This window comes from Hippoglossus hippoglossus, chromosome 23 (assembly GCF_009819705.1).
Source record: "Hippoglossus hippoglossus isolate fHipHip1 chromosome 23, fHipHip1.pri, whole genome shotgun sequence".
In the NCBI taxonomy this organism is placed as follows: domain Eukaryota; kingdom Metazoa; phylum Chordata; class Actinopteri; order Pleuronectiformes; family Pleuronectidae; genus Hippoglossus; species Hippoglossus hippoglossus.
This window is the reverse complement of record NC_047173.1, coordinates 5,470-234,567: the sequence shown is the minus strand read 5'-3', so window position 1 is coordinate 234,567 and position 229,098 is coordinate 5,470. Positions and strand designations below refer to the sequence as shown.

At 41.3% G+C, this 229,098-nt stretch overlaps 2 protein-coding genes and 2 long non-coding RNA genes across 7 annotated transcripts; 3 read left to right on the top strand and 1 right to left on the bottom strand.

Moving 5' to 3' along the window:
• The first annotated feature begins 41,748 nt into the window (after window positions 1–41,748).
• On the top strand, window positions 41,749–140,302 carry ipo8 (importin 8). Of its 4 annotated transcripts, none has more exons than XM_034578695.1 (26): window positions 41,774–41,990; window positions 59,284–59,365; window positions 74,515–74,671; window positions 74,958–75,116; window positions 78,017–78,173; window positions 83,311–83,400; window positions 84,565–84,659; window positions 84,755–84,839; window positions 84,931–85,065; window positions 89,124–89,223; window positions 89,589–89,665; window positions 101,597–101,713; window positions 101,832–101,921; window positions 103,374–103,400; window positions 103,575–103,740; window positions 113,386–113,546; window positions 113,695–113,820; window positions 113,898–113,973; window positions 118,047–118,172; window positions 118,352–118,449; window positions 118,561–118,656; window positions 120,120–120,340; window positions 124,221–124,426; window positions 130,460–130,675; window positions 138,511–138,640; window positions 139,075–140,302. In XM_034578695.1, coding segments are annotated over exons 1-26 (3,078 nt in total). In that variant the 5' UTR covers window positions 41,774–41,906; the 3' UTR covers window positions 139,076–140,302. The 4 variants fall into 4 exon arrangements, with proteins under 4 accessions (XP_034434589.1, XP_034434588.1, XP_034434586.1 ...); XM_034578696.1 differs by having other exon boundaries at window positions 113,898–113,964; window positions 139,075–140,001; XM_034578698.1 differs by lacking the exon at window positions 103,374–103,400 and having other exon boundaries at window positions 41,749–41,990; window positions 113,898–113,964.
• A 1,429-nt stretch (window positions 140,303–141,731) lies between these two features.
• Window positions 141,732–142,440, top strand: LOC117757499. Its single transcript, XR_004613132.1, has 2 exons — window positions 141,732–141,847; window positions 142,026–142,440. It is a non-coding gene; the product is annotated as an uncharacterized LOC117757499 (long non-coding RNA).
• A 7,623-nt stretch (window positions 142,441–150,063) lies between these two features.
• Window positions 150,064–174,627, bottom strand: LOC117757498. The gene is made up of 3 exons (XR_004613131.1): window positions 174,117–174,627; window positions 153,894–153,904; window positions 150,064–150,074 (listed from the first exon to the last, which is right to left on the bottom strand). It is a non-coding gene; the product is annotated as an uncharacterized LOC117757498 (long non-coding RNA).
• On the top strand, window positions 167,544–202,118 carry LOC117757496 (acyl-CoA-binding protein-like). Its single transcript, XM_034578714.1, has 4 exons — window positions 167,544–167,714; window positions 169,533–169,650; window positions 185,672–185,734; window positions 201,780–202,118. The coding sequence occupies exons 1-4, from the start codon at window positions 167,700–167,702 to the stop codon at window positions 201,851–201,853; spliced, it is 270 nt and encodes an 89-aa protein (XP_034434605.1). The 5' UTR covers window positions 167,544–167,699; the 3' UTR covers window positions 201,854–202,118.
• Window positions 202,119–229,098: the final 26,980 nt, after the last annotated feature.

The following is a 229,098-nucleotide window of genomic DNA, read 5'->3' as shown; positions in this document are numbered from 1 at the left end:
TTTGTTGACCACCACGTTGTCCAGTTAGTTAGCCCTCACCATTTTATCCATCTGAATCTATACATATATGCTAAAATACATAGGTAAATGCATAAATAAATAAAAAAACATACATGTATACCTACATGTATTTAATTGTGTTATGTATTTATTTAGTTTTAACAGATAATATATTCTATGTGATCCATAATTACAACAATAAGTGACTGTACGCTACATCTACATGCCGGACTGCAACACCTGTAACAAATTACAGTTTCTCCTGTATGTCACAACCCACATCCCAAAAACTCCCTGTCTCACTGGCTCCCCCATGCAGACTGGCTATAGCAGATAGGAACTGGCTTCTGAGACGGGACTGCATTCAAACCCAACTTCTCAACCTCTAAATTACATTCCTATTTGCCTCACAAGCAGACAGCAAAATGTCATCCCTAAACCATCCTGTTCAGTACACTATGGTATTCTTAAAGGCACAACACAATTAAATGCACTGTAATTCCACTGAAGCCATGACCTGTGATTTTACAAACTTAGTTGAAACCTTTGATCTCAAACAATCTGTGAAAGGCCCTACCCTCAGGTCTCTCAATCTCCAACCCAGTAGAAGAGGTTTTTCACCTGTCTGATCACTGAGTAATCATTTTCAATCTGAACTTGCCTCACTCTTCTCCTGTTAGTCATGCTCTTCTGCATTTCAGCATGTTTAATTCCTCCAGTGCCTTTAGGTTTGCAGAAGCCTATAGTGAGGTCCCCATTGCTGTCAGCATTGAGGCTGCACCTTTTTCTGTAAACACAGTAGAACTTTTCTCTATTTAACAGTCACCACCTTGACTCTGTTGCTCCAATGACAGTTAAAAGCGTAAGCCTTTGGTCACACTTTTTAGTGTACTAAAATCAATCACCACATTCACTTCCACCTCCTGCTTTCTTAAATTTTTACAGAGACAAAGTACTTGATATCAGAGCTAGTAGAATTCCTTCTGTAAAAAGTCTATCCATCCCCTTCGAAAACACTGCAGCTCCTTCTTTTTACTAGAACTTGATCAAATTATTTCAGTTCTCTTGACATTATAAATTCTTCAAAACTTTTCAAAGAAGTTCTTGGTGTAATAGGTTGAAAAGGCTATATGATAAGTTTTTTATTTAAACAGACACCCCCCCCTATTTTTTGTTAATAATTGAATTAATCTAGTATTCTTTAAATATACTTCACACTTAGGTAATTCACTTCTACGTCAGTAGATGGCAGTCTAGTGCTGCCGTGGATCCACCAGGGAGACAAGCGACAACATTTGGAACTGTGTTCTCAATGTGAGTTTCAACTGAATTGTGACTGAAAAGTTCATATATTCAAGCTAGTTCACATATCATGTCACTCGCCAACTGAGCCATCTTGTTGAGAGCCATGGTAAAGTGCAAGTGTGTGTATAAGTGTAGTGCATCTGAATGCTGTAGGAAGATTGAGTGTATGTTGTGCTATTAGTAAATAGTCTGTATTTATATAGCGCTTTCCCAGTCTTATTGACCACTCAGCCATTCACACACACATTCATACATTGCATCTATGGGCAGCACTTTCTTTTTTCTATGAGGGACAATTTGGGGTTCAGCATCTTGCCTGAGGACACTTCGGCATGCAAATGTTGAATGACCGTTAGCTGATAGGTATGTGTTTATATATGAGTTTCTGTAGGAGGGGAAGGAAAGGAAATGCGTGTTTCGAGTTGTATACTTTTTGTATATGTATTTTGAGTTAAACCAATTTTGGGGTTATGTTTGTTGAATATGTTATGTTCATAAATATTTTTCTTTTTAAATATATAATGTTTTATATTGTCTATTGTCAGTATGGTTGTGTATTTGAGTATGAGGTGGCAACTGTGGAGGTAGCTCATCAGAGAAACTCCAGGTGAACCAGGGAGAGTGGATTGGCACAGTTGAGGTTAGTTGGCCAATTAACTCTCCCTGGATTCAAAAGGCAGCCGGAGAGCTGCCACAGGGGAGAGAGAGACGTATGGACAAAACAGAGCTGAGCTGCCACAGGGGAGAGAGAGACGTATGGACAAAACAGAGCTGAGCTGCCACAGGGGAGAGAGAGACGTATGGACAAAACAGAGCTGAGCTGCCACAGGGGAGAGAGAGACGTATGGACAAAACGGAGCTGAGCTGCCACAGGGGAGAGAGAGACGTATGGACAAGACGGAGCTGAGCTGCCACAGGGGAGAGAGACGTATGGACAAAACAGAGCTGAGCTGCCACAGGGGAGAGAGACGTATGGACAAAATGGAGCTGAGCTGCCACACCAGCAGAGACTGCTGGCCACTTTATGTTTAGTTTAATTTATGTTTGCTCATGTGCTAAAGAATTAAAGAGTGTTAAAAAGTGAGTGGTTCGTGTCTGGCTGCTGTTGGGAGACCCTGGTGGCATAGTCGTTTGGCATAGTTGTTTGCCAGACTATTAAAAAAAACTATTTAGAGATGATTTAATGCTTAGAAATAAATGAGCTCTGGTATGAGGAAGACACTAAGTCTGGTTCTCTTTCTATTGATCCACAGACCATATCGTTTTCATTTTTATATCGGCTACACAGTGCTCCCTAGCCTATCTATGTAACCCTTACTGCCGGTCACAATTTCCCCTAAGTCTGGTGCCGGTAATAATGGGCCTCATTTACTAACGTTCAAGAATCTCACAACAGCAGAAATTGAAGGCGTCGGAGGTGGAAGACACAAAACAGACACTTTTCTGTAGCGTGTCCTCCGGAGTGACGATGTTTAAAAAGAATGAAGCCTGGGCTGCAATTACTGAGGCGCTGAATGCTGTGTCCTGCACACTACTGAGCACTAGAGCTGTGGACATGTCTCTTGGATGCATCACGAAGTGGACTCCGCTGAATAATTATAACACCGCTACTCCAGGATCTGGACAGACGCTCCTTAAAGGTTTCCTCATCACTCCAACTCCCTCTGACCTGCGCTCACTTTACACTTTAACAATAAACACCATCACTGATCACAAGTTATTAGGACACGTACAGTACTGATGTTTACTTTGGGTTTGTTTGATTCTCTCTAGAGTTTATCAGACACATGTTTAAACCTGCTACACAACACGAGACGTAACGTGGCGCACACAGTCAGGACATCAGGGTTAAAGTGACTGGAACGACCCGGAGTCATGATCCGACATCATCGATGAATAACTGAATACTGGGAGAGTTCCTCCCGCAGATTACGACTTAACGCTGTGTTTTAACTTTATTCTGGCAGAAGAGCCGACTCCCGTTTATCCAGAAACATAAATATGAATTGAGCAGGTTTTTATAGAGATGATGAGGATGAAAGTGCAATAATTAAATTATTGCTGTCTAACTACTATTTTTATTTAAATAAATGGAGTTTTAATATACGATGCATTTAGTCAAAAGGGTGTGTGTTTACATTTTCTAGGACAGCCGGGCCTTCATTATTTCTGCGTAAGCATGGTCTGAGGAAGTTACGGTACGAACATATTGATGAATCATAGATTCGTGCGTCAAACATGCGTACGCACTGTTAGTAAATGGGGCCCGATTGGCCCTATCAGCCCCAGTATTCTTTCAATTATGAATAGCTCCCTGGATACCAGCCATGTTCCCCCATCTTTCATGTATGAAGTAGCAGAATCTGGATCCTTCAGTCATCAGTAACTACAGGCCAATTTCTAGACTCGTTCTTTCTAAAATCTTGGATAAAGACTAAAACAATTTCAGTCTGGTTTCAGATCTCTCCACAGTACTGAATCTGGATTACTGAAGATAACTATGACCTCCTCCTAACTGCAGTCTCCTATTGATCACTCTATTCTCATTCACAGACAAAACAAATGGGCAGGGGTCTCTGATTTAGTTTTAAACTGATTTTCTTCATATTTCTTCAACAGATCTTTTAGTGTCTCTATTAGTAACTCATCCTCCTCCTCAGCTCCTATCTCCTGTGGAGTCCCTCAAGGTTCCATACTTGCTCCAATCTTTTCCATCTACCTGCTTCCACTACGTCACATTATTCAAATACACAACATAACTTTTCACTGTTAAAATCTGTCATATTCGATTCTGATTTAAAATTTGACAAACAAATTAATCAAGTTATAAAATTAAGCTTCATGAAACTACACACCATTTCCAAACACAGATAATTTCTCAGTACTTCCAACCTGGAGAAAGTCATCCATGCCCTCGTATCCTCACACCTTGATTACTGCAATTTTTTATATTTTGCCATCACTCTGTCTTTTTTATCCCATCTCCAAATGCAGCAGTTTCAACTAGGTCAAAAAAGAGGGAACGCATTACACCCATTATTGCCTCTCTACACTGGTCGCCTGTCAGCTAAAAGATTGATTTTAAAATTCAGTAAATGGTCTCATCTCATTCTACATCTCAGAGCTCCTGTCTCCATACTACACTGTCAGAACTTTGAGATAATCTGACCAGAGACTGCTGTCTTTCCCCAGATCAAGGACTAAGTGTTTTGGGGACAGGGCCCTCTCCATCACTGCTCCAAAAATCTCTGGAACTCTCTCCCTCCCATCATCTGACTCTCCCCCTCAATAGAAAGTTTCCAGATTTATCTAAGAACACATTTTTATTCATTAGCCTTTCAATGTGCCTACATTGTTGTGTAGTTAGTGTTATTGTTGTTGTTGTTATTACTGCTATCCTTGATGGTAGTGATAATAATGACAATATCTTTGTCTTATTTTTAATTACATATTTTTATTTTAAAATGTTTGTGTTGTAAAGCCCCTTGGATCAACAATGTTGTGTTTAAAGTGCAATATAAATAAAGTTGAAGTTGAAGTCATCAACTTCCACCATCTATTTATTAATTTCTTTATATATTCTTACATCTATTTATTTATGTATTTTACATTCATTTATATACATTCTTACTTATTTAAATATAGTTTTATTTATGTATTCCTAAAAAAATGACTTCATAAGTTACAAATTTTAACTATAAATCTATGAAACTGAACGATGACCATCATCCCTGTCTTTACCTTGAATGATACCCTTCCTCTTACCAATACTCAAGACCTTGAGTCAGCAAAGTTATGTGTGCGGCCGCTGTGGCTGAGTGGTAGAGTGGTCGTCCTGAAACCAGATGGTAGGCAGTTCAATCCCAGTCTTCCCCATTTCAAGATGCTGAACCCCTGAAACTGTATGCACTATATGAATTGGTAAATGGGTGAATGGCATACTGTAAAGTGCTTTGAATGGTCATCAAGACTATAAAAATGCTACATACAGTGTTTATACTATATACTTACAGGATTTGCGGTTATTGAGGTGACTTCAGGTTTTCAGTCCTAAGAAGCTTGTTCACTTCTTATGGGGGTAAATTGCTATGGTAACTTATGCTGAATGGCTAACCTGCTACGGAGCAGGTTAAGTTGGCGGTATGAGATCAACCCGTATAAAAGCACCACCCACTGACCAATCAATTCCTTTGAAACATGACATTAGCATTCTTAGAGTATCCTGTGGAGCAAAAAAAAAAAAAAAGGATCCCCTGGAGCTCTTGCTCGCATTGTTAGAGGGTGTCTGAGGAGGACAGAGACCAACAAAATCCTTTTGGCTATTCTGATAATATCTTTATGAAAGATATAGATTCTCATTGGAGGGAATGATCTACCTTTGTCAACTGCTGGAGTCTTATATAACCAACCACACACATAGGAGCAATGTGCTCACACTACCACAGACTGTCTGCAGTGTCCTACGTTTCATTGCTTGTGAGAGTTACTGATAACAATGTACTGGGTGTGTTAACGGCGGGATAACTAGACATAGTTTTATACTTTTAACCTTACCCTAAGAAATTAAATATTTACTTGGAATGGGGAAAATACGTCCTTATGATTTTATTGACTAGTAATTACAAAACTTTCTACAACAGTGTGGCCTCAGAGTCAGTGCAAACAGTGTAAAACTAAAGCCCATTATAGAGGCTACATCATGTGATTAAAATGTTTCATCTCTCATCCATCCAAGAGGCTTCTTCAGTTTGGTTTGCCAGGTCTTGTTAGTAAAGAACAGATTCATATCTCGTGGCCCCGAGTAATTTATCTTGTTCCTATTCGTTATTCTGTTGTGGCCGGCTCTGTAACTTACACATTCACACAACCAGGGATTTTTAACCAGCTGTCCTTCCTGCATTTAGCAGCTGTAACTGTATTTATTTTAGTCTGGATAATGTGTTTGTACTCCTCATAATTTTCTAATATAGTATAATAGTAATAATACAGTTTACTCCTTGTTTGTGAAATATGCGGCTCTGCTGTCAGTACACTTGTCCATGCTGGCGATTGGTCATATGCAGTAAACACCGCCCCTGTTGTGTGCAAACGCTCAGATCTAAAGTAGGAAAGCCTGAGTTTTCATAAAGAGTTGATAACCAGCTTCATGTGACCACTTAGCCTGACTGCGTTTGTTAGGTTAAGTCCAGCCGGATTACGGAAAGATAACCTGGGTATGTTGAGGTTGCTTCGTAGTACAGGCCCCAGATCTGACACTACTCAACAATAACAATTATTATTATTATTATTATTATTTAGGGCTGAAACGATTCCTCGAGTAACTCGAGTAAATCTCGGAAAAAATTTAATTATGAAAACACACTCACCTTACAGTGATGCATAAAATATCCCAGAAACAAGATATTAGGTGGTGTGTGCTAGTAATTAGAGCCTAAAATGCACCAATCCAATTCAGTTAATATATTCAGTTTATTTAATTGCAGTGAGTAGGGTCTGCAGGTGTAGGGCAACCCTTCAACATAGGAAATAAATGCACATCCGCCAGTTTTATTAACTTTGAGTGTGATATTTAGGCCTACTAATAAATATAAATTATTATTATTATTTTACCTCTTTGACAGTGTCGTATTGACAGCTAGTACGTGCGGACAGCTGCATCATGTTCCGTTAAACAAGCGGCCGAACATAATTGTCATAGATTGCCCACTGTCTGTGGTGGAGGATGAAGTCTTTCAAAGGATGATTTTCTCTTTCAATCCTTACTGTTATGGAAGTTTTCATAACAGAACTCAGGCAGCAGCTGATGTCTTATGAAAAAGATTTTAATGTAGACTTGATGCATCAAGGAGACCTGAAGGTGGAACAATATACAAACGCTAACAGAGTAGCATGAGCAATTGTCCCCCACAAGTCTGAATATGTCTCCCACAAGCATCCAGGTATATATCCCTCTACTTGCATCGCCCATTCTAACAGCACATCCATGAATGGCTAGAATTGCTGTTACTCTCTATGTTACATGTAGGTGTTCGCTTCCTATTGGATAGTTAAGCCCAAAGTATGCATAACTAAATCACATTGTATCCTTACGTCTTGCCACTGGTGTGAGAGTTGAAGTTGGTGCCTCTCTGTCTGGGGCATTTGAGTTAGATATCAAAGTCCCTCAACAAAGACACCACAATGCACTGTTGCTTGGCCCTTTATCTATAACCTGACCTTGGTACTGCTTAGAGAGAGAAGGGAGTGTCCGTGGAATTAGACAGGTACTATTTTCCTGTTCAGATATAATGTAATATACATGATATATATAGTATACAGTAATGTGTGAGGATGGTCAAAAAACGGATCAAGACTCCGGATCGTTCCGTCTCTAAAACCCTGATGTCCTGACTGTGCGTGTCACGTTGTGCGAAGCAGGGGAATTGCGTGCACAAGGTGTTTAAACATGTCTCATGAACTCAAACAAACAAAGTAAACGTCAGTCCTGAATTTGGATGACACACTGCCTGTTTCACCACAAACCACGCCATCCAGTGAAAGAGTGAAGAGAGTATTGTGTGATGATTCTGTGTTTATTTTGGTTGGTTGTATTCTGTGTTCTCTCTCTCCCCCTCCCCTTTCTGTTCTTCCCCTGCAGGTCGTGTGTGTGGCAGGGGGTGTGGCTGGCTTCCCCGCTGCAGCAGACAAGGCACACCTGCTCTCACTCATTTCATCAACCTCTCCATAAAAGCCTGGTCTTGACTCCACTACGCTGCCAGATAATTCCGTCTTGTTCGGTAGTGCGTTTACTTGTTATTCTCGCGGTACTCTAGTCTTTTTGTTTAAGGTGACTACCCGTGTCTTTTCCTCCGTGTTACCCAGACCGCCCGTGTGCCTTGCTGCTCGCCGGAGTTTTGTTTTCCGTGCAGTGTTTTTCCCTTTCCTGGTGTTCAGTGTCCGTGCCATCCCGTGGAGGGTTCCAGCCAGCCAGCTCCCTGTCTCCACAGCCTGCTTATCTCTGCCTTATTGAACAATAAACTCTGCCTTCATTTCCAATCTGGTTTTCCAGTCTCTGCTTTGGGGTCCCGCTAAGAAACAAACCTTAACATATTGGTTGTTTATGGAGGGCAGGTACTGCCAGAGCTCATGGCACATTTGTGTGATGATTGACATCAAGATGTTGACATCAAAATCCAACTTGTACTGCCAGATGGAACACATGAGATGGGGTATGATGATGGAGGAGTTGTGAGAGATTGTCTCTCAGAATTCTGGAGTGAATTCTATGACCAATGCGCAACAGGAAATGCTCTTAAAGTGCCTTTTCTAAGGCATGATTTTGGACAGCAGCAGTGGGAGAGTGTAGGTCGAATAATTGCTTTTGGATGGGCGAGGGAGAAATATGTTCCTATGAAGATTGCACCTGTCATATTAGAGCAAGCCGCCTTTGGGTATGTGAAGACCGATGTAGTGGAGAATTTCCTCAAATACATGCCTGAGTCTGAGCGTACAGTGTTTGAATCATGGAGATCAGATTTTAACAGTGTTGACCAAGAAGAATTAATTGAGATCCTAGATAACCACAGGTGCAGAAGGATCCCAACAGCCAGCAATGTCTATGAAATCCTCCAGGAGCTTGCCCACAAAAGGCTTGTCCAAGAGCCTGCCTACGTCATTGAACAATGGGCAAAAATACTCAGCACCGCCGGGCACAGCCTTCAGGACCTTACAACTGTATACAAAACCCTGCAACCAATTGTGAGAAAATTTGTTAAGTCTCTCACCTTCCCAGAGACAATGAATGTCCACCAGAAGGACATTCAGAAGTACCTAACAACATATTTGAGGAATGCTGATATGCAGCATCTGTGTTTGTTCCTAAGGTTCTGCACAGGGTCAGATCTATTCCTGGGGAAAGAAATTATTATTGATTTTTACTCAGATTCAAGGTTTTCAGAGAAGACCTTTGGCCCATACTTGTGGCTGTGTCCTGGAGCTGTCAGGCCGTTATGACAGCTACCCTGACTTCAGCTCCGAAATGAACAAGGTGTTGGAGTCTAATGTGTGGGTAATGGACATAATCTAATCTAGTCCAGGGAGTTTGTGTGTTTATGGTATTCACACACAATTTCAAAGTAAAATCTTGTTATTTCCTTGTATAATGTCAGTGACCACGCATCCTCATGTAAAACCTTGAATAAGACTGAAATAGTTCAAAAGATAGCTCTAAAAACAAACTGTCCTGTTTGTTACCTATATCATTTGTTAAGGATAACACCATAGGACATAATAGCATCATGCCAGTGGAGATCAAGGAGGGCAAAGATGTACGTTTAAACAAATTTTGTTGGCACATTTAGGTTTCAATGTCTATGCTTTTAGCTTTTTTGTTTTTGAGCTAAGCAATTGTTATGTAAAGTTAATACTACAAAAGTAACATTTTAGCTGGCGTTAGTTAATGTCACTTAAGTTTAAGGGTTAATGTCCGAATCCCATTGTGAAGAACATCTATGGCAGACTGACCATTGTAAGATCTTTTTGAACCATTACATGTCTAAAGTAAGTGGTGTAAACATCTAATTAGCAATTCTACAATTACTCAGTGTTCTCTTGCTCTGGGGGAATGTCAATAATGTGTAATAAAAAGAGCACTATGATACAAATCACTTGCTTATCTGTTTAACTCTCAGGGTTAGTCACTCAAAACAACTATTTTGTCTAAGAATTTCTTGGCTAAATCGTCAGACATATCCAGTTACACATCTACAGCATGGTCATCATCATTTTCTCATTAGTGTATACAGTACATTTGTTCTTACACAGTTTAGATGTACCGAATAATATTTTTTGTTGACACATAAAGGGAAGATAGGAATATATATGTAAGAATCTTTACAAAAAATGTGTTCTGTTTAGTCATATTCTTTTGTCAAAGTTTTAACAAATGTTGTACTGTACTGTTACCATATGGTGCATACTTTTACAGATGAATATATTCTTTGTGTTCTTGGTGTTTTCATATAAGAAGCATGAGGCAGCCCTGGGTCTCATGTCTTAAGTTTTGATCTGGTAAAATAAATAAAAAGTAAAAAAATCATCAGCTGCTGCTGTGTGTGTGTCTGCTTGGCTCCCTGTCTCTGTTAGTTGAAAATAATAAGAACACGCGTGTGCAAGCACACACACCTACGTAGCTACGCTGAACACATACAAACCCCAAATAACACACAGGTAGGAGATGCAAACCCAACAGAACAAAAAAAAAAAACGGGAATGATTTTATGAAATTCATAAGATGTCTACCTTAATCTGTTACATTTACATACACGGCATGCGGAAGGCAATCCGTCTTCCCGCGCGATAACGACATTGCGCAGCTATATGCGCATTTCACAGAGTACAAAAGTAATAAAATGCCTCCCATTGTTGTCACCTATTTAAGACCAGGGTGATACTAACTCTTTGGTGGGTATTCTCTGTATCATGATCTAACCGGATGTTTTGCGAACATCCATTGTTTTCGGTCACAGCATCTATGAAGTAACCTGCGATAATATGAGGGTCCTTGTTTGTTTTGTATGCTTCTAGCCACATAATTTTTCTTGAGAAACCATCTATGCAACCACTGATACATATGCCACAAGGCTTTAATTTGTCTTAGCCTTCTATATGCCATACATACAGTAGATCTACCCCATTACTGTTCATCAGTCGCATCAATTGACAAGTTTTTCTGTCTGTAATTATCCCGGCCATCCAACATTTCTGGTGCATCCATCTGTCGCCATGCTGTTTGCCAGACGTTTGTAGCTGATAGAATGATACCTCAGCTTCATCTGTCTTATTCCGTTTCCGCCAAAGTTGCTTCTTTTGTAGCTTTCTCTCTATGGTCCGGAGGCTTAGTTTTATATCATGTGATTCCTCCAAAACCACTAAAATTTCACGATTTGGGAATCCACGTCTAAAGTAGTCTTCAATGATGGTATCCATTTGGATCTGCCAATCTTTGTTTCATCCTCTTGCTTCTGTTGCTTTGGCTCATATGAGGAAACAACACATAGGCCTATGCAACATTTCTCATTATTATGACTTACTATGTCATAATAATGAGATACTAAGTAATAATTATGAGATACTAAGTCATATTAATGAGATAGTAAGTCATAATAATGAGATACTAAGTTATAATGGATAGTAAGTCATAATAATGAGATACTTAGTCATAATAATAAGATACTAAGTCATATTTATGAGATACTAAGTCATAATCAGATACTAAGTCATATTTGAGATACTAAGTCATAATAATAAGATACTAAGTCATAAGTATGAGATTCTAGGTTATAATTATGAGATACTAAGTCATACTAATGAGATACTAAGTCATAATTATGAGATAGTAAGTCAAAATTATGAGATAGTAAATCATAATAATGAGATACTATCTCATAATTATGAGATACTAAGTCATAATTATGAGACACTATGTCATAATAATCAGATACTAAGTCATATTTGAGATACTAAGTCATAATAATAAGATACTAAGTCATAATTATGAGACACTATGTCATAATAATCAGATACTAAGTCATATTTGAGATACTAAGTCATAATAATAAGATACTAAGTCATAAGTATGAGATTCTAGGTCATAATTATGAGACACTATGTCATAATAATCAGATACTAAGTCATATTTGAGATACTAAGTCATAATAATAAGATACTAAGTCATAATTATGAGATACTAAGTCATACTAATGAGATACTAAGTCATAATTATGAGATAGTAAGTCAAAATTATGAGATAGTAAATCATAATAATGAGATACTAAGTCATACTAAGTCATAATTATGAGATACTAAGTCATAATTATGAGACACTACGTCATAATAATAAGATACTAAGTCATATTTTTGAGACACTAAGTCATAATTATGAGATGCTAAGTCATAATGAGATATTAAGTAATATTTGAGATACTAAGTCATAAATATGAAATACTACTAGGGGTCGCGGACCCCCTGTTGAGGACCACTGGTCTAGAGTACAGTTCGGTGGGTTAGAAAGAATAAAGATTAAGGACAGGGTAAATACATTTTGATGTTGTGGAGGTAGCTGGGAGAGCACCTTCACCTACACCAGAGGATCAATCAGCGCAGGTGAGAGCTGTTAGCTGATTGGTCCTCAGGTTTAAAAGGCAGCAGCGGAGCTGCCTCAGGAAGACTCTCTCAAGACGCTCAGGTAATCAGACACACGGGACACGAGCAGACTCACGAAGAGACTAGAAAGGACTGAGCTGTAAAGCTAGTCACTTCAAGTTAGTTTATTTATGTTTGTTCACGTATGGTGTTTCAATAAAGTATGCTGAAAAGCAACAGTTCTCTCTCTGGCTGTGTGTGGGAGAACCCCGTGGCATGGTCTACAACCACACTGAAAACAATTTGGAGTGACATTTACTTAACAAAAGCTTGGTAACAATTCTCAAGCAGAAATTCTTTGTAATTTTTACTTGGGAAATCCTCAAGTAAAGTTTACTTACTAGTAAGACTTGGTAGATAAAGAATACTTAAGTAGATTTTACTGGCAATTTTAACCCTTAGGTATAAAATATACTAACATTTTGCTACTAAATTGTACTTAAACTAAGTTTGTATCTAATTTTGAAAATATTTAATTAACTAGCTTTTATTTACTTTATATCCAGACATTTCTAAGTAATATTTACATATTATTTGATATACTTTACAGCACTATTATACTATGGATTTGTTTCATTTTTAACATGAGCTAGTTTTGTCAATACGATTGTTTTAACGTAAGACTTCTATAAAACATGAAATAACAGATGTTTTTACAGAAACAGCACCTTTTATTCCCCCTTCAACACTGATGTAAGAGGTTGCTTTTTACACATACAATCTAGTAGGCATTAAAACATATCTAAATCAGTGCTAGCAGCAGTACTGCAGACTTTCATTTGAAACACTTAGTCAGACTAAAACATTTTCAAATAGGACATGTGACCTTTCTGATGCATTTTACCTCTGAAACAGTTTGATAGGATTATTAAATGTGTGGCTGTATGAGGTACCTTTCTGTCGTCAGTGTATTAGCTACAGTAGATAGCGGTCAGCACATCCCCAGTTAGAAGAAGCAGAGACGGGCACCAGCACAGAAGCTAAGTAATGAACTGCTCTGGGTGGGGTCAGCAACAAACGCTGTGTGACTTCAGTGTTTTAGGGACAGTTCAGATTCCCAAAGTCACACAATAACACAAACAAAAATATGTGATTTCTCCGAAGGCGTTTAGTTGGTCTTTTAACTTGCTAAAATAACTTTTTTGCTTACCCCGTCCATGGCACATCATTGCTTAGCTTTCATGCTGTTTCTCCATGTAGCAAATACACTGACTATTGATAGGGACCTCAAACAATCACACGTAAAATAATCCAAACTAAACCTTTAAGGCCTTTAAGTATGTATATTTCAGCTAGCCTGCAATGCTTGCATATTTTGTAACCACTGCCATAACAGAACATACAATCTTTTAGCAACACAAAGTGGTCTCATGCTCAACAGTGTGGCCAAAACTTTTTAACAATTTCAAGAGCTTTCAGAAAATCACTCAGACAGTCTGACTAAACAGACAAACGTGTTCATCTGCAGAGATTACATTTTCAATGAAGTATCACTGTAAAGTGCAATAGCTTTGTAAGAAATACAGAATAGAAATGCAGTAAGTTAATTCCCAACAAATTCTGTTCTTTTAGGCCTTTGAGCAAAAGGTCAACATTTGCAACAGTCATGAAGAACCTCTTTTCCCTTGTGATGACCGACACGGTCAGGGGTTGTGGCCTTCCTGTGCTGCATTTCCTTCAGATCTTAAAGTCATGATGAGAGAAGTCCTCTTTGGCTTCCTTGCTGAAATGATGTCAAAAACATTTGAAATCAGAACTTAGAAGACTATCGACTGTTTTTAACTATTGACTATACCAATCAAAAAGTTGTTAGGCCAACTTTTCGATTGGTGCAGTATCTTAAATGTCAATTGTAGTAAATATCTTATTGAAGAATGCAAATTAATAAAAAGAAAATGTTTAAACCACACAAAGGGATATGAGTGAGTTTGCCTATAAAGTATTTGTAAGGAGATAAGAGTAAGTCTTAGGTTTTTATTATGGTCAGAATAATCATCACAAATTGACCTGGTAGTCCTTGATGAGTTCCTCTCCAGACTCTCCAAGTTACTCCATTAAGCAGCGGATGATGACGTCTCTTCTACCTTTGATATGTTGCTGTTCGACAGACAGAACATCGTATAACAGCATATACTGTACATTCACAATGGATAGAGAGCGAGCAGTGTTGAAGCGAGCTACGGACTGAATGTAGAAAGTGAGCGTTTTCTGATTTAATGCAGAACATCCCTTTTAATATTTTTTCAAATGTGGTCTTACAGTTTAATTCAATTCAACTAGATTTCATTTGTATAGCATCAAATCATAATATACATGATCTCAAGGGACTTTACATAGAAGGTAGAGATGGAATAATGGTGGGGAAGCTAATACAAATATTTAACTTTGACCAAATTAACCAAGTGTCACCACTTATCCATACATCCATCCATGTACACGAGCCCAACATAAGATTATCATCACATGAATTTTAGACATTACCTGCTGAGTGAGTCCAGCATAGAACTTTTTTTCGTGCAAGCCACCCTGTCCTTTGTCCAAAAAACCAGTGTCCAATATTGACAAAATGGTTTGCTGGAGAGGAATTGTTGTGATCCTTCTTAACTCCTCTTTGTTCTAAAACAAAAGGTTAACAAACACAACATAGTTAACCACAATGCTAAAACAATACAACACTTCTCTCAGTTTGAAATATTGAGCAGCAACATTAACTGCTGCTTTCATAATTACCATACAGTTTAACCAATACCTATTTTAATGAAAGATACAATATGTTCCAACTTAGACTAAGATAAATGTAATGTAATGTAATGAAACACAACACAATACATTTTGACAAACAGAAGATACATAGCTTACACCATTGGGACCCCTTCTTCAGCAACCGAAAACATGTCCACAAAAATTAGCTGGTGTGTGTCTAGAAAAGCAGCACATATGCCAGAATGATAATATTTAGCAAGCTAAGCTAATGCTAGCAAAGTAGTCTGTGGCTTACTCACACACTGACTTTAGCAGATGAGCTAACATGAATGTACAAAGTAAATTAAGCATAAAACCTACCCCAGTGGCTTCACGCCCATGAATAAAATCATCCAGGAGAAGTCTGTCCTCCTGGGTCAGGTGCTGCTGCTCTGGTCAGTGTCCTATTGTGCGAAAGGAGCGCAAACTGTCCTCTGACGTCACTGGCTGAGCAGGAAGAGGGTTTCGAATTTCACTCCAGTTACCCAAGTAAACTTTACTTCATTGTGTCGGGTCATGCAGTCAATATAGAAGGGTAGTTCATATTACTTGGCGTGAATGATAAAAATTACTTTCATAATTACGAACAAACTTCAAGTAGCAGATTAAATAACACACAGCATTTTGAAGTAAAAGCACTTAAATAATGTTATTGTAGAATTTTTTAAAAAAAAGCCACGTAAACATTACAGGGCTAAAAAATATTTTTTCTCACAGATGCACAGATGTATTCCAGGATGTCGACTGAAAGTAACATGAATGTTAATTAGATTAGAAATGTAAACAAGAAAAATCCCTTGCGTGATCATTGTATCATCCACAATTTTATGTTGCATGCAAGATATGCAAGTTTTTTATAGTGCAACCTGGCATTTCAACTGAAAGGGAATAGAGAAATAAATATTAGAGTACATACATCAGAGGCCATATTATCTTAAGAAAATAAATAAATTAGTCTTTCAATTACTATAGTCTCCTATATATATATATATATATATATATATGTCCTGATATCTTGGGTTTTTTATGCTCTAGAAAAATTGTAAGGTACAAAGGGAAATTATTTGAACTGACTGTATTGGCTACATTTATGCTATTAGCCCACATGATACCATAATATAGCATAACTGAATATAACTGTGCTAATCACTCTTGTTGGACGTGAAACCTTATCTTACTTGAACACACTCCGTGGTTATGTTAATATTACTTTATGTGTTAGCTTAGTGTGTGCAGTTGAATTTAGCAGTCACAACCATAGACTGTATATAAAAGGTCACAATTGACTAATGTTGGTCTTCACACCACCGCCACAGAGAAGAAACATTTTTAAAATAATCAAATTCATGCAGACTGTCTCATTGATTAATCATTTTCAAAGAAGCAGTTTTGCTTTAAGTATAAATAGTATTTAAAGATGATTGATTTACTTACTTTTCAATAATGAGTGACCTCTAGGCGAATGACTCACTCTCATTTGTTTGCATTCTCAGTCGGTAGCGTTGACCCCACACAACATCTACAGCACCATCATGCAACTTTTTGATGTACTGTACTATCATTTCGAATTACAAGTAGATGGAAATCATTGCTAATTTGAAGAATCAAAATATGCATTTAGTTTCACAGTGTCTCCTCTTTAGTCCCGTTGTGCCTTATCCCGGCTCTCCCCTCTCTTCTCCTGGGATGGTCGTGCCATCCACTGCGGTGTTTGGTTCAGCCATTCAGCGTCCTGACTTGGTAGTCAGAAGAAAACCTCTAAAACTCAGGGAGGTGAATAATTCCTGGGGGACGGTCGTCAGTACAATGACCAGACGTGCCGGTTTGTCCGGGGCTGTTCCGGTTTCCTGATCTAGATATCTATATAATGCTAAAATATTTTCAACTTTTCACTGCCTAATTTCCTGTAATGTACTGAGATGTGTTGGACTCAAATGCTCGACTCGGCGACAGAGATGATAAAGAATAACTTTTACTGAATGGTTTTAGTACACGGAGTGGCAGTCCAGTAACAAACACAATATTCCAATAAGTGTCGGGCAGCAGCAGAAGTCGAAGGAGATCCAGTCCAGGTTCGGTACACAGGTGAGGCAGTCCAATAACAAACACACAATTCCAATGAGTGTCAGGCAGTAGCAGGGTTCGGTGAAGATCCAGTCCAGGTTCAGTACACGGGTAGACAATTGTTTGAACAGGCAGAGGTACTGACAGGGAAGAAGCAAAAGCGGAGTCGATAACACAGGCCGGGGTCGGAATCACTAGAAACTTAATTATCATAGAAATCGCTGGGACGCTTGAGACACGGGGAAACAAAGACGAACTGGCAACGCGACACAGGAACACACAGACTAAATACACTAGGTGATGAGGAACAGGTGCAAACAATCGGGGCGGAGCAGACAATCAACAAGGTGGAGCACACACAAGGCAGGGAGTGAGGAGTCTGAAACGAGAGGAGAGATGAGTAAACAATCACAACACAGAACAGAAGAATAAACGATAAATATCAGGCCAACTTAACTTAGTAAGCAGGACTGGACGTAACATTTCCCTGGTTTGAATCAGAATCAGAATCAAAACTAGGGCTACGTTGTAGCACTGACGGGCCCGAGCACACGCATTTCGAAGCCTGTTGCGGTCGGTGGAGAGAGCGATCAATGACGAAGCACACGTCTCCGCGTTGCATGTGTTTTGCGCACTGCAGCAAGGATAAACGCTTCACTTCCTGCGTCCGTCACGCGATGTCGATCCTTGCCTGCTAATTGCGCATTACGATCCACGCTATCAATTGCACATCACACTGTGAAAATTGTATGTAAATCGAGTGATAGTTGTTAAACAAAGCTTACTTCCTGTTGCCAGTAGGTGGCGCCATCACTATTATTACCTACAGACTAATATATCTGTTCAAGTAGGGGCTCTGATGTAGCGTGAGCAATTTTGTGTTATTTGGACAATGTTACCACAACTTAATTATCACACTGATCAGTAGGTGGCGCTATGACCCTGCACTAATATTAATATATGGAGCTGTTCAGGTCAGGATTGTGATTATAGGTCAGCATTTGGGGGCCGGTTGGATAATGCAGAGTGGATTCACAAAGTACTTCCTGTTTCATGGCGAATCAGTAGGTGGCGCTATGACACTGAGGAAATATTGACACATGGAGCTGTTCAGGCTTGGTCTCTGATCATGAGACAGAAGTTTGGCAGTGATAGGACAATGCACACTGGAGTTATGACAACATCGTGTCCTTTGGCGAAGGATGATCCTTCGCCGCACCTCAATGTTTACACGGTTTGAGGAAATGTTACAATTCTGACCATGGTCCAATGACTTGACTGAGCTCATTTGAGCTGTATATTGTAAAGCAGCCAGGAGCAGTGCATCAAAGTATAAAACATGTCACTTTCTTTAGCCAGCAGGTGGCGCTGTGATTTTAAGTCATCATTTCTGTGTAGATGTCATCAGGCCGGGACTCTTGTCTTACATGTCTAGTTTGGACTCGATTGGACCATGTATGTCCGAGAAACAGAACCTCGTGTTTTGACGGCGTGTAATCAAACTTTGACGCCACGCCACAGTCACACATCGATCTTTGAGTTAGTTTTTATCTCCATCTTGTTGTGATGACACTCATCTCAATTTGAAGTTGATCTGATGAAAGCCCTGGGACAAGTACGTCAAAGTAAAAATGTGGAATATGGCCAAAATGGCCACTAAATGCAAAATGGCGGGCTTCCTGTTGCGTTTTTCAAAATGCTCCTTGAGACTTTTTTGTATGACCCGGTCACGATACACCTGGCCTACGTTTTTTGTGAAGATCGGTCAAAGGGAAACCTAGGGGCTGCGTTCCAGGTGGCGCTGTTGAGCCATTTTGCCACCCCCATTTAAAATTACTCCAGAATACGTACATTTTCACCACTTTCTAATTTTCAGCAAAGTTTCATAACCTTTTGAGCATGTTAAATCCCTCAAAAAGCCAATTCATTTGGGTTAGAATAATAATGAATTCTCATATTGCTAGTATCTTTGTCTCTTTCTGCCCATTCCGTTGTCACTCTACTTGAAATGTTACACACTGTCTCGTTCTCCATTTACAAAGCAGAAGTTTTGTAGATTAGAAGTAGAATCCATTGTTTCACCTACATGTGCTGATCTATCCAAGGAGCGAGGGCCCTTTAATACTCCTCGCACCTTTAACTTTACATTGAGGTTCTTAAACCATCATCAGAAATACAACTTTTCATCACTGTGTTGGGATAGAGTCGTGATTGCCATTTTGTCTGTGATTCAAAGTTTGAAAATGGTCTGTTCATGTTTGTTTACACCCTCCATGTCTTTTCCTCGTGTGTCTTTTTTTTTATGTGCCTTTTACCAAATAGAATTTTCCTTAATCTTGTTGATAATTTGCAACAAGAATTTGATCAAGTGCCTTTCTGAAAAAGATCTAAAACTTATAAAATGTTATGTTTCCATGTAAATAAACGATGTCTTTCATTGGCTCTTTTTGTGAATGTAAATCAACGAAATAACCAGTGTCTGCCTGTGGAATTACAGGATTTCATCTGAATTTGTTTGTTCTCTAAAGCTAATGTCCGATTTTTCCTCTTCACATTTGCAGTATGTTGTCCAACATCAGAGTTTAAAGGTTAACACTGCATCAAATGATAACATGAAGTCAGCTTAGAATCATGTTGAAAACTAAAGAATGTTAAAAGTTAAATTTGTTCAGTTTGATATCTTTTATTTCAGACTGTCAATTGTTGTATGGTCTACGGTTGTAAAATAATCAGATCATTTAAGTCAGATCAGTTTCACTTGAGTCATTTTGTGTCATGAATGGATTCATATAGAGACAACTAACTAACATTATTACGCTAGGGTCAGGCACATCCTCACTGGTTGTAAAATAAGTATCTCCTAAGGTAGGTATACGTTGATACACAACCAGATAATGCCTTGCAGCAACACTAGAAACTAAGTGAACTGCTACCAATGCCTTGCCATCCAAAACATCGAATGCAGTTTAAAGGACAACATTTATCCGCGAGAGGGAACAGGGAAAGAGAGGGCCTCCTCCACTGGCCAGTAGTGGTCAGTTGGAGCAAGTCCGAGACTGGGAGATGCTGGTGAATGTGGGCCAGCGACTTACAGTCCCATCACATATTGTCACTACCACCCTAAGACCTGACCTGATAATCTGGTCTAATACCATGTGCATCGTCTACTTTTTAGAATTGACAGTACCCTAGGTGGATAATGTTGATGAAGCGAATGAGAGGAAAAGGCTGTGGTATGCAGACCTTGCATTTGAGGCACAGCAATGTGGCTGGAAAGCAATAGCTTGCCCTGTGGAGGTTGGCTGCACCATTAGGTTGCACAAAGATCTGGAGATCCATCGACAAGCCCTGCGCCGGACCATAAAAGAAACATCACACACTGCAGAGCGCTGCAGCCAATGGCTCTGGATCAGGAGGAAAGATCCCAACTGGGCCCCAATATGCTAGGGACATGCACCCAGGTCTGATGAACCTGTGGTGGGCCTGCCTTAAAAGAGGATGTCTTGTGATTAAAAGACCTAAACACCTGATGTACACAACTGAAGATATGTCCCTAACATCCGCTGGTGGTCACTAACATCCGCTAACATCAACTGGCAATAGGCATTAATTGCTGCGGTCGAACGTACAAGGAATATTCTCCATCTTGTCCTATGTTCTAAAATGGTACAGAGTTTAGTTTAAAAAGGCTAAAGAGGTAATGATGTCTGATCTACTGAGCAGCCACATGGCTTTCATAGTACTGCCATAATACCCAGCAGCCAGTCAGATTTACCTTTATCCTCAGCGTACCTTCAAGTTCGGCCTGTATCATTGATCAGAAGGTCAAAACACTTGATGACGCTAAGGTGCACAACTGAAGTTATGTCCCTAACATCCGCTGGTGGCCCCTAACACCTGCTAACATCTAATGTTTTTTTTGTGGTAATTTGTGCAGAAGACCTTCAGACGTACAAGGGATATTCTACATCTTATCCTATATATTAAATCATATAAACTCTTTTTACATAAGTGAGATATAAAAAATATGTTGCAGTTGTAATATTTCCATCTTCCTGCAGAAATTTAACTCCAAAATTGAATTAGTTGAGATCTCAAATTTCCTTCAAAATTAAGACAAACACAATCAAGTAACACTGTATCGATTTACGGTGATAGTCAGCAGCAACTGTGTCTTATTCTGAAAATATCTGACAGTTAGACGCTTACTATCGCTATTTGATCACCAGCCATAATGAGGTCACTCTACTCTGCCTTATACAGCTTGTTGGAGCTAAGTTCAGGTGAAGGTGCTGATGGCTGATGAATTAAAGGAAGAAACTAAACTTGCACCTGTGAAACAGTGAATTTTCAGCTTGTAAAACAGCAAAACTTTAGTCTCAGAGGAATAAATCCTGATAAAAGATTATTCGATTTTGAATCTTTTAATAATTGTTTTAAATATGGGAGGGAACCGGAGCACCTGGAGAAAAGCCACAAGGAGACTTAAGTCTGAGTGGAATAAATACTGAGAGCAAATAATTCCATTTTATACATTTTATTCATTCTTATAAATGTGGGGATAACAGGAGCACATGGAGAAAACATATTTAAATTTGAAAGTGAAGCTATCGGAATAACATCATCCACCTTTTATCTCCAGAAGAAGGAAGAGAAGCCTGCTCTGAAAGAGGAGAAGACGCCAGGCTTTTTGCACAGGCGTCTTTTCAAAGAGGAGCTAATTGATATCTCAAGTTCTGGATCTCTTAAAAGAAAGGAAACCAATAGCATCTCTGGACAAGGCCACTTCTTACACAACTCCTTGAAAATGACCTCGTCAAGGATTGTGTTGGGGTTGAAAGTTGAGTCAATGTCTTTGACCTCTGCCCATATTCTCTCCAGCAGATGATGACTTGTGTCTGTTATGTCGACATCAGTCCTGGTCACCTTTGCCTTATTATAGCTTCGTGTGATGAGCTGGTCCAAGAGAACACTGACATACATTTTACATCTGTCTGCTGCCAGCATCTTTGCAATCTTCTCCCTGGAGTTGCTGTCTGATGATGCTGAGTTCTCCTTTTCTTTGCTGACCTCTGATGATGTTGACTGCTTTGATCTTTTATTCCCACTGCTGCTGACCACTGATGATGATGACTGCTTCGATGTTTTCTCCTCAATGCTGTTGAACTCTGATGATGTTGACTGCTTCGATCTTTTCTTCCCTCCGCTGCTGACCTCTGATGATGACGTCTGCTTCGTTCCTTTCTCCTCAATTCCGTTGAACACTGCTGGTGTTGACTTCTTCGGTCTTTCATTCCCTCCGCTGCTGACCTCTGATGATGTTGACTGCTTGTTTGTTTCCAGTGAGTCGATGGCCATAAAAGCCTCTGACACCCTTTTTGTGTGGCAGTTAACTTGGTTGTTCAGCCACCAGCTTATCAAGGACAGAAAACAAAACACCCTGGTCTGAATGTCTGCATATATGCCCCTGTGTGCCTTAGGAACAGCCACCTTTTTCACTGGACCTGAACTAATGTCTGAATTCCTTCCAGGTGCGATGTGCGCATAGATGAGATCTGAAAGCTGTTTTGTGAATACAAGAACTTTTTCAGATGGAGGCTTCTTCAGTGTTTGGAATGCAGAACTTTCATTTCCACCTCCCGGCTTCTCCTTCTCCAGAAGCACAGCGTCAATACTAGCCATCAATGACTGTATCGTCAGCCTCCTATTGACTTTGGTCTCCTCCTTGAATTTTTTCGCGACCCCTGTCAGTATTTGAAGCGTCCCTGCTGTGGCAAAAGTCTTTATGAAAAGACTATTGATCGTCCTCATTCCTTTACTGATTGAGAGGTTTGGCTGTGGAGATTCCTTTCCATTTTTGCTTTCCTTATTGATTGACTCAATAATTTCATCTAAAGCCATATCAATCTCTGGAGAAAACGATGAATGGAGAAAGAGGCTGTCATTGAACTCATTAAAGAAGTCTGTGATGTCAGTCAAACTATTGTTGATTGTTTCCTGGACAAGCATCTTCCCACTGTCCATACTGCTTGTTGTTGAACCTCCCTCTGAGGAACTACCTGACTTGGAGCTGACTCCTGAAGAGTGGGAGCTTGAAGAGGTCCTACACATCCGAATGGGATCATCTGAAGCGTCCTGTTCCTCTGAGGAAATGGCCCGACTTCGCCTGCGCGTTTGACACTCGAGCAAGAGTTGGATTTTTGCATCTGCCTTTAACGTCTCGCAGGCATAACAGATCATCTTCTGGACTTTAGCGGGGTTAATGAGGCGGGTTGGTATAGGCTTCTCAGAGCTCACACAGGTGGAGCTTGCAGACAAGGTGGAGTTGACAGTCTTCGTCACCTCCTCTACAACCAAGTCTGTGAGCTTATCCAAACTCTTAGACTTTGTTGTGCCTGGTGAAAGACTGTCGTTGAGAGTGTCGCCCAGAATGGACCGAACTTCTTCCTCAGACAAGGGTGCATCGGGACATCGCTTTGCAATGGCATTTGAAACGGTCGTCATTAACTTCAGCAGAAGATCTGCCAACATAAATGTTGTAGCTTCATCCGGTTTGCATGACTTCAACAGCTCCCACTGCTCTGCACTGATCTTCGTAAAAAAGGACTCGAAGTACGGGCGGACAGTCTCTACCTTTATATCCATTTGTTTCACTCTCCCAGTGATCTCCATTGCGACTGTTGTTTGTTTCAATGTGTGTTACGAATTGTTATTTTCGCTGTTCAAGATGTGTTTTCCAAATTCTCATGAAAAATCTCTTATCTTCTTTGTTCTACCAATTCGCTGGTTAGTGCAGACTGATTCTTCACTTCTTATTTTTCTGAGATAAAGAGCATCTTTAAAGAATAGAAAGGGAATTGAAGCAAAGGAGTTTAAAGGAATTGAAGCAAAGGGGGTTAAAGGAATTGAAGGAAAGGAGGTTTAAGAAATTCAAACAAAGGGGGTTAAAGGACTATGATGTGACTAATAGATCAAAGGAAACCATAAACTGTTTTGCCTGCTGCCGTCTGGCCGACGGTACCGCAGCATCCGGGCCCGCACCACCAGGCTCAGAGACAGTTTCATCCCCCAGGCCATAAGACTTTTAAACTCCTCCAATCTGCAATAACTCCACTAAACCAGCACCTTAGCATATTTGCACTATTGTTTTTTTTTCTTTAGGTGTATATATATATTTAGATATATATATTTTATTTTCTATTTGAAATTTTTGATATTCTATTTTATATTATTTTATTCAATATTTTTTTGCTTGTAATATTCGGAGCATTGCTATAAGAGAGCCTGTGACCCAAGCATTTCATTGCCAGCGACTGCTTAATGTAATTGTTGTGCATTTGACAATAAACTCTTGAATCTTGATTCCACTTGGATCGACCTTGTATTGCAGTACCTCTAGGAACGGTGCACCAACTCAGTAGATGGTGGTAATCAGTCCAAAATACTCACATGATCACATGGGATCACATGATCAAAGTCCCTTTCCCAACATATTTTAAGGCCCTCCAACTTTGGAAATGTATATAAATATAATCATAGAATTTTGATGCTCCCTTATTTTTGTGCTCCATCTTAGGTGAGAGATCTTCAATTCCAGTTGTACCTTGAAAATGTATTTATTTGAAATACAGCAATGCCTAATTTAATAACCAATGCCTAGGTACACTGAGTGGAACTAATGCAGTCCCATACAAAATGCCATATATTATATAAATATTGTACATTTCATGAAGGTAGGACATGTTTTAGGGCTGTTGGTGTTGGATTGTATTAGTTTTAGCTTGGTGTACCTAATAAACTGCTTCACTTAGTTCCTTATGCAATACGTTACCCTTCATGTCCATTGTATAATACTTTGTGCATTGTCAGGGATTTGTTCTGCAGTTGAAAAACAAATGACTTAAGATAAATTGTGAATAAAATTCACATATTTTTCATTTGGAGAAGTGATGAATGTCACTGTCTGATCTGTGTCAGCACCAAAGTTGGGATCTGCGATTTTGTTTTATGGTTTGTATTAAGCATATATTTAACAAAGCACTTTGTCAACTCCAAATACAAATGACTTCTGAGTCCTGTTTTCTATTGCTTTTTTCAAAATGTCAATTTTTACTATGTATGACTGATCTGTGGAGAAAGGCATTTTCTTCTTCATCATTCCTGTGTATGCTGAGTGAATATTATAGAAGTGACACTAAATCTGATTCTGATTGTGTTGCAAATTGATTTAGTGCAGCATCGCACAAGCCAAGAAGTTAAAACCTGAACAATACGAGCTCTTCACAGAAATATCAGTAGTGGCATATGTACCAACCAGTAACTAACTAAAAGCTGAAGAGCAGGTTCACACTGAACACATGGGGAACATTATGCTGCCTGTACATTCTACACACTAAACCTTTAAGGTTTCTACATTCTATTGGCCAGGTATTCAGTATCCTAAGCATCCACATTTAGATTTAAAGATGGAAAAATAATTACATTACCAGAGTTTAAATTGATAAAAAATAAGAGTCGGGTTCACAACTGCTGAGACAACCTATTTGAGAAAATAGGTTTAAGAATAGAGAGGATGACTGTGGTTTTTCCGAGCATGGGAAGTCTGAGTTTAAATCAGTTATAGCAACTCAAAACTAAACTGCAATGTGCTGGATTGGGGAGCGTATAAATGTTGTTTAACTGAAGTGAATATCAGGGACTGAACTAATCTCCAAGTCTCAGTGTCTCCGACTACACCCTGATCTGGACTCAGCTCCACCAAGAGAATAACCACAGCCAGCAGTGGTGCAGCCTGATGACCAGTCGGACACTCAGCTGCTACCGCTGCAGAGGGCGCAGGCAGCAGCTCCAGCCGTCCCTAACCTCTATCCAGACTCCGACCTTGTTGCAGCGGAGGATGTGGACAGGCTTCCAGCATACACCACTCCATATGTGGCAGCCCATATCCCACGGCAAAATGGAAAAAGGACAATTCATGGCCTAAATGCAACCTCGCAAGCACCGAGGGGGCGCTAGTCAGTTATTTTGCCACGCCCATTCCTTAAAACCATCTGAATGTCTGCAGGGGGGGGGGGGGGGGGGGGGGGGGGGGGGGCTGTTGTTACACAAATGTAGTTTAAGGGAGGTTGAACCTCCAACACCGAAGTTATAGTAATTTCGTGTGTCACAGCGAGTTGATGAACTTTGACGCCACGCCACTATTATGGCGTTTGACGAAAAGTCACAGTAATGTTATGCCTACATTATCAATGTCTTGAAACCCATTTGATACAGTTTGACATGGCTGCGTGCAGTGGGTGAGGAGGAATACCTCCAAGTGTAAGACGTTCCAAAAACAAGACATTTCCTGTTGCCACCAGGGGGCGCTGTGATTTTAAGTCATGATTTCTGTGTAGATGTCATCAGGCCGGGACTCTTGTCTTACATATCTAGTTTGGACTCGATTGGACCATGTATGTCCAAGATACAGAACCTCGTGTTTTGATGGCGTGTAATCAAACTTTGACGCCACGCCACGGTCACACCGTGTGACGAAAAATCGATCTTCTAGGTAGTTTTCATCTCCATCTTGCTGTGATGACACGCATCTCCATATGAAGTTGATCTGATGAAAGCCCTGGGACAAGTACATCAAAGTAAAAATGTGGAAAATGGCCAATATGGCCACAAAAGTCCAAATGGCGGGCTTCCTGTTGCTTTTTTCCCATTGCACCTCTGACCTTTTTTGTTTGTCTGGTCATGATACACCTGGGCTACGATTTTTGTGAAGATCGGTGAAAGCTAACTGAGGGGCTTTTCCTTAGATGGCGCTGTTGAGCCATTTTTCCACGGCCATTTCAAATTACTCCAGAATACAATTACTTTTTGGGGTTTTGAATTCCCTGCAAACTTTGGTAACAATTTGAGCATGTCTAGGCCCTGAAAAAGCCCCAAAAGGGAAATACAAATCCTTCGAAATACAATAGGGCCTCCCACCGGAGGTGCTCAGGCCCTAATAATAATTACATCTAGCATTACATATGTTTTCACTGCTTACATGGAGGGTTAGCAGGCAGGTTTTGGCGTTTTTTAAGTTACGTAACCCAATAAAAACAACGTAAAAACAACACAATGTGTATGTATTCAACACTGATTGGTCTGTTGCAAGCCTATGAGCTTGCAGCTCTCTCTGACAGGACTTGTCAGTATTATACTGGTTGGCTGGCAAGCCTGTCAATCACAAATCTTCATGTTTTTAAGTAAAAAAAAAACGAAATGCGCATCGACACATGGTTGACTTAATGCTCTCGGTTTGGGAGTTTTAAACTGTGGTCGCCTTATAAGTTAGGTATATGCCTCCTGACAGTCACGGATCTGTAAAAATCTTTAAAAACTTGATGTAGGGATATTGCAAACAGCTTGTAACTGTGAAAATAAGGCGGAGTTCACCTGGATATATAGGTCACCTATATAACAGATACCTGGAAAAAACAATATCAGTCAGGCCAGGAATAAAGGAATGATTTTCACAAATTGGGGAGTCCACATATATTTTTGGAGCCTTAATGTATTGTTTTATCTGCTTCCAGATTTTTATAGAACTGCCCGACTAAAAAACAATTACTAAAATATGACTTTTTGACTTTAGTGGGGCTACTGAGGAGAGCAGGCAAGGAAGTATTTTTGCAAAGCAATCTTTCTATTCTTTTTCCACCATGCCAGAATGCACAAGGGAGCAGCCCAATAATACATTTTAAAATTTGGTAGAGTAAAGCCTCCTGCATCTTTTGGTTTTGATAAGTGTTTTTTCGAAATTCTGATGTCTTTATAGTTCCAAATGAAGGGCATAATAATTGAATCCAGCTGCTTAAAGTAAGACTGAGGAATAAAACAAAGGAATTGACTGGAAGAGATGGAGAAGTGTGGCAGTACAATCATCTTGATTGCGTTTATCTTTTTTTCCAAAAGTCAATATTACGTTTAATTTGCTCAATTATGTTTTGCCAGTTTAATCGTAGGGGGTTGTCTGGATTTTTCTATACAGTCACGGCGAGATAGGAGAAGTTATTAAAGGCTTTTTTAAAAAGAATGGACTGAATATAAGTTATATCGACCACCAGTTGATGGAAAATCCTGAGAGAATGCAAAATGTATTAATTACAGTCATAGAGTGGGATATCGATACATTGGAGATGTATAGAAGGATGTCATCAGCATATAGAGAAAGGTGATGTTTGTGTCCAAACATGTCAATGGGAGATATGTGAGGATTCTGTCTGATGCTTGCAGCCAATGGTTCAATGATAACTGAAAACAGAAAGAGGGAAAGAGGGCAGCCATGATGGGTTCCTCGATGAATTGCAAAAGGGTGAGAAACATTTGGATTAGTTATAACTGAGGCAGTTGGGTGTGAATAAATGATCTCAATCCATTTTATGAAGGAGGGTCCAAATCCTAGTTTCCTAGTGTAAACATCAGTTAGGGCCATTCCACGTTGTGTGTCTAATGAAATAACAACAGCCATCTCTGCATGTTTTGTATACAAAATATTGAGGCAGAGGAGATTAAAATACACATGTCTACCAGGCATAAAGCCAGTTTGGTCAGGGTGAATAATGGAACATGCATTATTTTAGTCTGTTGGCCAGAACTTTTCCAAGTATTTTGGTTTCAATAGGCAACAACGACATGGGGCGATACGATGAGACCAACTTCGGGTCACAGCCTAGTTTTGGAATCAGTGAGATGTTGGCTTTATATAGGTTGGGCGGCAGCCTAGAGGTCAGCCTAGAATGATTCAACATGCACAAAAGAAGAGATGATATTTTAGAGTCAAATACTTTGAGGAAATCTATTATTGTACTAGGTTTTGTCGCTATTTCAAATGCGTGGCTGTCAGAGATAGGAAGGAAGTGAGATGGCTCACTCCTCAGGTACTACCATCATCACCTCGGGAAAAACGACGTTTATTTCAGCTCCACAGTGTGAAAAACATGTGCTATCACGTAACCAATGAATCATAGACAATTCAATTTGTCTGTAATTATTTTTGTCATCGATTTTTGTCGACCACGTCGATTAATCGTTGCACCCATAATATTAAGCAGTCTTGTTGAAAATAATAGTCCATGATCAGCTGCCACCACGATCAGGATCCATCACCACAATCAGATGCCACCATAGTCCACAATCCATCGTCATGATCCACCATCAGCTAAAACTAAAGGAAGGTTTTAAGCCTACTCTTAAAAGTAGAGAGGGTGTCCACCTCCTGAACTGAAAGTGGGAGATGATTCCATAGAAGAGGAGCTTGATAGCTGAAAGCTCTGGCTCCTACTCTACTTTAGAGACTTTAAGGACAACAAATAAGCCTGAATTCTTGGAATGCAGTGCTCTGTGGGGTGATATGGTACTATCAGCTCTTTAAGGTATGATGGTGCCATATTATTAAGGGCCTTCTAAGTGAGGAGGAGAATCTAAAATTCTATTCTAAATTTGTCAGGACACTTGTTGCCTCATTTTGGACAAGCTGCAGAGTCTTTAACGACTTAGTGCTGGAGCCCGATAATAAGGAATTACAATAATTGAGTCTGGATGCAACAAAGGCGTGGACTAGATTTCCTGCATATTTTTGAGACAGGACATGTCTGATTTTTGAGATGTCACGTAAGTGAAAGAATGCAGTCCTATAAATTTGTTTTAGGTGAGAATCAAAGGACAAATCAGGATCAAAGATGACTCCCAAATTCCTGCGTGTTTCATTGGAAGCAAGGGCAATGTCGTCTAGCGCAGCTATATCATTAGATAATGTCTCTCTAAGGTGTTTAGGGCCAAGTATTAGAACCTCTGTTTTATCTGAGTTTAATAAGAGAAAATTGCGGGTCATCCAGGTTTTTATGTCCTTGAAACATGCTTGGAGTTTAGTTAATTGATTACACTGTTCTGGTTTTATGGGCAGTGGAAATTTGATCATGTTACCTAGTGGAAGCATATATAATGAGAATAAAATTTAGGCCGAGCACAGAACCCTGAGGAACACTGTGGTTAACTTTGGTGCACTGATGACTCATCATTAATTTGGAATGATCAATAGTGCCGGATGCTGCACTAAGATCTCACAGGACCAGGACAGACAAAAACCCTTGATCTGAAGCTATTAGAAGGTCATTAGTGACTTTTGCCAAGGCTTTCTCCGTGCTATGATTAGCTCTAAACCCCGACTGAAAGTCTTCATATACATTACTTTCCTGGAGAAACTCACACAACTGATTGGCTACAACCTTCTCGAAGATTTAAGACAGGAAGGGGAGGTTGGATATTGGTCTGTAGTTGGCTAAAACCTTCGGGTCCAGGGTGTTTTTTTTGGAGAAGTGGTTTGATACAGATAGATTAAAGGACTGTGGTACATATCCTGATGATAATGATAGATTGATTGTATTCAGTAAAGTACTATTAATTAGGGGCAGAAATTCTTAAGTAACTTTGTAGGAATAGGATCTAAGACACAAGTTGCGGGTTAAGACGATGACATTATTGAGGTCAGCTGATCAAGGGTGATCAGAGAGAAGCTGTCTAAATATTTAGTAGGATTCTCAGCAGTTTCTGAGATTTCTGTTCTTGATGGTGTATTAGCATTAACTGAGGGCAGGAGATAGTCGATTTTATTTCTTATAGTTAGAATTTTATTGTTAAAGAAGTTCATAAAGACATTGCTATTCAGGAATGAAGGAATAATGGGTTTGATGGAGGTGTGACTCTCTATCAGCCTGTCTACAGTGCTGAAGAGAAACCTGGGGTTGTTTTTATGTTCTTCTATTAATGTGGAGTAGTAGGCAGCTCTTGCTTTGTGGAGGGCCTTCTTTTATACTTTAACACTATCTTTCCAGGCTAGGTGATTCTCAACACAGTTGTTGAAGCGTCACTTCCTTTCTATTTTTCTTGACACTTGTTTTAATTCACGTGTGTTGGAATTGTACCAGGGAGCTAATTTACCATGTTTCACATGTTTCTTTTTTAGAGGCGCTATGGAGTCTAATGTTAATCGTAGTAAGTTTGCAGAGCTATTGACAAGATGGTCAATCTCAGTGGAACTAGGGTTTTTAAAGAATTTGTCTATTATATTGAGGGATGATCCTGAGTTTATGTGATTGGAATTATTTCTTTAAATTTAGCTACAGCACTATCAGGTAGACATCGGTGCCTGGAGGTCAAAGGTCAAGTTTGCAGTGACCTCACGTTCATGTGTATGTAATATATCAGGACTGAATTTCATTACATCTGGCACAATTCACTTTGACTCATGAATGACCTGATTAGAATGTGGTGGTCAAAGGTCACTGTGACCTCTCAGACACAGGCCCTGCCTTGTGGGTAATTCTTTTAAATTTGGCACACAAGCGATCAGACTTATTGCATTGCACTGAAGAATAAGCATTATGTTATAATTTGAGAAGTTCCCTCTGAAGTATCTTCACCTTGACATGTCTGCATGTATTTTTTCCCAAGATAAGTCTTTCATATTTATGAACTTCACTGCTGCCTTCACTATAATTTAGATTTTTTTCAGTTTTAGTTTTAGCTTGCTCTAAACAGTTGATAACATGCTAGGAACAGTACTGATTTGTATGTTGTGAGACCTACTTAACGTCATCAAACTATATACAGTATATATAAATATATATATATATATATATATATATATTCTGTTGCAGGCTGTGAATGAATTAATGTATGACACGTCCTGAGAAAATGTGTTTTCAGTTCATACAGTAGGAACATTTGAGAGAGAAGAAATAAGGAGCTTAGACAAATGTGAGGATTTACATCAGTTCTGGATTGTGTCTGGAGAATTAAACAGCCTTTCTCTCTCTATATTTAAGTGGGTCTGCCCAGGTGCAATGATGAGGTTGTGTCACTTAAGATGTTGCTGTTGCAATGAATTGTGGGATGGTATTTTCTCTTCTCCCTCCACAAAGAATGGTGTGGTGTTTGCTATGCTGAAGGAGATATGTTAGGAAGCATTGAGGCTCCTTTCCTTTTCATATATCACTTTTTTTAAATAACTTTATTTATTGGGTTCTCAATAAAATAAATAATGTTCTCAAAATTTACAGAATAAATGCACCTGTAAGTTCTCCAGTAGAAGTACAAGTCACATAAACACATCAAAGACAACTGTGTTACAAAACGAAAAAAAAACCCAGCATCAACTAAATATATATATACACATGTATGTTTAAAAAAGAAAATTTTAAAAAAATACATACAGTATATACGTATATACATACATACATACATACATACATACATACATACATACATACATACAGTTCAGATACATATACATAAACATATACATACATATATATATATATATAAACATACATCACTCTGGGATTGCAGTGAAATGTAATCTCTTGACATAAAATAAGAAGGGGGCCCACATTGAACAGAACTTGTTTATAGACCCATTGAGTGTGTGCCTGATTTTTTCCAACTTTATGCAATTCAAAACATCTTTAATCCAAATAGCATGAGAAGGGGGCACAGAAGTTATCCATCTAAGTAAAATTAACCGTCTTGCTAACAAAGTAACAAAGGCAATTATATCCTTATTCATTTTGGTCAATTGTAACGTGGGTGAGGAAACCCCAAATAGTGCAATAAGAATTTGTATGCCGCTTATTTCTGAGAGTGTGTTAAATATTTCTTTCCAGAAACTGACAAGAGATGGGCAACTGCAAAATATGTGTAGATGATTAGCAGGAAACTGGTTGCATCTCACACAGTTTGGGTTCCCATCTTTATAGATTTTGGATAACCTTGCCTTGGTCCAGTGGGCCCTATGAACGAGTTCACAGTGAATGAGACCATGCCGAGCACAAATGGAAGATGTGTGTATTCTTTTAAGTGCCCCTTCCCACGATTCATCAGTTATTGCCTCACCTAGTTCCTCCTCACATGAGGGTTTAATGTTTAATTGTTTAATGAGGCAGTTTGTAAGGAGCAAATGTGACCATAGATTAGGTACAAGGTACCTTTCAGACTAGGAAGTGCGGTAAGAAATGTGTCAAACTGTGTTTCAGCAGGGAGGGTGGGGAATTAGGGGTCTACGCTGCGGGCGTAACTCTGGAGACAGTGCGTGGGATTCATACTAAAATTGCACATGCGCACAAAAGCTGGAAATGGTGTACGCAAAAGAAAATTCTGATTTATAAAATCTTGCGCACGCACTTATAAACGCACTTTATAAATCACAGTCCACCTGGAAACGTTCGTACGTGGATCTGCCTTCAAGTCCGCCCTCCACACGCCCACTTTCAACCATAAATGGTCAATGCAAAGCACGTCATGAATATTAAATTATCCTACTGACCAATGGGTTTCCACCGTGAGTCCTGACCGAGTCACGGCATCAAGCGATGAGAAGAGGAAGCGAAACTTTCTGAAACTGACATCGAGGTGTTTGTTAGTCAGGTGGAGGTGAACAGCGATTTTATGGGACAGCAGTGATGTCACTAATAAAGAAAATACACTGATACTCTGCTGCTGCTGTGGATAACACACTGTGTGAGAGTGAAGACGATAGAAAGAACGGAGCCTGAAATAAAAAAAAGATCACAGATCACAGATCAATAGAATCTATATCAGCTGATCAGACATCGCTGAACCCTCGTTTCCTCCTCATCCTTCTATTCGCGTGCACACATCACGCAGAACCCCGCACCAGTGTCATGTCAGTATTTATTTATTTAGAGCATCGGACCGATTCCCTCACATCAGTGGATCCTCACCTCCACTCTGGGATATTATTTGGAAAGTTTCTTCATTTCTTGTAAGTGATCTCCAGGTCGCTCTGTGCGTCTGATGGCTCAGTCCCGTTCACTGCAGTGATCTGATGATACACGCACAGTGTTAGAAGATATTATTAAAAACTATTAATGACTCGGATCTGTAACTCCGCTGTTTAAAGGAATCTGAACGTAATTTGCTTTAAGTTGTTTTATATATTTTTTAATTAAAAGGTTTGTGTGGAACAGATATGTCGCGCGAGCACAACTAAAGCTGTTGGTTTTAATGTAAATGATGAAGTGGATCAATAATCTGCTTCAGTTCACCACCTCACGTCTGCGTCGCCACTTTCCCGTCTCCAAAACGTTCGTACGCATGGGTCAGAGTTTGCGTGGAAATACGCAAATTTTCCCGTCAAGTTTGTTTTTATAAATCCCAACCTTTGCGTGAGAAGTGGCGTACGCACGTTTCAGGCCCCGTTTTGTGCGTATGCAACGGTGATAAATGAGACCCCAGCTCTGTAAGTAATATGTCAAACGCTGCTTGTAAAGTTAAACGCTCCTTATAAATATCTGGAGATGGTGAAATGGCGTATATAGATCATCTAATTGGGCAATACAGCGTGTTAACAAAGATAGTCTATCCCTTTTAAGTTTGTTCTCTTGAGTGGTGTAGGAGATAATTTCACCTCTGAAAATTTCCCAGAGAGTGGACACAGAGATCTTTAGGGTTTTGTTAGTACTTAGAAAATAAATCTATTTAATTAGAACCATAATTGACAAAGTTGTCATTAGTGAGCAGTTGAGAATTTAGTCGCCAAGGCGGTCTTATGTTATCAACAGATTATCTCCATAGTGACAGGGGCATGATCAGAAACCACAATTGTATTACATGAACATGAAGATATGGAATGGAGGAGTCTGTTATTTACAAGGAAGTAGTCTTATAGATCAACATATGGGAGGACATCAGAATCAGATCAGAATCAGCTTTATTGGCCATGTATGCGTACACATACAAGCAATTTGACTCTGTTTTTTTTATATTTGAGGACATATCAGGGAGTGTAGAGAGAACTGACTTGGAAAAATCACCATTGTCCCAATAAGGAGCATAAATAATAACAAGTAGAACATTCGTATTGAACATCCTGCCACTGACAATTACAAATCTACCATTGGGATCGGCGATCATATTAGAACATGTAAAAGGTACTGATCTATGAAGTAAGATAGCCACTCCTCTTGCCTTACTATGAAATGAGGATGAACACCTGCCCCAGCCATCTGCACCTAAGACTTGAGTGTTGTGATACCTTGAGATGAATTTCTTGGAGAAAAATTATGTGAGCTTTCAATTGATGGTTTAACTGGATTATTAATGTCCATGCAATTCCAAGAAAGAAAATTAAAACCCCTTCCTCCATACAAAAGACATATAAAAGAAGGTGGGAAACACCCCTACCAACAAATCCTCCCTTGCTGAAGCATCTACCCAACGGGTCCTAGCAGTCTGGGTGGGGGCTAACACAGAGTCAAAGGTAATAGTCAGGTCATGGGTGGGAGAGCCTTTCCCTGGAAGGAAAAATAGTTATCAAGGTTGATTTTCAGGTGGAGTGCAGACATCCACTGAGAGATGTCAGTCAGACAGGCAGAGATTCGTGCTGCTACCTGTGTTTCAGATTGGGGAAAAGAGAGGATTAGTTGGGTGTCATCAGCATAGCTGTGGTAGGAAACGCCATGTGAGTGAACTACAGAGCCGAGATTGATTACGCTCTTATTGAAATCAGGCATTTCCTTACTAGTTCCATCTTCATGGAAAGCATGGCCAGTGCATTCAGACTTTCCGGTCCCATTGCATTTCGCAGGAATGTCTTGATTCTCTTTAAGGTCGAGAAACACCTCTCTGCTTCAGCCGTTGTCATGAGAGTGTTTATGAGGATGTTCAACGGAGCCACAGTCTCAGAGAAAGTCTCCTGGAGGTTGTACCTCTGTAGAACCTGATACAGCGCAAGTGCACCACAGCAGCCCTTGAACTCAGTACTCTCGTAGATAAGGGACAGTTCAGTTTTGAGCTTTGCCCTATTCAGCATGGGATATGAAGTGACGGTGGTGTTCAGAGCCTCAACAGGGAATGTACGCAAGTGGTGTTCAAACATCTCTCCTTCTAGCAGCGTGGCACTCACAAGGTGGTTGGTGAAGGAGAACCATTCTTTGGCGTGGGTCAGGATTGTGTCGCAGACCTGGCAAAAAAAAATTATAAAAATAAAATATATGTGTGTGTGTGTGTTACTGAGTATGTCACACTATGAGTAAAAAAGACTGCTACCATTCAGCCCTGAATGTTACTCTGTAATAAACCCAGTGGGTGATTTTCCAACACTGAGTGCCAACACTTGAGTACTTAAATGGTCAATAATAAATGCTGATACCTCTGTGGACAGCCTCTGCTTCTCCTTTTCTCCCAGGACCCTCCATGAGGTTCCTGCTGCCATTTGCTGCTGCTCTTGAGATGAGCTTTGGTCCCTGAAGGCAGACAGAGCAACAGTGTTTGTTAGTATATGAATGAGGCAGTGTTATTGACAATACCCACAATTCCTGTTTTAGAAAATCCGAAGTAATACAAACTGTGTCTTTTAGATACACGTTCTGGGAATGGCTGGGAAAATTTCCAAATTGCTGTGTGTGCTTAACTTTGTTACACAAAGGGTAATAACAATTTCCAAAGATGCAGATGAATTATTTATTTTTTTTAACTTTTGAGTGTCTAAACCTTATAACCATATAGGCTTACATCACAGCATGCATACATTTGATTATGACAAGGTTCTATATCGCCTGCACACTGCTTGAGAAGCTCTGGAGGGCACGTTTGATGAAGACTGAGTCATAGTCTTTCTTCTGCAGCTGCTGGTACATCATGTCAATGTGAGGCATGATCTGCAGGAAAAACTGGAAGTCATCATCCTGCAGCATCCTCAGGAAGCCAGATGCCTCCCTCACTGTGGCACTTTCAAATGAGTTGTCTGTCCTGATGGTTTTGAAACACTCTATGAGGTCATCTAGGTTCTAATAAACAGTGTTCACGATTCTGCTGTTGAAGTTCCATCTTGTGGACGATGCTCTTGGCAGCCTTCGTGCAACAATCTGGTTGAGAATGCCAGTGCGTTTGACAATTCCACCAATATCATAAAAGAAAACTCTCACTGCTGGGATGCAAGAAGTGGCTTGCTGCATAACCAAGTTCATCTGGTGTGTGTAGCAATGCACATAATGGGCATTTTCATAATGTTCACGCACCTTTTGCTGCACATCAGCCCTCTCTCCCCTCATCACACTGGCCCCTTTGTATGCTTGGGCAATCCTCAGAGATAAGACTGTTCAGTCTCTCCAAATTCGCACTGGCAATGGAGTTGGCTGTTTCATCCAAGATAGGGACAAACTCAAAGAAACGTTCCAGCACAGCATGGTTCCCATCAATGTATCTCAACATAAGAACCAACTGAGTTTGGGTAGAAACATCCGTGGTCTCATTTGCTTGGATGGCTACGAATTTAGCCAACTTCATCTCCTGCATGATACATTCCCTAATGACTGATAACATGCAATCCAGTAGCTCATTTTGCACAGTCTTTGACGCGACCCTGAAGACTGTTGCAGTTTTCAGGTGTTCCTCAAACACCTCGTCTACCAGTCCACGAAAAATCCCAGGGTTGCTGGAGCCCTCACTTTTATCTTTGCCTCACAAAGCTAATACTCCACAGAACTTCACACAATCAATAAGAAGAGCTAAAATGTGACGGTTCCTGCGCACAGCTAACCTGTGGCTCTCGCTCAACCGAGCGGCAATGTTGACCATCCCAAACTCCAAAGATTTCAGGCAACTTTCCATATGCATCTTTGATGTCTCGTACTTTTTACCTTCTCTGACAGATGATGCACGTCAGTGACACCGGTAGTTATCGGGTTGAAATAAAATACAGGGGTAGCAAAAAAAGGCGTTCGCTAGTTCGCATCCTGTTAATCATGTTTTCCGGTCATACCAGCTCCGTGAAAATCCCTGCTTATAACATTTCCCTCCATTTGTAGATTATTTTGCATGATGTTTAAATTTGGTCTGTGTGGTCCTAATTCTTTGGTTGCCAATTTATCCTCAGTGCTGCGACGACTGAAAGGCATTTCTTTTAGTTGAGTTGCTCCCGTTAGCCATGACATTGACAGTGGTGTTATCATAGGTACGGCGTGATCGGACCACCCAGGTGCAAGTGTGACAGCTTACGTATGATGAACTCACGTTAGTGCGAGCCCTCTCGGAAGTAATGGATATTGCATTGCAGGGCCTGCAGTTTGAAAAAAAACGTTTTACAATGAAAGTCTATGAGAGCGATGTTGAAACCATATTGAAATCGCCCCATAATCTTTTAAACAGGGCTCGGCGCTGCAGCTGATTGGACGATGATATTCAGAGGCAGCAGGCAGGACAAACTGTCTTGACAATTGTATAATTTAATACATTTTTTAAATAATGACAATTTTAACGATAATTGACAAAATGACTATCACTATCATCTTATATCCTTTTTTTCTTTGGGAGGGCGGCACCCTATCACCCCCTATTGACCAGCCGCCCCCAGCCCCCCTCATATATCAAATTGAACAGATCTTATTATGGTGGCCACTGAAATACTTCCAGGTCATTCCACTCAGTTAGGAAGGTTCCTAAACCAAATGGACTGTTCGAACGCAACTCTTACGTTTGCCGAGAGCTGGTTGTCTGCAAAACGGGGCTGGCCAGGGCTGACGGGGCAGACCTTAGTAGGGCAGACCAAGTTTGACATTAATAAAATGAATTCTCCCTTCAAGATAAATGCGCTAGCACCTGTATAATAAGTCTTATGCCAACTGGGGGTTTATGACTGTTTGTGCCCGAATTGGGATGGTAACACAACTAGTAGATGGAGATGACTATATGGATTTTGATGACTGGACACCGGTTTTTAGAGGAAGGGGGCTTAATGAGGATTTAAGAGCATCTACCACTCAAAGCAGTAAAAGAGATTAAGAGGAGAATGGTTCAGATCAAGGAATGTGAAAATGCACTAAAATCTCAATATAAAGCATTTAACCCTAACCCCATTTTGCATAAAAAATGCAAATGTCTTTTGGAGGAAATTTTGTTATTCAGTGAGATTCAGAGCAACCTAAATTGGTAAAGTGCGGGGAATTATTAATATTAATAATAATATTATATAACAGAAATGTTGGCACAGACCTTTATCAAAGTTCATAGTTCTAGTCATATTAGTGAAGAGGGGAGAAGCTACTGTGGCTGAGAATGAGGAACTTTTATGGCAACATGAAGAAACCAGTGATTTATTAAATGTACCATACACAAAGGCAGAACTCAATCATGCTCGCAGGAAAACTAAAATGTCAGCCCCAGGGAAAGACGAGATAAAGTAATTAAGAGAATAATTAATGAAAGATTAACATATTATATGGAAAACAAAGGCTATGTATCAAAGTATCAGAGTAGATTCAGACACCATGGACACTGCCATATGTTAAGAACATAAATTAAGAAAAGCAAGGAAAGTTTAGTGGCCTTTTTTGTTTGACATAGAGAAGGCCTATGATATGATGTGGAAGGATGGGTTATTAATTAAACTAGCTAAGAGATGGGTTAAAGGTTCAATGTATTTGTGGATCAAATATTTTTTTAATGGAAGATTGATTCAGGTAAGAGTAGGGAAGTGTTCAGGATATTTTGTTGTTGAAAATGGAACACCTCAAGGTAGTATAGTGAGTCCTTTGTTATTTTCAATGATGATCAATTAAGCATTTCTGAGTTTGGAGAATGGGATGGGATCTTGTCTATGTGCAGATGATGGGGCAATTTGGAGAGGCAGGAATCTGGAGTTTATTGTGAAGAAACAGTAAGAGTCTATTGTTAAAATAGAATAATGGTAATTTAAATTGGGATTCAAATTCTCAGTAGACAAAACCAAGACAGTTTTCTTTACACAGAGAAGAATTGGCAGTAATTTTAAATTAAAATTATATAATCAAGAACTAAAAAGAGTGACACAAACATTTTTAGGATTGTGGTTTTAGGATTACATGGGCTGTACACATTCAGAAAATAACTGACAACTGTAACAAAGTATTAAATGTAATGAGATGTCTGGTTGGAAGTGATTGGGGAACAGGGAAAAAAAGCATTAAAACCATTTATATTGGATTAATAAGATCAGTATTTGATTATGGGTGTGTAGCATTCGGTTCGGTAGCAACATCCCTCATGGCGTTAGACAAAATTCAGTATCAGGCCTTGAGACTATGTTTAGGTGACATAGGACAACCCCAACATCAGCACTACAAGTGGAAATTGTAGAAATGCCACTGGAATTAAGGAGATAATAGCGATCTCTGAATTACTGGATTAGTTTAAAAGGACATAATGGAGATCATACAACACAAGAGACACTAAAACCATGTTGGGAAAAGGAGAGGAGAGAAACAAAAGGTTTTGGATGGACAATTGAACAGAAAGCAAAATAACTAACTGGAAATAAATATTAGTCCAAAAATACCACTGTAATACACCTGTGGATACTTCCCGACTCTGTTGTAGACCTCACATTGCTTGGTTAAAAGATTTAAGATAAGGAATTTAGTTTACACCCACAGGTTATACTGAAATATAGCTACATCCAGATCTATACGCTTCAAAGAACTCAGTTAACAAAATTGATATTTAATTCATGGTTTCATGATTTCAACATTAAAATTCTCAAACGAATCAGTGATGGATTATCAGTGTATACTGGGGAGATGCTGAAGCATTGCAGTGGGTTGAAGAGGTGAGACCTATGAGGGCAGTAATATGTTCTCATTCCAGTTCATCGTTAACCAGCTTGAAGCACAGCCATTCAGACAGCACACCCGGTGTTTTAATTCAAATGAGGGGACAAAGTATAACACTTGGATGGATACCAGCACAAATAGGAATCAAAATAAAACTAAATAGCTGACAAATGTGCAAAGGAAGCCACAGAAATAATCACATTGAAGTCACACTATCCTTTAGTAAAACGGAAATAAAGACCACAATTATGCATAGGTTCAAATCAAATCAAATCAAATATACTTTATTGTCCCATGGGGAATATTGTCATGGGCCAAAGGTTAACAGAAAGGTGGCAATAGCAATGGGTGAGAAAAAAGGAAGGTGGTTTTACAGAATTCAAAGAAAAGTAGGTATGATAAGAAACACGAGTAGAACCCGTAGAGAGGAAACAATATTATCTAGGTTACGTTTTGGTTATATATATATATATATAAATATATATATATATATAAATATATTAAATGGAGTCCTGTATGACCAAAACGAAATAAAAATGGAAAATAAAGTTTAACTTTATTTTATTTATTTATCCATTATGGAAAATATATATATATATATTAAATGGAAATAAAAATAGAAAGTTATAATCTCTATCAAGTTTGTCCTGCTGAGATACTGAAACAAAAATACCGCCATATAAATATATTTAATTTTTTTAGAACGAGTTAATGTATTTAGGTTCCCTATCCACACTCCATACCAGTTGATGGCGGTAATGCAACATAGCTTTGTTTGCCATCCGCCATAAAACATGAAAGAAGAAGAGGAAAGGATTTTATTTTGAATGCAGTAGCCGGAAGTCGTATTTGTAATTGTCGTAGGTTTAATCGTTCGAGCCACATTAGGTGCAGACTCTCACGCTTGGCTAAATTGAGGACTCAAACGTAAGATCGCGGTACATAAATGAGATAGCAAAACACTGAGGAAACCGTAGGATGGATCCTAACCGGATAATGCAGGCTCTCAAAGGGACTATCGACCCTAATCTGAGAATAGCGGCGGAAAATGAACTCAATCAGGTGGGTTAGCTGAAATAGTTTTTTTGTTTGTTGTTTTCAGAGGGTACACCGCGGACCATTTTTGCTCATAAATGATGTCGGTGATATCGGAGGAGCTTAGGCCGTGTTTTGGAGAATCGAGCTCTACTACGGCCTGGTGAATCTGCATGACTTCTCAGCAGTTTTCGTTAGGCCTGGGATCGCCAGTTCCACACTCTGACTCATCTGCCTTGCAATCTAATACGAGTCAGTTCCGACAGCAATCGTGATCCATCAGTGATATCTAGTCTTGATCCTGTCCCCACACACACACACACACACACACACACACAGAGAGAGAGACACGCGCTTCCGCTGGAGTTTCACACGGTACTAATGTCGCAGTGATAACTGGTATAACAGTATAACAAGTATAGCCTAAAAAGAGAGTAAAACAGTGTACCATATTTCAACTCCGGCATAATTCCCAAATTCCCGAGGTCTTTGCTGAAAATATGTTTCTGTATCCAATTGCTCATTACCCCAGTTTTATGTTCAACCTTTTACCCTTTAAGTCAGATTTAATGGTGAGTAGCACAAAGTTAACTTATAAATTGGCATCTCCTCTTGAGACATTATAATTTTCATATCATACTTCAAGGTCCATACTACTGTTTATTATTAACACATATATCACACCAGGGCTCCAGACTAACGAACTAGCACATAATTTAGGTGCACCCAAAATTTGTCACTGTGCCATTTTTGGAATGCAATAATACAGCTATTAAACATTTTCTCGACTGTTCCCATATACATTGGTAATTCTTTAATTTGGGCTGGGTATTATCACTGATTACCCACATCGACAAATTTGTAATTCACAATGTCTAAATTGGTGCATTATTTCTGTCACGAGAACTAATTTTCTTGGACGTTATATTGTCCCAGAAAATATTGGGATGAATTATATTATTATCATTTTTAAACCATTTTATACCACTGATAATGAAATAGCATGATCATGCAAGCAGTCTACACCCTTTTCAAAGAGCAATTAACGTAATTCTTAAGAAGTGTGAGTGTGGAGAACTCTGGAGCTAATCAAACAAACACAAAGTAAACTTCAGTATTGCTCAGGTCCTAATAGCGTGATGAGAATATGACACGGTACAAACCAACTGCTCGTTCACGTTAACGAGTTTTCCCCCATCATACCTGCTTCACTTTCTGTTTCTCCCATAGACTGTATACAAAGGGTTATATACAGGGTTTCTCCCTGTGTGAGTGAGTGGGGGCGGGGTTGCCGGTCCGAGAACTGTGAGTGTAAATCCGCCTCGATCCCAGAAGAGATAGAGACCAGTTAAATATCAGAAGCGCAGATGCGCACAGGTCCGAGGAAGGAAAGCTTTGGTCGCACTTCACAGATGTTTGGTTGCATGTGCGTTTGTTTTTACGTCTTTAGGAATTGCCTCACGGGCCGGATCAAACAATCTTGCGGCCGTATACAGCCCAAAGGCCGGGAATTCCCGACCCCTGCAGTCCAAAATACAGGGGCACAACCTCTGTGCCGTTAATAGTAGCAAGGACCCTGTTTGAATGCTCAGGAAACTTCACTTTGAGCTTGTCTGTCTGCCTTAAACACTAATCAGTAAAAACATAAAGGGAGACTAGAGTTGGATAATATATATAATATTATATTAGTTTTAATATATTTCTATATATTTCTTTATATTCCTTCAGCCAAGTACTGCTTGCTACTTATTTGATGTAATTTTTCTGCTGTAACATTGCAAATTTCCCCATTGCGGGACTAATAAAGGACTTCTTATCTTAAATAAACTTCAAATATAATTAATCGTCTAATTCCTTGTGCAAAGATACAAGGAATCAGGCCCGGATCAAGCATATATATACAATCGGATTTCTAAAGTTAATTTAATACTTATACATGTTTGGGTCTTTTCATACATGTTTGAACCATTAAAAAGTAATTTTTTACAGTTTATACCAGCTGTCAGTAATTTACTGCTCCTTGCTGTGTCCATCATTGGCGGTGTGCACTGCCAACCAAATCAAGCCAAACGGAGTGCGCAAGGCCATCTCCTCCAGCTCTCCATACATTGCCTAAGTTTACGAATTCGGTGTGTGTGTGTGTGTGTGTGTGTGTGTGAGGGAGGGAGAGAAGCAAGTGGTCAGAATGAGCTGAATTAATTAATGAATGCGCGCAGCTATGAAGAAAGATTTTACTCATTTAACAAAAGGATTGATCATTATGTGTTGATATTGTGGCTGTCATGTCTAACAAATCAACATCGGCGGAGTATGTGTTGGTCTGTGCATCTGTATGTGAATGTATAGGTAAAACCCAGAAAATTGGCTACGCAGTTTAGTGACGTATTAACATTGCTGCTGATGTTTACCGCACCCCGACACCGTCGTCAGCTCTTATCACCCCAAACGCTCTCATCTTCTACGTGTGTGACACCACTTTTCACTGGCAGGTATTTGTTTTCTTTTAGTTTTTTTCATTTCTGTCTCCCCACTCGCACGCGGTGAATACCCACTGTGTTCACACATCAACTTCTCCTGGATTTCTACGGACATCATACTAGGAGATAAGGCTGATAAAGTCAGCAAAAACTCGGAAGCGTCTCACTCTGACAATTTATGTTCACACATGCACCTCCCCCGGAGAACATACGGAGGAAAGCAGCTTGAGTGACAGACACAACACTGTCTCAGCTGTACCTCAGCCAGCATTTGCATTTGTTTTGGAAGGAGTGGAAAAAAAGAGACCTTTGCTTGCAGGATGCATAGCGATGAGGTAATATATCTTTTTGTTTATGTATGATATGAAAACATGATTATTTTGTTTTAGTACCGTTCACTTTGGTTTCATGTAAATCTTCATTATGTAGATGCTAGAGAATAGCAATTTCATTGTAAAAGCTAAAGTTAGCAACATTACATCATAATGTTATGTATTCACCAAGCAAACAGCAGCTATAGATCGGTTGCAAGGCCGACAGAGTGTTGCGTTGTAAGCCAACTGGCGCTTTCTAGCAAGCAATACAGCAGACTAGAGAAAAGCTTACCTCAGGCTTTGAAACTTTTCAATTTAACATCTCTATGATACCACAACAAAACATTTATTTTTTAATGATTTCTTTTACGGTCATCCATTTAAATTGTTTTACGAGGAGCTTAAAGGAACAACTACAATTTCATTATACAATCCTGTGTTGCAAAATTATACATGTGAACCTTGTTGCTTGTATTAATATAATATAATTTTCTCCAGACTGTACGCAGCCATTTGAATTAAAAGTTAAGGTTAAAATTAACAGCCTTTAGCATGGAGGAAACTTTATTTTTCTTTCTTTATTTCTACCCTACCAACTCTAATAGCTAACTATTATCTGCCAATATTTCACAGGCCATGTCAATGCAGGACCTCAGTTTGAAATTGAGGGGTTCAGTTCCAGTTCCTCTGAATTTGCGTCTGAGCAGAAACATCAGCTCCTGGAGAAGTCATGTTGAGGCTTCCAGGACTTATCTTTGATGTACTGGACTTGGAGCCTGTCCGAAACCCAGAGACCCCAAACCGAGGACAACCACAATGGTGATACTGCAGGGAGATGCCGACTGACTTGAGGAGCTGATATCTAGTTTGTTCGGTGAGTAAACTCTTGTTTTCATCTTCACATATGCAGCACAAAAGTTACTGTGTGTTTCTTGGTTGTTCTGACTGTAGAAGGGGAAACTGTTAGTATGTTAATTACTGTCCTGGTGAATGTTAATGATGATGCTAATCAAGCTAGCAATTAGCTGATAGCTTTTGCAATGCTGGGCTAACCTGCTTACCTGTGTTAACCAGGTGTAAAAAGCTCGATTTAAAAATTGTAATTCAACCAACATTACGATGACCACGTTTGTTTTGTTTCTGCCACGTGACTCAGTTTAAATCAGGGGTCTCAAACCTGTCTTCATCTGACAGCTACTTTGAAAAAATTGATGCAACATACTTGCATCACATCGCTTACATTTATTCACATAGCACTCATCAGCTGAATTAAGCTACTTTTTGTACACGTGTAAAATTGCAATACCCAAAGCTTATCAAAAATCTTAACTTCACATCAAGGTCCAAGAAAACATGACTGTTTCACTTATTATTATGGCCTACATGGTAAGTTACTTTTTTATTTTCTTTGTCCTTTGTCCTCATATTGATGTTCTATAAGCACCACCTTAATCACCACCTTACAAGCATCTTATGGTATATGTGTAAAATAAGTGCATTCACCTTTTTTTAGTTAGTGAGATGACTGGCGCTGCATGGTGTCCACCATAGAGGTGTATGCTGGAGTGTAACTATTACTACTAGGTTCACTCTAATAAAGTCATTTAAATGTTCATCTGTCAGTCTTGTTCTGAATTTAGATTTCATGATATTCATGTCAGAAAAAACTGCTTCACAAAGGTATGTAGAACCAAATAAAGCAGAATATTTTAGTGCTGCTTAGTGAATGTTCCTATAGCTATCTGGGTCTACAAGGCTCCAGAAATGTTGTGAGTGTTGCTGAGACTTATTCTGAACATGATTTTGGAGATTTATAACCTCCATCTCCACAGGGTTGAACAGTTCTGCCGTCTTCTTTGAAATCTCTGATGTCTACCTCCATGAAGGGGTTATCAAAATCATTGAACCTATCCTTAAACTCCTGCCCTAGCCTGGACAAGAGGTCACAATACTTATGTACATCCAAACCTTATTTCTGCCCCGGCATGGCTTTCCAACATGTTTACCACTGATGGGGAGTGTTGCAGTGTTTTATTTTTCAGTCGCTGGAAGCAAAATTACAGTTTTGCTTTAAAAGCCTTAACATCCCTGATCATGTAAGAGTTGGTTTTGTCCTTGCCTTGTAACTGTGAGTTCAGGTTGATCAAGTTTCTCAGTCATATCTGTCAGAAAAGCAAGATCAAGCAGCCACTCAGCATCAGACAAGAGGGCAGTGTCCTCCTCTCTTGATTCCATGAAAGCCTTGATTTCTTTCAGCTAGGATAATGAGTGTTGCTCAGCCACCTGATATCTGTGTGGAGGAGGACATCACCATACTCAGCAGACAGCTCCTGAAGAATCAGTTTTAAGCGTCTGTGTCTTTTGGCCTTTGTTCGAATGGAGTTGATAATCTTAATAACAGGTGTCATGACATGATCAAATCTCATGACTTTGGCGTATATAGCCTGTTGATGAATGATGTAGTGATAGTTCACAATTTTGGGAAGGTCCGTGTCTACATTGCACTCTGCAATAAATCCTGAGTGGCATCCTGTCATAGCTGGGACTCCATCTGTTGTTATAGACACCAGCTTTTTAAGGCACATTTTTTTCCACAAAGTAGTTTAGCAAAACGTTGTAGATATTGACTCCTCTGGTTGTGTTTTTCAGAGGAAGCAATGTCAAAAACTCCTGGTGGAAAAGTCATCAAAGACCATCCAAACAAACATAGCCAACTGGGCGGTATCAGTCGAGTCCACGACTCGTCACACTGAATTGAAAACCATTTGCACCTTGTCGTGTCCTGCTCCAGCTGCCCCATTGCACCTGCAGATAGCGCGGACACCCTCCGTGCACTGTGTCACCATCCGGCTTCGGTGAATGGCTTTTGTGCTTTGTCAGGATGTACGCCACTTTAAATGATGCCCCTGTTGCCGCATTGGCCTTCTTCGTCGGTTGGGTGAATAAACATTACTGTTTTTTAAGTGTTGCTTTTAGCTGGTTCATCTTTTTAGACCGTAGCGTGCTGCCTGCAGGAAAATCCTGTGCAAAGTTACCGTATACTTCATTGTAGTGGTGCTCCACGTTGCTTCTTTTGCCAACTGAAACACTGGCCCAGCAGATAAGGCACAAACACTTGTCCTTGACATTCATAAAAAAAAAATGGAAATGTTTTCTGCTTTTTCTTGGCCTGGCCACCTTCATTGTCCATCTTAAATCTGACTAAACAGGCTCGCTCATAGAACCCAACTCCTCACTTTATCTCAGCTAGTGTACAACGTAACTACCTCAACATGTATGTAAGTTTGCTGCTACATTGCTGTGATTGGTTAGGTTCAGACATTGACAAACTTGACAGGACTATCACCTTTTTATTGACAGCTGATAGGCCTATCTTATTATTTTGTATTGGAGCGGGTGGTGCATCTAGTATGCAGTGTTTCCCCTACCATTATATTAGGGTGGCGCCCCGCCAGCCCCCCCTGGAAGGTCAAGTTAATTTAATTTAATTAAATTTTTTTAATATAGCGCCAGATGTGTTAGATTGAAGTATGAAGAGGTGCATTATTTGCCGTCCGATTTTTTTAACACAGTCTGTGAACCTATTGGCGAGCTACTGAAAACCTGCCCGCGAGCTAAAGGTACATGTTGGAGATGTTGTGATAGTTCAGTTTAACATAATGGTTAGGTAACTTCTAGGGCTGTAACGATACTCGGTTCAGACCTCGGTTTTTTGAGCCATTGTTCAGTTCATCCCTCAAGTTTTTTTTGGGGGGGGGGTGTGTAAGAAAAAGGGGGATGGGGAATTTCTGGGTTTTATTCAAATGCCAATATTTGGAACAGTAAAGAGAAGAACACTCAAGAACATGTTGGACTTGACTTCACATAAAACTACGTGAACTAAAAGTGTGTGTGTGTGTGTGTGTGTGTGTGTGTGTGTGTGTGTGTGTGTGTGTGTGTGTGTGTGTGTGTGTGTGTGTGTGTGTGTGTGTGTGTGTGTGTGTGTGTGTGTGTGTGTGTGTGTGTGTGTGTGTGTGTGTGTGTGGACTCATATGAATGTGTGTATGATTGGGTGAAGGGCAATAAACTGTACTGTAAAGAGCTTTGAGTGTTCATCAATACTAGAAAAGCGCTATGTGTATATATAGAGAGTGAGCAAGGCCATTTACGATTCAAACAATAAAAAACAGTTACAACTAAAATCTCTTCCAGGTTTTACCGCAGATCTTCATAAACCAACAACTCAGGAAAGTAAACAGAAAAAGAAGTGTCCTTGTTGCTTTAATAACAGCGTTCCTATATACAATATCTACAGGGCACTCATGGTACCATTGATGGTCAAGTCGTTCAGTAAGTCAGGCATACACCAGCAGGCAGCTCCAGGGAAACTCCATAGGAAATAATAAGTGTCTGCTTCAGAGCAGCGACAACACGCTTCTGCAAAGGTAAAGCAGATGATCCTCTCCGACCTCCACACTCAGTGTTGGTTCATATTACGGGGGGTTGTGATTGGATTGGAGTGTGATTGGACACTCATACGCACAAACGCAACAGGCTGCACCTGCTGGTCTGACAGCTTGTGGGGTTGGTTAGAGAGACATGTCGTGGTTCCATCTTCGCATAGTTAGAAAATCATTACAGCCCCAGTAACTTCTTATATGTGGTTAAACAGTCACATTAACTTTTCTCTGTTTTGTTAAGATTGTTGTGATTACCTGCTGAATGGATGTTGGATTTCTGGGTGTCGGGGTCTTTATTTCTACTTTAATCTGATTTCACGTGTTAATAGTCAATTATCACCTACAAATTCATGCATACTTTTTCTATTTGACTGTGCTTACATACATTTGTTTGTTTTTTATTATCCATCAATCTACCAGAGGCTTACAGGCTAAAGTAATGGTTGATGAGGATGATGACGATTTGAAACAACTGGACCTCATCCATTAAGTCACGTCTATGCAGTTCACACTTTGAGGATCAGGTCTTCACTCACAAGAGGGTGAGCATATATTCCCTAATTGCACTATAAATTCAATATTAGTATTATATAATGTATAGAACATTTTTGATGCAGGAGTTTGTTCATGTAATACTTTAAGTTCATACACAATAGTCCTCAACTAAAGCAGATATTCATGCACCTCTCCTGACAGTTGGTTCATGTATGCGATTCATTGTGATCCATCATGTCTAAACTAAAATGTTTGTGTTTTACCCGAATTTGAAAGGTGTCCACACTGAAAACTGAATGACTGGGGTCAACAGAAGGAATACCTCATGCATGGAGCAGCATATTTGGTGCCATTGTCAGGATGTGGAGGAGAGAGACAGGATACCAACATCCTTAATTATTTAATGAGTTGTGGTGATGATATCAATAAACCACCTTCAGTTCAGTTCTCTCTGATGAGATGACAGACTAACAGAACTTTGTGTATCATTCTCTGTATTCACAGGTTCAGTTGCTTGCCTTTTACTTAATTTCTTCTGTTTTTAGAGGTGGTAGGAACATTTTTAAAACATAATTGAAAAACTGTTAAACTGATATTACCTGATGGATCCATTCAGCAGTCACAACCTTTACAGGTAAGTGTTAAACAATGTGACATGAAGAGACTTCAATATTATATAGGTGGAACTGTCTAACCAGAAGGTCACCTTGACTAAATGTAACTTCTATAACAAATGTTTACTGCTGTTATCACTTAATAATTATGTATTAGACATTCAAAGTCTTTCGTGTTTACTTAAGCTCTGATGTTTACATCTCGTAGCCACGGTTTGTGATTCAACAGTATGTTTAACACAGGTACATGTAACCGATTAAATTTTCAAATGACTACAGAAGAATTGCCTGGTTTTTGCACATTGACTTTTTCCTTATAATAAATCCAACAGGACACTTTGGTGAATTATTGTCATATTTGATATGTCATAATACACATAAGGAAAATACTAACTAATATCTTTCATTTGATTGAAACTAAAATGTAAAAAGTTTGTGATTAATTTCAAATTCTGACATCTTGTGATTACAATACTGTGCATGTTACTGCAGTAACTTTATAGCAGATGTGCTCCTTAAAATCAGTACAGTTTCAAAGATTACTTTATTACATTTTAAACTACACTAATTAATTTACAATCTGCAAACAAAATCAAATGCAGTTATGGTAAACGTGAACATAAATGTCAAAAGATTAGTCTTTTAGAATTGAGAAAGCACAATAGTAAAGTAGTACTTCATATACACCTTACAGTACTTTATGAAGTTGTGTGTGCACTGTAAGACTACAGTTCAAAGCCTGGTTGGAGGAACAAGCTGCTCTTACACTTAAAAACAGTGTGTAGTTTGACTGTAATGACAGTGATGAAGAAAAAAAGATTGTAACAGTCCAGGAGCTGTTATCCATCATGAGTCACACAGTTCATGTAGCAGCTCACATCTGCTCTGACGTCTCTTCGTGCTCTACAGATAAAGACAGTTAGAAATGATTTTAAACAACAATAATTAATGTTACCTTAAATTCTTACTTTAGCTACAATTCATTACTGCTCTGAAATATCTGGACATTCTACAGTCTACAACTAGCTTTTTAGATGACTAACACTTAGCTTCCATCGTCCGAGGTAAAGTTCATAGCTAACTGTGTTAGCAGCTAGTTCTCGCAGTGTAGTCAGGAGCTCAGTGATATCAGTAGCCGGTGTTGTTGGACGTGTTTACATACATTGTGGTCAGAGTTCAGACCAACCTCTCCAGCTCCTCCTTTTTGTCCAAATATGCTAATGTCCTGATCAAAACTGCCAAGATGGCGCTGGTCAAATTCGAAACTCGCGTCTTCAAAACGGCTGTTCACAAACTGATGGGCGACATCATGTAAGGTTGCCACTTGGATTTAAGTGATTGTAACATGCCCACAAATGACCTCACTCTAACGGCAAAGTTTTGAAACCCTTAAGCGTCTCCGCAAGCCATTTTAGGTCGATTTAATATGGTCCTATCTCCTTTCAAGGCCAATTGATGCGATTGACCATACTGTCGCTCTAAGGCTGCCAGTGCTCTCGTGAAAGGCTGTGGGTCATGGGCATTGGAAAGTGCAATACGGCGAGGAGAAGGGAGATGTAGGTGATCCAATAATATAAGGAATTTGTACAGTTCAGGCTCGTCTGCAGGTTAAAGGGTTAGTGAAAGCCATCTTCAACATTACAAACTCATGAGTATCATTATGGGTAAAATAAGGGAATGAGGGTCCCTCAAATTCATGATGGATACTGTAAACTCATAGCATACTGTATGTAAACTGCTCTGCTGCAGACCAGAAGGTTCTGCAGCGGGTAGTTAAGTCTGCACAGAAGATCATAGTCAGCAGTTTTCCAACAATTGGGGACATTGAATTTTTTTTACTTATTTGTATTTATTTTATATCCTTGTTCAGTTTTGGATTCTATTGTTTTATTTCATTATATTTATTTGCTGCTTCTACTTAGTTTTTAGATTCTAGTGTTTTATTTACTTTTTGCTTACCTTCACACTTTGTTTCGTTCCCTCTCATGTACCTCATGTTTTGGAATGACAATAAATCATCTTGAATCTTAGCAGAGGGTGTATGCAAATAAGGAAATAGTGTTTGAGCTGAATAGCGGACATTTTGGGGTTGGAATAGGCTACTGATTCAGATCTCACATGGGGCCTCATGTCAGTCATTACTGGCGGGCGGGGGACTGCATTCAGATGGTGCTTGTTCCCGGGACTGTATATGTAACGTTTGCTGCTTAGCTCCCACATTATCAGTCCTGCCGTCTGTAACGTTAATAGACAGTGTAACTTTAACTGGATAACACAATTGTTTGCGTCTGAAAAGTGTTATGTTTCTCTTAAAGACCCAGATTAAAGATGAGAAAAGTCGAGCAGCAACTGGACATAAACAGTGATCTTGAGGGATGGTTTGTTGGAGAACATCCTATTTATTCTCCTTCTTCCTCCACTGTGTACCTCTTTAGGCGGGTGGCCTGAGCTGTCAGTATTTGTTGGCAGTCTCCAGTGCTTCAGGTATGGAAAGTGTGTTGTACTTCTTGAGTAACCCTTTCTTCACCACGCATTTCTGCAGTTCTGATAATTGCCTAGCTTCTCTCCCTGTTACCTTGATCTTGGCCCCTAGCCGTCTTCTCCATTGCTCCTTGTGGTTTATGGCATTGATCTTGTATTCTAGCATCTCTAGGTTTACTACTGCTGTAGTGTACGTCAGCTTTTTGGTCGCAGTGATGCTCACAGTAAGGGTAATGCTGCTGCACTAAGCACATCTTCTAGCAGACTTTCTGATGGTATTTTCTTATCTTGCCTTGGTAATGGCGCCGAGGAAGGCTGCCGTGTCTCAAGCTCCCCCACAGCTCTGCTCCTTTTTCTCTTTTATCTGTTTTTTTGTTATTTATTCTACTTTATTTTGCATTGTGCACTCTGACAAAGCGAGCCCTATCATACTATATGATAGAGAACAACTTCTGCTCATCGGGTTGACGGTGAAAAACACTTTTTCACCGCCACCAGCAAACAAAGGAGATTACCCATGGCGCTGTTTACCTGTCGTACCTGGAGCACGGAGGCGACGAAGGAAACGAGGGTCGCGGGCCGGCGTCCTAGTCCGGCTGAGGAAACGTGAGAACCGGCCTCCACTACCAAGTATTCTTCTGGCTAATGTTCAGTCTCTGGACAACAAGCTGGACGAACTTCGGAGCAGGATGGCTTTTCAACGGGACATTAAGTTTTGTAACGTGATGGTTTTCACGGAGACCTGGCTCGACCCCTCGATCCCGGACTCCGCCATTGTTCCCGAGGGGGTCTCCATTCACCGCCAGGACCGGACAACAAACTCGGGGAAGAGCAAGGGAGGAGGTGTCTGCTGCATGGTGAACAATCTGTGGTGCTCAGATGTGGAGATTATTTCTTCGGACTGTTCTCCGGACCTGGAGCACCTCATGATCAGATGCCGACCTTATTACATCCCGAGGGAGTTTACATCGGTCGTTATTACAGCGGTGTACATTCCGCCACATGCCGACACTAATCAGGCACTGGACTGAGCTGCATGCGGTTATCGACAGGACAGAGACATCACGGCCCGAGGCTGCGTTTATTGTGGCCGGTGATTTTAACAACGCCAAGATGAGGAAAGTCTTGCCGCGATACCACCAACACATCAGCTGTCCTACGCGCGGAGCGAACACGCTCGACCATGTTTACACTCCCTTCCGGGATGCGTATAAGGCCCTCCCCCGCCCCCCATTCGGCAAATCGGATCACGTCTCAGTTCTGCTGCTGCCTTCCTATAGGCAGAAACTCAAACGTGACAGACCGGTGACTCGGACCATTCAGCGGTGGACCGACCAATCAGACTCGGCTCTACGGGACTGCTTCAGCATTACGGAGTGGTGCGTGTTCCAGGATGACAACATCAACACGTACACGGACGCGGTCATCTGCTACATCAGCAAATGCATCGATGACGTCGTACCCAGGATTACTGTACGATCATTCCCAAACCAGAAGCCCTGGATTAATGGTGACGTCCATGCAAAACTCAAAGCACGGACTGATGCCTACATCTCAGGGGATCTGGTGGAGTACAGGAAGTCCAGGTACGCGCTCCGGAGTGCTATTAGCAGTGCCAAGAGACATTACAGGGACAAGGTGGAGTCTCACTACAAGGGCTCCAACACAAGGAACATGTGGGCTGGACTCAAAACCATCTCTGACTACAAAGCAAAGACCAGCAGTGCGGATGTAGTGTCTGCATCTCTCCCAGAGGATCTGAACACCTTTTATGCACGCTTTGAGAGCAACTCCCCGGCTGTGGAGATCCAAGAGGCCCAGGAGGACCGCTGCCCCCCAGTAATATCCAGGGCAGATGTGTGGAGATCACTTAACCGGATCAACACACGCAAGGCACCTGGACCTGATGGCATTCCTGGCCGAGCTCTCAAGGTGTGTGCAGATCAGCTGGCAGATGTTTTCACAGACATTTTCAACCTGTCACTGCTCCAGTCTGTAGTCCCCGCATGTTTCAAGGAGACCATCATTGTCCCTGTTCCCAAAAAAACAAAAATCCTCTGCCTGAACGACTACCGCCCAGTAGCACTCACTTCCACCATCATGAAGTGTTTTGAGCGGCTAGTCAAACCATTCATCACCTCCTCCCTCCCTGACTCACTGGACCCTCTTCAGTTTGCCTACAGGCCAAATAGGTCGACTGCAGATGCCATCTCCCTCACCCTTCACACTGCCCTCTCCCACCTGGACCAGAGGGACACATATGTGAGAATGCTGTTCATTGACTACAGTTCAGCATTCAATACCATCGTGCCCCTGAAGCTTGTCACCAAGCTCAGAGACCTTGGGCTCAACATCGCCCTCCGTGACTGGATTCTGAACTTCCTGACGGGCAGACCACAGGCGGTGCGGATAGGCAGCACCACATCCTCCACCCTGACTCTAAACACCGGTGCCCCCCAGGGCTGTGTGCTCAGTCCTCTCCTGTACTCCCTGTTCACGCATGACTGCGTGGCCACCCACAGCTCCAACACCATCATTAAGTTTGCTGATGACACGACCGTCATAGGCCTGATCACCGGCGACGATGAGAAGGCCTACAGAGAGGAGGTCAGAGCCCTGACATCTTGGTGCCAGGACAACAACCTCCATCTCAACGTCAGCAAAACAAAGGAGCTGATCGTGGACTACAGGAAGAGACAAGGAGTAGAACACGCCCCCCTCTCCATCAACGGGACTACGGTGGAGCGAGTCAGCAGCTTCAGGTTCCTCGGGGTCCACATCAGTGATGACCTGACCTGGACCAACCACACAGACTCCATCAGGAAGACGGCCAGACAGCGGCTCTTCTTCCTCCGCAGGCTGCGGAGGCTCAACATGGAAGCCAGGATTCTCTGCAACTTCTACAGGTGCACCATAGAGAGCATCCTGACTGGCTGCATCACCGCCTGGTACGGCAGCTGCACCGCCCTCAACCGTAAGGCTTTACAGAGGGTGGTGAGGTCTGCCCAGCACATCACCAGGACGGAGCTACCATCCATGGAGGACCTCTACACCCAGCGGTGTAGGAAGAAGGCCAACCGGATCATTAAAGATCCCTTTCACCCCAGCCATAAACTGTTCTGCCTGCTGCCGTCTGGCCGACGGTACCGCAGCATCCGGGCCCGCACCACCAGACTCAGAGACAGTTTCATCCCCCAGGCCATAAGACTTTTAAACTCCTCCAATCTGTCATAACTCTGCACCTTAGCATATTTGCACATTGCATATTTGCACTATTGCACACACTTGCACTATTGTTTTTCTTTTTCTTTAGGTGTATATATATATTTAGATATGTATATTTTATTTTAAATTTTAAATTTTGATTGAGCATTGTTATAAGAGAGCCTGTGACCCAAGCATTTCATTGCAAGCGACTGCTTAATGTTATCGTTGTGCATATGACAATAAACTCTTGAATCTTGAATCTAATCGTCCACAGGGGGGTTTCTTTTTTAGCTTAGATGTGGGTATCGAAGCATTCATTGATCCACCATCCTCTGCATATATCTCTTTTCACTTGGATTACTAGTATAGTGGCATTCCAATAGTCCCATATTCTCCACTCCTGACCATGTAAGAAGACCAGGAGGAAGTTCGAGGAACACCTCCAACAGACCAACACAAGAGAGGTGTGGAGAGGCCTGGAAACAATATCAGGCCCCAGCAAGGACAGTAGGAGGGAGACAAGGTGTGGGCAATTTAGCTGAATTTGTTTTTCAACAGATTTAATTCGGTCCCCGCTCCCTCTCTTCCCCACCCACCAGAGCCTAGACGTGTGGCTGCAGCCACCATGCCCTCCCTCCTCTTTTTCCAGGACAGCAGGGATATCATCAGCTCCATCCCCATAACAGCAGAAGGCTACAGGCCCTGTTGGCATCTGCTCCAGACTACTCAGGGATTGTGCCGAGCAGCTCTGTGAGGTGTTACTGCACATCTTCAACCTGAGTCTCCGTCTGGAGAGAGTCCCAACCCTATGGAAAACCTCTTGTGTTGTCCCGGTACCAAAGACTGTGCACCCCAGGGAGGCAAACCACTTCAGGCCTTGACCTCGTGCCTGACAAAGACCATGGAAAGGATTGTACTCAATCACTTCCGCCCCCTGGTGAGCACAGAGCTGGACCCCCTACAGTTCGCATTTCGACCAGACATTGGTGTGGAAGAGGCAGTCATCTACATTCTGCACAGATCCCTTGACCACCTGGAGAACACCAGTAGCACTTTGAGAGCATGTTTTTTGACTTCTCAACAGACCACAGTATGTGAGGCTTCGTGACTGTGTGTCTGATACTGAAACTTGACAGTTTGTAGCACAGGAGTCACACAACTGTCAAGTTTCCTGTTCATCATATACACATTGGACCTCAGACACAACACAGACAGCTGTCATCTCCAGAAGTTCTCTGATCACACAGCCCATGACGGTCGTGTAACACAGGGAAACGAACTGGAGTACGGGGGGGGGGGGGGCACTGACTTTGTCCACTGGTGTGACCTAAATTGCCTTCACATCAACACCACCAAAACAAAGGAAATGGTGATAGACTTTCGCAGGAAGTCACCCCAGAGAATATCCGGGATGTGGGCATTGTGATCGTGGGAGACTACAGATACCTGGGTGTTCACCTCAACAACAAACTGGACTGGTCCACCGACACAGTCGGGGGGCCAGAGTCATCTCCATCTGCTATGGAGACTGAGGTCCTTTTGGAGTGTGCAGGACACAATTAAGGACTTTCTATGACACAGTGGTGGCTTCTGCAGTGTTCTACGCCATTGTCTGCTCTTACTCAATAACATTTCTATACGAAACACTTCTACAGTGAAATGTGTACACTATGTACAAACTGCATTTTTTTATTTCATTTTTACGTTTTTATTCTATTGCCTTTTTATATTTTTATTCTCTTGTCTACCTCAGTCTGATTTGCCTGCAGCAGTAACAATTGAATTTACCCGGTGTGTGTCGTGTTCTTTTGTCCCGAGATATGAGAAGAGCCGGTCTCGGTTTGGTTCAACAAGTATTTATTTAGAAGCAATGAAAAGCTACAACATAGCTATGGGCACTCAACGCACAGCCCCGGCCGTCTAATAGCACGGGGTAGTCTAGAGTCGCCCCGAATGGACGACGGGTACATTACTTATAATAGTAGGTATAACTTCATTGGTCAATAACGAGGGGGAGTCACCATGGTTTAGACCTTGGCTCTCCCTTGCTGGTGCGCAGGCATGGTCCCATCCTCTTGGCCCTGGAGTCTGCGAATGATGAGGAGCCGCTCCCAGGTTCGCCCCTCCTCTGACAGTAGCTGGGAAAATCTTCACATTCTGACAGTGTTTGGTTTCATGTTTTACAGACAGGCCTTCAGCTGAAGCCTTGTGGGTCGTCAGTATTTTTGCAGATATGGTGTTGTTGTTCATTGGAGTGAGAAACCTTGTTCCTGCGTTATCGGCTGTATGTTCTGTGTGCGTAAGCATGCGCATTTTCTAGACAAAACAACGCCTTTCCTATCTGTCCTTCAGAACCTAGTGGCAGCTGCTTGAATTCTTTCTTAGGGTAGGTCACAGTTTCTTATGAAAACAGTGCATTCATGTATGTGTGATGTTGAAAAAAGCTAATGGAGTTTAGGCTGTAATATAGTAAGTTAGGTATGAGAACAAGTTAAAGTACAGTGTATTGTATGCCACAGATGTACAGTCTCCACAACAAGCATTATCAGACAGGTGCAAGACTGAACTGCGACGTAACGCACACACACACTAACCAACTTCAAGATTAAAACCAGCCAGCAACGGCTACTAAAAGTCACTATGTGAAGGCCACACATTCTCCACATATTCAGCCCAAACTGCCCCTGCCCCCACCCCTGTCCAACATACTGCATTTGTTTAGAGTTCAGTTTCATTGCCATCTTCACACACACACACACACAAAGAAAAACATAGATTTTAGTCTTAACATGTGTGGATCAATATCTTATCTCATCTCATCTTATCTCATGTATGTTTTTCTAAATGTAGGATATGTTATAGGTATTGTGACAGGGGCATCTTTGTAAAAGATTATCATTCATTTTCACAACACAATTCATTCTGTCATATCGTGCACACAAAAATGGAAATACAATTAATTGCAGGGTAAATTATTTAATTAGTTAATTAAATCATTTAATTAGTTAATTAAATCATTTAATTTAGTTTATATAATGTAATAAAAAGTGAAAATTTGAATATACGGGTGTCAAAGACTATGTTGTCCCATATTTTTCATCCCAGATTTACACTCTGACCCATATTTCCATCAAACCGGTATTTAGTTACATTCTGTTCATTAAATGATCTTCTGGAAAAACTCTTAAATTTAACTTTGTGAACCTGCTGAAATCCTGTATTGTAATTTGTTAAAATTTAAATGTGAATAGAATGTAAAAACTGTCCTCTTCTTTTTTTTCTTTGTGTTTCAGTCTTACAAGATCATCAACTTTGCACCAACCCTGCTTCAGATCATTGTATCAGAGCAGGTGGAGTTTCCTGTTCGCCATGCAGGTAAGACACCAAAAAATCCAGAAAATAGCACTGCTGCTGTTTGCAATTCACTGCTGTAGGTCTTTTGGTTGTTAAGTTTTAATATTGACTATAATTGACATAATTTCCATCTCCATGTAATTTTCATTTTGAGAAATCTCATTGGTCCTGTTCATAAGGACACAAGGAATAAAGGGATCTGGCCCGCCTTCTGCTTTGAAATGCAGAACGAGTCCGCAGGATTCATTCTGCATTCCATTCTAACTCTGAGCTCTGACGTCACTACCGAATAACCAGAGTTGATAGCATTTCAGTTGCACATTTGGTTGGAAGTCGAAGAACAATGGATGCCTCCAGGAAAACCTGTCTTGCGGTTGCCCTTTTGGATTATAGACAACTCCAGAACAAATACGAGGTTCATATCCAAAACATGGTTGAAGAGGATAGAAAACGTTTGTTTTTCAGCTTATTTAATTTTGTGTCAAAAAACGTTATGGCTGTGTTAAATCGGCCATTACGGAAACAGTGACCTGGATGGGCGAGAATTCTTTAACGTTAACTATAAATTTGATTTATCTCTAGTGTAAGGAACACCCACACTACTGATTTTCATTAATATTTATTGTTGTTTCTTTACATCTGCTAACAATTTTACTGAATTGATTGCTCCTTTTAATTTAACAATTAACTGTTATATTATTTTTCACAAAATACTTCATACATGTTTATATAATTGGTTTGTTTATTCTAGTAAAGATGTATTTTTCTCAGTTAACAGTCTCCTTTTATTCATAGCAAACAGTGAAGTGTGATTTTTTAAAAAAAAGGCTCAGGTCATTTATTAAGAAGGCTAATGTGAAATCTTTAGGACTTGTATGACATGTATTGTATTGACAGGTATAAATAACAACAGAACTATATACAAAATAATAAAAATGGAACTACATACAAAAATAAAAAATAAAAACATATTACTCCAGTTGCTCATATATGTAATATGAAACATATTACATATATATGTAAACATAAAAATAGAACTATATACAAAAGAGTTGCGCTTATGTCTCCTGATGGCTGGCTTCCTCTGCCCCTCGAATAAACTGCATCACCTCATCATCCACTCTTTTTAATTTCCGAGATTTTATTGGTGATGGTGTGGAAGGTGGTATGATGCAGAGTTGCATGCAGTGTCAGCTAGTGTAGTCCTACTGCTGCAATGGCCTAGCACCTCAGGTCTGCGCACTTCTAGCCCTTCTGATGACCCAAAAACAAGTAAGACAACATTGTGTTGCCCTCCCAGAAGAAAAGTGCATGGCTCCCTTCCCTGTTGTTTTATTATTGTCTTTTAGCTTCTTGTACCCTTCGACAAGTCATGTATAGGCCATATTCACAAATCACAAATTGTCTCATAGGGCTAAGCAAGGTGTGACATCCTCTGCCCTTAACCCCCAACAAGTGTAAGGAAAAACTACCCCAACAAACCCTATTAACAGGAGGAAAAGAACATAGAAACCTCAGAGAGAGCCGCATGTGAAGGATCCCTCTCCCAGGACAGACAGAAGTGGGATAGATGCCACGTGTAATGGAGAACATCAGTATTTACAACATTGATTAGAATAAACAGTTTGTGACAAAATGGAAAGTAAATGAATTGAGGAGTTATTGTCAGTAATGGTAGATTATCTGAGTAGGTATATTATATATCAAGCGGTCTTGTTGAAAATATTAGTCCACGATCAGACGCCACCATAATCCACAATTCATCGCCATGGTCCACTGCCGCCATCAGGATGAGATGTTGCGTACAGTAAGTGAAAGAAGGCAGAGCTAGAAATTTGTGTTAAGTGAGACTCAAAGGACAAATCAAAGATCAAAGATGACTCCCAAATTCATGACTGTTTCACCGGAAGCAAGGGAAATGTCATCTAGAGTAGCTATATCATTAGATAATGTATCGCTAAGGTGTTCAGGGCCAAGTATGTTTTATCTGAATTTAATAAGAGAAAATTGTGGGTCATCCAGGTTTTTATGGCCTTGAAACATGAACACGTGTGCCGAGGCTTAGTTAGCGCCATTATGATGTAATTTGGCCAATCAGTTTATAGACACATAAATTCCTCCAGACCGGTCTGTACGACCCTCCAAGGATATGCCTCCCCAGACCATCGCTGACCCATCTCCAAACCGGTCATGCTGGATGATGTTACAAGCAGCATAATGTCCACCATGGTGTCTCCAGACTCTTTCACGCCTGTCACGTGCTCAGTTTGAACCTGCTCTCCTCTGTGAAGAGAACGGGTGCCAGTGGCAGACCTGCAAATACAGATGTTTTTTAGTAAATGCCAATTGAGCTGTTATCGGGCTGTGTTTAGTTCTAGCCAGTTCTACACACACATAAACATCTGAGCTGTGATAAAGATTTTACTCATTCATTTACTTACATTTATATATTTTAACAAAACGGTACCTCTACCTGTTTCAAATCAGTCAAAACTTTTGAGTGTAACAAAACTGGTTTGCCAATCCTTTACTAGTGGTTTAGGTCAATTCTAACCAAAAGGTGTCCCACTTTATCTGATCTGAAGGTGAAGGATACAGGACATTGTGATCATAAGGAACAATGTTTACATTATATAATATACTAAAACCGTAGTAACAAGTCCACAGGCAGTAATTGGACAATTCTATGTGTATGACAAAGTTAATGACAGATTTGATATGTCAACTATGTCCTGGATATATTTGACCGCATCCAACACAGTCTTTTGTGGAGTCAAAAGTGAAGGGAGGACAATGCAAGTTGGTCTGTCTGGACAGTGGATGTTCTATTTAAAGACAAGCTGGCGTATGTAAGCGGAGGGTCCAATTGAGCCGATGGTGTCTTTGCAAGTAGTGATTACAGTCATTTGCAAGATGGAAAACTGAGTTGGGGTATACTGTACCAGTAGCTGAGATTGTACAGTACTTGCCATTGTAATAGCATTTAAGACAGCAACTTTAAAGCTTGTACTTTTGGGGGAAGCTTAATCCCATGCAGTTCTAGGAAAAGATTCTGAAACATCTCAAATGTGCTGCGCTAGTGTAGTGTTTACATTGTATGCAAGGTTGAGGGCATACATCAGCCCCATATGCAGTGTGCAAGCTTTAGCAGTGCTACCACATCCTGGCAATATCTCCTTGCCTTCAAGAAGGATTAATAGATACACTAGATGATCCCCATCAGCACCATGTACGACCAGGATCTTGAGGATGTGTTGAGTAACGTCACTGCGGCTGTCTATTATACAATATACAAGAAAAATCAATACATTTTTGTGATAACATTTATTTTGAATCATTGACGAATATCTGTTTAGTTTGTTGTTCAAGATGATATAAGATTTAGTTGGCTTTTTCATTTTATCATTAGAGCCATTGCTGAGCAGAATATCTCCATCCCTTCCCCTGATTTCCTCTCTGATTTTAGGGTAAACCTGCACTTTAAATAATGAACACCATAGAGTTTTTTCAGCTGTATACCAATGTATATGGGTATTTAGTAGCATTGTTGATGAATTCAAATCCAAATCTTTACATTTTAGTGCAAAGTATTTGAATTCTACATATTGTGTTATATATATATATATATATATATATATATATATATATATATATATATATATATATATATATATATATATATGCATGCATAGCATAGCTGCCCTCTACTGGTTGAAACCCGGCTATAGCAATTGAATGGGGTTAGGTTTAGGGGTTATTGGCTGATCTGGAGGCTGGTGACATAGGTGTCTCCCGACTCTTGAGTAGTGACTGGATGTGTCTCAGCCCTCCCCCTCGCAGCCCTGCTCATGTTGATACTTTTTCACATTCTAAGGCATAGCCCATATTCACAAATCACAATTTATTTCATAGGGCTTCACAAGGTACGACATCCTCTGCCCATAACCATTAGCAAGAGTAAGAAAAAGCTACAAAAAAAACCTTTTAACAGGTTGGACAGAAGTGCAATGATGTTGAAAATAATAGTCCACGATCGGCTGCCACCACGATCAGGATCCACCACCACAATCAAATGCCACCATAATCCACAGTCCATCGTTATGATCCACTGCCCCCAACATCAGGATCCACCATCGGCCTCCATCTCGGATGCAATCACGATACGGCATCACGATCTCTGATTCGCTATTCAACATCATGATCCACGATGTGGCCGCAGCAGGTCGTGGATCTGCAAACGATGAGGCACAATGACTCCGGGGAAGAAGTCAAGTCAGTGATATATATTGATGAAATATTAATGTGATAATGAGGGAGAAGAGGAAAGAGAAGCTCCATGTGTCCCACAACATTCTAGACCTATAGCAGCATAACTAAGAGAAGGTCCAAGACAAGCCCGAACCAGCTCTAACTATAAACTTTATCAAAAAGGAAGGTTTTAAGCCTACTCCTAAACATAGAGATGGTGTCTGCCTCCCGAGCTGAAACTGGGAGATGATTCCACAGGAGAGGAGCTTGATAGCTGAAAGCTCTGGCTCCTGCTCTACTTTTAGAAACTTTAGAGACAAGTTAGACAGAATTCTGGGAGCGCAGTGCTCTAGTGGGGTGATATGGTACTATGAGCTCTTTACGGTATGATGGTGCCATATTATTAAAGTGTCATTTCACCAGAAATTAAAATTCACTCATTATCTACTCACCACTATGCCGATGGAGGGGTGGTTTTTGAGTCCACAAAAGACTTCTGGAGTCTCAGGGGTAAACTTTGTTAGAGCAGAATCCAATACAATTGAAGACAATTGAGCACCCAATTCTTGAGATGTAATAAAACAAAAGAAAAAACATAACATGCCTCCATACTGCTTGTGTGGTGTCTTCCAAGTGTCCGCAAGCCCCAACATTCATATTCGACTCGAAATGAGGTAATTTACACCGTGTTTTACCAACTGCCATCTTCTGTTGCCTAACTTAAATATAAGTATTACATACAAGTAGGGCTGGGGCGATGTGTCGACGTAACCAACTTCATCGATTACATATATGTCGACTCACGGAATGACTGCCGACGCGTCGTATGGAAGGTGGCTGTGCACAGTCAAAGCATGGACTCACCTGAAGAGCAAGCTGAACCCCAAAACATCATCCGGACCGTACCCCGTTTCTATTTTAACCTGTGCACTTTTTCTGTCTTTACAGTCGTGAATCCTGGCAGCACAAGGTAGAATTTACTTCACTGAACAAGAGAAAGTTAAAGCTATTTAGTTGCTAATGTTTGTGAAGATTGTTTATATGTGAAATGCAATTATATTAAGAAAAAAGAAGAAAAGGGGAAACTCAAACGACCTCTTTTTATTTATTTATTCAAAAATTAAGCATTTTATTTTGAGATGACTTTTTCAAAAGTTCTTTATTTTGTATGCAAACCTTATTTTACTTGAAACGAGAAAATATAACTATTTTATTATTTGAGTACAGTTATACTGTCCTTGCAATGAGTTGCTTATCTTCAAAGCTTGACAGTGTGCAGTCCTCCCAAAAAATGACAAGGCGTAACTTTTCTTGTTCGTTTACTGAAGAACCTTTACTGTAAAACTGCAACAAAGCACAAATCCAAACACAAATTAGAATACAAAAAAGGCACAATGTATGAGCCTAATCAATAGATACTTGCCATTACCTCAGCCATTAAGGTACTCAATACTTCATGCGACAGCCGAGTGGGTGCAGACTGAATAAGCATTGCATCCAGGATCTGCCTGGCAACCCCGATGAGTCTCTCCCACGATCAACCCATGTGTGAAGAATGTGGGGAATTAAATTGCCATGTGCAGCCTTTCTCCTGAAGGTAGCTGTTCAGTGTGGCATCATTGTGGTTGATTTTCATCTCCGTACATGCACCAATAACATAACCCCTTGTGCGACGTGTCATCACTATCCATTGACCAAAGACATCAAGACCAACGTGGGTGAAGGGTGGCATTGGTGAGAGTCTGTTGGCTGGTAAATCATCCATCTTTTGGATCTGTAGTGTTCCTCTGAGTTTGCGACAGATAACACATAACATCTGTTATCCACACATTTGTGGATAACAGATGAGACCAGACATTTGCTTCCAATGATCCACAATCCTGCGTCTCTGATTGCTCCCTCTGTGATGTGACGTCCCTGGTGCACCACTTTCTCATGGTAGTATCTCACCGAGAGAGTAGCGATGTGGTGGGTACGGGGGATTATAAGTGGGTGCTTTTCTTCTTTTGTCATGCAAGCGGATGCTAGGTGACCTCCAACCCTAAGTAATCCATCTTCATCAATGATGGGGTTTAGCTTTTTGAGTGGACTTTGCATTGGTAATGTCTGCTTCGTTTCCAAGCATTTGTATTCTTCCCTGAAGATTTCACGCTGCACAGTGAGAACAATTACTATTTTCACATGGGAGATCTCACTTATGGTGCTTGCTTCAGTGCAACACTTCCATCCATGACATTTTGTCTCCTCTGAGGTCTTATTGAATGCTGTTGCAACACGGATGAGTGAAGCTATGGTGTGGCACAGGGCCATTCATTGAGAAAATCTTTCAAAAGGATGATACTTTAACTGGTTTTCTGAGGTTTTGGTGATTAGAGCCGTTACATCAGACCGTATCTCCACATCTGCTTCAGGGTCCACAAGAGTGAAGATGTCATACTGTGCTGTCTCAGGGTTGGATTGTGTTAGGAATGAGGGTCCATAAAGCCAGTTTGTGTGTCTAAGATGTGAAGCATGGACAGGTCTGGTTGCATGATCTGCCGGGTTGTTCACTGTAGAGATGTAATGCCACTGCTCTGGATGTGTAGATTTTCGGATGCGAGTCACTCGGTTGGCAACATATGTGTAAAACCTCCTGGATCTGTTGTGTTTGTATCCGAGGACTGTCTTACTGTCTGTGTAGAACGTAACAGCATCAACATTAATGTCCATCTCATCTCTAACTAGCTCGTACTGCTCCACAGCTAGAACAGCAGTACATAGCTCTAATCGTGGGACAGTATGTGCGGGCCAAGGGGCTAGTTTTGATTTGCCCATGATGAAACCAACGTACCACTGACTTTCAATGTCGATGGTCTTTAAGTAGGCTACAGCTCCAGTTGCCATAGTAGAGGCATCCGAGAAGATGCACAGCTCTCTTCTTTGAGTGATTGACTGTGAGAATGGAGTGTAGCACCTTGCTATCTGGAGATGTTGGAGATCTTTTAACGATTCTTTCCACCTATTCCATTCCTCCTGCTTCTCTGAAGGGAGTGGTTCATCCCAGTCATTTTGCTCAGCTGAGAGTTCACGTAGTAGGGCTTTCTCCTGCATGGTTACAGGAGCCACAAATCCTAAATGGTCATACAAACTGTTTACAGTGGCCAAAACACCTCGCCTAGTGTATGGCCTTTCCTCTTTAGACACTTGAAATGTGACACCGTCTGTTTCCAGGTTCCACAGGACCCCCAAACTCCTCTGTAAGGGGAGATCATCGAACCTGAGGTCCAAATCTTTTAAATCCTTAATCCATCATCAACATAAAAATGTCTGACAACAAACTGCTTGGCGTCAGTGCCATGTTCTTTCTCACCCTCAGATGCAGCACGCCTCATGCAATAAATAGCCACGGCTGGTGAAGGGCTATTTCCAGACACATAAACTTTCATTTTGTAGTCCCTCACTTTCTTGCTGAGGTCGTTGTCTTCATACCAAAGGAACCTGAGGTAGTCTCTGTGGTCTTCGTGTACAACAAAGCTGCAGGTGTGGGTGATGACGTGCCACCTCAGGAGATGGGATTTCTGTGCGGTTATCAGGAATAATGTCACATTCGATTAAATTTGGAAGGGGCAGTTGTACTTTCTCATCCACTGATTCAATTATGGGAGTCTGTAGCTCTTCTGCCTAAAGTTTTGGTTACCCCTGAGAAAGTTTTCAGTGTGTATGGGTCTGAGGAGGTAATAATGTTAAAAAGATGGAAAAACTCAGATTTAGCAAGTGACTTGTTACTCTGTTCATCTAGCACAGCGTACATCTTCTTTGCTTCTTCTCTTTTGCCAGGATAAACTATCACTTGGCTGATTTTTTTTTTAGCATGAATCTTGATGCATTTCCACTGACCTCCCTGCCATCATCTTTATCCACTTCTTGGCTCTCTGTTGTAGTGGGAGGAGGACCAGGATGTAGCGCTGAAATGTGTTTTTCACTATCACACTCCAGACATTTAATTGTCCCTCTGCAGTCTTTTGCCACATGATGAATTGACCCACAACGTCTGAAACAAATGCGCTTTTCCTTGAGGAATTATTTCCTCATCTATATGTTTAGCTCTGAAGCTCCTGCAGTTTTTGAGAGGATGGGGCTTTTTATGTATGGGGCATAGCTTATCAGGGCCTTCCATGATCCTGTCAGTAGAGCTGAGCTGGATGTTTAAAGAATCTTGTGTACGTTTACAGAGGCCCTGTCACCACTTCTCGTGTATTTCTAGATTTTTTAGCTCTGGTTGCTGGGGGATGTAAAGGCAAAACTGGGGTCATTTCTTATCTTTGCCTGAAGAAACTGAATGGGGGAAATGCAACTCCATAGTCGTCCTTATATTTGGATCCTGTGGCAATCCATCTCTACTGCAAGCTGTAAGGTAACTTCTCCACGATGGGATTTACTCCACGAGATTTGTCCAAATATGACAAACCTGGTAGATATACACCTACTTTTGCAAATTCTAACTCTTGAAGAATGTCACCCAACTCTCTTAGCTTGATGTTATCTTTGTTGGTGAGTTTATGGAAATCTTCCACATTTTTCAGCAGTGCATATTCAACTGCTTCTGATGACCTGTAACATTCTTCTAGCCTTTGACAGACTAAGTTGAGCGCTGCTGTCAGGTTGAACACGTACAGAGCGAATTCTCTTTGCCTGCTCTGCAGAATCCACACCAAGCCATTTTGTCAGTAAGTCTAATTCTTCCCTGGCTGAAAGGTTGACATCTTTGATGGCGTTTTGGAACGATGCTTTCCATGACCAGTAATTATCAGGGTGGTCATAAAATTTCTGGAGACCTGCACTCAACATTTCCCGGCGAATAAGATACTTTGTGATATCCTGCACACCTTGCTGCTTATGCGAAAGCTCCCTTAGAGAATAAAACAACTGTCCTGCTGCTTCCAAGGAATGTTTTATTGCCAATGTCCTCCTTGTGTTGGTCTTGTTTGACATTCTCTTTTCCTTTATCAGCGCGTCCATGTTTGTCATCATGATGCTCAGTTTCTTCTTTCATAGCCATTTCACACTTCTCACGTGCCACCTTGTGGCAGCCTTGTGGATCAAACTTGAGTGGGATTCCCCCAGAGAACGCTTGTGAGAGTTTGACATAATCTGAGGTGCGCTGAGCTGAACTGATAGGTAGCTCCATTCTTTCTTCACTAAGTTCACTCTTGTTAGAGTCATCAACTTCTTCATAAACAGCAGCAGCTTCAGGTGTTGCAACAGAGACAGCTTTCTGGCTTTTTTATATATGAATATTTGCTTCAAGGTCGGCTTTCTGCTTTATGATGCTGGCTTCTTTTTCTGCATTAGCAAGTTGTGCACGAGCAGCCTTCGCCTTAGCCCTGCTCTAAGCTCCTGCTGCTGAATAACCAAAAGGGGGCAGGATAATACAATAATGTCTGCTGAACATGCACGCCAGAGGGCAGAACAACAGTTCAGTGTGAAAATTAGGGCTGCACCTAACGATTATTTTTTTTTCTGATTAATCTAACAATTCTTTTTTATTACTCAATATAATAATGAATTCATCCAAAATATAATAAAACATGTAATTTATATTTCAATATTTTATTTATTAACTTCTCTTAAATACAAACATGACAAAAAAGTATTCACTGCAAGGCCTTATTCCACAACAAAAAATAATTTCTTCAAAATATAATCAGTGCAAAAGCTTGTTATATTCAAGCATTCAAGTAAAAGGAATATAGTACAATCTACATAAAGCTTTCCAACAACAAAATAAAATTCAAGTAAAATATATAAAAAAATCCACTTGGGGTAAAATTTGTGCAATTTAAGTCACACTTAACCTTTTTTTTTTTTCACAGCAGATAATTCAACTCTGTAACAAACACACCCAAGCAGATACACAATCTCCTCTTCATTCTCTCCCCTCCCTACTCTTCCTCCTCCTCTTCTCCTTCTCTCCTCTTCTCTCTCCCTCCCTCCCTCCCTCCATACTCTTAGGCCATGGGTTTCCATGTGTCCTGAGTTGGGGGAGACAGTAATTTAGCTAAGCATTGCTGTGAAGGAAGGTGAGCATGTCCACATGCTCTGAGGTCAGGCTTGCTCTTTTTTTTGACACAATGTTCCCAGCAGCTGAAAAGAGGCGTTCAGATGGAGTAGATGTGGCGGGGACACACAGGTATGACTTTCCACCATTGGAGTGGACTCTTATCCCTTGCAATAGAATGTTCACCAAAATACATGAGCACCTCATTCCTCACCATTTCAACACCTTCTTCTTCCTGACCACCGTCATTGCTGTGCTCCTCTGAGTCTGAGGCCAGCAATGCATCCAGCACAGACTTTGGCCTCTCCTTTGAAACTTGTGGCTGGGCACTGGCAGAACCATCCTTCTCCACACTTGCCCGCTGAAGCTGTCCCTTCTCACTTTTTTGGCCTGAAGTCCAAGAGCCTGAAGTTTTACTTGACTTCATCTAAGGAAAGGAACTTCAGCTTGCGGAAACGGGGGTCAAGTGCAGCTGCAATCACACACACATTTTTACCATCTTTTTAAAAAGAGGTCTTGCCCCCTCCCACCGTGGAGCTATCTCCTGTGCAGCAGCTGTTTGGAAGGAGTTCACAGCAGCAGACTCAAAGGAGGTTGTCTGTGTGGACTTCTGGAGGCCTTTGATCAGAGGAGGTCAAGCAGAGATCGTTACATACGCCTCTCCACTCAGGAAGACGGTGGCTTGCCCAAAGGGCTTGAAAACTTTTTCAAGTTCCTCCAGTAGTGCCCACTGGTCAGTTTTTAGGCCGAGGTAATGCTTTCCTCTCTCTGTGACCTCTGGGTCGGAAAGTGATGCGGTCACTGGCCATCGCTGCTCCGAGAGGCGTCTCACCATGTAATAGGAGCTTTTCCATCTTACAGGCACATCCTGGATCAACTTATGCTCAGCTGTGCCCCACTGCTTTTGTTTAATTTTGAGCTTGCTTCTGGCCAGCTCACTCTTTATGAAATGTCCAACGAGGCTCCTTGCAGCCCCAAGTGCCTTGCTTATCTGGGAATGTTTCTTCAGAGCGTTGTTGACCACTAGTTGAAGTGTATGACCAGCACATCGATGTGAAGCTACGCCATGCTTCTCGTCCAAGATCCTGAGAGCTGCTACGACATTGGCAGCTTTATCATGTAGAAAAACCAGCACATCTTTAAGAGAGAAACCAAACTTCTCTGCTACCTCATCCACCAAGCCAGCGATATGTTCTGCTCTGTGGCGCTCCTCAAGTGGCATTGTGGTGAGTGTGTATGAAGTGAGCTTCCAATCCTGATTGATCAAGTGGCAAGTGACTCCTAAGTATGCCTCAGTGACAATACTTGTCCACGCGTCTGTGGTGAGTGTGATTTTTGATGCAAAATTTTTTCAGCTTTCACTCTCAACAGTAGCCTCATATTTTTTCTCCATCAAATCTGTAAAATGGCGCCTGGAGGGAAGTGTATAGCCTGGGTGAAATGTTTTGATCATCTCATGAAAGCCTTGACCTTCAACAATAGCAAGGGTTCTCATGTCCTTGATAATCCTTTGCAAGATGCTGTTCGAAAGCTCAGCAGACATATGGGGTGTGCATGCACTTTGGCTCCTTTTGGGGAAAAGGTCCTCCACACTGCTTTGTCTCATTCTGAAAAACACACATAAAGCACATTGGAATAATTATAATGGTGTCATATTTTAAAGTTAGTATAAATTCTACATCACTGTTGTGTTACATTAATAACAATAGACCCCATTTGTGACTGTGAGATGCTTGAATTCAAAATGATTGCTGTGACACATTGATGAATAAAATCCCTGTGTGTCATAGCAACACTTTCCCTTAACTGGAGAATAAGTATTTCATTATAGTTTTATTTTCAGTACTTCAATTAAACGTAAACTGGTTATGACATGGATTTATTTAGTCACAGGAGTCATGCAGTTATGTTTCCATCATTGTGTGGCGAGACTTTAACAATAGTCTGTAGCATTAGTTTGAGCCATTTTCTTCTTATACGTGGCCGATAAAGCAAACACAAAACGGCAGAATAAAAACCATGTGGTGTGGTGTAACGACAGCAGCGCTGCAGAAAGTACTTTTAACATGGAGGCAATGAAGAAACGTTAGATCAATTACTACCAACAGATATAATCGTGCAACGTGTTAATAATCGTAATATATTACACTTGTGTCAGGACAAAAAACTAAAAAGGACTTATGGTTCTGTCTAACTACAGCTGCCGTCTTGACCAATCGCGCCTGGATGCTTACGCTTCAAGTGCTCGTGCATGCGGTTGTGCTGCTGTGATAAGCCATTTCCGACTTGCAGAGCTTACAGAGCACCATGTTGTTAGGTCTCTGAATAAAATGCTCCCACACTTTAGACGACCGTGGTTGATTTCTTTTTCCTTCAGCTTTCTCTTCTAGTGAATCCATGCTTTGCCCAGGCACAGCCATCTTCCTTCCTTCTTACGATGCGTTGAAGCACGTTACGTAAATCAACGTATTTACATAATCGATTGCGTCGCTCCAGCCCTAGTGAAAATTAATATAAACATTGTTGAAATACTATTGAATTATACTTTATTTTATTTGTTAGTTTTTGACTTCATACAGACATTGATACAACTACTAGGATACTTCAAGATACATTTTTTTAAATACTGCTAAACTTGAATTTACACAGTGTTTTGATATTCCTCCAGAAAGTTACTTGAATTTTACTTTGGTTTTCATTTATTTTGTTGTTGAACAGCTAATTGAAGATTGATATATATTCCTTTTACTTGAATGGAACAAGCTCTTGCACACATTTTATTTGAGAGATATTGGACTGTAAAAAGCAGATTAGCAGTTCAGACTGGGATATTTTTTGTTGTGGAATAATGATTTGCAGTGCATACTGTGTTTGTATTTAAGAGAAGATTATTAAATAAATATAATGACACAAGATTGAAAATTTGTTTTCGATAAATCCATTATTATATAAATCAAGTAATACAAAATAATCGTTAGATTAATCGAAAAAAAAATATATAAAAATAATCTATAGGTGCAGCCCTACATAGAAAACATGTAAATTAAACAATTTGCCTTAACTGTTCAATTTCTGTATGATCTCGAGAAAGATGTGTGCGTAGAGCACCCCAACCTTTCAATGAACAAGGAACATCTGAGTACAAGCATGGTATTGACCGACTTTGAGCAGTGTGTAGATGATTTAATCTATAATGCTTTAAGAGCTGTAAAGCTCTTGATGCCCTGAAGCTGCAATTTTTGCATGGCCAGCTCATTGTATAGGAAGCCTACTGTTGCTTCTTAATGACACCAGCATTGAAACCAGTCAATCTGTCCTCCTCTCTAGACCTCAACTGTCGACTGAGCTCGTCATAAGAGTAAGGTCACCTGTAAATGAACAGACACAGTTTTTGATATTAAAACAATTATCTAAAACATTCCACAATTTTATATGACATTATGATATTATTATATTATATAGATTTTTACTTACCTGAATGAGACTAAATTTGCAGCGTTTCACCACTCATATATGTATTATACATCAGGGTTGTAAAATAACGTGTTAATTTCGATTAATTATTTACAGAACAAATAACGAAGATTGATCGCGCTCTATGTTGCCCCATATGTGACTGAACATACAGCCGTCAACAATAGCTTTATAAATATGGTAGATGCAGATGACAAAACGTTGCTTGGCCCAGTGAATGAATGAATATGAATTTATATTTAAAAACACCCAGATGGAACAGTTGATAGGAGCACCAAATTCTGCAATAAGCAAGTACTTCACCTGTCTGTCCGCCCTGACAGCAGCTACACTGCCGCTCCCTCTCTCTCTCTCACTCGCCCACTCACTCACTTCGCTAGCTTACTTTTAGCCTGCCCTGCATACTAGCTAAAACAAGACTAACAGACAGACAGACCCTTACGTTGACTCGGCCAGGTGATTTTTTTATTTTATTTTCTGCAGTAACGCGGCTGACCACCGTAGAAGATAGCTAACTCTATTTCCTCTCCTCTACTTTTGACCCCTGAAGCCCCCCTTCTTTGGCTACATTTATGCCTCTAGTTAGTTAAATAATGCGAGAAGGAATTAGGAAAAACGTATGCTGCGTTAAGCAATCGCAACTCTAAATCAGAAAGTCAATAACTTACATTTCACACGAGATAATCCACCCATGCAGCTTCTCTGTGAAAACCACCGTTCAAACCATCTCTGCTCCAACGCTGAATTCGCGGGCAACATTCAGGAACAAATGTGCATGCGTGGATTCAAACGGGCTATGAATACTTTCAGATTAACTTAGTATTTCTAGGTTCATGTGCAGTGACTATACAATTTTTAAATACTATTTGCAAATCCATAATTAACTTTCTCTTCCCACACAGTTAATTTATTACTTGAAGAAAATGTGTGCATATTTATGTTTTTTCTTGACAAATTCTAGTTCTTTCTGAATTTGTATAATGACGAAGATGTGTTAATTTAATATAGTTTACTACCCCACAAAGTCATTTATTTCAGTGAGGTGAGGTTCCTCCGACATCCTGCCTCTGCCTGCTGCACCACCCCTTGCCTGAATACCTTGGAGGATTTTTTGCTGTTCTGAATGCAAGTTAGCAGTGAACCTCCTGCTGCATTGTTCATATGTGAAATGAAACCTCTGGAGAAAGACCTGACATGACCTGTCCCACCTGCAGATGTCATGTCTCAAAATGGCTTTTGTGTGTTCCTGCTAATGAAGGAACATGCTACAGTGTTATTCAAGCTGTTTTAATAGCTTTTGGAAATAAAGAAACTCAATGATACAGAGGGATAATATATATCAGGTTGTGGTAAAAACACAGCTGTTGGTAGGAGACATTAATGAGATCAAGTACATGTGTTTTGTGTGTAGCGGCCATCTACCTGAAGAACATGGTGAGTCAGTACTGGCAGGACAGGGAGCCATCTCTCGGGGAAGTCATCTTTCCCTTCAATATCCACGAGAATGACCGGCAGCAGATCAGAGATCACATAGTGGAGGGCATCATCCGCTGTCCAGAGTCCATACGGTACACACACACCACCCTATCATCAAGAATTCAAGTCTGTTTCCATCTCTCATCCCAGCAGCTTTCTTTTACTTTTTGTAATTCATTAGAACATTCTTCTCTTGAGAAAATCCCCATTAACAACATGTCTGCCTACCTGCCTCCATATGTTAAATTCTAAATCAAAAACTTTTCCACTTAGATTTCTAGCTTTGTAAAGGTTCTCACAGATGTTACATACGAGATAGTGAGTTCTCCTGATGAACACAGACTGAAAAATACTTGATGACTCTAAATGTTTTTGTAGTGCCCAGCTGACCATGTGTTTGCGAGCCATCATCAAGCATGACTTCCCCGGCCGCTGGACAGCCATTGTGGACAAGATTGACATGAACCTGCAGTCTCTGAACAGCGGCAGTTGGTATGGCAGCCTGCTGGCTCTCTACCAACTGGTCAAAACCTATGAGTGAGTAACTTGATTGTCTTTGTCTGTTTTCTTGCTACCTTACTGCTCTGTACTTTCCCGGGAAGACATCACCCTCACATGAGGGCTATGAGTAATAAAGGAGGGCATTTACAGTAATAATTCCAATTAAAATTTTTAACATGAAAATTATAAGTTCAGATAAGAAAAACTGATCAATCAAATCAAGCTTCTTTTGTCTCAATCAAACCAATCCTTGGAATTATAAAAGAGGGCATGGCACATTGTATCAAACAATTCAATACAGAGATTTTGGTTCAGTGTGTAAGATTTAGTGACATCTAGTGGTGAAGTTGCATGTTGCAGCTGAATACTCACCTAGCCCTCCCCTTCCAAACATGAACGAGAACCTGTAGTAGCCTTCAGTTGTCATAAAAACTTAAAAGGTGTTTAGTTTGTCCAGTCTGGGTTCCCACTCACGATGTAAATAAAAAGTATTTAAATATAAAGGGCCCATTCTAGGGTAAAGAAAACAACAATTTGAACAATTTAGTTGAAACACATTAGTGAACACATCACTAGGATTATGTTTTATTCAATTTCGGCCAATAGATCCCTTTCACCTGAATCTTACACACTTGACCTTTAAGATAAGCTATTGTATTCCAGAATTTAGAGTAACTGTCAGAGGTTGAGATAGCTTAATGATAATAATTAGATTTAGCTTTTAATCACACTGCAGTGTTTGAGTTATCAAAATTTTAACCAGCCATCAGGGTTGCCACTGAATCTAGACTTAGTCCATACTTTGTCTCTATTGTGGATAGAGGACAGTTGTGGAGAACCAAGGACTGTATCTGTGTTTAATTCTGTGTTTCTTGTAGTAGGCATGTCTGTCAGCAATAGTGTTAAAAGATTTTTAGTGCCATGGTCAGATTAGAGATTGAAAAAATGGGATAAAGTTCAGAGGTTGCTAAATTATTATTATTTATTAAATATTTTAGTATGTATAATTTCTGATAGTAATGATTTGAGATTTGGTCTTAGGGATTTTGGTGCATCTGACAGAGGCAATGGGACAATTAGAGAGCCAGTCCAGGTTAAGATCTCCCATAATTAATAGCTCAGTGGAGGCATGCAGCGACCAGAGTTTGGCAATCTCTTCCAGACTATCCAAATGCACTGAAGGGCTGTGGTAAATACCAATAATGGTCATGTGTATGCCCCCACCAAGAAGGAGATCCAACACAATGTATTCATAATTTTTTGGTACTGAGCATGAGGTGGTTTCATGTAATCTTTTGTATAAATCAAAACTCCACCTCCTTTGCTCACTCGATCACACCTAAACAAGTTGTAACCACATACAGATATATCATTATTAGGGGATCTTAGGGGAAAGCCATGATTCAGACAAAATGAGAATGTCTGGGGAGTTTTCATGTTAAGGTGTAATAGGCCGAGACCATTACATGATTTAAATCGTTGAGAATCAAGCACTACTTGCTCTTCAGCGGTAGCAGAGGGCGGATGAAACAGATTAACAGACACGGGAGGATAACACTGAAGTCGACTTTTGTGCCCTTGAAAATGGTAAGATCTATAAATAACGGGAATGGTGTGGTCAGAAAACAGGCTGTAATTAGAAGTGTTTGGTCCTGGCTCCTCATGAGCAGCGCAACAGTGGCATGGGGAACCAATCAGGCTGTGCTAGGACCCTGGGGACGTCAATAGTGGTGGGACTGGTCAGAGGGAGTGGACAATGTTGAAGTCTTGTGGTTGTGGCTATCTGTTAGCGGGGCACGGGAATGGATGTCAGAGAAAGTTTTGCCCCCAACCAGTTTGGATGAATACCATCGTCTCGAAATAACAAACTGCCTGCGTTCCTAGAAGAGGTTGAAGTTATCAATGAAGGAGACACTGTGATCAGCGCAGGCTGATGAGAGCCATGTGTTAAGAGACAGGGGCCAGCTAAAACGCCCCACACAGTGGCCACAGGAGGGGATGGGGCCAGATATGTCCCCCACTGATCATCTTTGTAAACCTGCTTTGTGGGCTGTGATGCTGGACTGGCTGCGGGCTCTGACCGACAGTGGACAGGTGTTGTTCCAGTTTCCCCAACACATCAAACTTGTTGGTCAGCTTGATGGACCCCACTGGCGATGTCATACAGGAGGAGTTCCCACTGCGAATCTTGTTACCCCGGATGACAGTCCAGGGTTCCGAAGGAGCAGGTGTGGAACAGATCCATGCCTTGGGTTTGGCTCCAAACCTTGGCCAGGGGTTTAACAATTAACACAGATTTACTTAACTCAAACAAAAGTTGATATTATCACAGAAAATCAACAATTCTTATCCAGACTCTGACAACAAAAACACAGCTCAGTCGCTGCACTTCCTTGTGCCATTATGGCATAAACCCTGCTTCCAGATGCCAAAACAAATAAATATTTTTGAAACCAATTTTCAACACTTAATTTTTCATTACTTAAAATCTTAAATCCATTCAACTGTAGAAGAGCATGTATAAGCAGTGGTGTTCTGCTTAGCATAGGATACACAGACCATCCTTTACTAAATATAGGGTGATAATTCCATACCACAATTCCTTGCAACAGTGATATTTATAGCAACATACACATCTTTGTATACATATCTTATTGTCAAGATGTACGTAAATGTAGAAAAAAAAAACTTAATATATGCTTGTGTGCAGGGACGGATATTTCATCTCATTGTATTGACTCGAAAGAGACTAGAGGAAGGGCGGGGTATGGGCAAGAACCCATTTGTAGTGATTTCGAGTCAGTGCGACAGGGCGGTAGTCACTTACACATTTTCAGCACATTCCCATAGTGATTTATACATATAAAGACCACTGACACAGTTACTTTTTGGTCAATTCATAATGTGTGTTGTGTGCGTGTGTCTGTCTCTCTCAGGTACAGAAAGGCTGATGAGAGGGAGCCTTTGCTAGCAGCCATGCAAATCTTTCTGCCGAGGATCCAGCTGCTCATCAGCCAGCTGCTGTCTGATGCCACCATCTTCTCTGTCCTCATCCAGAAGCAGATACTCAAGATCTTCCATGCTCTTGTACAGGTGTGTATTCTTGAAATCATATTTTTGAAGAAGTAGAAGTTTTCTTCTGTTTTTTAGATCATCAAACAAATTTTAATGAGATACAGGGAACGTGAGTAAACACAAAATGCAGCTTTTAACTGATCATTTAACTTATTGCAGGTAAAACATTTAGTAGTATAGTAGTCAAAAAGTATTTTACACTTTGCAGAAATGTTTCAATTCAATCACATTGGAGGGTTTTCGAGCACGACTTGTCCGTAAAGTTTGTGACACAGTATCTAAATTGAATTAGTCCGGACTTTGACCAGGCTACTCAAGCCTACTCTAGCCCTAGACTATCACAGTACCACCACTGTGTTTGACTGTTTGTGTGATGATCTTATTATAGACTGCTCTGTTGGCTTTATGCCAGCTGTAACAAGGCCCATGTCTTCCAAAAAGATTAATCAGTCCAAAGAAAATCATCCCAGAAATCTTGAGTGTAATCAAGATGTTTTTGGCAAATGTGAGGCGAGCCTTTCTGTTCTTTTTGGTCAATAGTGGTTTGCACCTTGCAACTCTCCCATGGATGCTTCTTTTGCCCAGTGTCTTTCTTATTGTGAAATTATGAACAATGGGCCTTATTCAAGAATTGTTTGTATGAATATAAGTGTAGGGTTGATAAAGGAGAACTTGTAACATTTACAAATTTTGTTGTATCTTGAGTTTTCTTGTAGGAAAAATAAATAGTCTGCTGTTATTCAGATCAAGTTCAAGATCAAGGTCACGGTAAATGGTTTGTATTTATATAGAGCTTTTCTAGTCTTGATGACCACCCAAAGTGCTTTACAATACAGTTTGCCATTCACCAATTCACACACATTCATACAGTGCATCTAATAGCAGCATTTTTTTCTATGAGGGGCAATTCGTGGTTCAGCATCTTGCACAAGGACATTTCGGCATGCAGATGGGGAAGACTGCCAACCTTCTGGTTGGAGGATGACCTTTATTTCCCTCAGCCACAGCCGCCCACTGTGGCCTCACAAAATGTGACTTGAATGTGATATCTTAAGATCATCTTGAGGGAATGTCTTCTCATTTTGTAAAAGCATTCACTTGAATGCATGCACTCAAAAGACAATTTCTGGAGAATTGGGTGAGGACTTTCTCCACAGTTTTCCCCTTACACATACACAACACAGCAGGGGGTTCTGCTCAGACGTGTTCCCAACACTAACAAATTAGGCAGAGGCGAAATGTAATGCATTAATTCTGCTGCTGAGATCACATGATTTTGTTTACAGCACGACACCTGCTTAGGCTCCTATTACCACAAACTCTCTTGACATCTTCGTCGGTATCTTCTACATGTGTGACACCGGAGATAATTGTTCTTAAAATCAACCCCCCCACTCGCTTGCAGTGACTCTAGCAGAGGATCCCCTGCTGTGTTCTCACGTCCTTCTCTGAGGACTTTTTACTAGGGAGCCAGGCAGAGAAAGTCAACAGAAACATTGTTGTGCAAGTTCACACTTATAACTAGTATAACTAACTAACTAGTTTAAAGTTCAGTTTATACAGATGAAAATGAACTAGTTCATGTTCATAGAACTAAGTTCACAGTTCCAAAGATGAACTAGTTCCCAATCTGTGTATCATTCGTTCTTTTCATATTCAATTAGAAAAAACGAAATCGAAAAAAATTAAAAAACAGTCGTTATTTTCGTTATTTATCTATGAATCAGATACCAAAAAACATAACGGTTTGTTTTTCGAAGTTTGGATCTTTTGCTCAGATCAAAAATAGGAAATGAAAAAACGGGTCACGGGCCGAACTTGATTTTTATATTAAATTTGTATGATTTGTGTGACCCGGAAGTCAGTGTCTTCTTGTGTTGCACAAGATAAACATGCAACAAATTCCCAGTGATGAATCACTTTCGAATTGGTCTCCACACCATGGCCGCACTGGAACAATACGCTAATTTAATTAAAGAATTGTTTGAAACTGGCAAGACGCATGCAGAGATTTCCACCACGCTAGACTCAGATACACAGTATTAGAGTGAAGTTATTGAATAATTTTCACAATAAAAATTTCCAAAAATTGTCTACCTTACTACGGTGGGAGAGAGGGTCCGTTTCTGTTTTAACAATGTTTCGCTTTATGACTTATTGATCGAGTAATCTGACTTCCGGGTCACAGAAATCATACAAATTATATATCAAATCAAGTTCGGCCCGTGACCCGTTTTTTTCTTTTCCTATATTGATCTCAGCAAAAGATCCAAACTACGAAAAACAAACCGTTATTTGTTTTTTGGTATCAGATTCATAAATGAATAACGAAATAATGACTTGTTTTTTAATTTTCCTAATTTGTTTTTCTAATTGAATATGAAAAGAACGAATGATACACGGATTGTTCACATTCATTTGTTCCATTTTTTTATTGGGATGTTATGATTTAGATGACATACGTACACTCATGTATTTAGTTATTAATCAATGGTGTCAGATTATGAATCCGGATCACTCCGGTCAGTTTAACACTGAGTTGTAGCTGTTCACGTCACGTTTTGTTGTACTGAGTGCGCCAAACTTTCGACGACTAATTTTTCATTATGTTTAAATTCAGTCTCATAAACTCTGGAGCGAAACAAACTAACACGAAGTAAACTTCATGTCCTGATAACTTGTGATGAATGTTTGTGTTTATTAGTGATTGTGAGTGCAGGTCAGCTGGATTGTGGAGGGAGGACACAGGAAAGTCTAGCACGGTACAAGCCAACTGCTGCTTCTTCCCTGATCACGAAGCAGCGGCGCTGATCATTGTGCAGCTGTGGACTGTAGTGAAACTCTGTATTTTTATCTCACTGTGTGTTTCGCTGTGTAAGTGGGGGGGCCCCGGGACCCACACACACACCCACAAATTTCCACTCACTCCTGGTATTTCACGTGATGGCCTATACGATGATGAAGGAGATGCTCTGTCCCCAGTGCTGTTCTGCATAGGCCTGAACCCCTTGAGTTAGATCATCACAAAGATTGGCTACGGATACTGATTTTGAAGTGGCGCAAAGATCAGCCACTTCCTCTACATGGATGACACCAAGCTGTATGCCAGGAGTGAGCAAGACATCGACTCTTTGATCCACACCACCAGTGTCCACAGCAATGACATTGGAAAGTCATTTGGGCTAGATAAGTGTGGTCGGATTGTATCAAAGGGTGGCAAGATAATCAGAACTGAGGATTGAACTACCAGAAGGCAACATAACAGATGTCCAGGCCGCCCAAAAAGTACCTTCAGATCTCACAGGCAAATGGAAACCATAAAGAGGCCACAAGAAAGTCAGCCACAGCCAAATACCTACAAAGAGTAGTCCTGAAAAGTCAGCTGAATGGAAAGAACAAGGTCTGAGCCAGTGGTGGCTGCTTACGGGGCAACCCCCTCCATCATCCTTAGTCATAAAGTCACAATGAAGCTACATTTTTGCGGCAGGCTTAGCATCGCTCAGCAGCTCGATGAAGGCTACAGGATTAGCATATTGTTTGTTGTGTTTTGTTTGTTGAGTCTGGTTTCAGTTCGTTTGTTTCTAGAGACCAGGGCCTACCATAGCAGACGGCTGTAGGGCGGCTGTGGCCGAGGCATTAGAGCGATCACCTCTAACCAGAATGTCGCCGGTTCGATCCCAGCTTTCCCCATCTTGAGCAAGATACTGAACCTCGAATTGCCCACATAAATGCACTGTATGAATGTGTGTGAGTGGGTGAATGACAATAAACGTCACTGTAAAGAGCTTTCAGTGGTCATCAAGACTAGAAAAGCACTATATAAATACCGATCATTTATCATTTTAAAAGACCCAAGGTGCAGGTTATTCACAGATGCCCCTAAAATAGTCCAGCACATAGTAACAGGGTCTTAAATGCAGATGGGGATGGTGTACACTGAGAGGCATAACTACGCAGCTGGGATAGTGTAAAGGAACATCTGTGCTGATCGGTGGTATGTACCGATGGGACATACCACCGACGGTGGTTTAGAACATCAGAGCTAAATCCTGTGGGACTTTTAAATTTGTTTTGCTATATAAATAGCAAATATGAATTTTCAGAATTTTAAACCCTTTAAATGTTTTTAAAACATAAATCTGATTTTTTTTTTTATTAAAGAAAAAAAACATTATAATGGGAGTCCTTTTGGAGAAATAACACATTCTGGGAAGTCAGTGATAAGCAACAGCTTTGACGTTTTTTTATTGGGTCCCATTTATAAAAAAGAAATTAAATTATAAATAAAACAAATAAATAATGTCCAATAGTTGGACATATACACACACACACACACATACCCACACACACGATGAAATGTGAAATGATTTCTATGAATGCTACTGCCCTGAGATATCGGCACCAGTGACACCTGTGAACGTCTGTGTCAGTCTGATATGGAAAAGTAAAATAGGAAAATCGAATCAATCTGCGATGTTGACCGTTTGACCGAGTTGCTGATCACTACTGTAGTTTGTCTGAGAACCAAGAAGAAGATGCTTTCAACTCAGTCTGCAGACTGAAGGCACACTGCCCCGTCCCCTGACTACTCACTTGCGCTAGTCATCTATTAATTAAAATTGTATTAATCTGGAAATATGTCCAAAATGCACTAAATTCTACACTGCACTTCCTCGGGCCATTAGGAATACACAATGCAAGTGTGAAGCTGATAAGGTAAAGATATATGCAAGATATGCTTTCCACAGACAGAGATTTGCGGAATTAGTTGGCTTATTATATAAACATAAGGTTGCAACATAATGTAGAACAATGAAGGGTAATGTAGAGCATACATAATAGAATATATGTTAACAGAACCCTGTTTCAACCACAGGGTCTTTGTCATGATGGAAAGTTATCTCATCTCCTAATTTGATTTCTGGAACATCTTTACTGGGTCAAAGTCTAAGGACACTAAGATGTTGAGTACTTGTTTTTTCAACAGTACTTTTACTTTTACTCATCTCTGCAGCTTTGTACTGGACAAAAAACATCACCTTTGCAAAAACTATAGATGAAGCCAGCATCTAAAGAAGTATTCCATGTGTGTAAAGAGATCTTGTGTGGGTCACAGAAATGATTATGATGATAGTAACTCATTGTTGCCCTGCAGTACTCGTTGCCTCTCCAGCTGATAAACAACACGGTGATGACTCAGTGGATGGAAATCCTCAGAGCCATAATGGACCGAGACGTCCCTGCTGTAAGACTCACAAAGACGCACAAACACACGACTAATTTTCAGAGACTTGTCTCTGAAAATTGTTTTTTTATTATTATTATTTAGCTTTTTATTTGCAGCCAGGGGATTCATAAAAGAGTACAAATATTTCATTTTCTGACTGGTCTGACAATTATACAATATAACAAATTCTAGTGCTCAAAGAATAGAAACAAGCAGGAAAGCAGAAACAACAAATAACATTAAATGGTAAAAAACTTAAATATCCAGATCAGTTTCCATTAGATTCATCATCAAGACATCAATTTCTATTATCAGAGGGAATCTTTAAATCTACCTTAACAGTTACAAAGTCACACACTGACCAGTTGGATCACAAATAAAGATAACAAATATGTAATTAATTTAATAAATAAATAACAATGGAATTATGAAGATTACATTTTAACCTTGCCCTTGTTGCAAGACTGCAAGCTTCAATAATCTGCATATGAAAGTTTTTGAGTTATGGAGCAAATTTGTTCTTTCCACAAGGTATTTGACTTGTGTCTTATGGGAAACAGTTCTTCTCAGTCATTGCCAGCTCAAGAGGCCTCAGCTTGGCTTCACAAAGCCATACAGTTTGATATTCAAACCTTGGCTTTTTGCTAGGTTATACGTTTTGACTGACTCATATCTTAAACCTAAGTTTAAGGGTGGAATAAAATGTTCTCAGTTTGTAATTCAGATGTTTAAAATGTTTAAGGTGATGAATGTGCTGTGACTGGCATAATCCCGTGGAATGTTACATCACAGCCATGAATGCAGTACTGAAAATAACTGATATGTCTTTAGGTTTAGCAGAAAGAAAATTTAGAACACAGATGTGAGTTTGATATTAACCTGTGCTGCCCTGAAGGTCTCTGTGTTCCTAAATCGTTTTATCCCATTCAAATTTTGCCTAGCAATGAATACAAGTCCATTAACATAAAATATGGTACTAATTACTAATTTGGTGAAAAGTTATACTTGCAAACATACACACAGAATATACTCCAGTTACAAATCCTTTTTAAAATAGTCTGAAACATCAGAAAACATTTAAAATCTCAACCTATGTCAAATAATCAGTTGTTGTATATGTTTTTTTTGTTCTCTAACTGGCTAAACAAGCCCCTTGAACTGACCATAATCCCTGTTTGTTAGGAGACTTTGGAGGTTGATGAGGATGACCGTCCTGAACTGGCATGGTGGAAGTGCAAGAAGTGGTCGTTGCGCATCATCACCAGACTGTTTGAGCGGTGAGTGCAGAGTTGTCATTACATCACCAAAAACCATAATTGTAGTTTTCAGAGAATTTTACCAACTGTTCACATGCTTTTGGTCTGAATTACAGATATGGAAGTCCTGGCAATGTGACGAAGGAGTACGGCGAGTTTGCTGACTTTTTTCTAAAGACATATGCAGTTGGCATACAACAGGTAGGCATGTGTGGCTTTAGGTTTTTTCTTTATTTGTTGTCCAAGCTCCAACTCTTCTAGTTTATCTGTCCTTTGATGTTGTGTCATCCAGGTTCTGCTGAAAGTGGTTGACCAGCACCGACAGAAGCAGTACATTACTCCTCGTGTCCTGCAGCAATGTCTCAACTACCTCAACCAGGGCCTGTCACACTCCCTGACCTGGAAACAGATGAAGCCACACATGCAGGTAGGTAAATAAAAGGATGAATTTGATAGCTAATCCAAAAGATAATTTCGAAGTTCTTTGAGAGGCGTGTGTGCGTGTGTGAGTGTGTGAGTGAATTTCACCTGGCTCTGAGCATATACACACACACACACAAGCATCCACTCTCGCTGGAGAATGCCGCTCAGGCTCACGTTCATCATTTGTAAACTGATTAGTTCGGTTCAGCGTTCACAAAGAATAGAAACAAACTGTCAATAACCGACTCTAAACTCTCTCTTTCCATGCACTCTGATGTACCATCAGAGCCATGAATGCAGCACTGAAAATAACTGATATGTCTTTAGGTTTAGCAGAAAGAAAATGTAGACCACAGATATGAGTCTGATATGAACCTGTGCTGGACACTGGGTTTGGCTCACTTGGTCTCCCTCCTCTCACAAAAATACGCAGGCGTGCAGAAGAGGTTTCTAGATGGGCGGAGAAGTGAGCAGTCTGCTGTGAGAGGGGCATGATTAGAGAGAGAGCGAGAGAAACGAAGAGAATTTCATGCTGACGGCTTAAAACATTCACGTGACAATTTATATTCGATGGTCACAATATAGTAATTTTATACATCGCAATTCATTACATTTCATTTTGCTGATGCTTTTATCCAAAGCGACTTACAATAAGTGCATTCAACCATGAGGGTACAAACCTAGAACAACAAGGATCAAGAAAGTACAATTTCTTCAAGAAAGCCAAACTACAAAGTGCTGTAGGTAAGTGCCATTTAAGTGCTTTTAAATTGTTAGTTTAAACTTTTATTCAAGGTATAGTCGGAAAAGGTGTGTTTTTAGTTTGCGGCGGAAGATGTATAGACTTTGGTACTTACCGCGATACATCGAGTATATTCGATATATCGCCCACCCCTAGCTAAAGGACTCTAATACACAGCTAGATCCACAGTCTATTTTACCCAATATATATATATATTTTCCTTCTGTGGTGGGAATGCATGCAGGAATGTGCAAAGTGGACTTTGAGTTCATAGTTGAGTTTAGACACATAATTTCCTCTGGTCCCATAGTTCCTTGAAATATTCATAAACCTGCTGAGGGGGATTTGCATCCTCAGCAACATGATATTTTAGATCGACTGTTTAAGTATGTAAACACGATTTAATGAATAAAAGGGAAACTGTAACCATGTGACTATCACCCTTGGGTCAGGAGCATTACACCAAATTAATCACACCTGTGGGTGTGACGTCACCTTATATGAATGTTGCATACCCACACACTCCCTCATTATACTTTCTGGGAAGGAGAAAACATGGCCAACCTTCACCAAGTTTATATTGCTTCTTCCCAATTGTAATGACACTTCTTATTACTGTCTGTCTAATTGTTTAATTTTATTATCTTTTCGGGTTTGTCATCTGTCTGTCTTTCCGTCTATCCCATTCTCGTAAATGCAATACCCACGAATGCCTTGAGGGACTTTCTTCAAATTTAGTAGAAACAATAAATTGGACTCAAGCGTTAACTGATTCGATTTTGGTGGTTCAAGGTCACGTGGCCTTACATTGTTGTTAACGCGACATATCAGGAATTTTGAAAGGCAAATTCATTACATGTGGCACAAACATTCTCTTGGACTCAAGGATGACCTGAATAGAATTTGTTGGTCAAAGGATAAGGTCTTGGTTACCTCATAAAGCACATGTTTTGTCTTGTGAACACGATATCTCCGGAATGCCTTGAGGGAATCTTTTCACATATGCTGCTTTCATTTGAACTTGGATTTCATTTTGGTAGCCAAAGTTCAAGGTGACAGTGGCCTCACAAAGTAGGTTTGTGTTTCTTGAGCATCATATCTTAAGATCAACTTGATGGAATTTCTTTAAATTTGGTACAAACCTTCACTTTGACAATGATATTTTTGACAAAATGATCTGATTAGATTTTGGTCCCCACTATGACCTCTCAAAACACATGTTTTGCCTTGTAAATGTAAAATCTCAAGGGAATTCTTTCAAATTTAGCACACATATCCACTTGGACTCACAGAATAGCTAATTATATTTCAGTGGTTTAAGGTCAAGTTCATGGTGGCCTCATTGAAAATGTTTTTGGCCTCTTGAATGTGTTATTTCAACACAGACTTGAGGGATTTTCTTCAACTTTTAATCAGTTGTCACTTGGAGTCAAAGATGAAGTGATTACATTTCAGTGGTCAAATTTAAAGGTCACAGTGACCTACCATAAAAATATCTGCATGTTGAGAGACCAACTTAAATGGTACTCTCTTATTAATAACTATCCCCCATCCCTACTAGAAGTAAATCCTGCTTCAAAGGCATCTCCCAGCCATTGCATCAAAAGAAATTGAAATTGCCCTCAAATTCCTGTAGACATTTTCTAGTTTGCATGAATGATAAACTATTTAAAAATGTCACTTCCATTTTACAGTAGGTGGCGCTATGAAAAACTGATTATTGGCATGTATATGTCTTCAGACACCAGCAAATGGGAAGAAAACCTGTTTAGCAAAATCAAAATGGCGGACTTCCTATTGGATTTAGGTGATGTTTCTTTAAACTTTTTTGGAGGTCTTGAGCTTGTACATAAACCCTCCAAATTTTATAAATGTAGGTTAGGGCTGTAACGATTCTCGAACCAAAATGCTTGGGGAGAATGCTTGTTTACTATGTCTCACGATTCAGCTAAGAGGTCTGGAGTTGGCTGTGAAAATTTCAGGTAAATCCTATGACGTTTAAACAGAAGGCCTTCTTCCTCTTTCCAGTAAGTAAGTATGTAATTTTGCCTCACCTGCCAAATATTGTACTTGACTTGTGTTAACGTAGTGACTCTCATCGAACATGTCAAGTTTGAGACAGATTGGAGCATGTGAGGTGACGTTACAACCACTTTGTTTGTTGGAGTTCTATCGAATAAATAAATACACACATTCCCGAGACTCTGGCCAAGGAGGTGGAGTTGCTGCTATATTCTTCACTACACTGGCTTCTGGTTAAATTTAGAATAGATTTTAAAAGTCTCCTCCTCACTTACTAAACTGCTTCTTCTAATCAATGATGTAAATACTGTTGTTTTGCTGATGTTCTCAGATACATGCAGCATCTATTGCACTTCTGTCCATCCTGGGAGAGGGATCCCTCACATGTGACTCCTCTGCGGTTTCTACTTTTCTGAGGATGTCGCACCTTGTTAAGACAGATTGTGATATGTGAATATCTGCTATACCAATTAAATTTGATGGATTGATTGAACTTGGGTCTGAAGATTTTGTTGGTTGCTTAACACACATCTGAAATAGCTGACATGCAATGTATTAAAAAATAACAGTTCAGTAAATCATTCAAATTTGTGTATATAAACCACACACGTGAAAAATACTAAAGCAAGTTCAGTTTCCGGTTATGAATTTTTTTAAACTGTAAAATCATCATTGCAGTTAAATCAAATAGGATTGATTGCAAAGTTTTTAAACTTCACTCCACATTATAGATCGTTTATAAAAAGCTCTGCACACAAAGTCCAACCCCAAAAAAGTAACATTATATTGTAGGCCCATTTTAAGGGCTCGCTAATGACAAGGAATAACTCTGAAGTAGGCTCCGGAGCATTACCGCAGACCAAGCAAACAAGCAAGTTTAGAACAATCACAGGACTAGCTTGGTATAATGCTCCTGACCCAAGGCTAATAGACACATGGTTACATGTTCAATGAAATAAGGTTGTCCACAAAACTGATGTTTTTCTTACATGAAAAACAAAATACAAAACCCATTTTTGTCTTCTATAAACCACTTCATACGAATCAAACCCAAGCAAAAGTGGTAACCACTCAGCCAATATGCCAACCTAATAAATAATAATAAATGAAAGTTGAATTAACATTTTTCTTTTATATACATAAGTGCCATCACTTTGTCCAAAGTTCCTGACAGATGAGCTTAAGAAACATTAGAAATTTTCCCCATCAGGCCTTTTACAGTCATCTAATTGTTGACTATTATTTTAAAGCCACTGTAATTGCCCGCTTGTGGTCATGATGACCTTCTTGTCTTACAGACCATATGCCAAGAGGTCATCTTCCCTCTGATGTGTTACAAAGATGAGGATGAGAAGCTCTGGCAGGAAGACCCCTATGAGTACATCCGCATGAAGTTCAGTGAGTAAACTTGGTGTGATAATATACCAGCAAATCAAACCAGAAATCTCTCCAATCTTCATTGCCAAAAAGTAAGAGTATGTAGCAGACCACTGAAATACCAACATTTAGTTTTAATGAACATATCAGACAGACGTATAAAAAATTAACCTCAAAGTACAGGACAAATTTAAAGAAGGTGAAAGGGCTTTTGTTTTTTATCTAGGGCTGGCTGATATCACTTAATCTATGCTCTAATATTTGACCTTTCAGCTGCTTTATTACAATTGTAGTCTGTGGTGAAGGAAGAATATCTGCCTTCCTTTGGAACATGTTGTTTGATCCCATTCTTTGTGTAAGCATGTATGTGTTTGTCTCTGTCACAGACCTATATGATGACCATGCCCTCCCAGCTACCGCTGCTCAGAGCTTCTTGTGTAAAGCTGCCCGCAAACGTAAGGAGGTGAGGAGCATTTTAACACAGGTCAATAGTAACTGAACAAAATGTATTCAACTACAGTACCACACAGTTTTTAGATACTGGCTCTTAACCTAAGCAGATCCATATTAACAGACTTTTCCTTTTACTCCACTACATCTGATGGTTTTGACTACCATTGGGTTAATGCTTTTATACAAAACATAGCAAAGGTTTACCTTTTTGCTTTACCTTTTTTACATCATTGCTTTTTATGCTAAAGCTTCTTTACTCTACATGGTTAATGTGAGATATTTTACATCTGCCTCTAAATGGTTCTTATACTAACAATGGATTAAATGACTATGTATAATATGAAAGGTCTTGTTTGTTGTGATGATGGGAATTTTCACAAACCCTGCAGAACCCCTCAGTTCCATTGAGCTTTTTAGCATTTTAGGCCTCCGTGCCGGTGATGGCCAGTGGCCGGTGGCATTATGTTTTCGGGTTGTTGGTCTGTCCATCCCACTCTTGTGAATGCGATCGCTCAAGAACGCCTTGAGGGAATGTCTTAAAATTTGGTACAAACATTAACTTGGACTCAAAGATGAAGTGATACGATTTTGGTGGTTAAAGGTCAAGATCAATATGAACTCTCAAAACACATGTTTTGCCTTGTCAATGTAATAACTCAGGAACACCTGAAGTGATTTTATTTTCAAATTTATATTGAAATTTTGAAATTTAAGGTATACAACGGCAGTGCCAGTTTACAAATAATGTAAATATCATTCTCTGTGTTCAGCAGCAGGCAGCTGTTACTGAAAAAGTTTGATAAACCCACTGTATGCTGTGTATGTATCCTGCTGCTGGGTTGATGTCCTTCTACAGCCCTGTCCAGCTCTCCTTGTGTAATGACCAATCTCCTGGTATCTCCTCCATGCTCTTGAGGCTGTACTGGGACCCACAGCAAACCTCCTTGCGATGGCATTTATAGTGGTGCCAATTATCCGTGGCTACATTTATCTGTATTTCCTGCACATTATATAATACATACACAATGCATTTCATCTTCATTGAACTAACTGGTTAACATAGTGTTTGTTGAAAACAGCTACACAAGTTACCGTTGAATGGCATGAAATGACAGAACACAAGTGCAACTAGACTTGCAGGCAAGTATGAGCAGGCCCTCATCTTGCGGCAGTGGGGACATGACTCAACCGTGCTGAGGCCGCTGCTTGCCGGCCAACATGCCCACTGAGAGGCACTCGCATGGGACTAGACAGGAAGTTTATTGGAGTGTCTCCCTGCGTCCATCGGGTGGCACTTGAGAATGCATGCTGATTATGTCTCACGATTCAGCTACGAGGTCTGGAGACTGCTGGGAAAATTTCAGGTAACGACATTTGAACCAGAGGGACTACCTCCTGTTTCCAGTAGATGGCGCTTTTTAGCCCTTTAGCCTCACTTGCCAAATATTGTCCTTGGGGTGTGTTTACGTAGCGACTCTCATTGTACATGTCAAGTTTAAGGCCACTTGGAGCATGTGCAGTGACATTACAACTGCTTCGTGTTTTTTGGCGTTCCGTCAAAGATCACAACATTGCTGTTCAACACAAAGGTTAAATGTCACAACATGGTATCACCAACGTCTCAAGGCTTTAATTTTGAGTAGGATCAAATTAAACAGCTCTGCGTAACATGTCAAAGTATAAAACATGGTCCTTCCTGTTACAGCTAGAAGGCGCTGTGACAATTATAGTATATTGGCATAAAGATGTGTTCAGGGCAGGAACCTTATTACACATTTGATGTTTGACGGTGATTGGAGCAAAAACATGGAAGTTACAGCTAATTTAAAATTGATGGCGAGACGTCGAAATTCGCTGCCACGCCATTGGCACATCCCCTGATAAAAGCTCCCAAGTTTCATTATATGGCATCACCAAGTCCTAAAGGCTCTCTTTAGACATGCATCAGGTAAACGGGCGAGCCGCAGGACACAAAAATGTAAAACATGACATTTCCTGTTACAACTAGGGGGCACTGAGACTATTATTAGGACCCGAGCACGACAGTGCAAGGACCCTATTGAATCTGTGTTGATTATTATTATTATTAGGGCCCGAGCACCGACAGTGCGAGAGTCATTTTGGATTTAGTAACCATAATGGCCATTTTACACGTGTATTTTAACAAACTCCTCCTAGAACTTTCATCAGATCAACTTCAAATCCGGTGAGTGTCATCTAAACAAGATGGAGATTAAATCTACCACATTTTTGAGTTTTAGTCACACGGTGTGACCGTGGCATGGCGTCAAATATTGATTACTCGCCTGAATATGTATGACAAGAGTCCCAGCCTAATGACATCTGCACAGAAATCATGACTTAAAATCACAGCGCCCCCTGGTTACAACAGGAAATGTCTTGTTTTTTGCACGTCTTACACTATGATGTATTCCTCCTCGTCCATTGACGACAATCATGTCAGAAGGGCCTTAAGACATTGAATATGTAGGCATATCGAAACTGAGTTTTCGTTGAATTACATGTTAGTGGCGTGGCGTCAATTTTCAACAAGTCACCATGACACACGAAATTGCTGTTACTTTAGTGTACATTGTTCAATCTCCCTCAAACTACATGTGTGTAACAACAGCCCCACCCTGAAGACATGTATATGGTTTTAAGGAAAGGGCTTGAATAGCGCCCCCTAAAGAGCAGCCCTAGCACCACGATTGACCGACGACCGTCTTTTCATAATGAACAAAAAAGTCTCTTGGATTGATACGCTAGACCAAACAGGAAGTCGGCCACTTTGAATTATGTGGCCATATTTGACCATTTACACATGTTGTATTTGAATGAATAACCTCCTAGAGCTTTCAACAGATCAACTTCAAATTCAGTGAGTATCATCTCAACAACGTGGAGATTAAAACTACCTTGATTTTTAAGTGTACGTCACATTGTGTGACTGTGGTGTGGAATTTTGATGATTTGCCAAAAAAGAGGGATTTATTAAAACTCCTCTGTGCATTGTCCAATCAGCCTCAAACCTCTTTCACGCAATCACAGTCCCGCCCTGAACAGATCCATATGTCAATATTGACTCATCATTATAGTGCCACCTGCTTGCGACAGGAAGTGAAACGTTTTATACTTTGATGCTCTGCTCCTGGCTGCTTTACAAAATACATCTTAAATGAGCTCAGGCAAGTCATAAAACCATGGTTAGAATTGTGAACTTTCCTCAAACCGTATAAACATTGAGATATGGTGAAGGTTGATCCTTCGCCATAGGAGACGAAGTTCTTATAACTCCACTCTGCATTGTCCAATCGGCACCAAAATTAAAACCTAAGATCAGATTCAAGGCCTGAACATCTCCATGTGTCAATATTAACTCAGGGTCATAGCACCACCTACTGATTCGCCATGAAACAGGAACATTTATTAACTCCACTTTGCATTGTCCAATCAGCCACAAAATTCTGTTACATGATCAGAGTCCAGGCCTGAACAGCTCCATGAGTTAATATTGAGTCAGGGTCATAGCGCCACCTACTGATTCACTGTGAAACAGGAAGTTTTCTTTAACTCCACTGTGCATTATCCAATCGGCCCCCAAATTCTGTCACATGAGCAGAGTCCCAGCCTTAACAAGATATATTAGTCTGTATGTAGTGATAGTGCCACCTACTGATTTGTCATGAAAAGGATGGGGTTTTTTTTACTAATCAGGTGAAGCTTGAAATGTCTCTTTGCCGCCGCCTCTGGGTTCTTGATGGCACTCTGTCTGAATCTGCTCCAGTATGTTGTCATCTATGGTGTGTAGCTGTGAGATTCAGTGTAGCTTCTAGTCTTATTTGAAGTGTGGCACACAGGTCGGTGAGCTCCTGGCTGTGGAAGGATGGATCCATGTCATCAGCTTCATCAGCTTCAATCAGCTGTAAACACAATCACTACAATCAGCACAGTTCAATGACAACATACACCTACACATGTAACTGAAAAGTTATCTAATGAATCTAATCTTACCCTCTTTCTTCGCTGTCAACTCCGTAACCTTTCAATGGTGCTGCAAGAGCTGCAAGGTCTGGTTTGATGTACCGGAAGTTCCTTCATACTGGCTCATAGTACGTCTTAGTACGTCATAGTACGTCTTACAGGCAGTGTCTCACTGTCTTACATGAGTATATTATTAATAAATGGAAATAGCCTCGCTAATTCACCGTTGGAAGATCCAGAGTATAAAACACAATTACTAAACAGTTACTTACATACAATGGCGTCATTTTCCACACTGCAAATCCGGGCTTGCAGCGAGAGCTTCGGCCAAATGTGCAGCGACTGCCTCGTTGTGGGTGGTGGTGGTGGGGGGGGGGCTCAGGCTGTGAAAACACAATGATTAAATGGATCAGAAAAAGTAAACTTAAAGAATATATTTTACACAGCACAGCGCGTCTCTTCTTTAATCTTACCCTTGCTCCGCCTCGTGGCACCTGCAATTTGCCTCAGAGGTGTGAAGACGACGGATGGTTTCCTATAAAACAAAAAGTCACGTTTATGAAAAAACAGGAACAAACTCTTAAGTTTAAGCAGTTCGTACATATTTAAACAAAGTAGTTCTGCTGAAGCACTCAAGGCTCTCTTCTACTTTTAGCAACTTTCTCTCTAATCCCACAGTTGTTAACACGCTATTCAGATCTTCAGATTTTCGCTGCGACTCCTCCACACTGGGCCCGCGGCTTTACTTTCCAATGCAGTCATCCTCTCCTCCAGGTAAAACAGTGTGGTGTTGACTTCAGCAAGTTTTTTTACACCAAAAACAGAGTCATTCATGGAACCACGCAAAACAACAGCCAGGAATTTCTTGTCTGCGGGAGACAGACGCTTCATTCATGAGGCTGTGATTGGACGAGCCCTCTAATGTGATGACGTTAACGACTGACGTGGCATCTTCAGGAATGGACGTATTCACGAGCTGAGTGTGATGTTTTCAGACTAAAACTTCACAACTGACCTTTTCACTTTTGAAGCAGCGGTTATAACAGTTTTTAAATTGTACTCTACATTTATATAGGATGAGTAGGTGACTGAGGACCAGTTTATTCTTTCTGGTTTTAAGTTAATGTAATCTCTTACATGATTCTTGCTGTTCTGGGTTTGTACCCTCATAGTTGAATGCACTTATTGTAAGAGTGTTTTAATGAATACTGGGAAAGTTTAATAACAACAATAGGACAATTGAAGTCCAAATTATTGGAGTCAACAGTTTAGTATGCCATGGACATGTGAATATGGTGCTGATATGCTTTATGTGAAGCACAGTGTTTTGGTGTCAGCAGAAAGACTTCTCTTAGAAAACTGTTCAGTGGTGCCACTCTCTCCATTCCAACAGATTTTCTTGGATGAGCTTGACAGGCATGCAATGTTAACAATGTATCATCAGATGTAGCCTGGAAATTGTATCACTGATTACACTCATTATATTATACTTACTTATATAAGGCAAATCTATTCAAGCTACATTTTATGATTCTATAATTATACTAAGCCTGATGTGTTTATAGGAGAGATTTTCTTAAAAGGGAGTTAGTACCTGTTAGAAAAAGGTGTAACCTCTGCACCACTGAGTGAAACTATCCTGTTTGCATTTGTAAAGATCACAGTTTTACCATTTACATGTGAAAGCCCCCCCATAGACCTAGGAGCAGGGGGGTCAACTGCCAAGTTTTTCAGGCTTGTAAAACTGCCCGAAACTGGAACCCCGCGTCAATTCCCGGCAGTTGCTGGCAGTTTTCTGTGCTGCCTGTAGATTCCTGTGAACAGTCGTTAACCTGAACCTCCACAGACATTTACAGGGGCATTAACTGACACAAATTCTTCTTTTCATGCAGTGATAGGGTCCTCGTAGCTGTTGCCATGATGGAGCTAAACACCGCGACACCCTAGAATGTCTGTGTCAGTCCCATATGGTGAAATAAAAATAATCAAAACGATATGGCAGGCCAGATTTTAGTGCCACCTTTGGCCAACGGCTCGCGTTATTCAAGAACATAGGACAAGACATGTTTAACCCAGTCTGCACACGCTGCCCTGCCCTTAGTGAATGCAATGCTTGCTTTATTAATATTAAATGTATCGCGTGTCCAAATTGCACCAAATTCGACATTGCACTTCCTTGGGGCCTTAACAATAAACATGCCAAGTGTAAAGGTACTGAGATCAACTGTTCTTGAGATATGCATTCCACGATAAGATAGACAGACAGAGATTTGTAGAATTAGTAAATAGATTTCAACAGAGCATCTCAAAACACTGTAAAAAGAGCAGGTGCATAGAGCAGCATGGTTATAGCTCTAGTAAAATCATCTTGGGAAAAGCATGCTGTGATATACTTGCTTGCCATTTTCAGCACAAAATATAATGATGTTAAAACGGCTTATGGCATAAAGCACAAATTTGGCTGAACTGGCTCATATTGATAGGTGCATATTTGGTGTTTTGGGATTTAGTTTTTTAACATAATTTAATCATCACCATGCATGTGATTACTAAACAAAATAAAATGGATAGATATACATAAAGGTACTTACATAAATTAGGCATCCACTAAATCTACAAGGGCATCTGAATTCTTTACCGGGAACACAAATTCCTCTAATATATCATCACCACACTTTAGGGGCTATTTGGGACTAATTAATATCAAAAACATAAAGTGAGTTAGTGTGCATAATACATTAATATAATACAAAGAAAGAAGAACAATCCCAAACAGTAGAAACAATTAGTCAAACAAACTTACTGGTACATGGCTGCATGGTGCCTCCTTGCCAGAGTTATAGTTCATAACTTTAGCTTGCACCTTCAACATATTCTTATTAGTCTGCTCTTTGTAGTTGAGGAATTTTTCTTTGAATGTCTCTCTCTTGCTCCTTCAATCTCTGCTCATCTTTTCCTTTGGTATGTATCACATGATCACAGAATTCTCTGATAATTTGATCCCACAATGTCTTCCAGCCTGCTCTTTACTTGGGACAGCATGGCCTCAATGACTGATGTTCTGAACAGCGTGGTTAATAGAGTACTGCTTTCAGCTTCCTCCTCAGTGTCTTGTTTTCACCTCTTTAGTTGGCGTATAATCTATGTTGGTTCTCAGATATTTGTTCCTATGTTTTATGTGTGTTGGGTGCTTAACTGGTGTCACTTTCATTTCTGCTGTTAGTATCCTTAATTTAGAATGCTACTTTGAAAGCTTCAATAATTCTTTGATAGTTTTTCTCTCCAAAAATGATCATTGCATTCTGTGGAGAGCCAGGTGTTAAGTTCTAGAAGTTGGCTTTAGTTGTCTCACCGGTATCCCTAATTTAAAGGGGACATAGCATGCAAATTCCACTTTGTTAGTGCTTCTACAGTTAATGTGGGTATCTGGCATGTCTACCAACCCAAAAAGCTCTGGAAAAAAAACACTCGCGCGTTTTGTTATGGTTCCTCTAAGTCAGAAACGTCATGCTTGAGTGCCCTAGGATGAGCCTCCTGTGTTTTGTGTCGTACCAATGCCACTGGAAGTCTCCCTACATGGCCTTGGCCCACCACCCCCCCCCCTCATCCCCCCCGCCCCCCCACACTGGTTATGTCAGGTTTTTACACGGACGCAGCGAGGTGCTGCGAGGCAGCGCAGCGCCGTTCCCAAGCGCGCAGCCGCCTGGCTCTGTTCCACACGGGACGTAGCATTTTCTCCGCTGGTCAGCCCGCGATTCTACTCACATGTGGCATTTGTCTGGATTGTTGGGACTGGGAGGCTGCAGCAGCTGCTCGGGCGAGACTGCTCGCTCTCCCATGCGTGAGCTGGAATTTGTGTCAACGCCACACAGCCAGCAGTGTGGAAGACTTCTGCAGTGTTCAGCGCTACTGTAACACTGGCACAAACACACAGAGCCCCCCCACTCGTTACGCCGGGTTTACACCGGAAGCGCCGCTGCGAGGCAGCGCAGCGCCATTCTCAAGCGCGCAGCCGCCTGGCTGTTCACACGGGACGTGCATTTCTCCGCGCTGGTGAGCCCCATAGACTGTATATATAAGGTCAGCCCGCGATTCTGCTTTCTCCGCTTGTTGTTATACCCGTTGAATGTCGGGGTTCGGGGGTAATGATGGTCTTCATAGCCCCCCCCCCCCCCACCCCTCTCTTTCTCTCTCTGTCTGTCTGCTTGTGTGCTTGTAGTGGATGGGCAGAGGGGGACATTTAATTATGTGATTGGGAAAATTAAAACTCCAGGACAACAGAAGGGGAATACAAAGTATGGGATGCATATTTGATAATTTATATCATATAAAATATGTAATTTATATCGTTTAAAATCATGGGGGGAGAGGGGGGGGGGAGCTGGCTCATTAGCATTTAAAGGAACAGGCACTCAAAACAGGTCACTCTGTGGAGGGCTGTTTTATACAGGGTAAAAAGGGTGCTGTTTTAAATGATCCTTGTGGTATTTTGACCAAAGTATGTTACAGACATTTTCATTAAGACCCCAAGGAACCATATCAACTTGTGGTAAAATGGCATGCTATGTCCCCTTTAAGGATTGGACCTGACAAGAATGTTTAAGCTTTTTTGAGCTCATCTGTGCAGAATCATGTCTTTCATTGCCTCGATTGCTCAGTAATCCCTCTGGGAGGTTGTGTTTTCACATACCTATCAAACTGGTTGGTGGTTGTTCAATTTGTATGTTAACAGGATTATTGATTAACCTCAGAACAGATATCCACAAAACTTGCTGGAAAGATGGGACATGGGCAGAGAAAAAAAAACTTACATTTTGGCAAAGAGAGTGCAAATACTGTGCATTACCAATTTGCTTGAGCTCACCATCTGTTTATTCTAGTTCTTCGTTCTGAGTTGAAGCAGTCATGTGATGAATAATTTTGAGCTCTTCTCTTGTCTTTTGGCAATTTATTTAGTGGGCAAATTACATTGTTGTGACAGTGACTTGTAATTGAGACTCAAGAGCAGAGAGGGAACAGAGAGAGGTAAATTAATTTTACCTTTACTAAAGTTCAAGCAGGACACCTGTTATAAGCACAGACTGTATATAAAAAATGGACATAGCTTCTGGCTCCAAGAGAAGAAACACAGAAAAAAAATGTCTGTGTTTGATTCTCAATCTATATTCTCATATTCCGTTTCTTACCTGACCTAAAACATAATTTGAAAATAATTTAACTAAAATTAGTAAATAGATCAATTTCAGCAGTCACAACCTTCACAGGTAAGTGTTTAGTGTGAACAGTCTTCAATCATAACAGCTGGAACTGTCCAACCTGAAGTTCACCTGGATTAATTGTGACTTCTATAACAAATATTTACTGCTATTAACACTTTAAAAGTATGTATTAGATCAGTGGTTCTCAAATGGGGGTACGTGTACCCCTGGGGGTACGTGAAGGCACTCCAGGGGGTACGTGAGATTTTCCATTCAAAAATCCTTTAAAATTTGTTATTTAATAAATATTCAATAAAATATAAGTGTTTAATATATCAGACACTGATGGCACAGCCATCACATCTTTTTTTCAACCAAAAATGCTTTGCGCTGGTTAGGGGGTACTTGGCTGAAAAAATATTTCACAGGGGGTACATTACTGAAAAAAGGTTGAGAACCACTGTATTAGATATTCAAACTATGAAGTGTTTACCTAACCTCTGATATTTAAAATTTTAAATATGATTAAGCCTTACTGAGTAAATTTTCCATTGACTACAGATGACTTGCCTGTTTTTTACACATTTACCCTTTTCTTCCTTATAATAAATCAAATGGGACACTTTGGTGAATTAATGTTTTAATTTTCATAAAATGTTGTCATAAGACACATAAGGAAAGTATCAACTCATATCTTAATTGTCAATGATTGATTTGATTAAAACCCAAATGTAAAAGGCTTGTGATTAATTTCAAATTCCAACAACGAGATCATCAGTGTTCTTGTATGATTGAAATAATGTGCATGTTGCTGCTGTAACTTTTAACAGACGTGCTCCTTAGAATAATGACTAGTAAAACAGAGTTTCATAGATAACTTTATTTCACATTAAACTACATTAATTAATTTATAATCCATCAGAAAAATTAAATACAGTTCAGTGAGTATAATTTACAGTAGAAATGTTTTATATACACTACCGTTCAAAAGTTTGGGGTCACCCAGACAATTTCGTGTTTTTCCATGAAAACTCACACTTTTATTTATCAAATGAGTTGCAAAATGAATAGAAAATATAGTCAAGACATTGACAAGGTTAGAAATAATGATTTTTATTTGAAATATAAATTTTGTTCTTCAAACTTTGCTTTCGTCAAAGAATGCTCCATTTGCAGCAATTGCAGCATTGCAGACCTTTGGCATTCTAGCTGTTAATTTGTTGAGGTAATCTGTAGAGATTTCCCCCCCACGCTTCCTGAAGCACCTCCCACAAGTTGGATTGGCTTGATGGGCACTTCTTGCGTACCATACGGTCAAGCTGCTCCCACAACAGCTCAATGGGGTTGAGATCTGGTGACTGCGCTGGCCACTCCATTACAGACAGCATACCAGCTGCCTGCTTCTTCCCTAAATAGTTCTTGCATAATTTGGAGGTGTGCTTTGGGTCATTGTCCTGTTGTAGGAGGAAATTGGCTCCAATCAAGCGCTGTCCACAGGGTATGGCATGGCGTTGCAAAATGGAGTGATAGCCCTTCCTTATTTAAAATCCCTTTTTACCTTGTACAAATCTCCCACTTTACCAGCACCAAAGCAGCCCCAGACCATCACATTACCTCCACCATGCTTGACAGATGGCGTCAGGCACTCTTCCAGCAACTTTTCACCTGTTCTGCTTCTCACAAATGTTCTACTGTGTGATCCAAACACCTCAAACTTTGATTCGTCTGTCCATAACACTTTTTTCCAATCTTCCTCTGTCCAATGTCAACACCGTTGTAGGAAATTGTCAGTTTCTTCGCAATTTCTCGCATGGAATAGCCTTCATTTCTAAGAACAAGAATAGACTGGCGAGTTTCACATGAAAGTTCTCTTTTTCTGGCCATTTTGAGAGTATAATCGAACCCACAAATGTGATGCTCCAGATACTCAACTAGCTCAAGGAAGGCCAGTTTTATAGCTTCTCTCACCAGCAAAACAGTTTTCAGCTGTGCTAACATAATTGTACAAGGGTTTTCAAGTGTTTTCTAACCATCCATTAGTCTTCTAAGGCGATTAGCAAACACAATGTACCATTAGAACACTGGAGTGATAGTTGCTGGAAATGGGCCTCTATACACCTATGTAGATATTTCATTAAAAACCAGACGTTTCCACCTAGAATAGTCATTTACCACATTAACAATGTATAGAGTGTATTTCTGATTAATTTAATGTTATCTTCATTGAAAAAAACAGTGCTTTTCTTTGAAAAATAAGGAAATTTCTAAGTGACCCCAAACTTTTGAACGATAGTGTACATCTTACAGCACTTGATTCAGTCGTCTTTAATGTAAGAGTAAAGTCCAAAGCCTGGAGGAACACAAGCTGCTCTTACATCAAAATTCTTTAACAGTGAGTAGTTTGACTGTAACGATGGTGATGGAGGGAAGATGCAAACAGTCCAGGAGCTGTTATTCATCAAGAGTCATCACAGTTCATGTAGCAGTTCAGATCTGTTCTGACGTCTCTTCATGTTCTGCAGATTAAAACACACTGTAGTATGTTACATAACACTATTTAACATTAGCTCATATGTTAATTATGTTAATAATGTTGGACTTTAAACGGGCATTCCTCCAATATGACAATGAAACTTTATTTATGTTTTTACCCCTGCAATATGTATATAAATTGTGAAGTTATTCAAGTGTATCTCTCGGCCACAGACACCCTCATATACAAACTGTATAATAAGCTCATTCTTTATCTTTCTTGGAAGGTTCTTCCTCAGATGATGGAGTTCTGCCACCAGATACTGATGGACCCTTCTGCAAACCCCCGCAGTAAGGATGGAGCACTGCACTGCATCGGTGCTCTGGCTGAGCTTATACTGAGGGTACACACATCTGAAACACCTCTGTGTGTCTTTTAATTTAGTTTTCCTATAAAAAAAAAAAAGATCAGATTCTGTGTGTTTTAATCACCACTGTGCTTTGCTGTGTGTAATTCTACAGAAGCGGATGTACAGGGAGAAGATGGAGCTGATACTACAAAACTATGTTTTTCCTTTGCTCAACTCTCCCATGGGTTACCTGCGAGCCAGAGTAAGTGAATCCCCCATAGCTCCTTGATGGTTAATTATTTAATTGTTTTCCTTTCACTCAGAGATCCCTTGCTCTTGAAAAAACCTTAAACCCAGTTAGTGTGCATACATCCCAAGAACTGGCTGATTTGTAGATTATTTTCTCATATAGGACATGCTGACAAAAAATTCTCAGCTGATAAACATAATGTTGAGTGGATATACACATTTCATCTCCCTTTTATCGTAAAGTACTTTCTATCTGACCTCTGAACTGCCCACAGTCATCAAAAGTGACAATATGGAAATATAATTGTTTATTTCACAGTTGTGATGGTTTCTATTGTTGACATATTTGACTTTTGAATTTGGTTCAATAACTTTAAATAGTATGTATAACTGGGTGTCATCTGCATAGAAGTGAAAATTTACTGAGTGAGTCCTAATAATGTTTCCTTATGGAAGTATATATAAGGTGAATAAAATTGGGTCGAGCACTGAAACCTGAGGAACACCGTGATCAACCTTGGTGCGCACAGATGACTCATCATTAATTTGCATAAATTGGAATCAATCTGATAAATAGGATTTAAACCAGCTTAGGGTGGCTCCTTTAGTGCCTATTAACTATTGTAGTCTCTGTAATTAGAGTAGTGGTGAGATGAATAAAATTAGAATTTTCTGATCAAACTGTTGTTTTTCAATTTATTCAAGCAGGAAATACAACAGAGAATATAACAAAGAATTTATCTAAGAATATATCAGAGTCTATATTCAGCTGAATAGGACCGAGTGCTAAACTCTGCACCACAATGACAAAGAGGAGTTCACACCTTCAGATATTTATGGTATTCTCGTCATACAACTATCGTCAGTTAGAGGAAACACTTTGAACAACTGGTATTCCGTTCCAGGTCAGGTGCAGACGGTTTTATAAATCTAAATCTTTTTTTTTGCGCACCCTTTTTGTTCGAACTTTGTGTACACATACACTTTTTGCATGAATCCTATGCACTGTTTTATAAATGAGGCCCCTGGTCAGTCTGTGTGCGACTGACAAAAGTAGCTAAAGAGTGAGCCTTCCCTGCTCCAGCTAGAAAGAGCTGAACACTTAAATGCTAACTGAAAGAATCTCTGTCGACTGAAGGATCTTAAACTGATCGTTCTTGGAAACCCCACTCACATGCAGATATTTAAGATTTTTTTGTTTCAAGATGATTGTTTAACATTTTTGTCAAAAAAACATGGGAGAGAGAGGGGGTTTGACATGCATTACATGTCCCCTGGCCAGGAATTGAGAAATGGACCTTGTAGCTATCTGATATGTGCCCTATCCAATATACTACAGGGGCACCTCAATATTTGAAGACAGTTTGGGCACACTTTTATTTCATATGTTGTATGGGTCACTAAATACAATTTTAATGAATAGACTGTTTTTTAATGCTTTAACCTTTGGTTCCCTTGCTTTCAGTCCTGTTGGGTGCTCCATTCAGTCAATGTGAGTCAGTGTTTCATTCACTTTAGCACGTTGTGCTTGCAATCCACACCTGCTCCAGCAGCAGTGGACACTTGTGGTGGTGGTTTCAGAGATCTAGAGATCTAGATTTCTAACATTGACTAAGAAGTGTCCAGGTGCTGTGCTAATGTGCCGTTCTCTGTTTTGTTTTGGCAGTCATGCTGGGTGCTCCACTCTTTCAGCCCACTAAGTTTCCAGGATGAGCTGGTTCTGAGGAATGCTGTTGAGTTAGTAAAACAGGATCTGATCGACGACAAAGAGATGCCGGTCAAGGTGGAGGCTGCCATTGCTCTGCAGACATTGGTCAGCAACCAGGAGCAAGGTCTGTGGACAAGTATTGACGTTATGTTAGTGTTTTGACGTTTATATTAATATTAAATAATTGGTGAAATAATTTGGAGTACCACAAAGTGCAAATAAGATCATAAATTGCAAACATATTTAAACATCTGGGCCACCAGGGATTCTCTCTCTTCTGCTTCAGGCGATATGACATGAATTACTTGACTGACAGAATATAATCTCATAGACTGAGGTCTAATTTATTCTATTCATGCACAATTTTGTAGTCAGGGGAGCCTGACTTGTTCAATTGAAAAAAGGAATCATGAAAATGTTTCCATCAAAACTTAACTAATCCAAAAGTACGATGGCATTTTTTAGCAGACTTGAATTTATGGATCAGATAATGAAATTGACTGAATGTGTCATGCTTACATATGTGTCAGTTTTTGTAAAAAACACCTTTGCCTCAACCTTTGCCTTGTTGCCACAGCAACAAAGGTCAACAAAAACGCTCAACATGTTTGCAACACATCACTTGATGTCTTCATCACTGTCTTAAGGGTCTTTTGACTGGATCTGGTCTTGTCAAATTTGGTGCAGATAGGACAATATATAGTCAAGTTGGAAGAACTTCTTGTTTCAAGGCGAAACGTCAAACTATTATGTCACACCACGCTGTTCAACGCAACCTCACGTAGAGTACATCTTTCCATCTTGAAGGTGTTAAGATTACAATGATCCAATATGAAGGCGACCCGATTTAATCCTCTAAAATGAGTTTATTAAAGTACAATGCATAGAAATGGCTAAAAGTGAGCAAAAATTGTACATTACTTTTAAAAATGGCTGACGTCCTGTTGGATTTAGGGTATGGGTCCGAGAGACTTTTCTGTAAGATTGGACATATTACATATACCTATAGATTTTCATACATGTTGGTGAAACTTACCGCAGGGGATGATTCGCAGAATTTTTGTAGGGGGCACTATCCAGCCATTTTTCCACACCCATATGCAAGACCCATATTGGAAGTAAAAATGTGTCATTTCTGACAAAAACTCACAAAGAGTATATATTTTCATTATCAAGGTGTTTAGATTGCACTGACCAAATTTGATCTGATTAATCCTCTAAGAGGAGTTTGTTAGAGTACGATGTGTGTGAATCGCCAAAAAAGACCACTGAATCTAAAATAGTTAACTTCATGTTGCGTTCGGAATATGGGTCCTCCGGACTTTTTTGTACATCAGGACAAGATATACACTGTGTGCACAATTATTAGGCAAGTGAGTATTTTGACCATATCATTTTTATGCATATTTTCCAACACCAAGCTGTATAAACTTGAATGCCTATTGGATTTAAGCATATCAGGTGATGTGTTTTTTGTGTAATGAGGGAGGGTGTGGCCTAAGGAGATCAACACCCTATATCAAGGTGTGCATAATTATTAGGCAGCTTCTTTTCCCCTGGCAAAATGGGCCAAAAAAGAGATTTAACTGACTCTGAAAAGTCAAAAATTGTAAAAAGTCTTTCAGAGGGATGCAGCACTCTTGAAATTGCTAAGATATTGGGGCATGATCACAGAACCATCAAACTTTTTGTTGCAAATAGTCAACAGGGTCGCAAGAAACGTGTTGAGAAAAAAAGACGCAAATTAACTGCCAAAGATTTGAGAAGAATCAAACGTGAAGCTATCAGGAACCCATTATCCTCCAGTGCTGTCATATTCCAGAACTGCAACCTACCTGGAGTGCCCAGAAGTACAAGGTGTTCAGTGCTCAGAGACATGGCCAAGGTAAGGAAGGCTAAAACCCGACCACCACTGAACAAGACACATAAGTTGAAACGTCAAGACTGGGCCAAGAAATATCTGAAGACAGATTTTTCAAAGGTTTTATGGACTGATGAGATGAGAGTGACTCTTGACGGACCAGATGGATGGGCCCGTGGCTGGATCAGTAACGGGCACAGAGCTCCACTTTGACTCAGTCGCCAGCAAGGTGGAGGTGGGGTACTAGTATGGGCTGGTATTATTAAAGATGAGCTAGTTGGACCTTTTCGGGTTGAAGATGGACTCAAAATCAATTCCCAAACCTACTGCCAGTTTTACAGTGGTACAGGAAAAAGTCTGCATCTTTCAAGAAGACCATGATTTTTATGCAGGACAATGCTCCATTGCATGCATCAAAGTACTCCACTGCGTGGCTAGCCAGTAAAGGCCTTAAAGATGAAAGAATAATGACATGGCCCCCTTCCTCACCTGACCTAAACCCTATTGAGAACTTGTGGGCCCTTCTTAAACGGGAGATTTACGGTGAAGGAAAACAGTACACCTCTGAACAGTGTCTGGGAGGTTGTGGTTGCTGCTGCACAAAAAGTTGATCGTCAACAGATCAAGAAACTGACAGAATCCATGAATGGAAGGCTTATTACTGTTATTGAAAAGAAGGGTGGCTATATTGGTCACAGATTTTTTTTTTTAAATGTCAGAAATATTTATTTGTAAAATTTGAGTTGTTTGTTTATTATTCTCACTTTAACAGATGAAAATAAACAAGTGAGATGGGAAAATTTTCGTTTTTCATTTAGTTGCATCATAATTCTGCACACTAATAGTTGCCCAATAATTGTGCACACATAGATATTCTCCTAAGAAAGCCAAAACCTCACTTTTACTTTCTTAAATATTCAGGTTTGAGGTTTATTAACATTTTGGATTGGCCGAGAGCACTGTAGTTGTTCAATAATAAAATGAATCCTCAAAAATACAACTTGCCTAATAATTGTGCACACAGTGTATGGCCATTCATTTTCATGCCGCAGTGGCTGCACTTGAGGGAGTTTTATCGAGTCAATTGAACTCCAGCCGCGTGGACTACAGAAACAAAGGTTTCTTGGGATGCCCAGATGGTAACATCGATTTGTGCCCGGATTCTCTAAGCTGACTGAACCTAGAATGTAGAAACCTCAGAGAGAGCCACATGTGAGGGATCCCTCGGCCAGGATGGACAGAAGTGTAATAGATGCCATGTGAACTGGAGAACATCAGAAAAGTATGAGTATTTACAACATTGAATAAACAGTTCGTAGCATAATGGAAGGTAAACTAATTGAGTAGTTATTGTCTATAAAGCAGCCTTGTTGTAATTATAGTCCACAATCAGCTGCCACCATGATCAGGATCCACCACCACAATCCACAATCCATCGTCATGATCCACTGCCACCATCAGGGTCCACCATTGGCTGCCACCTCGATCATGGTCAACCACCACGATCCACAATCAGATGCCAACACGATACAGGATCTGCCAATACGATCAGCCAGCGCGATACAGGATCTGCCATTATGATCACGACCTCTTATTTGCAATCCACCATCATAGTCCACGATGTGGCCGCAGCTGTGACCCTGGATCTGCAAACTATATAGCACAGGGACTGCAGGGAAGAAGTCATGTCAGTAACATGTTTTGATGAGACATTAATGTCTTTAATGTGATAAAGAGGGAGAAGAGGAAAGAGAAGCTCCATGTGTGCTCCCCTGACATTTTAGACCTATAGCAGCATAATTAAGAGCAGGTCCAAGACAAGCCTGAACCAGCTCTAACTATAAGCTTTATCATAAATGAAGGTTTTAAGGTATCTTAACTGGCTTGCCGGTAAATAGGACGCACTTTTGTTTTGTGATTAAAAAGAGCAGGGCGATTCTGACCCGCTGGGGTGTGCCAACCTTTATCATTTCGAATCAGAATCAGAAGTACTTTATTGATCCCAGGGGGAAATTGTGTTTGTTCCAAAAGCTCCATGCAAGATAAGAAATATAAGCTTATAAGATTTACAAAATATATAAAATAAAATATGAAATATGTACAATATGTGCGTTCTGTACATTGAAATGAGTCCAGTCGGTTGACAGAGTATTTGACACTCAGAGGGTCTGTCACTCCAAGGGAGGAGTTGTGTAGTTTGATGGCCACAGGCAGGAACGACTTCCTGTGGCGCTCTGTGGTGCATCTTCGTGGTCTCAGTCTTGCTCTGAACGTGCTCCTGTGTTTGACCAGCACGTCATGGAGAGGGTGGGAGACAGTGTCCAGAATGGCATGTAGCTTAGACAGCATCCTCCTGTCTGAAACCGCTATCAGGGTGTCCAGTTCCACCCCCACAACATCACTGGCCTTGCGGATCAGTTTGTTGAGTCTGTTGGCATCCGCAACCCTCAGTCTGCTGCCCCAGCACACAACAGCAAACAGGAGAGCACTGGCCACCACAGTCTCATAAAACATCTTCAGCATAGTCCGGCAGATGTTGAAGGACCTCAGTCTCCTCAGGAAATAGAGGCGGCTCTGGCCCTTCTTGTAGAGGGCATCAGTGTTCTTAGCCCAGTCCAGCTTACAGTCTAAAAAACACTCCCAGGTATTTGTAATCCTCCACAATGTCCACACTGACCCCCTGGATGGAAACAAGGGTCATCAGGGTCCTAACCCTCCTCAGATCCACAATCAGCTCCTTTTGTCTTTGTCGTGTTGAGCTGCAAGTGGTTCTGCTCGCACCTTGTGACAATGTTACTCACCACAGCCCTGTATTCAGCATCCTCACCCTTGCTGATACATCCAACTATTGCAGAGTCATCAGAAAACTTCTGGAGATGGCAGGACTCTGTCTGGTAGCTAAAGTCTGTGGTGTAGAGAGTGAAGAGGAAGGGAGAGAGGACCGTCCCCTGTGGGGCCCCGGTGTTGCCGACCACTCTGTCAGACACACAGTGCTGCAAGCACACATGCTGTGGTCTGCCAGTCAGGCAGTTCACAATCAAGGATACGATGGGGGCGTCCAACTGCATCGCTGTGAGTTTCTCGCCCATTAGAGCTGGCCTGATGGTGTTGAAAGCACTGGAGAAGTCAAAAAACATGACCCTCACAGTGCTAGCCAGCTTGTCCAGGTGGGCGTAGACTCGATTCAGCAGGTAGATGATGGCGTCCTCAACTCCTAGCCGGGGCTGGTAGGCGAACTGGAGGGGATCCAAGTGTGGCCTGACCATGGGCCTGAGCTGCTCCTCTGACCATCTCCTGACTGTCTTTGTGATCACAGGCGGCCTTTCACCAGAGGCACATAGCAGGGGGTGGGGTGAGATGCACTAAGTTGTGATCTGATCTCCCCAGAGAGGGGAGGGGGAAGAGCCGTATGCATCCTTAATGTTAGCATACAGCAGGTCCAGGGTCCTTTCCCCTCTGGTTTTGCAGGTGACGTACTGGGTGAATTTTGTGAGTGTTTTATCCATGCAAACGTGATTGAAGTCACCCGAGATTATGATGAGGCCATTCGGGTGTTCAGTTTGCATTCCAGCTATGGCGGTGTGGATGACGTCACTTGCCGACGTTGGGTTGGTGGATGGAGGAATGTACACAGCCATCACAATAGCATGCAAGATTTCCCTTGGCAAATAGTTAGGACGGAGTCCCACTGCCAACAGCCCTGTCCGGGCGACAAATACAGTCCTTGATTGTAATATGACCAGGATTGCACCATCTGTTGTTTACAAAAACAGCAAGCCCCCCTCCTTTGCGCTTACCGCTCTCGGTGCAATCCCTGTCAACCCGAACCGTCTGAAATCCCCTGATGTTAACATTTTGGTCGGGGACGTCCCTCTGTAGCCATGACTCCGAAAAAATCATCAGACTACACTCCCGATACTCCCTTAGACTCCGGGCTATCGCTTTCAGCTTGTCCATCTTGTTCCCCAGTGATCTCACGTTGCCCATGATGAGAGAGGGGAGATACGGCTTATATCTCCTCTTCTCCACGAATCCCTGTCGTTTAGCAGACCTGGCTTTTTTCCTCCTCTTCACCGATCTTTTTCCTCTGCAACCCCAGTGTGTTTTTCTCCAAAGTTCAGCTGGGATGTCCACTTTCCCATTCGCCAAGCCGGCTGGCTTCAGCACCATCAGCTGATCGCTGGAGTAAACAATGTGGTGTTGCTGAGCGACGGTCGAGTGGCAGACCAAAACTCTGCAAACAAACGTGTAGAGAGGACGCAACTTAAATATTACTCACAAAAGACAAATCAAATATGTCAAAGGAAAAAGACAAAGAGTATAACAGTATAACAAAATGAGCAGGAGCGACTGTAACAGGCGCACTATATATCAAGGATCCAACTATAATCTTTATCATAAAGGAAGGTTTTAAGCTATCTTAACTGGCTTGCCGGTAAATAGGACGCACATTTTTTTGTGAATAAAAAGAGCAGGGAGATTCTGACCCGCTGGGGTGTGCCAACCTTAATCCTTTCAGATCAAGGATCCCAGTTTGTGTCGTCCATCTTTGAGGAAACTTGTCAGTGATGGGACCTTAAACAGAAACGGACCTCACCCTATCATCCTCAAACAAAGGTGACGGAGTGGACAAATCGAAATGTTAAGGCCATGATTGCTTCATTTGTGGAGGAAAAACACAAGAACTGGGACAAACACTTACCTAAATTCAGATTTGCCATAAACTCAGCTGTGCATGAGTCTACAGGAGTTACACCTGAGAAGCTCAACCTCGCCTCCTAAAAAGACCCCTTGATGCTGAACTTAGCCTGCAGCTTTGCAATCCTGACCGCCTGCATACCATATAGCTAACTGGGTAGCAGAATTTCAGAAGTTTGTAAGTAGAAACCTGGAAAAAACAAAGCGTGTGAAGAAGTGTGACAATCTGGATTTCCCCACCGGATTGTACTGCTGGTGACACACAGTAAACACCCCTTTTTTCCCCTCAAACACTAGCTAATAACTGCCCGCTCGTGCCACATATTCTAGCAACGACCAGTTATACGTCAGCAAAGGAATGAGAAAGAGAGGAGAGAGTGGGACAGAGAGGGAGAGAGAGAGACAAACTCGGAGCAACATGCTCACCTTGTGATAAGATAACACAGTGAGGTCGTCAATCCCGTCACCGTTTTAACCCGCCACGGACAGTGTCTCCCGATAACCTCGGATCACTCTACATTCACTCCGCTTGACTGTCAGCTGTCATTCACTCACTACCCAGCACTAATCTGGACCAGAAACCCCTCACTGACTGAACTGAAAATGTTTTGTTTGATGGTCGTTTTTCATTTATGATATTATTCATAATAATAATTATTATTATTATCATTGGCTATGACTTCCCAGACCATCACTGACCCACTGCCAAATGATGTTACAGGCAGCATAACGTTCACCACGGCATCTCCAGACTCTTTCACGTCTGTCACATGTGCTCAGTGGCAGTCAGTCAAATTCTGGTGTTCTCTGGTCAATGCCATTCTGGTGAAAGCTGCATAGTGCTGGGTATAGTGCTGGGTTGTGAGCACAGGTCCGACTAGAGGATGTCAGGCACTCATGCCACACTCACAGAGTCTGTTTCTGACAGTTTGTTCCTCCTCGCACCTGAGGAGCAGATACTAGTCCTACTGCTGGGTTGATGCCTTTCTACAGCCATGTCCAGCTCTCAGTGTAATGGCCGGTCTCCTGGTATCTCCTCCATGCTCTTGAGACTATGCTGGGAGACACAGCAAACCTTGCGACTGCACGTATGGCACATAACATATGGATGTGCAACCAGTAGTGACAAGGACACTAGCAGAATACAAAACTAAAGAAGAATCAGTCAGGAAAAATAAGAAGAGAGCAATTGTCTGTGGCCACCACATGCAAAACTATTCCCTTTTGGGGGGTTGTCTTGCTTTTGCCTCTCCATTGCACCTATTGTCACTTTCATTTGCACCAAAGCAGTTGAAATTGATTCACAATCACTTATACTTCCTAAATGGACATATTGATATCACTGAAGTTTTACTGACTTGGTTTTATACTGTGATGATTAAGTGTTCCCTTAGTTTTTTGAGCATATACACTACCGTTCAAAAGTTTGGGGTCACCCAGACAATTTCGTGTTTTCCATGAAAACTCACACTTTTATTTATCAAATGAGTTGCAAAATGAATAGAAAATATAGTCAAGACATTGACAAGGTTAGAAATAATGATTTTTATTTGAAATATACATTTTGTTCTTCAAACTTTGCTTTCGTCAAAGAATGCTCCATTTGCAGCAATTACAGCATTGCAGACCTTTGGCATTCTAGCTGTTAATTTGTTGAGGTAATCTGTAGAAATTTCACCCCACACTTCCTGAAGCACCTCCCACAAGTTGGATTGGCTTGATGGGCACTTCTTGCGTACCATACGGTCAAGCTGCTCCCACAACAGCTCAATGGGGTTGAGATCTGGTGACTGCGCTGGCCACTCCATTACAGACAGCATACCAGCTGCCTGCTTCTTCCCTAAATAGTTCTTGCATAATTTGGAGGTGTGCTTTGGGTCATTGTCCTGTTGTAGGAGGAAATTGGCTCCAATCAAGCGCTGTCCACAGGGTATGGCATGGCGTTGCAAAATGGAGTGATAGCCTTCCTTATTTAAAATCCCTTTTACCTTGTACAAATCTCCCACTTTACCAGCACCAAAGCAGCCCCAGACCATCACATTACCTCCACCATGCTTGACAGATGGCGTCAGGCACTCTTCCAGCATCTTTTCACCTGTTCTGCTTCTCACAAATGTTCTACTGTGTGATCCAAACACCTCAAACTTTGATTCGTCTGTCCATAACACTTTTTTCCAATCTTCCTCTGTCCAATGTCTGTGTTCTTTTGCCCATATCAATCTTTTCTTTTTATTGGCCAGTCTCAGATATGGCTTTTTCTTTGCCACTCTGCCTAGAAGGCCAGCATTCCGGAGTCACCTCTTCACTGTAGACGTTGACACTGGCGTTTTGCGGGTACCATTTACAGAAGCTGCCAGTTGAGGACCTGTGAGGCGTCTATTTCTCAAACTAGAGACTCTAATATACTTGTCTTCTTGCTGAGTTGTGCACCGGGGCCTCCCACTTCTCTTTCTACTCTGGTTAGAGCCCGTTTGTGCTGTTCTCTGAAGGGAGTAGTACACACTGTTGTAGGAAATTTTCAGTTTCTTCACAATTTCTCGCATGGAATAGCCTTCATTTCTAAGAACAAGAATAGACTGGCGAGTTTCACATGAAAGTTCTCTTTTTCTGGCCATTTTGAGAGTATAATAGAACCCACAAATGTGATGCTCCAGATACTCAACTAGCTCAAAGGAAGGCCAGTTTTATAGCTTCTCTCACCAGCAAAACAGTTTTCAGCTGTGCTAACATAATTGCACAAGGGTTTTCAAGGGTTTTCTAACCATCCATTAGTCTTCTAAGGCGATTAGCAAACACAATGTACCATTAGAACACTGGAGTGATAGTTGCTGGAAATGGGCCTCTATACACCTATGTAGATATTTCATTAAAAACCAGACGTTTCCACCTAGAATAGTCATTTACCACAATAATGTATAGAGTGTATTTCTGATTAATTTAATGTTATCTTCATTGAAAAAAACAGTGCTTTTCTTTGAAAAATAAGGAAATTTCTAAGTGACCCCAAACTGTGACAACAACGGTAGTGTGTGTGTGTGTGTGTGTGTGTGTGTGTGTGTGTGTGTGTGTGTGTGTGTGTGTGTGTGTGTGTGTGTGTGTGTGTGTGTGTGTGTGTGTGTGTGTGTGTGTGTGTGTGTGTGTGTGTGTGTGTGAGAAATATACTGTAAATTGCTTATATTCCACACATGCTTTGTTTTCATGTTTGTATAGCCAAGCTGTACATCAGGCCATACATCCAGCCAGTCATGCAGGAGCTGCTGCATGTGGTGAAAGAGACAGAGAATGATGACTTGACCAATGTCATTCAGAAGATGATCTGTGAGTACAACCAGGAGGTTGCGGCCATTGCTGTGGATATGACACAGAACCTGGTAGGAACATTTCCAATGATTTCAGGATTGACTGGGCCTTTCATATGAAGCTATATGTAACTCTTTCTTCAGGTTTGTCAGTTATTGCAGAATATTTAATGTCATGTTCTAAAGTAAGTGTGTGTGTGTGTCTGTCTTTGTTTCATAGGCAGATATCTTCACCAGGGTTCTTCAGAGTGAGGAGTATGAGGAGAACGAAGACAAGACTGTCATGGCCCTTGGCCTCCTTAGCACCATCGACACCATACTCACTGTCATGGAGGACCACAAAGAGGTCTCAACACACATTCACATACACACAAAATAACTTGCTACATTATTTGTCTTGTAATATTTGATACTTAATTTCAGATCACTCAGCAGCTGGAAGGGATCTGTTTGCAGGTGATCGGCCTGGTCTTGCAGAAGCCCATCATAGGTATGGCAGGTGTGTGAGAGCTGCTAATTACTTTATCACAGATTTACTTAATTAATTAATTTGCTCCCTGAAATGCTGCTATGATCCTGTCAGGCTGCTTCCATCACAAATACAAGTAATATTCCTGTTTCCTTACACAGTAAATTTTACGTGGCTGATTTGAATTACAGGTATGATCCTGCGATGTAACCCAAAGGTTGCGACAGTTCTCAAAACTATAGATTTTTCTTACTTGCTTGTTCGCAGACTAAAAACGTTCACATTTTGTTACTGACGGGAGACGCTTGAAGAACTGCTACTGAGTGCGAAACAATGGTCATGTGACAGGAGGCAGCCAAAAACTTATCAACCAGCTGTGTTTCTCTACTCTATGGGCCTGATCTACTAAGATCCCAAATAAAGAGTGCTAAATTGCATGTGCATTATTACCGATTGCACGTTTGGTTGGTGGGCGTTTTGCAGGTGATCTATTAACAATAATTGCGTAAATGATAACAGGTGCAAACATGGTAGAGGCAGTTGTATTTAAATGAGTGTTTTGTGTGCGTTACTGGTTTCTGCTATGGAGCATTATGGAGAGCAGAGTGACCGCAAGCGCAAAGCGAAATTTAATGCCATGGAATTGGAGGTGTTAGTAGAAAATGCAAACCAAAAATGTAGTTGAGCCTCCAGCAAAGGAATATTAACATAACTCAAAGAAACGCGATATGGTAGAGTATCTGCGAGAATGCTGTGGGTAAAACTAAAAGAACTGTTGAAATTAAGAGAATATGCTTCTGTCAATCCAAACATGCTAACACAAGCAGAAAAACCTGTTCTCTCCGTCTTCTACCATGCCGTGTCGTCCTCACTACAATAACTGCAGCCATCTGTGCGCAACGTTGTGCCGATTAGCACCTACCTTTCAAGTGTATTAAAGGGGACATAGCATGCAAATTCCACTTTGGTAGTGCTTCTACAGGTTAATGTGGGTATCTGGCATGTCTACCAACCCAAAGACTCTGGGAAAAAAAACACTTGCGCATTTTGTTATGGTTCCTCTAAGTCAGAAACGTCATGCTTGAGTGACTCGAATGAGCTTCCTGGGTTTTGTGTCGTAACAAGGCACTGGAAGTCTCCCTACATGGCCTTGGCCCACCCTCCACCTCACCACCGTCCCCCCCGTCCCCCCACACTCGTTACGCCGGGTTTACACCGGACGCAGCGAGGTTGCGAGGCAGCGCAGCGCCGTTCCCAAGCACGCAGCCGCCTGGCTGTTCACACGGGACTCGCATTTCTCCGCGCTGGTCAGCCCGCGATTCACTCACATGTGGCATTTGTCTGGATCGTTGGGACTGGGAGGCTGCAGCAGTTGCTCGGGCGCGACCGCTCGCTCTCCCATGCGTGAGCTGGAATTTGTGTCAACGCCACACAGCCAGCAGTGTGGAAGACTTCCGCAGTGTTCAGCACTACTGTAACACTGGCACAAACACACAGAGCCCCCCCACTCGTTACGCCGGGTTTACACCGGAAGCGCCGCTGCGAGGCAGCGCAGCGCCATTCTCAAGCGCGCAGCCGCCTGGCTGTTCACACGGGACGTGCATTTCTCCGCGCTGGTCAGCCCCATAGACTGTATATATAAGGTCAGCCCGCAATTCTGCTTTCTCCGCTTGTTGTTGTACCCGTTGAATGTCGGGGTTCGGGGGTAAATGATGGTCTTCATAGCCCCCCCCCCCCCCCACCCCTCTCTTTCTCTCTCTGTCTGTCTGCTTGTGTGCTTGTAGTAGATGGGCAGAGGGGGACATTTAATTATGTGATTGGGAAAATTAAAACTCCAGGACAACAGAAGGGGAATACAAAGTATGGGATGCATATTTGATAATTTATATCATATAAAATATGTAATTTATATCGTTTAAAATCATGGGGGGAGAGGGGGGAGCTGGCTCATTAGCATTTAAAGGAACAGGCACTCAAAACAGGTCACTCTGTGGAGGGCTGTTTTATACAGGGTAAAAAGGGTGCTGTTTTAAATGATCCTTGTGGTATTTTGACCAAAGTATGTTACAGACATTTCATTAAGACCCCAAGGAACCATATCAACTTGTGGTAAAATGGGCATACAATGTCCCCTTTAAATATAGACACAGTCACAATCACTGCAATTACTTTGATGCTTTTTTTAGCGTGTGCTAAATTAAAGTATTTGCGTCTACTCCTCCCAATATTTTGAGCACTCGGGTAGAAATGCCCGACATTGCATATTCATTAAGGCAAACGTACTAAATGGACAGTGCGTTATTCTGCGTGCAATCCTCAGTGTGCACAGTTAATAGATCAGCTTTCATGTTTTCTGGTGGGCGCAAACCTTTGTTAGATCAGGCCCTTCTGATTCCAGAACAGTACTGTGTCTCAAAGGAGCTGATGTTGCCTATTTGCATTCATTTTTAATTCACGCCCTCTTGTGGCGCCAGTGGGTCATTGTCTCGTTTGTGTTATCTTGTTGTGGATGTGTGTGCATCCGTATTGAGGATCAATCCTGGGATCTCTGATTGTGTGAGTACTTGTCAAGCTGAAGTTGACTCTGCTTGCACTGTTCTGAGGTCACTGGTCCACCGCACAAAAAGTGTCTGTGTATGTATGTATGTGTGTGTAATCCTAGTAATTGGAGTGATTTTCACTGGGGGGTTGGATCATTCTTACTCTGATAATGTCAGGTCAAGTAAATGTTTCTTTCAGAAATCTAGAACACACTCAAGTACACACAGTCACAGCTGTGAGGTTTACCCCATATTACATGGCAAGAGGAGTAGGAGCTGAAAACGTCAGTGAAGTTTCCAGGTACATTACAGTACCTCTACAACTGCTACCAGTTTATATACTACTGGAGATGTGTTTTCCTCCTGTGATGACACATTGTAAAGTCGAGACACATTTTGCAGTAAAATGTGGTCATTGAAGCCTCTCAAATGTCCAAATGGAGCACTTTTATACGTAGAATCCAAACAATCAATCAAATTTTATTTGTATAGCCCATATTCACAAATCACAATTTGTCTCATAGGGATTTAACAAGGTGTGACGTCCTCTGTCCTTAATCCTCAACAAGAGTAAGGGTAAAAAGAACGTAGATGGGTAAGGGTAAGCCACATTTGAGGGATCCCTCTCCCAGGACGGACAGAAGTGCAATAGATGCCACGTGTAAAGGAGAACATCAGAAAGATAAGGGTATTTACAGCGTTGACAAACAAAGTGGTTTAAGAAAAGTCCCTGAATTCTTCATGATTAACAAGAGGTGTCCAACTTCCTATTTAACTATTCAAACTGTTACCCCTTGTAGCTCCAGTACCCTGGGGGGGGGGGGCTTGATTAAGATTGGTCCTATGTTTTCAACCAGTTGATGGACATTGTTTATATCTCAGCTCCTCTCTTAAAGCTAAAGTGGGGAACATCTATAAAGATAGCTCCTTGACACATGTACTATAACTTTCACAGCTTCTCTGGCTCCACCTACAGCTCATAAAGCAATTTTCAAGAATCGCTCACATTTCTAAACCATCAATCTGAACCAGCAGAAGTGTCTGAGCACTTGTCTATCACTGCTTGTGCACAGTGATGTTACTTAAAGTGATGTTGCAATTTTCACTAACATGAGCAAGTTCTTCACAGTAAGGCCGCTGGTTAGAATAATTTTATTTGTAAGTTGTGAATTGGCCAGGTATAGTTAGGTTTCCTTACACATAGAGGAATGATTCCAATCAGTTTCCCACAGTGATTATTACAGACTTTAAATTGGGGGAAAGAAAAAAGAGTTATGCCTGAACTATACATAATATTGGCATCCATACTTGAATAGTCACATTATGAGTTGCCATTAATTAGATTTTCGGTGTGGTTTCGAATCCAGCCCTTAAAGGGTTGATGATCTTGGTTTCCATTGACCATTTTCCATATACAATGTACAACAGTAAAGATTTTCAACATGCATAATTCGTTCATCAAGATCTGATGTGGGATTTAAGTGTTCCCTTAATTGTTTTCAGCACTGACATTGTCAATGTGTGTGAACATTATATTAGCAGCCCTGTCTTCCCTCTCTGCAGAGTTCTATGAGGAGATCCTCTCTCTGGCATTTGGCCTCACCTGTCAGACCATTTCTCCCCAGATGTGGCAGCTACTTGGCATCTTGTACGAGGTCTTCCAGCATGACTGCTTCGATTACTTCACAGGTGCCTCACACACCTAGTTATGTTACTAACAGTACACAGAGTGTAATCCAGTATCACATACACTGAGCACAATCAGTTTTAACGGTGTACCTGTACAGTAAATTTTACTTTTTGCATGATGATACACCATCCCACAAAAATGATAACACTATTAATGATAATATGCATTTGTGTTTCAGATATGATGCCTCTTTTGCACAACTACATCACTGTGGATACAGACATGCTCTTGTCTAACCCAAAACACTTAGAGGTTATTTACAGCATGTGCAAAAAGGTCAGACAACAGACGTTTTGCTGTTGCATAAAATCTGAACAAAGATCCACTGTCTCCAGCAGTGCTACTTAGCCATGACTGCTCAACTATTTTTTTAACTTTGACCTGTAGGTGCTGACCATAGATGCAGGTGAGGATGCAGAGTGTCATGCTGCCAAACTGTTGGAGGTCATCATACTGCAGTGCAGAGGCAGAGGCATCGACCAGGTCAGAAATGACTCCAAACATTACAGACTTTCATATAATTAATCAACAGAGTGACTGACATTCAAATATTCTACATTTAACACAGCAGTTCCCAATATTCTCTGTCTAATATACCCTCACAATTTACACTAAGCATCATGTTCCAAATGTGTTAATTTGACTTCATTGTAAACACAATGCTTTTTTGCACAATTTGATATAAAGTTATGCATCTATTTTTGTAACTATGTATCCACTATTTTTACTTTCTTTCACCATGTATCTGTTTTACGAATTTATTCATTATCGACTTAATCTTTGGATATATTTCTTTATGTTTTCTGGAAACTGCAAAGCATCCTATTGAAGTACAAGTTACAGTTCGGAATCACTTATTTAACATATAAAGAATTCTGAATCTTATTACTGGAAAAAAATATAGGTTGTGGAAGGATTTGTACGTGCATGTAAAATTCTCCAGCCATTTCATATTTAGCTGACTTAATGCATCCTATTAGCCAAAATATTTTTGCCTGTAAGAGACAATGGCGAGAAAGACAAGAAAATATATATCAATTTGTCTGATCATCTGTAAGTAACTTTTTGCTCTCTGTCTCTCAGTCAGTAAAAACTGTAAAAGAAATTGTGGGCCCTTTGTGGGCTAATAACTATGGTCCAAACATGTATGAAAAGACCCCAAATTAACACAGTAAGCAGATTACCTGATCACTATAACCAAATTATTTAAAAAGCATTTGTATAGGAACGATTCTTTCCCAGGCTTTTTGATCCATATAAACAGTTGATCACTATATTTGTAATCACTATATTCATGGTTACACACGGTTTCCACTGTAATAACAAAAGATGGAGTTTAGTGATGTAAAGAAGCAGCCTGGGATTATGGGAGTTTTCTTCATTGTTTCAACTTTCATTTTTAAAAACCGCCAAGATCTAAACAGACTGAAGTTTGTGTTCATTCTGAATCTTTGAGTGAGCTTTGTCCTTCTAATCTAATCTGGGTGAAGAGCAATCCCATTCAAATTGAACTAGCACCAAAATGTTCAAATTGGAACACTAAAATGTTTATTTTGGTCTTTGTTTTAAATAAACCCCACAGATATTGGTCCTTTCTGACAAAATAACTTAATAATATCATGTCATGGCTGTTGATCTCTAATAGCTATCTTCCTAAAAAGCCTTACCTGACCTGAAAATAACAGGGGGGCAAAGCTTCACTCTTTCACATAAGCTTGAATATTTAACTATAACTGCAGTGACTGGAATCAAAATGTGAAATATTTAACCTGGCTATGAGACACATTACATTGTTGGGAGGTCTGTTGGATGGGATTGTTGCGCACACTGCTTGTAACTTAACATTGTGAACAGTGTCTGTACACAAACCAAATACAAAACTGGAGGGTATTACCCAACAAAAGTGATTTGTATAAGCCTGATTTATCTGTGTTTCCCCACTGCAGTGCATCCCTCTGTTTGTGGAGGCAGTGCTGGAGCGTTTGATGAGAGGGGTGAAATCCAGTGAACTGAGAACCATGTGCCTTCAGGTGGCCATCGCTGCTCTTTACTACAATCCAGTGCTGCTCATACACACTCTGGACAACATGCACTTCCCACACAACCCGCAGCCCATTACTGCACACTTCATCAACCAGTGGATGAATGACACAGAGTTCTTTCTGGGGTAAGAATGAGGCTCCTTCTGTTTTAACACATTATGGTAGATCATTAGATGGTACCTCAAACACTGAGGTACTTAGGTTATAGAGGGAGAGACATGAGGGTAAAAGGAGGAGCATGTTGGTATTGTATAAACAACTAAGGGTAAAATATCATAGTATGCCCCCCTCAACACATAGGAGGCAGTTGAGGTATTAACTCAAAATCAGATTCTGACAAAAAAATGACATGCATGTCATGGCACAAAATAGGTGGTGACATAGTAACAACTTTTGCTCTCAATCCCTAATCAATCAGAGAGTTGATTCAAAGGCTTGTTTTTGTACTATAAACTCCTTTCTCACAACTGACTACAAACTGTCACAACTCATTAGTGAACCAGTTTATTAGGGCGGAAAGTAGTAGTAGTTATTTATATTAGTAACTGAACTGTAGACCAATTGCATAGCTGAAAAAAACTGCCAACATCCCAAATTTATCTCTTTACATTTTTTTAGTTCAACCAAAAATCCGAGACAAGAGATGAAGACATATGATCAAATAAAATCTTCACATTAGAAAAAGAAGATCAAGAGGACTTTTTTCTGTTAATCAATTACTCAACTAATGATTTCAGCAATTTGTTTTCTGTCGTCTTGTTTGAAAACTGTTGCCCATTCACACCTCCTGCAAATACGTAGCAACGTTAGCAATCATTTACAGCTGGGTTTCTGTCCACCAGACAGATGCAAGTCTGACACTCGCTCTCTTTTTGGTCAGTGTTTGGTCTCCACTTGTCTCTTTTGGTCATTAGCTGTTGCCTCAAAATAAGAAGTTCCTAAATTGGAATCTGACCTAATGGTCTTGAACTTTTTTGTGTTCTGTTTTGTTCTGTTCTATTCTGTTCCTCTATTCTGTTGTGTTTGTATTGTGTCTTTAGCAACAATGAACAGGATAAGATTTAGCAAATGAGCTTAGGCTACAGATGCTGTCGTACGTCATTGGTTGATGCCATGTACTTGACAAATTTACAAGTAATGTAATTACGTACTACAACAAGGTTGTAATCATAAGCTGCCTTCAGACATGCACTGAACTCCGGAGATCCTGTGCACTTTCTCCAGCGGATGTGTGAACACATATGTCTAAGTGAGAGCCCCTGGACTTTCTGTGAACGTAATCCAGCCAGCCCCCAGTATTAAATCCACAGAAAGGAAGGGCAGGTGTGAGAACACAGCAGGAAATCCTCCTCAGGATTCACTGCGAGGGAGTGGGGGTCTTCTGAAAATGAAAAAGACAAAGTGAAAACAAAAACCTGCGGATGAAAAAGCGGAGCCATAAACTTATAAGACACCAAAGAAGATGTTGAGAGAACTTTTTAAGATAAGAGCCTACGCCAGTGTCGATGTGCTGGAGACAAAAACATGTGATCTCTGCAGCAGAATTAATACGTTACATCCTGCCTCTGCATGTTACACCACCCCTCTCCTGATAAAAGAGAATCTCCTGCTGCGTTGTGCATGTGTGAAAGGCAACATTTGCAGAAAGTTCAGGACCAATTCAGACATCCTCTGGAGGTCATGTCTGAAAACAGCAATAGTGGACAACTCTGCTAACAATGCTGGATTAGTCATTAATCTTTGTGTGTACTTTTGCACCTATTCTTACTTACTGTACTATTAAGTCAGACAATATTCAGTTTTCAGAGATCAGGGAAAGAAGCAAAGGGGGGAAATTAAATGGAAAACTCGTCATTAAAAACAGACAAGGACCTCTGGGATCCATACAAGTAGATACTGTTCTTTTAGATACTGTAGATACAGTTCTTTTGTGTGGCTTATATACAAGTTTGAATGATTTACTTCACAGATATTTTTTTTTTTTATACATTGCAAGTTGGCTATTTCAGAGGTGTGTTGAGCAATCGACACAATCTTCAGACCCAAGTTCACAACTCTTCTTGAACTTCAGTTCAGTATAAGGCATTGCAGCAACAAATTGTAATTTTTCTTTGTAGTCAAATAGCTAAAGAGAGAGTCATTATATGAATGTTGTTGCCATGACAGACATGCAATGCCTGTGAATGTCTGTCAGTCCGATATGGTGAAATAAAAATAAACAAATTATGCAAATGATCTGGTGGCCCAGATATTATTGCTGGCGGGCCTCAGGCTGCCAGTAGCCGACCACTGTTGTTGGTCATCTGAGGACGTGGAAGAAGAGATGTTCAACTTGGTCCGCAGACTGCTAAGGCCCCTTTCTCATTAACTGCAATTTGCTGTTTGCCTGTTTATTCAAATTTGAATGATATTGAATGTATCATGTGTCCAAATCGCACCAAAGTGGACACTGCACATCTTTGGGCCCGTAATAATACACATGATAAGTGTGAAGCTGATAAGATGAATGGTTCTTAAGATATGTGTTCCACATACAAACTGAAAGACAGAGATTTGTGGAATTGCGAAATAGAAGAAGATGTCTGTGTGCATTCTCTCTACAAGTAAGATGAACATATTAATATCATGGTCTGCTGTGTCTGTGTGAAGTACAGAGCTGGAGTCAGGATAAGGTTAGCCTAGCTTAACACTACTTTTAGAATGGGAAACAGCTAGCCTGTAATGCAGCCAATAGCACCTCTACACAAACTTACAAACACTTATTGTCTCAACTATGTCTAAATATAAGTGTACCAACACAACCTATGGGTTAAGTGCTATAGAACAATTTTTCCGCAAACAAAAACGGTGAAGTTGTCTTGTTTGGCACCATAGCACCTATTACCAAAACCTGTGCTCACTGACCATATTTGCCAACAAATACTATAGCTGGAGATGTTGCTCTGATGGTAAATGATAAAGATAGTTCAGAATGTGAGATATGCATCTTACGCAAATTAGTGAGCTTTAAAATTGTTGTCCCGTACGTCTTATTCTAAAACAGAAAGCAAATAAGAACATTTCCTTAAATATAAGGTCTGGGCGGGTCATCCTCTAACCAGAAGGTTGGCAGTTTGATCCCAGTCTTCTGGCAAGACACTGAACCCAAATTGCCCTTTCTCATAGAGAAAGTGCTGCACATAAATGCACTGAATGAATGTGTGTGTGAATGGTAAAAACTGAAAAACGCTTAGAGTGGTCGTCTACTACTTCTTTTTTGTTCGGTTTATTGGTGGGTGGCAACCAACATCATCATGCATCTAGACTAGATAACATTTACCATTTCTTCTTCTTCTTCTATGTTCAGTTTAATGGCGGGTGGCAACCAACGTTAAGGTGCATTATCGCCATCTACTATATCCTCTTCCTCTTTTCTCTGTTCTTCTTCCAAGGGTCCATGGTTCCCTCTACTTCTTCTTCTTTGTTCGGTTTATTGGCGGGTGGCAACCAACGTCAAGGTGCATTACCACCATCTACTGTGTTCTTCTTCTTCTTTGCTATCTCATCCAACGTCGAGGTCTTCCCTCTACTGAAGGGTTATTTACCATTTAAAATAGTCACTTAATAAAGGTCTGATGTTTTCCTCATACAAAAGAGAGGCTTGTTTGATCTACTTTACAAAGACATTCATTTATTTAATGCAACTAAGTATCACACATGAAATCCTTCATCTATTATTGTCTCTATTATTTTATCTGAAGCGGTCCATGAATCAACAGTGGCGTTTGAAAATAGTAATCTTTTGTCAGCTTTGTTTTATTATTTTGGTTAATTCCATGTGAAATCCTAACATGTGTTAGGAAGTTTTCATTTGGCTTCTTAGCGCCTCTAGATACCTTGAAACTAGATTGTCAATGTTCTGTGGATTCTTTAAAAAATCTTTGAGAACTTTTAGGAATACTGATACTGTCACTTACCCTCAACCCCATTCTCTCTCTGCCTTCCTTTCCCTTATACACACCTCAGGCTTCATGACCGGAAGATATGTATCATCGGCCTGAGTGTGCTGATGGAGCTGCCCAGCCGACCAGCAGTGCTTGATGGTGTTGCTGCCCAGATCATCCCCTCCATCCTGCTCCTTTTCCTGGGTCTCAAGCACCTTCACACCTCTCGCCTCATCAACAAACCAGATGTGCTGGCCCACACAGGGCCCCAAGATGAAGACCAGAATGGTGAGAAAAGAGGATTGGCTTGGGTATAATATTGAAATTCGATTTTCTGATTTGATCAGTGGATCGGACCCTCAACTTCTCAGATCTTGATTCAGTTCCAATCGCAAATTATCTTCAGCATATCTACTTTCCTAACCCGAAAGTCTCTACTTCACTTCAAGTCAAGTGTAAAAGAATTGGATTTCCAAAACCTTGTCTACTGCTCATATAGCAGCCTGATATATTAACTTAGTTCTACGGTGATGGCTAAGGGTTCCTCCTGTGGCTTGTTTTTTAAGGTTAATTAATTTCACTGCATTAAATGGTTCAGAATGTATATGGCTACCGTACTCTACTTCTCTCACCTCACATTTTCTATCATCTTATATCTGTATTGTCAATATCCACATTAGCACATACTTCTTTCCAGTGACATCTATCCATCCATCCATTCATCCATCCTTAATAGAACAGCTTAAATTATCTGCCAGTCAAAGCTGAACGTGCTGTGATTTGAAATATGCTTTCAGTTATGAGTGAGGAATGTAAAATGACAATGTTGAGGAGCAAATTCTAAGCAGTATAACAGGTTTACCCAATTGCCATACCTTTCTAATATTAAAGTTGCATTTTCACCAGTAATATGTCTATTTCAAAACCTGGGGGAAGGTACTCAACTGGATGGCAAAGAGTTAAACTCCAACAAGACAAACTCGGGAATTCATGCACAATTTTAAACAATTTTTAAAAACTCTGTTTTGATGTTACCATTATTATGTCCATTGTTCCCATTTCTACCTCTGCCAAGGAGATTATGTTTCACCCTTTTCTGTTTGTTTGTGTTTGTTTGTTTGTTTGTCAGCAGGATTATGCTTTTTTGGTGAAAAGATTAGGCATGGGCCAGGAAAGAACTCATTACACTTGACAAATTTGTTATTACTTCCTTTAACATTGCGAGATAAGTTGTTTTTGGAATTTTTTACAGATTTCACAGGGAATAATGCATGGATTTAAGCGGGGAGAAATCTGGCATATTAAATCAACAATTTGTATATTTTTTCTATTTTACTTTCAATGTCTACATATTCGTAAAGATGTTTATGGTTAAACTGCAAAATGACAAGTCAGAATTAAATCTCTTTGTCAGTTTATTTATTCTCCGTAGAGGAAATTCACAAATGACACAGCAGCACAAGAAATTAGCAGCACAAGGGGGAAAATATGAATGAAAATAGAAACACTATACACATAAAAGTAGAAATAATGTCATATATACACAAGACTGTTTTTTCAATAATGTGCGATATAGAGATAGGACTCAAAGTTGTGTTCTTGTGCAATTTGTCCATTCGTTGTAATATATAGACAAAATGTGCAGAAGTTCTTTCCGGAAATATAGATGTCCGTGTTTGACTGTAGGTGATGTGGCGTTGTGCAGTCTAATGGCTGATGGCCCAAAGGAGCCCCCCCAAGTGCTTTTAGTCATGTGTCACTGGATTAGTCTGGCTAAATGTGCTCCTGAGCCCCCTCAGTTCAGCAGAGAGGGGATGAGAGGGGTTGTCCATGATGGATTTTCAGTCACACAGTCCCATTCCATTCCCACCATGGAGCTGGCCTTCCTCACCAGCAAGTTTGTTGGTGCCACAGCTTCTAATGCCACCTCCCCAGCACACCAGAGCAAAGAAGATGACACTGGCCACTACAGACTGGTAAAATATCTGTAGCAGCCTAGTGCACACATTGAAAGACATGAGCCTCCTCAGAAAGAATATCCTGCTCTTTCCCGTCCTTTAGAGGGCCTCAGTGTTGTCTGACCCATCCAGTTTGTTATTAAGATGCGCCCCCACCCCTATTCACCATCTCCACCCCTCGTCCATTAATCACAACATGGATGGGGGATCTCCTTCTACGTTGGAAGTCCACTTCCATCTCCAGTTTTCCTGATGTTGAGCTGCAGGTGATTTCTTCCACACCTTCCTACAAATCTCCCATCTAGGTCTCTGTGCCCCTCCTACTTGTCATGCAGCTGACGATGGAGGAGTTGTCTGAGACCTTTTGTAGGTGGCATGTTCCTGGTTTGTAGCAGAACTCTGAGGTGTAAAGGGTGAATAGAAATGGTGACAGGACAGTTCCTTGGGGTGTGCCTGTGTTGCTTACTTCACGTCTGACAAGTAGTCCTACAGCCTGACATACTGCGGCCTGTCAGTGATCCATGTCACAAGGTCTCAGTCCACCTGCATCACAGAGAGCCTCTGGGCCAGCCTGTGTTGCTGAACAGTGTCAAATGCACTGGAGAAGTCAAAGAACATAATCCTCAAGGTGCTTTGTGGCTTCTCCAGGTGTGTGTATGCTCTATGAGGCCAGTAAGATGATGGCATCATCGACCCCAATGTCAGCCAAAGTCACTTGGAGCTCTGGGACAGCCCTTCTTGGGTACAGGGACAATGCAGGATGTCTGCCAGATCTTGGGCACCTTTTCCAGCCTTAGCAAGAGGTTGAAGAGATGTGTCAACACACCTGCCAGCTACTCTGCGCACACCTTGACCACCTGCGGGTTAATGTTGTTCAGTCCTCTGGCCTTGTTGATCCTGGTTCTGGTGAGTTGTTGTCTCACCTGGCTGGTCCTAATTTTTGGGGTAGTTTGGGGTGTGGTGGGGGACAGACTGGGGGTGGTGTGAGGAGTTGGAAGGGGGGAGCTGAGAGGAGGGTGGTCGGGGTTGAGGAAGGTATGAGAGAAAGGGAAGGTTAGAGAAGGGAGGTAGGGGTTGATGGTGATGGGCCGTTGATGGGTTGTTCACCAGTGGCTCTGGAGTCAAGGTGTCTGCTGCGGGGAGCTGTGGAGTTGCTGTCACAGGGAGGGGGGTAGCTGAGGTGAGAATGGGGACATGAGAGGAGGTGGAGGGAAGATTGTCCCGTGTCGGTGAGTCAAACCTGTTAAAAAACAGGAATAAATCAGGAATAAATGCCATTTTTATATATATATATATATATATTTGCCAATATGTCTTTCGGAATTTGTTTTGCTCCTTTTATATCATTATTGGAATTGGCCCCCATAACCAGTGGCGGACTGAAACAATAATTCAGGCCGGGAATTTGACTCCATCCCAGGCTACTGCCCCCCTGTTCACTTAACCCACCAGACCACTAATCCTGTAGTAGGCTTAACCTATTTGTTAATGTAACGGGTACCAGATTAGTTATGAATTTGGCCTTTATGTTCCTCTGGGAGGAAATTTCTCCAGATTACAAAATACCCCAAAAATGTGACTGACCAACAAGTAATCTTCCTGAATACTGAGTTTTCAAGGTATACTGTAGCTATTGGTGAACCCTCAAAAACTGATTAGGAATTCACCAATCATAATATCATAGCACATACAGCTCAAATATTTAAATGTTTATATTTATTTTCAACACACAGAGAGAGAGAGTTAACATAAGCTACAACAATTTAAATAGGTAAACATTTTTAGATTACAACTTTCACTCACTGAAAAAAGCAACCCATATTTTCCAGTTTAGCCTGCTATTCAAATTCACCCAATTTGAATAGCACCCAAATTTCTTTATGCTTAAGACAACAGACAATAACATTGATATTGTAGTTTAGGGTACGGTAAGACCTATCCTACAGCACAGTCCATAAAACTGAAAATCTGAATTCCTGGTCAAATTTGGGACTAGAAAAATATTGTATCTCCATATCTAAATGATTGTGTTAGCTTGTCATATTCTAAGATTTTGCTTTTTTGCTTTTTTAAAACTTCAAACGTTATGTTTTAAATAATTTTTGGATCCCCATTAAATTTATTTAATGATAGCTAGGTAGCCATACTGAGTATGTCGTGAGTGTTTTATTAAGTGTTTATGACTGACCTGCTGCTCCCTTACTGGCGAATGCGTCTGTAATTTTACTGTATTTTGCTGCTTCTGCAGCCAAGGCTTTTCTTTTTTTCCTCCTCTCTGTCTCTGCTCCACCTTTCCTTATCTGCTGCTGACTGCGGTCCATTTTGACTGACGTCACTTTCAGAACTCAGCTCACGCTGAGATCTCCACTGGGCTCAGTGCAGGGGCACGCAGGGCTTTCCACTACGCGGTGCGGCAGAGGTTCATGCTGCACTGCTGCGTTCTGAACACTGTGATTGGGCCTGAGTTCAGCGTTCATCACAGCTTTGCTCGGCGGTTTTTCATGGCGCAAGTCAGCAGGTCAGAACAAGCGCCAGGCAACCGGGAAATATCTCGGTGCTCCCGATGGCCAGTCCGCGCTTGCCCATAACCTATATCACTCAGGCTCTACTAGCAAGAGTGCTTTAATGAGGAATTGTAATACAATGGGGTGGTCATCATTTGGTTGCTCCACCTTAGTTAGCTTAGCTAAGTAGCTCTAAAAGCTACCAAGATGGTGGCAAAAGAAGTATCTGCAAGTGACATTGTAATTGTGGTAAATTCCTCTGACATTTGTCAAAATTAGAAAGCAGTTTCAGTGACAAGAATGAAAATGACTAGTTTGATGACAATTAGTTATCAAGCTAGCTCCCTAGCTTAGCCGTAAGCTACTGAGATATCGAAAATTCTGAAAGAGAGTCTAGTATTTTAACATACACTCACCGGCCACTTTATTAGGTACACCTTGCTAGTACCTGGTTGGACCCCCTTTTGCCTTCAGAACTGCCTTAATTCTTCGTAGCATAGATTCAACAAGGCGTGGTGTTTAAACGATGCTCAATTGGTACTAAGGGGCCCAAAGTGTGGCAAGAAAATATCCCCCACACCATTACACCACCACCACCAGCCTGAACCGTTGATACAAGGCAGGATGGATCCATGCATCCATGCATTAATGTTGTTTATGACCCTACCATCTGAAGTTCGCAGCTGAAATCGAGACTCATCAGACCAGGCAATGTTTTTCCAATCTTCTATTGTCCAATTTTGGTGAGCCTGTGCGAATTGTAGTTTCCTGTTCTTAGCTGACAGGAGTGGCACCCGGTGTGGTCTTCTGCTGCTGTAGCCCATCTGCTTCAAGGTTCGACGTGTTGTGCGTCCAGAGATGGTATTCTGCATACCCTGGTTGTAACGAGTGGTTATTTGAGTTACTGTTGACTTTCTATCATCTCGAACCACTCTGCCCATTCTCCTCTGACATCAACAAGGCATTTTCGTCCACACAACTGCTGCTCACTGGATATTTTCTCTTTTTCGGACCATTCTCTGTAAACCCTAGAGATGGTTGTGCGTGAAAATCCCAGTAGATCAGCAGTTTTTGAAATACTCAGACCAGCCCGTCTGGCACAAACAACCATGCCACATTCGAAGTCACTTAAATCCCCTTTCTTCCCCATTCTGATGCTCGGTTTGAACTTCAGCAAGTCGTCTTCACCACGTCTAGATGCCTAAATGCATTGAGTTGCTGCCATGTGATTGGCTGATTAGCTATTTGTGTTAACAAGCAATTGAACAGGTGTGCCTAATAAAGTGGCCGGTGAGTGTATATTTATAGGAAAGCGGTGAGTCAGTAAATCACAGGATTAGAAACTTATAGCCTGTAAAATGACAAATGGAAGAGGATACAGAAAACAAATATATTTTTTTTTAATATATAAAAAGCAAAACAAAATAGCCTGCACACAGTCAAACTTTTTATTTCTTTAGTATTATCCCTGAGCCAAACTTAATAATTTATCTTTTCTTTACGCTTTTTCTATGTCCCTCGCTTTTCTTTCTCTAATCTTGTTTCATTTTGATTAATTATTGTCTTTATTATCATCATTCTTTTTTTTCTCTCCTAAATTCCTTAATCAGATGTATAATATTTATGTTATTTATGTTAGTTGCTGTTTTTTTATTTGTTATCAATTTGGGATGTTGAGTCTGTGGGTGTGGTGGGATCTGATCGGATGTGGGGATATACAGTGGTCATTGTAAAATGTTATGATATCTCCTCTTTCTTTTTTTTCTCTCCTTTGGAGAAGTAACTAATTACTACTGTAATTGAATTTCATTGTTGACGTTAAATTCTTTAATCTAAATGGGTATGTTTTGTGTTGGCAGAGGAGATTCCCAGTGATGAAGATGAGGTGAATGAGAACTGGAATGCCATGCAGCAGCAGTCCGGCACAGTGACAGGCCATGGCAGTGAGGATGATGATGAAGATGAATACTGGGATGAGGACTGCTTTGAGGGTACGCCCCTAGAAGAATACAGCACACCACTCGACTACGACAATGGAGAGGACGAGTATCAGTTCTTTACCTCCGCACTGCTTGGTAAGTAATCATTCAAGCCATAAAAGTAGTAAAAGTGTTAATTGAACTTCCAGTTATGGCGACCTGCTAGGAAGACGCATTCACTAGGTGCTCCGCCACTTTCTGTTCTAAATCCTATTAGAGCAATCATTCATCAACAAATTGCTGTGTTATCTTTACGTTAACGAGTTAGGATGTCGACCGCAGCTGGAAAATCTGCTAAAAGCCATACAAAAACGCTGCAATCAAAACTACCGAACTTCAGATCATCCAAGCTAAACTCTGAAGCTAGCAAGGATGATGCCAACACTAGCTTAGCTCAAGCAATGCCGACTGATGAAAGCAGGAGGGAGCTAGATTGGAAAAAGTTCTGTCTGCCACAGCCAATAAGCGAATGTTTCGAACGTGTGGCACAAGCTGAAATAAGAATTTCAACCACCGAGGACAACATGAGCTCGATGCAGAACTCTTGAAGCTAAAAACAAGAGTCTGGAAGATAAAGTTTATAAAGTAGCACACCAACACTAAAGAGGGTTAAATGCAGTCTTTTATTAAATGCAAAGAATTGTATTCTCTATAATGGGCTGTAAGCCCGTAAACAATTCTTTAAAAGTTAGCTCCTGTTTCGTACTTTGCAGCGGAGCTATGCTCTCATTCGTCTGTACTCTGGGTCTGCAGTTCACCGGAGTTCATTCCATCTTAATTTTGAATGAAGAGGTCTCACTCCCTATATTTTAAATAGTTTAAAAATTTAATTTAATTTATATTACTTTTTTCAACACTACATAGATTTCCGGTATGTTAGTCTAACCAGGGCTTAACGTACATTTCGTTAAGGTGGCTTATACAAAAGTTTGCAATCAAAACTTATATTTCTTCAAGAAACACACTTATTGGCAAGGGATGATATTAAAATACAGAGGAGATGGAGCATCTTTTTTCAGCATCTTTTTCAACACATGTCAGGGGTGTTATGATTCTAATTCATAGGTCATTACCGTTTCAGGTTACAAATCTAATTAAGGTTAAGACTGGTAGATACTTGATTGTACAAGGTACCCTTCTAACAGAAAAAATTAATTTAGTTAATATTTATGCTCCTAATAATGATGATCCAAGATTTTTCAAGGACTTGAATTGCATATTGGAACCAACAAAGGACCAGTCATCAGGCATAGATAAATCACATATTAAGAGCAGGGAAGTAATACTTAACTTTATGAATGAGCTAAACCTAAAAGATATATGGAGGGAATTAAAACCATGTGCTGTAGAATATTCATGCTACTTTAGTAGTCATCAATCCCACCCCTGTATAGATTACTTTTTAATATCAGCAAATTTGGTCTCAAAATTAAGGACTGCAACTACAATGGTATCCTTATTTCAGACCACGCACCAGTCTCAATGCTCTATGCAGATTCAAGGTTGACAAGAGACCCATCTAAATGGCGATTTCAACAAAAATGATTGCTGGATCCAGATTTTCTCACCTACCTTGGCGAACAGATCGATTTTTATTTTGAGACAAATACCTCTGAAACATCAGCATGTGTTAGATGGGAAGCTTTCAAAGCATTTATTAGAGGCCAGATTATTAATTTTAAAACCTCGAAATCTAGAAAATCACAAGTGAAAATTGCAATTTTAGAATCAAAAATAAAAGCCCTGGATAATGAAGCTTCACCAGACACAGTTCTCTTATAGTTAGATGCTGAGAAAGCCTTTGATAGGGTCGAATGGCCCTATCTTTTTGAAGTTCTTAAATGCTTTAGATGTGGGGAATACTTTTGTAAGTGGATTAAACTGTTATTTAAGGAACCCTGTGCTGAAGTACTCACGAATAATACAATATCAAAACCAATTAAGATCCATAGAGGATGCCGTCAAGGGTGCCCTTTATTGCCACTGCTGTTTATAATGGCCATTGAGCCTCTTGCCATAGCCGTACGATCTCATAAAGAGATAGCTGGTGTAACAATATAGGTCGAACTGATCATTATATTGCATTATATGCTGATGACGTTATTTTTTTCATTAAGCGGGAGAAATCCATACCAGCTGTGTTAAGAGTATTTCAAAATGTTGGTGATTTTTCAGGCTACAAAGTAAATGACTCCAAATCCTCTATAATGCTACTAAACTCCAAAGAGAGAGGTAATCCGTCCGCACAAGTTTCTCAGTTTAATGTTGGTAATCAAGTTACATATTTGGGTGTCTTCATTGTACCAAATATAGACGATGTGATCAAATCTAATTATGATTTTACCATGGAATCAATTACTAGTTTGATTAATAGATGCACATCCATGCTAACCTCTTTAATTTGAAAGATAAATATCTTGAAAATGAACATACTCCCCAAATTACTCTATTTCTTCCAGAACATCCCATTGCCTCCTCCCTCAGATCTATTCTCTAAGTGAAAAAAAGTTGTTCATAAATTGTCTGTGGAATAACAGACGACCCAGACTAAAGCTGTCTCTGCTGTACTTACCCTATGATAGAGGGGGGCTCCAGTGTCCTAATCCGGTACTGTACTATTGGGCAGCTCAACTAAGAACTATTATGTTTTACTTTACGAATGATAATTCTCCTGTCTGGAGAGATAGGGAATCTCAATCCCTAGAACTATCCTTTCCTGAATATATGTACTCAACCAGTCTAAAGAAACTCATAAGTATGTTATAAGTATGTAAATTATAATTTCATACCCGGTACAGCCGATAGTGGATTTAGGACTTGGTTGGATAAGGGGCTGCAGAAAATGCAGAATTTAAATAATGTTAAACTGATGTCATTTGAGGAGTTGTAAGTAAATACAACATTCCATGGACACACTTTTCAAATTTTTTGCAAGTCCGAAGTTTTATTGAAGCCACCCAAAAACAATCACTAGCTGTTCCTCCCTTTTCACCATTAGAGAAAACAGTTCTGAAAGACAGTACTGGGAAAAACATAATATCTAGTTTTTATGATTTACTCATATCTGGGTCCCCCAAATCTTCTGAAGCTAAACTCAGAGCTTGGAGAGAGGACTTACAGGACATTATTTCATTTGACGATTGGGAAAATGCAAAGCAGCTTAAACTCAAATAGAAAACACACATCTTAGGCTTTTACTATATAATTGGTAGAAAAACTAAATAAATTTAATAGCAATATTCCAGATTTATGCTTTAAATGTGGACAATCCAAGGGAACCTTTTTTTATTATGTCTGGGAATGTGATAAAATACAAAAGGTTCTGGGCAGAGGTAAAAGATATAATAGTTATTTTGTCGATACAATTAACAATGGAGCTCAAGCTTTTCATCTTAGGTTGCTATTCAAAAGAACATAAATAAAGGAAGGAAAAGCAAAAAATTTGGGATTTATGTTTGCTACAGGCAAAACAGATGATAGGTATCCTTGTAATTTGGTCAAATTAAAAGACACTGATAAGTAGTATCTATATAAAAAGCATTATAATTTAATTTGTATTTTCTTTTAAATTGTATATGTATGAGTGTATGTATAAATATGTGTATATATGTGTAACAAGGTGGGGGAGGGGTGTGCGTATTAAATTAATTTAGGGGGAAATGTTATTTTGTAAAAAGGGAGAACAATTATTCTTTTTAAAATCGGGTGGAGAGCAGCACAGTGCAATCAGGTAGCCTTACAATGGGAATACATTTCAAAAAAAATTATGACAATATTATAAAAACAATACTTAAAAACTGATAATCAATTTTTAGAACTAAAATAGTGGCGCTAACAACAAGTCTAAAAGAGGAAATATATAGAAGCTGTACTAAAATAACGCTGGAAAACGCATATCACGTGACTACTCGTGTACACTGTGCATGCGCTAACGTTGTAAACAGGAAGGCATACATGCGCTGCTGTACACAGAAATTACTCGAATAATACCTTGTCTCCTATGGATTTAAGCAGTTGTAGAATTGTCAAATACAGAATTTAACTGCACAAGAGCTGTTAACAAAGATACAGTGTCAGCAACACTTGGAATGGATCATCCATGTCGCCTTCTCCACTAGTAGCTGAGGCAAATGCTGGTTGTTTTCTTCTGAAAGGGGGGCATGTGATAGGAGCCTGACGAATCAGCAAAGGCTACATCTTGACCTAAAGACCCAATCACCAAGCAGCTGTGAATCTCCATTTCACACACATTCTCTAAAAGACAAGACAAATGAGAGTAAATACTGAATACTGCTTTTGAACACTACTGAATACTTACTCATGCTAATAAAGCAAGTTGATTTTAGTGAGTGAGTGAGTGAGCTGCATTTACACTATGTAATAATGTTCTCATTCATCAAAGTGATACTTAATATGTGTTATGAATTTGGAAAACTCCCACTTTATTGGAAAGCACTGTTTTACTGGGAGGCTGGTATGGGCTGGAAATGCATAGCAAAGGAGAAGACAGTGCACATAGCAGAAATGAGAAGATATCTAAGTCTTTAGATTTTAGAGCTGACATTTTAAACTGCCCACCATGGAAAAAAGTGAACAAGGATGGATATTCTTTCCTTTCTTGTCTTAACTTAGGCATAAAACTGTAAACATGAACAATGGTGAACAAAGTTGGATGTTGAAGACTCTTTCTGTAATTTTGGTCGCACGTGTCTTGCACGTGGTATCATTTTGTCCTCTGCTTGCCAAGGATGCTCGTTCTCTGCTGTGCAACAGTGGAAGTCTGTTTCTGCCACTTGCACATGTTTTGAGTGCGTGAACTCTAGCGTTTACACGGAAAAAGGAAGTATATGTATTTAGACAGAAACTAAACAATCTGAAAACAATTTCTATAAAATGCTCACAGGTGCCTACGGTCTACCAGGTGCATTGTACGAGTATCTATTTACATTATCTAATTAAATTATGTTTATATAGAATTTTTTTCCCTCAAGATGTTGGAGGGGGCGGTGCCCCAGCACCCCGTATTAACAAGCTGCCACTTTTAAACAGAGCTTTGACTCCCTGTCAGCCTTGCTACAGTGCTGAAGAGGAACCTGGGATTGTTCATATTGTCTTCAATCTATGTTGAATAATAGGAGATCTTGGCACTTGGGAGGGATTTCGTGTAACTTATCATGCTATCTTTCCAGGCTAGGCAAAAATCATCTTGATTGGTGGAACACCACTTCTTTTTCAAATTCCGTGATGTCTGTTTTAAAGCATTTGTTTGTAAATTATACCATGGAGCTAACCTCTGATTTACTACCTTCTTTTTCAAAGGGGCGACAGTGTCAAGGGTTGTTCGCAATGAGGCAGTTGTACTATGAAGAAAGTCATCAACTAGCGGAGTGAAGTTTTGATTACTTTCCTGTATTTTACTGACACGTAGCTGTAAATATCAGAGGAATACTTTCCCTAAATTTGTTTACAGTATTATATGATAAACACTGGCTATAATAGAATTTTTGTCTAAAACAGGTGGAGTTAATAATTGTAAATTTAATGAAAAAATGGTCAGACAGAAGGAGGTTTTGGAGAAACATAAAATGTTCAAGTGCAATGCCATATGTCAGAATAAGGGTGAAACAGTGAATGGTTTTATTAACATGTTGAATAAAACCAATTGAGCCTATTAATGAATAAAATGCAGAACCAAGGCTGTCATTAGCAACACAAACATGAATGTTGATCACCTACCATAATTATTTTATCTGTGCTGAGAACTACCTCAGGTAAAATGTCTAATTTAGCAAAAAATTCTGAGGAAGCGGTAGGTGGACAATATGTAATAACTAGATCAACTAGTTTTTGTGATTTCAAGCTTGGATTTTGGAGGCAAAGGATAGGGCTTTCAAATGAGCTAAACTACCTTTAGGTTGATGGTTGATAGATAAATCTGATTTAAAGATGGCTGCGACCCCTCTACCTTAACCTGTGCTTCGGGGAATATAATAGTATGGGTGGGGGGTGGGGGTGGGGACCAGGTAGCCCACATTGTTTTCTGGACACCACCACGACAGCCAGCGGTGAAATGATGACTTGTGGCTGTACATGTCATCACTTTTGTGACCTCTGACTGATTCAGTCCTATGTCGCTACTACAGCTATATCAGTTGACGAATCCTCACTTCCATCCTGGCAAATAAACTACATTTATTACAAGTACCGGTATAAATATTGCTGGAACCTAGCCTCAGTGGGTAAGATAGTCAATACACAAACACCAGAGATGCTGGAAGTAAGAACTCTCTGCAGCACGTCAACTTTCTTTTATGTTTACACAAGTATTAAGTACAAAAAACCTTGGTTCTGATCAGATTTCTATAATTTGTTATTCATATAGGGGGCAGTTTGTCTCATGAAACAGGTTGAGTTTGCCGCACGAATCTGGGATCCATCAATATGTTAGTACCCAAATTTGTTCGTACCCTGTGAACAAATTTAGAACTTCCTTAGACCATGCGTACACACAAATGATGAAGGCCAGAAGGTCCTGGAAAATTTAAACACCCTCTTTTGACTAAATGCATAGTATATTAAAACTCCATTTATTTAAATAAAAATAGTAGATAGACAGAAAAAACTTAATTTACTAATTCATTTACCCAATGTATTAAAAAACTATGAAATTTACGTCCTTTCATCCTCATCATCTCTCTAAAAACCTGCTGACTTCATATTTATGTTTCTGGATAAACGGGGCGTCGCTTCTTCTGAAACAATGAAGTTAAAACACTGCGTTAAGTCGTAATCTGTGGGAGGAACTCTTTTGTCTGCAGGAGTGTGTGTGTGTGTTCGTCTCTGTCCCTCTTCACACGCAAACTGATAATCACATGTATTCAGTTATTCATCGATGATGTCGGATCATGACTCCGGGTCGTTCCGGTCCCTTTAACCCTGATGTCCTGACTGTGTGCGTCACGTTACGTCTCGTGTTGTGTAGCAGGTTTAAACATGTGTCTCATAAACTCTAGAGAGAATCAAACAAACACAAAGTAAATGTCAGTCCTGTACGTGTCCTAATAACTTGTGATCAGTGTTTATTGTTAAAGTGTAAAGTGAGCGCAGGTCAGAGGGGGAGTGATGAGGGAACAGACTCCGACAGAGACTCAGACACAGGACGACTGGACCTTTGATGAGTGTCTGATCCTGAAGCAGTGGTACTATAATTATTCAGATGGAGTCCACGTCGTGATGCATCTTAGAGAAATGTCCACAGCTCTAGTGCTTAGCAGTGTACAGCATTCAGCGCCTCAGTAATTGCAGCCCAAGCTTCATTCTTTTTAAACATCGTCACTCCGGAAGACACGCTACAGAAAAGTGTGTGTTTTGTGTCTTCCACCTCCGACGCCTTCAATTTCTGCTGTTGTGAGATTCTTGTGTTTTTTACCTTTTGGGACCATCTCTTATAACTTCAACTGTTCAGCACACCGCTCTCTTCGTGACAAACAGACGTCCTTACATGGAGAAATAGAGGAGTGGCAGTATGCTAATTGCAGAGAGCGGCTACGCACCTGTCAATTTAGAATGATTCTGATTCACAAACATACGCATGATGGTTAGAACAAAATCGGCTGGTGTGCATGTGTCATGAATCCAGCGGCGATTTTGCGCACACACTTATTTTCTGCGGAGAGTAAGAACATTTCTGCGCACATGTTAGTAAATGAGGCCCAATGAGCTTCATACTCTAACCAGAAGGTCGGTGGTCCAATCCCAGTCTTCCCCATTCCGAATGCCTAAGTGGGCAAGATACTTTGTCACCACAAATTGCCCCTTCTCACTTTTTCTTTAGATTGTGGTTTATTTATTGTCAGCTGTCAAATCTTTAAGATTTTTTGCACCAAAACACTTAACATTATAAACTTTATCTTTGTCCCTGTATGTATTAGGGGTGCAGAACAGTGATGCAGCCTGGTACCAGAGTCTGACTGGTCCACTCAGTGATGACCAGAAGAAACAGCTGCAGGAGATATACAGCATCTCACAGCAGCGTAGGAGCACTGCCACAAAGGGCCAATGGTGAGTGGAAATACACAAGAAGGAGGAGGAAAGGATTTAGTTTGGAACAGAGGGAAAGGGATCTGACAGATATTTCTTAACTAGAACCCTGGCCTGACGGGTTGAGAGTAAAATATGTATTTTTCCAAAGCTATTCCTTCAGTTTTTTCAGACACATTTTAATGTTTTCAGTTGGTAAGACGGGTAAGATGTCTATATAAATTACCTTACAGTAAACACAACGATTTAAAAAGATTTGATTTGGATGTTTTTTATCCACAGGTCGTGAGCACTTTGTCAGATCATGCAGAGCTATTTCTGACAACTCACTTTGTTTCCTCCCATCTTTTGTCCCTTTTGGAGTTCTGTATTAGACATTTAGAATGACTACCAGTAACAGAGTGAGTAGAGAAGTATTACAAAATATACTGTATTGTATCTTGATGTGTTTTCAGAGTGCTGATGAGACAGATGAACTGCAGAATCAGTGAAGGGGGCCGAAGAAAGAGAGCAGCTGGTCTGACCTAACTTGAATTTGATTTCAGTCTTTTCTGAATGATATCAGTCCAGATAAGATCATACCTTAATGGATCCCACCAAAACCAGGTTCCAGATTGCAATCAGAATTGGATGAATACCAGGGGTTGGATTGGCATTATAGCAGTTTGAGTCCTAGTGCACTGTATAGAACCACATCCACTACTGGAATATTTCAATGACTAGAACAGGACTGCTATCCTGCGTGTGTGTGTGCGTGTGTGCACGCAGATTTCAGTGAAAGATTTGCATTATAATTATAAATGTCTTTGACCAGCATTTATGTTCTTGTACAGTGCAGTCCTTTGATCCAAGTAATTTGTGTGTGCGTGTGTGGGTCCGAGAAACTGTAAAAAATAAAACCTCAACATGTGCATTTGTATGTACTGTAAGCACTTGTTTCAATCTCTCTGTATCTGAAAACTTTTTATCATCTCATGAGGTGAGGGCCTATCCAGAAAAAAAAGAGCCTGATTTCTGTCGGGGGGGGCCTTGTGTACAGATTGCAGACAATTGAGAAGAATGAGGTCCAAGACTTGTGGCCACCAACTATGACCACAGACAAATTAAATGTAAAATGGGAGGGATGTCTAGGAAGAAGCAGTTTTTCTTTTCGACCCTGGTTTTTGTTTTGTAACACTTTTCAGAGCTAATTTAAGAAACAAAAGAATAATGTATCATTTCCTGTGTTATTCTTGTTATTCCATCCTTCTTTTCCTACCTTAATTAAATATCTTTGATGTTTCCCCAAGAAGCATTGTGTCTAAATACAGTCTCACAAAGCCACTAATATGGCTGTTCAAATAAGTCTTGTTTGATAAAAAATAAACACAAAGAACAGCTGAGCCTGATGTCATTGTTATTAGTCTTGCAGGGAAACATAAAAACTACAACTATTCACTATTTGTCATGAACATTTTTATAGACAAAGAATATATTAAGTATTTTTAGCAACAATGTTATTATTGCTAGCTGTAGATTGCTACATTTCAGAGACTCAAGCTGTTTGTTTACTGGGTTGCAATTGCAGCTGATATATTGCAGAGCAAATGTCTGTTTTTGCTGGTCTGATATTGAACCACTTTTGTTAATGTACAGCTCTTTAAAAATCTGAAACATAATAAATTTGTTTTTTGTCCATCTCTCAGTTCAAGCAGTGGTCAATAATAATTGGCTGGACCATAAACTTTATCTAAAAATTTACGACGTTCCTCCACTTCCGCCCAGTATAAAGAAATAAAGCCACAATATCACATATATACGATGGCCGCCATCTTGCACATCTGGAGCTACACAATAGCAGTCGGGATGAAGCCGCGGTATCAGGTCTTACGCCCCTAAAAATGGGGAGAAATAATCGCAAGAGTGATGTGATGGTGTTTCCTTTTCTCTACACAATATTTCAACGAATGATAGTTTTCACATACAATCAAGCAGAACATATCTTAAGCTGTACACTTTAACAAAACTCACTTAAAGTGCATAGAACACCTTCAGTTAACAGTGCAAAATATCAAACACAAGACGGCGGCTGCACTTGGTGTGGCTACACATCATTACATTTCCTAGCAGGGATTTGCTCACACACACATACTTTGTTACTTAACACTAACTCACTCAAAATGTTACCAAATTATTACTGACATTACAGATAACAAACATACCTCAAAAGGGAAGAAATTATTACAAGAATGATGTGATAGTGTTTCCTCAATGGTAACTTTTACTCCAATACAATACAGCAAGTTTACCTAGCTACGTGAGTGGACACTGAAGCTATCAATCCCAGATCACCCAATTAAGACCTCAGTCTAAATAACCAGTTAACTCTTTTCATACTTAAATTTATCACCAAAGAATAATTTAAACAATGTAAAATAGACATTTTAATCTTTTTAACCTCAGATTTTCCAGCATTACAGACCATGAATATATATATATATACACATATATATACAGTTGCAATCAGAATTATTCAACCCCCTCACCTCAAAAGACATAGTGATGTGGATGAAAGATAATGACAATAAATGACAAAAACCTCATTAAACAACAAAAAATATTTATTGATACATATTTGACTTATTTTGACAACAGAAGTTGACTTAACTTTGAAGTTCAAATGAAAAATGTGCATGTGCAGTATTATTCAACCCCCAGCTTCAGTACTTTGTGGCGCATCGTTTAGCTTTTATAACTTCTAACAAAAGTTTTCGGTAAGTGCTGACTACCTTCTTACACCTCTCGATCGGAATCTTTGCCCTTTCTCCACGTGCAAAAGCCTCTAGCTCAGTGATGTTTGATGGCTTCTGTGCTGCAACTGCCTTCTTTAAATCCCACCAAAGATTTCAATCGGATTTAAATCTGGTGACTGAGAAGGCCACTTCCAGGATCTTTTTCTCAACCAAGCTTTGGTTGATTTGGAGGTGTGCTTGGGATCATTGTCTTGCTGGAAAGTCCAATGATCACCAAGGTTTAATTTGTCAACAGAAGGCATCACATTCCTCTTTAAAATGGCCTGGTATTTCTGGGAATCCATGATGCCAGGTACACGATCAAGATTGCCAGGTCCTGCCACAGAAAAACAGCCCCACATCATCATTGACCCACCTCCATGCTTGACCGTGGGGATGGTATTCTTCTGGTCATAAGTCTGGCCTTTCGCACGCCAGACATGCCGCTGGTCCATATGTCCAAACAGTTCCTGTTTGGTTTCATCAGTCCATAGAACTGTCACCCAAAACTCTGTAGTCTTATCCAAATTCCTCCTGGCATATACTAGTAGACTTTTGATGTTCCTTGTGGTCAAGAGTGGAGTGCGTCTTGGAGTCCGGCCATGAAGTCTGTTTATTCAGTGCACGTCTTATAGAAGCACTTGTACCAGCCTTCATCAGGTCATCCTGTAGGTGTCTTGCAGTCACACGGGGGTTTCTCTTAGTTGTTCTGACTAAGTTGCTAAGGGCCCTTGATGAAATGTTGGGCTTTCTTCCATGGCCAGACAGGTTTGCAGCTGTTCCATACGTTTTAAACTTCCTTATAATGCTCCCAATGGTGTCTCTTGGAATATTACATTTTTTGGAAATCTTCTTATACCCAAGGCCCTTCAGGTGTGAGGAAATAATCTCCTCTCTCAGCTTTTGTGGAAGCTCCTTTGTCTTTCCCATGATTGCAACTCACCCTGAATACCTTCATGGGTGGGGATTATATATGCATCACAGCTGAAGCAAATGAAGGATCATTATAGAGTTCCCAAAGGCTTAATTATGTTTCAACTCCACTTTAGGCCATAAAAACTGTCAGACAGCTTTAAAAACAACAATATTATATAAGGGTTGAATAATTGTGACATGGCTATCTTAACAAAACATACTGTTACACACAAATACTACATCATGCATTTTCTTTGTTGATTTTATGTATCACTCAACTCATAAAGAAGTCATCCGAAGCAGAATCTTGCTCTTTGTAAAAACTTTAATTGATAAATCCTTAAAATCTTTGGGGGGGTTGAATATTTCTGATTGCAACTGTATATATATAAACTTAACAGTGTATTATCTTTAAGCTTGTCAAACGTATCGACATCGATACATGGTCTTAACCAATGACAAGTCACTCCCTGCAGAAAATTTAAACTTGGAAAACTATATATATGGTCTATGGGCTGCACCCACAAAGGACAATGCCGCTTGGGTCAAAGGTCAACAAATAAGAACATTAAGCATGCCCCCAAACCATGTAGAGCCATCACCATGTATCATACGCAAACAGATACAGTACTTTGGAGGTGCCTTAAGGCCTGATGACATTTTGGCTAATCTATGTTAACAGCTATTTGCAAATGAATGCAGATAAATTGAAAAGCTGACAGTCAATGCCTTTCAGCCAATGTGTGCCATAAAATCTTGTCCCTCACCTTCAAATTCAGCATATTCACATGCAGAATCTGTTTATTGAGATGAACTGACATGCAACCGCTAATGCAGGGTATTCAATCCAGAGGTCCAGAGAGAGAAAATTTCATCAATTAAAGGTCCAAAATGCTTAACTAGCGTTATGATTCAGTGTAATGTATAGACCTATTGAAATATTAGATGTAGACAATGTCTGTGTCTAGGCAACCGTAGTCAACTGCCAAATCAAAGGAAGAATAATTTAATAATATTTTTACAATATTTGTTGTCAGTCAACAGGAGGATTTATTAAGTAATCTCGTAAAAAAGATGTCGGATTTCTCTTTTTGAGTTAGCTCTCCAAGGCTAGCAAGCTAGCAGTGTTGTATAAAGTTCTTGAAAGCCATACTTGAGTAAAAGTACAGATATCTTACCTGAAAGTGACTCCGGTAAAAGTTAAAGTCACCTATAAGAAAATGACTTGAGTCAAAGTCTTAAAGTAGCTCATATTAAATTTACTTAAGTATCAAAAGTATCTGGTGTTGAAATGTACTTAAGTATCAAAAGTAAAAGTACAAGTACCAAAATTAAAAATGCAAAGTGCTTTTTATAGTAGGCCTATACAGACACAAAACAACCCAAAATTGTTCTCTTCAGGCTTTATTTCAGCTGACTGAAAAATTATAACAAAAATATACATATTCTGTATAATTTTACAAATTGTTAAGCCCAGATGCTGAGGTTCAAATAGCAATGGACTAGTGCATCTGAACTTCTAGGGACAACAAATAACCAACACAACAGCATAAACAAGTGCCTCTTGTGTCTGCCTAAGAACACTAATAGACCACAGTATAACCTCTAAAGAATTCTGTAAATATCACTAAACATGGACCTTTCACTTTCTAATCAGTAGCAGGAATGATACACAATGCCCCTTATGATAACTCAGCAAAAGGAAACAGGTTCTAGGCACACAAAATATGATAGTTTTCCTCTTTTGTTAACAACCTGGACAGTGCTAGTACAGAGAAGAAAAAATCAGTTTTGCTGCAGGCCAAATTTCAGACAGAATAATAAAGACTGAACTGAACCGAGCTCCTGCATGAGCATCTGGATAAGTCTAAAGGGAATAAATGGATGGGGAATGTGCTCGTGTTGATTAAGTCCCTGCCCTTTGTACACACATCGCTACTACCCATTGGATGGCTTAGTGAGGTCCTCGGATCGGCCCTGCCAGAGTTGGTCACGGCCCTGGCGGAGTGCCGAGAAGACGATCAAACTTTCAAACTATCTAGAGGAAGTAAAACTCTTAACAAAGTTTCTGAAGGTGGGATCATTACCGGTACAGCCTGCTCGACCCCGGTCGACCAAGGCAGCCCGACCAACCTCCGGACGCTTAGGGTCTCGCGCTGCCTCCCCGACGGCAAACACGCCGCCGGGCCTGTGCATCTCCCGAGGCAGGGGGCACGCGAGTGAGCGAGAGAGAGGTGAGCCGTGCGTAAAGGCGCGCGTTGCGCCAACCTCCGCTGCTCAAGTAACAAGCCAGTTTTGACAATATAAGAAGTAGAAAGTAAAGAAATTTGCATTCAAATGTATTGAGTAAAAGTAAAAAGTCGTCAGGAAAATAAATACTCAAGTAAAGTACAGATATGTGAAAAATCTACTTAAGTACAGTAACGAAGTATTTGTACTTCGTTACTTCCCACCTCTGCAAGCTAGTCTATTAGCGATGGCTGCTCTCTTTTGCTCTTTGTGTCAGATGTTTGGTTTTTACTCTGCCTCCTTTTAAAGGTTCACAGTATAGCCTAGGGTTTACATTGCAAAAAACTGAATGCCCTTCCCAAGCGTACAGAGAACTCCCTGCATCAAAATGTCGATGGCCACATTCTCTCAAGTGATGAGGTATCTTTAGACTGATATATTTAGAATGTTAGTCTGTAAACTGCCCAGCTAGCAAAGTTCTATCGGCCCACATGTGGCCTAAATCATGCGTGGTGAAATGCATAGTCTCGTCCAGCCGAGTCGGCCGAGTGCAGACTGATATTTCTGGCATAAGTCCGGCTGGCACATGCACACACAGACATCGAAGGGGGCTTGGGCCCCTGCCCTTTTTCTTCCTCGATAGAAAGTGCCCATTTAAAAAAAAAAAAATGAATATTATATTCCTGTTTGTGCACTGCCTCCCTGTTAAACAAATATATTGATTGAATAAAAAATTGAAATATCAGGTCGGGAGATTAGACGTCGAATTTCAATGCCCGCTCTACCCACCTTCCCTCCACATCTCCTGCACAGTGGTGAGCACACAGTCATCGGCAGTCACGTAAGACAGGCAGGCAGCACCTCCCACCTCTCAGCTCCTGTCCCAGTTGGGGTGGTTTTTCTTCGCTTGTGTGGAGGTGAGTGGTGATGAACAAAGGACTAAGCTACCAGTGCCTCAGTTTACAGATAATTAGCCAAAAGACCAAAACAAATATAGCTAACTTGTGTCTTGCTAATGTACACACATGAGCTACTAACTAATGTAATGAGTTAGGGCATAAGGGCTAATGTACTGTACTTAAGGGGAGACACTACAGGTGAATACAGTAAAATTTGTATCTAATGTCATCACAATCGCCACCTTGATATGCAAATTTGGCATTAATTAATTAAAATGCGCAAATTTCTATACATTAGCCATGGCACTGCAGGTGAATAGGATAAAAAACCGCCAAGGTTGAAATTGGTCAGATTTGCCAGTCACCGAACTAAAGAGGACATAATAAAGACGGCCTGGCAAAAGCAGGGTTTTGTTTTCCAGGAGAAAAGACTAAACTTAGACTGTGATTTTGCCCCAGACATTCTCAAAAAATGCAAAGAATATGCAGAGGCAAACAGGGTTCTGAGGGAGAAAAAGATACAATTTCAGACACCTTTTCCTGCCAAACAGTGTATTTTATCAGGATGAGACCCGTATCTACCTCTCAGCAGAGGAGGCAACTAAAGATATGGTAACAAGAGATTTACCTCTAAATTTGTTCATGTCACGGCTCAGGCCGTTCCTCTAGTGTTTACCCTTTTCTTTCTGCTCCCCCCCTATTCACCCTCTCCCCTGTGTGTGTGTGTGTGTGTGTGTGAGTGAGTGTGTGTGTGAGTGCGGCAGTCCTGGCACATGGCGCAAGTCCCACACCTGGTCGCAATCACCTCATCAGCTGCCCTACAAGAACCCAGGTCTTCTCTCCACTCATCGCCAGAGGGTTCCGTCACTTCAGTGGTACACACTCTCGGCGATCTAAGGACAACTTCTAGTGGAAATTATTTTGTGGGCTTCTAGTGAATCCTCCTAATGCTTGTTTCTCTTTTTGCCTCAGGATCGCCAGAGCCACAAGCCTGCCTTATTTTCAGCTCACTGGATCACAGGCTCAGTCTCAGCCGGCACCCAGCTTGTTACCTGCCGGCCTCGGCGCTTCATTAAAGAGATTCTTTGTTCACTCACAAACCCATTCCTAACCCTGGGCGGAGAGGATCAAGGGCATAGCTTGGGGCTCATCTCCCCGGAGGAAAGAGTCTGATAAAGTCGGGCCACGTTCAGGATACAAGGAGAAGCTGGATGTTTTGAGGAGACTCTAAACGACTTTGCCCGACCAGCAGAAGTAGAATCATGCTTTTCTGTGTGCATTACCCGGGCTAGCTCTTGACTATGAAAGATGTTGGGACTGAATTTCCCGATGGTGAGTTCAAGTGTTTGTGTACTATGTTCTTTGAAACAATCAAACTTCTTTCACATGTAAGAGCGTATGAGCTGTCTGCTATCTCTCCTTCAATTCGGACTCCTAGCTAAGCGTTTTAGAAACTGTTTTTAACATGTGAAAATTAGGCTGTAGCTGTCATGTTTTGCCGTTCATATCTTCCCATGGAGGGCTCTGTAGTGGCAGAGGAATGTTATCCCTCAGAGCCATCGTGACATCACAGCCCATGTAGGGTCATAAATAGGACCCTAGTTCATAGACTACTTTTTATGTTTTTCTTCTCAATATTATGTTCCGAGTTCTGAATCCGTTTGGTTTTCTTTATGTGTCTGTTTGGCGGGATGGGAAGGGTCAGCTTAGAGACAGGGCAGAAGGCATCAACAAAAAAAAATGACATCAGGTCTAATTAAGGTGGTATCACACGATGTGAATGTCATTCTCAACCCCATTTAGAGGAGTAAAGTCTTGAGCAAAATGAAAAGAGAGAAGGATTGGGGATGTTTTTCTCCAGGAGACTCACCTCTCAGAACCAGCCCATGTGAAACCTAAAACAACGTTTTCTCAGCCTCATATAAATCTGGACCTAGAAGAGGGCTAACAATTATGATAGCAGGAAGGTACTATTTAGAAGTTGTACAGTTTGAAACCAAAGATAGGGAGGGGAGATACATTATGGTGGAGGGGATAGAAGACACATTTCTGAATGTCTATGTGCCACCTGTAGCAAATTGGTCCAAAGTTGGATTCTTCACAGGGGGTCAACTCGCAAAGCAACTCTATAGAAAAATAAACCATATAATCCAAAACTCAGGTATAATTGATGTGTGGAGAGAATTTCACCCCTCATTAAAAGACGTTCCTTTTTTCTGCTCCGCATTCTACTTATTTTCAAATGTATTATTTCGTGATGTTCCACAAGGATGTACATGTGGTTAAGTCATGCAATATAGATGTAACAATAGTATTGTTATATGGTGTTTTTTTCCACACGGACCGTTTAGAGCAGCGGTCACCAGCCTTTTCGAGCCCAAGATCACTTTTTAATTCCAAACTTAAGCCGAGATCTACCATTACATTTCATTTAGATGACACTTTTATCCAAAGCAACTTACAATAAGTGCATTCAACCATGAGGGTACAAACCCATAACAAGAATCAAGAAAGAACAATTTCTTCAAGAAAGCCAAACTACAAAGTGCTATAAGTAAGTGACATTTAGGAGCCAGGACAGCAAACAGTCGTGATTTTGTTTATATCTTCCAAAAAACCCACTTAGGAGGGTCATACTTATTATTTTTTGCAATTTCTGTTAAAGGCTGAATGTACAAGAAATAAATATACACAAAGAAGGGCAGTTGTGCAAATTTTCAACGCAATATTGTGCATTGAATTTTTATTCAATGCACAATATTCAAATTAATATCAATTAATATTTACAATGCAAAATATGTAGCTTCTCAGTTCCACAACATGTTCTGCAGAGGAGCTGCTACTGCAGCACAATGTTTTTACAGAAGTCCCTTGTACTCAAATAAATACCAGTACTACACAGTATGAAGCCGTGCATCTTCCGCTCTTGCAAATATTTCACAATAATAACCCCTTTTTAAACAAGGGAATGGAATACATCAACCGAAACGCTCGAGTTGCAACCATTTGTTTGTGACATAAATTCATCAGATAAACATTAAAAATCAGTTGAAAGATCATTTTCTCTGTTTATTCTGCTGTGAACCACAATGTTAATCTCTCTATGACACAAACGTATTTACATCACTTCCCGAACCCGTTTCAAAGTAAAAGCACTCCAGCGTTTCACCTTCTGAACGGACAGGTACAGGGTGTGTTGATGTGGTAGGGTTGTAAGTTTGAGAGAGTGGGAGAAAATAACGCCGGGTTTACACTGGACGCGGAAGCGCCGCGCCGCACAGCGCCAAGAAAAGCCAGGCGCCTCCTTTCTGCCCCCATGTTACTCAATTGTGCTGTTCACATTGTGCGCCCTGCACCGATGGTTTCGGCGTCAAGTCTATTTTTTTCCGCTCGCCGCGAGCGTATCGCGCCAGGACACACTGAAAAATGATTTTAAATGATATAAATGATCAAATATGCATCCCATACTTTGGATTCCCCTTCTGTTGTCCTGGAGTTTCAATTTCCCAGATTTTTCCCCTCACATTATTAAATTTCCCCATCTGCCCATCCACTACAAGCACACAAGCAGACAGACAAAGAGAGAAAGAGAGGGGTGGGGTGGGGGGGCTATGAAGACCATCATCATTTACCCCCGAACCCCGACATTGAACGGGTACAACAACAAGCGGAGAAAGCAGAATCGCGGGCTGACCGGCGCGGAGAAATGCGTGTCCGGTGTGAACAGCCAGGCGGCTGTGTGCTTGAGAATGGCGCGGCGCTTCCGCGTCCGGTGTGAACCCGGCGTAAGAGATGAAGAAGTGGTCAGAGACATGAAGTGGGGTTACAGTGAGGTTAGATGTAGATCAGTTTCTGGTGAAAATATAGTCAAGCTTTGTGAGTAGGAGGGGAAAAACTCCATTTGGGGGAGATGAGTAAACCTGTACCACCACCCCTACCAGTGGGTCTGGGTGTGTGGGTGAAAGAGAAGGCAGAGGAGAGAGCAGCTGGGGTGGATGTCAATCAATCAATCAATCAAATTTTATTTGTATCGTCCATATTCACAAATCACAATTTGTCTCATAGGTCTTTAACAAGGTGTGACATCCTCTGCCCTTAACCCTCAACATGAGTAAGAAAAAACTACTAAAACCTTTTAACAGGGTAAAAAGAAGGTAGAAACCTCAGAGAGAGCCACATGTGAGGGATCCCTCTCCCAGGACGGACAGAAGTGCAATAGATGTCAAGTGTAAAGGAGAACATCAGTTGCATTGATTAGAATAAACACTTTGTAGCATAACTGAAGGTCAATGAATTGATGGATTATTGTCAGTAATGGCCGAGTATCTGAGGAGAAATATTATATATCAAGCAGTCTTGTTGTAATCATAGTCCATGGTCAGCAGCCACCACGATCATGATCCACCATCAAGATCGGATGCCACTATAGTCCACAGTCATTGTCCACTGCCGCCATCAGGATCCGCCATCAGGATCCACCATCAGCTGCCACCTCGGTCGTGGTCCACCACCATTATCAGATGCCAGCACGATACAGAATCCGCCATTATGATCACGATCTCTGATACGCGATCCACAGATCATAATCCACAATGTGGCCGCAACCGCGGCCCTGGATCTGCGGACGATAAGGCAAAGGGACTCCGGGGAAGAAGTCAAGTCAGTAACATGCATTGATGAGATATTAATTTATTTGATGTGATAAGGATTGAGAAGAGGAAGGAGAAGCTGGGAAGAGAAGCTCCGTGTGTAATGTGTCCCCCGACATTGTAGACCTATATAGCAGCATAACTAAGAGCAGGTCTAAGACAAGCCTGGACCAGCTCTAACTATAAGCTTTATCGTAGAGGAAGGTTTTAAGCCTACTCTTAAATGTACAGATGGTGTCTGCCTCCCGAACTGAAAGTGGGAGATGATTCCATAGGAGAGGAGCTTGATAGCTGAAAGCTCTGGCTCCTACTCTACTTTTAGAGACTTTAGGGACGACAAGTAAGCCTGAATTCTGGGAGCGCCGTGCTCTAGTGGGTTGATAAGGTACTATCAGCTCTTTGAGGTATAATGGTGCCATATTATTAAGGGTGTCACAGCCCGGCTCAAGGATTGTGACAAGGAGGGAGATGACACGAGTGGACTGTTGCTCTTTCAGGTTTTTATTAACAAATTAAATTATACTCAACAACACAACGTGTGTCCACGAACAAAAACAGAACAGGATGCTGCAGTCAGGAGTCAGGGAGATCCAACCTCGTCCCGCCAAGAGCGCAAGACCCAGAGATGAACGTGGCAAGGCCTTTTAACGGGCACAGCACACCTGGCCGAGGTGTGCCCTGATTAATACTGACGTCACCCCCACCTACAGCTCAGGGGAAAAGAGAACAGGGACACCTAGTGTCCAGGCGAGGGTGGAAGGGGTCGTCACACCCCCCCCCCCCATAAGAGAGGGGTTCCCACCGGGAATCCCACATACATACACATAACATACCAATGTTTATTTGGTAATACCAACCATTGTACCAACAATACCATCAGGGTATATCATTTCTCAAATAGCTCAAATTAATATTACAAACTAATTTACTTAACAATTTGACTCTATTTTGTAGTTTACAATACTCACCTCTATAGTCCACTCACTCTGCTCCCTGCCACCCAGCAACTCCCGACGTCTGGAGAAGCACTTTTAAGCGAGGCAGAGGAGACAAATAGTTGACTGAGAAGACAACTGTAAAATACTCAAGAGCAAGGCGCTCGAGACAATGCATCCGCCACAATGTTCTCAGAGCCCTTGATGTGACGAATATCCAAACAGTAGGACTGTAGAAAAAGGAACCAACGCATCAATCTGCGATTAGGGCAAGGCAAGGAATGAAGAAAAGTAATGGGATTGTGGTCAGTGTATATCAAAATGGGAGCGCTAGAATCAACATAAACTTCAAAGTGTTGTAACGCCCAGATCAGAGCAAGACTTTCTTTTTTTAATAACAGAATAATTGATTTGGTATGAATTGAACTTTCTGGAGAAAAAACTCACAGGGCGCTCAACCCCATCACTGTCACCCTGAAACAACACAGCACCTGCACCTACGTCACTCGCATCCACCTGCAAGGCAAAAGGACGGTTCATGCAGGGTGCCATGAGAACAGGGGGTGAGCACAGAACTGTTCTGACACTATCGAAGGCTTGTTGGCAGGAACCTGACCAGATATATTTGGCTCTAGCCTTCAACAGATCTGTTAAAGGAGCAACAACAGACGAGAAGTTCCTGCAAAAACTTCGGTAGTATCCCACCAAGCCCAAAAAACTCATGAGCTCTTTCTTGGTGGTCGGCACTGGATAGTTTTTAATTGCAAATACCTTTGCCTGAATAGGCCGCACTTGCCCTTGCCCAACCACTTTACCCAGATAGGTAACAGTGGCCTTGGCAAACTCACACTTTGCCAAGTTGACAGTTAGGTTGGCGTCACGCAAGCAGTCAAATAGCCTTTTAATTCGGCAGACATGATCTTCCCAGGTATCACTATAAATCACCACATCATCAAGATACACAGCACACCCCTCCAGCCCAGACACTACCATGTTCATAAGGCGCTGGAAAGTTGCCGGTGCATTCCTCAATCCAAAACTCATCACGGAATAGGAAAACAGTCCAAATGGGGTAATAAAAGCAGAGATCTCTCTCCCTCTCTGGGACAGCGGTACTTGCCAATATCCTCTGAGCAGATCAAATTTGCTAACAAAATTAGCTGAACCAACCCGATCTACACAGTCTTCCATGCGTGGCAGTGGATAAGCATCAGGTTTTGTTACACCATTTACTTTACGGTAGTCAGTACAGAACCGAGGACTTTTATCTGATTTATCCACAAGCAAGCACGGAGACGCCCAGCTGGAAGCTGACGGTTCAGCAATGCGATTGTCTAGCATGTACACTATTTCTTTCTCCATTACCTTACGTTTTTCCTGAGATATCCTGTAAAACCTCTGGCGGACTGGTTGTGCATCACCTACATCAATGTCATGCTCCAACAAGTGTGTACAAGTTGGAACATCATTAAACAAACACATATAGTTGTTGAGCAAAACAGACAACTCAGCAGCCCGTTCACAGGACAAATGGCCAAATACCGAACCCAAATCATGTAGTGACTCTGAATTTTTCAACCGACCACGCAGCCGGCTTTCATCGGGTGGAACCACACCATCTTCCTCCTGTACAGACATCTCAGCTGCAGGTGAGCGTCTACCAACAGTGTCTGTCATTAGCACAGGTTTCACAGTGTGTTGCGGCACACTCTCACAAAATGGCGACTCACGAGTATAATAAGGCTTTAAGAGATTTATATGGCAGAGCTGAGTTGACTTTCTACGTTTTGGCGTAGACAGCAGGTAATTCTGCTCAGACAACTTGCGCAAAACTGTAAAAGGGCCGTGGAATTTGGCTAGAAACGGTGAACACACTAGTGGCAACAAAGCCAGAACCTGGTCACCTGGACTGAAGTTGCGAGTCTTGGCCTTACGGTCATAAATATTTTTCATTTTCCTCTGAGCAGATGCTAAATTGTCCCTCGCTCTCTCCCCAGCAACATACAATCTATGCCGGAAACCATTCACATAATCAAGCAGATTAAGGGGTGGTTCAGATTGAACAATTTCATCATGCAGTAATGTTAAAGGTCCACGCACCGTGTGACCAAACACAAGCTGGTTTGGACTAAAACCTGTACTCTCCTGAAGTACCCCTCTGGCAGCCAACAACAACCAGGGTAAACCTTCCTCCCAATCCTGACTCAACTCTACACAATAGCTACGCAACAGAGATTTGAGTGTTTGATGAAACCTTTCCAACACCCCTTGACTCTGAGCGTGGTATGCTGAAGCCTGATTATGTTTTACACCCAGCTGTTTCAAAACCTGGGAAAAGAGAGTGGATGTAAAATTTGTGCCCTGGTCACTCTGGATCACCTTGGGGATCCCAAAAACAGAAATAAACTGTGTTAAAGCCTTAACCACGGATTTAGAAGTAATGGAGCGTAACGGATATGCCGCCGGATATCTCGTGCTCTGACACATTACTGTCAGCAAGTAATTACTTCCCGACTTTGAGCGTGGTAAGGGACCAACACAATCTATTATTAAATGCTCAAAAGGCTGAGAAATGGCAGGAATGGGGAAGAGAGGAGCCGGCTTAATGGTCTGGTTTGGTTTACCGGTCATTTGACAGGTGAGACAAGTTTTAATATAGCGAGATACATCCTTCTTCATGCCTGGCCAGAAAAAATATCTGAGGATGTATTCATAGGTTTTACGAACACCCAAGTGTCCCAACTGATCGTGTGAGGTCCTCAGTACCTCTTCACGAAACTTCGACGGAACCACAACCTGAAAAACCGGATCACCGACACAGTTAAGCCCATGAGGAACCCATTTCCTCACCAACAACTGATCCTGACACAGATAACCAATAGCAGCACTCTTCACATCAGCATCTGATAGCACTTTTTCAAATAGCCCACTAAGTGAAGGATCAGCTTGCTGCACAGTTGCCAGTACGGTGTGAGAAACTGATAACAAAGAGTCAGGCATGGACACAGAGCAGGTTCCAGTCCCCTCTGTCATGCTCTGTTCGACTTCAGGTTCTGCCTTCTCATGGCACCTAGCTCTAGTAACTGCACAGACCGTGAACACATCCGGGAAACACTGTGCACTCTCATCCGACTCTGTAGTGACAGAAGGAGAGGATGTCACCACCGGAGATGGCGGACAGCTAGCCCACACACGGCTACCACACAGATCATTCCCCAGAATAATATCCACGCCTGGGATTGGCAATGCAGGGCGCACCCCCATGGCTACTTCCCTCTGTACCAAGCCACAGTCCAGTGCTAACTTGTGCACTGGAACAGGCAACACAGTCAAACCCATTCCCTGCATCAGAATGTAATCTCCAGTGTCAGTGTGCTGAGAAAACGGCAGCACAGAGCTCAGAATATATGAATCAAATGCTCCAGTATCTCTCAGGATTTTCACTGGCACCTTTACATTACTGCCCACTAACGACACTTGACCATCAGACACAAAAGCAGAATAATCAGATTTAACTTGGGTATGCTCCCCTGAAGGCTTCACCTGTTCACGTGGAGCATCAACACAGCAAGGAATAGCACAGTGAGAGTTAACACCCCTTGGACTTAGTGTTCTGACCGGAGCCCTCAGTGCAACGGGCCTCACATGTCCGCGACCAGAACCACCTTTAGCCCCTGATTTAATAGGACATTCGGCTTTCCAATGTCCTCTTCCTTTACAATAATTACACACTTTATTCGGATCAAACTGCAGCTGAGAGCGCGGGGACCTCTCTGGTTTATAAGTACGCGGGTTGCTTGCCTCTTGCCAGCGTTTACCCGCCGTGCGGAAATTACGCTCGTCCCCTCGGGAGCCAGTATCATCTGGAGCCCTGTACTCACTGTACCCGCGGTGCGTCAGTACGTACTCATCAGCCAGAGCAGCGGCCTCCGTCGCGGTTTTTACTTTACGCTCATTTAAATACATAGCTATCTGAGAGGGTACCGTATTTTTAAATTGCTCCAGAACGATTAAATTACACAAATCGCCATAACTGTCCACGCTCAGTGAATTACACCACCGATTGAAATGAGTGTTTAGGTCTCTGGCGAACTCCATGTGGGTCTGTTTATCTGATTTCGCCCATGATCTGAATCTCTGGCGATATGCTTCAGGCACTAGCTCGTATTCTTTTAACACCGCAGCTTTAACCATCTCATAGATCTTACTATCAGCAATACTCAGCGCGGAGTACGCCTCCTGAGCCTTACCTGATAACACGCACTGCAACATTGCTTCACTGGAGAAATTCACACAGTTGATCGGCTACAACCTTCTCAAGGATTTTAGACAGGAAGGGGATATCGGTCTGTAGCTGGCTACAACCTCCGGGTCCAGGGTGGGCGTTTTGAGAAGGTTTGATTAAGGCTAGCTTAAAGGACTGTGGTACATATCCTGATGATAAGGATAGATTGGTTGTATTCAATAAAGTACTATTTATTAAGGGCAGAATTTCATTTAAGCAACTTTGTAGGAATTGGATCTAAGATACATGTTGCGGGTTAAGACGATGAGATTATTGAGGTCAGCTGATCAAGGGTGATCAGAGAGAAGCTGTCTCAATAATTAGTAGGATTCTCAGCTGTTCCTGCGATTTCTTTGATTGATGATCAATAGCATCAATTGAGGGAAGGAGATGGTAGATTTTATTTCTAATAGTTAGAAGTTTATCATTAAAGAAGTTCATAAAGATATTGCTATTCAGGGATGTGGAAATACTGGATTGAATGTAGCCGTGACTCTCTGTCAGCCTGGCTACAGTGCTGAAGAGAAACCTGGGGTTGTTTTTATTTTCTTCTATTAATGTGGAGTAGTAGGCAGCTCTTGCTTTGTGGAGGGCCTTCTTTTATACTTTAACACTATCTTTCCAGGATGTGATTTTAAACACAGTGTTTGGAGCACTAATTCCTTTCTAGTTTTCTTGACGCTTGTTTTAATTCACATGTGTTGGAATTGTACCAGGGAGCTAATTTACTATGTTTCACATGCTTCTTTTTTAGAGGTGCTATGGAGTCTAATGTTAATCATAGTAGGTCTGCAGTGCTATCAACAAGATGGTCAATCTCAGTGGAACTAGGGTTTTTAAAGAATTATATTCAGGGTTGATACTGAGTTAAATGTATCTGGAAGTATTTCCTTAAATTTTTCTACAGTACTATCGGGAAGATATCGGAAAAAGGAGTTTTTCATTAATGGCATGTAGTCTGATTATATAATTATAATATAATTATGGTCTGATAGAATTGGATTATGTGGAAGTACTATTAGATGTTCAATATTGACACCATATGATAATACAAGGTCAAGTATGTGGTTACAACAATGCATGGGTTGGTGTACACACTGAATGAAACAAATTAAGTCTAATATTGAAATTAATACAACATTGTTATTATTATTATTATTATCAACATGAATATTAACGTCACCTCAGCTGTGCCAATCATCTGTCCCTGGTTCACCTGAAGGTGCTCTGGTGAGTTACCTCCACATACCCCTATTGCCAAACTCAGCCAGACGACCTTGATCCGTGGACAGGACCAGGAACAGGGGCTGGCGTCTGCATCACAGCTGACTGGGGAACAAACTGGTAAGGATCCTGATGATGATGCATTCTACGCATTAACCTTGCGTCATAAGATAGTTCTGGGTCTACATGTTTGTTGTTAGTTTGTTCTCAGAGCCTTTGATGTGACGAATGACCAAGCAGTATGATTGCAGAAATAGTACCCAACGCATCAATCTGCGATTAGGGCAAGACAAAGAGTGAAGTAATATGATTGGATTGTGGTCCGTGTAAACAAAAATGGGAAAACTAGAGTCAATATAAACTTAGAAATGTTGCAATGCCCACACCAGAACAAGAGTTTATTTTTCATGACAGAAGAAATTTACCTGGTACGAATTAAACTTCCTGGAGAAAAAACTCACAGGTTGCTCAACACCATCACTGAAACAACACAGCACCTGCGTCACTCGCATCCACCTGCAAGCCAAAAGGAATCATTCATGCAGGGTGCCATGAGGACTGGAGGTGAGCAGAGAACTGTTTTGATATTATCGAAAGCTTGCTGGCAGGAAGCTGACCAGATATACCTGGCTCTACCCTTCAACAGATCCGTCAAGGGAGCAACAACAGAAGAAAGGTTTGTTGTAGTACTCCCCCAAACTCAAAAAGCGCATGAGCTCCTTCTTGGTGGTGAGCACTGGATAGATCGCAATCGCAGTTACTTTTGCTTGAACAGGCCGCACTTGCCCTTGCCCGACAACCTTCCCTAGATAGGTAACAGTGGCCATGGCAAACTCACACTTTGCCAAGTTCACTGTTAGGTTGGTGTCACGCAAGATGCTGGTACATTTTTCAATCTCCAAAACTCGTCAGAATATGAATAAAGTCCAAATGGGGTAATGAAAGCGGTGATCTCTCTAGCTCTCTGGGACAGTGGTACTTGCCAATAATCTCTGAGCAGATCAAATTTGCTAACCAAACTAGCTAAACCTACCTGATCTACACAGTCTTCCATGCATGGCAGTGCATGAGAACCTGAGGCTGATGTCCACCACCTAAGCTGAAGGTATGTCATCTGATGAACTTTGAAGTAATAAACTTTTATTTTGATCATGTAGAAGTCTGTGAAGGAGTTAACCTGGCACATGACTTTACATATCTGTGTATTTGTGTAAAACTTTCCTCTAGGTCACATGTGTCAAACTCAAGGCCCGCGGGCCACATCCAGCCCGTGAATGAATTATCTTTGGCCGCATGATAAAATCTATTTACTATTAGAGCTGGCCCGCCGGTATATCGCACACACCACCATAATACTACAAATCCCACAATGCACTGCCCGTGTGTCGGCACGTCAATCGCGGGCCCGTGAACGCGCCTCACAGTCTGTATTACATACCACTTGTGTCAACTTTCAACTATCCCTCTCCCCAAAAAATGGCTATACGAAAGGTGGAATTTGAAAACAGGAGTTTTCAAGACAGGTGGGAGGCACAGTATATGTTCGCGGATGTAAAGGGCAAAGCTGTGTGTCTTCTGTGCGGAGACAGTGTGGCTGTAATGAAAGAATACAACATAAGAAGACACTATGAAATGAAGCACCAAGACAGATACAAGCATCTGGACATGACACAAAGGCTACAGAAGGTAGAGGAGTTAAAAAGAAGTCTGGTGTCACAGCAGGCTATGTTCACTAAAGCCAAATCACAAAGCGAGGCTGCTGTTAAGGCCAGTTTTATTGTGGCAGCAGAGGTTGCAAAATCAGCCCGGCCCTTTACCGAGGGGGAATTTGTCAAAAACTGCATGATTAAAGTTTGCGAAGCCGTGTGCCCAGAAAAAAGGCAAGCATTTTTAAATGTGAGCCTAAGCCGAAACACCGCTGCTGACCGTGTGCGTCACCTTGCTGCCAATCTCCAACAACAGCTTGTGGGAAAGGGAAAAGATTTCATCGCATACTCCCTTGCTGCAGATGAGAGCACCGACACTTCTGATACTGCCCAGCTGTCAATTTTCATCCGTGGAGTGGACTCAAGCCTGTGCGTAACAGAAGAGTTTTTGGGATTACACCCAATGCATGGCAGAACTACGGGGAAAGATCTCTTTGAAGAGGTGTCCAGATGTGTAGATAAAATGGGGCTGCCGTGGGATAAACTTGTGGGACTGACAACAGATGGAGCGCCTGCGATGTGCGGTCAAAAGAGTGGATTGGTGGGGAGGATCCGAGAAAAGATGAAGGAGGAAAACGTCACAAGTGAGTTGACAGCTTATCACTGCATCATACACCAGGAGTCGTTGTGTGGCAAAGCCTTGAAAATGGAACATGTGATGAGCATCATAACATTAGCGGTTAACTTTATCAGAGCCAAAGGTTTCTGGAGGAGTTAAGTACAGAATATGGTGACTTGCCCTATCACACAGAGGTGCGATGGCTAAGCCAGGGAAAGGTGCTGGAAAGATTTTTTGTGGAAAGTGGCGTTTCTGTGTGACATCACGAGCCACCTGAATGCGCTCAACCTGCAGCTTCAGGGGCGGGGCCGTGTCATTACTGACATGTACGCTACAGTGAGGGCTTTTAAAACCAAGCTGCGCCTGTGGGAGACGCAGATGCTGCAGGAAAACTTGAGCCATTTTCCGCACTGCCAAACAATGAAAGAGCAGGTCGCTGCCTTCCCAACTACACAGTTTGCTGAAAAACTCGGCATACTTGGTGCTGACTTCACACGGCGATTTGCCGATTTTGAAGCCCAAAAAAGCAGGTTTGAACTGCTCAGTAATCCATTTGCAGCTGACGTGGAAAACGCACCATCAAACCTCCAAATGGAGCTGATTGAGCTCCAATGTAGTGACACACTGAAGGCAAAATATGAGTCTGTGGGCGCTGCAGAGTTTCCACGTTTCATCCCCGACACAATGCCCCAGCTGCGCTCCCAGGCTGCTCAAACGCTCTCTATGTTTGGCAGCACATACTTGTGTGAACAACTGTTCTCTTTGATGAAGATAAACAAAACTTCACACAGGACTCGTCTTACTGATGAGCACCTTCACTCAATCCTGAGGATTTCCTCAGCTCAGAGCCTGACCCCAGACATTGATGAACTTGTATCCAAGATGAGACACCAAGTGTCTGGCTCAGACCAGTGAGCATCACAGAGCAGCAAACGGTGCTTTAACGCAGTTTCATTTTTGCATTTTTTTTTTTCTTGCTACTACAGGACATTTGAAGTAAATTATTTTTGGCTGTTGTTTGCCTGTAGAAAATGTTTTCACTTGAAATTACTCTGGAAAAACTGCAGATAGAGCCATAAGCAATTAATGAAACTGATTTTATTACTTTTATTTTTATTTATTTATGTATTATTTATTATTTTTATTTTATTTATTTCATAATTAATGTTGTTTTATAGGCAATACTCTATAGGCCTTGTTAGTTCCAGGTTCAATATGTGCACTAAGGTTCTTTCAATAAGTTTTCAATAAACGTTGAACCCGTCTGGCCCTTGACTTTTTAATTTCGGCCCACTGTGTATTTGAGTTTGACACCCCTGCTCTAGGTGACTCAGACAGCTTGCACCAGTGGATGTCCAACATGAGGATACAGAACTGAACTCCAACAAGACTGAACACTGAGAGTCATCACTTCAGCACTGACTCCAGGTAAAGACCTGTTTTCATAACTTACAAAAAAAGCAAAGTATTTTGCTCCCATACTTTCTCTCTGTCTCTGTCTGAAGTGCAGGCTGAAGAGTTAACAGGTGGGCAGCCAGGCAGACAAGCAAGCTACGCAAACTAGAGTTACAAAAACACATAGACTTACCACAAAAAAGTGAAAATTGACTTGGAGTTTGATGGCCTGAACTGAAATTAACTCATTGGTTGCCGGAACGATCTGGCGACGAAGGAATGGGACGCTGAAGCTTATGTAGAGTGGTTGAATGAGGATCTGATGTGCCCGATGAACCAGGTGGAGGGAGGTGTCATCGCCACACCCAGGACACACATACGCTAACTAACATTCTGTGGCATATGACGATGACTCTGGGGTATCACCACGCCAGAGACTAACCAGTTGCTTTTCTGCATTATTTAATTCTCTTTTAACACACCTGAGGAAACATAAAGTCAAAACTAAACATAAATTGCGTCTCTTCCCATGTGTGTCTTTGTCTCTCTCTCCCCCCTCTGGCAGCTGGGCTGCTGCCTTTTGAATCCGGGGAGAGTTGATTGGCTATGGGTTAATGCTGTGCTCGATAATGGTAACCCTGACCACCCTCTCCGCCTCATACTGGCTGAGCACCTTCTCCAAGTGGCGTGTAACGTGATGTGGTAAAGTTCATGATGGGAGAGAATGTAATGAAGTGATGAAATCTTGCAATTGTAGAGGCGATCATCCAGCTGCCCTTACATATTAAGGCACAAGTCGCCAGAGTAGGGAAGGAAAACAATATATCCTATGCAGGGGCAGTGAGATGGGTGGAAGTGTCAAGTCTGGCTAGACGAGTGAGAGCTGATTCTATTATCAGAGATCCAACGAGGGGAATTGTTTTCTCCACTAATGATGATTCAGTCATGGTTAGCAGAAATATGTTATTAACATAAAGGTGCCTTATTTAGTATTTCTAATGATGTGATTATTAAAGAAGAAAATAGTTATATCTGTTTATTTCTCTCTAATGAGGATGTGATGAATTTCAGCTCCTGTGTATTAACACATGGTCACTTTACACTAGTTTTAATTTTCAGCTGAAAGAAAGTTCTCAGACAACTTGGTTGCTTGCTCATTTTATTCTTTGTGCAAAAACACTCCAACAAAAAAAGCAAACACTGCGAGATTGGCCAGCGGATCAAGTCAGCCACAATTAGACCAAGTCCAAGTCGAACGCACCTAATCATTCACACACACACACACACACACACACAGAGGAGGAGGAAGGGGCAGACCATGACATAGCATCTCCTACGAAAATCAAAGTGGGGCATGCTGCACTATTCAAATTCCTGCTCTCATGATTGAAATGGGAGAGATGCCATTAGACATTATAACCTTGGATTGAAATACTTGATGAAAACAAAAGGTCAAAGAGAAGAATTTCCATGAATTTCTTGCTGGATCAACACTGGGAAATCCTGGGAAGGCAGAGAAAAGTTAAAGCTGAATTTGGATATAACCTAAAATCTTAGCGAAGGAAATTTTTATTTTTTATGTTAATGTCTGCCTCCCAGTTTGTTCATAACATGTTCCATCATGGGTTATCCCAGAACCTAAAATTGATCTACGCATCCTGAATAATAGTAACTGATATTTTGCAAACATTGTTCAGGAATCATAGGATATGAGGTGGGTTTTAAATGGGTGTAGAGGGAAATGAGGAAGTACGTTATCTGCCAAGGAGGAGAATTTGCTCAGGAGAATAGAATTGAGCAGTGAAAGAATGTGGCAGAACTCATGGGAAAAAGAAAAGAAGGGGAGGTCGTACTTTACATTGCAACAAACTCTGGAAAAAGTTTGTGAAATCAGTTTTGATTGTAAGAGGAAAATTTCAGATGTCATAACTAGGTTGAGGTTTGGACATTGTGGGTTTAGAAGTGGGCTGGCTCTGATTGGGAAACACCATGAAGGAAAATGTGAGTGTGGCACATCAGAGTTTGACACATCACTCACAGACAGAGTGAGGCGACGACTGGGCTGTGAATGGTCAGGAGATGGCAGAGGGAAGTGACAGATCAGGAAGTGAGATGGGAATTGAAGTTGATGGCGGGAGAGGTGATATTTGGTGTAGTGCCGAAGACCAAAGCTCCAAAAGTAGACGAAAACGTAAAAAGAAATGTAACAAAATCGCCAGTGAAAGGGGAAGCGATTTGGATAATAGTGTCATAGAAACAGCAAGGCCACGAGAAGAATATAAAGTGATTATCAAACTGTCTCAAGAGGGAGCGTCGTTTGGTGAGTGGAACCTGTTTCAAATAATGAAATCTCTAAATAAACTGCTGAATGAGATTAAAGGGGCCAAGATTTTGAGAAATGGTGCATTGATGGTGTCATGTAGAGACAGTACACAACAAGGAAAAGCTATAAAGACTTCTATCTTATAAGACTAAGATAGAAGGCAAAAAAGTGCAGTGTTCACCTCCGGAAGAAAGACAATTTGTACAGTAGTGCCAGTTGACCAAATTAAAGATAAACTGGAAGGAGCAAAAGTAATTGAAGTAAAATGTCTCCAAACAACTAGATTTGGAGAAAAATGCAATAGCCTGTCTGTTATGATCAAATTTGAGGAGACCAGACTACCAGACAAAGTGTTTCTTGGATATATGAGCTATGAGGTCAAGAACTATATTCCTACCCCACTGCGATGTTTTAAGTGCCAAAAATGTGGCCACATAGCAGCAAACTGCAAAGGAAAACAGAGATGTGGTAGATGTGCAGGTGATCATTAGTACGTGAAATGTGAGGGAGGAGCAAAGATTAAATGTTGTAACTGCGGAGGAGAACACAGCTCAGCCTATGCGAAGTCGGTAAAAAAGCAGCAGAGGTACAAAGGGTTCAAATGTCGGTTGGGGATTTCATATGCTGAGGCAGTAAAGAAAGTGTAGACACAATCAGATGTGTAGGTGACAAGGAACAGCTACGCCACCTGTGGGGGAAGTGAAATACATGAAGTAAAGAAAGATACACTGATAGTGGGGAAAAAATGAATTTGTCCTGTTTATGGTAGAGGTGATAAATTGCTCATCGCAGACAGATAAAAAAACGGAGAAAATCAAGATAATTGTAAAGGCAGCCGAGAAATACCTTGGGATCAAAGAATTTAGTTGGAAAACAGTCGAAGGAAAGCTAAGCGGAGGAATCTCTAACTCTCAGACATGGATTGGTGGCTCATAACGATGTGATCATTGCCATTGGACAAGAATTTAAAAAGTTTCTGTCAAAATTGCCAGAAAAACCAAACATAATATGCATACAAGAGACATGGTTGAAGCCAAAATGGGATTTTCTTATACATGGATATACAACAATCAGAAATGACAGGAAAACTGGAAAATGTGGAGGGGTTGCAATTTTTGTGAGGAGTGGGCTGAGGTAAAATGTAAATAAGATAAGCAAAGAACAAGAATCAATAGTAATCAAAGTAAGACAGAAACAGACAACTTAGAGATAGTGAATTGTTATAATCCATGTTCAGACTGACACCTGAGATATTAAATGCAGCAAGTGGACCGGTCAATGGCAGAGTAGTATGGTGCAGAGATTTTAATTCACACTGTACATCATAGGGAAGCAATAATACAGACGCAAATGGGTCAGTAATAGAAGAGTTTATGGATGAAAAGCACTTAATGTGTATAAATGATGGAAAGGGAACGTGATACAACAGTATACAGAATACACAAAGTGCAATAGACTTGACAATTACATCTACAAGAATTGCTGGTATTAGTACTTGGGAAGTGTTGAACAAGTATACAATAGGCAGTGATCATTACCCAATATTAACCAAAATTGGAATAGAAATGCATCAAGATTAAGGGGTAAGAATACAAAGATGGAAATTAGATAAGGCAGACTAGGATGCATTCCAGATAATAAGTAAAAATAAATGTGCAAAACTAGCAGGAGAGAATATAACAGATGTGGTGAGGAAGTTGGTAAGAAAAAATGTTGGAAGCGATTATACAATCAGCAGAAGAAATTAATCAGCACAAGAAATTATTCCCAAGAGTACAGGAAGAAAAAGTAAAAGAAGTGTGCCTTCGTGGAATGAAAATTGCACCAAATTAATTAAAATGAGAAATAAAGCATTTAGCCAATTAAAGGCTCATCATACAATGGATGCATTTATTAAATACAAAAAAGCACAAGCAATAGTCCGGAAAACAATTCGAGTGTCAAAACGAACATGCTGGAGGCAATACTGTGATAAAATTGGGAGAAACACAACTGTCAAACATATGGGGAATGATTAGGAAAATGAATGGCATAAAGAAACATTTTGAAACACCAGTTCTAACGAGTGATAACATAAATGCAATAAATAATGCAGAAAAGGCAGAACTTTTAGCAAAAACATTTGTTAAGATTCAGAGCTCAGAAAACCCATCAGAAACAGCTAAACAATGCAGAGTAAATAATCTAGCACAAAACCCAGGAATAGTACATAAAATGGCTCTAACAGAGGAGGACTTGGATGAAACTTTCAGTAATTTTGAACTGAAGAGAGCCAGTTCTAATGCACAACAAACATGCCCAGGAAAAGATGAAGTATGTTACAGGATGTTAGATAATATGAATGATGGCACACTTGAAGTAGTGTTGAGATTATTTAATAAGATATGGGATACAGGTAAAATCCCAACAAGTTGGAAGCAATCAGTTATAGTTCCAATAATTAAACCTGGAAAAGATCCATCAAATCCATCAATTTATAGACGGATAGCACTAAAATCACAGTTAGGGAAAACCATGGAACGGATGGTTAATGGAGAGGTTAACACATCATCTAGAGAGCAAAAACCTAATCTCAGGATATCAAAGTGGTGTAGTGGAAAATTCTACTGACCAGTGTCTAAGGTAGTGGAAATCCCCCTGACCAGGTGTCTCACTGCTGTGATACTGTCTACCTGACAGGATGGGACCCTTATTTGGCAGTGTCTCACTGCTATGACCTTGATAAACAGGGTGTATGCCCTTATTTGGTGATGTTTTCTTCCAACTGGTACAGCGGACGGACGGACACAGCAGATAGACACAGATGATGATTTCATGTCTTTTTTTGTTCATATTATGTCTTATGAAACGCCTCTTTGTATAAGTTCTGGCTTTTGTGAACTTGGGGCCAGTTCCACTTTGAGCACCCGTGCTTGTTGTGTAACCTCTGCAGAGCTTACTATTAAAAAGACTCAAAGGCAACTCCAGTCTGAGAATTTCATTATTTCAAATCTCAAGATGAATTTCCATCACAGTGGATTTAGGAAAGAACAAGGAACAATGGACTCTGTTTTAAGTCTCGAATCAGTAATCAAAAAAGCCCAAAGCAATAAAGAAATGGTTATTGCTGTGTTCTTAGATATTGAAAAAGCATATGATATGCTATGGAAAGAGGGACTCCTTATCAAAATTCATGAATTAGGCATGAAGGGTAAATTGTTAAACTGGGTGTCAAATTTCTTATTAGACACCCAGTATTCTTTGATATAATGATTAATGATATTTTTAAACAGGTTGAGCAAAGCATAGGAAAATTGCTTTATGCAGATGATGGAGCACTCTGGGTTAGGGGGCGAAATTTGGAGTACTTAAAAAATTAAATGCAAACTGCAGTAAATATAGTGGAGGAATGGTCAAATAAATGGGGTTTTAGAATGTCAATAGAAAACTCATGTTTTACTAAACGCCACAAACCAGTTCAAATTCAATTATATGGACAGCTACTAGAACAGGTTGATATTGTGAGATTTCTTGGAGTTCACTTTGATGAAAAACTTACCTGGTGCTTACATATAGATAAAGTAAAAAATAAATGCAAGAAGATAAATAATATACTTCGATGTATGTCAGGGCGAGATTGGGGAGCTAGCAGAACAGCACTGTTGAATATTTATCAGGCTCTTATGAGAGCAGCTCTAGATTATGGAAGCATAGCCTACATGTCTGCTGCAGAAACCAACCTAAAAAAGCTAGATGTGGAACAAGCTCAGGCTCTCCGGATCTGCAGTGTAGCATTTAAAACATCACCAGTTGCAGCAATACAAGTTGAGATGGGTGAGCTGCCGTTAAGGATGAGAAGAGTGAAACATTATTTGACATATTGGGTAAATCTCAAAGGACATAATAAATCACATCCGCAAAAGGGTGTTTTACAGGAATGTTGCATAACAAAACCAAATGTTTTAGTTTCGGATGTATAGGAAACACCAGAGCACAAGATGTAGGATTAAACAAAATTAACATCAGTTCTACTGTTCCAATATCAGAGATAGCACCACGGAAATTTATGTGCATAGTCACCAGTCTGGAGCAAAAGCTGAAAGACAAAGACAAGAAGTTACCAAAGTGCAAAATAGTAGAAAACCATATAGATCAATAGCGGGATAAACTATTCATTTTCAGAGATGTTTCAAAGGAGCCAGAAAAAGGGCGTACTGGTGCTGCTTTTTCATTCCGCAGTTAGACATAACAATTAAAAATTGAGTCTCAGATCACCTGTCAGTATATACAGCAGGAACTACTGGGTATTCTGTTTGCATTGCAGTGGGTGGAGGAAAGAAGCCAGGCCACTGAGATTATCATAGCGAGATTGTCAGCAATTGCCAGTATAAGATCAATGAAATCATCATGCAGACAAGATATTACCAATGAAATTTTTCATATGATCCTCAAATTATATCAGAGAGGGTGCAATACCTCCTTCATATGGGTTCCAGCTCACGTGGGAGTGGAAGGCAGACATATTAGCAAAACAGTCATTAAAACGAACGACAATCGACAATCAGGTACCACTAAGCAAAGCAGAAATGAAAACAATCATTAACAAATACACTCACAAAACATGGCAAGAATACTGGGATTTAAACGACACAGGAAGACATTTGTATAAAATTCAAAAAAATGTAGGCACTGGTGAGAAGAGCAGAAGAGAGAAAGTCATTACCCGTCTGAGAATTGGTCATACACTATTAAATGATACACTTTATAAAATAGGCAAGCACCCAACTGGACTATGCGAATACTACAAACAACCGGAAACTGTCACTCAGGACTTAAAATAATTTAATTGTAGGTTATTTTTGTTTGTTTTTATTTATTTATTATTTATTTTTGTTTGTTTGTTTGTTTGTTTACTGCCGATCTACTGATCCACACTCCAGTCCAGAAGGGCGCTAATGCACCTATAAGCTGGTTTGCCAACCGCCAATAAACACTACAAGAAGAAGAACAGTAGAGGGCAGCAAAGCGCCATTGAAGCGTCTACTCTGCATAATTCAAAGAAGAAGAAGAAGGAAATGGTGGTGAGGGGAGGGCTTGCGTCCAGGGATCGATCGAGGCAGTGGTTGCTTAATACAAGGACCAGTGGACTACCCTTCCGCCTCTGTAGTGTCAGTTTTACGGCGAGCACGTTCCTTCGGACAGATACAAAAGATGGCAGACCTCCAGGTGCGTATGGATCTGGGCAACGGGTTGGTTTATAACGGTTTGTCCATATTTCATAGCGTCCAGCTTTGGTCTAGAGATCTTGGCTTTGCCAAATAAACTGAGAGCAAGTTTCAGGTTTGCCTCTGTTAATAATTTTGCCGTATTTAAACGTTATTATAAGACTATTGTATATTATCTGCACGTTGTCGGTGTTTGTGGCGGTGTTGGTAGTTGGAATTTATCCACCGTTGTCCTCCGCGGGTCACGTGTGTACGAAGTGTATGCTATGTTTTTTGATAGTAATTTATATCCAACGTGTTCCCCCTCAGTTTTGGTAGAATGGTGGACTGTGAACAACAGGTGGCCGGGAAGAGATCAGCCATGGGAAGATTTAGTTAACTTAACATCAAAAATCCATGTTTTTAAAGACGACAGCGTGGCATCTAACATGTTTTCGTATTAATGCTTGTTTCCATAGAGTGTATCAGTCAGACACACAGCCATATCTTTCAGCTGACCAGCACAAGATTTTTTGTAAATGATTTGGTCTTCAGACTTTCAGGGGCGACCTCTCACCTACTTACTGTAAATAATGGATACCAGATATTTGCTCCTCCTATAATCTGATTGCACGTTGTATTATTTTTTTAACGTTTGGATACTAACACCAACATCATATTTTTGTAGTGTTGTGGGTTTTAGAGTAAACATTGTTTTATGTCATTGTGTGTTATCAATGCACTTTTTTCACATAAATATCTGTCTTGCGTTTCCGGTAATAAGAAACCAAAAGAATTACTTGAAGCATGAATCAAAATCTGTTAACCTGTTCCAGATCATTTTACTGGGACCTTACAGTTTCTAATGTGGTCTTGGCTAACTTGGCACAGCTAATTGGGTTTTGTGTGAAGGAGTCAGAATTATTCTATGAGCTTATTGTATATGTAGTATTTTGCAGTTTCACTGCATTAATCTGCAGATTCACTCTCACTGGAAAGATTTGAGGGTGAGACTCATCATGTAATCAAAAAACTAATTGACAATCAGAATTAATATGTCATGAAACTCTATGTAAGGGTCACCATTGCCAGTAAGTTAGCCACACTCATTACATATGAAGCCTTTCCCATGTATTCCATTTACAAAACTGGGCACTGCTGTGTAGCTGATCCTGACCTCCAACGGGAATCAACAAAGTATCACATTATTCACATAGTGTTTTTCTAGTCTTGATGACCTCTCAATGCGCTTTACATTATGAGTCCCATTCAACTATTCATTCACCAAATAGGGGTCGGCGATACAACTTATAGTTAATATGGTTATTTCATTTTGTGAACAGTGACGGTATTATAACACAATACCACCTAAACCCTGATGTCCTGAGTATCTGCGTGTTGTGTTGTGTGTGGCAGGTAAATTTTGTCGCCTCGCTATCCCTGTCTGTTTCCAACACTTCACTCATCTCTTTAAGATTAGACGCTACTGTTCACGCTTTCATTGATCAGCTGGGCCTCTCCTATTTTACGTTGCACCTTGCATAAAGACTTTTACAGTGATGACAGTATTGTACAATCCATGTCATGATGATTTTGACACCTGTGTACTACCCACCCCTATTATATATTGTGTTTCTCTTCTATGTATCTCATTCTCACACTGCCAGCACTGGCACTGCTGGCTATTTTGGGGTTCAGTAGCTTGCCCAAGGACACTTTGGCATATGCACTGTAGGTCCTGCGGTATCAAACCATCAACCCTCTGATAAATAAAGAACTCTCTTCCATCTGTGCCACTGCCATTAATTGTTGATCAAAATTATTGTCCTTTCCTCTTTAGGCTAAATTTGATACAGCAGCAGCTGAGGTGAAGCTGCTGACGGTGAAGCCAACAGATGGTGATATGCTGCAGGTCTACTCCCTGTTCAAACAGGCCACTTTGGGTGATGTCAACACAGGTGAGACAGCAGATAATATGTGTATTAGATAAACGTCTACAAAATATTTCACCTTTTCTTTATCATATTATTTATTATCTTAAACATTAAGACTGCAAAACTTTAAGTCACGACTGAATGCAAGCTGGTGCTGGTTTGTGATATTGTAACTTATTTGAGTATTTCTAAATTATATAATATAAATAATATTTTTTCCACCATAGTATTGTAGGATCCATTGAATGAAAGAAATTCATGTAGAGAATCATGATTTAGTTCCTCCTCTACAATAAATGGCAACATCAAAGAAATGCCCGTATGTCTCTTTCAGTGATGCAAAAGCTGCTTCACAGAAGGCTCTGCTAGGGGTGGGGAAATAACCTCAAATTAATATCATGGTAATTTTCACTTTTTGGAAGTGACTATATTACATAACGTTATTACTTCATTTACAAGTATTGGTAGGAGAAGCCTGTCCTGTCTGGTGATATCTTTCATATTCATAACTAGTCTTGCTGTATATGACGTGACAGTGGTGCTGGACATTTGGGTCTGTTGCTTTGACTGTGGTGTATTGTAGTGGAAAGGTTTTCTACCCCTCTTTTCCTACTCCCTGCAAGGAAGAGTGGCACCTGATGTCCTCAGCATGCACTGTAGCAACATGGTGGAGATCGGCAACTTCAGTCTGGTCAACATGAGGATGACCTTCACCAGCTTCATCTGCACAGCATCTCATGTTTTCCTCTCAACTTAAGATGACCTGCAACTGACGCTCTCCAGCGATGTAGCATTGCGGATTTCTTCAGGGAGAGAGTTCCAGAGGTTGGGGGCTGTCTCCAAAGGTTTGCAGTTTGGTGTTGGCGATGGAGAGCACTCCTGAGTTAAAGGACCACAACCTTCTGAGCGGAGTGTCGGTGTGGAGGATGTCAGTTAAATATGGTGGGGCTAGGCCGTGGGGGGATTTATAGGTGAGTAGGAGGAGTTTGTACTTGATGCAGGCCTTGATCGGGAGCCAGTTGAGGTGAATGAGGGTCGGGGTGAGGTGCCCAAAGTTGCTGGTGGATGGAGTCCACTTTAACCTGGAAAAAAATCCAGGAACTTGGTGCAAAGGTCAGGGGCATCGGTTTGGTGGTGAATGGTTGTGAGTAGGTTTCTGGGGTGGTTTTGCTGGTTGACAATGAGGGAGGAGAATTATTGAGTCTTGGTGTGTGAGAGAGCTTCCTTGTATGAACGCACATGGTCTCTGTAGGCAGATCTTTTATAGAGCTGATTCAGTTGACGGCCGGAGGACTTCATGGCGCGAAGTTCAGCTGTGGACAAGGGGGCTGGGCCGGTGTAGGAGACAGTTTGGGTTTTGAGGGGGGCGAGAGAGTTGAGACTGAGGGATAGAGCAGTTTTGTAGTGGACGACCAGGCCATCAACCATGGTGCTGGGGGGATCTGAGGCCAGGTGTGTAGCCAGTAGGTTTGCCAGGGCTGGTGAACTCACTGTCTTGGTGTTCCTCGGTCGCGCCAGGGTGAAGGCGATGCATTCAAATGGGGTGGTAAAGTGCAAAGTGAGCGCAGGCAAGTGGGGAAGGAGGACACTGACAGGATATTCTGGCACGGTAAAAGGCGAGCATCGCAAATTGATTCTGCCCTGGTCCTGAAGCCGTGGCAATAAAATTCTGCAGCGGCATAGCAGAAACTCTTTAATTTAAAACCAAGTCAAATAGACTCTCCCCTCCTGTGGCCCATGCCGTGTGCCCTTCTGGTGGCACCACTCCACTCATCTCTTAAAGGGGCCATAGCATGCAAATTCCACTTTGTTAGTGCTTCTACACGTTAATGTGGGTATCTGGCATGTCTACCAACCCAAAAACTCGGGGAAGAAAACACTCGCGCGTTTTGTTATGGTTCCTCTAAGTCAGAAACGTCATGCTTGAGTGACTCGAATGAGCTTCCTGGGTTTTGTGTCGTAACAATGCACTGGAAGACTCCCTACATGGCCTTGGCCCACCCCCCACCTTTATACAGGGTAAAAAGGGTGCTGTTTTAAATGATCCTTGTGGTATTTTGACCAAAGTATGTTACAGACATTTCATTAAGACCCCAAGGAACCATATCAACTTGTGGTAAAATGGGCATGCTATGTCCCCTTTAAAGCTTGGACAGCGGTTTTTGACACTTTAATTGATGAGTTGGGCTGCTCCCTTTTTATCATGCACCTTGCAGGAAGGCAGCAGCTGATATAGTATGCTGATGTATTTAGGGTTGGAGCCCGAAGGGCTGGGCACAGAAGGAATCACATCTGATGCCAAAGCATCAGAGGAGCTCACCTTTCGGGTGAACTCCTCAAACGGTGCCAGAACACATCTTTTCCAGTAATGTCCACTGGTGAGCGTTGAGGTTATTAGGGAGCTCATATTCAGCCCCAAGTATTCCCAGAGCCTGCTTCTGTTCGGTGAGACTCTAGCATGTAGTACGTGCTGTCCCAACGGGTCTGCACTTCTTGCTGCATTCTTCTTACAGGCATGTTGAGCTGCACCTGTATGTCTTCCAGGCGTGAGTAGGCTAAGGCGGAATGTTTAAAATGTCCAACTATTTTACTTCCGACGGCCACCGCATCAGCTACACTTCTCTGAGCCAAAAGACCCTTGTTAACAGCCAGCTGAAAAGTGTGGGCAACACACGGCAGGCTAGGCAGTCCAGCATCACTCATAGCCTTGATCATGTTTTTGGCGGTGTCCTGGAGCACAATGTGAACAGAACTTTTACGAATGCCCCATGACTGAAGCGACTCAAACTGCTATGGCTTGGCTAGTGTGTGAACCCCAAAACTGTTTTGCTTATAGAGCGACTCTCTGTAGAGTAAAATCCTAATCAATCCACTGCACAGTTAAACTGATGAGAGACATTGGGCTCACACTGCTAGTCCAAATATCAGTGATGAAGCTGAAGGCCGAAATGTCATGCAACGTGCTTTTTCACGAAGTCATGCAGCTTTGGTAATGCAGTTTCTGGGATGTGGTGATGGCTGGGAATCTCATACTTCAGCTCCAGTACACTGAGAAGATGGCAAAATCCCGTATTATCTACAACTGACAACGTCTAGTCATCAAGAGCAATGTACTGGGTAAGAGCTTCTGTTATTTTTACTGCTCGTGGGTTGTCTCTGGACATTTTCTCTCGCTTCTCCAGGGTTTACTGCAAAGTTGGTTGTTGCTGTTTGCTGCTGCTAGCATAAGCAAACTCCTTTAACTTGGCATTGTGTTGGTTCTTGAGATGCTTTATCGGAACCAGTCTTTTGGAGAAAGTGCTCCGCTTCAAAAGAGTCCGGTTTGCAGCAAATGACGGAGCCAGCCTTCTTAATCAGCTTGTTAAGTCTGTTGGTGTCAGCAGATCCGATGCTGCTCCCCCAGCAGACCACAGCAAAGTACAGTGCACTGGCTACCACAGACTGATAGAAGATTTCCAACATCTTGCTGCACATGTTGAAAGATCTCAGCTTCCTCAGGAAATAGTCTGCTCATCCCTTTCTTGTACTGTGTTGGTTTTCCACTTCAGTCCACTGTCGATTTGGACGCCCAGGTACTTGTAATCCTCCACTGTGACAACATCCTCTCCCAGAATACACAGTGGCTGATTCAGAAGCAGATGATTTCTACCAGCCCACTCCACAAAACCGTCCACCAGCACTCTGTAGTCACCCTGCCTCCCATTACTTATACACCCAACCACTGCAGAGTCATCAGAGAACTTCTGCAAGTAGCATGACTTGGAGTTGTACTGAAAGTCAGAGGTTTACAGTGTGAAGAGGAAAGGCGACAGTACAGTCCCCTGCGGAGCTCCTGTAGTACTCACCACCACTTTAGACAGAACACTGAGGTCTGCCTGTCAGATAGTCAGTAATCCAGGAGACAGTGGATGTGTCTACCCCCATTGCTTGCAGCTTCTCCCTCATCAGAACTGGCTGGATGGTATTGAACACACTGGAAAAATCGAAGAATGTGATTCTCACTGATCTAGATGTGAGTGGCCTCATCATCCAAACTGATGAGGCTGGTAGGCGAACTGTAAAGGGTCCAGCGATGATTTCACCTGTGGTCTGAGGTGGGCCAGGACCAGTCTCTCCAGTACCTTCATCACAGGAGATGTGAGGGCAACTGATCTATAGTCATTAAGGCCAGATTGAGTCTTTTTCTTGGGGACTGGAACCAGGCAGGACGTTTTTCACAGCACCAGTATCGCCTCCTGATTAGGGCTGCAACTAACGACTATTCTGATAGTCGATTAATCTATCGATTATTGAAACGATTAATCGACTAATGGGATTATGAATCACACAAATTCTCAATTGCTCTTATTTAGCCATCAGCTTTTAAATTTAGCTTGAGGTTGTTCGCGGCATGTGATGACTGAAAATAAAGACAATAAAGATCGAAACTTCATTCAAAAATTTCTTTTAATAAACTTTGCTGCATATTAGGGTACTATTGATCCAAAAACAAAGAAAATTCAAGTTTCCCTTTTTCCTGTGAACCAAGAACAGGCCAAGTGCTGATACTAAAAATAAATTAAAAATCAAGTATCCATTTTTTCTGTTAACAAAAGGACAGGGAAAGTAGCAGCAATAAAAACATCAACAAACAAAACTATAGTCTTCTTCGGACTGCATAATTGTGATTAAAAAAGACGTTTGTCAGGCAATAGGATAACATTACGCTTTTAAACTCGTTAAAAAAAAAGTTTAAACCATATTTTTGTAATGGATTCTAGAATCCTGTGCACAGGTATATACGTTTATATAGCCAGCTAGATAACAGGCTATCTTACCGAGGCGAGTCTGCATCATCTACGTTGCGATGTCAAACGTGCCTCCTCTTCAAATGCTCGTGTCCTGTTTCCATGGAAAGCAGGTCCGCCTTACAAATATTGCAGGTAGTTTTTTTCGGGCTATGTTAAGGGTGAAATTCTCCCGTACTTTTGACTTTCTGGTGCGCGATGGTGTTGCAACGGACGCCGCTATACTGAGTGGATGGGAGAGGAGATTGGCGTCGGAGGAGCGGAGCCGACGGGATGGAGTGTGTTGATTGAGGAGGTTGGTGAGGTATGAGGGGGGGCCTGATTATGGAGGGCTTTGTGGGTGAGGAGAAGGACTTTGTATTTGATGCGTTGTGGGACAGGGAGCCAGTGGAGATTCTGGAGAACAGGGGTGATGTGGTCGCCGGAGTGGGTGAGCAGCCGAGCAGCAGAGTTCTGGATGTGCTGTAGTATTTTGGTTGATGTGCCATAGAGAATGCTATTGCAATAGTCAATTCTGGAGGTGATGAAGGCATGGATCAGAGTTTCAACAGCAGAGGAGGAGAGTGAAGGGTTGAGACAGGCTATGTTTTTAAGATGGAAAAAGGCAGCGCTGGTGATTTGGTTAACGTGATGTTCAAAAGAGAGGTTGCTGTCAAACAAGACTCCGGGGTTGCGGATGTGTGGGGAAAAATGAAAGGAAGGAGTTTCACTTGCTCACTGTGAAGGATATGGAGGTGTTGTCCCTGGGTTTAATGAGTTTGTTTATTGTGGAGAGAGCCTTGGGGTTGGAGGAGCCAGAGTGTATGAGGTGTGAGTAGTGGGTGGACCAGGCTCAGATGTCAGTGTGGGCCTGGAGATGGACTGTTTAACCAGTTTTCTTCCAGAATCTTTCAAGCTGGCGCTTACGGGATTTCAATTGGTGGAGTTCAGGAGTATACCAGGGAGCTGAGTGTGTGAATGAGACAGTTTTGGTTTTAATGGGAGCCATCTGATCGAGACAGGAGAGTGTGTCATTTTAATAGTTGACCAGATCGGAGGGATTATCAGACAGTGGGGGAGGGGAGGCAGACATTGTAGTGGCAAGATAGGCTGAAAGAGTTGTGGGGGAGAGTGTTTTCAAATTTCTGAAGGATATCTTGCGCTTATCTTTTGGGGCGGAGATAGGGATATCAATGTCCATGGTGATTGCCAGTTGGTCAGAAATATTGAGGTTTAGGCTGGAGAGTTGATGTATTGTGAGACCAGTAGCACAGACCAAATCCAGGATGTGACCACGGCTGTAAGTGGGGAAGTTGATATGTTGCGTGAAGTTGAAGCAATGTAGCAGTTCCAGACATCCGGTTTGACGCATGGTGAAGTAGGTCGCAAGCCGGGAATACTCTGTTCACATTCGGTCAAAATCCTTTTTTAATCCGTTTAATTCCATTCAACTATTGGTGCTAATGCTGACTTTAGCAGAGAGTATGAAAAAGACGAATGGAAAAACAGGCCAAACGGCAGACCAACAAGATAAAGAGACAAAACAAGCCGACACAGATAAGCTAGCAGAACAACCGGACTCTGAGGCTAGCAACCTGCTAACCCTGCCAGATATGGAGAGATTGCTAACGTCCATGGAGGAACGCATTATAGCAAAACTTTCTGCTCAACTGTCGGCTGAGAGAGCTATTATCGACCAACACCACGAAACCATTCAACAGTTGGAAACCTCGCACAACGACATGCATACAAGACTTGAGAGACTTGAATCCTCTTGTGCAGCGCTCTCGGAAGACAACGAAGAGCTGAAAGCTAAACTGGATGATCTAGAAAACCGATCCAGGCGAAACAATATTCGCATAATAGGACTGCCTGAAAAAGTTGAAGGACTGCATCCCACTTAATTCATTGACACATTACTGAGAGAAACATTTGGTGTGGAGGCTTTCCCTACCTCAACGATCGCTGACAGGGCTCATCGGATCGCCATGGTCAGGAAGAATCCAGCTGACTCCAGACCACGTCCCCTCATCGTGCGAATTCACCACTTCCAGACCAAGGAACGCATTCTGAAGCTAGCAAGAGAGGCCACCTCCGTTTCTTTCCGCGGATCACAAATTCACTTTTTCCCGGATTTCAGCGCTGAAGTCTCCAGGAAGAGAGCTGCATTTATCCCAGTGAAGTCGCAACTTAAAAATGCAGGATTCAACTACAGGATGCTGTTCCCTGCCAAGCTCCAGGTTACTGACAAGGACAGACAGGAGAAGCATATTTTTCTCTCACCCGACGAAGCTGTCTTGTTTGTGGAAAGACGTACAGCCAAATAGGGCTGGGATACTTCCACGCAGGCTGAAACATAGCGTGGGTGAGTAAGCTAACTCCAGATGCATCTGCATGACCAACCATTTGGGGAACTCTGACCGTAGCTTACTCCATAGGACTTCATATTAGTCAACTTTCATTATAAATGGTCATTCTTCTTTTTACCTTGACTGCTATGTGATGCATAAAAGGCCCTGTTGGATTTTTAAAAAAAGTTAAGAAAATGCTCTAGTTATATGCCAAGTTTGGTTGCCTACTATGTTAATGTGACTTCATTTTGGTTGTTTTATGTACAGATGCTTGAAAAACGCTTTTTCTCCCTTCCTATGTTGTACTACATTTTTTATGAGGCTAAATAGACTATTTTATACTATATCTTCATAGTTGGGCTATTTTATCTTTCAAAATCTAAAAAGGGTGGCACACGCCACCCGCAAACTGTTCCTCTTACTGTTCCTGCTACTCTTAAAAGGTGTTATTCCTAGTGACTTTGCGTTGTGCACATACCCTTTTAATGAAAAACATATTTTCTGTAATAACAGAGTACAGAGTGTAGAGTTTAAGCATAGGTAGCACGTGTTCTTTGTGCTTTTTGCTAAAGCAAGTTTTTCAGCCCAGCCTTTTTATTTTTATTTTCATTTGTATTTTTATTTCCCCCCTCTCCCTCCTCTCTGTGCATTACCCTCACCCCTCGCCATCATCTCACTTCACTATGGCTTCCCACAACTCTCAATTGATCTCAAACCTCATTTTCTGTGTTAGACAAAATGACATCTAGAGTTAACACTCAGTGTCGTTCCACACAGTGTGTTTCACTTAATGCAAAAGGACTAAATAACCCAGTGAAAAGACAGAAAATAGTATCCTATCTCCAGCAGCTAAAGGCAGATATTGCATTTATACAGGAAACTCATTTAAAAACGGATGCTGTCAGTTATCTTAAAAGAAGACGGGTTGGACAACTGTACCACTCACAGTTTAACGTCAAAGCCAGAGGGGCTGCAATCCTTATACACAAAGATATCGCATTTCAAGCAGAAGAGGTGATTGCCGACACCAATGGGAGATGCGTCATTGTCATTGGTCAGTTATTCTATCTTCCTGTAATTCTTGTCAATGTTTATGCCCCAAATTTTGATGACCACAACTTTTTTACTGAACTCTTTTCTGCCATACCTGCCCATAACAATTACAACTTGATAATAGGAGGCTATTTTAACTGTGTGCTCAACTCCACACTAGACAGATCCTCAGCTAGACCTCAGGCTCTCACCAAATCAGCCAAGGTCATCAATGGTTTTTGTGCACAATCTGGTCTTTCAGACATTTGGAGATTTAAATATCCCAATAAAAAAGGCTTCTCCTTCCTCTCCAGTGCCCATCATACCTACAACCGTATTGACCATTTTCTGATAGATAACAGGATAGTAGGGAATGCAGACTCTTGCCAATACCACTCCATTTCTGTCTCAGACCATGGCGCTCTATCCTTTCAACTGAGCTTGCCCAATTGCTTCAGACCCTCTTGCCATTGGAGGCTTAACCCACTTCTATTGGCTGATGAAGAGTTTGTAAATCACATCTCCTCCCAGATTAATTTATTTATAGAAACTAACACTACCCCAGATGTGTCCCACTCAACCATATGGGAGGCGCTTAAAGCGTTCCTTAGAAGGCAGATAATTGAGTACTCCTCCAGAATAAAAAAAGCAAGAATGGCCAAACTTGAGACCATCTCCCAAGCCTTAGCTGATATTGAAAAACAACACGCCTCATCCCCCTCTCCAAGTCTTTATAAAGAAAGGCTGCGCTTGCAGACAGAATACGATACACTGACCACAGACAAAGCCACTTATCTACTCACCAGGGCCCGTTATAATATTTATGAATCTGGTGATAAGGCTGGCAAACTGTTAGCCCAACAAGCCCGCCAATCCTCCTCCTCTCGCCTCATACCTAAGGTCCATGGTGAAAATGGTGAGATCATGACCAACCATTTGGGGATTAACAATGTCTTTAAACAATACTACAGTGACCTATAGAGCTCTGAACAAGATGAAAACTCCCCAAAAATTGAGAGCTACTTTGACAAACTCACATTTCCCTCTATCCCTCCGGAGCACAATTCACCACTTGGGGTATTTATTTTAAATAGACACTCTAGCTCAAACTTGAGAAGACTCCTAAATATCGTGTATTCCCCTTCAGCCCTTGTTCCTGAAATGGTGATTTCACTTGACGCCGAAAAGGCGTTCCATCGAGTTGAATGGAACTACCTGTTCTCAGTGCTCAAGCAATTTGGATTTGGTGAAGCTTTTATATCCTGGATAAAACTTTTATATGCTCAACCCTTAGCCGCAGTAGTTACCAACGGTCAGCAGTCTGAATATTTTTCCCTGGGTAGAGGCACCCGCCAAGGCTGTCCCCTGTCGCCCCTCCTCTTCGCCATTGCAATAGAGCCGTTAGCCATTGCCCTTAGGCAATCGGATGAGTTTTCAGGCATAGTGCGAGGTGGACTTACTCACAAGTTATCCCTCTATGCAGATGACTTGCTATTATATACATCTAACCCTATAACTGCAGTTCCCTCAATTGTCAACACTCTAAATCAGTTTGGGAAAATATCTGGCTACAAAATTAATCTCCAGAAGAGTGAAATGTTCCCTCTCAATCAGGCGGCCTCTCAAATTTCCCCATCACATTTCCCATTCAAAGTAGTTAAGAAGGGATTTAAATACCTTGGAGTAGAAATCACGCCCACTTTTCCACTGCTATTTATAAAGAAGAACTTTGGAGTGCTCTTGGAAAAGTGTAAACAAGATATGGTGAGATGGTCCAGCCTGCCACTCTCCTTAGTCGGCCGAGTTAACCTAATTAAAATGATTGTGCTACCAAAATGTCTTTACCTCTTCCAAAACATTCCCATCTTGATAAGGAAATTTTTTTTTAAAACTTTGGATCATCATCATATCATCCTTCATCTGGTATGGTAAATCACACAGGATTAAAAGGCAATCGCTTGAAAGACCCAAAGGGCTTGCTGGCTTGGCTTTGCCCAATTTTATGTATTATTATTGGGCCTGTAATATCCAGAAAATATTTTTCTGGATGGAGGACTATCAACCTGACAGCAGTGAGGCCTGGATACATCTTGAGTGCACAGGCGGCCCGGTCCACTTGCGCTCTGTCTTATGCGCTCCGTCCCCTCTGACCCCACATACCCGATTTTTCTCCAACCCAATTGTCCTTAACTCAGTTGGAATCTGGTCACAGTTTAAAAGACATTTCAACCTGTCTACAATGTCAATTCACTCCCCAATTGTCAATAATTACAATTTCCCACCCTCTACCTTGGACTCAGCTTTTAAAATCTGGATGGCAAAAGGCATTACTTCCACACTCTTTTTTCAGGGCAAATTTGGATCATTCGCACAACTCTCTCTCTCTCTCTCTCTCTCTCTATATATATATATATATATATATATATATGTGTGTGTGTGTGTGTGTGTGTGTACTTCTGCTGCATGGGGTAGGCTGGCTGGGGGTGGGTGGGTGGGTGGGTCTTATTGTGGGTAGGGGTATAACCATTAGATTTGTGATGTGTAATTGTATAATTGTATTGATTACCCAAAAATCACCAATAAAAAACTGTTAAACATGAAGAAAAAAAAAATTTAGCAGTTCCAGGAATTCAGTGGCAGATTTACAGTCCGTGTTATCAATGTGGATGTTAAAATCACCAAGGAGGAGAACGGAAGGTGAGATGGCACATAGCTGGGTCAGAAAATCTGAGAAGTCAGAGAGAAAGGAGGGGTTTGGCTTGGGGGGGCGGCGGTAGATAACAGCAATGACAAAGGTGTGGGACCAGAGAGTTTGAAGGCAAGATCTAAAAAGGAATGAGTGGCAGGAATGGAAACGGTGGTTGTTTTAATGTAGCAGCAACACCACCTCCCGCCCCTCAAGAGAAGGTTTATCAATGTATGTGAATCCTGTGGGAGCGGTCTGGTTTAGTGAGAAGTAGTCCAGGAGTTTATGTCATGTTTCAGTGAGGTAGAGGAAATCCAGCTTGCTGTCCGTTATGAATTCATTTAGAATGAGGCTTTTATTGTTGAGTGAGGGGGCAGAGATTGGACAGATTCACGTGTTTGTTGTTGTGACGTAATGAGGAAGCTTGTGTGCGACAGGACCATAGAAATCGGATGGAATTTGGGGACGTGAAGTTGTAAGAAAACATGCGGCAAGAGCCTCTGTGTGGAGGATGGCCTCGGCGAAGTATTCCAGCATCCTCGAGGATGGCCATGCAGTCCGGGGCGCAGGTGGTTATTGAGGTTGCGGAGATCAGAGGTGGAGTACAGCGGCGGCATGGTCTGGCCGGGGAGCATTAGCACCAAGCTAGCGATAGCTATCCACAGCGCAGTGTTGTGCAAGTTCACACCTCTCATGAACAAGTTCAAAGTTCAGTTCATACAAGTAAACATGAATAGTTCACGTTCATGGTTCACCATTTAAATTCTGAACCAGTTCATAGTTCAGTTCATTTCATAGTTTTAAGGTGGAAAGTGAGAATGAAAGACTTAACTTGTTTTTTAAAGAAAACTTTATCCATCACTACCCCTTGCCTTAAACTGTACTTCATATGTATCAATTCCTAAAATAAATGTTTTTTAAATTTTTTTTTAATTATTGCTAATTTTGCATGTTTATTTATTCATACCCTGCACGAGTTTGTCTACCTGTTGCTGGGAAATCATACCCTTGAAGGCTGCAGACAATGTGGTTTGGGTCATTTGGGGCTGTTGGCAGGGGGTCTTGGTCTTTTTTTGACTTTCAATTACTTGGAGATAACTTTTTAGGCTAGCTGGATGCTTCAGCTCCACATGCCGTTTTAAATTAGATGCGGATGAGGCTGATGCCCGGACTTGCTTTTTCAGCGCAGGAGGACACAATTTGCACAGAAAGGTGAGATTTTTACTGTCGGAATCTTTATCAGACAGTGTGTAAATATCCCGCAAATAATAATAAGGTGCATCGGATGTAGTCGCTGAGTCTGCGTCTCTGCTTTCACTTGCCATTTTTATGAGACCGAGAGCTGTTGTCTTGGAATACGTTGCTTGTTTGGACTAAATGTGTGTGCGATGAATCATGGGTAACGTAGTGCGAAGTCGAGTTAGTTGGTTTAGGATCGGCTACATCGCGGAAATTTGACGGGCACTGAGCAACGACATGGTGCAAGCATTCGATTTAGACAGCGTCTCTCCTCAGGAGAAGGAAAACATTCCGTAATGTTTTAGCTAGACCTCAGATAATATGAACGTGTTCACCGTTCAAATTCATTATTTGTCATTAAGTTGCGTTCAGTTCATCGTTCTCATCAAAATGAACGTGTTCAATGAACGCGTTCTTTTGAACTCGTTCATGCACAACACTGCCACAGCGTAGCAGCGGAAAGACGCCGACAGTCCGGTAAGGAAGAGCGGCAGCTCAGAGGGGCCACCAGCACGTCAGCCTAACCTCCTGATCGGCGGGAAGACACCGACATACTGGTGAGGAAGCGCTGCAGCCCGGAGGGGCCACCAGTCCGGTGGGAAGATGTCCACTGTCAGGCAAGGAAGAATGGTAGCCTGGGGGGGCTACCAGATAGTTAGCCTGCCCGGAGAATGGAGGTCAGCCTGGTGCGGCGGTGGCTAGTGGAGAAGACCAACCCAGGAGACTGGTGGGGGGGACAGATGAGGTGTGTGCACGGAACCTGTTGAAGAACTAATTTGGCTCATTCGCCCTCTCCAGGCTACCTCCTGGCTGTCTGTCTCTCGCCTTGAACCCAGTTATTTCCCTCATTCCAGTCCACACATTCCTCACATTGTTATGCTTGAGTCTGGCCTCCTGCCAACTCCTGTAAGATTTTTTGCACTTTGTTCTTCTCTGTCCCCAGACCTGAAAGTTTTCTTCTTCTTGTTGAGATGAACTTTCAGCTCAGTGTTGATCCAGTGCTTGTTGTTGGGTAAGCAGCTTACAGTCCGGGCCGTCAAGGTGGTTTGTTCACAGAATTTAATGTATTCCGTCATGCAATCAGACATGCTGTTGATGTCCTCCCCATGTGGCTCACAGAGCACATCCTAGTCAGTGGACTCGAAGCAGTCCTGCAGTGCCTCAGTGGCCTCCTGAGTCCACCTCTTCACAGTCCTTGTGGATGCTGCTGGACAAGAGGGACATACTTAGGTGTCAGCAATACCAGTTTATGGTCTGATCTGCCAGGGGGGGGCCAGTGGCACTGTATGCATCCAGAGCATTGAATCATATTATTCTGATTAATATGTCCGGGATTGAGAGGAGGATGCTTGCAAAGCTGAATTCAATCATGGACAACACCTCTCACCCCCTACATGACACTGTGGGGGCTCTTAGCAGCTCTTTCAGCAGCAGACTGCTCCACCCACAGTGCAAGAGGTCCTTCATTCCCACTGCTGCCAGACTGTACAGAACCATCCGGAATGTAAAATAAATGCTGCTTTGGTCATGTTTAAATACACTATTTGCACAATTTTTTGTACTATTTTTGCACTATTTTTATGAGAAAGAAACTGTTTTGCACCTTGTTTTTATGTACAACCGTCTTACTTTTATGTTCAAACATTTTTTACTTGCCACGTACAATCATCCTGTGTGTCGTACAATCATCCTGTGTGTCGTACAATCATCCTGTGTGTACAGAATGTTCCTGGTCTCTCTCTCCCCCTTCCCCCATCTTTCTGTCTTCTCTCCACTCTTTTCCACCCATCTCTCCTCTCCTCCCCATTTTTCTCTGCTCATCCCAACCGGTCGAGGCAGATGGCCACCCACATTGAGTCTGCTTCTGCTAGAGGTTTCTTCCAGTTATTGAGAGTTCTTTCTCTCATCAGTCGCCAAAGTGCTTGCTCATTGCGGGAACTGATTGGATTTTTAAGGTCTTGACCTATGTAAAATGCCTTGAGATAATGTATATTATGATTTGGCGCTATACAAATAAAATTGAATTGAAATTAATTTTAATGACTTGTCTCCGCTGTATTGTTCGCTGTGTTTGTCTCTGCCATTTTTCAAATGTTGACTCCAGATACGGCGTTGTCACTTGAGCTACACAAGTCACGGAATTGGCTGGTTTACTGCCCCTATTTCAGGAAACATTGCCACAGTGTGTGGCTTGCATTCTAACAGACCCAAATTAAATCGAGTAGTTATTGCAGTCCTTATAATTAGGCTGTTGATTTCTCTTGGTGCTGACTATTCATAATTCAAGTTCATGATATCTAACACCATTCTCAGAAGTTAAAACGTAATTAAAGTTATCTTAATTTGAAGCGAACTAAAGATATCTTGAACTGGAATTAAAGATAATACAATATAATATATTTCAACAAAATTGTAGAAAAGTTAAAACGTCTTGTCCTGCTGAATGTGTCTGTGTGACTGTTGGTATATCTGTGACTCACAGCAGACCAGCTGCACTGAACTGAATTCACATCTGTATTTATACAAAACTTAGCAATGAAACATCTTCCAGCAGGTTTTTGTGCTTTAGAACATAACCGATGTGAAACAATCAGAAAATGTATGTTTTGTGTTTTTGTTTCATGGCTTTGTGTTTTGTTTCGACGCATCCTCTTTTCATTCAGCCTATAGGTCTCTTAACCACAGCTGCTCTCTCTCTTTACTGTTTAGTCGCGAATGTGACAGTCTTTAAAAGTGTGTGAAGATATTACGTTTAAACCTCAAAGAAAACTTGTGTAAAGCTGATTTCACATGACACAGCAGCACATTATCACTGTGGTATGAACCTTAAAGTTGTTTAAGATCCTCCAGTTAACCGAGAGAAGAGGAGGACGAAGAAGAAGCAGAGTTCCTACATGTTTTCGCTTAAGATTTATAGCACAGTGATGTTGTGTTGCTGTTCCATGAGAAGTCATCTTTACACAGTTTGCAGCTAACGGTCTCTGAAAAGTTTCCATGTAATGTGTTCTCTCATTTTTGATGACTTCTCTGCTGTACCTTAGCTGTGCTTGTGTCAGCAATTTTTCAAATGTTTACCCCTGGGAGGAGTAGGAATGTCACGATATGAAATTTTGGTGCCATGATTATTGTAGTATATGTCAGAGAAAATATCACGGTTTTCACGATTATCGATACTATAGAACGAAAAAGACACTCAACAAGCAATATATAGCTAAATATATAGATAATGAACTAAAATTGTTATATTTATCATCAACTATATCCAGCTAGTTTTTATAGTGTAACATTTAAAAGTAAATTATGTAAGCTATTTTATTTACTTGCCATATTGTGAAAGAATTTGTTTGAAGATTTGTGTCAAAAGCAGTGTATCTGTTTGGGACTCTTATTGTGAAGGGTCACCAATGGAAGTTGTTCTGTTTTCGGGAGCGACGTTTTGACTATGTCCTTATTATACTATTACCTCTCAGTATAGGTGAAGTAAACTCTCGACTACATTTATAATGGTTAATAGGAAGAGAGAGAGAGGGTTTGTATGTGAGTCCGCATGTCAGCTGCTCCTTCGGAGTTGGTCAGAAACCGAAAGTAAAGAAGGATTTCTCTTCTCGCTGTAAACTCCTCCGATGGAGTTCTTTTTGGCCAGCATTGGTGTAAATAAGCTGTTGCTTCAGTTCCCTATTCTCAACTAACGTTTCAGTGGCTCGCACATACAGGTGCACCGTGCACAAACAAAACGTGTAAGACACCATCGTAAAATATCGTAGTTTTTACAATTCTTACAGTTATGAAAACGTGACATTATGAAACGGCGGTTATCGTATAATCAGTTAATCCCGACATCCCTAGAGAGGAGATGGCGTTGTCATGTGAGCTAATGGCTTACACTTTAGCCAGATGCTTTGAATGCATTACACCTGCTAACATGTTTCATTTAATTAACATAAATCTGTCTTTATCTTTCCTTTGTGAAGGTCGTCCTGGGATGTTTGATTTCACTGGGAAAGCAAAATGGGATGCCTGGGAGAAGCAGAAAGGTATACTTTTATTACTGTGGATAAAATTTTCAGCACTTTGTGTATACTTTTTCCACTAGTAGCACTGGTTTTAGGGGCAACAGAACAAAATTAGACGCACCACTTACAACGACATACAACACAACACATTCATATTTGAAATCTTAACTGTTTTACTGATTTGGTAAACAACAAAACAAGTAAACAAGGAACTTCATCTTACAGAATAACTCTCCTTCCCCTCCCTTTAGAGCACATCCCACTAGGGCCTGGCACCTCTGAAGGCCAACCCTTGTAGTTGGGCCTTCTCGCTCTTTTGCCCTGACTGAACCTAATCTGTTCAGCCTCTTTTGCATCAACCTCCAAGCTAGTTCCCTCAAGATTTATTCTAATCAGGTCCTCCACTGTGTCCACATGCAGGGGACCCTCTGACATCATATTTAATCCTATTTTGTGCTGAGAATCGAGTCATATATTATTCTGAAATTGGCTATTCTGCACTTTTATTTTAATTACATGCTGATTAGGGCTGGTTATCACCACTGATTTCCCAAATCGATTTGATTACGATTAACAAGGTTTCGATTCAATTTAATATCTATTCAGTTATAGATATTTCAGTCTACAATACCAAGTTTGCTTGGATATGAAATAATGTCTCAGAGAACTAAAGCTGTAAACTGTGAAAGGAAATCTCTAACTTGGTGCATTATTAAAAATATTAAGGTAGGCCTGTCATGATAACAAATGTTGTTGGATGATATATTGTCCAAGTTCACGGTTCCAAAAATGAACTAGTTCACGTTCATTTGTTCCGTTTTATATTGGGATGATTTTGATGACAAACTTACCATCAAGTTACTTATCGATGGTGTCGGGTCAGGATCACATCACTTTGTGTGTGAGCATGTGTGTGACTGTTTGCAGGCATTTTTCCCCAGTAGGAGATGGTAGAGAATTGGAGTGAACCAAAATGCGTCTTTGTATTACAATATGGCCAATTATGCAAATTAGAATTAAAGGTCAAGACAAGCCTTGATAGAGTACCAGGCTGGACTTCAGCCTTCCAGCACCTGTGTAAAGCACTGGTTATGTTACACTTTTTTATTAAAAACATTTTTTGGGACCTGGTAGGGGCTCCAATTGGCCTGGCGGCCTGCCGGGCCAGTACTACTATTGGGGAAACAGTGTTTGTACAACAGTGTTGGAGTCATGTTTTATAGATAATCTTTGGCTTTGAATATAGAAGGGATGTCACCAGAACTGATACTTTGGTACCAAGTCAATGCCAAAATTCTAAAAATGTCATGTTTTACGTATTACCATCCTCGCTCCCTTTGCATGTTGACGGTGAACACCGTCACCGGTCAGAGGTTCTTGGCAGTGGTGTATAAAGTACTTGAAAGCCATACTTGAGTAAAAGTTCTGATATCTTACCTAAAAGTGACTCCGGTAAAAGTTAAAGTCACCCGTAAGAAAATGGCTTGAGTCAAAGTCTTAAAGTAGCTCATATTAAATGTGCTTAAGTATCAAAAGTAAAAGTACAAGTACTACAATTAACAATGCAAAGTACTTTTCATAGTAGGCCTACACACAAACAAAACATTCAAAAATTGTTCTCTCCAGGCTTTATTTCAGGTGATTGAAAAACTATAACAAAAAATATACATATACTGTATAATTTTACAAATTTTGAACCCCAAATGCTGAGTGTTGGTGAGGGTTGGATGTAAGGACTGTATACGAGGAACTTATTCTTTTTAGCCAGTTCTGATTCCAGCTCCGCTCCAGGTGTGTCTGCTAAAACACGACTCTGTCGACTTCTCTCTCTTAATGTCCTTTAAATTGGCAACAGCACAGTACAACATATGCCTATGAAAGGCAGGGCAGAATATGGGTGGGAATGCGTGGTGTTCTACAAGAAGAAATGATACAAAATACAACGATGATAAAAATTATGGAAGGGATAAACAGTGCCAACTATACAATAAAAATAACATGTAGGCTGAACATACACACTACGTAAACGCACATGCATGCAGACTACACACATATCCGCATGAACAATATATATCCTTATCTACCCGTATATACATATTAGCGAGGAACCAACCGATATAATATAAAACAGTAGAAAAGGCACCCAGATATACAATGACGCAGATAATGCGCTGCACTCGCGCTGACCGTGCAGCCCCAGCAGTGCATGTTAACTAATAAAGAACTCTAACCAACTTAACTGAAGCAACTAATAACACACAGTTCACACTCACGGTTCTCACGGACGCACACGCACAAACAGACAGCAGTCTCTGACCGACGGACAGCTGTCTTCTTCCTCTCTGTCTCACGCGTCGCTCTCAATTACTTCTGCGCCACACACTGATCGCGCTGCACTCAGCGCGCTCCTCAGCTGAATGCGAGCTCCCGCCGCAGATGTGCAGCACGTGCTCCCGCGTTCCTGTGCTATGCGTGCACCTCCGCTATGTGCTGCGGATAGGCAGCCTTTATACACTGAGGTTCAAATAGTATTGGACTTATATTCATATTTTAATTTGTAACGAGTAACGAGGTATCCAATGTCGATGTAACGGAGTAAAAGTATATATTTTTTCTTTCAAATGTAGTGGAGTAAAAGTGGAAGTCCTGATGAATATAAATACTCAAGGAAAGTATAGATCCTACCAAAAACTAGTTAAGTACTGTAACAGAGTACTTTTACTACGTTACTTTACACCTCTGGTTCTTGGGACCCGTGCAGTGCTTGGGGTTTGATTTGTGTTTCATACGCTCTTTAGTTTATGAGACACGTATTTAAACACATTGAAAATAACAAGATGTAACATGATGCGCACAGCCAGGAGATCAGGGTTAAAGTGACCGGAACGAACTGGATTCATGTTCCGACAGGAACGATTAATAACTAAATAAGTGTGTGAGATGAGCAGACACACATGCGTGTGCGCTCCTCTTCCCACAGATTAGGGCTGGACGATATTAGGAAAACATGCACTATGCGATAACCTTGTTGAATATCGTGATGATGATATGACCTGCGATAAATAAACAGTCCCTGGCTATGGACACAGGGACCACGGACAGCTCCACAGCCCAAGGGAGAAGGCGCACAGTCCGGCCACAGCGCCTCCAAGTCCGGGGCAGACACCCAGGGAGCCATGTACAGCTCCACTAAGTCCTATAGTGTTAATTTGGGATCTTTTCATACATGTTTGGACAGTGAAAAGTTACTATTTTTTCAGTTTTTAGTGGCTCTGTCACTAATTTACTTCTCCTTACCTTGTCTCTATCATGTGCACTGCGTCAACCGTGTCAACAGCACCGCCATCTACTCCAGCTGTCCATATATTGACTAAGTTTACAAAGTCTGTTGTTTTTACTCAAACTGAGTACTGACACTGATCACACTGTGATGACACTGTGTGTGTGTGTGTGTGTGTGTGTGTGTGTGTGTGTGTGTGTGTGTGTGTGTGTGTGTGTGTGTGTGTGTGTGTGTGTGTGTGTGTGTGTGTGTGTGTGTGTGTGTGTGTGTGTGTGTGAGAGAAGAGCGAGTGAGAAGACTGATGAATGCGCTGCTCTGAAGAAAGATTTAACTTGTGGTGTTTTCACTAAATTTTAACAATCCCTAGTAGTAGTGCCGTCTGACTTGCTCCCTAAACAGTAACGTTACGCGCATATCTTGACCTAACCAAACCAGTGGGTTGAAGGTCAAGCACCGGACCAATGAGCTCACTTCCCCAAATTTACCTAATGCTAATTTTTCTTTCTTTTCAAAGGCTTGGTCTGTGGCTGGGTAGTGCGATGGGGTGGCACAATAACTAATTTGGGGGGGCCATGGTTCGCACTGTAGTGTGAGCTTGGCTAACCCACTTCTTGGGGCTAGAATCATCAAGAATATGCTGGGAAAATGTCAAAGAACTTCTATAATGCCCTTAACACAAGTAAATGAATATGTGGATATAAAGTTCCTGCAGCTCCTTTAATGTTGCTGTAGGCCTTTTGGCAGCCTCCTGGACCATTTTTCCTCTTGTCTTTTAATTCATTTGGGAGGGATAACCAGTACCATGAATATCTTTTTTACACTTTTTCTGACTGATACCTTTCAATAGGCTGGGGCATCGTAAGGAAGATCAAAGAATTGATTCACCCAAAGAGCAAGCTGAAGCAAAAAAAATCACCCATGATCATCAAAAGCATAGGTCACCAATAGGCGGACCGGACCAGATGCCATTCTATACTGACCCAGGCCTATTATTAGATTTTGACAGAGCGTTTCTATTTAACCTGTGCAGCTTTTCTTGCATTTATAGTAGTCTTATTTTAACCGTTGCAGCTTTTTTTGTCTTAGTCATAGTAAATCCTTGCAGCACAAGGTAGAGTTTACTTATCTCACTGAACAAGAGCAAGTGGGGAATAAAGAGAAAAAGGAGTGTTAAAGCTGTTTAGTTCTTAATATTTGTTGACATGTGAAATGTAGTTAAGAAAAAAGATGAAAATGAGAAACTCAAAGTACATTCTTTTTTTTAAGATGCCTATTTCAAAAGCTCTTTATTTTGTTTTTATATGCAGACCTTATTTTACTTCAACCGAGAACATACATTTTATTTTATTATTGTTTTATTATTAGAGTACCCTCCAATTCAATGTGAAAATTAATGATAAATATTGCTGAAATGGATCGTGTTGGCAGCTGATTGTGGATAGTGGTGGTGGACCATGATCGAAGTGGCAGCTGATGGTGGATAATGACGATGGATTGTGAATTATGGTGGATCCTGATCATGGTGGCAGCTGATCTTGTATTATTATTTTCAACAAGACTGCTTGATATATAAACAAAAAAAAAACATAGGACGAGATGTGCGAGCACATACCACGAGCGTATTGAACCTGAGCTAATAGGATTTGAGGTTTTAATCCCTGTATGATTGGTATATGGGAGGTTAGTTAGGTCATCGGGGGTCGTCAGGTGGGTACCCTCCTTCATTGATGTTTCGTTAATGAGTCCACGACATCTCCACAGGGCTCTACGGTGATACCTGGCGTCCCAGGTACACCCCCCTTTGGGTGTACCTCTTGTTGAGGGTTAAGGGATGTCGCGCCTTGTTAAGCCCTATGAGACAAATTGTAATTTGTGAATATGGGCTATACAAATATGTATATAATATATGTATGTGAATTTGATGGATTGATGATTTTTGACTTCATACAATCCTTGATACAACTACCAGGCTACTTCAAAATATATGACACATATATGGCACTGAATCATAAGGCATGTTAAACATTATGATGTCTAACATGTCGCGAACAGTGAACTCACGTTCACGTTAATTTGTTAAATCATCATCGTATCAGGCCAGCATGAAATACCAGGAGCGGGAAATGTGTGTGTGTGCCCCCAGACAGCGCACACACACACACAGGCCCCGGGGCTCCGCCCCCCCCCCGGGGAGCGGGTGGGGCAGGGGAGCGGGTGGGGCATGAAAAATATTCTCGCTCCAAAGCGGGGCATGACAGAAAAAGTTTGAGAACCACTGATCTAAAGTGTGGGAGTTTTGAGTCAGAGACCAGTTTTCATTTATTTTGTTGTTGGACAGCTTAATGCATGTTGATATATTCCTCTTACTTGAATGGAACAAGCTCTTGCACTAATTTTATTTTGGAGAGATTTTTTATGGGACTGTAAAAAGCTGATTATCAGTTCAGACTGGGCTATTTTTTGTTCTGGAATAATGCCTTGCAGTGCATACTTGTGCTTATGCTTATCTTTTTGTCATATTTGTTTGTATTCAAGAGAAGATTATTAACCCTTGTGTTGTCCCTGCTTCCCCCGGCTGTTGGCCCCCTCACATAGCCCGTCACATTTTAGCACTCACTCGTAGGGCAATAGACAAGTTAGCAGCCCTTGCAGATGTATTTGTTACACCCGCAGCACACAGTGTGAGTTTTACAGTCCTTTTTCCTGGGGCATGTCTGACACCTTTTCCTCTTACTCACCCCGAGCGGGGCTGCTGCGGCGGCGACTGGGGCTAGGGAGGAGGCCGGACGCTTGGGTCGAGCGTTGTTGTCGTGGTCAAGAGCTCTCTGTGCGGCGGCGGCTTTGACAGCCTTCACAACCGCGGCAGACACTTCCGTGCAGGGGATGCGCTCCCTTCGTGCGATGAACGGAGTCACGAGAGCCTTTCCCAGCTGCTCGAGGAACACCCTCCGCTTGTTCCGCTTGCCCGGCATCCAGCCGGGGTTGATCTCTCTCCATATCACGAAGGCTTTGTAGGAAGAGACGTCGAGTATGTTGTGGAAGATGACCAGGGGCCAGCGCGCGGTCATCCTCCTGCAGCTGTACGTTCCGATCACCTTGTCTAGGTTGTCTACGCCTCCTTTGTTGCGGTTGTAGTCCAGGACGATGACCGGTTTCCCGTCCTCGCGGTCGCTGATGTCGGCCTCGGCGTGACGTGTGCTCAAGAGCACCACGTTCCTGTTTTTCTTTGGGATGTAGGACACCAGAGTGGCGGTGGGCGTGAATGCGAACTTGGATGAGAACACCTCTCTTCCCTTGACCACGAGCAGCCCGGTCGGGAGCTCGGGCTTGTTCTTCCGAACCGTGCTGGCCAAGGTGATCTTCCTCTCCAGGAGCTGCCGCGTGAGTTCGTAGGAGGTGAATTGTCGTACGTGACGTTGCGACCGTGCAGTCCCTCCGTGACATCGAGCAGTACTCGCAACCACTGGTTCCGTTCTGGGCGTCCGCCGCTCGGCTTTCCGGTGTAGACTTGCATCTTCCAAGCGTAGCTGGATTTTGCATCGCAGGCCACCCACAACTTGATCCCGTATTTCGCTGGCTTGCTGGGCATGTACTGTCGGAAAGGACAGCAGCCTAGGGAGAAGAAGAGGAGGAGAGGAGAGGAGAGGAGATGAGGACGAGGACTAGCAGCCGCTATCTAGCTATAGCTACATAACATAATAACATAATAATAATATTTTAAAAAACGGAAAAAAAGACTAACCTCTGAACGGAACCAGTTGCTCGTCCATGGTCACTTCGGGCCCTGGGTTGTAGAGGCGCAGCAGCCGCGCCACCCATGCGTCCCAGACCTCTCGCACGACCGCCAATTTGTCCGTGGCTCGTCTCATCTCGCGGTCGTCGAATTGCAGCAGTACGTATGGAAGACTTTTAGGGGCATCGTGGCACGAAATATCGCCCAGCCACTCTCGGCGTCCCACAGGCTGGCGGCGGCCTCGCCCCGGGACCTGTACACGCCCGCTAAGATCAGCAGCCCTACGTAGGCGCGCAGGTCGGTCTCGTCCATCCACGAGACCCTGCCAATTCGTCATCTCCAGGATGATGTTCTCTACCGTCGGCGTGACGAACAGGCAGAACGTCGAGGCTAGGTCACCGGCGCGGGACGTCGCGTGCATCGTGGGGCCCGGGGGGACCCCGATGGGCGTAGCGGCGGCGCTTTGAGCCACAGCAGGGGAGGAGGAGGAGCGGCCCTCCTCTCGGCCGTACGCCCTTGAGGACGTTATTTCTCCGTTTCTTGACAGGAAGGTCTCTCTTTCCACGAGTCCAGTGGTGGTGATTTGTGGTGCCGTGGTCTTGTCCTTCATCTTCTTCTTCCAAGGATGACGAATCTGCAGCAGCATCACCCACTGGGTCGTAGTCTTCGTCGCCGTCGTCATCTTCGCCGCCGTCGTCTCGTTTTTCTTCTCCGTCTGCTTCTCCGTCTGCTTCTCCGTCCGCTTCTCGGTCTTGCTCTTTCGCGTCCTCTTCGGGTTCAGAGGATTGTTGCTGGGAGAATAGCTGTTGGAGAACCTGTTCTCTGGTGAAACGCGCTTGACGTGACATCGTGACCTGGTCAGGGAGAATGGCACACGGAGAAACACACCGGCTACTCTGTGGGTCTAATTGACCCCCCCGAGATTACAATTGGAATCAGCTGTGGGTCTAAATGACCCCACAGAGAAACACACCGGCCTCTCTGGGGGTCTAAATGACCCCCCAGGAGAATCGAGAATGACAATCCATTGGTCTCAATGACCCTAGGAGAATTGGATAATGACAATCCTTGGTTCACCTTGGTTCACCTTGGGTCAATTGGTTAAACCAGTTGTGTTAACTTAACATAATATTGCTTTTCTTTCTTTTTCTGCCATTAAATTTGCATCTATCCAATAATGATTTGTGGATTCTGGGTGCCTTTCCTTACATAAGAATGAAAAAATAGTTTAATCAATCGTTAAAAAGCATTTTGGCAAGAATAGGGGGAGACAATGGAACAAAACGGAAATTTGGGCATGATGTTCATTTTCACTGCATTAATTCTTCCAATCAACGACAAAGGCAAACTTCTCCATCTTTGATGGTCAGAAATATTGCGTTTCTGTATGATTGCCCCATTGACATAATATATCCCAATATATAATTTAAAAAATTGTTTTATCTTTCTTGTGGGGCATTTTAAGTGCTCTTGGGAGCCCTCTGGTGGCCATGGGGGCCCTAAGCAGCCACGTAGTTTGCAAAATACAAAAAATTATGGCATCTTCAATCATGATGTTTGACTGCATACATGATCATATACCAGTTAAGTTGACATCGCCCAACCCTATTCTAAAATTTATCGAACACCAGTAAGGCCCTGGCTCTAAACACCTATCTAAAATGTGGTCACAGAAAAGACAGACCTCACTATCCCTTGCTATTATTTTTCACCTCTGCTTGTCTCCTGTTAGGCTGCATGGCTATCCATAATGCACATAATGCCTAATCTGTCCTAGTGTATATCGTATTAACAATGTAATACATAGAAATACAATTATTATAATACACTAACATTCTGCTGATTGGTTTGGAATGAGCTGAACTAGATGTTTACAGTGGTTGATTGGAAAAATTATAAATTGTAAAAAGGAAACAGAAAAAGAGAGCACCTACTCCCCATCACCTGAAGTTCTTTACATTAACTTTTAATATAATTACAGCCTTTCAATACAAAGATACAAAGTTGACAATGTGTCGGAAGCATTGTAGGTGATCCAGAAATGGAACAGTGGACATTTTAGATTTTTCTGGAATTCCAAATGGACAGATGGTAACCAAATGATATTCTGAGACTAAAGGTGTTTCTTGACATTTTGATATATATCATCTCTTGGAGCTGAAAAATACTCACACATTTCCAACTTTTTAACTATTTTTACACAAACATAATCCAATGTGCATAACTGTAATAAAGTCCAGCAAATTATATATTTGACACCAAGTGGAGCAGATTTTTTGTGGAAAAGTAGAAAAAAGAGAATAGGAGAATAATAAATTTGTCACTAGGAAACTGGCACAATAATCGTAATTCACTAAACAAAAGATATAAAGAAATGAGAATAATTAATAAATAATCACCATTTTGATTTTCGAGGGCAAATATGAAAACACAGGACAATACAAGGACAATACAGTAGATCACTATAATACACTGCTCAACAAAAATTAAAGGAACACTTAAATCACACATCAGATCTTGATGAACGGATGATTCAAGTTGAAAATCTTTACCGATGTACATTATATAATTTGTTGAGAACAAAATTACGTTACAACGGTCAATGGAAACCAAAATCATCAACCCATTTGGGGCTTGATTCAAAACCACACCCAAAATCAGAATTAAAAAATTGAAATCACAGGCTGATCCAACTTGCCTGAATTTCATCACATCAACTCATAATGGGACTCTGTAGTGTGTAGGCCCTGTGTGTGTCTCTATGCACACCCTAAACATCTGGGCATGCTCCTGATTAGTTGTCGGATGGTGTCCTGGGGGATCTCGTCCCGAACCTGGGGATCAGTGAGCTCGTGGACAGTCTGTGGCGGTACTTAGCGGCGTCAGATACACCGATACATAACATACCATAAACTCAGTTGGATTAAAGTCAGGAGAACGTGAGGGCCAGTCAATGGCATCAATGCCTTCATCATCCAGGAACTGCCTACACACTCTGGCCACATGAGGTCCGGCATTGTCCAGCACCAAGAGGAACCCAAGGACTGACAATCAGACAGCACTACCTAACAGCAGTCAGGGTACCGTTGGCTATGACACTGACTAGGCAAAACTTCTTGCGACTGCAGGTATTGATGTGCCATCCTGGAGTAGCTGGACTACCTGTGCAACCTGATTGGGCTGCAGGTACCACCTCACGCTACCAGTAGTGACAAGGACACTAGCAGAACACAAAACTAGAGAAGAATCAGTCAAGAAGGATAAGGAGAGAGAAATTGTCTGTGGCCACCACATGCAAAGCCGTTCCCTTTTTGGGGTTGTCTTGCTTTTGCCTCTCTATTGCACCTGTTAAAGAGCCAGCAGGTGAAATTGATTCACAATCCCTTGTGCTTCCTAAATTGACAGATTGATATCCCTGACTTGGTGTTATACTGTGACGATAAAGTGTTCCCTTAATTTTTTTGAGCGGCCTACATTGATGCTAAATACTTGTAGTCATTGATGAAACACGCATGTCGTTCTTTTCTTTCTGGGCTGGGTGGCAGCTGGAGAGGACTGTGGAGACTCCTCCTCATCATCATCATCATAATAATCATCTTCTTTCTTTTCGTCTTCATTAAGACTGAGAAAAAGAACAAACCAATAACAATAAAAATAAACCAATACTAATAATAACCAATAACCTGTGATATAGTCTCATATCTAGATTATTGCAACCATGTCTACATCATCAAAAAGTGTTGTGAAAAAAACTAAACGATGCTACATTTAGGAAAATACAATGGAAATAATTCTAATTCAATTCAAAACAACTATTTGTCCCCAGAGGGCAATTCTAAGGCACATAGAGCTTGTCAAAACACAAGTAAAACCATGAATAATGAATAAATACCGTTGAGTATGAATAAATGATATGCATCATATAAATGTACACTCACTGGCCACTTTATTAGGCACACCTGTTCAATTGCTTGTTAACACAAATAGCTAATCAGCCAATCACATGGCAGCAACTCAATGCATTTAGGCATCTAGATGTGGTGAAGACTACTTGCTGAAGTTCAAACCGAGCATCAGAATGGGGAAGAAAGGGGATTTAAGTGACTTTGAACGTGGCATGGTTGTTGGTGCCAGACGGGCTGGTCTGAGTATTTCAAAAACTGCTGATCTACTGGGATTTTCACGCAATTTTCAAGCAACCATCTCTAGGGTTTACAGAGAATGGTCCGAAAAAGAGAAAATATCCAGTGAGCAGCAGTTGTGTGGACGAAAATGCCTTGTTGATGTCAGAGGTCAGAGGAGAATGGGCAGAGTGGTTCGAGATGATAGAAAGGCAACAGTAACTCAAATAACCACTCGTTACAACCAAGGTATGCAGAATACCATCTCTGAACGCACAACACGTCAAACCTTGAAGCAGATGGGCTACAGCAGCAGAAGATCACACCGGGTGCCACTCCTGTCAGCTAAGAACAGGAAACTGAGGCTACAATTCGCACAGGCTCACCAAAAAGAGTGTGTGACTTTATTGTGTGTTTGGGTGTGGTTAGGGGGTGTTGAGGAGCTGCACAGCCCTGGGAAAAAAGGTTGCCCTTCTCCCCTGAGAGGGAAGCCATTCAAATATGAAAAGAACCTCCCTCCACAACAAAAAGAACTAAGTATTTCTGAAGAGCACACATTTCCCAGTAGCAGAGAGTTGCTCTGCTTAATGGCAAACAGGAGAAAATGAGAAATGCATTTGTTACGCACAGGTACCTGTGCGTAACAAATGCATTTCTCATTTTCGCCTGCCCTAGAAAAGCTTGTTTAGCACATGGTATACATCATTTGAAAGCTTGAAATCTCTTCGTCTAAGAGATGGACCTGTCAAGCCTAAACCAAGATTTACCGTCTAGCAATAAAATGCAGGAAAAAGAGCACAGACCAAATCAAAGTTTTCAGCCCACGGTAAAGATAAGTCTGTCTCTTGGCTTCTATACATGACAGCTAATGACCACACAATGCTTAGCCAGATGGTAACACCGTGCGGTATTGAGTAACTGCAACTAGTTTTTTGTCACATTATCAGAAAAAACATCCACACATGTAAGGTGAAAGTGATGACCCTACTTTCAAGATGGTTTACGTGAATGAAAAATTGGCTTATAATAAAGATACTTCCTTTTCTGAAATGGTTAGCTCCATGCTTATATCCACTCGAAAGGTCAGGTGTAATCCTGTAACTTTCGCTTTTGAAAGTTACATGTAATTTAGCTGTCACTTTTATACAAAGCGACTTCCAATAAGTGCATTCAACCATGAAGGTACAAACCCAGAACTGCAAGTATCATGTAAGTACATTAGCTTCAAAAAAGCCAAACTACAAAGTGCTTCATGTAAGTGCAACATATAAGTACAACTAACTTTTTAAAATTTTTATGATTATTAGGCCACCTGCGGCGGAAGATGTGTGGACTCCTGATGTCAATGTGGAGCTCGTTCCGCCCATTTGGGAGCCAGGACAGCAAACAGTTGTGATTTTGTTGAGTGGCTAGGTGTCCCTCGCAGTGAGGGAGCAGCAAGCCGATTGGCCGATGCAGAGTGGACGGGCTGGGGTGTAAGGTTTAACCATGTCCTGGATGTAGGCTGGGCCCGATCCTTTTGCAGAAAGGTACGCAAGTACTAGTGTCTTGAAGCGGATACTCTGGATGAGCTGCAGAGGTCGGATGTGACTAGCGGGCAGACCAGCCAGGAAGGAGTTGCAGTAGTCTAGGCGTGAGATGACAAGAGCCTGGACCAGAACCTGTGCTGCCTTCTGAGTGAAAAGGGGAGGTATTCTCCTGATGTTGTATAGCATGTATCCACACGATCGGGTTGTTGCAGCTATGTTGGCGGTAAGGGAGAATTGGCTGGAAAATCTCACACCCAGGTTCCTTGGTGGGGGCTACCACAGAGTTGTTGATGGTGATAGTAAGGTCATGGGTGGGAGAGTCATTCCTTGGAAGGAAAAGTAGCTCGGTCTAGTCAAGGTTGATTTTGAAGTGGTGTGCAGACATCCACTGATTGATGTCAGTCAGACAAGCAGAGATTTGTGCTGTGTTTCAAACTGGGGAAAAGAAAGAATTATTTGGGTGTCATCTGCGTAGCTGTGGTAGGAAAATCCATGTGAGTGAATAACAGAGCCGAGAAAGCCTGAAGGGAGGAAATAAGGATTTGGTGGTTCACCCTTTCAAACGCAGCAGAAAGGTCCAGAAGGATGAACAAAGAGGAGAGAGAGGCTTCTCTCTCCTCTTTGTTCTAGCAGTGTGAAGTTGCTCAGTGTCAGTGACAGCAAGGAGGGCAGTCTCAGTTGAGTGGCCTGCCTTGAAACCAGACTGGTGCGGATCAAAAAGGTTGTTCTGGTTAAGGTAGGAAGAGAGTTGATTAAAGATAGCACACTCAAGTGCTTTGGAGAAAAGAAGGAAGAAGGGGCCACGCCCACTGACTTTTCATTATACTAGGAAAAAGTTAATGGGTAGGAAGACCCTCGTTGAAAATTTATAGGGAGCGCTATTGAGCCATTTGTGTATGTGCAGTGAACATTAAAATATGTAAATTTTCCCCAGACCTGACGTGCTTGCGAGATTGGGTGAGTTTTTAAGCACTTGCAGTGATGTTCAAACCACTTCCTGTTTGTTGGCGTTTCGTCGAACTGCACACCATCGTCATCCAACGTAGAGGCGTGAGTTTCAAAATATCACTTCACCAATGTGTCAAGGCTTCCCTGACCTATTATGAGATGAATCAAATGAAAAAGCTAGGCATAGAATATCAAAGTATAAAATATGATACTTCCTGTCACAGCTAGGGGGTGCTGTGACTATTAAAGTATATTTGCATGTAGAATTCTTCAGGGCGGGTTCATTATTACACAAATAGTTTCACAGTAATTTGAGCAAAAGCATAGAAGTTACAGCTACTTGAAGGTTCTTGGCGAGACATCAAGATTCACCGCCACGGCCATGCCCCCTTACGAAAACTCCTAGTTTATATAACTATTAATCATAAAGTCTCTAACATGACATAAATCTAATGTGAAGTCGATCGCATGAAAACTGCAGGACTAGTACAAATTTGTAGCACATGGCAGGCAAAAATTCATATTCAATCCAAAATGGCCGAATTATTAAAACAAAGAGGTTGGGGGTCATGGGGCTTCCCAAAATCCCTCACTACAACTGGGCTGCTAACATAAGCTGTCTTACTCTCTGGAACCTTTTCTACCATTGGCCAAGCAGCCCAGAATGGATCTACTGAAAGCTTCCGATATTACAGGTTAGAGACTATGTGCGGTCTATGCTGTCATGTTTCCCTGATGAACCTGACACATCCTTCTGACAGATTTCTCTCATTCAGCCCTCTATTTAAAGGTAGCACTGTCTACTGTTACAACCAAGTAAGCATCTAGGAGTAAGGGAAGCAAGACGGCGCCAATGATAAACAGCAAAATAGCCTTTTATTGTAATAGTGCAAGTTAAGATCTACAATAGCAATACTAACCAGAATTGCACGAGGTGAGGAACAATGGGTTTTACGCCAAATCATAAAACAAATAAAAATCAAAACCTCTTCCTACCCAGTCCCTACTCCCCTGATTGACAGTCTACAACAAAAGAGCAAAAGAAAATCCTGTAAATTAAAAAAACTAAACTAGACTTTCCTGTACAAAATAAAATACATTCAGCCCGCCAACCATAAGGCCTAGTGAATTATCATAAAGAGTCTAGGTGAGGTGCACAATGAAGTAAGGAGAATAACAAAACTAAACTACAGCCGAACAAAAACCTTTTTTTATCACAGAACGAGTGCCTCGATAGTTAACATTCACAGTATTTCTTAAAGATTAAGTCAACAACAGTTAAAAACCACATAAAAGACGAGAGACACGGAAGCAAACAAATCACATTAAATCTCAGCCGCCCCCTGATAAAAGCACAGGGTTTCTTATCCTCTCAGCCATGAGGAAAGAGGTGTATAATTGGTAGCTGGCAACATTGGAGGAGCCAGCTAGAACTGGGGAATACTGGATTCTAATACCAGGGCGGCACTCCAGGAGGAATATATGATAGAGAACTACTTCTGCACATCAGGTTGACGGTGAAAAAAACTTTTTCATCGCCACCAGCAAACAAAGGGGAATACCCATTGCGCTGTTTCCCTGTTGTACCTGGAGCACGGTGGCGACGAAGGAAATGAGGGGTGCGGGCCGGCTAAGGAAATGTGAGAACCGGCCTCCACTACCAAGCATTCTTCTGGCTAATGTTCAGTCTCTGGATAATAAGCTGGACGAACTTCGGAGCAGGATTTTTCAACGGGACATTAAGTTTTGTAACGTTATGGTTTTCACGGAGACTTGGCTCTACCCCTCGATCCCGGACTCCACCATTGTCCTGATATTCTATTCTAGATTTATTTTATTCGATATTTTTTTACTTGTGTAATATTATGAGCATTGCTAGAAGAGAGCCTGTGACCCAAGCATTTCATTGCCAGCAACTGCTAAATGTAATTGTTGTGCATATGACAATAAACTCTTGAATCTTGAATCCCCTGGAAGTGCATATGACAGAGGAGTGGTTAACCTGAGAACAGAAAACACTGCACCACATTTCAAACAGCAGTAAGGAAGCAGCCGAGGCCAGTAACACTACACTGTACAAAACAATATCCATGTTGACATGTCCACTTTTTAATTTGATCAAAAAGCCTGGGGACATAATTTGGGTTAGTGTTTCTGTTTACTATGAGAGCACAATGGCCTAACCTAAGCAAATGTATTTCAATTAAATATGATTTGTCCAGAATTGTTAAAAAAGTTATTAATTCTCACTACACCAAACAAATTCCCAATAGCTAGTGGACAAGACTAGAGTGAAGATTCAAACCCAGTAATTAAGCTTCATTTGACAGACACCTGCAGGACTCTGAGGGCTACCGACTGCATGCAATGAGGAGGAAGTTATAATTTTATGTTGGAAGCAGTGGATATTGATTAATTAATATTTTGTATCGTATTTACTTAAATGCATTTACAGGTAAGAGCAAAGAGGATGCCATGAACGAGTACATCAACCTAGTGGAGCAGTTGAAGCAAAAATATGGAATCTAACATCACGTTAAGGACAAACTGCCTGGACCAATGGCTGGAGAAACTACTCTCATTCCTCACCCTGATGCTGTGAAGCACCCAAGATCTGTGTCCTAACACAAGTCTAAATACAGTTGATAGTTCCAGTAAAATAAGTCAATCTGAATATCCACTGACTCATGATCAAAAACTCAGAATATCACCATGTTTTAGTTAATGTTCTCAAACATTATCTGCACAGTGTATCTGCACAGAACTGCTTTTTCAAAATAAAATCAGTTTTCTCTGTATTGTGTTATGTTTACTGATTTTGTGATGTGTTCTTGTTATTACATAATGCATGTCGTAATATAGACCTTGTTGCAAAGCGGTTTTGAGCATTGCCCATCTATTTTTTGTAGAGCTCTGTTCAGTTTGTGAGACTACAGACTGCTAAGGGAAAAACCTGCATTTCATTGTTGCCAGTGCTGTAAATGATAGATTGTGCAACTCTGTGCACATCACTACAAAAGAACAGCACTGCTTTTTTCTTAAAAACATTTTTTGATCAACAAATAAGTTTATGTGTTACTTTATGTTGTTTTGCTACTCTCATAAACAAATACAAATAAACAGAAACAATGCCAGGGGTTTTAAACAACGTTTCACATAAATAAATACAGACAGTGATAAAGTAAACAGATATAGTTAAGAACATTTTTTAATACATATATTGCAAATATATCAATATATTATATTTGGTACAAAGATTGAATGATTTTACTGCTTTTCTGTCATAGGAGGTAGACAATTAACTGATAGAGACCTCTGCTTCCCTTTCAAAAACAAAAAGAAAGTATAGTCTCCAGCACTTTACATTTATGGATGTGGAAGTTAGCCAGTAATATGATGAGGTTGCAAAGGAAAGTGTCCACTCAGACGCGTTCACAACAACACAGGGTGTTCAGATGAGGGGTGGTGCAGCATGCAGTTCAGGATGTAATATAATATCTCACAATGTGGTGTTCCTTTTAACTTCATTGACACCTCATAAATGCAAGGAAATATCGTTTCACAAGGTTATTATAAAGATCATCTGGAGCAGAACACTTGTTTATCAGTGTGGAATAATGTTCCTCAATGCAGTAGTGCTGCCATAGACTGACTTTGATTTTTTAAATGAAAACCTATTGTAAAGCACACTTGTAACAACATTAGCTGTCTATAATACTTTTTGAAAGCACCTTCTAAATATAAAGGGAGTCCAGATCTATCTGACTGACTGTATTAATTGATGAAGAAGTAGCCATGTGAAGTAATATAGAAAAATTAGGATGTGATAAATCAAGGCCGTAGTCATGAAGTGAACATTGGGGGGGAATCTCACAACTCATTAACACCCAAGATACATTTGTATGTATTTTGCTATTTAAAACAATGTTTAATACTGTATTGTAAGTCTAATGTGTGCTTGGTAATATAAACATGTTTATGTGGATTTTATATAACTTTATATATTCATTTTTTATATTTTGAAAATACAATTACATAAGTTTATCAAATTATATAAAATATAGATAAATATGTAAAATATTGAGATACAAATTAGGGCTGTCAACGTTAACACTATAATGAGGTCTTCTTCCGGGTTAGCATGAGAGGAAGGTGGACGTTTGAGGGAGGCTCCCATACTTGTGAAATTCATACATCTCAGCATAAAAAGCACAGCGATACTTTTGTTTACAGCATTTCATCTGTGAATCGAGGAAACTATGAGCCATAATCTGCGGACAAAGAAAGAAGAGCGAGTCACCACCCCGCTGGGAAAGACCTCAGGGACTGCCAAAGCTTAGATGGCTAATGCTACAGAGGACCCATCGTGCCTTCCCACAGACCTGGAAAAGTTGAGCTCAATGTTGGCCAGTGACCTCAAAAATACAATCGACGAGGATCTGGCTCCACTAGCAGACTCCGTCAATAAATTACGCAAAACCACAGAACCAAGACAGCTGGATTACCGACCTCGAGGAAGCATTGTCAAGTTACAGCGACCAAACTGTCGTTCTGGAAGATATGTGTGCCTCACTAAAAAGCAACAACAAACTTCTGGCCGACACAGTGGATGATGTTGAAAACAGATCAAGGCACTGTAACTTGAAAGTCAACTTGGCGGAAAAAGTAGAAGGGGCCGACGCAGTGAAATTTATGTCTGGCTTTTTTGCTGAGGTCTTGGGAAGCGCTGTGTTCCCCTCCCTGGAAAGCGTGCGCTGAGAGCGAGCCGAGATAAACTCATCTATCGCGGGGACGAGTCACCTTCTACCCGGACTACAGCGCCACTGTTAACAAGAAGTGGGCAACATTCAACCCCGTGAAGGCTGTTCTCTACCAAAGAGGAGTGAAGTTTCGCCTGATTTTCCCCACAGTGCTAAAGGTGGACTTTAAGGGTGAAACTTAAAGTCCGACATTTTATGACCAGCATGTGGGTGAATCGTGAGTAACTCATAAACTGACTGAACAAATATGGGACTGTTTTACTGTCCCATAAGACTAAGGCACTTGGTTGTAAAACAATCATACTGTAGTTGTTTCAAATACTCATGACTAATGTCTTCACTGGCCTTTAGAATGTTTGCTAGCCAAACACTGTTGATGGTGTTGATACTTAAGACCGAGTGAATTTCTTATTAGCAATGGTTAATGGCAGGTGTGCTTAAAGTAAGCTTTTGGACATGGTTACACTGCTCGATAATTAATCTCTTTTTTTTATTGTTCTGCCAGCTTAATTTTGTCTCATAGCACAATTCAGCTTTGACATTGCTGGTGCAACTCTGTAATCATAACTCTCTTTATTCACTATTTCTAGTTGATGTGCTTATTACAAAATTGTGTGTTATAAATGCTATTGTTATAATATATTTCCTACTATCTGACTGTTGTTTGGGAGCCACCCCTTGTTTTAATTTATGTTTTGGGTAATGAGGGAGGTGATGCACCGGAAGTTTAAGATTAGTTTTTTCCTGCAGTCCTCTTCGTTTGGGGAAGTAGAACTAGGACTTTTTGTTTCGTTTTCTGTGTTTTGTCTTTGTATGGGGTTAGCCTACAATCCGAACAGTATTATAGACAAACTGATTACTACAGCAGTTGAAAGGACAGATCAAATTGACAGTCAGGAACACCTATCTTTTGGACCACTTTCTTACCCCCTCCTTTCAATCTTAGGTCTGTGTCTCCCTACTTTAACCCAAAAACCTTAAATGGTTAACACTAATAACTCCTGTGATGCCTTTAGGATGGGAGATAACTCTGTTAGATTCAACTCATGGAACATAAAGGGGATAAACGGACCATCTATTAAGTCTGTAAAGTATTCAGCCATTATAGTTTCAGACCATGCCCCCTTTCAACAAGACATTTCCTTTACCTTAAATCAGAAGGACCGACCACCATGGAAGCTGAACCCCTTGTTGCTTTACGATAAAGACTTCTGTAACAAAATTTCACAATCCATAGATCCTTTTATGGAGACTAATGCATCTAATTCGGTCTCCTATTCCCTTCTGGTTTTTGGATTTGTAGAATTCTATGGGAAACCCATCCGGACCTGCTGCTCAAATGAATTGCTTGAGACATTTCCTGGGATGTTATAGCAGCCTCAAAGCCAGCTTGGGCTTCTGGGTCAATTTCTAGAGTGACAATTTTGTCAAGGAAAGCATTAACCTCAGATGTCTACAATGGATTCTGATGTGTATAGATTGTTATAAAATTCCTTGAAATGGTTATTAATAATTTTGGGTTGTGTGGAAAGCGACTTACAATAAGTGCATTCAACCATGAGAGTACAAACCCAGAACAACAAGAATCAAGATAGTGCAATTTTCTTCAAGAAAGCCAAACTACAAAGTGCTATATGTAAGTGCCATACAAGTGCTACTAAAGCGCTACTTTTTTTTTTTATTCAAGGTATAGTGGGAAGAGATGTGTTTTTTCATTTAAAGCAGAAGATTTGTAGACTTTCTGCTGTCCTGATGTCATTGGGGAGCTCGTTCCACCATTTAGGAGCAAGGACAGCAAACAGTCGTGATTTTGTTGAGTGGTGTAATGGCAGATTTTGCATTTGTGAATGTTTAATAGAAGAACAGATATGTATTTAGAAGAAGTAGATAACAAATGTGTTTCTGTGACTTACAAAAGTTGCAGAGGGGACTATAAGTGTTTATGGCCCCCACATGTGTGTCTTAGCAAATGCTTCACTGCAGGGGTGTTACTTAGTGTGTCTGATAGAGATGGGTGAGGGGAACTCTGCATTGTATACAGGACTGGGGTCTTTTGATGTTGTAAATGAAGATAGAGGACACACCAGGGGTCTGGGACGGAGATCTGAGACAGGAACTCTGCCCAACCTGGTCAGACATCAAGAGACTGAAGAATACCTTTTGGCTCCTCGCAGGGAGGGGCTTCTGATTGTATAAGTGAAGTGATTCTCCTATGCTCTGTGCTCATTCTATACACGTCACACTAGGTGGCTGTGTGGGGTGAGCCCACCTGCAGGTGTTTTGGTTGAACTTTCCGAGAGACAATGTTATGTGTGTATTATTATACAATAGGGTATCATTATTAAACAGAAACTGCCACCACAATTTTGGCGTTGTTGGCAGGATCACTCGTGTGAGCAGACACTCTGGATCTCAATGCTGAGGAAAGTCTGGGACTCATACCTCAACAAATGAGGGCCGAAAGCTTGAGAGCCAGGAGTGCACTCACTGAGGTGATCCAACGGACCTGGTTTGGAAAACAAGCATTGTCTTTCGGGTAAGTAAAATTAAAATGTTATGACCTTTAGGAAAAGGTCCAATGTTATGATCTTTAGGAAAAGATCCACAGATGTTATGACCTTTAGGAAAAGGTCCAATGTTATGATCTTTAGGAAAAGATCCAGGAAAAAGAGATTCACTCATTCATTGTATTGAGGGACAGACGTGTTTGCATGGCTAGGTTTTGGAAATCGGTGTAGGATCCATGAAGCTTCGTTTCGATCTTTAGGAAAAGGTCAAAAATATTATAAATAAGATTGGGCTCTGATGTCGGGCTCATGACTAGTAGTTATTATTAATATATAATAATATTATTATTATTTTGCAATAGAGGTGTAGCTGGGACAGAAGGACCAAGGCCAGGTCCGGATCGTCTCAGTACAGCAATCTGTTGAAAATCTGATAATTCCAGTACATTTTATACCTGCATGCGAGGTGCTAAAGAGAAGTGTGAATATGAGATTTCTCTAAGGCATTATATCAGGCAGGGTATTTAAAATGTATTAAGGAATCAAAAACGTAGGAACAATAATGGAGAAATTTGCCAAGTGATCAGGAATTACAAGAGGTAATTACAATTGACAACATTATATCGGAGATGGGTTTTATTGTTCCTTACAAAAGCATTTTTTGGAGTTTGGTTTGAAGGTTAAAAGCATTTTGGTGTTGGTTGAAGGTTTAAGGTTACTAACACTAAAACACTAATAAACTAAAACTTAACAAATTTTTGTTGATGGATATGTGTGACTGTGAAAGAAGAAACAGGTAGAATTTGATGAAACTAAACTGAGTATTTAAGCTGAGGATTTCAGCTGAGAAAGCAGAGGAGAAAAGAAAAAGAGAGGAGTGTGAGCATCCTCGAACTGGAGAAAAAGGTGAGTATATGTTTAAATATATTTGGGGTATAATCGGGTTTTAAAAGCTAATAGTAAAAGGAAAAATAAAAAAACCTCATAATAAATCTTAAAATAAATTTTTAAGAGATAGAAACGATTTGGTTAAAAAATTAAATTAAGAGACTTTTAAGTTCTTTTCCCATATAAGCAGAACTTTATTTTCCAAATTTCGTATTCTGCTGAACAAACCAGAGTTTAAATTTATAAAATAAGAGTCGGGTTCACAATTGCTGAGACAACCTATTTGAGAAAATAGGTTTAAAAATAGAGAGGATGACTTTTCCGAGCATGGGAAGTTTGAGTTTAAATTATCTTTGGTAACTCAAAACTAAACTGCGTGTGAAAAGAGAGAAATAAAAAGAACGAAGTAGAGAGGACAAAGAAAAAGGAAAATGAATGTAGGGATATTTGTGCTGGATTGAAGAGTGTATGGATGTTGTTTAACTGAAGTGAATATGCAGGAACTGAAATAATCTCCAGTCTCAGTGTTTCCGACTAGATTCTGATCTGGACTCAGCTCCACCAAGAGCATTTGGCAAGAGAATGCCCTGGGAAGCAGCGCACACAGTGCGATTGATTAGCGGTGAGCTGGGGACAGTGAAGGAATTCATCTGGTGAGGACGCTGAGATGGAGGGAGAGAGTTTCAAGCACGTCACTAAAGTAAGAACACGGTTACACACACACCATGTGAATTAATGTTAGACATAGAACAGATGATTAAGATTGCTATTGACCATTGTGAGCTTGATCAGAAGATCAGTAGAGAGAGGCCTACTGTACTTTATGCTAAATATTTTCAAAATGATGTGTATAAACTAATGCCCGAACACACAAATCACAGTGAGTGGTAGAAACATCACATATATTTGTAGATTCAGGAACCGGAATCAGTTAATAAATGTGAAGAGTGATATTACTCCAAAAATGAATGTTGGATATCTCATAATGATTGGAGCAACAGGTACAACAGTGATAGAGAGATGCACTGTACAATTGCTATTTTTCATGATGTGGTTGAAGGGGATTTTTTAAGATTCATTTTTGTTGTCACCACACTGCCTGATAAATTTTATGGGTAAAAGATTTGATGTGTTCATTGAGTGGTATGTTAAATTTAAACACCGCAGGGCATTAGAGGTAACTGGAGTCTAAAATAACATCTGCATTTGTTAGATAGAGAAAGGGGGATTTGACACTAGCATATCAATGGGAGGTCTAGACTCTTTTCTACTCTCTGGAAGTAACACCCTCTTGCGAAAGGCAGAGGCAGAGAGACTTCAGACAAATGTGAACATAGATGTTATTTACTCAGAGAAGCGAACTATTAAGTAAGAGCAAACTAAGTTTAAGAAGGTTGTAGAGGATGTGAATTAAAGAAAGGATAAAGTAAGTTGGTTGTATTGAGATAGTAAACACTGTGTTGTCTTAGTAGTTTTGATAGACTCATTGGCTAAAAGATTTGTTAAAATATCAACTTTTGATTATAATACTACTGGAGGGGAAAAGACATTTAATACCAAAAAGATATTTTAAAAGAGGGTTAAAGGTTAATCGCAAACGATTTTCCATAGTGATAAATGAAATTAGGAGTGTTGAACTCATTCCTGAATGTGGTAAATCTTTTGATAAAATTTATTAATATTTTTAGTTTTGGTGTAAACATTAATGATATTCCTGAGTTGAAACAGGTACCGTCATGTTTGTGGACCGGGCACAAATATGTTTTGGGTCTGATCAAGGGATAAGACCCAAATAGAAAAGAATATCTGAATCCTTGTATGGAATATGTAAAGATTGTCTGTTAACACACTACTTTTTTTCCTGTAAGGAAAAACAAAGGAAGCAGAGCTTCAAATAATGTTTTAGAGTTTCGACAACTGCTGAGAGAGCTGTGATATTTGATGTGTGATATGTGACGCTGTGATATATGACTTTACTGGTGCCAATATGCTGATAGGATGATTTTGCTTGAGCAAAATACCTCCCACCTTTTAACAACCAGGTGGCTCAGATATGGGACAGTATTGCCTTAGATGATAGACATCACTATTTAGAGATGCAATGTTTTTAACTATGCGACTCTCTTCCCTACATCGGTAGGGATAGCCACATGATTGCGTAGCAGTTTTCTTAACTAAAGAGAAAAAAGTTTTTTTCTCCTAGTTTAGATTAGATTTAAAAGATAAACAGCTGATTATGCAGAAGTGATAGTTGTTTGGTGATAAGTTCAGCATCAAAGGATGCAGCAATTGAGATAACCAAGTGGGTTTACGACTGTGTGATACAATAGAGGCTAAACCACTCCCATCACACTATTGTGCATTGACTGAAGAATGCAAATATGCTAGTGACAAGAGTGTCAAGATCAACACTAATAGCAGGTTTGCATGGGGGTGGCATGTGAATTTGGCCGAGTTGATTGAATAGGAGATTCATGAACCTATTTCACTTCACACTTTCATCTGTGTGCTGATAGATGCTGTGTTATCATGCAAACTGTATGCAGTCTGCAAATGAGGAGTGCATATTAAAGATTTTTAATGATTAACTTAATGTAGGTTATAGGAGCTATAAACAAGGGTCAATTGCAATTAAATAATTTTTTAAGAATACAGATTTAATTTAATAAGTTTAAGGAGTAAACTGTTTGGTGGATAACAGTTTGTTTGGTGGCTGACAGACTTTTGATGTGGGTCACATGGATGATATTGTTTAACCTATGTATGTTTCTTCATTAGTTTGAATTGACACATGACTGTAGTCAGTGTGTCAAAAGGGAGGAATATAGATATAGATGTATTGGGTGTATAAAAACAACACTCTAAACAATACTCAATAAAACTTTTTTTTTTATCTGAGTCGTGTAATTGAATTACAAATAAAATAGGTAAAGAAATCCAGATTCCACAAAGTGAACATTCACCACCAAACAAACAGTTTGATCATTTATAGAGGAATTTGAGAAAGATTAACTTGAATTAAGTAAATTAGGGAGAAATAAATAAATACTGTCTTGTTCTTGTTGACATGTATGCTATGCAAGTAGAAGCTTTCCCCACATCTAGACAGGATTCTTCAGCAGTGGCGCAGACACTGCTCGGAGAACTCATTCCACGTTGGGAAATTCCAAAAAGATGTCCACTGATAATGGTACACCATTTGTAAGCACAGCTTTAAGGATGCTGGTGAGTATGGGTATCGACATGAGGCAACATCGTGCCTATCATCCCGCCAGTGGCGGGCAGTGGAAAGAAACAAACAGTGGAAGGAGATAACAACACATTGAAAAAACGAACTGGTAGATATTGTGTAAACCTGTCCCCTGTACTCTTTAAAATCCACAGGCAGGTGATGGACTCCCTACCGAAATCCATAGACAGGGAAACTGCATGATCTGAGACCAGGAGACTGGATTGTGTTGAAGGACGTGAGGAGGAAACCAGGAGAGCACGTCGATGGAACGAGTGCAAACCAAGTGCCTCTCACCACACAGACGGAAGTGAAGGTCAACCTGGAGACATGCAAGCCATTGAAGGAGGATTTCCGGAGCCACGAGTGGATTCTACAGGACGGAGCGTGCGTTGTGTCAGTGTGCGAGCCTTCAGCCTTCAATTGTTTCGTGTTTGCAAGCAAGGAGAGGTGTGGAAATGATTAGGGCCACACGTCTCTAATCTCAAGAAGAGGCAACACTTTGAAGAGGGGGTTGGCGAGGGGCACTGCTGATACAATAGCGCCGAAGGGGGAAAACAACGACACCTGATGGGACGACTGGGATGCAGTTCGAGGGAAAAGATGGTTTCCCTGTTCATGAACACCGTCATCGTCGTCCTGCCACCAATAATATGGCATGTGAAACCTTGGCAGGAAGAAAAACACGAAATATAACCTGAGCATCAAAGTCAGAACAAAAGGAGAACTCATGTTCGACTTCCCTGATGAACTGACAAAGCCTGGAGAATGCATGGTTTGAGACCATGAAAACATCAGAGACCCAAGCTCATTTACAGATTCAACTCATTGTGTGTAATCAAGAGATAAGAGTTCCACAGTGTGAGTGTCTCCAGATGAAAGGTTTTGGAGGACTTGCCCCAGGGGGGAGCACTGTGAAGAACACACACAAACAGATGAGTTTGCTCTGGAGATGGAAGATTAACATCTTTAGAGGGGGCTGGGTTTCCAACTCTTTCTCCCACTATCTAGGGTCAGGAATGACTCTGCATCACAGAATGGCTTTGAGAAAAGATGCTAGCCAAGAAGGTGTTTGTCACATAATCAGGACGAATTGTGGCACATACACAGTGAACATTTTTGACAATATGATGCATATCGTTTCAAATTTTAAATGACCTATTGTCCAGAGAAAGAACACGGACACTCAGATTCCTGAAGGGCGGAATTGATGGTCACGCCTACTTTTGAATGATTGCAAAATATGTTATTGAAGTTTGTTGAAACCTATTTGAATTTTCATGTGTGTACTAGTGTTGTTGAACTGTTGTATTGTCTTTTGAGTTTAAGACTATGGTTATTTCCTTAATCAAGTCTATGATTGGACGATATGTTCAACTTCCTGAAACTCATCTATCCTGGATGCTTCCCTTCCAGGATGATGAGATGGTATAAAGATGTATAAAGGATATTGAGCCTTTTAGGCTCAAAGGGGGAATTGTAATGGCAGATTTTGCATTTGTGAATGTTTAATAGAAGAACAGATATGTATTTAGAAGAAGTAGATAACAAATGTGTTTCTGTGACTTACAAAAGTTGCAGAGGGGACTATAAGTGTTTATGGCCCCCACATGTGTGTATTAGCACATGTGTGTCTTAGTGCTTCACTGCAGAATCAGAATCAGAATCAGAAGTATTTATTGCCAAGTAGGTTTACACCTACCTGGAATTTGCCTTGGTATAGGTGCATACAAGGAACATAAAACATAAAAGCACAGTAAGTACTACTTTTTTACACATGAAAAAAAAACAAATATAAAATAAAAAGATATATATAGAAAAAAATATATATAAAATAAAGTAAATGCAAAATGCAAAACAGGAGTGCAATGAGAATGTGCAATGTGCAGTTTAATGTGTGTTAATGTAACACAGACTTGAGGCGTGGGGGCGGGTTAAGGGTCCAAGTCAGGTGGGGGTCCCGGGCCTTGTTGATAAGACCAACTGCAGCCGGGAAGAAGCTGGTCTTGTGGCGTGAGGTTTTGGTCCTGATGGACCGCAGCCTCCTGCCGGAGGGAAGTACCTCAAAGAGTTTGTGACCCGGGTGGGAAGGATCGGCCACAATCTTACCTGCCCGCCTCAGGGTCCGAGAGGCAAACAGGTCCTGTAGAGATGGCAGATTGCAGCCAATCACCTTCTCAGCAGAACGGATGATACGCTGCAGTCTGCCTTTGTCATTGGCAGTGGCAGCAGCGTACCAGATGGTGATGGAGGAGGTGAGGATGGACTCGATGATGCAGGTGTAGAAGTGCACCATCATTGTCTTTGGCAGGTTGAACTTCTTCAGCTGCCGCAGGAAGTACATCCTCTGTTGAGCTCTTTTGGTGAGGGAGCTGATGTTCAGCTCCCACTTGAGGTCCTGGGAGATGATGGTGCCCAGGAAGCGGAAGGACTCCGCAGTGTCGACTGGGGAGTCTCTCAGGGTGATGGGGGTGGGTGGGGCTGGGTTCTTTCTGAAGTCTACAACCATCTCCACTGTTTTCAGAGCATTGAGCTCCAGGTTGTTCTGACCACACCAGGTCACCAGATGGTCAATCTCCCACCTGTAGGCGGACTCGTCCCCAGCAGAGATGAGCCCAATGAGGGTGGTGTCGTCCGCGAACTTAAGGAGTTTGACGGACTGATGACTGGAGGTGCAGCTGTTGGTGTACAGGGAGAAGAGTAGAGGGGAAAGAACACAGCCTTGAGGGGAACCGGTGCTTATGGTCCTGGAATCAGAGACATGCTTCCCCAGCCTCACGTGTTGCCTCCTGTCAGACAGGAAGTCTGTGATCCACCTGCAGGTGGAGTCAGGCACACTCAGCTGGGAGAGCAGAGCCGGAATGATGGTGTTGAAGGCAGAGCTGAAGTCCACAAACAGGATCCTGGCGTAGGTTCCTGAGGAGTCCAGGTGCTGGAGGATGAAGTGAAGGGCCATGTTTACTGCATCGTCTACAGACCTGTTGGCTCTGTAGGCAAACTGCAGGGGGTCCAGGAGAGGGTCAGTGATGGCTTTGAGGTGGAGCAGCACAAGGCGCTCAAATGCCTTCATCACCACAGAGGTCAGGGCGACGGGTCTGTAGTCATTGAGTCCAGTGATCTTAGTTTTTTTGGGGACAGGGATGATGGTGGAGGTCTTGAAGCAGGCTGGTACGTGGCATGTGTTACTTAGTGTGTCTGATAGAGATGGGTGAGGGGAACTCTGCATTGTATACAGGACTGGGGTCTTTTGATGTTGTAAATGAAGATAGAGGACACACCAGGGTTCTGGGACGGAGATCTGAGACAGGAACTCTGCCCAACCTGGTCAGACATCAAGAGACTGAAGAATACCTTTTGGCTCCTTGCAGGGAGGGGCTTCTGATTGTATAAGTGAAGTGATTCTCCTGTGCTCTGTGCTCATTCTATACACGTCACACTAGGTGGCTGTGTGGGGTGAGCCCACCTGCAGGTGTTTTGGTTGAACTTTCCGAGAGACAATGTTATGTGTGTATTATTATACAATAGAGTATCATTATTAAACAGAAACTGCCACCACAGTGATTAGCTCGCAGTTAGGGAGCAACAAGCCGATTGGTCGATGCAGAGCGCAGTGGACAGGATGGGGTGTAAGGTTTGACCATGTCCTGGATGTAGACTGGACCCAATCCGTTCGCAGCACGGTACACAAGTACTAGTGTTTTGAAACGGATGCGGGCAGCCACTGGTAACCAGTGAAGGGAGCGGAGGAGCGGAGTAGTGTGAGTGAATTTAAGAAGGTTAAAGACCAGTAGAGCTGCTGCATTCTGGATGAGCTGCAGAGGTCAGATGGCACTAGCAGGTACACCAGCCAGGAGGGAGTTGCAATAGTCTAGGCGTGAGATGACCAGAGCCCGGATCAGAACCTGCGCTGCCTTCTGAGTGAGAAGGGGACATATTTTCCTGATGTTGTGCAACATGTATCTACAGGAACGTGTTGTTGCAGTAATGTTGGCAGTAAGGGAGAGTTGACTGTCGAGTGTCACACCCAAGTTCCTAGCAGAGTGGGTGGGGGCTAAAACAGAGTTGTCAAAGGTAATAGTCAGGTCGTGGGTAGGAGAGTGTTTCCCTGGAAGAAAAAGTAGTTCAGTCTTATCAAGGTTAATTTTCAGGTGGTGTGCAGACATCCACTGAGAGATGTCAGTCAGACAGGCAGAGATTCGTGCTGCTACCTGTGTTTCAGATTGGGGAAAAGAGAGGATTAGTTGGGTGTCATCAGCATAGCTATGGTAGGAAAAGCCATGTGAGTGAATGACAGAGCCAAGAGAGTTGGTCTACATAAAGAAGAGGAGGGGACCCAGGACAGAACCTTGAGGGACCCCAGTAGTGAGAGGACAAGGTTCGGACACAGATCCTCTCCAAGTTACCTGGTAAGTGTGGTCGTTGAGGTAGGATGAGAGCAGGGAGAGAGCAGAGCCTGAGACACCCAGATCCTAAAGGGAGGAAGTAAGGATCTGGTGGTTCACTGTGTCAAATGCAGCAGAAAGGTTTAGAAGGATAAGGACAGAGGAGAGAGAGGCTGCTCTAGCGGTGTGAAGTTGCTCTGAGACAGCAAGGAGTGCAGTCTCAGTTGAGTGGCCTGCCTTGAAACCAGACTGGTGAAGGTCAAGAAGGTTGTTATGGTGGAGATAGGAGGAGAGTTGATTAAAGATAGCTCGCTCGAGACTTTTGGAAAGTAAGGGAAGAAGAGAGACATGTCTGTAGTTGTTTACTTCAGATGGGTTGAGGGTGGGTTTCTTCAGGAGAGGATTTACTCTTGCCTCCTTCAGAGAGTTAGGGAAACAGCCAGTTGACAGGGAAGTGTTGATAAGATGGGTGAGAAAAGGAAGAAGGTGAGGAGCAATAGACTGGAGAATGTGAGATGGGATGGGGTCAAGGGGGCAGGTGGTTGGGCTGGCAGAGGTTACCAAGGTAAGCACTTGATTGGGAGACAGGGAGGTGAAAGAAGAAAAAAAGGGATGAAGATGAAGTTGATGGAAATGTAGTTACAGAAGGTCGATTTTAAAATGAGGAGTGGATGTCATCTATCTTTTTTGTAAAGTAGTTGACAAAGTGGCTTGGTAGAAGAGTGGAATGAGGAGGGGGACTGGGGGGGTCAAGGAGGTTGGAAAAGGTGGAGAAGAGTTTTTTGGGGTTCGAATATGAGGATTGAATTCTAGTTTGGTAAAAAGAGCTTTTGGCTGCAGAAATAGAGGCAGAGAAAGAGGAGAGAAGAGATTGATAAGTGAGCAGGTCGTCAGGGTGTTTAGATTTTCGCCATTTTCTTTCTGATGCTCGCATAGTGGCTCTCTCGGCGCACACCGAGTCAGACAACCACGGAGATGGGGAGGACTTGCGGACCTGATGTAAGAGGACAGAGAGACTCAAGAGAGGAGGACAGAGTAGAAAGGAGAGTGTCTGTGGCAGAGTTAAGATGCATGAGTGATAGTCAGTCGAAGGGAGGGCTGATAAAACAGAGGAGGCCAAAGAGGAGGGAGAGAGGGAGCGAATGTTGCGATGGACAGGTACAGAGTCTGTTGATGTGGTAGGGTTGTCAGTTTGAGAGAGTGGGAGAGAGTAAGAGATAAAGAAGTGGTCGGAGACATGAAGTGGGGTTACAGTGAGGTTAGATGTTGAAAATAGTCAGTGCCGAGAGTTCCGGTAGCAGAGGCTGCAGCACCGCGGTCTCCTCTCTCACTCAAGGTTGAGGCTGCAGCGGGGGAACTAGGCCTCCGAGCAGATGCGCCGTTCTGTCGGCTTTTAGTAGTCTTGTGTGCCATAATACCTTTTAATTGTGATCTTTGGTAGATCCTGGAGACACCGCGTATAGAAAGTCATTTTGTTTTTTGTCTTGTCACTGACCGGCATCCTGAACCGGAAACGGTTGTGCACACCATCCTAAAACCAGAAGTAGTAGAACGGCGTCTTATGCAACTACCAAATAGCATTCATGGAAACAAATAACGTTAATGACTGCCAACATTTCCGAGGGTTGATTTCCGTCCATAGCGATCGCAACGATAAGCAAAAATATGCTGGACCAGTTCAGTTTGGATTTCTGTTTGCTTGAAAAAGAAAAGCAAAGCCACAAGTAACACTCAATTAAAATACGATGTATCCGCCGCTGTTTTTGTTGTTGTGCTTAAACAAAATTTCAGGTATAAAAATAGATCAACTGGAGCACCGAATAGCTTTATTTGCGGATGATGTAATATTATTTCTTTCAAAGTTGCAAAGCTCTATACAGGCACTTCTAGATTTAATCAAAGAGTTTGGAGTGTTTTCGGGTTACAAAATAAACTAGGGCTACGTTGTAGCACTAACGGGCCCGAGCACAGGCATTTTGAAGCCTGTTGCGGTTAGTGGAGAGCGCGATCAATGACCAAGCGCACGTCTCTGCATTGCATGCGTTTTGCGCACTGCGGCAAGGACAAACGCTTCACTTCCTGCGTCCGTCACGCGATGTCGATCCTTGCCTGCTAATTGCTCATTACGGTCCACGCTATCAATTGCACATCACACTGTGAAAATGTTATGTAAATTGAATGATAGTTGTAAAACAAGACATTTCCTGTTGCCACCAGGGGGCGCTGTGATTTCAATTCATAATTTCTGTGTAGATGTCATCAGGCCAGGAATCTTGTCTTACATGTCTAGTTTGGATTCGATTGGACCATGTATGTCCGAGATACAGAACCTCGTGTTTTGATGGCATGTAATCAAACTTTGACGCCACGCCACGGTCACACCGTGTGACGAAAAATCGATCTTTGGGGTAGATTTCATCTCTGTCTTGTTGTGATGACAGGAATCTCCATATGAAGTTGATCTGATGAAAGCCCTGGGACAAGTACATCAAAGTAAAAATGTGGAAAATGGCCAATATGGCCACTAAAGTCAAAATGGCGGGCTTCCTGTTGCTTTTTTCAAATTGCACATCTGACCTTTTTTGTTTGTCTGGTCATGATACACCTGGGCTACGATTTTTGTGAAGATCGGTGAAAGCTAACTGAGGGGCTTTTCCTTAGATGGCGCTGTTGAGCCATTTTTCCACACCCATTTCAAATTACTCCAGAATACAATTACTTTTTGGGGTTTTTGAATTCCCTGCAAACTTTGGTAACAATTTGAGCATGTCTAGGCCCTGAAAAAGCCCCAAAAGGGAAATACAAATCCTTCGAAATACAATAGGGCCTCCCACCGGAGGTGCTCGGGCCCTAATTGAAATTGAAAGGATTATTCTTATTAGGGCCCGAGCACCGAAGGTGAGAGGCCCTATTGAAATTTAAAGGATTTTTATTAGGGCCCGAGCACCGAATGGTGAGAGGCCCTATTGAAATTGAAAGGATTATTCTTATTATTAGGGCCCGAGCACCGAATGGTGAGAGGCCCTATTGAAATTGAAAGGATTATTCTTATTAGGGCCCGAGCACCGAAGGTGAGAGGCCCTATTGAAATTGAAAGGATTATTAGGGCCCGAGCACCGAAGGTGAGAGGCCCTATTGAAATTGAAAGGATTATTCTTATTATTATTCTTATTAGGGCCCGAGCACCGAAGGTGAGAGGCCCTATTGAAATTGAAAGGATTATTAGGGCCCGAGCACCGAATGGTGAGAGGCCCTATTGAAATTGAAAGGATTATTAGGGCCCGAGCACCGAATGGTGAGAGGCCCTATTGAAATTGAAAGGATTATTATTATTATTATTATTATTATTATTAGGGCCCGAGCACCGGATGGTGAGAGGCCCTATTGAAATTGAAAGGATTATTCTTATTATTAGGGCCCGAGCACCGAAGGTGAGAGGCCCTATTGAAATTGAAAGGATTATTCTTATTATTATTAGGGCCCGAGCACCGAAGGTGAGAGGCCCTATTGAAATTGAAAGGATTATTCTTATTATTAGGGCCCGAGCACCGAATGGTGAGAGGCCCTATTGAAATTGAAAGGATTATTCTTATTATTAGGGCCCGAGCACCGAATGGTGAGAGGCCCTATTGAAATTGAAAGGATTATTAGGGCCCGAGCACCGAATGGTGAGAGGCCCTATTGAAATTGAAAGGATTATTAGGGCCCGAGCACCGAATGGTGAGAGGCCCTATTGAAATTGAAAGGATTATTAGGGCCCGAGCACCGAATGGTGAGAGGCCCTATTGAAATTGAAAGGATTATTAGGGCCCGAGCACCGAAGGTGAGAGGCCCTATTGAAATTGAAAGGATTATTCTTATTATTAGGGCCCGAGCACCGAATGGTGAGAGGCCCTATTGAAATTGAAAGGATTATTCTTATTAGGGCCCGAGCACCGAATGGTGAGAGGCCCTATTGAAATTGAAAGGATTATTATTATTATTATTATTATTAGGGCCCGAGCACCGAATGGTGAGAGGCCCTATTGAAATTGAAAGGATTATTCTTATTCTTATTATTATTATTATTATTAGGGCCCGAGCACCGAAGGTGAGAGGCCCTATTGAAATTGAAAGGATTATTCTTATTAGGGCCCGAGCACCGAAGGTGAGAGGCCCTATTGAAATTGAAAGGATTATTCTTATTAGGGCCCGAGCACCGAATGGTGAGAGGCCCTATTGAAATTGAAAGGATTATTCTTATTATTAGGGCCCGAGCACCGAATGGTGAGAGGCCCTATTGAAATTGAAAGGATTATTCTTATTAGGGCCCGAGCACCGAATGGTGAGAGGCCCTATTGAAATTGAAAGGATTATTCTTATTAGGGCCCGAGCACCGAATGGTGAGAGGCCCTATTGAAATTGAAAGGATTATTCTTATTAGGGCCCGAGCACCGAATGGTGAGAGGCCCTATTGAAATTGAAAGGATTATTCTTATTATTATTATTATTAGGGCCCGAGCACCGAATGGTGAGAGGCCCTATTGAAATTGAAAGGATTATTAGGGCCCGAGCACCGAATGGTGAGAGGCCCTATTGAAATTGAAAGGATTATTCTTATTAGGGCCCGAGCACCGAAGGTGAGAGGCCCTATTGAAATTGAAAGGATTATTCTTATTATTATTATTATTAGGGCCCGAGCACCGAATGGTGAGAGGCCCTATTGAAATTGAAAGGATTATTCTTATTATTAGGGCCCGAGCACCGAATGGTGAGAGGCCCTATTGAAATTGAAAGGATTATTCTTATTATTATTATTATTATTATTAGGGCCCGAGCACCGAATGGTGAGAGGCCCTATTGAAATTGAAAGGATTTTTATTATTAGGGCCCGAGCACCGAATGGTGAGAGGCCCTATTGAAATTGAAAGGATTATTCTTATTATTAGGGCCCGAGCACCGAAGGTGAGAGGCCCTATTGAAATTGAAAGGATTATTCTTATTATTATTATTAGGGCCCGAGCACCGAATGGTGAGAGGCCCTATTGAAATTGAAAGGATTATTCTTATTATTATTATTATTATTATTATTATTATTAGGGCCCGAGCACCGAATGGTGAGAGGCCCTATTGAAATTGAAAGGATTATTAGGGCCCGAGCACCGAATGGTGAGAGGCCCTATTGAAATTGAAAGGATTATTATTATTATTATTATTATTAGGGCCCGAGCACCGAAGGTGAGAGGCCCTATTGAAATTGAAAGGATTATTCTTATTATTATTAGGGCCCGAGCACCGAATGGTGAGAGGCCCTATTGAAATTGAAAGGATTATTCTTATTATTATTATTATTAGGGCCCGAGCACCGAATGGTGAGAGGCCCTATTGAAATTGAAAGGATTATTCTTATTAGGGCCCGAGCACCGAATGGTGAGAGGCCCTATTGAAATTGAAAGGATTATTCTTATTAGGGCCCGAGCACCGAAGGTGAGAGGCCCTATTGAAATTGAAAGGATTATTCTTATTATTATTATTATTATTAGGGCCCGAGCACCGAATGGTGAGAGGCCCTATTGAAATTGAAAGGATTATTCTTATTATTATTAGGGCCCGAGCACCGAATGGTGAGAGGCCCTATTGAAATTGAAAGGATTATTGTGACTAAAGTGAATTGGCTTTTTGAGGGCTTTAACATGCTGAACGTCTTACCAAACTTTGCACAAAATTAGAAAGTGGTGAAAATTTACGTATTCTGGAGTAATTTGAAATGGGCGTGGCAAAATGGCTCAACAGCGCCCCCTGGAACACAGCCCCTAGGTTTCCCTTTGACCGATCTTCACAAAAATCGTAGCCCAGGTGTATCGTGACCAATCATGAAAAAAAGTCTCAAGGAGCATTATGAAAAACGCAACAGGAAGCCCGCCATTTTGGTTTTAGTGGCCATTTTGGCCATATTCCACATTTTTACTTTGATGTACTTGTCCCAGGGCTTTTATCTGATCAACTTCTAATTGAGATGAGTGTCATCACAACAAGACGGAGATCAAAACTAACTCAAAGATCGATTTTTCGTCACACGGTGTGACCGTGGCGTGGCCTCAAAGTTTGATTACACGCCATCAAAACACGAGGTTCTGTATCTCGGACATACATGGTCCAATCGAGTCCAAACTAGACACGTAAGACAAGAGTCCCGGCCTGATGACATCTACACAGAAATCATGACTTAAAATCACAGCGCCCCCTGGTGGCAACAGGAAATGTCTTGTTTTTGGAACGTCTTACACGTGGAGGTATTCCTCCTCACCCACTGCCCGCAGCCACGTCAAACCTGTGTCAAATGGGTCTCAAGACATTGATAATGAAGGCATAAGATTACTGTGACTTTTCGTCAAACGCCATAATAGTGGCGTGGGGTCAAAGTTCATCAACTCGCCAGGACACACGAAATTACTATAACTTCGGTGTTGGAGGTTCAAACTCCCTCAAACTACATTTGTGTAGCAACAGCCCCCCCCTGCAGACATTCAGATGGTTTTAAGAAATGGGCGTGGCATAATAACTGACTAGCGCCACCTAAAGTGCAGCCCCGGCACTACGATTGGCCGACATGTACAAAAATCGACAGGGACATGTGTCTTTTCATAACAAACAAATAAGTCTCTTGGATAGATATGCTCGACCAAACAGGAAGCCCGCCATTTTGACTTTAGTGGCCATTTTGGCCATATTCCACATTTATACTTTGATATACTTGTCCCAGGGCTTTTATCTGATCAACTTCAAATTGAGATGAGTGTCATCACAACAAGACGGAGATCAAAACTAACTCAAAGATCGATTTTTCGTCACACGGTGTGACCGTGGCGTGGCGTCAAAGTTTGATTACACGCCATCAAAACACGAGGTTCTGTATCTCGGACATGCATGGACCAATCGAGTCCAAACTAGACATGTAAGACAAGTGTCCCGGCCTGATGACATCTACACAGAAATTATGACTTAAAATCACAGCGCCCCCTGGTGGCTACAGGAAATGACATGTTTTATACTTTGATGCACTGCTCCTGGCTGCTTAACAATATACAGCTCAAATGAGCTGAGAGAAGTCAATGGATCATGGTCAGAATTGTGACATTTCCTCAAACCGTGTAAACGTTGAGGTGCGGCGAAGGATCATCCTTCGCCAAAGGACACGATGTTGTCATAACTCCAGTGTGCATTGTCCTATCACCGCCAAACTTCTGTCACTTGATTATAGTTCAAGCCTGAACAGCTCCATGTGTCAATATTTCCTCAGTGTCATAGCGCCACCTACTGATTCGCCATGACACAGGAAGTACTTTGTAAATCCACTCTGCATTATCCAACCGGCTCCGAACTGCTGACCTATGATCACAATCTTGACCTGAACACATCCATATATTAATATTAGTTCAGGGTCATAGCGCCACCTACTGATCGGTGTGAAAATTAAGTTGTTGTAACATTGTCCGATTGACACAAAATTGCTCACGCTACATCGGAGCCCCTACTTGAAGAGATATATCGGTCTGTAGGTAATAATAGTGATGGCGCCACCTACTGGCAACAGGAAGTAAGCTTTGTTTTACAACTATCATTCGATTTACATAAAATGTTCACAGTGTGTTGTGCAATTGATGGCGTGGATCGTAATGAGCAATTAGCAGGCAAGGATCGACGTCGCTCGACGGACGCAGGAAGTGAAGCGTTTGTCCTTGCCGCAGTGCGCAAAACGCGTGCAACGCGGAGACGTGCGCTTGGTCATTGATCGCTCTCTCCACCGACCGCAACAGGCTTCAACGTGCGGGTGCTCGGGCCCGTCAGTGCTACAACGTAGCCCTAGTTAGGGCCCGAGCACCGAATGGTGAGAGGCCCTATTGAAATTGAAAGGATTATTCTTATTAGGGCCCGAGCACCGAATGGTGAGAGGCCCTATTGAAATTGAAAGGATTATTCTTATTATTATTAGGGCCCGAGCACCGAATGGTGAGAGGCCCTATTGAAATTGAAAGGATTATTCTTATTATTATTATTATTATTGTGATCCAAATGAATTGGCTTTTTGAGGGCTTTAACATGCTGAACTTCTTACCAAACTTTGCAGGAAATTAGTAAGTGGTGAAAATTTATGTATTCTGGAGTAATTTGAAATGGGCGTGGCAAAATGGCTCAACAGCGCCCCCTGGAACGCAGCCCCTAGGTTTCCCTTTGACCGATCTTCACAAAAATCGTAGCCCAGGTGTATCGCGACCAATCATGAAAAAAAGTCTCAAGGAGCATTATGAAAAACGCAACAGGAAGTCCGCCATTTTGGTTTTAGTGGCCATTTTGGCCATATTCCACATTTTTACTTTGATGTACTTGTCCCAGGGCTTTTATCTGATCAACTTCTAATTGAGATGAGTGTCATCACAACAAGACGGAGATCAAAACTAACTCAAAGATCGATTTTTCGTCACACGGTGTGACCGTGGCGTGGCGTCAAAATTTGATTACACGCCATCAAAACACGAGGTTCTGTATCTCGGACATACATGGACCAATCGAGTCCAAACTAGACACGTAAGACAAGAGTCCCGGCCTGATGACATCTACACAGAAATCATGACTTAAAATCACAGCGCCCCCTGGTGGCAACAGGAAATGTCTTGTTTTTGGAACCTCTTACACGTGGAGGTATTCCTCCTCACCCACTGCCCGCAGCCACGTCAAACCTGTGTCAAATGGGTCTCAAGACATTGATAATGAAGGCATAAGATTACTGTGACTTTTCGTCAAACGCCATAATAGTGGCGTGGGGTCAAAGTTCATCAACTCGCCAGGACACACGAAATTACTATAACTTCGGTGTTGGAGGTTCAAACTCCATCAAACTACATTTGTGTAGCAACAGCCCCCCCCTGCAGACATTCAGATGGTTTTAAGAAATGGGCGTGGCATAATAACTGACTAGCGCCCCCTACAGTGCAGCCCCGGCACTACGATTGGCCGACATGTACAAAAATCGACAGGGACATGTGTCTTTTCATAACAAACAAATAAGTCTCTTGGATAGATATGCTCGACCAAACAGGAAGCCCGCCATTTTGACTTTAGTGGCCATTTTGGCCATATTCCACATTTATACTTTGATATACTTGTCCCAGGGCTTTTATCTGATCAACTTCAAATTGAGATGAGTGTCATCACAACAAGACGGAGATCAAAACTAACTCAAAGATCGATTTTTCGTCACACGGTGTGACCGTGGCGTGGCCTCAAAGTTTGATTACACGCCATCAAAACACGAGGTTCTGTATCTCGGACATACATGGACCAATCGAGTCCAAACTAGACATGTAAGACAAGTGTCCCGGCCTGATGACATCTACACAGAAATTATGACTTAAAATCACAGCGCCACCTGCTGGCTACAGGAAGTGACATGTTTTATACTTTGATGCACTGCTCCTGGCTGCTTTACAATACACAGCTCAAAAGAGCTCAGTCAAGTCATTTGACCATGGTCAGAATTGTGACATTTCCTCAAACCGTGTAATCATTGAGGTGCGGCGAAGGATCATCCTTCGCCAAAGGACACGATGTTGTCATAACTCCAGTGTGCATTGTCCTATCACCGCCAAACTTCTGTCACATGATTATAGTCCAAGCCTGAACAGCTCCATGTGTCAATATTTCCTCAGTGTCATAGCGCCACCTACTGATTCGCCATGAAACAGGAAGTACTTTGTAAATCCACTCTGCATTATCCAACCGGCTCCAAACTGCTGACCTATGATCACAATCTTGACCTGAACACATCCATATATTAATATTAGTTCAGGGTCATAGCGCCACCTATTGATCAGTGTGAAAATTACGTTGTTGTAACATTGTCCGATTGACACAAAATTGCTCAAGCTACATCGGAGCCCCTACTTGAACAGATATATCGGTCTGTAGGTAATAATAGTGATGGCGCCACCTACTGGCAACAGGAAGTAAGCTTTGTTTTACAACTATCATTCGATTTACATAAAATGTTCACAGTGTGTTGTGCAATTGATGGCGTGGATCGTAATGAGCGATTAGCAGGCAAGGATCGACGTCGCTCGACGGACGCAGGAAGTGAAGCGTTTGTCCTTGCCGCAGTGCGCAAAACGCGTGCAACGCGGAGACGTGCGCTTGGTCATTGATCGCTCTCTCCACCGACCGCAACAGGCTTCAACGTGCGGGTGCTCGGGCCCGTCAGTGCTACAACGTAGCCCTAGTTATTATTATTATTATTATTATTGTGATCCAAATGAATTGGCTTTTTGAGGGCTTTAACATGCTGAACTTCTTACCAAACTTTGCAGGAAATTAGTAAGTGGTGAAAATTTACGTATTCTGGAGTAATTTGAAATGGGCGTGGCAAAATGGCTCAACAGCGCCCCCTGGAACGCAGCCCCTAGGTTTCCCTTTGACCGATCTTCACAAAAATCGTAGCCCAGGTGTATCGTGACCAATCATGAAAAAAAGTCTCAAGGAGCATTATGAAAAATGCAACAGGAAGTCCGCCATTTTGGTTTTAGTGGCCATTTTGGCCATATTCCACATTTTTACTTTGATATACTTGTCACAGGGCTTTTATCTGATCAACTTCTAATTGAGATGAGTGTCATCACAACAAGACGGAGATCAAAACTAACTCAAAGATCGATTTTTCGTCACACGGTGTGACCGTGGCGTGGCGTCAAAATTTGATTACACGCCATCAAAACACGAGGTTCTGTATCTCGGACATACATGGTCCAATCGAGTCCAAACTAGACACGTAAGACAAGAGTCCCGGCCTGATGACATCTACACAGAAATCATGACTTAAAATCACAGCGCCCCCTGGTGGCAACAGGAAATGTCTTGTTTTTGGAAACTCTTACACGTGGAGGTATTCCTCCTCACCCACTGCCCGCAGCCACGTCAAACCTGTGTCAAACGGGTCTCAAGACATTGATAATGAAGGCATAAGATTACTGTGACTTTTCGTCAAAGGCCATAATGGTGGCGTGGGGTCAAAGTTCATCAACTCGCCAGGACACACGAAATTACTATAACTTCGGTGTTGGAGGTTCAAACTCCCTCAAACTACATTTGTGTAGCAACATCCCCCCCCTGCAGACATTCAGATGCTTTTAAGAAATGGGCGTGGCATAATAACTGACTAGCGCCCCCTAAAGTGCAGCCCCGGCACTACGATTGGCCGACATGTACAAAAATCGACAGGGACATGTGTCTTTTCATAACAAACAAATAAGTCACTTGGATAGATATGCTCGACCAAACAGGAAGCCCGCCATTTTGACTTTAGTGGCCATTTTGGCCATATTCCACATTTATACTTTGATATACTTGTCCCAGGGCTTTTATCTGATCGACTTCAAATTGAGATGAGTGTCATCACAACAAGACGGAGATCAAAACTAACTCAAAGATCGATTTTTCGTCACACGGTGTGACCGTGGCGTGGCCTCAAAATTTGATTACACGCCATCAAAACACGAGGTTCTGTATCTCGGACATACATGGTCCAATCGAGTCCAAACTAGACACGTAAGACAAGAGTCCCGGCCTGATGACATCTACACAGAAATCATGACTTAAAATCACAGCGCCCCCTGGTGGCTACAGGAAGTGACATGTTTTATACTTTGATGAACTGCTCCTGGCTGCTTTACAATAAACAGCTCAAAAGAGCTCAGTCAAGTCATTGGACCATGGTCAGAATGGTGACATTTCCTCAAACCGTGTAAACGTTGAGGTGCGGCGAAGGATCATCCTTCGCCAAAGGACACGATGTTGTCATAACTCCAGTGTGCATTGTCCTATCACCGCCAAACTTCTGTCACATGATTATAGTCCAAGCCTGAACAGCTCCACGTGTCAATATTTCCTCAGTGTCATAGCGCCCCCTACTGATTCGCCATGACACAGGAAGTACTTTGTAAATCCACTCTGCATTATCCAACCGGCTCCGAACTGCTGACCTATGATCACAATCTTGACCTGAATACATCCATGTATTAATATTAGTTCAGGGTCATAGCGCCACCTACTGATCAGTGTGAAAATTAAGTTGTTGTAACATTGTCCGATTGACACAAAATTGCTCACGCTACATCAGAGCCCCTACTTGAAGAGATATATCAGTCTGTAGGTAATAATAGTGAAGGCGCCACCTACTGGCAACAGGAAGTAAGCTTTGTTTTACAACTATCATTCGATTTACATAAAATGTTCACAGTGTGTTGTGCAATTGACGGCGTGGATCGCAATGAGCAATTAGCAGGCAAGGATCGACGTCGCTCGACGGACGCAGGAAGTGAAGCGTTTGTCCTCGCCGCAGTGCGCAAAACGCGTGCAACGCGGAGACGTGCGCTTGGTCATTGATCGCTCTCTCCACCGACCGCAACAGGCTTCAACGTGCGGGTGCTCGGGCCCGTCAGTGCTACAACGTAGCCCTAGTTAGGGCCCGAGCACCGAAGGTGAGAGGCCCTATTGAAACTGAAAGGATTATTCTTATTATTATTATTATTGTCATCCAAATGAATTGGCTTTTTGAGGGCTTTAACATACTGAACTTCTTACCAAACTTTGCACAAAATTAGACAGTGGTGAAAATTTACGTATTCTGGAGTAATTAGAAATGGGCGTGGCAAAATGGCTCAACAGCGCCCCCTGGAACACAGCCCCTAGGTTTCCCTTTGACCGATCTTCACAAAAATCGTAGCCCAGGTGTATCGTGACCAATCATGAAAAAAAGTCTCAAGGAGCATTATGAAAAATGCAACAGGAAGTCCGCCATTTTGGTTTTAGTGGCCATTTTGGCCATATTCCACATTTTTACTTTGATGTACTTGTCCCAGGGCTTTTATCTGATCAACTTCTAATTCAGATGAGTGTCATCACAACAACACGGAGATCAAAACTAACTCAAAGATCGATTTTTCGTCACACGGTGTGACCGTGGCGTGGCGTCAAAATTTGATTACACGCCATCAAAACCCGAGGTTCTGTATCTCGGACATACATGGTCCAATCGAGTCCAAACTGGACACGTAAGACAAGAGTCCCGGCCTGATGACATCTACACAGAAATCATGACTTAAAATCACAGCGCCCCCTGGTGGCAACAGGAAATGTCTTGTTTTTGGAACCTCTTACACGTGGAGGTATTCCTCCTCACCCACTGCCCGCAGCCACGTCAAACCTGTGTCAAATGGGTCTCAAGACATTGATAATGAAGGCATAAGATTACTGTGACTTTTCGTCAAACGCCATAATAGTGGCGTGGGGTCAAAGTTCATCAACTCGCCAGGACACACGAAATTACTATAACTTCGGTGTTGGAGGTTCAAACTCCCTCAAACTACATTTGTGTAGCAACAGCCCCCCCCTGCAGACATTAAGATGGTTTTAAGAAATGGGCGTGGCATAATAACTGACTAGCGCCACCTAAAGTGCAGCCCCGGCACTACGATTGGCCGACATGTACAAAAATCGACAGGGACATGTGTCTTTTCATAACAAACAAATAAGTCTCTTGGATAGATATGCTCGACCAAACAGGAAGCCCGCCATTTTGACTTTAGTGGCCATTTTGGCCATATTCCACATTTATACTTTGATATACTTGTCCCAGGGCTTTTATCTGATCAACTTCAAATTGAGATGAGTGTCATCACAACAAGACGGAGATCAAAACTAACTCAAAGATCGATTTTTCGTCACACGGTGTGACCGTGGCGTGGCCTCAAAGTTTGATTACACGCCATCAAAACACGAGGTTCTGTATCTCGGACATACATGGACCAATCGAGTCCAAACTAGACATGTAAGACAAGTGTCCCGGCCTGATGACATCTACACAGAAATTATGACTTAAAATCACAGCGCCCCCTGGTGGCTACAGGAAGTGACATGTTTTATACTTTGATGCACTGCTCCTGGCTGCTTAACAATATACAGCTCAAATGAGCTGAGAGAA

Bases quoted from the DNA above. Each gene is read 5' to 3' on its own strand.
- ipo8 (XM_034578695.1), top strand. From the start codon at position 41,907: ATGGATCCTAACCGGATAATGCAGGCTCTCAAAGGGACTATCGACCCT. The intron at 78,174-83,310 runs GTGTGTATTCTT...GTTGCCCTGCAG, and splicing joins TCTTCCATGCTCTTGTACAG to TACTCGTTGCCTCTCCAGCT. The intron at 113,974-118,046 runs GTGTGTGAGAGC...CCCTCTCTGCAG, and splicing joins GCCCATCATAGGTATGGCAG to AGTTCTATGAGGAGATCCTC.
- LOC117757496 (XM_034578714.1), top strand. The intron at 169,651-185,671 runs GTGAGACAGCAG...TCCTTTGTGAAG, and splicing joins TTTGGGTGATGTCAACACAG to GTCGTCCTGGGATGTTTGAT. The intron at 185,735-201,779 runs GTATACTTTTAT...ATGCATTTACAG, and splicing joins TGCCTGGGAGAAGCAGAAAG to GTAAGAGCAAAGAGGATGCC.